This window comes from Phascolarctos cinereus, unplaced genomic scaffold (genome assembly GCF_003287225.1).
Source record: "Phascolarctos cinereus isolate Bilbo 61053 unplaced genomic scaffold, phaCin_HiC Scaffold_4;HRSCAF=312, whole genome shotgun sequence".
Lineage (NCBI taxonomy): Eukaryota > Metazoa > Chordata > Mammalia > Diprotodontia > Phascolarctidae > Phascolarctos > Phascolarctos cinereus.
In genome coordinates this window covers 474,108,622-474,396,979 of record NW_027555847.1, presented here as the reverse complement: position 1 = coordinate 474,396,979, position 288,358 = coordinate 474,108,622, and the positions used below count along the sequence as shown (strand labels likewise).

Here is a 288,358-nt window from a genome sequence, read left to right as displayed (position 1 = left end):
AAATAAAGAAAAGGAAATAAGAGGTGGGGAGATGGAGATACACCTAGCCATAGTACCTGCAGAGTCCTGGGCAATAACCGGAGAATCAGATTTTGAGACAGAAGACTCCCAGCTGTATCTTATTCACGACAATGCTAAGACAAGAGAATTCATTCATTCTCCAGCCTCCCCCCACCCTTACAAAAACCATAAGAGGCAGATGATACAGCACCTAATTGTATACCACTGTAACTATGAGTTCTAAAGTGACTGTTCCTCTCCCAAGATTCTGGGAAGCTCTTTGGAGACATAAATGGGGTTATAATTCTCCTGTACTCTTTTGCATGTGGGGAGAATGAAGAACAACTATGTGATTTATTTCTTATCTATAAGTCTTTCACGTCTTAAACACTTTTGCTATTGGTTGCCGGACTTCTTGAATAGTCTGATAATAGAGTTTTACCAAAAGAGTCCGAAGCTATGAGTTTTATGAATGGTTAACCAAAACAGTTAAGCCAAACCCTTGAGTAACAACGAAATTGTGTGGGACATATGCTTTATAAGAGATGTATTCTTAGGGACAACCAGATTTCTGTTTAAATGTGGAGATAAAAGGAATAGTGGATGAAAAGATCAAGGATTCAGAAGGAATTTCTTGAGAATTTAGTTGTGATTCTAACAGGTGTAGTGAAAGGGGCCATGAGATTGGCAAACCAAATTGAAATCAGCTTCAAAAGTCAGGGCAATAAGATACTGCAGCATTAAGAAGGAGAAACATAGGTACTACCATTCGTGTGAAAGGATCCTTTCATTGCCCTGGGGGTTAGCTGGGGAAGGGAACCCGTTATTGCGATTTCTTGGTGGGGAGAGTGGAGGGAATCTGGAGAAACCAGAAAGTAGGCACCTTACTGGTTTATGGCAAAATATGATAGACTCAAAGCCAGTTTAAGTGTGGAGGGTGCCAGAACAGTGGCTACAGAGAACTGTACAGCTCAGTGTGAATTCAGGAGGAAGCAAAGAGATTGGGAGGTGTTTGCAGCAACACAACACCTGGCTTGAACTTCCTGCATGAGACTGTCATTTGGGTGTGTCAAGGTTGTGTTCATGGAGTGGTGGGGTGGTGACAGAGAACCTAACTTATGGAAGATCTAGAAGAGTTAGAAAACAGATTCAAGTCCCAACCCTGCCATGAATTAAATGTGTAACCTTGGCTAAGTAATAAACTCTTTAGTACTCAGGTTCTTCCTGTGTAAGGTAATGGAATCTCGCTAGAATGTAAATCTATATAAAATCTCAGACTCATCTAACCCATAACTAAACAAGAATCATTTCAACAACATGCCCAAGTCATCTAGTCTTTTTGGAAAACCTCTAGTGAGGGGTAGGTGTGACTAGATAGCAGGTCATATGAGAAAGATTTAGTTATTTTAGTGGATTGCAAACTCAGTATGTGTCAACAGTGTGATAGGACAACCACCAAAAGCTAATTTGATCTCAAGCCATTAAAATGTCCAAAATGAGCAAAGAGACAGTTCTACTGAACTAAGGCAAAGGAGAGAAAAGGAAAGTGCGATGATGTATAGACTTGGATGAGTCACTTAACTTCTTGGAGCTTCTTATAAAATGAAATATTTGGGGCTAGATTAGAAGTTCTTTTTAAAAGAAATTTCAATAGTATTTTATTTTTCCCAATTATATGTAAAGAAAGTTTTCAACATTTACTTTTATAAGATTTTGAGTTCCAAGCTTTTTTCTCCCACCCTCCCTCTTTTACCCCTCCCCAAGACGGCAAGCAATCTGATCTAGGTTATACATATACAATCATATTAAACATACTTCCACATTAGTCATATTGTGAAAGAAGAATCAGAACAAAAGGAAAACCACGAGAAAGAGAAAACAAAAACAAAAGGTGAAAATAGTATGCTTCAGTCTGCATTCAGACTGTATAGTTCTTTCTCTGGATGTGGACAGTATTTTCCATCATGAGTCTTTTGAAATTGTCTTTGATCATTGTATTGCTGAGAAGAGCTAAATTTATCATAGTTGTGTGCTACAGTTACCCAAAAACAACACTCGGAGATTTTCTAGGTATAAAGTGAAAGATTTATTACGTTCTCGCGAGAAGTGGGCATCTGCTTCCTCCGGCAGTCTGAGCAAAGCGAGGCAAGGCACAAAGGTCAGAACAAAGGTTATATAGTCCTAACGCAGAAACACCCACCCATCACTGGCTGTAAATTCCCATTGGACAGGAATTTCAGCCTTACAATCTAAAATGTGAAAATCTACCCCAGAAACAAGGAATCTCATTATAATACTACCAATCCTAGCTATTTTATCCTTATTTAGCATTAGCCATTACCTAATACTAATGTAACAGTACAGATCACAATGTTTTCTAGGAACTTGAAACTTGGGCTTATTCAAGCTAGTGTAACCAACCTTGAGTTTGTAACAGTCTACAAAACTGTTACACTCAGTCCCTCTGAGAGATCTCGCACTGTTTACATTGCCTCACTCATAGTTGATCATCACACAATGTTGCTGTTACTGTATACAGTATTCTTCTGGTTCTGCTCACTTCACTGAGCATCAGTTCATTTAAATCTTTCCAGGTTTTTCTGAAATCTGCCTGCTCATCATTTATTATAGTACAATAGTATTCCATTACGTTCATATACCACAACTTGTTCAGCCATTCCCCAATTGATAGTCATACCCTCAATTTCCAATTCTTTGCAATCACAAAAAGAGCTACTATAAATGTTTTTGTACATGTGGGTCTTTTTCCCATTTTATGATCTCTTTGGTACGCAGACTTAGTGGTGTTATTGTTAGATCAAAGAGTATGCACAATTTTATAGGTCTTGGGGCATAGTTCCAAATTGTTCTCCAGAGTGGTTGGGTCGGTTCACAACTCCACCAACAATGCATTAGTGCTCCAATTTTCCCCCATCTTCTCCAACATTTATCATTTTCCTTTTCTGTGATATTATCCAATCTGATAGGTGTGAGGTGGTACCTCATAGTTGTTTTAATTTGCATTTCTCTAACCAATAGTGATTTAGAACATTTTTCCATATGACTATAGATAGCTTTAGTTTCTCCATCTGAAAACTGACTATTCATATCCTTTGACCATTTATCAATTGGGAAAGATCAGAAGTTTTAACTATCCAGCCCACAACATTCCCAAGCATAGCCAAAATCAGATTAAAATGTAATTGGGAAACATTTCATAAAATAAATAAAAATATAATAAAGAGAATGTTATTTGTGGGTTTCTAAGTTAATTATCCTTATGTACAGTTTAGTGGCCCCATTTTCTATTTGAGTTTGACACCACTGGACTAGATGTTCCCAATTCAATCAACATATATTATTAAGTATCTACTTTCTGCAAAACGCAGTGATAGTTACTAGAGATACAAAGACAAGAATGAAATAGTTCCTGTCTTCAAAAGTCTAACATTCTACTAGAATGACCTTTGAGGTGGCATCTAACTCTGATCTATATTCCAGTTTCAAGTCAGTAACTGGGTGGATGGTAGTACCATTGAGAGAAATAGGAAAGCTGTGATGAGCTGATTTATAAAGATGTTCATAAGTTATAAAAAATTTGTAGGGGCAGTTAGGTGGTGCAGTGGATAAAGCAGTGGCCCTGAAATCAGGAGGACTGGAGTTCAAATGTGGCCTCAGACCAAACACTTGACACTTACTAGCTGTGTGACCCTGGACAAGTCACTTAACCCCAATTGCCTAAAAACAAAAAAAAATTGTAAATTATGTTATTATAATTTATGTTCTAGAGATATGTTTGAGGTACCACTGTGATACCTGAGTGTAGATATTTAGAAACAGAAAACAATAGGTCAATGTCAGAGTTGGAGATATAAATCTGGGAGTCATTCACATAGAGGTTATAACTGAAATGATAGTCTATAGGGAGAAAGGAAGTCTAAACCTAGGAGAATGCCTACTTTATAGGCTCCAGGAGAATAAGAAAGAACAGCAAAAGAGTAGAAAGAAAAGTAAAAGAGGCAAGAAATTATGATATCACAAACACCAAGAAATGATAACTATCAAGGAAAAAGGGCCCAGCAGTATTAAACAAAAGAACAGGTCCTTGGATTTGGCAAGCAAGCAGTTAATGGAGAACCACGAGATGAGCTTCTGTTAAGCAGTGACACAGGAGGACCTCTACTAACAGTGCTGTCAGATTGTACCTTCTTTTTCCCACTCCATAATGACAGCATGCAAAAGTTGATGCAACAAATTAAGATACTAAAGGTCAACATCACAGAATAAAACATAGGCACATGTGTTATCAGGAGTAGAATAAAGGAAAACAGCCATCTGGCTTCCCTTTTTCTGCTACTGTAGGTCTTACAGAATGAGTGATCACTAGAATTAGAGGGTATCTTAAAGATCCTCTAGTCTAAATCACATAATTTTATTAAGAAAAAACTGGAATCCTGAGAATTAGAGTGATTTGCTCAATATCCCTCCTGTATAAATTATTGTTCATTATTAAATTAATATGATATAACATCTCACACCATATACCAAGGTAAGCTCCAAATGGGTACATGATTTAGACCTAAAGTATGACATCATAAACAAATTAGTGGAGTAGGAAAGCAATTTCTGTCAGATATATGGATAGGGAGAGACTTTGTAACCAAATATTAGATAGAGACATTCACAGGAGATAAAATGGACAATTTTGATTACATAAAATTAAAAAGCTTTTGCACAAACAAAACCAATGTAGCTAAAATGAGAAGAGAAGCAGGAAACTGGGGAAACAAATTTTTGCAATAGCTTTCTCTGATATAAGTCTCATTTTTGAGATATATAGGAAATGACTTCAAATTTCTAAGAATAAGAATATGACCTTTTAATATGACATTTTATATGCTATTACATAAAACTATATGATAACTGGACAAAGGATATGAATAGTTTTCAGAGGAAGAAATCCAAACTACCTACAGCTATGTGAAAAAAAAATATTCTAACTCACTAATGCAGTCAATCCTCAATATTCATGCATTTAACTTTTGCAATTTCAAACATTCACGTGATATTATTAGTAACCTCATTTTCAGTTTTGCATTAGCAACTACACACATTCACAGCTATGACAGGTAGAGAAAAAATGAAAGGCACAATGAGAGCAAGTTTGTGGAGCAGCTGGCTGGTATCCTAGTAGGCGCTTCATTGGTCTTGTTCACCCTACTGGTGTAAAGTAAAGATCTCCCCATATATCTGACGCATATTGTCATTGTTTGCCTTTAAAACTCAAGGTTTATGTTGCAACTTCCAGAGTATAGTGCAAGTCCTTCAGGCTCTAAGTAAGCATGCAAAATCAGTGACGTGGTTTAGTGAGAAAAGGTCACAGAATTCTAGAGAATTACTAGCAAGAAAAAAATGTTTTGTATATTACCAATTTTATTTTGTGTACTGCATTTCATGGGTTTTTCATGGTTACAATGTTAGGAAAGTGGATATTATCAGAATTAATGTTTTGCTATAAGGAATTGTATACAGAAAAATGTGTTTTCAGCAACTCTAGTGAAAGATTGTGGGTTTTGGTGGTTGCAGGAATCTAACTCCCTATTTCCCACAGGTTCAATGTATCAACATTCACTTTTTTTACTTTTGCACCATTTTCTAGAAACTTTACCCCTGCAAAAGCCGAGAATTGACTGTAATTAGAGAAATGTAACTTAAAAACTCAAAAGTACCACTTCATACCCATCAGTTTAGCAAAGTTGACAAAAAAAAAAAAAGGAAAATGACAAATGCTAGTGAGGCTGTGGAAAAACAGTTACCTTAGTGTACTGTTGGTGGAGCTGTGATCTGAGCCAGCCATTCTGGAAAGCAGTTTGGAATTAGGTTCTCAAAGCTATTAGGTTGTGTATACCCCCCTGACCACTACTGCTACTAGGTCCGTACCCCAAAGAGATCAAAGAAAGAGGGAAAAGACCTACAAGTACAAAATATTTATAGCAGCTCTTTTTGTAATGACAAAGAATTGGAAAACAAGGGGGTGCCCATCATTTGGAGAATAGTTGAACAACTTTATGGCATATGCACACAATATGATGCCACTGTATTGTAAGAAATAGCCAAAGAGACGGTTTTAGAAAAATTTGGCCTCAGATGACTTATACGAACCAATACAAAGTGAAGTGAGCAGGGGCATTTATACAATAATAATAATACTGTAAAGACAAAAACTTTGAAAGACGTAGAAACACAATGGAACCAACCACAGTGCCAGAGGACTCATGATGAAACATGCCATCTACCTTGAGATAGAGAAGTGATGGTCTCAGAGTGCAGATTGAAACTTCCTAATGCCAGAATTTGTTTTGCTTGATAATACATATTAATAACAGGTTTTACTTTTCTTGCTTTCTCAAAGCTTGAGGGAAGGAAGGGGAACATGTTAAGGAAAGAGAACAAGCTTCTATACAACACCTCTTACATGACAGGCAATGTGCTACGTGCTTTACTGTTATCTCATTTGACCCACACAATAACTCTGAGAGATAGGTACTTTTATTATGCTCATTTTACAGCTGAGAAAACTGAGGCAAGCAGAGGTTAAATGACTTGCCCAAGGTCACAAAGCTAATAAGTGTCTGAGGCCAGATTTGAGCTCATCTTCCTGACTCCAGGACTAGCATTTTATCTGTGCCATCTAGCCATCTAACCAATGTGATGTTATTAATAATAATGGCTATCATTCATATAAGGTGGGAGGGAAAAAATTTGGGATGTAAAATAAAATTGAATTGAAAAATATAAAATAGCATAGTGGATAGAGAGACCCTTGAAGCCAGAAAGATCTGAGTTCAAGTTTCCCCTCTGACACTAACCCTGTGTAGATGCTCTAGGTGACTCTCCAAGACTACAAATTACAGAAAAGCCGCTAACCTTCATTGGTAGACTTGGGACCTTCCTCCCTTGGGAGTATCCCATGCCAATGAAATCACAGGGCAATCCCTATCCCTATCCAACTGTTAATATTATATGTTAGTGATAAAGATGGTAAGTGAACTCACACTGCCTCAACAGCAAAATAATGCTTGATGAATATTGATTTAATCATCTTGGCAAGACAACTTATTAGTTTCACTTTATGGGTAAAGAAACAAAAATACAAAGAGTTACAGTGATTTTTCTGTAATGTTTGCATGATTCATTGAAGACTGATAATTAAATTTAATTCTGTGGTTCAATGAACATAAAAGTAACATCCTAGCTTATGTGTGTTGGAATTTTACCCAGAAGGAACCAAGCCAAGGTTAACTCCTTGTATGCTAAGTTTACAAAGTTAAAGTATGAGGCCTTTGTCTAGACATTAAAAGATGTCACTACATATACAAGTTATAAACATCCCTATTAACACCAACTATGAGACTTTGTTCTAGCATTGAAGATGCTTCTTTGATGGGGTGTGAAATCTTCTTACCCTGAGTGCTAGTTAGCCTTCCTACCGCAATTAGGATTACTGATTTTTTTTACTAATTTATTTTGATTTATCAATAATCACTTCCATAAGCTTTTGAGTTTTTTTTTAATTTTATTTTTTTATTTTTAGGCAATTGGGGTTAAGTGACTTGCCCAGGGTTGCACAGCTAGTGTTAAGTATTATGTATCTGAGGCCCTCTTGACTTCAGGGCCAGGGCTCTATCCACTGCACCATCTAGCTGCCCAGCTTTTAGGTTTTTAATTTTTTTTCCCCTCCCTCCCTAAAATGGTGTTCAATCTGATATAGGCTATACATATACATTCCTATTAAATATATTTTCACATTAGTCACGTTGTAAGGAAGAATTAGAACCAATAGGAGGAACTACCAGAAAGAGGAAACAAAACAAAACAGAAAAAAAATGCAAATAACATGCTTTGATCTGCATTCAAACTCTATAGTTCTTTCTTTGAATGTGGATAGTATTTTCCATCTTGAGACCTTTGGAGATGTCTTAAATCTTTGCATGGCTGAGAAGGGCTAAGTTTATAGGATTACTGATTGAATAAAGGCCACTTTCATAGCAACTGAGATGTACCTTTGGTTTAGATCTTTGAAAAGGGGACAAAGAAAGAGCCAAAATTGACAGACAGAGAGGGATATACACAAAGATTCAGACTAGATTCCCCTAGAGGGGAAGCCTATATATCTGGGAAACATGCGGCCACAGAAATACATGATGGCATCTACAGATGAAAAGGAATTTCTGGACCAAGCAGAGGAGTTCCAGAACCAAGTAGGATATGGAATCAAGAAACGGCAAGGGAGGCTCAGATTTTTAAAATCTAGCCATTGCTCAGATTCCTAAAGAACCTAGCCAATAGCTCACAAATGTTCAGATTCCTTAAGAGTCTGGCCAACATGGCAGATCTTTAATACCTTGTCTCTGGCTGGAAAAAAAAAAGAAAAAAGAAAAGAAACAGCAAGGGACAGAACCATGGTGTATAGGAGCAAATCTGGATCTCTACTAGTACTGTGAATTATGTGTGAACTGGGAATTTCTTAAGGGGATTGACCCGAATGATCCTCAAGTTTTTTCCTCTGGCAAGGAGACCTCAACTTCAAGGTAACGTTATAAATCTGGACCCCAGGGAACCTTGAATGAGTTAGAGCTCATTAGACGGTGAACTTCCACATAAAAATTTTGAATCTGGGGTGGTGCTAGTAGTAGCAAAAAACTTACCTTATTCAGGTTTGATGATCAATTTTTACCTGCAACACTGAAGGAATATTATTGTAGCAAATGTTTCTTATGATATAACTTTTTATTTATAGGTCAAATATCATATTGTAGAATATCATGTGAGATACTGGTCTAAGCTAATGACTTGTTCTTAATGAACTCATGTTGACTCACAGAGATTGTGTAGGATAATAATTTTATCAGTCCCAACCTGATAAAAGCATATGATTTTGGGTAAACTTTTCACAATAGAAACTCTTTTTTAAGTGTAATTTTTATTTTACTTTTTTGTCAATTAGCAAGCATTAATTTTCTTTCTTTTTTAATTTAATAATATTTTATTTTTTCCAATTACATATAAGGACAGTTTTCAAAATTCATTTTTTGAAAGAGTTTGAGTTCCAAATTTTTCTCCCTCCCACTCTTCCCTCCCTTCCCCAAGAAAGTAAGCAATATGATATAAGTTACACATTTGCAATCATGTAAAACATATTTCCACATTAGTCATGTTGTGAAAGAAATAGAACAAAAGGAAAAAACCACAAAAAAAAACCCAAAACAAAAAAAGTGAAAATAGTAAAGCATTAATTTTCAAGACAAAAAAGGAAACAATTCTGAAAAGGAGGAACAGGAAAGCTGTCAAGAAGACAACTTAGATTTTTAAAGGCAAATATAGAAGATGGAATCAGGGACATAATGGAAAATGAGCAAAATCAGTACAGCCAAATTATGTAAGAATAATCTAAGTACCACAAAAACTCAGAATAAAATAAGGTTTACTAGGAATTCAGATAACAAAAACAGATTTTGTAAACTGTATTGTAGAAAAGAGGGCATATTGGAAAAATAGGTATACTGTTCAGTGTGGGTAAGGGCAATGATAACTAATGACAGAGAGAAAACAGGACTGTTCAAAATCTTATTTTGCTTTTCTTTTCTATGTTGAGGAGAATGATCGTCGAACTAGGAAAGGCAAGAGAAAAATGACAAATACAGAGTTGAAACACAAGATAAGTATGGAGATAATAAGAGAGAAATTGATCCTTTTGATACATATAGGTGACCAGGCCCAGATAAACTGTAGCCTGGTATTGAAAGAAATGCTTCATGTGACTGCTGAACCATTATTGGTGATCTATGAGTGATAGTGGAGAATAGGATAGGTACCTTGTCAATACAAGAGCTTGAGAGTTCTTACTCCCTCCATTGGAGGCACTATGGGAAGTGTCCCTCTAAAGCTACTATAGTGCTTCTTAGAGGAGTAGATGAACTCTGATAGCATGAGCTTAAAAGAAGACATGGACTTTAAAGAAGTTGTTTGGACAGTGCAGAAGTAGGTGAAGGTAAAAAATGCCTATCCAACAGTCCCACTAAATGCTTCATGTTTTAATGTTTCAACCTCCTAGGAGAGCATGACACTAGATATAACTTACTACTTCATACGTTGTTAATGTGCACTTGTGAGTCTTTTATATTTTAAGCATTGTGTGTGAAAATATATTTCATTTGTCTGATCTACATTGTACACTGAATACTTTTTTATCCTGTTTTTTGTACTCTAGCCACGAGCTAAAAATAAGTTTTAGATGATTCTCTCCAGGGCTCCAGAGTAGGGGTGTAAAGAGCCAGAAAGTTTGAGAAAAAGAGCCTGACTTTTCAGTTTCAGAGCCAGACTCACTTAAGACTGAACCCAGTTCATGTGCATGGGTCCAGAGGTAGAGACCCCATTAAAATAAGGCCCCCACTTCAAGGGATCCAGCAGCAGTTCTCTGCTGTTACATAGGAATGATCTATACCTATAAAAGGTGTATACTTGATGGGTTTAAGAGCATAAAGTAGGCAGATGTTCACAAATGATTTTCTGCATCAGACCACATCTTCAAAGTCACTCAACTAATTAAAATGTACAAAGAACATAAAGTTCCACTATATTTATTTTTGGTTGATTTTTTAAAAAAGCATTTAACTCAGGAGAGCAAAATACAACATTAAAATTTTCTGTCCAAGAAAGTAACTCCAACATGTACTTAAAACTCACATCATAGAGAGTGACAACTATAAAGAAAATGTTCAATGACAGACTATTAATATCAATCAGGGCAGAAAACATGAAGACATATATCAAAGGTGCTCACCACTGTCATGGAAGATTTCCTATGCACAGTCCTAACAAAAAGGCTCATATTGGGCTTAAGTACACTGGAGTTCTTTAGCACTGATGACTTGTATGCCAGGAGTGGCATAAAAGAAATATATAATTGGAAAAGGTGAATCAGTGAAGAGTGAGGAAGGAAAGTTAATTTGACTACTTCACTGATACCCATACCATGTCTTTTCTTCTTTTTTTTTGTAATTTATTTTTATAATTCATTTAACATTTATAATGAATTCACATGTAATGAATTTTTATAATGAATTTAACAAACACTAAATAACAGACATTATCTGACACTTGATAGAAAAAGATAATTCCACATGAAACTGCAGATCTATATTAAGTTCAGCTTGATTTTATTCTTAAATATGATATAACAATGTTGGCTGCACCATAGGAAGTAATATCTACTTCAAAGGGATCACAACCTAATGAAGTATTGAAATATAAACAAATACATGCTCCAGTACATACATACACATATGCATAAACTCATAGCCATACATAACAGTAAGGGAGTATCTTCAATAGGGATAACAATGTCACTCCAAAGTAGCCAAACAATCTAAGGTAAAAGGAACATAAAATTAGTTATTGTTTTTATCAAATTATGTTAGCTTCTGAATATAGGTTACAACTCTAAAATGCCATTCTTTATATATGTATGTGTATGTACACACATAAATGTTTTAAAATAACTGATTATAGAAGGCCACACCTCAATTTTCTAAAAGCAACATTATTTTGGGGAAAGTTCAGCCTATATTCTTACCAATACAGTAATCCAAATGTGGTTTTCCACATACCCTTGATTTCACAAAATTATTTATCTCAAAATTCCTTTTTTAAAAATGACTACCTGTCCATTTAGACTATCACTCAGTTTTTTAAAATGCTTTGTATGCAACTTTTCAGTAACTTATTCATCATCTAAAGTGGAAGTAAGTTTGTTGCATGCTAGTCAGCTGAGGAGTAGTGGTTTCTCTGTCCTACAAGGAATTGTTCATGACTCTGTATGAAATTGCACATAGAAAAATAATCTTTTAAAGACAGATTGTCATCATATGGAGGAACTGTGGTTGGTTTGTCATGTGGCTGGGATTACAAGAAGGAAGGAGTTATATAATCTTACAGATCAAATGACCTGCAAATAATTAACTTTTTACTGGTTTATGGTAAAATAAAGACAGAAACCTATAAAATAACAGCTATAATTCTGTTATGGCATTAGTGTTTCGGATACTTTGCAAATAAAAAAATGAAAATCTTAATTCTCAAAACTGTGAATAAATGTGTAACACAGTGGACTTTTATAAAGAGGAGTATTTACTTCACTAATATACATACTCACTCCCTCCCCCCAATATGTGGGATGCAGAATCCCCCTCCCTCACCATACCACCTCAGTCTCTGGGGAGACGGGAAATCAGGTTTATTGTTTAGATTCATTCCCTTGGAGCACAGTTCCAGGTCAGAGCCCAAACTCTTCCCTCGGGCTCCAGTCCTTGGTACCCTGGCTTTTCATGGCTTCCCCTGGCTGAAGAGGGGTGGGGGTGGAGGGTTCTGCTTGCACCATCCCACCTACAATCCTGGCTCCAAGGTTGTTATGGCTTGAACTCCTGGTCCTATGGGGATCACTTCTAGCATCTGAAACTGGAGACAAACAACACAGAACAGAAACAAACACCCCTAGGCTCAATTTTAGAGCCAGAGCAAAAGAGGAAGAGCAGAGGCAAGCATCCAGGCTGGGAGCAGCAGCTAGGAGCACAGCCAAAAATGCTGGGCCCTCCCTCACATGCACACCTGCACGAGAGAGCACCAGACATTCAGAGGAGGCTGCTCTACTCCTGTGCTAGGGGATCCCATGAGCTCCATGTTGGACAAACTGGGCATGTTCAAAGGCCCATAAACATTTATTATAATTATTCATGTCATGGGTGTGAAAAGGGAAACCCTTTGATCTGTTGGACTGGGATACTACCTTTGGAGGTAGGCAGATGCTCTTTCTTTTCTGTGGGCCATGTGCTCTGATCTATTTCTGAAGAGCATAAGTTTAATTGAGAGACTGTAGCAGCCCTTGACTGGTCACTAGTGATGGGGGTTGAGTCAAGGTTGATTAGTCAGAGTCAGGAGGAGCTGTATATTTGGTGGATTTTAAGAGGAGCTGAGGAGAAACAGCTCATGATCTTTTATGGGACATGGGAATCTTCCCATGCTGGCTCTCCCTTGGTTTGCCAGCAAGGGAAAGGTGAAAAGGGTATTTCTCTCTTTCTCCTAGCTTTGTGGCAATGGTGACAACAATCATATGCCAACAACAACATGATGTTTGCCTGTGTGAGCCTGAACTACCTTCAGATTTTTGTTTTTTCCCCCCGAGCACAGAATAGAAATCAGATATTTCTAGCCCTTGTTATAAGCTCATGAAGTAAAAATGCTAGAAATTTTTGGGTTTGTTGGAGTCTGAGAGGTTCAAAGACCCCCTCAAAGACTGGAGTACAGGATGGGGTTGCCTGGAATGAATTCACAGACTCAAGCATTCTTTGAGTCAAGTTGGCCAAGATTTATGCTATACAGTGAGCAAGAGGTCTTTAAGGAACCTGGAAGAGAATGAGGATGGTGCTGGGGTTTATACGGAAAAGGGCATGGGAAAGGAATGCCAGGGATGCTAATTAGGTAATCTAAAGGTCCAGGTGTCTTTGGGAGCTATGGATGGGAAAGTGTAGGGAGTATACCAGACAGTGAGGGAGTTGTCAGAGGCATGGACCTTGGGGATCTGGCAGGAGGAAGAGTCCTTGGGTCAGCCAGGGACAAAAAACCTTGGGCCAGGCACCTCTCTCTCTGTCCTAATTAGAAAATGCATTCTGCAACAAGAGAAATTTTTTTTCACAGGACAGGAGCCTACTGAAAAATCGGGAGGCTTCCAGAGTCATGATCTTAGGGCTGGGACCTGAGCAGCCCATCATTCTCTCACTTAGCTTTGTGTAACTGCACCAGGGAGAGAGATAAATGTCTTGCTGGGACACACTCATGAGTAATTGCTAGGCACAGTGTCCTTGGGCTGGAGGGAAACTGCCAGGGTTAGTGTTTCTGATGCTAGGGAGAAATTGGGGTCCAAGCACAAGCACCCAAGCACCCCATCAGGTTGAGTGGCAGCTGACCATGGGGAGGTCATTACCATAGCATCACTATACCTCAGAAGAGAATAAGTGCCATTACTGAGAAGATACTGCTATGGAAAGGTCTGAGAAAGCCCAAGCCATGCCTTGGATGGCCAGGAAATCTGTTGTAAGCTGCTCAGACAGTGTAGGTCTGGGATGCAAACAGAATATGTGTTTCAGCAGTTCCGCAAAGTTGTCTTTACCTTTTGGGAGAGAGAGTAATGTAAGAGACAGGTTATTGTTTTTGGTTTCTGTATTTGTTAATATGTACTTGTGAAACTTTTGTGTTTTAAGCATTTTCAGTGGTGGCAAAAATAAAAAAGAATCTTCCCAGTGGGTTTCTACAAATCCATAAGATATCCAAAATTTATCCTGGCAGAGCCCCCATAATATAGCACTCCCTCTGGTCTGCTCCCTCAAATAGTATTCATAGCTGAGTTCACTGAAGAATAACTATCCCAAGTACAAGATGTCTTTATGGACCACACTAGTAACTTTATGCCTTGTGAGCCTCTTCCGTTGTTTTCTTCTTAATGGCCAACTAGAGGACACAATTAGCAGATAATAAAGGTTTTACCCCAGATAACTAGTTAAGTACAGTAGCAATAAAACACATCCTCCATAAGCCTGGGGCATACTCACCCATAAATATATACAACATCAGCATATAAATTTTACAAATAGAATGGAAGTCAAATAGGTAACCCAAGTGTCCAAGGCCAACAATACTTCTGGTGCTACAAATTTCCAATGTCTTCTCAGGATTTCCTTGAGTTGTTCCTTAAAGAACACAGCATCACTTTTTGGATAAGTTGCTCTTCGGGGCCCCTTAAGCCTTGGGTGATATTCAATAGTTTTGATATTTTGTTGCAGTCTTCACTCTTTCTGCCTTTAGGCTCAGCCAAAATCTTGGACCAAAGTACAGGTATACAGTTTTGGAAAGAACTGGAATCCATACTGTAGGATTCATAGAAGTCTCAGTTTTGGGGTCTGCCATCTCCTAAGCAGGATCCTATCTCCAGGTGCCATATAACTCCTCTGTGGACTCAGACGGACTTCCAGACACTGCTACGTGCTTCTGCTCCAAGATGCTACTGCCAATCACATGGGGGGGGTAGTGGGGAATCATTTCCTTTGTTGCATTCTCCAAAATATACAAGGGAAAATATAAAGAGTAAAATCTCAAAAGCTGAGTCCTTTCTCCGTAACTGGCTCTCTTTTGGACTTGATTCAACTATTTGCTAGATAGAAGGGTTTGCTCTTCTACTTTTAATCTCTCAGCCCTTTCTATCTGCCCAAATCAGAGTAGACTACATGACCCTGGGCAAATCATTCAACCTTTCTTAGCTTCATTTTTCTCACCTGAAAAATGGGAATAATAATAGCACTTATCTCACAGGGTTGTGAAAGTCAAATAAGATAACTCCTGTAAAGTGCTTTGTAAACCTTAAAGGTCTACATAAATTCTAGCTCTTATTATTACTGTTATTATTGTTATGCAGAGAAAAGGGCATCCTTGTCTTTTCCAAACTTTAACCCAGTTTCTTGATCCTTTTGTATACAAATGGACTATTCAAAGTCTGAAGAGGGCACACCATTACAATCAGCCAATGCGACTACCCTGTGTCTGACAAGGCTGTGCCCTTTCCTTCCTTCAAAACCATCACTTCCTCCTTACATTCTAAAATCTCTTGAAGTAAATGGGGAGTAAAGGGGGAAGTCAATTGACCAGGGTTTCCATGATCAACTCCTTTGCTACATTCATATTTGAAATTTCATTGCTTAACATATAATTATATTTACATTTAGCAATTGATTAATGATTAGTATTCAAACAGGGAGGCATTTGCCCAGAGAATCTTCTTTTACAGATGGAACTCTGGGGATCCAGGTGTTCAGAAGGTAGGTAGTGGGGGAAGTGGGATGTGAAGATTCAATCCAATAAACATTTCAATTCAGTAAACATTTATTAAGAGCCTACTATGTGTCAGGCACTGTGCTGAGTGCTGAGGATACAAAAGAAGCAAAAGACAGTCCTCACCTTCAAGTTTACAATCTAATGGGGAAGACAACATTCTACAGGTAGCATTCCTTAACCCCTCTTTATTACAGTGCTTCCTCCTTTTAATCATTTCCTATTTATCCTGTATGTAGTTGGGATTCAAAGGAAGATCATTCTGAGAGATCAGCAGTCAGAGCCGAGATGGAAAAACATTCCAATTCAAAAGAAGTAAAGCACTGGAATTATGGGGGTTAGGGAAGGCTTCCTGTAGAAGGTGGGATTTTAACTGAAACTCAAAAGGAAGTCACAGAGGTCAATAGTCGGAGCGGAGGAGGGAGAGCACTGTGTGTGAAGCTCAATCAATCAACATTTATTAAGCGCCTAAGTGCCTACTATGTGCCTAGCACGGTGCTAAGGGTGGAGAAAGGTATGTGGGAACGACTGCTGATGAAATTTGTGCCCTGGAAAGCTGTTAGTCATTGCTCAGAATGGGTTGCTGATAGTTTCCCCTGTCCTCTGGGGGCGGAAGGATGAGAACCAGAGCAGTGAGCACAAGGAGCAGCTGCTCTATCCCAAACCACATCCTCTTCCTCCTTCCTCAGGTCTCTCTGGCCCAGCCCAGCCCAGCCCCATGGTTGTCTTGGCAACCCTAAGGGCGGAGGAGCGCGAGAGAGGAGAGCGTCACCTGACCTGGATATCGGAGAGCTGTCTGCGCAGGCGGGGGGCGGGGCTTGGTATGGGTGACGTAAGTCTTCCGCTGACTGATTGCTCGGTTCCCGGACTTCTCCCTCCCCAGAGGATTGGAAAACCGTTGCTGGGGCGAAGCCGTCGGGGCCCGTTGGAGGAGAGCGCTGGCGAGGCTTGGGTGAGCAGCTGCTTTTGGCGGGGAGGAATGGCAGGCCCCCAGTCCCGGGCTCGGTGGGTTTGGGGGGAGGACGGGAACCTGAAGAACGCAGCCTTTGGGGCCCAGGCTGTGAACCCCCGGGTGGGGGCGGAGGCTGCGCAGGGGCTTCTTCCCCGCAGGAGCCGCCGACGGCTGGTCGGAATCGGCCCCTGCTCCTCGGAGCGCGCCGCGGGCTCGGGAGGCCTTGGGGGGCTGGGGGTTGGGGGGGGCGCGGAAAACCCCAGCCCCCCCACCCCCGTCCGGGCCAAGGTCAGGGGAGGAAGGGCGTGGGCTGCGGCCAGACACTGGGACTGGACGGGCCACCCTCCCGGGGCAGGGAGGGGCGCAGACCTCGGAACGCCTGTCCCCGAACCCCCGTTACCTGCGGGGAGGCTCAGCAGGACATTCACAAACAAGGGGAAAAACACCCCAAAGAAAAAATGCCGCGGCTTGGTTTTGCTCCTCCTGCTCTTGGGGGCGTCGCAGGTCTGGAGCGGGGTGTGGGGGGGGCTTATTTGTTTAGTGGGCGCAGCTTTGGCTCCCAAGCCGATTACACAAGCATTCCCTCACTGCGAAAAACCTTTATTTCTGGAGAAGGTGGATCCAGTGGAAAATGCTGTTGGGTGTGGGTGTAAAAAGCCAAGAGCCTTCGGAGATCTGGTGATCCAGTGCTTGAGTCTCAGTCCCTTTCTAGTAAAAGGGGAAAGTCGCCACATTTTACTTACATAGGTAAGAATTGTTGTTTACACTGTTTAGTAGCAGTGCCTGGCCCCTAGTAGGCACTTAATAAAGGTTTATTGAATTGTATAGGGGACTCTGACAACATGGACTTTTCACTTAAACTTAAATGACACAGTTTTGACAGGAATTTCCAAAGTTATTTCAAAAGTCTATGTTTCCAGAGCATATTTTGTGCCAAATTTTAATGTGTATTATAAATTTCTGCTGCTAGCCTCTACTTGAGGGACCTCATGAGCCGGCACATTCTAGCCTATAGCAGGCACTTGATAAGTTTTTTTATTTGACTTGTGCTACCTCAGTGTATGTTGTAAAGATTGTATAGTATCTCGCTATGAGCCCTACTCACTGATTTTAGGATTTCCTAAAAACATATACACACTATGTGCAGATGTAAAGAAGATCTTAGTTTTGACTAGTCAGTTTCATGTTTTTCTCATCCTAGCTTGAGAATATAAATGTACAAATGTAAAAATTATAGCTTCATAGTTTATTGGTTAAAATCAATGAATTCTTATACAGCTTGGTAGTTCTACAAGACATTTGAGCTGAATGTTACAAAGTAAGCAATATAAAAAAATAAGAAAACTCATCAAGTTTTTCAAAAAGATTATTCATTAACCATAAAATTGTAACCTAAAGGTTGGCAAAGTTAATTTCTGGTCTTTTTAGGAGGGGCAGCTAGGTGGCAACGTGGATAGAGCACCAGCCCTGAAGTCAGGAGGACCTGAGTTCAAAGCTGGCCTCAGACCAAACACTTGACACTTACTAGCTGTGTGACCCTGGGCAAATCACTTAACCCCAATCGCCTTTTAAAAAAAAAGATAATATTAGGAAGGATATGATACTATACTTCTGATCAAAATGGGAAGACACTGTAGTGTAGAACTACAACTATAAGAAAGTCATTTAACTTCCCTAGGCCTGTTTCCTTGTCTGTAAACATAATAGCTGCCATTTCTCTTGTGTTCTAGGGTTTGCAAAACTCTTTACATTCTCATTTGGGCCCTACAGCAATCCTTTGAGGTAGATTCAGGTAGTGCCATGTTAAAGGTGAGCAAACTGAGGCTCACTAAGGTTTTAGTGTTTTGTCTATCTTAAATGTTAACATTTATCTGTGTAAGAAAACCATGAATATCAGTTGTGTGCTAGGTTGAAACAAAAGAAATACTAAAAGGGAATATTAATTGACACATGAAGGTATGAAGTTACTTCTTGGAACAAGGGTCTGGAATGAACAGGATCAGAGATCTTGAGCTTAAACTTTAGAGGTCATCCTGGTACAACCCCTTCATTTTACAGATAAGGCAGATACAGAGAAGTTAAGTCTCTTGACTTAACCAAGATCACTAGTGAGCTAGAAGGGAATACAGTTGAGGAAATGGAGGGCCCCCCAAGAGATGAAGTGATTTGCCCTAATCACACAGCTAATAAGTGCTAGAGGCAGGATTTGAACCTAGGTCTTCCTAACTAGCACTGTGTTTACTATACCATGTTGTCTTTCCACAGTCTAGTTCAGATACATGGAACTTGCTGGTTTTAAGAAAAGTTAACCTTTGTGGAACATTAATTCAATTATGTATGTATGTGTATGATAGTTTTCTGTTGCCCTTCAGGCAGTCTTTATTTTTTCAGAGTAATCAACAAATGAATAGGAAAATGTTTTTTGAGAACAGTAGGAGAACTCTTGGCTTTGGGGTCAGAAGACACATCTCCAGATATGTCTGACACTTGGTACCTTGTGTGACTGGGGACAAGCCAATTAACCTGCCTGTGCTTTACTTCCCCTCATTTGTAAAAGGAAAGGATTGAACTAGATGCTTTCTGAGGTTATTTCCAGCAATATGATCCTATTCTTTTTAGTCACTTGTTCCAAGAAGGAAGGTCATTATTCGTTCCCATCCTCCCCCTTAGTATCTTCCTTTAGTGTATCTCTTGTTCCAAGTTCAGGCAAAGCTCTCATAATGATGTTTTTATTATGTGAACATTTGGTAACATTTAAGATTTGTTGGATATTCCTGGAAATATTTTTTTTTAGTCAGACGGATCATTTGCTAGGTGTTAGATGTAAGTCAGTTTAATTCTAGGTAAGTAGACAGAAGATCCCAAGAAAGGAGTATGTCTGTCTTCTATGCTTGGCACTTTTAGAAAGGTAAAATCTGGTTTAAATGAATGTCAGAGGAATCAAAACCTAGAAAGTAAATATTAAGAATAGCAGTGGGTCAGGTAAATGCTAAAGGGACATGTTACCAAAGGGAAACTATCTAAGGAAAGTCTCTAGGATTGGTAGGGAGGTTCATTTAATTACTTTTAAAATGTTTTGAATTTTTTATTGATTCTTTTTGCCCATTTTACCACAGCTGCTTCCCATGATTTCTTTCATATATAGTTCCGCACCTGATCATAACAAAGAAACATTCAAGTAAAACAAACAAATCAGTACAGTGCCTATGTAGCAGTACTCAGTACTCACCGTAGTCTACTACTACTTCTTCACTGGGATGAGAGTATGCTTCATCATCAGTTTTTCACAATTAAGATTGGACATTGGTTTTCATGTAATTTCAACATTTATTCAGTGCCTGTTATATGAAAGACACTCTCAGGTGATGGTAATATAGAAATAAATATGAGAAAGGTCCTTCATAATAGAATTGCTGGGTAGGGAAGAGAAAAGTGCACAAAAAATGTACAAGGGAGAACATGCAAAAGACAGGTTCATGCCAAGTACGATGAAAATTTTATGTAAATGGAGAGAATGGGGGATGGGCACTAGGAAATCTTAATGGAGAAAAACATCACCAAGTTGGATTTAGAAGGAAAGGGAAGAACTTTAATAGACAAATGAAGGGGAGAGTCCATTCAAGACAGAAAGAGGTATCATGGTCAAATACTAATACAGATGGAGGATGTAGCATTGTACTATTTGCTGGACCACTCAGAATAAGAACAGACTGAGATTTGAAGTAAGCTGGGAAAGGCAGGTTGGAACAACAATCTGGAGGGCTTTGAATGCCAAAATCAATAGTTTATACTTTGTAGAGTCAGTAGGGAGCCATTGAAGGAGTCATGTTGATCAGAGATGTGTTTAAGGAAGATTACTTTGGCCATGCGAAGGAAGAAATGGAGAGAAACTAGAATGGAGGCAGGAAGACTAGTTGAATACACTTTTACAATAGTATAGGCCTGAACTAGTGTGATTATGGTGATGCTGGAAAGAAGAGGGCCCCTGTGAGATATTGTATAGGTAAATATATAAGTAGGAAAGTGAAATTACACTGAAAGCAGAAGGGATAAGCGCATAAAGTAGAAGATAAGGGAACTCATCTGGAAACAAGTAACAGAAAGGGGAAAATAAGGACACAGGGCTTGTTTCCCAGCTTTGATTCTGCAGATATAACCTTTCTAGCATCCAGGAACAATGACTGGAAGCTCAAAATAAAGCTGGGGAAGTGCCCTCTTAGCATAGTAGAGGAAAGAAGTCTAAGCCAGAAATTTTCTTGTCATACTTGTATATTGTAATTTTTATTTGTATTGTGATTGTTTGGGCTTCCTGCTTTACCCATAAGGGCAGATTCAATTTAGTATAATTCAATAAATATTTATTAAGTGCCTGCTGTGTACCAGGGGTATATAGGGTGTTCAGAGAAAACTAACACCTCTGTTGTGAGGGCTTGCTGAACCCTTTTCAGGGCTGCTCATCCACCTTTGGTGTTCCCCTTTACCCAACTCTCACCTGTGACTCCAAGAAGCTGTAGAGTGTGAACATTGACTACACCCTTTTGGGTGTCAGTAGGATAGACTAAAGCAGGTTGAGAGTAACTGTCAGGCCTCAGTGAGTTGTGGAAGAAACGACCCTAAGCATGTGAAGACTTCCCCTATGGAATGGGCAGATGAGAACAATTTGTTCCAAGGTCATGAAAGCAGTTGATGCAGGTGAAGTGAAGCCTTTAGAGCTTGGTCAGATACTGAAGACGTCAAGGTCGTCTACTGCCAGTCATCTTGACTTTTGTCTTGCCACTGGTCTTCAGTGATTGGAAGAGAGGGTGAGCCTAATGAATTTGTAGACCTCTACCTCACTTAATTCCAATTCATAGGCAAGTCCAGACATCACTCCAGGATGCCATTGGTCCTCTTTGAAGTGTGAACATCAACAGTCTCAAAAACTGTGTGTCAGGTACTGTGCTAAGCCCTGGAGATACAAAAAAGAAAAAGTGTCTGCCCTCAAGGAATTTACAGTCTTACAGACTAAGGGGGGAAAGACTGTGAAAGGAAGCTGAAAAGAGGGGAAGGAGGTCTGTGGCTGAGGGCTTGTTATTCTGTACAGTCAAATGAAGCAGACACTTTGATGGAAAATGAAGATTTTCTCCAGTAGTTCAGAGAATGTGGATTGTATCTTTTTTTTATGAGGCAATTGGAGTTAAGTGACCTGCCTAGAGTCATACAGCTAGTAGTAAGTGTTACATGTCTGAAGCTGGATTTGAACTCAGGCCCTCCTGACTCAAGGGCCAGTGCTCTGTCCCCTCTGCCACCTCGCCAACCCAGTTGTATCTTATTTTTAAATTTGCATCTGCAGCACTTAATGTTAATGCCTAACATCTGAGTACCTTGAGGCAGCTCTCTAAGATTAGTTGAAACCCAGGTGCTCTTATGGGTTGGTAGTAGAAGTATCTCACTCAGGCCCCTTACAGCAATGAAATCTAAGGCTTGGATGGGGAAAAAAATCCAAAACTGTCTAGTAGACAAGTAATAATTGTTCTTTAGTTGAGTTGAATGGAAGGATTAGAGACAGCCACAAATTGTGACATAAGCTTTCATTTGTAATACACTTTATAGCTTACAAATGCTGTTCTTACAAAAAGCGGGTGTTGTAGATAGTATGAGCAGAAATATCTTCATTTTACAAATAAGAAAATTGAGACCTAAAAATGTAAAGGGTGTGGCCAATTTGGAAATAGCACCTATTTGAACTAGTTTGCATGCTGCTTCTCATCTGAGCTTCTATATAAACCAGTGTCAGTAAATATTAAGTGCCTTTGATGTGCTAAATATCAGCACAAATAGCAGTCCTTGTTCTCAAGGAGTTCACAGTCTAATTGGGGAGAGACAAGCAAACAACTGTGTACTAAGAAGCTATGTACAGGATAAACAGAAAATAATTAAGAGAAGAAAGGCATTAGAATTGAGAGGGGTTGGAAAATAATGGCTTCCTATAGGGATTTTAGTTGGGACTTAAAGCCAGAAAAGCCAGTAGGTGGAGTTAAGGAGGGAAAGTTTTACTGGCATGGGAGTCAGCCAGAGAAAATACTCAGAGCTGAGATTGAGTGCTTTGTTCTTGAAACAGCAAAGGGAACCCTGTCATTGGACTGAAGAGTATGTGTTGAGGAGTAAGGTTTAAGAATATTGGGAAGTTAGAGGGCTATGTTATGAAGGGCTTTGAAAACCAAACAGGATTTTGAATTTGATCCTAAGAGACCAAAGGGAGCCACTGGAATTTTTTAAGGAGGGAGATGAGATGGTTAGACCCGTGCTTTAGGCAAATCACTTTAATGGCTGAATGGTGGATGGATTAGAATGGGGAGAGTCTTGAGGCAGGCAGACCTACCAGCTGGCTAATGGGGTTGTCTAGGCCTGAGGTGAAGAGGGCCTGCACCAGAGAAAGGTGGCAGTGTCTGCATGTAAGATAGATGTTGCGTAGGTAAAACCAGCCAACCTTGGCAACAGTTTGGCTATGAGGGGTGAGAGGTAGTTAGGAATCCAGGATGACTTCTAGTTGTGAGCTTGAGGGATGGAAAGATGGTATCCTCTGTAGTAATTTTTGTTGCTCAGTCATGTGACTCTTTGTGACCCCATTTGGGGTTTTCTTGGCAGAGATACTGGAGCAGTTTGCTATTTCCTTCTCCAGCTTATTTTAAAGATGAGGAAACTGTGTTAAGTGACTTGATCAGGGTCACACAGCTAGTAAGTGTCGGAGGCCAGATTTAAACTCAAGAAGATGAGTCTTCCTGACTGTAGACCTGGCACTGCACCATTGGGAAGGTAGTAGTAGTGAGGGAGACTTTAGGAGGTAAGATAATGAGCTTCATTTTGAACATGTGGAATTTAAGCTTTCTACTGGATATCTAGAGGTGATTGAAAGGTAGTTCTGAGATGTGAGATTGGAGGTCAGTAGAGGTACTGGAACAGAATAGGTAGATTTGACAACTGGGTGGATCAGTGGATAAAGCAATAGATCTAGAGTCAGGAAGACCTGAGATCAAATCTGGCCTCAGACACTTGCTAGCTGTGTGACCCTGGGCAAGTCACTTAGCCTCTGTTTACTTTAATCCACTGGAGAAGAAATGGCAAACCACTCCAGTGTCTTTACCAAGAAAACTGTAAGGACAGTATGGATCATGAAAAGTGAGATGCGCCAAGGGGAACAGGTAGATTTGAGGAAGATTATAATTAAATCCATGTGAACTGGTGAGATCGCCAAATAAAGTAGTATGGGGGGAGAAGAGAACCCAAATCGTCCGAAAGTCAGCAGTTAGTAGGTGTTTGTTAATTATAATCACTGCTGTAATTAGCTAGCCTGCATTATAGCAGCTTTGGTTGCTGCAGTTTTGGCTGCTCTCTAAGTTTCAGTTTTCTTATCTGCAAAATGGCATTCATAATAGTACTTCATTCACAAAGTATTCTTGCCTAAATTTGTTTCTGATTTCTTCTAAGAATTTAATTCTGCTTTGGACCAATTTGAAGTTTCTTGCAATCTCTCAGTGATTTCTCAGAGTCCACAAGATAGTCTTGTAATGAGTAATAGTTAGTCAATCAACAAGAATTTATCAGACACCTCTTATGTGCCAGTCATTCACATGCTTGATGCTGGAAATCAGACAAAAATAAAAGTCTACTACCAAGAATCTTACATTTTAAAGACAAGCTTATGTAAGTATATACAAAGCAAATACAGTGTAGTTAAGGGACAAAGCACTAGCAGTTGTAGATGAAGAAAGGTTTCTCATAGAATGTGGTCCTTGAGCTGAGACTTGAATGTTAGTTCATTTTCCTTTATCATATTATTCGAGGTACTTTGGAGTTTTTGTTTTTTTTTTTTTCTGTCATATAGGTTTTCTTGATCAAAATTTTCATCTTGGAGCATTTTCCTAATATTTCCTGCATCTTAATACTTTGGGAGTATTCCTTACATTGCAGCACAGATCCTGGCCCAGGCTGTGCTGCTGGGTGCCTTTTGTCTCCTGATATTGGGGAATATAGTATGGCTAGGTGGAGGTTAGATCTCTGCCCTGAGTGACCTTCAGGGGATAACTAGTACAGTCTAGGTTTCTAACTCATGTCACCTTAGTCTGAATGTTTATTCTACTCTACTCCCTGTGGCCTGGAGCACTGAGTGGAACATACCTTTCATCTCTCACTCCTTTCCTTTTTCCTTGGCGGAAGCAGTGTTTATTACTTCTTGCTTTTTGGGGGTGAGTGTTGTGACAGGGTGTTAGAGCAAAGCTGCTTGATGGTTTCCTAGAACTGGAGCCTAAATAAATTCTCTGGTGTTACCAACATATGAACTTTTTACTTTGGGTGGTGGTGGTAGTAGTAAATAAGAAAGAGGGTATTTCTGTCTTTTTGTGGATTCAGCTGTACGTATATCTGACAGCATGAGTCCTCTGTATATGTCAGCTGCTATAATTTTCTTATTTGTTTGTTTGTTTGTTTTTGAGGTAATTAGGGTTAATTGACTTGCCTAGGATCACACAGCTAGTAAGTGTTTGAAGCCAAATATTAATTCTGGTCCTTCTCACTCCAGGGCCGGTGTTCTGTCCACGGCACTACCTAGCTGCCCAAATTATTCTCATTTTTAATCTTTTTTGATTGAATAGAAAGATGTCTTGCTAATCTTTTGTGTTTATTCTGTTGATTCTCACAAGTGGATAAAATATTTCCTTTTTGAAATTGAATAAAAGTATTAGAATGTAATGTTATCTTCTGTAGATCCACCAAACAGATCTTAGGATTCTTCAGTTTTGGACAAGACATAACATGTACCCTAGCTTATTCCGACATGGTTTTGATTTCTTCCGTAGGTCCTTCATGGAATTCAAATAGAAACAGCCTCGGAACAAGTTGCTATGCTGCTTTCCTATTTAATGTTCTATGTAGTATTGGATGAGTTGACAAAATAACTTTTTTCAATTAAATAGAAATGTTTGGATATGATCTCATTTTCTTATTTTATTTTCCTGTTTCATGCTGCATAACCCCAATGCATCAGGCTTTCATGTTCTTTAATATATTTCTGGGTAATTTGTGTTTATATAAGCATTTGTGGATGTTTATGAAATTATTTTGGATTAGAATGTTAATGATGAAAGAAACTTCATAGACCATCTACTACTCCAACCCCTCTATTTTGCAGATGAGGAAACTGTGGCCCAGATTGTGAAATTTACTTGCCTAAGGTCACAGAATATGTTAGTGGTGGTGAGCTATAGGGACTATGGACCAGGGGCAGCTAGGTGGCGCAGTGGATAGAACACCGGCCCTGGATTCAGGAGGACCTGAGTTCAAATCTGGCCTCAGACACATAACACTTACTAGCTGTGTGACCCTGGGCAAGTCACTTAACCCCATTGCCTAACCAAAAAACCCCACAAAAAACAGTATGGACCATACCCTTGATCTTTATTGGTCTTAGGCAGATAATCTCTAAGGTTCCATGTGAAAGTGGTAGCAGTCTTATCATTCTAAATCCAAAACAATATGACATAATTGTATGAGTTTGGGAGATAGTGGAAAAATTGATCCTGACCTTTGATTTCAGTGGTGTTAGAAACTCCCTCTACCATGCAAGTTAACAACCAGAGTGCAATTTATAACATTAGAGAATTTCTTAGGAGCATTGAGAAATTTAAGTAGTTTTCCCAAGGTAACAAGCCAGGATGTGCTTAGAAGCAAGACTTGAACTCTCGTCTTCCTGATATCAATACTGTCTAGTCATTATACCACACTGCCTCTCACATATAAATAGTAGGCCTAAAATAGTATTACAGTACTGAAATATTTCATGTACTTAGTTTTAGATAGCAACAGCAGCTTGGGTTATGAATTGTATGTTTATATTCTTCCATCATTTGATCTGCTATTGAATGTAACTATTGTATTAAATATTAATATAATAGGGTAACTTTATGAACATGTGGCTTTACTATATATTTTTATAAAGCAGGACTTTAAAATAACCATAATTGTATTTTTTTAAAGGTGTTTCCAAGTTATTTAGATTCGAGATATTTAGCTTCTTTTCTTCTCTTTTTAGTAAAATCCTGCAAAAATGTCTTTATATCCATCACTTGAAGACCTGAAAGTGGATAAAGTAATTCAGGTATATTTAAGTATATTTTTCTTTTGCTTTCTTTTTTTTTTTTTGAAGGGTGGGGAGTGGCGGATGAAGGGGGTTACTATAAATATTCTTGATATAAATGAAGAATAAGAACTGAGTGCTCAAGGAAAAATACTAAAACAGTATTTTACCTTTTGTTTCCTACCATTACTCTGCAGAGTTGTTTAGTTGATGGCTCAAGATGCAAATTAAAGCATGGTTTCTGTGAACTGATTCTTCTCACACAGGTTTTGAAAGTTTGATGCCTCCATTTATAACATTAACTATGACATTACTTGCATCTGTTTGTTCCCTTTTTAGAAGTCATTTATTTGCTCTAATACAGTGTAGCTGTCTTCTACTTTAAGCTGGGTAGGATGGGCAAAGTGGTCATCTAGTCCAACCCTTACTTCACAAAATAATTTTCAGGATAACACATCTGACAAGTGGTAGTTATCTAGTCTTTGCTTGTAGACACACATTGAGACAGCCTGTTTCACTTTGGAATAGTTCTAGTTGTTAGGAAATTTTTCTTGATATAAAGCCCATATTTATTTGATTGTTGTCTCCCCCATTAGATTGTGAGCTTCTTGAGGGCAGGAAATGTCTTCTGCCTCTTTTTGTGTCTTCAGTACTTTGTACAGTACCTGGCACATAGTAGGTGCTTAAATTTATTTTTTGTGAGGCAATCAGGGTTAAGTGACTTGCTTAGGGTCACACAGCTGTTAAGTATCAAGTGTCTGAGGCTAGGTTTGAACTCAGGTTCTCCTGACTCCAGGGCCCTGTACTCTATCCACTCGCCACTTAGCTGCCCCTGGTGCTTAAATTTTTATTGACTGATCGACTTATATCTTATGTGAAATGGACCCAGGATCCATTGCCATTCTAGTTATCCTAGATTCGTTCTGTAACTTATCAGTGTCCTTCTAAAATGTGGTTCCCAGAATTGAACAAAATACTCCAAATGTAGTTTGACCATGGCAGAGTATAACTGTCATCTTCTGTTTTCTGAAAGCTATGCCATTCAATGCAGCCCAGTAGCCTGAGGACATTTTTTTTTAAAATTGGGCTTCATGAAATCTTAGAGACTTTGCTATTAGACACAAATCATGGCTAAATATTTAGTATATATGCATTTATATTGATGCAGTTCTTTTAAGGCTTTGAGACTTTCACAACTGTGGAGCTAAGTTTTAAAGAATATTTCTTTTGGACAAATCAGTCAGTCAGTCACAGCATTTGTTAAGTGCCTGATATGTGCCCAGGCACTGTGCTAAGCACTGAGGATACAAAGAAAGGTTGTAAAGACAGTTCCTTCTCTCAAGGAGCTTACAGTCTAACTTGTACATACAGAATAAATTGGAAATAATCAACAGAGTGAAGGTGCTAGACTTAAGGAGGAACAGTAAAGACTTATTGTAGAAGGTGGGATTTTAGTCAGAATTTGAAGGAAGCCAGGAAACATAGGAGGAGGGAGAGTAAATGGAAGCTTATGGAGGACAACCAGTGAAAAGGCATGGAATTGGGAGATGAAATATCTTATACAAAGAACAGCAAGGAGGCCAATGTCACTGGATTGTAGCATATATTTGGGTGGGGTGAGGTAATAAGGTATAAGAAGACTGGAAAGGTAGAGTGGAAATTTTGAACACCAAAAGATTTTATATTTGATCCTGAAGGTGATAGGAAGCCATTGGCATTTATTAAGTAGGGAAGTGACATGGTCAGACCTGCATTTTATTTTATTTTTTCATAGAGAATCTTATTTAGTATTTTTTTCCCCAGTTACATGTAAAAATAATTTTAAACATTTGTTTTTAAAACTTTGAGTTCTAAATTCTCTCCCTTCCCCCCCCAAAAAAAAAACCATTGAGAAGGCAAGCAATTCTGTGTAGGTTATACATGTGTAGTCATGCAAAACATATCCATAATAGTCATGTTGTGAAAGGAAACATAGGGAAAAAAACTCAAGAAAAATAAAGTTAAAAAAGTATGCTTCAATCTGTGTTCAGATACCATAAGTTCTTTCTCTGGAGATGAATAGCGTTTCTCATCACAACAATCAAAAATTGTTGCATTGCTGAGAATGGCTAAGTCATTCACAGCCAGTCACCTTACAATATTGCTGTTATTTTGTGCACAGTACATTTCACTTTGCATCAGCGCATTCGAATCTTTTCAGGTTTTTCTGAGAGCATCCTGCTCATCATTTCTTATAGTATAATAGTATTCTATCATAATCACATACCACAAATTGTTCAGCCATTCCCCAGTTCATGAGCATCCCTTGATTTCAAGTTCTTTGCCCCTAGAAAAGAGCTTCTATAAATATTTTTGTACATATAGGTGCTTTTCCTTTTTGTTTTTTATATCTTTTGGGATACAGACCTAGTAGTGTTATTGCTAGGTCAAAGGGTATGTGTAGTTTTATAGCCCTTTGGACATAGTTCCAAATCAGACCTGCATTTTAGGAAGATCACTTTGACAGCTATGTATAGGGTGAACTGGAGTGGGGTAAGACCTGTGTCAAGGAGACCAACTGGTAATCTATTAAAGTAGTCCAAGCATGAAGTGATAAGGGCTTGTAGAAAAGGGAGCATGTGTGAGAAGCATGAAAAAGTAAAATCATCGGGCCTTGGCAACAAATTGGATGCAGGGGTTGAGAGAAAGGGAACAGTCAAGTATGAGAGGCATAGCTTTCAGAAAACAGAAGATGACAGTCACCTAGGTTGTGAGCCTGGAGGATTGGAAGGATGGTGTTACCTAGTGTGGAAATAGGGAAGTTAGGAGAGGAGAGAATTTTGGGGAAAATAATGAGATCAGCTTTGGACATGTTGGTTTAATATGTCTGTGGAATGTTGAGTCATGTGATGTCCAGTTAGTTGGAGGTGTAAGGTATGGCTGCTAGATGGCTCAGTGGATAGAGTGCTGGGTCTGGAGTCAGGAAGACCTGCATTCAAATCTGGTCTCAGACATTTAGTAGCTGTATGATTCTGGCAAGTCACTTAACCTCTGTCTTAATCCACTGGAGAAAGAAATAACAAACCACCCTGCTGTCTTTGCCAGGAAAACCCCATGGACGATAGTGGCATGCTGTTTCCATGGGGTCATGAAGAGATGGACACTACCAAGTGACAATAACTAGATGTTAGGAGGTCAGCAGAGAGGGTAGGGCTGGTTAAGTGGATTTGAGAATCGTCAGCATAGAGATGATCAGTGAATCCATATTACTTGATGAGATCATATAGAAAGAAGAGAATAAAGCCCCGGGAAACAGAGCCCTATGGGACATTTACCATTAGCAAGCATGAGCTAGATAAAGAGCCAATACAGGAATTGAGAAGGAGCCATCAAATAGATATTCATTCAGCTTGTACTAAGTACTGTGATAGACTTTGAGAGATACACAAAGATACCAGGTTCCTGTCTTCAGAAAGCTTACAACACTTACAGCTGTGTGACCCTGGGCAAGTCACTTAACCCCAATTGCCTAAAAAAACCCCACCAAATCAAAACAAAACAAAAAAAAACAAACAGAAAGCTTACAATTTAGTAAGGGAGGTAAGACAAGGATACAAGTAATTGTAATACAGTATATAATGTAAGTGAACAAAAGTATAGAGTGCTCTGGCAGTTGTTAAAAAAAAAGGTCATTTCTTATTGGGCTTAATTAGTCAAGGCATATCCAGTGTTCAGGATAATCTTAATTATTACCTTTCTTTTTTTGATTAAAGTTAAGCTACAGCAATTTTCAGGTTTTCTATTCTTCATTGAAGTTTATAGTAAGACTACTGATGAAAAAGTACAGTGAAAGTGTAGTAGCTGAGTTTGTTTTATTCCTCCTTTGATATAAGAAGAGGCCGTTTCATTTGCCATCTTCTTAACTGCCTCTTAGACTCCTAGTCCCATTGCTGTAGGAAGCCAGTGTAGAGCGTTCAAAATAAGAAACCTGTATCTGAATTTTGTGTCTTGTAGACAAATATTTGAGTTTAAGATACTCTGTATTTTAGGATTGGATCTTACAGTGAAAGGATATCCCTGTTTGTACATGACTTTAGAACCTTATCATGAGTTACACATCCTGGGTTCCTTTTGGATAGTAAAATTATTCTTTATATGACTTAACGAAATACTTTTAAATCTTCTTTAACAACCATATTCATCTGTTGTACTATTAAGAGTCTGTAGTGAACATGGTGTATCTTTTTTTTTTTCAGAGCTTAACCTAAAGGTCATTTTTACCAGAGACATTAGCCTTATTTTGTTGTAAAATGAGCTTTAGGTCTCTGTAAGTGATTCATGAGGCACAAAATACCTAAGTCTAACTTTGACAAAAATCTCAAGCTGTCATTTTGCCCATAGGTACCTGTAGTCTGTCCTTCTTTTAGGGACGTCAGTGAGGAGAACGGGAGGGCTGACTCTTCTTTATCCTTTGTAGCAGGGGAGTTTCCCATTTTGGTGCACATACAAAATGGGAGATAAATATTTTTCCCATGGGACATAGGCTCCCTGTCACATAACTAATAGTAGTCATAAGATCTCAGGCCTGGTGTGGTCTCTGAAATCTACTTTGTTGCTCTGTGGACTTTAAAATGGTGTTTAAAGATCATTTCACTAAGTGCTAAATTTATAGTGAAATAAATGGATGAGAAGTGGTATATAATGGTATATAATGCCTCTGATTTTGTACTTAATCTTTTTTTAACATTAGACTTGTCTCTTAACCTTTTTTATTTGGAATGCCAAAATTTGTTTAGTTTCATTAAAAGTTAAGACTAAGTTATAAGCTAAGTATACTTACTATTTTCATGAACTTAGGTTGAAGGAGATTTTCTTTGAAAGATATTATTACTTATGTGCTTAAAATAATGCTTCCCTGAAGTATTGTAAGACTTTCAGTTTACTTTGAAGTAATGATTACTATGTAATTATAACTGATATTCTTAATATACAACAATTTATAATGTGCATTTCTGTTTTTTCCTTCATTCAGGCTCAGACAGCCTTTTCTGCAAACCCTGCCAGTGCGGCAATTTTGTCAGATGCCTCTGCTCCCATTTCTCAAGATGGAAGTAAGTAGCTATAGTTTTAAGTTTTTCTAGAAGTCATAGAAGAATAAAAAGTCAAGTTGGAATTTGAAAACTTGGGTTCAAATCCCTGCTCTGAGATTTACTAGCTTTGTGATTATAGGAACATCTTTTACTTTCCTCATCTGTAAATGGGTGATAATATTACTTGAACTTTCTACTTTTCAGGGATTTTGTATGGAAAGTGCTTTGTGTTCTATAATTTACAGAACTATTGAAATACAGACACATGAAAATCTGTCAGATTTTAATTTCTTTATTTTCAGGAAGCTTACTGGAAATAAATGTCAGCCCATGAAATATTAGTGATGTTAAGGAGAAATATTGAAATTTCAGTACGGAACAAAGTACTTGTATCTCATTTAATAGTGATGTTTTTTGTTGAATCATGACCCAGGTGAAACAAAATCTAATCCCTCTTCTATGACATTCATTAAATTTTTGAAGACAGTTATCATGTTGCAGAATTTTAGAAGTATGAGAAATCAGTCCTACAGTAGGTATAGGTCACCTAGTCTACGTACCCCAAAAGGAATCCTCCCGCCCTCCTGCTCCCACAACATATCTTGACACATGATAGTCTTTCAGTCTTTGCTTGCAGTCCTCCAGTGATGAGGAATGCATTACCTTCCCAAAAAGTACATTCTTCTTTTGCATAGTTCTTTTTTTTTAGAAAGTTTTTCCTAATATCAGGCTTAAATTTGTCTCTTTGCAAGTTCCAGTCACTATTTTTTTGTTCTGTCTTCTGGGGTCAGAAAGAACACGCCTAATCCCTCTTCCTCACATTAGTTCTTCAGATTAAACATTCTCTAGTTCCTTAAATAATCTTCATTTAAAGTGGTCTCAAGGCCCTTCGCCATTTTGGTTTTTCTTCTGTGAACACTCTCCACTAATTTCCTTCCTAAAGTACAGTGCCTGTAACTGAACATATGCACCAGTTTTGGTTTGACATGGCAGAGTAGTATAGTGGAACAAACTATCACCTTTTTCTTGGGAATTCTCTCCTGAAGATCACATTGGCTTTTTGTCCTTGCTCTACACGTTGCTGACTCATTGAGCTTATAGTCTGCTATAAACCCCAAATCTTTTTCAGACTGTTGCCTTAGTTATTCCTCCTCCATCCTGTTCTTGTGACAGTGATTGTTTTAACTCATGCATTCCTATTAAATATCATCTTATTAGATTTAGCCCACTGTTCTAACCTGTCATCTTTTTGGATCCTTAGTTTGTCATACAGTGTTGGCTGTCCCTCCCAGCTTTTGTCATCTGTAAATTTTATGACAATTTTCTGTTTTTATCTGAGTCATTAATAAAATTGTGAAATAACACATGACCAAGCTCAAAACCTTTTGGAGTACACCTCTGGAGACATCCTGCCAAACTGATATCAAATCATTATAGCTAATTTTTAAGTTCAGCCATTTAACAGTTCTGAATCTGTCTCATTGTGTCCTCTGGTCTGGAAGTATCAAATTGATACTACATAACTCCAAGGGCCTCTGGAACTATATTAAAATATAATCAGGAAATGTTTAACAAAAGTAAAAATACAGCACAACCTGGATAATGTTAATTTGTGGTTTTCTAAGTCAATATGTAGCCTACAGGGGATATTTCTGTTTGATACCATTGATCTAGTCCAGCCCTTTCTGTATTTTTTGCAAGAATAAAGCATTAGATACTTTCCAAAGCCTTGCTTAAACCTAGGTGGGACTATACCTGTAACATTTTCCATTCTACCAGTTCAGTATTCAGATGAGTATTCAAGTGCTGACTTTGTCAAAAGAAATAAATTTAATCTTGCATGATCGGTACTTGATGAATCCAGGCTTACTCTTTGCAATTACTATTTCATTTTCTGGATGTTTACTAAATCTGTTTTTTAATGTTCACTTTCAGAATTTTGCCAGTAATTAAAGTCAAGCTTCCTGGCCTATAGTTAGACTGAGTTCTTTTCCCCCTTTTTGAAAATATGGTCAACATTTGTCCTTCTCTGTTCCTGTAATACCTCTATTATTCTTCATGATCTGTCAAATATATGATTGACAGGGGTTTGTCTTCTGAATGAAGCAGTAATTAGAAAAAGTAAGGTTGGATTCATCAAGTACCGATTATGCAAGATTAAATTTATTTCTTTTGATAAAATCAGTACTTGAATACTCATCTGAATATCTGAATATTAAACTGGTAGACTAGAAACTGTTATAGGTATGGTCCATATCCTCTAGTTCTCTTAGTTCTCATCCCAGATTGCTTTTATCTTTATGTGGCATGGTTTCCAGTCTTCTCACCATCCTGTTCACTTTCCTATAGACATATTCCAGCTTATCATTGTCTATTTTGTGATATCAAACTGATTGCATTAGCTCATTTGCTAGCTATGTCATAAACAATGCTAACTTATACTGAATTTGCAGGTGACTAAAATACTAGCTTTTTAAAAATGAATTTTTATCTACCCATATATCTGCTGTCTTATATGTATTTTTGTCCAAACCTGTGATTTCATCACTGTAAGTAGCTTCCAGTATTGAATGTATTGCCTCAATGTAGCTTTTCAAATCCTCTGTTATGGTCTTTTTGCTTGAGGCACTAAGAGGCTAGTTGACTTTCTTATGATCACTTAGGTATCATAGAATATAAATGGGGGTGTGTAGCTATTATGTGTCAGTGGTCATGACATGAAATTCCAGTGTTCCTGACTTCAAGGCTTAAGGTGGGGGCTGCGGAGGTGGGGGTAGGGGGACAGGTGATGTATTGTTAAGCTTACTACATTGGCTGATTGGCCAGCCTTGAAATGAGAAAAATTGGGACTTCATGCCAGGCCATTGAACCATACTAGTTACACAGCCCCAGAAATATATTCTCTCTGTATCTACACCTATATCTGATAAATAAAATCTAAGATACTACATTTATCCCTATTAAATTGCATTTTACTTTATTTGGCTCATTGTTCGAGATGAGATATTTTTGGATTTGAAAACTCTCATCTATTGTATTAGCTACTGCTTCTAGCTTTATGTTATTCAAAAATTTGGTGGTACACATATGGCATCTGTGATTACAAAGTAGCAGGAAGCAGTGTACTTCTGTCTGCAAAACTCCTCCAAACAGACGAAATCCTGATGGGGAAATCCAAAAGAAATCTCAGTGAGTCCTTTGTCTAGAGAGACAGACAGGGAGGTCTTCTAACACTGGAGACTGGATTTAGGCAAGAGCATATCACGTGTAGAGCATTCTAGCACCCAAGGAAAGACTGTACACTGGAGTAAGGGGAAGTCCCAGACCCATACTGGGGCCTGTGACAGGGACAGGTCTCAACCAACGGTTGGTTTTGTCACCTACCTAGTTCTGGGTCACAGATGCAGAGTGGACTAAGTTATGAGGATCTCTGCACAGAAGTGGTATTCTAGGGAAGGGATGTTCTGGGTGGTGTAAAGAAGGAGGAGGAAATTCAGAAGCAAGTAGCAGTGGTTGGCTCAGACCCCGAGGAGCAGAGTAGGATCTCAGTTTCAACATCTAGCCCACCCTGCAGGAGAACAGTCAGGGCTGGAATTCCAGAGGAACCTGTAAGTCACTTTGAACCAGCAGAGCTTCTAAGTTGGCTTAAAGGGGCTGAGTATAGCATCATTCTACTATTGCTCAAACCAAAATAGGTTAAGAACTTGGAAGAGCTCAAAACAAGGGGTACAGCAAGCAGACTTTGCTTTGAATCATATCATTTTGGGAACACTAAAAGTTTGCAGGTTCCTAGACTGTTCCTGAGATCCTAGAATACCTCAACAATCAATACCTCAAGAAAACAGCAACAGAATTGGTCTAGACCTTCCTTCCAGAAGCATGGCAGAGCCTAGCCCTAACATAAAGGAAGTCCAGAGGCAGGGAAGTAGATGGAAAGAATGGGCAAACAAACAAAAACCTACTACAATGAGCTGTTATAGTGGAAGAAATGCTCAGGATACAAACACAGAAGATAACTTCAAAATATCTACAGTATTTAATAACAGTGCCTTAGGGAAAAAACACAACTTGGACACAAGCTAGACTAGAATTCCTAGTGGAGATGAAGTAAGAGGTTTTTTTTTTTTTTAATGAAAAAATGTTCTTATAAATGAAATGAAGGTGTTTGAGGAAAAAAATGAAAAGAAATGAGAGTTATGGAAGAAAGAATTGGAAAGTGAATTAACAGCTTGGCATAAGAAGTATAAAACCTGGCCCAAGCAGCATGTAAGAAAACTGTCCAAATCTCTCAGAACCAGAGGCCAAAGTGGAAACAGAAAGAATCCGCTGGTAACCTCTTGGAAGAAATCCCCAAATAAAAGCTCCCACAAACATCATAGCCAAAACCTAGAGCTTCTAGGTGAAAGAAAAAAATGCTACAAACAGCCAAAAGGAAAGAATTCAAATACCAAGAGCCACAATCAGGATCTCACATGATTTAGTAGCCACCACTATAAGGAGGGGAGAACTTGGCATATGATGTTTCAGAAAGCAAAGGACAAGGGCTTATATCCAAGAATAATTTACCCGGCAAAACGGAGTATAATACTGCGGCAGAAAAAACAGATCTTTAATGAAATAGAGGACTTCTAAGCATTCCTGATGTAAAGGCCAGAATTGCATGAAAACTTTTGAAGATCAAAAACAGCAGTTAAGAGAAGCATAAATAGTTAAACGGGAATGAATAATGATATTTGACTGAACAAAGATAAATAGTTTCATGCTGATATAAGGAGATGATACATATTTCCCCATCATCAGTGGTCACAGGTAATCTTGGTAGAAAAGGCCTGGGAGTTCTGTTATGCTTTGATGATCTTTTTTTTTTTAAATTTATTTTTAGTTTTCAACATTTACTTCCATAAGATTTTGAATTCCAGATTTCTCACCGTCCCTCCTCTCTCCTCTCCCTACCCCAAGACGGCATGTACTTTGATATAGGCTCTACATATACATTCATATTGAGCCTATTTTTACATTAGTCATGTTGTAAAGAAGAATTAGAACCAATGGGAGAAACCATGAGCAAAAAGAAACAAAAAAGAAAATAAAAAGAAAGAGAGCAAATAATATGCTTTGATATTCATCAGACTCCATAGTTCTTTTTCTGGGTGTGGACAGCATATTCTGTCATGAGTCTATCAAAGTTAGTCATTGCAGTGTGGCTGTTACTGTGTACAATGTTCTCCTGGTTCTTCTCACTGCACTCGGTATCAGTTCATGTAAGTCTTTCCAGGTTTTTCTGAAGTCCACCTGCTCATCATTTTTTATAGCACAATAGTATTCCATTACATTCATAAACCACAGCTTGTGTAGCCATTCCCCAACTGATGAGCATCCCTTCAATTTCCAGTTCTTTGCCACCACAAAAAGAGCTGCCATAAATATTTCTGTACATGTGAGTCCTTTTCCCATTTGTATGAACCCTTTGGGATACAGCCCTAGAAGTGGTATTGCTGGGTCAAAGGGATATCTTTAAAAAAGAATGGAAAGAGGTGAAGAGAAATACACAAGGAGGAGAGAATGTGGAAACAGCTTACACTTGAATCCCTCTCTCTTTAAATTTGTTAAAGAAAGGAAGAATACACATACATGAAGTTGGATACAGAGATACACTTCATTCAGCAGGGAAATAGGAAAGAAGGGGGAGGAAAGGGGCAGCAGGAATGAGAGAAGACATAAGGGAAGGGTAGTCCTAAGAAAACAAAACTCTAATGTTGTACAAAAATATTAATAGCTCTTTTGAGATGGCGAAAGACTGGGAATCTAAGGGGGTGCCTAATTGGGCAATGGGCAAATAATTTGTGATGGATAAATTGTTGAAATACTATTGTGTTCTAAGAAATGGTGAAGGGATGATTTTAGCAAAACTTGAGAAGACTTGAGTGATCTGATGCCTAGTGAAGTAAATGAAGCCAGGAGAACAATTTATGTGGCAATCAATTTTGAAAGAATTAGGAACTCAGTATAATGACTAACTATGATTCCAGAGGAGTAATGATTAAACATGCTACCTTCTGATAGGGAGGGGAAGGACTCAAAAGTACAGAATAAGACATTTTGGGGGGGGTACATGACTAATGTGGAAATTTGTTTTGATTGATTGTAATTGGGGTTTTTCTTTAATTCTTGACATTTTTTGGGGGGGCTGTAGACTGTAGGATGAGAAGGCAGATTTTGCTGATTGAAAAATTAAGTTTTTAAAAATCATTGATTAAAATGTGTTCCTCAGAATGCTGATTCAGTTTAGTCTACCTTGTTGAACTTCATTGAAATATAAAAATATGATCTAAGCAATCTATATATATATATATATATATATATACTGGAGTTGCTGGTCCACTCAACATGTAGTTGCAGATCTGCATTGGTGGAAGGAGTTTCCATACCAGTGAATTCCTCACAAAAGTAGAAGTACAAATCTTGACCAACAGATTGATTTATTTAAAGTAATTGCAAATATAGGAAGTAAGGTTGTGAAATGCTTTGGTAAATATCAAGGAAAAACCCTTTCTACTCTTAAATCTGGAGCAGCGGTGCTATTTCATTTTCTGTAGCACGTGTCTCATCCCTTTGTGTTTTGTGTTGTTTTTTTTCCCCAAATGTGAGTTACTCCTATTAAAATCTCCTGTCTCTGACACTGTATAGGTAGGGAGCATAGGGAAGCTACCTTAGCAAATGACTGCTTTGCTTATCCTGTTTAAAGTTGAACATTATTGAGTAAAGTAGAAGCTAATAATATTGATTTCATCATAAACTGTAAGTTGTGTTTCTATTCCTGTAATTTTCTACCTTAAGTTACTTAGTTTCTTTTTCTTAGGTCTCTATCCTAAACTATATCCTGAACTCTCTCAGTACATGGGCCTGAGTTTAAATGAAGAAGAAATACATACCAACATGGCCCTGGTTCCTGGAACAACATCTCAGGGGGTATGTAAAGTGGAAGTAATTTACAATTTCATAAATTATACTTAGCATATAGTTATTATATAACTGTACCTTTATGTAATATATACACATTATTTCTTCGATAGTTTTAGAATCAATGGTATTATTGAGCTAGACTTGGACCTCAGGTCCAAAGGAAGTGACGAGATTAAGGACTAGAACCTATGTCTTTTTATTCACAATCTAGCCTGTACACGGATATCTATACTGCATTCCAATTCTTATTTATTACAGTTTAGTATTTGCACATGTCCAGAGTAAAACTTCTATGTTTTATAGTATTTGGAGGAAAAGTCCATTTGAACTATTTCGGGAAATTTATTTCTACAAAATACTGTATCTTAACATATATATAGTATTACGTCAATTTGTTATAATTCTTTCTACATTTTCCCCTAACCCTCTCCAGATATTTCAGTGTGTAGGAGACTGATGACCAAGTGATCTTGCCTGAATTGAATTTAGAATTGCTTCCTTATTAGGCCATCTGACAAATCAGTACCAGAAGAGCCCTCCTAATCAAAATGTCAGTAAACATAGATAGACTAGAATTATTCATTTAATTGTTATGGATCAGGTGTTTGAGATGTTTATTCTCCTAAGGTCTTATGCAGATTTCTGAGAGCTAAGAAAAATGCAGGTTCCTTCCATCAAGCAGGCAACAAACTTGCCTTCACTTTAATCTTTTACTTTTGAGCTTGTCATCACTGACAAATGTATTACCTCCCTGTTCAAGAACTCTGAAATTCTCTTATTCGGTTATATTCTATTGGCTTTCCACTTCTTCCCTTTCTCATCCTATACTAAACTCTACTCTTTAAACATGCTGTGACCTCCATTTGCTCTAAGGACAACTCAAATGATACTTCTACATGAAGCCTTCACTGATTACTTGCCAGTATGACCTGATCTTTCCTTTTGTCTGATTTCACATAGCATTTTTCATCATGTCTATTTTGTATTTATCACAATCTTACGTAGTATTGCATATTTTTGTTTTACTTATCTCCCCAATAGAAAGTAAGTCCAACAGGGTGGAGATTGTCTTGTTTAAATTTTGTGTAACTCTTAATGTCTATCATTGTGTTCTGCTCAGAGATGCTTAATAAATGTTTGTTGAATTGAACAAAATGAGTAGCTGAGCTTCTGCTTTTATTATAGAGTTAATCATTTTTATAATCAATTTTTTACACAGTGATTTTATTACCTGTGAAAAAAATAGTAAGGAGTATGTTCTGCTTGTAGGTAGCAGGTTGTTATTTCAGGATAGGCAAAAAGTCCAATTTCTTCTCTTTTTTTATATGATTATGGGCCATTAGAATAATAATAGATGGAAATATGCAAAAAGATTATTGAAAAAATTGAAGCTTTAGCAACTTTTCTTGTACACAAGCCTTTCTTTTTTTCTAACCTGTGCATCTGGTTTGCATAACCCAGCAGTTCTACCAAGAGATATTGGAGGTAGATTGGCTACATGCATAAAATGCAAAAAGTACAAAGGAAATAACTATGAGAGAGATAGACATTAAAATGCTAGAGATGGAGGATATAATTATGGGAACAAGGTCCCACTACGAGAAAGGTATATTTAGTTTTATTGAGACAAGATATTTTAGCAGAAAAACCTGTCTACAAATGTTATCTTTAAGAGTATATGCAAATGACTAAATTTTTGTTTTAAATATGTATAAAAAAGCTTTTTTAACTATAACATTATCTGCTTTTAGCAGCAATTGGTGGCCAGGCCTTCTGCAGTGAATTATATGGTGGCTCCTATAACTGGTAACGATGCTGGAATTCGAAGAGCAGAAATTAAACAAGGAATCCGGGAAGTCATTTTGTGTAAAGATCAACATGGAAAAATTGGCCTTCGACTTAAGTCAATAGACAATGTGAGTATTTGATTTTTTTTTCCTTCTTTAGAGGTATAAATTTTTCCATACTTACTTTTCTGTCTCATTGTGACATAGAGGATACCCATGCTTCTCTTGAAAGTTGGGCTAGTAAACATAGGTTCTGACTATAGTCCCAGTGACATACTGTTTAATTTCTGAGAACCTGCCTAGGTAAGTGTCAGCCAATAGGCTGGTCACTCGGGGATGAATTCTTTGGCCATAGTAACCTATCAGCTCTGATGGGCTGGCCATGTTGTTTGAATATCAAATGTATGTTTGTCTAAAAGGCTATTTTACAGAGAACATACAAAATACACAAGGCGAGTGCTCCCTCAGAGGTCAGAAGAAGTGATAGAAGGACACTCTCAAGGTCTCGCTGAATAACTTTGGAATTGATTGTGAGACATGGGAAACACTGGCACGGAATCACCTTGCATGGTGTGCCCACATCAAAGAAGGCACATGAGCAAAGTGGAATTGCAGTAGCACAAAAGAAACGTGAGATGCAAAGATTTAGAGACATCTCCACTCCAAATGTTCATATCGACTATTTGTGGTGGTCTTCTGAGCCCATATTGGTCCTGTCAGCCACAGTCGGACACATTTGTAGCTTGACCCCAACATAGTGATATCATTTTGATACTCATTGAGAGCGAAAGACAACAACCAGTGAAGCATTTATTGCTTAATTTTGTTTGGGTAGTTGTTTTCAGTCATGTCTGACTCTTAGTGTGACCCCTTTTAGGGTCTTCTTGGCAAGATACTAGAGTGGTCTGCTGTTTCCTTCTCTAGCTCATTTTACAGATGAGGAAACTGAGGCAAATAGGGTTAAGTGACTTGCCCAGGGTCATAGAGCTGTAAGTGTCTGAGGCTGGATTTGACTTTAGGTCTTCTTGACTACAGGCCTGGTATTCTCTCCACTGTACCATTTAGCTGCCCAAGCGTTTATTAAACACCTAGTATTTATTGGCTACTGTGCTGGATGCTAGGAATACAAAGCCAGCAATGAAAAACTTTCAAAATCCCCAAAGAAGAATTGTGTGTCAGAGCTAGAGTAGTTACGGCTATTTCCACAAGGTAAAGCATAGGAGCCCAACAAGGTAATATCAAGGATGACATTCAGGTTGTGAACATGAGGGACTGGGAGGATGGGTGGTCCCCTTGATAGTAATAGGGAAGTTTGGAAGGGGGAAGGTTTTGGAGGAAAGATAATGGATCAGTTTTGGACATGCTGAGTTTAAGATGTCTATGGGAAATCCAGATTGAGTTGTCTAATCCAATTGGAGATATAAGAATAGAGGGTCAGCAGAGAAGTTAGGGTTGGATAAGCAGATTTGAGAATCATTGGCATAGAGATAATTGAATCTGTGGGAGCTGATGAGATCATTAAGTGAAATCATATAGAGGGAGAAGGGATGTGAGCCCAGACAGAGCCCTATTGGGACACCCATGGTAGGAAGCATGACTTGGATGAAGATCTAGCAAAGGATAATGAAGACAAGTAGTCATATAGCTAGGAGGAGAAAGTGAGTGTTCTGAAAACCTAAAGAGAAAAGAGTATCAAAGAGAAAGTGAGATTGACAGTGTCAAAGGCTGCAGGGATAATTTTGGAGAGACATCTTTTGGTTAAATAAGGACAGGACCCAGACTGAAGTTAAGAAGTAAGAGAAAAGGAAGTGGAGGTACCTGTTGTAGATGGCCATCTTTAGCCAGAAAACACAGAAGGGATATAAGATGATGGTTATCTGGGATGGATGGATTAGGTGAGGGTTTTTTGAGGCTGGAGCATACCTGGATATGTTTGTATTCAGTAGGGAAGCAGTTAGTAGACAGATTGAAGATAAGTGAGAGAGTAAGGATGATAGAGGAGTCAATCTGCTGGCGAAAATGGGATGGAATGGAATCACTTGTGCATGTAGAAGGTGGTTGGGTTGTCTTTGCAAGAAAAATGTTTCAAATAAATAAGTGTAAGTCGAAACATCCTTTGAAGTTTCACCTCATACCAAACAAATTGGCAAAGCTGATAAAACATGAGAATGGTCAGTTTTGGAATAGTTATGGAAAGACGGGGCACATTAATGCACTGTTTGGTGGAGCTGTGAATAGGTCTAACCATTCTGAAAGCCATTTTAGAATCATGCTAAAATTAAAATGTTCATATTCAAACAACACAGTGTTATTTGGTGTTGTGTGTTTATTTCTGGTGATACATCTCAAATTCTGTTTGCAGGCTATGGTAGAGCCTAGGTGTAGGGAGTGGACCTGTGATTTTAATGATATAGAGACTCTTGAGGTGAGAAAATACCAAAGCAGGATGGCATTTTTTCTGCAATTTATAATCTTATACAGAGCAAGCTTATATGGATCTGAGGTGAGATTTGAACCAGACCTTCTAGGGTGGTGAAACAACTTATGGAATAGTAGAAAAACAATGGACTTGGGAGTCAGAATACCTGAGTTTGAATCCTGAGTCAGTGACTACTTCAATAAGTAATCTTGAGCAAAGCCCTTAATCTCTTTAAGTCTTGGTTTTCTCAGGTAAAATGGAGATAATACTTGATACTATTCAATAGGGTAGGTTTTAAAGGGCTCCATAAATGTCGACTACTATTCAGTTTTGAGGATCTGGGATTTCATTGATATTTGTTTTTCTTTTATGGCTCCTTTATACCTTAGTAGACTCTCCATAGCTCCACTGATTCTTGGAGAACACATGCGTGCATGTGCACACACATACACACACACACTTACGCTTTGTAAGCTTTTATTGTTACTGTAATTAAGGCACTCATACTTATTTGATCTTGGTAAGAAAGAAATGGGATTATATCCCTCTGGACAAGAACTAATAAAGGGACTTTAGCTCATTTTTGAATTCTTTATAACCCTAATCTTACTTGATTAGTTATGGAGATGAATGCATAGCTATATGCCTCAGATTTAGGATTCTAAGCCCTGAATTGCAAAGGAAATTGCCAAAATTGTTCTTTCTTTTCCATTTCAAATAAAGAAAATGAACACACACACAAAGTATTAATACCTGTTTGGTCCACAAAATATAACCTTTCAGCCTCGTAAGAATTTGAATTTATATTACTTCTCTTCCCCCCAGTATTGTTGGAATCTGTAATTTGCCATGTTGCTTGATATTTGTTTATAAAGTATTTCTAGCATTTCTTTCTTTTTCATGCATTTAGGGTGTTTTTGTTCAGCTAGTTCAGGCCAATTCTCCAGCGTCTCTGGTTGGTCTGAGATTTGGGGACCAAGTTCTTCAAATTAATGGTGAAAATTGTGCAGGGTGGAGCTCTGATAAAGCTCATAAAGTTCTCAAACAGGCTTTTGGAGAGAAGATTACAATGACTGTTCGGGACAGGTAAGATATTAGAAATCAGTAAGTTAGAAATACACATTTAAATGCTAAATAGGTCTCACAGTCTCCCCCTTATTCTCTCAGGATTTTGTGAGCATAATTTCCTTTTAATCATTAATGTCATTGTTTGGCTCTAGTTTAGTGAATTTCTTGGCAAGATTTCTTAAAGTTTTCCATTTCATTTTACTTTTTCTCTTAATGGTATTGTTCTGCTAAATCTGTGCTGCTACTAAATAAAAAAATGGTAGGTAGAACAAAATCCATTTTCAGTCTGTGGCATATAGCATTTTTATATAATGTGATGACAGGGGAGGGATAAGAAAGAAATAAGTCTTTAGTGCCTATAATGTTCCAAGGACTGTGCTAAGTGCTTTACTTTAATTATCACATTTGATTCTCATGACAACCCTGTGAGGTAGGTGTTGTTATTCCCATTTAACATTTGAGGATACTGAAGCAGAAAGAGGTTGAGTGATTTGCCCAGTGCCACACAGCTACTAAATGTCTCAGGCCAGAATTGAATTTAGGCATTCTCGTTTCAGGCCTAAGTGCCTCTATAGTGCCATTTATGCTTTTGCTATAGATATAATTTAAAGATGTGTCTATAATAAAACAATAGGAACTAGTTGGAACTTATGGTCATTTTTTTTTAAGAATTAAAGTTTTTTACTTTGAGATACACATAACGCAAAACTAACTTTTGCTTGCAGGGGTAATTATGGAATCTGTTTTGGGTCAGCCAGTCGGTCAGTAAGCATTTATTAAGCACCTGCTATGTGCCAGGCACCATGCTAAGCACTAAGGGTACAAATAGAGGCAAAAGACAGCCCTAGCCCTCAAGGAACTTACAATCTAACATGGGGGAAACAACATGCAAACAACATATACAGAGCAAGCTATATGCAAAATAAGAGACAATTATAATAGAGGGGAAGGCACTGGAATTAGGAGGAATTGGGGAAAGTTTCTTGTAGATTGTGGGATTTTAGCTGGGAACTGAAGGGAGCGAACATTGTAGTCATAGGGGAGAGCCAGTGAAAATGGCCAGAACTGAGGAGGGGTGTGGGTGTGTGTGTGTCTATCTGAGAGTGTGAAAGGCTTTGAGTGCCAAACAGAGGAGTTTATATTTGATCCTTGAGGTGATAGAGAGCCACTAGGGTTTTTTTTTGGGGGGGGGGCATGACATGGTTGGACCTGTCTTTTAAGAAAATCATGTTGGTTGGTGCCTTAACAGAAGATGGACTGGAGTAGGGAAAAGCTTGTGGCAGGTACACCAGTCAACAGGTGCAGTGAGGTGTGAGGAGGTGAGGCCCCATGCCAGGGCAGTGGCAATGTCAGAGAAAAGGGGATATATTTGAGAGATACTGCAAAAATAAAATCAACAAGCCCTGGCAACAGATTGGATATGGGAGAGGAAGGATGAGAGACCGTGAGGAGTCAGGGTTAACATATGTAGGTTGTGAGCCTGGTAACTGGGAGAATGATGGTGCACTTAACAGTAATAGGGAATTTTGGAAAGAGGGGAAGGGTTGGTGTGAAATATAATCAGTCTAGTTTTGGATGTGTTGAGTTCAAGATGCCTGAAAGGCTGTTGAAGATGTGCGATTGGAGGGCAGCAGAGGAGTTGGAGCAGGATAGATTTGAGAATCATCAGCATAGAAATGGTAATTGAATCCTTAGGAGCTGATGAGATCACCAAGGCAAATGGTAGAGAGGGAGATGAGAAGAGAGCCAAGGATAGAACCCTGAGAGACATCTACACTTAGTGTGATATGGAAGAGGGAGGATCCAGCAAAGGAGGTGAAGGAGCAGTAGAGAGATAGGATGAGAACCAGGAGGGCGATGTTTCAAAAACAGGGAGGAGAAAGTGATCAATAGAGTCAAAGGCTGCAGAGAGGTCAACGAGAATGAGGACTGAGAATGAGGATTTGGCAGCTAAGAGATCATTAGTAATTTGGGAGAGAGAGCACTTTCTGTGGAATAATAATGAATACTTCTAGTAAGAAGCTAAGATTGTAAGAGGTTAAGAAGAGAGTGAGAGGAGAGAGTGTGGAGGCACTTATCGTAGACAACCTTTTTGAGGAGTTTAGCTGCAAAGGACAGAAGAGAAGTAGGAGGATAGTTAACAGGGATAGAAGGATCAAGTGATGGGTTTTTTTTTTAAAGATGGGAGAGACATGGGCACTTTTTCAGTTGTAGGAAGTAAGCAAGTAGAGAGGAAGAGATTAGAAATAAGTTGAGTGAGGATGATAGAGGGGCAATTTGTGGAAGGAGTTGGGTTAGAATGGAGTCTCTTGAACAAGAAGAGAGATTAGCCTGGTAAGGAGTAAGTCCACTTTTTCCTCCTTCACCTGTTTCATATGACAGGAGTAGCAGAGGCACCTGAGTGATAGGAGACAAGGAAGAGAGAAGAAGGAATTCATGGTGAATGGTCTCAATTTCTTTCTGTAAAATATGAGGCAAGTTCTCTGCCAAGAAGGCGGGGAGGGAAGAGGAGGGATGAAAAGGTTTGGAAAAAGCCTTTGTGGAGAGTGAGATAGTGAGTTGATAAGCGAGGTATAGTAGGATCGTTCTTGCCCAGTTGAGGTTGTGTAGTATGCATTTGTAATGGATCCAGTTGGAATAATTGTGATTTTCTCCTCTTTGTTCAGCAGTGCCTGAGTGAAGGCAGTGAATGGTGGGAGTGATCCAAGGCTTGAGGCTTGCCTGGGTATATTCAGTAATATGTTAAGGGGGCAAGGGATTCAAGAGAGGAGGATAGTACGGCATTGAATTTGTTCACCAAGGGATGAAGAGGGAGGAGGAGAGAGTGGCTAGTGCAAGATGGCCTGGGAAAGAACCGAGGGGTGAAGGGATTAGAAATAATGGTGTGGATGAAGAGGAGGGTGTTGTAAGGGAAGGGAGAGGGAGAGGTGAAGTTTAGACTTACCTTGATATTTATGTGTGTTCTGACCCTTAGATTCAAATTCTTATACTGTATTGAACTTTAATAGTAATTCTTAACTGACTATATAATACCTTATAATCTGTAAATTGCTTTTACATAAATTATTTAATTTGAGCCTCACAACAACCCTGCTTAGGTAAGGTATAGAAACGTTATTGTCCATTGTATAGACAGGGAACAGAAGGCCCAGAATGGTATTAAGTGACATACCTGGCAGATGCAGATCCCTTTGCTTCTCCAGCTGAAACCCTATGTACTAACAATGCCTTTTCTAGCTGAGAATCATAACTATCTCTCTGGCACTTTCTACTTCCGAACTAAAGAGCTGTTTTTGTTCTGCCTGCCTCCTGTGGTCCAGGTTAGTTCCTCAAGCCTCAGACTCCACAGAATCAGAGAATTGAAGAGTTGGGGAAAGGGACCTCAGCAGCCATGTGGCCCAAGCCATATATGAAGGGAATTTTGACATTTGATTTAAATTTGCTTTTGGCAACTTTAACCCATTTCCCATGATTTGAAGCTTTAGGGTCAGGCTCACCATGCTGATTCTTATGAAGTGCATTTGAGGTCTTTCGTCATTTTTGCTCACCCTTTCATTTTCCAGCTTCTCAGTGCCCTTTGTAAACCGACATTATGAACTGAACACAATAACACTACATCTTTATAGATGAGAACTAATGACAGCCAAATACAATGGGACTATGACCTCCCTTTTCTGGAAGCTATACCTCCCTTATTACAATAAGGTCTCAGTAGTTTTTTTTGTCTGCCATGTCACACTAACTTACTGTTCTTGCAGTCCACTAAAAGCCCCAAGCTGTTTTTTAGAATTGCTTCGCCATCTTGTACCATCTATAGGACGTAATGTATTTTCCTTCATTCCTCTTGTTACTTCTGTGCTTCTGATTTGTACCAAGAAAAGGTTCACACTCTTAGTCAAGTCCTGTGACCTCAATTTCATTAGTGGCTTTACAACCTTAATCAGTAAATATTAATTAAGGATCAGTATTGGGAATATAATATATATATATACAGTGAGTGAAACAGTACCTACTTAGAAGGAGGCTACCTTCTGATTTGAGAGACAGCAGGGAAAAAACAAATATAAAAAGGATAAATACCAAGTAGTTTGAGGAGGGCATTCGCTAGCAGTTTACCTTTTAAAAGGCTGGTTTGCTTATGTTTTAAAGTTTTTGTTGCTACAAAAACTTTTCTGAGGAGGTTGGAAGATAAAAAGGAGCCAGGACATTAAAATTAATACTACTTTAAAATATTTTTGAGGAATATTCTCATCTCATCTCTAGATACCTAGAGGCAGCTTTTTGACACAGTATATGCTGGGCCTGGAGTCAGGAGTATCTGAATTAAAATCTAAGACAACTTAGTAGCTGTGGCTGAGTTACTTGACTGCTGTCTGCCTGAGTTTCCTCAACTGTAAAATGGGAATAATACCATCTGCCTCCCACGGTGGTTGTGAGGATCAGATGAAGTATTTGTAAAATATTTAGCACAATGCCTGGCATAAAGTAGGCACTTAATATTTCTTATCCCTTACCTTTTTTTTCCCCCCAAGAACTACTAAAGTTCTAAAAAAAGATCACTTTATTAAAAGGGTCAGTACTTTTGTTCAGAGCACATACTTCATGGATTCTGAAGGAGAAAAGCATATTGGAAAAGCTTCTCTTAGATTTTCCCACCTTTAGTTTCAAAAACCAATTACAGTGGTGTGCATTTTAAATGTCTTTGTTAGAGCCAACATTCTTAGTGAAACTATCAAAAGTAGCTGTTAAGTCGAACACATTTAAAATATCAAAAGTTGATGGTTCATTCTTTTTTGGATTTTTATATTATATATTATATATTTATATAGATGATAATTATTAAGCAATGCTATAGACCAGAAATTTGTCTCAAGATTAAATATATGCTAATAAGGTTTTTCCCCTGACAATGTTTTTACAGACCATTTGAACGAACTATTACCATGCATAAGGATAGTACAGGACATGTTGGATTCATTTTTAAAAATGGAAAAATAACCTCTATAGTAAAAGACAGTTCTGCAGCAAGAAACGGTCTTCTTACTGAGCACAGCATTTGTGAAATCAATGGTCAGAATGTAATTGGCCTGAAGGTAATGTGACATATGCCTTTTCTTTACTAGTTTTTATTTTATAGATTTCAAAAAACATTTTATGTACTTCTGAATGAATAGCTTTTATTGGTTCTAGAGAACAGGCCAATGCTGGTAAAATTTTGTAGTTTAGATATCATATTTTGGTTTTATTTGGTCAGAAGCCCTATATCAGGCAATTGGTTTTATAATTTTTACTCTTCATGTTAGATAGGAAATTGATACAAGCAATGATTGTTGAACAGTTATTATTATTAATAGTTAACTTTGAAAAGTTAAGTTTAAATTTAGAAACTCTAAACTTCCAAGTCTTTGGTGTGTGTTAGAATGTCTTAGGGGCTTTGGTAATAATCTTAATAGTTTTGTCAAATGCAAGCAAATTGTGATCTTACTGTTTAAGAAATTAACTATCTTATGTGATTCTGTATAAATCAGTTTGCTAAGAATCAAATGCACGGGATCAGGTATTGTATTATCAACATTGATTCAGTTTAACAGACATTAAGCATGTACATGTAAGAGACCCTCTGCCAGATTCAGGGGATGGTGATGAAAATTGACATTGGAGCCTCAGATTTTTAAAGGACATGTCATTCCCATGAAGAGAAGGAAGAGAACTTTGTAGCCAATTGTGATTTCATTTCAGTTGAGCCTCAATTCAATTTATTTCCTTTTGTGTTATTTTAATAGGACTCTCAAGTTGCAGACATCCTTTCAACATCTGGGACTGTAGTTACTATTACAATCATGCCTGCTTTCATCTTTGAACACATAATCAAAAGGCAAGTAGCACATTCTTCAACTAAAAAAAAAATTATAGTTCTTATAAATGCAAACAATACATTATAATTTCATGTCTTTTAAGGGTCAGAATTGATCAAATCTCCTGTTCTCTTTAAGAAATCAATTAAGATGGGGTTACCTGTATAAGAATTTTGTTCTTGTTGCGTCTTTTCCCTCTTATTTGATCCTTCTCTTCATCCCAATCCCCCATTAGAAAAAGATAGCTTGTTGGCCATATTATATATGCTGTTGAAGAGCTAAGCAATTAAAAGCTAGATTTGGGTTGAGGTTTGGCTTGGAGGGAGAGGGAATGTAAATGCTGACTGGAGGAAAGGGCTGTCTTCTTTTTAGCCCTTGTGGAGAACCATGTAGAAAAAAAGGGGAGCAAAGGAAGATGTTAAAAGGAAGCTTTACTTATTTCTGCTGCTTCTGGGCAGTGTGAAGTGTACTCGTGCATCCTTGACTTAGTTGGTGATAAGAAACATTGGTTCTGATGTAAGGCGTAGACACTTAACTTCTTGTAACTTCAAGGATAAGTGAAATGCTGGGAGAGCTGAACTCTCCTTAAGAAATTGTGTATAGGGTCATGAGATGGGGGGGTGGGGGAGTGGTCAGTAGTGGGGAGAAACAAAGGGGTAGATTATGTGGGATCAGAGCCCATTCAGCAACTCAAGGACTAACTTTAAAGCATTGGTGGTCCTATATTTCCCCTGACAGTTCTGTCTTTGTAACTTGTAACTAACTTTGGGATCACTTTTTAGTTTTAAAAAAATGATAGGTGTGTCAGGAATATTAAAAACTTCTTTTGAAGACAAGTTCTATGAAAAAAGTACTTTAGAAAGTTTTATTAACTGCTATACTGGCAGCAGTTTTACTTTTGGTTGTTAATGGCCAAGATTGGATCTATTTTTTCCCCCTTTTACATACAAAACACTTGGATCACTGAAGAAAAAACCTTACATTGTTTTCAGGACTGTATTGAGTAGGGTCACATTTTTATTATATTGAAATTGCAAAGAAGAATACTCAGTAGCAGGCACGATTAGGAAATGAGAATAATCCAAGGCAGCCGATGACTCGATGGATTGAATGCTGAGCCTGGAATTAGGAAACCCTGAGTTCAAATGGGGCTTCAAATACTTACTAGCTGTGTGACCCTGGGCAAGTCACTTAACATCTGATTGCCTTAATCCACTTAATTGCAAACAACTCCAGTATCTTTGCCTAGAAAACCTCATGGTTAATATTGGTGTGCTGTGGTCCGCAGGGTCACAAAGGGTCAGACATGATTGATTCAGGCAGGCAATTAGTTCTGTGTTATGTGTCATATGTTATAGTTAAAGGTCCTTGAGGAAGTAAAAATCCAAGACTCTAAAAACCATTAACCAGACAAGGTTAATGTATGTATGTATGTATGTATGTAAGGTGTATGTAATCCCAAGGAAATGAGAGACAAATCTTTTCCACTGTGGTGGGAAAGTTTGACCAAAGCTTGAGGCTTTAATTTCTTAGCTTCTACAATAAAAAGATAGTCCCTATCTTTTGACTCAGTAGGTGTTAGGAATTAAATTTTTTTTTTTGGTGCTTTGAAATGTATATATAAAATATATAAATGTCACTCTTACAGGATGGCATCAAGTGTTATGAAAAATCTAATGGATCATGCTATCCCAGAAGTTTAAAATTCAAGCAGTTGTATCTTTCACATAATGGAAACTCTGCTGAACTTGGGCAGTTTACTCCGCATCTTCTGTATTAGACACATAAACCTTACTGGGAGCCAAGAAGCATATGCTGCATGAGAGCCTTTGTATTGTATTATGGCTGGGAATATTACTGTTTGACACAGTTCTGTGTTCAAGCTGTAAATTGTATTTGTAGCCTTATACTGGTTTTACAGATGTGAACCTTTCAAGAGTTTTGATGTTCATGGTATCAAGTTTCCAATAGTTAAACTACTCTTTCTATAAGCCATTATGGTTAAGATAACTAATACAGATTTTTAAAAAATGTTATAATCAGGTACCTGTATTTTAGATATTCTAGAGAGTAATATTGTTACTTTTCTTCTAGTGTAGTTTTGCTATTGTATCTTTAGAATAACTTTTCTGCTAGTTCCACCCTTGTTTACAAAAATGCAGTGAAGCAACCTTGGTTTCATTCCACATGAGCATTACAAATGACAAAATGTAGAATTGCACAAAATTGTGATGATCTCTCTTTAATAATGTATAACTAATGCTTCAATTGTCGCCTTAACCATGTTAAAGGAAAGTTCTGAAATAAAAATAAATTAACTCTTAATATGCCTCATTTACTGCCTTAAAATCCATTACATATCTGTATTTAATATTACTTATGTCATTTCAGTTTAATTGTGAAACAGTCTTGTATTGGGTTATGTCTTAGGTGAATTAGTTCCTCCCTTTTGCCTCTGATAGTCACTTGATGGTATTAACTTGATAGTTAATCCTGGGTGACTAATTTCAGCTATAAAGGGCAATCCCAAATACTTTCATATTATAAAGATTTTTATAAAAAACTTTTTAAAAAGTTATACAAATCTTTTTTTCAACAGCAAGTCTTCTGGAAATCATTTATTTTCACTTTAATCTTTAAGTAGTGAGCAAAAAGTTCAGAATATTTGAGGGTAGGGAAAAGAATGTTGCTTCATTCATGCTTTTATATTATGTCCTCAGAATTACATACTGAAGCTACTTCTGACGCTTAAGCTCCTTGAGAATTAATTACCAAGGAAACTTTACTGGGAAAGTCTTTTGTTGTTCTCCCCACTCTTAATAAATTAATGCATTTCTTTGAATTTTAGACAAGAATTTAGTTTTAAAACTAGCTTCTAAACTTACTTGAAAATGCTACTTTCCAGTATTTCCCTATTCCCATTTAAAAAAAAGGCAAGTTAGAATGTTTGTACTTTTAACCTTTTAACAGAAAATTTTTATAGACTCTAATAAGGCAGCATGGTGCTTCATGGTTTTTTATTAGAAAGACACTGGACTTGGAACCAACATTCAAACCCAGGTCTCCTAACTCCTACTGCTACCTGTGGGAATAGGAAAGGCAAAAACCTATCAGCTCATTTCCTCTTCTGCACTGGAGACACTATACTGCCTGTCTCATAAGGCTTTTAGCAGGAAAGTGCTCTGCAAACTTTAAAACTTAATAGTCAAACTACTTTGAAACTTAATATTGCCTATGGGAAGCTTTCTAATAGAAAAATCACTTTAATTGACTTGGAACTTGTGTACAGGTAATCAACCATGAGATTGCTGCTCTCAGTTCTCTAGCAGTGTACCACAATCAATATTAATAATAGCTTATGTTTAACACCTTAAGGTTTGCAAAGCACTTTGATCCTGAAAATGGCCCTGTAAGGTACGTACTACTATTCCCATTTTACAGAAAAGGAAAGTTGAGAAGTTGTGTGACTCACTGAGAGTCACAAAGCTTACCTGAGGTTAGGAAATCCAGTACTGTATCTACTATAACATACAAAGTGCAAAAGTAGAATGACCAAAATTAAGAAGAGATTTCAGTTACAAAGCTATTAGAGGGCTGTTGTCCTTTTGCAGGTTCAAAAATTATGAGATGACTAAGATTGTCAGAGTTGGAGAGGACCTCTAAACCAACCCACACTTAACTGAATCCTTTCTACAACATCCTTGACTCTACCTCGGACCAAACGTTCTCAGTTCCTTAAGCCAAGCACAATACCTTGCAAAGACAGAATGGACCTTAATCATTCTGTCTTCCAGCTGTACTTCAGCTTTTCAATATCTTTCTTAAAATATGCCCAGAAGTTAACAATACTCCAGATGTGGTCTGAGTAGGATAGTGTTGAGAGGTTCTATTAAATTCCCTTGCTCAATGAAGAGAGAAATCGTTAAAGAGGGGACCTACCTTTCACTTCACCACCAGCAGCACTTGACCAAGCACGAGTATGGCATCGTTCCTACTTTGAGCCAGCCTTTCCTTTATGGCCATCCATCATCGGGACAAACAACTCCTAGCCCAACCCCCAAGCCATCACTGAAGGAAGAAATCCTTGTGGAGGGGGGGCTCACTTTTCTCATCACCATCAGCAACAATTGCTGATCAAATGCCACTGACAGGTGCCCTGGACATGGCAGCATCTTTCTGATGAGGATTCTTGCTTCCCTGTCAGTCCTGACAGTCTTCATCTGGGAAAGCAACTCCTAGGGAGAAGGCACCAGCCATCCCCACCAGCCTCCAGACCCAGGGCAAATAAGCAATGGGGCACTATGAGGGAGAGAGACAGGAGGCAGCATGTGCCAGGCAAGTCAAAATGCCATCACCACCTTAAGTAGCATCTCCCCTCTATCCCTAAGGGGGATACCTCTGAACTCTGGGAATAGCAATGCTTCCAGCACAGTGCCTTCAGACATCACCTTGGGAAGCAACTCCTGCGGAGATGTAGCCTGGCAATTGTTCCTGCAGGTGACACAGCCATAGCTACTAAGACCCAGAAAAGGAAGTTCTTGCCACCAAAGCCCTTGGCACTGTCAAAAGCTCAACATCAGAAACTGATCATTTTATCAGTCAAAAGGACATTAAAGAGAGGCATTGACATTGACTTTGCTGCTGCACCCTGAGGACCATGGGATTTTTCAGCTGACTTGCAGTTGGAACTCCCTCTATTCCCCTCTTGCTCATATCCTTTTACTCAGATGCCTTCTGCCTACCACCTTCTCCTTTACCCGTCTCACATGAAGTAGCTTTACTTCTTATACCAAGGCTAATCCCTCTACTTATTCAAGTAATCCATTACATCTTGTTTCCTCCAACAGACTGCTCCTTTTATCCCCATTTTCACTTATTTTCAATCTCTTCCTCTCTATGAGCTCATTCTCTACTGCCTATAAACATATTTCCTTTATCCTGAAAAAATACACACTTGATCCATCCACCCCAGCTCTCATACTATAGTTCTTCTGCCCTTTGTAGCCACTCAAAAGGACCATTTATAGGTGTTTGCACTTTTCTCCTCTCTTCTTATCCCCTTATGATCTGGCTTTCAACCTGAAATTGGTCTCTACAAAATTAAAGATTTCCTTGCAGATGATTTCTTATCACTCTCTCCTTGATATTTTTCTCTGAGTTTTCAGAACCCCACTCTCTCGTAGTTCTCTTCCTATTTATCTGATCACTCCTGCCTCCTTTGCTGGATTCCTCTCCAGATCACATCCTCTGAGAACCATAGGTGTTCCATAGGGCTCTAACCTGGGCTCTCTTCTCTTCTCCTGTATGCTGCTTCACTTGATCTTAGCTTCCATGGGTTTAATCACCATCTCTATGTTGATGCTTCTCACATCTGCCTTTCCTGCCCCAAACTCTGTGTTGACCTCCAGTCTCACATCTCCAACTGCCTTTCAGATATCTTGAACTGGATGTCCAGTAGACATCTTAAATTCAGTATGTCCAAAACAGAATTCTTTCCCCCCAAACTCTCCTCCTTCCCTTTTACCTTCCTTTTTAGTGTAGAGGGCACCACCAATCTACCAGTCCCCTCAGGCTCTCAATGTAGGAGTTATCCTGGATTCCTCACTATCTCTCACCTCACAAATCCAATGTTTTGCCAAGGCCTATTGATTTCAGCTTTGCAACATCTTTTGAATGTGCCCCCTTCTCTCCTCTAACAATACCACTACTGTAGTGCAGGCCCCTCACAACTTCATGTCTGGACCACTGCAGTAGTCTGCTGGTGAGTCTGTTTGCATCAAGTCTCTCTCTACTCCAATACATCCTCCGTTTTTAGCCACTAAAGTGATTTTCCTAAAACGCAGGTCTGATCAAGTCACCTCCCCTTTTCTTCCTGCTCCCTGCCCCTCCTCCCCACCTTAAACTCTAGTGGCTTTATATTGCCTCCGGGAGCAAATACAAAATCCTGTTTAGCATTCAAAGCTCTTCATAACCTACCTTCCCCCCTCCTACCTTTCCAGTGTTCTTACATACTCCCTGACATGTCCTCTTTGATCCAAGTGACAGTGGCCTCTCTGCTGTTCCACCAACAAGACGCTCCATCTTGGTTCCAGGCATTTTCTCTTGCTGCCCCCATGCCTGGAACTCTCTCCTCTTCTCCAACTACTGACCTCCCTGGCTTCCTTTAAATTCCAAGTAAAATCCTACCTTCAATAGGAAGCCTTCCCCAACCCCTTCTACTTCCAGTATCTTCCTTCTATATCTCCTATTTATCTTGAATATAGCTTGCTTTGTATATTCACATTAAACTCCTTTTTTTCCTCATTGGAATTCTCAATTTTATATCTGATGGATTCCTAGCCCTCCTGGGATGACTTCCTTTATATAATTTTAGGGATGTTATGACAAAAAGCAAACATTTTTACAGTACTTTTAAGGCTTGCAAAGCATTTCACATATATATCTTATTTGATTATTACAACTGAAATAGATGCTATTATCTCCATTTTATAGAGAAAAAAACTATATTTGAGAAAGATTAAGTGACTTACCCAGTGTCACATGGCTACTAAGCATCTAAAGCAGGGTTTGAGCTCAGGTGTTCCTGATTTCAAGTCTATCCACTACGTACCTAGCTTCCTTCTATAACCACAATCAGAGGTCACTTAATCTAATCTGCTCATTTTTAGAGGTGCAGAACTTGCTCAAAAAGGTTTAGGATTTGTCCAAAGTGACCATCTACCTTTATTTTGAACCTTTTGGAGTCTTGCTTTTCCAAAATCTAAGACACATGTCAGACAGTATCTGACTTTACGTTCTCTCTTTTAATTTCTATGATGGAGTATGGTTACTTCTACTCTTAAAGGTTCCCATCACTTGTACTTCTATGGCCAACATTTCCTCAACTACAGTATTGACCAAGAAGGAGCTTAATGATCTCTATTCCCACCCTCCCCTCCAACTTCATTTTGCTGTTGAGGAAACCATGTAAATCTGGATATTACAATGCTGCTCACTGAAGTTTACTAGATTCTCTTACTCGTTTTGCCTTCCAACTAGACTGTGTACTTGAAGATAGGATTGATATCTTCTTAGTAGGCCTAGATAGGAAATGCTTATGGATGGACAGTATGTACTACCAACCAGTCCCTCCTACACCCTTTCCCTGGCTATGACCAGAAAAAGACAACAGAGAGGAGATGAGGTGAAGGTAGATGGGAAAAAGAAAGGATAATGACTCAGCTTAGGAAATTAGGGATCACGTGATAGCCTGCCCTAGCTAGTATACTTACTTGCCCAAGTGAGTGTTATCCTTCAACAGGAGGCTAAATGTCACAGGATTACGGATGTAAAGTAGGAAGTCATCTATCTCATGATCCTACAATCACTCAAAACATTGGATTTCCATTTAGTGACTCTTTATATGCCACACAAGAAAACTAGTCAATGTTCCCACATTGTTTCTGACCAAAACCAGCACAATTTAGTTTCCTACCTACCTTATTTTTAGACATGACATTAAATGAACTTTTGTTGTTCTAGAAAATTACTTGTTGTTTCAGTCACGTCCGACTCTTCATGACCCCATTTGGGTTTTCTCAGCAGACACTGGAGTGGTCTGCCATTTCCTGCTCCAACTCATTTTACAGGTGAGGAAACTGAGGCAAACAGGTTTAAGTTACTTGCCCAGGGTCATAACACTAATAAGTGTCCAAGGCTGATTTTGAACTTGGATCTTTCTGACTCTTAAGGCTGGTCCTCTATCCATTGAGCCACCTACCTGCCCCTCCAGAAAATTATATACCCCCCTGAGTGGACAGCTTACCACCACTGAGAATATCTATAAAAGGGCAGGAAGTACGGGTCCCAAAGACAGTTCCTAAGGTGTTTTGTGCAGCAGTAGTGTTGGAATAAAAATGGAACCTTTTGTGTTTATGAGTCAATCAAACTCCACATAAAAGTCTTTCCATCAAGTTTCAATTTGTCTGCTAAATGACTGCAAATAGAAGGTTCTTTCTTTACAGAAAAATAACTTTAATGTCATCATAGAAAAGATAAGACAAGCACTTAAGTTACGATGACAGGCATGATGAAAATACAAACCATTCCTATAAATAGTAAACTTACTGTATTTTAATTAAGATTATGTTTATGTGTCTCCAGGTTCTTACTTAAGAGTCTGGGTATAGCAGGTTACTTACATGGAAGAGCCACTCCTTTAAGACAAAAGTAGCAATGCTGGTAGGATAACAGGACTCCGATGTAGCAGAGAAGAGAACACATATTTCACAGAAAACTCCAAAATGGGTAATGTTTACAGTGCCCTAAACCATGTTGTCTCACAGCTACCATCCTTGCCAGCTTTAAAGGCTGATGCTCACTGGACCTTTTGACCACTGAGAAGATTATCATTCTTCCCTATAGTGACTGTAACTTTTTCTCCCTAATAATACCATGTGTAAGTTAGATTGTGGCCTTTATCCACCTTAAAAGATGGTAATTAATGGCTTTTAATGAAGTCACCATGATTTAGAAAGTTATTTTAAAACTATATAAACTTTCTATTTGGTCGAACTTCCAACTGCTATATCATTGCACATTCACCAGTCCATTTAAAAAGTTTGTTTTAAAAATACATTAGCTCTGAAGGGAGTTCAGTTTGAAATTCAAATGAAGAAAAGGCACTTTTAATATTGCAGCTTCCAAAACATGATTTGTCTGTCTTCTCCTCCTGTAATAATGCTGCTGCACTGTTCATTCATCCATATACTTGTCACAGCACCTGGGAGGAGAAGGAAGCAATTTTGTCTTTTCATCATATGGAAATAGTTAATTCCTAAAATGCTAGGAAAATTGTGCGCAAGTCAGATACAGTACATAAAATTCATTCTTTGTTTCATATGATTCACACTGGACCTCATCCAATACGTAAATTCTTTATACAGATTTTAAAAATTGAACATCTTTCACTCTAAAACAGTTTTTGGTTTTTAGAGAGTTGAAAGAAAAAAGTGTGACAACCACAAGCATGCATATATCTCTCTCTCAAACTGTGATACACACTGACTTTGAGGCTCTAGGTAAGCCCTTAAACTCTGGTTGCTCCAGGCAACTCTAAAACTCAGTTACAGAAAAGGTGTTGATCTACAGTGGTGGAAGGAGTTTCCTTATCTGGGAGTCCCACAAGTCCATCTCCACCCCCCACAATCAGCTTAAATGCTGATTGGGCACCCATACCTTCTGATATGTACCTCATGCTTCTCTCCAAAAAATATTAAAGAAATGTAGTTAATAGGTTCCTGTATGCATTTTGGAACAACATGGAAAGGAAAACAAGGTTTTCTTTACTTTCCCATAATTGTTCCTTCCATCATCATATAGTCATAAAGAGACTTTTAAAAAAAAGCTTTAAAGAAGTCTCTTTTGGAACTTACTACGAGTCTGATGTCATATTTCTTTCATTTTTCTATAAGATAATTAATTGTAGGGGCTCTTTATACGGTCTGACACTGACAACACATAAAGCATGTATGGATTAAAAAGTATAGCTATAGAACATTTCCTCTGGGCTAGTCTGCTATTCTACATGGCTAAATGGGGGAAGGGAGGAGGAAAATCTCTTTCTCCCCCACCCACCTTCTTTCTATAAAGCATAGCCTAACTTTGTGAAAGCAGGGCAAAATTGTCTAATTTTTGCCCATCCAGTGAAGTAGTTCCCTTTAATTCCTTCAGAGAAAAGTGTTTACACATCATAAAATAATCAAAACAGAGAGGTATTTTTGTAGCTAGTTTATACCTTGTGATTAATTCTAGTGGGGGTGTGATGCTGATTAAAGGTTAACTCCTTTCTATTCTCTTTAATAGTTGGTATGGCATAATAACAATAGCTAGCAATTTTATAGTGCTTTCAGGTTTGCAGTGTTTTAGGAATATTATTCCATTTTATCCTCACAACAGCCCTAGGAGGTAGGTGCTGCCAGTATCTCCATTTTACAGAGGCAAACAGAAGTTAAGTGAATTGCCCGGGGTCACACATCTACTAAGTGTCTGAGGCCAGATTTGAAGTCTGGCCTTCCTGATTCCAGGCCTCATACTCTATATCCAATATGACATTTACTTGTCTTATCAACTCCCTCCCTTGACTCTCCCCCCCCCCCTCAGAATATAAACACAAGACATTAACTATAAAGACAGTATCCCTTGATAAGCCAATAACACCTTTCTCTACTTGAGTTATAAGGAACAATGCTGATTCGGTAGGCAAACACACTAGATGTAGGCCCCTGGGGGCTTTAAATAAGTCCTTTGGGGAATTTCAAGATTCATTCATTGTTCATGGGAAACACACTAGTAGGGGCTTGTGAGCTATAATATGAGTGCATATCCACTGGTTTAACCCTAGAGCCCAAGAACAGTAGCTGCCCTCTAGAGAGGTAGCCTACAGATAGGGCTACACTCAGATTAGATTTACCCACTTTCAAAATGGGAGTTAGTTCAGTGGGAACATGACATTTCAAATGATCATGAAAAACAAAATGGGTTTTTTACTCCTGCCTGAAGAATACATATTCATTTTCTTGGGGTAGGGTAAGATCTAAGTATCTCATGAGGACAAATACACAGAATATTACAGACAGGATTTACCTGTGTGGCCCTGGATTCTTTCACTAACTCTTGCTTCAATAAGGTCCCAAACTAGCAATTCACCAGACTGACTTCCAGCTAATACACAATTTCCATCCCAAAGAAAGCACCTGCAAAAGTTAATTGAAAACAATTAATAGGAATAAACACAGTAATTCCAAATTAAAAGTCTAACAATATAGCTTCATCAGAAGGATCTCAAAGAAACATACCTCTGAGGATGCTCTGAAGTCATAGATGAGATGAGCATTCCTGTCTGTACATCAATTACCTTAAGACAGCCATCTTCTCCTGTGCTGAGAACATGGCGACTATCTAAAGTGACATTTTTAGAAGGCAACATTGTTACAGGATGTTTTATTAAAAAAATCCATTTTAAGTTATTCTAAGAAATTTACTGCTAAATCTAACTGCCTTTTCCCTATACTTGAGAACATGGACTGCCTTTTATCCCCTTTGAAATTTAATCTTCCCTTTGAGGATTCTTGGATTCTTAAGTCTCCTTCCAGAATTCTAATTATGGGCGGGAAAGCTTAGACTTTTATCTTCAGCTTCTCTATCTACTTTAGAGAACTAATCTAATCTCATGGCTTCAGCTACTATTTATACATTAATGACTGTTAATTCATTACCTCTGGTCCTGCCTTCTTGCCCTAGTTCCAGTTTCATCATCACAACTGCTTATGACATTTCCACTCAGAATAACTCACTGTGTCTAAGACTGAATTCATCTCCCCCCAAAGCTGATTCCCCTTCCCAGTTTCTTTCTCTGTTTTGGTCAATGGCACTATCATTCTCTTGAAATTAACTTCGATTCCTTCTCTTTTCATCAGCTCCATCCAGTCAAACACCAAGTCCTTTGAGTGTGTTAAAATGTTTCCTATGTCTGTTCTATGTTCCCATTACCAACCACATCTCACATATTAATCACTGCAATAGTCTGCTGGCTGCCTCTAGGTTCTCCATAATCCAGTCCAGGCTACATAATGCTTTCAGACTAAATTATCACATTTCCTCTGCACAAAACCCTTCCACAGTTGCCCTTTCTCTTCCACATCTAATCTAAATCTTTTTGCCCAACTTCTGGAAGCCCTTCAGAATGTGGTTCTACCCTATTTCCCCATTGTTTATCGATACTGCAGTCTCTTCTTTAGGTCAGATGGATTCCTGGATGACCTATAAACAATGCCACACTTATGGCCTCTTCCCTGCCTGTTCATCAATCAACCAACCAAATTAACAAGCATTTATTAAGTATCTACTATGAGGCAAGCACTGTGTTAGCTTCTGGGAATGGAAAGACAAACATGATATTGTGCCTGGCCTCATAGAGTTACATTCTACTGGAGGAAATGGCATGTGCGTATCTAAAGCATATACAAACCAAATATAATAATTTCCTAAAGAAGGAGGGCAGGGCTAGGGGAAGTGGGGGTGGGGAGGTGGGAGATGAGATAATAGTTGGAGGTGGGGAATTAGGAAAGGACTCATGTAGGAGGTGGTGTGTGAGCTAACAACCTCTGAAGGAAACAAAGCATTCTAAGGGGCACAGGTGAGAGAAAGCGCCTTCTAGGTAAGGGGTACAGCTTATGAAAAGGCAGGAGATGGGAGAAAAAATGTCTTGTGTGAGAAACATGTTTGTCTAGGCCAAAGACTATGGGATGTAAAATATCATACAGCACTGTAGGAAGGAGCCATGTTTCAAAGGGCTTTAGATGCCAAATGGAGGAGCTTGGGTTTGATACCTGAGGTAACAAGAACCAATGGAATTTAATGAACAGGGGAATGACATGATCAGACCTGTGTTTTAGGAATATCACCTTGGCAGCTGCTTGACAAATGGATTAGAGATGGGAGAGACTTGAGGCAGGAAGACTAATGGGGAGATCTGCATTAGTTGAGACGAGACATGGTGAAGGTCTGAACTGTGGTAATGATCATGCAAGTGGATGGGAGGATAAAGATGTGAGAGATGTTGTGGAGTTGGAATTGACAAGAATTGGCATATGTGAGATAACTGAAAATGACTTCTGGATTGTAAAACTGCTTACTGGAAGGATGGTGGTGCTCTTGGCAGAAACAGAAGTCAGAAACAGGGATTGGTTTGGGGTAAAAGATAAATTTTGACCTGGATATGGAGAGGTTGAGAAGTATATGAAACATTGAGTCTGAAATACCTCTCAGGTAGTGAATGACGTGAATCTGGTGCTTGGAAGAAAGGCTGTGGTTGGCTATCTCAATCTAGAGATAACATATAAACTTGTGAGATCATGAAATCTGAGAGAAAGTATGTAGAGAGAAGCCCTGTGCTCTGACCTGAATTTTTCTCTAGATATCCAGTTTTCTAAATGAAATGCTCCCTGACCATTCACTGATATTTCTCTCCTGTCAATTCCCATGATCTCTGTGTGGCAATATACATTATCAACTGTCTTGTACTGTTCATTAATTACCTATGATATATTGGTCCTCTCTTCCTAATTAGATTCTAAGTTCTTCTGAAGTCAGGAATCCTGTTCCAGACGCATACTAGCTAGGTGACCCTAGACAAGTCAATTAAGCGTTATTATTTCCCCAACTATACAATGGGTATATGAGAATATAGTCAGAAGACTGTTGTAAGGATCAGCTAAGATAATGTATGTAAAGTACTCAGCAAACTTTAAGAACTATATAAATGTAAGCTATTACTACTAACTTTATATTCACCTTAGTACTTAGTATGTCTGTTAGAAGAATTTTCTCAAGCTTGATAAGGATAGGAATCTAAACACAGATACATAAAAAACAGTGCTTAGTCTTAAGACCAAAAAAACCTCAGATTTACTAAGCTTCCTACTATATGTGGTAAGGTAAGACACTGGGTAGCCAATGAAGGACTGCAAAAGGAAAAATGCTTTGGTGACCATTGAGTATGGGTTCATACGTAACTTGCAAAGTAGTCTTTGAGCAATGTGAAAAGTGAGGGCATAGTGTATCTGACACTGCCTCCCACATGGACTAATATCTAATCTTATTTTGGTATAAAAGTAAGTGGGATGTCTGATTTGTCAGGGGCCAGTGGGGTGGGAGACAGGGAGCAAGGGGATTCCAATCTGTATGATGTCATCCAAAGAAAGAAAAAAGATACATACCAGGACTAAAAGCAGCATTATATACAGTTCCTGAGTGACATGATATTTGATGTAACATAGTGGCGGTAGTAAGGTCCCAAATATTAATGATGCCTTCTTTGGTACCTGACACTAGGAGTGTACTTGCAGAATTTAAACTGATTGTATCTACCTAGGAAAGGAAGTATACTGATGAGCATCTCAGATGGAAACAAACAGGCATAACTACATTTCACTATGGAGCTGATTTAAAGATGTAGTTCTAATGTTAGTCACTCAACTTCGTACTACTGTCCACATTTTTTTCCCTCTTGGTGTGGTTAGTACAGATGTTTCCTAAGACCATCCTCTCAGAGGAAATAATTATTTTTATTTCTTAAAAATTAGAGATTAAGTTTTTTCTATGCTGCCAAAGAGGAAGTGTTGCTGGGATAAATGTGCTATTTGCTTGAAAACAAACTTGAACTCATGTTATTCTCAGAAAAATAAATCTGTAAGAGAAAAAACATCACAGTTGCCAAACTGTTTGAAATATGACTAACTCCTGATAGAAAACTTTAATCATTTACAGCATACACCATTCAGTATACATTTGTTGACTAAAAAAAAAAACCCACAATATAAGTATATGTAAATATATATCAATATACATATATACGCACATATATACATACACACATATATATATATATATATAATAGAGAGGCAATATAATATAGTCAAAGGAATGCTAGCTTAGAAATTAGGAGATTTGGGTTCTAGTCCTGGTCTCCCCCCAACCCTTCCCCTACACAGACAGACACACACATACACACAGTAGCATGTCAATGGGCAAGTAAAATTAATGATAAGTCTTAGTATCCTTAGAGGCAGCTATGTGGTACAGTGGATAGAACATCAAGCCTGGAGTCAGAAAGACCTGAGTTCAAATCCAACCTCAGACACTTACTAGCTATGTGACCCTAGACAAGTCAACCTTGTTTGCTTCAGTTTCCTCATCTGTAAAATGAGCTGGAGAAGGAAATGGCAGACCACTCTAGTATCTTGCCAAGAAAACCTCAGAGTTGGACGTGTTTGAAACAACTGAACAACTCAGTTTTCTCATCTGTAAAATGAGACAGGTGGATGAAATGATCCCTGTAGTCTCTTCAGACTCTAACATTCTATAGGACATCAATGGCAGATAAAACATTTGTTCTCTGAATAGTCTGTTAAAGTGTCCAAAAGCTCTATGCTGACTCAAGAATCCACATCTTAAATTTCTCCTCTATCTTCTGTTAGAAAGCAGTGAAATATGCAAAAAGTATGCAAAGCAGAAAAGAGCCAAAGAAGTCATGGATCAGGGACATTTTTAAAAGGCAGATAATGTCACCTGAAAAGCACAAAATCAGAATTTTTAAAATGTGTGTGTGTGTGTGTGTGTGTGTGTGAGAGAGAGAGAGAGAGAGAGAGAGAGAGAGAGAGACAGAGAGAGAGAGAGAGAGAGAGAGGCTATTATCTTAATTTCATTCTTGTCCCTACTCACACTGACATCATGTTCCAACTCAGCCAGCAGTTCAAAGTGATGTTTTTTGGTCCCTGTCATCTCCAAAGGAACACAGGACCATACCTAGAATGTAAGCATATTTTTAAGTATTCACTAAAGGCTGGTTGGACTAGGTATCTTTGAGGTCTTTCTAGCTCTAAAAGCATATGCATTCCACAACTTACTACTGGTGCTAGATATCTTAATTAAATATAGAAATCATGGTACTTTTTTATGGTTGCATACTATAAGAAACCCAAGGAGGCAATAATGTATTATATGTAGTGAAACACTGAATAGCTGGTTAAAAAAAAACAACAGCAAGTGCACATTTAAGAAATATTAAGATGACAATCGGTAGTATAATAGTTGGCATTATTCATAATATTCCAAGAGTTTCCATTTATATAGACACACACATATGTATGTATTTACCAACCTTCACTGTAGAGTCCCAAGATGCAGAATAGAGCCTGTTGTTATGCCAGGAGATTTTACTAACGGCATCATCATGCCCCATTAGTGTGTCTTGCCGTCTTCCAAATGCTATGGAATAAAAATAGCTTAAGAGAAAAGATAATAAGTGTTATTAAAATATCATTTCAGACTTATTTCACAGCTCTTTTAAATACATACTCAAGAAACATTACATTGTTAAATTTTGAATCTAAGTGGTTTACACAGCTGACTCTAGTTACAGACCATTTACTCCTGACCTGATAGACCTTTAAAATATGAATTAAAAATATAAAGATTAGTTGGCTATTTCATTTGGGCTCAAGCTTCAGTGTAACTTGACAGCATTTAGATTTAATTTCTGTATTGCTTCCTTTTTTTGTAATATTATCTCACAGTGTTTTTCTAACATGTCCTATTTGTACATTTTTAAAAAGACCACAAAGTTGTTTTTCTAAAATGAGGGAGGAAAGAGTCCCCTAAATTTCAATCTGCATCCTTCCAAGCCCTCATAATATTTTCAAAACAGTTGGCAATATCATGTATTAAAACAAAATGCAATGATACTCACACATTATTATCCCATGAAGAACTTATGACAGTGTTATCTCCTGGTAAAACTAAACAAGATGATAAAGCCTGAAATTTGTTTTAAAAAAAAGTTTTAACTTTGGTGATTTACAAATTATTCATAATGCTTTAAAACATGAAGGTGTAATCTCATAATGACATTTTGTTTCTTTTTCTTTTTGGAAAAAAAAGACTACCCATATTCTGTGTTCCACATTATTTATAGTAGTTACCTAACTATTAATTACCCTTCAAATTACCTATCTTCTTTATTAGCTAATCCCACTTCTCTTTTGACCTCCACCCTTCCCCTTCTCACCAGGCTAAGTAAGAAAACATGAACACAACAGATATCTAGGTATAATATCAAGTTCTGAAGATACTAGCACATCAGAACCTACTTTATGGAGAAACCATTTAGTCTAACAGTTTAAGAAAAAGTATGTACAAATTACTAGAGCTCTAATTGAGAAGCTGTTTCAATAAGAACCAAACTAGGACAGTTGGGCAGCTAGAAGAACCACATAACTGAGGATGCCCTGCCTCTCTGTCTGACTGTTCAAAGAGCTTCCTTAGATGATACAGGAATCAACAACTCCAAAATTTCTGATGAGAGAGGACTACCTAGCTTATCTGCACTGCCATTACCTCCTAAGATTTCTTTACCATCTGTCCTATCTCTACACCCCACAATCCCTCAGCACTACCATCTTTTTTTTTTTTTAGTGAGGCAATTGGGGTCAAGTGACTTGCCCAGAGTCACACAGCTAGGAAGTATTATGTGTCTGAGGCCGGATTTGAACTCAGGTCCTCCTGACTCCAGGGTCGGTGCTCTATCCACTGTGCCATCTAGCATCAGCACTACCATCTTAACTATGCATGTAACATATGGATCTCTGGGTCTTCCCATTTATCCTATCGTGATGATTTTATTCTGGGCCTTGCCATCTGCCCTACAGCTGAAGTTTGTTTTTACGAATTGTCTCCCCCATTGAGAATGTAAGCTCCTTAAGAACAAGTACTTTCTAGCTTTTTCTACATATGCCCTCAAAATATGGTCCAGTGTATGGCACATAGTACACACTTAATTGTTGCTTTTTCATCATTCATTCATTCATTCACTCACTCACTTCTAGGTTAAATACAATAGTATTAGAAAGAAAAAAAAACTGAAAGCACTTCAAAATGGACTAATTTAATAACCTAGACCAACACACAAAATGAATTTCTGTTGGGACAAATGAAAGAGAAATTAAATCTAGTATCAAATCACTACAGATGATCAAATTACTTTAACTGTACACTGATGTCCATCAAAACTCAATTAAAAAGAAAACTTAAAAAAAAAAACAAACCAAAACTTACAATTAACTCACTGCGGCAGCTAGGCACAGTGGATAGAGCACCTGTCCTGGAATCCAGAAGACCTGAGTTCAAATCCAGCTACAGACACTTGACACTTACTAGCTGTGTGACTCTGGGCAAGTCATTTAACCCCACTGCCTAGCCAATCCCTCCCCCAAAAAACAACAACAACAAAAACCAAACAAAACCCCAACAAACAAACAAAAAAACCACATACAAAAAAATTAACTCACCATATTTGAAAATGATATACTTCTTTGGAGTGTTCTGGATTCTTTTGAAAACATCTTCAAAGTAGAGTCTAATGCAATTATTGAAAACAGAAACATTCGAAAAAGGGTTTTTTAAAATTTTTTTGGAAATTATTTGTAAAAGCAATTAACATTGTTTTAAAAAAACATTTGAGTTTCATTGGGTATGGAAATCTATCTTACCCTCCAGGGAAATAGAGGGGAAGGGGATAAGAGAGCAGGGGAATGATAAAAGGGAGTGCAGATTGGGGGAGGGGGTAATCAGAAGCAAACACTTCTGAGGAGGGACAGGGTTAAAAGAGAGAATAAACAGGGGGTAGGATAGGAGTTTTTCACAACATGATTACTATGGAAGTGTTTTGCATGACTACACATGTATAACTTATATCAATCAAGTTGCTTGCCTTCTCAATGAGGGTGGGTGGGTGGGAGAAAGGGAGAAAATTTGGAACCCAAAGTTTTAAAAACAAGTATTAAAAATTGTTTTTCCCCCTCCCTCTCCATTGAGAAGGCAAGCAATTTGATACATATACATGTACAGTCATGCAAAACATGTTTCCATATTAGTCATGTTGTGAAAGAAAACACAGACCAAAAAAACAAGTAAAGAAAAAGTATGCTTCAATAATCTGTATTCAGTCAGTTCTGAGAAAGAACTTTATATCAATTAATGCTATATAATAACGGGATGGGCTAAGGTTTCTGTCCACTAAAATGTTTGTTCAAACAGAGGCAGAGTGGCTATCATAGATGTTGCAGAGGATTCTTGCACTAGGTAGGAGTGTGGCCTAAATCAGTGCTTCTTAAACCCTGTAGGTTGCAACCTACAGTTTAAGAAGCGCTGAAAGAGCTGTGAATGGAAAAAGCTTAAAAAGCCCTGGCCTAAATGACAACTGAGGTCTTCACCAACTCTACAATTCTATGATTTATCATTCTCTGCCAAAGAAAAGCATTTACAGAACCAAACTGAAATATTCTATTATTTTTCTCACATTTCAACATGATCAAACTAAAATCTGAAAACAAATATAACAGAAGTGAGTTTAAAGGCAGAAAGTGAACTTTTAAAATATGTTTAACTTATACTGTGTTAAATAATCCCACTACAATATAAAAAAAACCCTTGAAAAATAGTTTAATAATATTTCTGGACCTTACAATTATACTTTGACAGTCACGGGAAAGGAACCCCAATTAATGGTACCACTAATTTCCTGAAGGAGAATAATTCAGAGGCACATTATTCTAGCTTCTAACTTATTTGCTTATCACAAACTTTGAAACGTTCCTCAAATCCATTAAAATAATTTTTTAATACCACCATCTCTCTAAACCTTTTAGCACATGCAGTATTTGAGACATACAAAAACTTTAACGTCAAAATAAGCAACATAAAAGTTGTGAGAAAATGGTAGTCTTAACTTTATATTTTGTTTTGTATGCTACAACTTAGATGGAACTATAAAGAAAACCATATTGAAGTTCCTTGAAAGCATTTACATATTTTGTATAATATAGGTGGTTCTCTGACACTAACTTAAGAAAACAAAACAAAAAAAAATAAGATGCACTGAAAACACACTGACAATGAATTCTTTCCATGAGGCTATTGTCAGTCTTTTATTTATGTCCTAACTTGGATGCCTCATTATGGCCCTGAGGGGACTCCAATGGAACACAAGGGCCTGCCACGCTTCTAAGATGGGTCTGGCAATGGACCACAAAGCTGCTGTCTACAGAGAAGTGTATTAACCTTCAGAGAAGCTCAGCACCAATGCTGGCCACAGGCTGAGAAATTTTTATTCACAGGCCATATGCTTAAAAAGTAGCTGCAAACTGTTTTGGCAGAAGGAGTATCCATCCATATCAATGAAAATTATAGATCATGAAGATACTGAAGAAAACAGAAACCCTTACTGTGCTTCACAACTATTTTGGGGTGGCTGGGAGTTAAGGGACTATAAATCTTCCACCACTGGGTCTAGATCCCATTTAAGAGGTATTCCAACCATGCTTTCTACATGGTTTACTTTAGAATTCAAACCACAGTCCTTTGGTCTTTTTCAGGAATATGCCATGTTACATTTATTAGTTAATGAAATGTAACAAAATAAACTTGAGAGGGACTAGGGCGAAAGAAACTATAATTTTCTTTTTCTAATTACCTACCTAGAAGATAATTTTCTTAGGATCAAAAATTTCTACCATGTAATAGAGGTGATAAAGCCAAAGATGAATACAGGAGTTAACCTCATATGTGATTTTTCCCGGGTTCTCCCCTGTGGCAAAATTATCTATCGGGGTCCCCTGCTACGTGGGCCTGGCCAGCTTTTCTTCAAGTCTTTTGCCACGCAGGGTAAGCTAATATAAAGGGCACTGAAAATGTCCTTGAGACTTCTTGCTCCCCAAGGCTTCTGATCAAAATTCCGGCAGTACACCAACACACTAGCACAGGATGGCTATGTCCTCACTAAATATCCTGCAGCTATCATGACTAAGTAAACCTTTTTTTGCTCACTGTTTAGATGGACAAGTATTTTATTTTTGTTCCAGTCTTGAATCTGAGCTACCAGACTGACTCATGACCAACCCTGGACTATTACCTCCCCATACTCAAAAACATTAAACAATGAAAATAATAATAGAATAATAGAATGTTTAGATTGTATGCATATCAGTAACATGGATTCTTTAAAAGAAATGAGCAAATAGTAAAAATAAACATTTTCAAATTTTTGTATATCTTACTGACAAATCAAGAAGCATAATAATACTTGGTTAAACTTTAAGATTCAAGAGCTTGAAGCAAGGAATGTCAAGATTTAGAGGATCATACAAAGATTAAAGAAGGAGCTTAAACTAACTGTGTCAGACTAGCCCAGCTAAGGATACAAAGCCCTATTTAAAGATGCCTTTAACAGTGTAAAGACTGGGGTTATAGCAAAACACAAATGAATGAACATCCTGGCAAAAGATCATTGCTTCCTTCTCTCATAAGAACAGCCTTTGTATAACTTGGGAGACTAAAGAGCCTAGTGAAGAATCAGAGTGTTAACTTCCTTTGACTGGCTTTATAATCATGTCTGTCCTCTGTGGGAATCTGCTTTTGAATAGCTGAAGTAGGCATTTTTGTGCACGTAAAAGGGATGAAAAATCATGAATGATAAAATATTGTGCTAAAAAAGTATCTAGCAGCAGTATAGTGGCTTATTTGATAGTGTTTGGTAGAAAAGTACAAGTTTCTGGATTAATGGAACAGAAATAAAGCTTAACAGGATATAGAATTAAAGAATAGGTTGCTAAATTAAAAATATCCTTCCTAAAATTAACTTTCCAGAAATCCAAAAATCTAAAAAGGGAATAGATAAAATACTAAAAATCAAGTAAGATACCAGGGAAAGCAGAGATATTCACATTTACATATTTTCTTGCTTAAGTCCATCCTAGAGATAATAAACTTATATAATTAATCTTTTTTTAATGTACCTATCAACTAGCTATTTTATAGTATTTCAGGAATCTTGTTAAGGTATAACAGTATGAATGATATATGGACAGCAATCTCTTTAGACAATTTCCCTCCTTTCCTTTTTGTCATAATTGTTTCTTTGTGTCTTCAGAATTTCATTCCTGAAAGCCTTCCATTCCTCCTGGGTTGACTCTGATTTTGGTAGAGAGGGAATGCTCCAGATGATAGCCCAATAAATTAAGAAATTATATGGGACAGATGAAAAGGCATTAATTCTATGGTTGGAGAATCTGGATTCAAATCTCACGTTGGATGCTTATTCCCTGGGTGACTGTGAGAAATTAATTTTCTCTGGGTCTCAGCAGCCTGTACAGATGGCCTCTGAGGTCCCTTCTACTTCTAGACCTATGAGTCTCTAAGTTTCAAGCTAACTCTTTCTACCTTGTAAATTGCCCAAAGAAATTTTTAAAAAGAAAAAAAAAAGGAGAAATCTAAGCTAAATCAGAAAAACAAAGAATAGGTAGGAATTTCTACTTATCAGCTGAACAAAACAGTACAGAATATAGTCCTCTGAGACTTATATTCTCTGCTTTCTGGTTTCTTCCCTGTGTAAAGGATTCTGAGTTGGGAAAACTGAATTTCAGGTTTAGACATGTTGTTCGGATTCACCTCTCAGTTTTTACATCACGAGACGAACCTTGAGATGTTGTGAAGACTGAAGACCCATTAAAAGAGACTGCTATTCCAGTAATTGCCCTGTTTAAAAACAATTTTACAGATCAGTTATTATCCATATTTGTAAGGCATTTACGCTGTCCTTCAAGTCCTATGACCCTATTTCTTCTTATGCCTCCCTACCTTTACTCTTCCTTTCTGGGTTCCCAACTCTTCTGTCCTAAGCAAATTTATTAATTGTTGCTCAATTATCCCATGTCAGCTTATATCCTTTTGCTCTACAAATATTCTAAGGCTAGGAAACATTTCTCTTCAAGTCACCTAGCCAGTTTCAAACAATCATTCACACAATTCTACTTTCTCCATAATATTTTTTCTATGCGGGAAGTGGAGGATTTCCTCTACCCCACTGAAGTGAAAACAATAAGCATGTGAATTTGCCACTAGACATGCTCTGCAGATCTATGACGTTCTAGGTGTCTATATAGTTGCCCGTGTTTCCGTGTGTTCTTTGAAGGGTTTGATTACATTTGCATTGCCATCTGCTTGAAGCTCCAAGAGGGCAAAATGTCAGTTTGGAATAAAATAACACAGGGCTGCTGTGTTTAAGATACCACTGTTTAACCAAGGCTATTCTCCTCTGAATCATTTCTCTAGTAATGGTAGTACTTGTGCCCTCAAATGAATGGCATCCATTTGAGACAGACAAGAGATCATAAGATTACAGTTTATGGCCATGGGACATCTGGTCCCTGCCACACTTCTCTAGCCTTAGCAAACTCTATGCTCTGAGCTCACTGGCTACAAGCATATTCAACAAATGAGTTCTGATGAAACAATTCCGACAAGCTAAAGTTCTCATTCCCTAAAATGCTCACCCCACCCCCGATTACACCAACTTTTAATAGAAAAAGAATCTTAAAGCATCCCTGATGAGATTTATGAACAGAAAATGGCTCAAGAGTATAAAACCTGCCAACCACAATCACTATTCGGCTAAGATCAGCACTGTAGCTTCCTTCCCCTATGTTCTTCTCCTGAAAAGTGATAATCATAATTTCAAAACCTGTACAAAGGAACTGAGGGGGTTTCTGAAAACCTTAAAATTATTTACAGAGAGAAGAAACTGCTGGTAAGAGTACAGAGGGAAGAAGGATAGTGAAGTGGAAAAGGAAAACCCAGAAGATCTGGGTTAAATCCTGGACATGCCATTTACTATAATCTGTATGACCTTGGTCAAGTCATTTAACTCCTGGATTTCAGTTTCTTCCTCTGTAAAATGAGGGAGTTTCATTTGATTATTTCTAAGAAACTTTCAACTCTAAATCTATGGTCATAATAATAGATAAATACCATACATGGGTCAAGGTGGAAGCCTTGACATCTAGGAGTGGGGTCTAAGATACACTTACTTTAATTCCCTTTTCCACACTTTTTACTGAGAGCAGGAAAGTACTTAGAAACGTAAACATCACAAAATGTTAAAGCTGGAAATGTCCTGAAAGATAATTTCATTTAAGCCATTTCTTAGAAAGGTAAGAAAACTGAGGCCATGGGGTTTAAATGACTTGCTCAAAGTCACCCAGCTTGGCAGGGACCCACTCTCCTGATAGTGTTCAGCTTCTCTCCTAAGAATCCTAGGTTCTAATACTTACTCTTCCACTTCTTTATGTAAGTAAGTCACTTAACCTCTCTGGGTCTCAGTTTTTTCAACTATAAAATGAGGAGGTAGAACTAAGTTATAAAATCTTGTTATCATTCAGCGCAGTGATCCAAAAAAATGGACTCAGGGCCACATTTTACCCTAGGTCACCACACATACCCTTTGGGATGGAATAATCGCTTTTCTTAATTCTGATGAACACGTGAATAGGTTAACAACATAGGTTTCAAAATCTTAACTTTTGCAAAGTCTACCAGCTGGCCAATATTCAAGTTAAGACTTACTCTTTGTGAATTTTATAGCTCTCATGCAGCTTCAGTTTGGTGATGTTATTCCAGGCAAGTGTTCTGCTTTCCTCAGTCAGGTCTTCAAATGACTCTTCACCTGGAGAGACTAAGTCACTGCCAAATTAATTATAACTAAAAAAACCAACTATTCCCCTCTCTCCCCCCCAAATCCTTAATGCCTCTAAATACACAATGCTTTACTGTTGTAATACTCAGGGGAAGATGTTAGCAACAATGTGACTAGGTTCTGAATTCCAGGAGCATATCCTGTGAAGACTGAATTTTTTCAGCACTTATCACTGGTTTGTTGTCTCTTAGACCTGCTAACCTTCAAATGCAAAGGTCTTTTTTTTTCCCCAATGCTCATTCTCCTTGACCTCTCCGAAGCATCTGACACTACTGACCATTTTACTCCTACTCCTCTAGGTTTTCTTCCTTTCCCTCTAACTTCTGTGTGTCTTCCCCCTAACCTCTTAAGATGGCTGTTCACTAAGATTCTGTCCTCAGCTGCTTTCTATCTCTCCCTTGGCAATCTCATTCATTCTCATAGATAGCTTCAACTATCACCTCTAAATGGATGATTTAAAACTCTTTATCTGCAGCCCTGATCTCTGTAAGAGACAAACCTGTGTCTGAAGCTGCTTAAATGAAAACTTGACATGTACCAAAGAGGCTTATTATATTTTCCCAAAACCTGTTCCTCCTTTTCTGACTCCTCTATTTCTATCAAGGTGCCTGCTTCTCATAGTCCAACAATGGTTGTTATCTTTGACTCTTCCCCATCCTCACACATCCAATCAGCCACAAACTTTTCAATTATATGTTCACAGTATCTCACAACCAATCCATTCCCTTTTGTTCCAACTGCTACCATTTTAGTACAGAATCTCATCATCATGCACCTGAACTGCTGCCTTCTAATAGCCTCCCAAAAGCCATACACCCCCTCCCTCCCATACTCTTTCTCTTCCAATCCATTCATCACACCCCTGCCAGACTCATCTTCTTTGTTTGTTTGGTCATGTTTTGTTCAAAACTCTTCAGTGATTCCCTACTTAGTAAAGTCTGACCTCTTTACCTTGGCATTCAAGGCTAACTACAATTTAACTGCCTTATCTCATGCGACTTTCATGTGTGGTCTATATTTTAGCAAAACTTTAATCATCATTCCATAAGTCCCCATTTACTACTGATTACTGAATCAATACAGCCCTTGTCTATGCTGTCCCTTGTATAAAAAAATGGCTTTTTGTGCTCTTCATCTGTGGAATTTCTACCCAGTCTATAAAGCCTAACTCAAATTTATCACATCTTCCATGAAAGCTTTTCTGAACCTTCCACTCTATAATGACCTTTCCCACTCCTCAGAATTCACATAGGACTTTTATACCCCTCTAATGCGCTTACACAAATACCTAAAATACAAAATGATAAATAATGTATGTTATATTCCCTCTATTAATCTGTAAGTTTCATAAGGATAAGGACTGTCTTCTCTAAATGTTGTTATCTTCTCCAATAGCTAATACAGGGCATCAACACGGTAGGTACTTGAAAATCTGTGATTTGAATAGAAATGAAAAATATGACAAGAATCCATTTCCTAGCCAACAGGATTTCTTTGCACATATTCCTTGCCTGCTGAAATTCAAGACAACATGGTTCACAGGATAATACACTAGATCTGAAGTCAGCGAGACCCGGGTGCAAATTCCACCTCAGACACTGAGAAGCTGTGCAACTAGGAAAAAATCACAACCTTCTTCAATTTCTTCATCTGTAAAGATGTTGGATTCAATGACTCTAGTACCTGTCAGCTCTAACCTGATGATCCTATGAACTGACTAAAGAACTAAATTTTTTGATTACTAGCTGCTTTTGTTTATTTATTCACTTCTCCTCTGGCTTCTGTTATTTTAAGCTGGCAGTCCTTTTACTTTTGCTTTCCTGATGGGTTGGAGGCACTCAACTTTCTAAAATAATCAGCAGTTTTAGGTAGCACGATCACATATGACAGTGGTTACAGACAATATGACTAAGCATCAATGTATAAATATCACCATCAAGTAATTCTATGTATAACTTCACATTTTTAGAGCTTTATAGGCCTCATAACGGGCAACTAAATTCACTGGATGTTAACTGAAAAAATTTAAGAGAAATCTGAGAAAGGGCACAGTGTGGTATTTGCAATTTACCTACCTCAAATATGCCTGAGAATATATTCTCATTTTAGGAAATGAGAATGAAGGAACATAAGGAGGTTACTTATATAACATCTACCACAGTGCTGGGCACACTTAATAATTATTTGTTGAATGAAAGATTTTGTCTCTTGGCCCACAAGAAGGAATGGAATTTAGTTGTTGCTGACTTCATTTCTGGGCAGTATTGTTAAGGGGGGGTGGGGGGGATGGAGAAGGGGAGGAGGAGAGGTTGGGGAGGGATTCTACCAAAGGAAAAAAAATCATAGCCATATGTAAACACAGGGAAGGGAGGAACCAGAAATCAAAACTAGGGTTGCTGGACAAAGGAACCAAGGAAAGAGAAAAGGCACTATATTCATGAAGCACTAACAATCTCAGCTAAGCTAAAAGAATAATGCCCCAAATAAAAGTAATTAGATTTCTCTACAGTCATTGACTTAAACCAACAACTGTTCATGATTTAGAAGAAAAGCATTAAGTTGGCAGAAACAAAAAAAACCTACTCTGAGCAATGCAAAAGCTCACTTCTTATCCAATCTCCACTTCTAAGAATCTAGATTATGAAAGGGAGTCAAAAGGAAGTACATGAGTTCTCTATAAATTTACCTGGAGAATCTGCTAAGGAAGCACTCTGACTGGAGGGCCGTGGCAAGCTTTTAACCTTTGTGGTGATTCTTCGAGGATGAGGTATCACAAATAGTTGTTTTGGTGTCTGCCCGAATTCTAAGATTTGGGTCAGCATAGCTACTTTTTCATCAGGATCCGCTATACTTTTAGGTAAAACACAAAATAATTTTGGGAGCTATTACATTATGAGTTTCTTAAAAACATTTAATTTAGATAATACATAGTGACAGAAAGACAAGTTAGCTGTATATCTCCTACCTCCTAGTGATTTCTCTGTCATCTGACATTACAGCATGTTGTATTTATTATAATTTATATTCTATTTATTTTTGTCTCATCAAAGACACTGTACTGTACATTGAACTCTAAGCACACTGAAGGCAGGGGCTTAGCCACATTTATTTTGGATCTGCTGCAGTATCTAGTATAGCACACTGCACATAAGAGGTAATTAATAAGTATTGTACACAAATGAAATCTGATTTGTGATGATGTACATGTCATCAAATATGACTCATTAAAACTGTTTTATCTTTGGTGAGTAGTACATCTAAAAGATTAACATGTAAGAACATTGCATTCCTCATGCCAGTAAAGAGACACTTTAAAAAACGCAGCCATTTCAGTACCTGTTCAAGTCGACGCCTCCTTCATAGGTGAGGGGATGAAATACTAAAAGAAGAGATGCAATGTTTAACTGAAAATATATAAATTCCCATCATATATACCTACCACATACTCAAAACTTAAAGAGGTCAAGAGTTAAAAACTTCAAAACCTAATTCTCAGAGAACCTAGATTTTTGATTTTTATTTTAGCATACTAGACTCATACTAGACCCCAATAAATAGCAAATACCTTTAAAACAAGAATTAAATTGTCAGCCTGGACGACCTGTTGTTTTAGTGCTATTTTTTCAGTCATCAAGAATGTATTATTCTCTCATTAAGGGACTTGACTCAATAGCCTGAACTGTAGTCTGAATGGTAATGGTATTGTAGTGTCCCATCATATGAGCATTCTGGACTAAATGGCTCTCATTTCTTATATCTTCCCCACCCCTCTAAACCTCCTCCCACTCCCACCCCTACCCCCCAAGAAGTTCTGAGGAGAGAAAAAGTAAATCCAAAGAGAACACAAATGGCTACTTTCAATTTAATTAAAAGCAGATGCTAATAGGTTTCTAGAGGAATCCAAGTTCTTTGCTACCATAGTTGATTGGGTTATAATCAGAGCTGCTGAAAAGCTGAGGAGAAGGGAATACAAACAAGATGAAAGACTATTAAAAATCATATAGGGGGCAGCTAGATGGCGCAGTGGATAGAGCACTGGCCCCCTGGATTCAGGAGGACCTGAGTTCAAATGTGACCTCAGACACATAGCACTAGCTGTGTGACCCTGGGCAAGTCATTTAACCCCGTTGCCTAACCAAAAACAAGACAGAACAAAAAAAATCATATGAAGCCTTTCAGGGTTACAAAGCTGAAGTTCTCTAGTTATAGTTAAATTTCATTGAATTTTCTGTTTTCTCATTGTTTTTTTTCTTTTTTTTTGGCTAGGCAATGGGGTTAAGTGACTTGCCCAGGGTCACGCAGCTAGTATGTGTTATGTGTCTGAGGCCGTATTTGAACTCAGGTCCTCCTGAATCCAGGGCCGGTGCTCTATACACTGCGCCATCTAGCTGCCCCTTCTCATTGTTAATTAGCATCCAGTTTAGTTGACTGACTTTTCCCTTGAAGAACTAAAATTATTCATAGAGATCTCTGATTTTTTCCAATCTACATTTTTAGTCCCCTTTTGTAAAAACTTTAGTGACTCCCTACTGCTTCTAAGAAAAAATATAAACTTTGCAGTCTGGCTTTTAGGGGCCTTCACAATCTAGCTCTAATCAACCTTTCCACTCATCTCACATGATTTTCCTTCATGTACTTTACACTACAGCGAAACTGGACTACTGGCTAATCCATGAACTTGACACCCATCCCCTATCCCTATACCTTTGCACAAACTATCTTCCATGCTTGAAATGCACTCTTTCCTCACCTCTCCCTCTCATAATCCTAATCTTCAGGTACTACCCTGACCTCTCCCTCCCCACACACTGTCCGCTTAACTGTGTATTCACTTGTTTGTGTTCATTTTGTATCCCTAAGGTAAATGTAAGCTCCTTAAAGGCAAGGACTGTTTGGCTTTTGTTTTTGTGTCCTTAGCACCTAGCACTAGGTTCTGCAAAAAGGAGGTGTTTAATCAGTATTGGATTGTTTTCACTAAATGATATGAAAGACATTTCAATGGATTTGCTACATACTATTATGGGCTCCAATAGCTTCATTTCCTTTTTGCTTGTAGCCAAATATTAGATCAATCCATTCATGAAGATGCTCTGACACATAATTGCTTTCTAATGCTTCTTTACTTTTCTGAAGAAAGTCTTTAGGACCTGTTAGAACAAAATGAATAGAAAACTGATCCTGGAGTCTCCATTCTTCTTTTCTCTCACTTCATTTCCTTCTCATCCAGTCAGTTTTATGTAGAGTATCTGTTTTATGTACAGACAGGGCAGACAAACCTTTGATGAGATTCTATTTTCATTCATTTATTATATTAAAGCCACATAAATAATGGGCAAGAATTATTTTCACAAAATTCAATCTTCTCAAAATATAAACCCCCTTCATTTATCCTAGAAACATGAAAGACTTTAGGTCCTAAACAGTGGTACTGTCTTCAGCAATGCCCCCCTTAAAGATTGTTTTATTTTCATTCAAGTATACTATAAATAACAAAAAGATACTTACAGAAATATCTACAATTATTCTGAACAACAAAGCTTCCTAAGACTCTGCTGATCCCATTTACCTGATGCCCATGGTGGAAGTTGTACATCATCAACCATTTTGCCTCCTTGCCTCTTTCCCAAATCCAATTTCAAATTATTGACTAAGAAGCTGAAATCATCACCATAAAATTCTGGAATCAGCTGAAAGTTTCATGGGGAAAAAGCAAACAAACACCAAACACTATTAAAGGCCATTAGTCAGAAACCATTATGTGGTGAATCATCAGCTTTCTTCTTTACTGACCTCTTTAAAATCAGTTGCACCATCCAAGCAGTTTTTCCAAGTTTCTGCAATACTAAATATAATAAAACAATACAATTCAGGCTCACCAAGAAAGTTTCAGAATTTTGGTCTCTTAAGTTTCACATATTCAATACTGAAAAATAAAGTCTGTTTTAATATCACACCTCAAAAATATATATAAGAGGGATATTTATGACAAACCTATTGAACATTCTGTCTGCATGATCAAATCTTCCATTCTGAAGGCAAAGCATATGCTCCGGGGCTGGAAAGAAAAGTCAAAGAACTAAGTCTGATCATTCAGTCATTTGGCATCCAAGTGCATCAAAACTTAACGGGAAGCCACAAAAATGAATCTTACCAATCCTAACAAGATAAAAGAGCACATAGCCTGGGGAAGAATAATGACTTCCATACATAAATTTTGGCTCTGGCATTTCCTGGTAGCGTATCTGTAGCATAGGAAAGAAAATATTTTTCTTAGTCAGCAATGAAAAAAAGAGCAGCTCCTGTGCTCACAAAGAAAATGAGATCGTAGAAAATGTGCCTCAAAGAGATTTGATATGCTAGAGGGGACTGAGGGTATAATGGAGATAAGGCAGAAAGGAAAACATTTTTTTCCTGATTTATTTCTCAAAATATGAGGGGAGAGAATATTCAAGGACAAATATGCAAATACTACTAACAAAGGCTGCTGGAAGCCATTAGTTTTGTGTTTTCCTATCTACAGGGACACATAGTTACTTTATATAGAATGCAACTTCTGCAACACCAAAGATCTGTAGTTATTAAGATCAGTTTGAACTTATCACACTGAAAGGCACATGGAACTGGCTGTGACTTAGCCCACTAGGAACTTGTCATTGAAGATTTGTAGGACAGAAAGAAAAGATGGGCTAGTCACATAGCAAGGTTGAGAGGACTCTAGGAAGGCCTCCAGCACACTGCATGAACTTTCAGGAGATGTATGAAATTAACACAACAGGTTATAATCTGCGTCTTTGGAAAGCTTCCAAATCAGATGAGATCACAGATCCATTTAAGCATCTGAGTGAGATTATTTCTGTTTGGACTGGGCAGCTAAGTGGCAGAGTGGATAGAGCACTGGGCCTGAAGTTAGGAAGATTCATCTTTAAATCTGGCCTCAGATACTTACTAGCTGTGTGACAACAGGTAAGTCACTTAACCCAATTTGCCTCAGTTTCCTCATCTGTAAAATGACCTGGAGAAGGAAATGGCAAACCACTCCAGTATCTCTGCCAAGAAAACCCCAAGTGGGATCACAAAGAGTCAGATACAAATGAAAAAACGACTCAACAATAAGATTAGATTACTGACTTTCCTGGTGTCCATCTAGTGATCGAATGGGCAGAAATGCTGCAGTAAGTGAGGTTATGGAAGACCGAGGGGAAATGACTTCAGGGTACTTACTCTCCCTGCTTCTTCTCATATTTCTTGCTCATTATTTGAGAAGTAAATATGCCTTGGTCACTAGAGGAAAGGATGAAAATGGTTCAAGGAATCTCTGACTGAATAAGACATCAAGGTTCAACTTACCAATAATCTTTCTAGCCTTTCCTTATTCAGTGCACCTATTGGTTTACTAAGATCCCGGAAGGTTTCAGGATTTGACAAATCTAAAAAACACAACACACAAATTCTGCTGCTATTTGTGTAGTACATCTACTAAAGAAACCAAATCAATTTCCCCTTCCCCCTGACTTTCCTAGGCTCTAGACAAAAAGGCAATATCCTAATTTTGGGTCAATATAATGTTAAATATCTATCGAACTGAAATGAAAATGGTCACTGAGATGGCACAGAGTAAAGAAGAAAGTCATCATAATTTCTGGTATAATAAGTTATTAACATTCATTAAAGTGTGGGGCCTCTAAATATCAATGACATCCTGGAGACTGATTAAAAACCACCCAAAGAAAAAAAGGTGATGGTCTAACTGAAACAAAAAATGCATTCCAACTAAAACAAGAGAATGGATTTCCTAACCACAAGTTGCTTTGCCTTGTTTCACAACTTCAGTGCAAATTGTGAGAGAAGTATGGGGACATGATTTTATCATTGAGAAATAAGTCCCTGTACACTTTTAGGATGTTAACATTAACTCTGCCTCTCAAAATGAACAACTAAAGTGATTTGGTACTTATGAGTAGAGTATGACGGCCATGTATCATTTGTGTGTATGAGTTTTAAAGAATGTGCATGAGAATGATTTCTAATTTATTTCAAAAGAAAAACATACATTTATTCAATACTGGTACTTATCCCAGTGGCAAAGGCTGCAGCTTCTCCACACCTTAGTAAACAGAGATGTGGTAATGGGGGCAGCTAGGTGGTGCAGTGGATAGAGCACCAGCGCTGAAGTCAGGAGGACCTCAGTTCAAATCCAGCCTCAGAATAAACACTTGACACTAGCTGTGTGACCCTGGGCAAGTCACTTAACCCCAATTGCCTAAAAACAAAACCAAAACAAAAACCAAAAAAACACAAAAAAAACCAAGAGATGTGGTAATGTCAATTCTACCACCTCTATCAAAAAAAAAAAGTACTTTTTGAAAGCCTACCTTTTGATGATGAGCCCCTCTAAATCTAACTAGGTTATTACTACAATAGATAAGTTCAATGATAGCCCATCTTTGAAGTCTTTCTAGCTTTGCAAGACCTGTCAGAGTTTGTGCTTATGTCCCCAAAGTGACTTCTATGCCATGATCAGATATCAAAGCAGTACTCTGGTAACATGTTTGTTTTTAAAGCAATACATAAATAGATATTAAAAGCCTCTAAATAACTAACATGGAGCTGACATGGACCTTAGAGGTCATCTAGCGATCTCATTTTACAGATAAAGAAAATGAGGTCCAGAGGGGTTAAGTGGCTTCCAAGTGGCAGTGGCAGGATTAGAATCCAGGTTCTGTAACTGGAAATTCTATGCTCTTTCTACTGCATCACAATAATGTGCAAAGAAATCTATTATCATCTTGCCAGTACTGAGACATTGAAACTGAGGATCTAGCATCTCCATCTTTGGATAAATGAATGAATGAAGCATTTATTAAGTGCTCACTATGTGCAAAGCACTGTGCTAAGGGCTGGGGATACAAACAGAAAAGTAAGACAACCACTGCTGTCCAGAAGCTCACACAGGGGAGGTTTCAACTCTTTAGTCAGTTGGAAAGGCCCTGTGGTCCTCAGGGTACAGTGGCAACACAGGTGGGGATGCCTCTTTTTAAATGTTATTTCCACTGAAAAAAATCCTATCATGTTCTTGGGTTAAACCATTTGTCACAGGGCTAAAAGCACAGCTGTATTCAAGGCTAAAGGATTCAAAGTCTTGGGCTGTCTATCAGCTTTTGAAGGCAGATGAAGGCATGGTGGTGGCAGTAGTTTGACTTGCCTGGCACACGACGACTCCTATCTCTGCCTCAGGTACCCACTGCTTCACCTGGGCTGGCCCTGTGAGAGGTGGTTGTTTGGCAGTGGGTTCCCTGTTCCACATAGAGACTGACCCCCCCAGAGGATGAAGCAGGACTAAAATTTAGCACTTAGCCAAGTGCCTAGCATAATAAAGGTGCTTAATAAATGTTCACTGACTAATTAAAATATACCTCTAAAGTAATAGGGGTTGGACTAGATGACCACAAAGTTCCCCTCCAGCTCTTAATTTAGGATCTTTAAGTATGGCCAATGAGTGTTCATTTCTTAACATAGCAATCAAAAGCTGAAAAACAAAGACAACATATCATCAACATAATTCCCCCAAAGAATTAATTTTTCTTCTTTAAAAAATAAAGGCAACCACTTCCTTATTAGTATCTGTAAAGAACTTTGCAAATCTTTTATCACTTTTTTTCTTGGGGGGGTGTTGGGGGGAAGGTTAATCTCAGACATGTGATTTCATCTATATAGGAAACTCCCAGTGTTGAAATTATCCCCACAGATGCTGAGGGGCAACTTAACTACAAATGTGTGCCCAAGTTGCTAGTATGTGTCAGAGGTGTAACCTGAAGCCAGGTCTTCCTGATTCTAAGGATGACCAGCTAGCTATCCAGTACAACATCCCCCCTCTTTTGCAAACCTTTGAGTGTTATACCAGTGTCAGTCATTATTATCTGAATATAAGTACGCTATTTACCTAATTCTGCACTGAAATAATCATTTATTATCCATGGAAACACAGGATACTGGGAGAGGTCATTACAGCTCCGATCAGCTAGGTTGTTGAGGTGCAGAAGATACTGATAATTAGAGATATGCCCTCGCTGCCACTGCAACATGTAACTTTCCGCAGTATGCTCTGTAATGTGGTTTTCTAAAGAGAAAAAAAAAGCCATTGGGAGGCAAAGCATTTGTTTCCAGATAACTGAGCAATTAGTACAACCAATATGGGAATTTTAAAGGTAGGGTAATTAGTTTATTTTCACCATTTTTATCTTCTGCTTAGACTATAAATTGCTCTAAGGCTCTCTCTTAAATGTTAGTGAAATTCTTATAACATGTAAAATATTTCAGGGTTCCCACAAAGGAGCTCAACTCACATTACTTAAAAAATTAAGTCAACACATAGCTGGCAAAGAATCCTACCCAACTAGCCTCTAAGGAAGTGTCACATCACCTCTGGCATTTGATAACAAGGTTCTTTTAATACAAAAACATGGGGGGAAAGCCTTCTTTCCTTTTTTTTCTTTCAAACTTGGAAGAGGAAAACTGCTGATTATTTGCCAATGACTACATTGTGATTGTACAAGAGGCAGCAGGAAGAAAACAAGGCTGTTCATTTGAGAAAATATGCTGAAAAAGATCTTTCACCAAATAGCAATGTTTCTCATACTGGTGCACAAAGACTATGGAAAGCAAATATTAAAAACACCACCACCACCAAAAAACACCAAAAAACATACCAACAAAAACTGCATTATACCAAACACCAGTCAGACCCTGAATCTGGGGTAAATTCATTGGCTTTTCCATGTTCTTTAGCAAATTTACTTTTCAGTTATTTTATTTGTTTACTGGGGGTATCAGTTCTCCGTATCTCACCCAGGCTTGAAGTGCGATAGTCAGACATGGGCCTGACACAACTGCTGATCAGAACAGAAGCTTTTGACCTGCTCCATTTATGGCTTCCTTACACAATCTGGTGGGCTCTCGATCTGAGGACTCAGCATTTTGGTACCGAACTTCATGAGGGCACTCAATTAGCTTTAGCTCTACTGAAGCTCAGGACTCAAGTTCAAGTGATCTACCAGCCTAAGCCTCCCCAGTAGCTGAGACTATAGGCCTGTGCCACCATACCCTTCAAGTTATTGTTGACACTATCCCATGCTCTGTTTACTTGATTCATTTGTTGAAATATTTTTTATTTACTTCTAACCTATGTGGCATAGAGCCTAGCAAGTTCAAAGTTTATTCTTTTCTCAAATAGCTACTAGGAAAGATTTCTTAAACCAAAACACTTTAGTTAACTTATTTTCTCCCATCTTCAACCCAGAAAAGGTGTGTTACCTTAACAATGAGCTTAGAAAAAAGGGAGGGTAGTCTCTACATTTTGGGGTGCGGGGTAGGGGAAGTCCTAATTTGGTGACTAAAAAAACATTAGGACTCATTATGACAGTTGTGGTTTTTTGGGTAACATGACAGTTGTGGTTTTTTGGGTAATAACATTTTGGATATGTTAAGAAAAAATAAAATGAGAAGTATGACTGAATAAATTTAGAAAGCAGGAGATGTAAGTAAATTTATATCATTAGTTAAATTAATGCAAGCAGAGTTAACCTGAAGAGTTTACACATGTGAACAAAAAAAGCTGGGTTGCTTTTTTAGAAATTGCTTGAGGGGAATCTTTACTTCCAGAGAAGCATACACTTAACTCTACCTCACAAAATAGCCACTACATATAAGGATATATATTAAACTCAATTAGGACCATATCAGTAAAGGTCCTAGTCTGCTCTTCTTTTATGAAAACTACAATTTGACCATGGCAGAGGATTCATTATTCACAGTAATCAGGACTTGGCTAGTGTTTATCCTCTGGCAATTCTGTTACGTAAAAATAATTTACCAAAGCCATACAAATAAATAAGACGATCTTTTAAAGGCTGAGCTAATAGAGATTCTTGTTCTGGGCTTCATAAACACAAAATGGAGGCGAGGAAGTCCAAATTTCCATTAGTTCCTTCTTATTTGGAAGGAGGGGAGGGAGAAGTCATTAATCTAAAAAAATTAAACTGTAGGCCAGAGGAAGCTGGGCAGTCTGCTAGAGAGGGCTGGGCCTGGAAAAAGCAAACCTAAGGTCAAATTCTACCTCTGACACTTACTAGCTATGTGACTGTGGCGAATCACTTGACCTCTGTCTGCCTCCGTTTCCTCATCTGCAAAATGGAGATAATAACAGTACCTACTTCTTAGGATTGTTCTGAAGATTAACTGAGATGATATTTGTAAGGCATTTTGTAAACCTTAAAGTGCTACATAGATGCTATATTATTTTAAAAGTACATTTCATCAGTACTAAATAATTCTTGTTTCCTTTTCTCTTCAGTTATGTAATTGTTACTATAATCAATAATCAAAATATACGATTTATCAAGACACTTGAATCACATTATGAAGCAAAATTTGAATTAGTTAATATATCAAGATGGAAATTTCTTTGCTGTAGCTTGGTAATAACCTACTTCAAAAATGAAAGCCAACTTATCAAGAATTATACAAACACTCTCTACTAAAGAAAAGCAATACATGAAGTTGTGAAGAAAAACACATCTTTGCTTTCATGTTGCTAAATTTTGTTATCCTAGATAAGAGGTAAATCGACTACGGTTATTATTCAGAACAGGAATTTTTAATCTTTTCTGTGTCATGGACTCCTTTGGCAGCCTATGGACCTCTTCTCAGGATGTTTTAAATAAATAAAATAAAATATGTAGGATTATAAAGAAACTAATTATATTAAAATAGTTACCAAAACATATTTTTTTAAAGTTCATAGACCTAAGGTTAAAACTCTCAATTTGGGGGAAATAGATGAAACCACAGATATAATTTTAGATTTTTTGTTAAATTCCTCTTACTCACTGACCCAGCTACTGAAGCACAAAGGCTAAAACCATTCAGGCTAGTAAGAACACAGTAAGAAGTTAACATCAAACCTAAATATGTTGCAATATAGAAATAGAGTTCATCTCTATCTTGAGATTCATAGAACTTTAAGTAGATGTCAGAACACAAGTCATCTTCTGTGCAAAACACTTCCAGACCCTATAAAGTCAGAGAGAAAAATTAAAACCAGTGACATTATATTCATTTAATAACAAAATTCAAAATATATTATAAAAATTTCAATTTTTAAATTTTCAATTTTTTGGCTTTTTTGTACCTACAAATCTGGAGGTAAATATTTTAGAGATATGTATAAGAGTGATCTTAAGGATCACTAAATTAAGTGTTGTAAATATTCCTCATGCTTAGAATATAGCATCATGTATACAATGGGTGCCAAATTAGGTCTTACTATTTATTTTAAAATTTAAATGATATAATATTATGCATCTACTTCTTTTCTATAAGCACTGTGGTACTTTATATTAAATCTCCTATAACCTACATGGTAATTTAATACAGTACAAACAAAATGATTTTAAATCGACCTTGTAAGTAACCACAATTACATTTAAATTATGTTCAAGTAGATTATCTGCTGCCTCATTACCCCTATTGCTAGCTGGGCCTCTCCCTCCAGTTGGGATAAGAGGAAAGTTTGTGATTCTGGAACAGAAAAGATAAATGTATACAAACTGCATCTTAGTAGTGAGATTTGGGGATTATATCTGGTATTACTGTACTTATTGTATTAGTAGTGCTAATGATAAGTAGTATAATGCATGTCCAATAAGACATGCAATAACTCACCATTATCTCCCTACTTTTACTCTTGTATCTAGCTATACAGTAAAAGAGAATGGTAGGATGGAGTCGCTTATATTATTGAGTAAAAAAGCTAGGAATTTAATTTAATTATATTCCATTCAAAGTCCCATGTGTGTGCCTAGAGCTATGAAACAAGACCATCTTCCTCACTGCTTGAAAGTAGCCCTTTTAGAAGGAAGGAATCAGCGAGACTTCCAGCTTCAACAGAGGCCAGCAGCTCATCCCCCACAAACCAACAAAAAACCAAAAAACTGCACCAGACTGAATAGTGATCAAGAGATTCACTTGCAGGGAAACTACAGTGAGTGACTTCATCGTCAGAACTCCCTTAAGTCAGCCAGAAAAATGATAAATGTTGGAGGGGATGTGGGAAAATCGGAACACTAATAAATACATTGTTGGTGGAGTTGTGAAATGATCCAACCATTTTGGAGAATAATTTGGAACTATGCCCAAAGGGCTACAAAAATGTGCATACCCTTTGATCCAGCAACAGCACTTCTAGGGCTATATCCCAAAGAAATCAAACAAATGGGAAAAGGACCCACATGTACAAAAATATTCATAGCAGCTCTTTTTGTGGTGGCAAAGAATTGGAAATTGAGAGGATGCCCATTAGCTGGGGAATGGCTAAGCAAGTTGTGGTATATGAATGTAACGGAATACTATTGTGCTATAAGAAATGATGAACAGGCTGACTTCAGAAAAACCTGGAAAGACTTATATGGTCTGATGCTGAGTGAACTGAGCAGAACCAAGAGGACTTTGTACACAATAACAGCCATGTTATGCAATGACTAATACTGTTAAACTGAACCCTTCTCAGCATTACAAGGATCTAAGACATCTCTAGAGGCCTCGGGATGGAAAATGCTGTCCACATCCAAAGAAAGAACTATGGAAGTCGAATCACTATCATTTATTTTTACCTTCTGTTGAGTTTTGTTTCATCTTTCTGATGGTTCCTCCTATTGGTTTTAATTTTTACTCACAACTTCACTAATGTGAAAATATGTTTAATAGGAATGTAAATATAAAACCTATATCAGATTGTGCACCGTCTTGGGGAAGCTGGGGGGGGAGGAAGGGGGAGAAAAATTTTCAACTCAAAAGCATATGGAAGTGATTGTTGATAAATTAATAAAATTGGGAAAAAAATTTAAAAAAAGAAAGAAATAGCTTCTCCACCAAAAAAAAAAAAGAGTCAGCCAGAGGTCTATGGCCAATAGGAAAGGAGGCCTACTAGAAAATTCAGTGCAGACAAACAAGATGGAAGCCTCTGAACTCAACTGCAGGTACCAATGTCTACAAGATTCTATATTCAGAGGCATCCCACAAAAAAGCTCCAGTGTAGCTGGTAACCCATAGTATTGACACTACTGGGAGGAGTAGCAACCAGAACACCCTGGTCCAGGGTCTCAGGGGACCACAGCACTCTGTCCTGACACACTATCAAAGGTCCTAAGGGTTAAACAATCTGAACCTGTTAAAGCCTACTAGTGCTGTTGGCCTAGATGCAACTGAAGAAGTGGAGATGCTCTCAGGAACCCAGGTCAAAACCAAGCATAGCTGACTACTCCATCCAAGAGTGCAGCAAAAAGTAGAGTCAGGCCCTGGCACAAAGCCCCAATTCAGGAACTAAGGCAAGAGACAGTAAACAAAAGCAGAGACAGATCACTATAAAAAATTACTATAGAGAGATATCAAAAAAGTCAATCTAGAAGAAGAGAGCAATTCTACGACAACTGTTAGAAGAATCTCAAAGGAAAAAAATGGATTTCCCACAAGGACTACGCTAATACCTAGAAGAAATGAAGCGAGAGATTTTTTAAAATGAAATTAAAAACTCTGGATGAAAGAATTAGAAACAAATAGCTTAGAACAGAAAGTAGTAATGGACTCCCTGAAAATCAAACTATCCCAAACAGAAATTAGTGGCTCTATCAGACAATATTCTAATAAGGGGAGAAGAAACAAGTATGCCTTTGAAACACAAACATTTTCAAAGGCTATGGAGGGAATTAAATAAGACAAATATAATAAGACAAAGGAAGGCATAGACTGGTTCTGAACTGATGGTTTAAAGAGAGGAAAGAAAAAAGAGATAAAAAGGAAGACATGAATGTAGAAAAGTGGAAGAATGGGGTGGGACTTAACTACTGAGTTGAATGAGAAGAAAAGTATTCAAACATGGAAGAAAGGGTAGGAAGAGCAGGCATCAGATGAACCTTACCTTTACCTGAACCAGACAAAGAGGGTTGAACACACACACACACACACACACACACACACACACACACACACACACAGAGTTTTGTGTAGAAATACAAACAAATCCATAGGGAAGCAGGCAAGATTAGGGAGGGGGGGAGAGAATTAAAAGGAAAGATAATACAAAGAGTATTCACAAACAAAAAAAACCCCTTAAACTTCAAAGAATGGATGCTAAAGTAGAATTAAAAGGAGGGGAATGAAAGCAAAGAACTGGAAATTAAGGGAGTGCCCATCAGTCGGCAAATGGCTGAATAAATTCTGGTACAAAAACATAATGGATATTATTTCACTGAAAGAAATTATAAAAGAGACCATGTCAGAAAATCTTGGGAAGACTTGTATGAATTGATGCAGAACAAAGAGAACTAGAACAATTTATATAATAACAATGATATTGTAAAGAAAAACAACTTTAAAAGGCTTAGAATTCTGATCAAATCAGTGACCAACCATGACTCAAGAGGATTTGTAATAAAGCACATAATTCATTCTTGACAGAAAGTTGATAGACTCAAGGTGAAGAAGCAGACATCTGTTTTCAGACATGACCTCATGCTTTGCTTAATTATGCTTTGTTGTTGTATGGCTTTCTTGCTCTTTTTTTTTTAATTGAGGGAAGATAGGGATTAGTGGTGGTGACACCAAAAAAATTTTTTTAAATAGGTCATTGATGTGTGTGTGTGTGTGTGTGTGTGTGTGTGTGTGTGTGTATGTAAATGCAAATACACAGAAAAGAACAGAAGGAAGTTCAGAAGGAAGCACAGACTAGGAGGTGCTTCGGGGCAGCTAGGTAGCACAGCGAATAGAGCACCGGCCCTGAAGTCAGGAGAACCTGAGTTCAAATCTGACCCCAGACACTTGACACTTACTAGTTGTGTGACACTGGGCAAGTCACTTAACCCCAACTGCCTCATCAACAAAAAAAAAATTCTGAATTATATACATTTAAAAATAAGTGATATGGTTTAGAGAGTTAAAGTTTCATATACAATCCTTTTATATTTGTATGTGGAAATATTCATTTTGGTGAATATTTGTTAAGTTCAGAGAAAAAATATTTTAAAAAAGGGAGCCACTTTACCACAGTATATTAATTAGTACACCTCACCTAAAAGGAATGGAAGCTAGATTTATGAGTCTATCTATTATTTGCCAATTATATTGCACATTTTTCAGAAATACACATTAAGTATACAGACTAGTATTCTTAGTAAACTCAAGATGTGTCATTCTATCAATGAGCTGGGATGTAATTTCACCAGTGAGAGAACTACCACTATTGACACAGTTTGCAATCTATCCATAAATTATGTCAGAAGTGGGTTTGAACCCACGTCTCCTAAATTATAAACCTATCACTCTATCCTCTGTACTGCTTTCTGTTTCATTAGCTCAGGAAATGAAAAGTATTAATCTGGAAGAATCAATGATGTGCTTTTTTTACTCACCAGAGGCATGAGGCCATGTCTCCTTTTGTAAATCCGGCGCACATCCTGAAGGGTTATTTGGACTACAGGTTTCTTTAAGAGAAAGAACCCCAAATATCAAAATGCTGGCATGTTTAAGCAAGAAACTAAATATTTCCTAGCTGTTCCCATTCTTTAAGATAGTCACCTGATAACTTTAAAAAATAATAAGTAGAGTTATACTGATAAATTAAACTAAATTCTACCACAGCCATGAGGAAGGAAGTAATAACTTCTCAAAGTTCTTTTTGCCTTTATGAAGCCCCCCCCAGTTACCTGTGGTAAAGATCAAATTAAACTTTAAATTAAAAAAAATTTTATAAGGAAAAACTACTTTTTATTTTCTTGAAGCCTTCAATCACTTGGAGTGAACAGAGAGAAGGGATGGAGAAGATCAGATGGTGAAGAAGACCTCAATGGTAAAATCCCTGGTGGCCATGATAAGGTAAGGTATGCTATGTTTGCCCTAAGATGGAGGGAAGTACATCCTTGTGCTCTCCCTCCCAATGGACCATAGGACTTAAGAGCCAGAAGGGGCCTTAGAAGTTATCTGGTCTAACTCCTTCATTATAGTTAAGGAAACTAAGGCCCAGAGAAGGTAGTTAACCAATATCAAACAAGTAGTAATGAACAGAGCCAGGATTTAAACCCAGGTCCTTTGACTCCAAGCTATATTACCCTGTGCCTTGACAAATCACATAAAGAAGACATGGGAGAGAAGGGGTTCATGGTAGCAGCAAAACACTGACATCTACCAGGCGAAACTTAGTAATAACCAGTAAATCTTAAGCTACTGGTTAGAAATCACTGAGATGGAGGTTTATACAAGGAATTTTAGGAGTTAATACTTTACTATTTAAATCAAAGTAATATAAGTGAGCTTTTCAAAAGCTTCTGGCCCCGGCTATCATAATTACTTTATGTAAAGATTCTGCCTTAATGCTTTGAGATCTAATTGCCAAAAGACAATTTATTAAAACATTAAAGAAAGCCAGAAACCATATGATCATGACTAAGCTTGTCTAGAAGTCTTAGCTAGCTTGTCCTACCACCTAGTGGACATAATTTTAATAGCACTACCTTCCAACTGGAAAAACCCTAGTTGGTTCAGTGGAATTTGAACAGATACTGGAAATTTCCAGTTTTCCAAAGTTGATGGTACTATTTAACTCCTCCAGTTTCCTTTGCCAGGCCAACCTGAATGTATTATCAGAGCATTTTAGGAATCTTGTTCTTTAATGTACTTTAAAAGGGCCAGAGCTTGAAATGCTAAACATCTTAACAAGTTCCTATTTAGAACCTGAATTTCTCTTGCCAACTCCATTTCTGGCTTAGCAGGAACTAGAACTAGCAGCCAAACACTATTAGTAAATCTGGGAAGGAAGAAATTGTTTTTACTCTGTAACAGTAACTCCACCTATTAGCCTTTAGAACCCTTTTTTTGCATGGTTCTTAGACAGGATGAAGTAGGTAAAGAAAATAATATACTTCTTTTGGAACAGAATTAAATCTAGTGATTGCTATGTAATTAAGGAGGGAGAAAAGAATAAAGTTATACCCATATATACCAACTGTATATAAATATACAGTAAATGATCATTTTCTCTCTTAAGGATTCCTTAAAAGACAAATTGAGTGCTATTACCCAAGAAAATCTAATGGGTCCTTCCAATTAGAATGTAAGCTCCTTGAGAGCAGTGAATGTTTCATTTAAAAAAAAAAAGTTCTTTTTAGTGCCTAACCCACAGGATCTGGAAGATAAGAGGAACTTAATAAATGACTGTCACAGAATAAACCCAACAAGTATATTCTTTGGAGGATTTTTCACCTCCCTTACCAACTCTTCCTCTACCACTCATAATACATCTTGTACTCTCCACATTCTGTCCCCTCCTTCCTGGAATACAGTGCTATGGCATGCCTTTAGAGAACATTCTGCATTCTTACCCTGAGACTTCCCTTAGCTCCTGGGGCCTTCCCATCCTTCTACCATATGGGCTCCCTTCTCCCATCAGTGAGCTCCTTGCAGGGGCCTCCAATTTGGAGAAGGCCCCAGGTCATCTATGCTTTATTCTTCCAGCTGAATTTCAACTCTCTGGACTTCACCAATACATTCCAGTAGGGTACCTTTCCCACCTCCCCTTAAGATCCTTTTCACGTGTTGACTTCCCCCATTAGAATATAAGCTCCTTGAGAGCAGAAACTGTCTTTTTTGGCTTGTATTTGTATCACCAGCACTTTAGCACAGTGCCTGGCACATGGTAAACTCTTCATAAATGCTTCTTGCTTGCCTGCCTTAAGTAATTGAGTTAAATTCTCCAAAGTGACTGAATGGTAAAGGATTAGAGCTATACTATTTAAGGATCACTAAATAAGAATTCCACTAATGTGATACTCATTTTTACTTACAGGATACCCATTAAGAGGCTGGAAATACAGGTTTGTGTCAGTGATACACACGTGTCCGGGATTAGTCACTAGTGGCGTCACCATTTCTGCTTTACATTCCATCTTGAATATTTCGGAAAGACTTTGGAATCTAAGAAATTTTTTTTAAAGGCAAGAAGTTCTTTTTTTTAAAATAACAAATGAAACATCTTGAAACTGAGACATAATTTCCAATTTTAGATTAATCTAAGCTGAAATCTAGATTTAAATATGTTCTTATTTTCTAAGTACTAAATTCAGGAGAACAGGTGAATAAAGTGCTAACTTAGATAAGCCTTATAGTCTTTTGAATGGCATGACCTTTCAAATAAAACATGAGATACCATCTTGAATAAAGGATGATTTAAAAGTCTTCCTTTTGCAGAGAATAATACCAGAGGGACTCCGGTCTAAAAATGTGTGCCATGAAACAATTCAGATCTTAAAATCATTTTCATATTAAAATTCATTCACATGCTTCTGTTACTGAAACTACCTAAGTATTTACATGATTACCTACAATATTTTTTTAAACACAGGTGCATAGAGACCTTTATTTAGCATTGCATTTACATGCAATGTTCATTAAACTGTGATTATCTGAATAAGATGGATCCAAAAAATTACTTTTTTTCTTTGCTCTATTAGAACCATTTCAGTTACCTCTAATATTCCCTCACCAAAATTATGCAGATAATAATTGGACCTTTCATCTTCAAGTTTATAATATATCTATCTGGCCTAGTAGCAATACCTTTTTAATGTTACCCTTTTTCCTAAATCTGCTTTCCTTTATAGAAATCAACACCAACATATTTCTATAAAAGGATTAATGACTAAACATGCGAGTATACAAACACAGAAGTTTTAGCTAAATGTACCCTGAAACTACATGATACCCAGGTCTCAGTTTTTGTTTCTGTATACCATCTGGCATAGAATGGACTACTTCTTTAAAAAAAAAATGCATCCCTATCACCTATCTCAGTGTCTGCCTGGCACAAGATAGAAACTTAATAAATGCTTACTGATGATATAAAATGGATAATTTTGATTACATTAAATTAAAAAGGTTTTGTACAAATAAAACCAATGTAGCCAAGATTAGAAGAAAATTGGGAAACAAATTTTGTAGCCAGTTTCTCAGATAAAGGCCTCATATCTCAAATACACAGAGAAATGAGTCAAATTTATAAGAACATGAGCCATTCCCCAATTGATAAATGGTCAAAGGATATAAATAGGCACTTTTTGGAAGAAGAAATCAAAACCACATATAGTTAGATAAAAAAATGCTCTAAATCACTACCGATTAGAGAAATACAAATTAAACCAAGTCCAAGATACCATCTCTCACCTACCAGATTAGGTAAAATGACAAATGCTGAAGGGGATGTGGAAAAATTGGGACACTAAAACACTGTTGGTGAAATAGTGAACTGATCCAACCATTTTGGAGGACAATCTGGAATTATGCCCAAATAGTTATAAAACTGTGTATACCCTTTGGACCCAGCAATACCATTATTAGGTCTGTTTACCAAGGTGATCAGGGAAAACGGAAAAGAACTTAAATGTTCTAAAACATTTATAGCAGCTCTCTTTGTAGTGGCAAAGAATAAGAAACTGAGGGGATAGCCATCAATTAGGAAATGGCTGAATAAGTTGTAGTATATGGTTGTGATAGAATACTACTGAGCTTTAATGATGAGCAGGCTGTTTTTAGAAAAACAGGGAAAGACATGTATGAAATAATGCAGAGTGAAACAAGCAGAATCAAGAGAATATACTATACAGTTAATACCAATACTGAGTAACTGCTATCCATCTCTAGAAAAAGAAGTAACATATGGAAGTATGTACTATATGGCTCCATTTATATATCTCTATCAAATGTTGGCCTTCTCTGATATGGGGGGAAGTTTGGAAGGGAGAGAAGGAGAGAGCTTGGAACTTAAAATGTAACCAAAACAAAACAAAAAGTTAAAAAGAAAAGAATGTAAAAAATAAATAATAAAAGTTTGTTGAATGATTTTATGACAACATACTATATACAACACAATGCAATATATCCACAATGATAATTTATTATCTACTTTACTTTTTTTTTTTTGGTGAGGCAATTGGGATTAAGTGACTTGGCTGCCCCTCTACCTAAATTTCTAAGCCTACAACTGAGTCATTAGCAAATGAACACAAATTTTAACTTCTTCACTGTCAACATTTATTGCTTTGATTTCTTTGTCATGCCTTACAGCTATAGGTAAGAGGTCTAAAACTGCTGAACAGGAATTTCCAAAGTGTGCTTAACTAACACCTATTTTTAAAAAAAGTTTTACTAATGTTTTTGTCTTTGCCTTGAAGTCACTTTCAGGTGTGTGAAAGGGGAAAAACTTTCTTCCCTCTTTTTTCTCCAGATTGAACCTTTTCCTTATATCAATGAAAAAAACAAGGAAAGTAACCTCATCTGATAATGTATATTACATTCTGCTGTATTAGTCCCAGGCAGGCTTCATTATCAGTTCTCTGGGACCACCACTAATTTTCCAATTACTTGCTATTCAGGTTCATCTGATTTCTTAAAATTTACATTGCTGTAATTATGTGTGTATCTATCATTCTTTTGATTCTACTTGTTTCCATTTATAGAAATCTCATGTTTTTCTAAATACTACAACTGAGTCATTAGCAAATGAACACAAATTTTAACTTCTTCACTGTCAACATTTATTGCTTTGATTTCTTTGTCATGCCTTACTGCTATAGGTAAGAGGTCTAAAACTGCTGAACAGGAATTTCCAAAGCGTGCTTAACTAACACCTATTTGTAGTTTCCGTGTAGTAATATTTCATACTACATATGTATACATACATTTTAATGGAATATTATTGCTTATAAAAATGTGCACACACACACTTATGGTTTCTTCAGCCATTCTCCAATTAAGGAAACCCATTTTGGTTTCATTTCTTTGCTAAACAAGGGAGTTTAATATTTGTTCTTAATGGGAGTGTGTTTGTCCACACACATGCACACACACAGAGTGATTGCAGACTTTTAAAATCATTATGAAAAGGTTCTTTTATTCTTTTTTAAGTTTTAAACTTAAAATGAATATTATATTTTATCAAAAGCTTTCTCTGCATGTAGGTATAATGGCGTATTCTTTATTTTTTCTTCTTGATGTTACATTGTTTTCCTGATATTAAAATAGCACTGAATTGTAGTTATAAATCTTACTTGACTGTGATGAACAATTTTAAATTACTTTCCCACTAATAATACTTAATGATATTGTTCTACAGTTTTTTTCTCAATTTGTCTTTTTTTTTTTTGGTTTATCAAATACTATATCACAGAAGGAGTTTAGTTAGCCTACTATACTTTTCTACGTTTTGTTGCTTAAAAGTTTGGTAGAACTCATTTGTCAATCTCTCTGGGCTCTTCACTGAGACTCAGACTAGAACTGTATACTATTTGGGGTTGCAACCACACCAAAAACACAATAGGTTGAGGCAACCTAAAAATTAAAATGGAAAAGCAAACACCTTTAGCCATCAATCAATTACTCATCCAGGTATATATTTTTTAAACATTTTGGATCCTGTCATTTATCCTTAGACACATTCATGTAGTAATAGCTAGCATTTTCACAAGTGCCTTTATTTTTCAAAGGACTTTACATAATCTTATTTTTTACTTTGAAGTTGAAAAGGCAAATAACATTCCCATTTTACAGATGGAAACATGGATAGCTTGTGTTCTCTAGTCCTGACAACTGGACTATCAACTACTTCATAACGTTTCATCTCCATACTTCTTCTATTCCCTCAAAAATGAGGCAGCCTTAGGTGATGTCTATGACTAACTTGTATCATGTTCTCTTAAAAGACTGTTCCCCATCATTATTTTTCATCTTTTCTGATGTTTTTCAACTAACCATTAGCATTTTGCTCATTATCTAAAACTTTTTAAGGAAAACACAAGGCCAATGCAGTGTGGAAAGGAAAAATTAGTCACAATTAGGACAGCACAACATCAACTGTATTAACTGTTTTCATACAAGTAATCAGATGCATTAAGTCACTGCTTTGTTGATGCAATGCAGAAGGACATCCAAGGGCACTAAAAATGAAGCAAGCTTTCCAGAAACAACAGTATAAAAATAGTTCTGTGTAGATTAGCTAAACCAGTAAGAAGACATGCACACAAAGGAGGCAGTGTGGGCAAAATTTTACACAAATATGTCCTCTTGTTCCACTTTTTCTTTTGGCAAGTAAACAATATTAACAATAAGTAATAAACAAATTAACAATAAGTAATGACATAACAGCATAAATCTCCATTTACTCAGCATTTGAGAGATGATGGAAAAATTAAAGTACAAGTAAATTATGCTACTTTATCTTCCCTCCTCCATACCCCCAAAACTTCTGACATTTTCTCCTTTGTTCCATTTCAGAGGATGAAACGGGACTTCTTGTCGGCACTTAATTGTACCCTTGATTCCATCCCCTACTTTCTCTTTCAGAATCTTGTATGAGAGATTATTTTTCTCCATCTTTCTCACCTTCAATTTGTCTATTGGCCCCTTCTTTGCCAATCTGCATTAGTGGAGGGAACTTCCTCACTCTATACCAATGAAACCAGAGGTGTAGTACCTAGTCCTATCCATACTAGACTGAAAGATAGCATGGCTTATTAGATACTGGGCCAGCCTTGGAGTTAGGAAAACTTAAGTTAAAGTTCTGCCCCTGATAACATTATTTGGCCACTAAGGCATTTAACCTTTTAGGTGCTCCTATAACTCTAAAGCTATCAATTACAGATAAGACAAATTGTTTCAATGGGGGGAGCTTCTAAACTGGGAGTTTTTTTGGGGAAAGTTGGGAGAGAGGTAGTCAGAAAATAATACAATTAAGTGCACTGAAAATGAGTTAAAGGGCCAGACCCAAAGAATAGTCAGTTGACTATTAAGCTGGATGTCAGCTTGGAAGGTCTCCAGTGCAATGCCCCAAAAATAAATGCTTAGCCCTATATTGTTTAATGTTACTATGAATGTTTCATGTTACTATGAATGACTTGAATAAAAGCACAGATGGTATGCTTATCAAATTTTTAGATCACACAAAGCTGGAAGAGATAGTTAAATATACTTGATGCCAGAATCAGAATCCAAAAAGGTCTTCAGAGGTTAGAACACTAGGCCAGCGAATCTACTGAAATTTAATAGGGATAAATTCATTTAATAAGGTATCACATGCTATTCTTATGGAAAAGATGAGAAATGCAGGCTAGACAACAATACAATTAATAAGACTCAGAACTGATGAAACTGTTGGACTCAAAGAGCAGTTGTTAAATGATTCAAAATCAGCTTGGTAGAGTGTGAACTGGTTCAAAAATTCTGGAAAATAATTGGGAATTATGTTCAAAACATGACTAAGTTGTTCATAATCTTTGATGCAGAGATTTCATTCCTAGGCATGTGCCTCAAGGAGGTCAAAGAGAGAAAGAAAGATTTCAAATAAACCAAGATATTCAAAGCAGCATTACTTGTAGTAGTAAAGAACTGGAAACAAAGTAGATGCCTATCAACTGGGAAACGCCTAACCAAGTTGCAGTATAGAAATGTAAATGCAATATTACTGTGCTGTAAGAGATGATGAATTTTTAAAATTCAGAAGCATGAGAAGACTTATAAGAACTGATACAGAAGAAAGTAAGCAGAATCTGGAAAACATCACAATGATGAAAACAGTATAAATGGGAAGGGCAAAAAACCCCAAACTGAAGACTATGTAACTACAATGATGAAGTGTGGCCCCATAGGAGAGTTGAGAAACTACATCTCCTTTCTTGACGAAGTGAGAGACTATAGGTATGGATAATTGTATATACTGACAGACATGGTTGATGTTGTTTGGTTTTGCTGAACTGCTTTTTTCTATCATTTTTTTATTACTATTGTTGTTTTTGGGAAGCCTTGCCAGGTAGGAAAAAAAAGGAACATATTCAAAAATGAAGATGATATAAAAGCAAAAAAAAAAATCAATGAAAATAAGATAATCAATAAGAATATCACTAAAAATAAAATGTGTTCCCTAAATTTAGATGTAGATTTTTTTTCCCCTTCAGGAACCTCAGTGTTCATTTTACACTATATAAATTTTCAAAGAAATTTATCAATATAGCATTTTGATGACTGAATATGCTAAGACTTTTATAATTAAACTCTTTAAAATTAGTGTCACACTTAAGCTGAAAATTCAAGTCTAAATCACTGTGTAGAAAAAGAATGCATTCTAAGTAGGTCAAAAGAAGCTAATCCTTCTTAAATTATTTCTTTTCCCTTCTAAAATGGAATCTATTCTTCTCAAAGCAATCTGCTTACCCAAATATACTTTGAATATCTGCAAGAAACTATGAAATATTCAAGTAATGTGGACATATGAAAATTATCAGCTCATTAAATAAAAACAAGAAAAATTTAAAGGAAAAATAAACCTACCTGTTTTTATCAAACGATGTTCTAGCCAAACGTGATTGCAAAATAGCTGTTATCTGTTAAGAACATAAAACCATTTATAATATTTAAAATAAAGGTTTGAATTATAGTTACATTTAAATACCAAAATAATGATGATTATAATTATTACAATTAAAATCTTTGGGAAATCTTACCATGGCAGTTTGATCTCCTAGTTTATCAAGGCAAGATGCTCTGTGAAGCTAAAACATCATAGAATAGGCAATTGGTTTTATAACTGTGTTTATTTGCCTTCGAAAACACTTAGATGTTTCTTTAAAAGCTTACCTGAAGGAGAGTTTCTACAACATCTTCTACTTTTCCTGCTATATCCAACTCAAAGACATACTGCATTTTGCCCTAACAAAAATGGGGATACAAAAAAAGCACCAAAAAGAGAAAAAATGCAGGATAACATTGAACACAGTGGGTATTAAATCCACCTATTAAAGGAAATTATAATATGAAGTAAATATTGAAAAATAATGGCAACAAAATGGCAAAAGGGAACTCACAGAGGACACTTATGAATCTAACAAATTCTAGGTGCTCCTTCAAGTTGAAATAATTCTGATGTATCGTAAAAGCCAAAACAAGTATCAGTATCAAGCTCATGCCAGCTAAGTTTTACTTTTAATGTAGTCTAGCTTTGTGTTTGACATCATTTTTAGACTCCGAAAATTTGTAATAAACATGAAGTATCATATCTTTGCTCAAATTATCTCCTCTTTATCTCGGCTTCTGCTTTCCCTCCTAATTCTATAAAGGACTTGTAATTTACAGTCAGGGTGTAGATTGAGAACTGGGTAAAAATTGGTTCTTGGGATGTAAGGCAAGCAGAAGAATGGGGGCAGGGGTTACCTGGGGCAACAAGAATCCATTGGGGTTTGTGGATTTTCTGACTAATGAGAACTTTGCACTTCCCCAATATGATGGGAAGTAAGGCTTTTGCTGTATATACTGCCCTCAGAAGCCTTTACCTTCTGGTATGTATTCTCCCTTTTAATTTTACCTAGCCAAAGCAAGAGAGCTGAGTGAAGCACAGACCACTTAAATGCCTTGTCTACAGGTAACTGATGAGTCTTTCTTTGTGAGACCCTAAGAACAGTAGTCACAGCCAAGGGCAAATTTCTTGAAAGGATGAAAACAGAATAGACTTGCCTTTGCATTTTGTGACAATAGTGCTATATAAGTAAAATTCGGCATGTTTTACATTACGTTCTCAGCAACTAATGAGAAAACAAGGAAATATTTATAACAGCATTCATTTGTCTAATCTTGTCATTCAAGCTGTTGCCTTTTTTAAAAAAAAGATAAACATGCTTCTATTTCACTGATGCAGACTTTCCCCTTCTGCAGTCTTGTTATAAATAACTGGCAAGTAAGCTTTTATAGCTATCCCTGTATTATATTTTACTGAAGACTTCAATATAGTTATTACATTTTATTCCTTAAAGACCACTATAAAGAGCTGCAAATAAAAGTTTACTTACCCTTTCAATTTTATATGGTGCTACAATGTTATGTTCTTTAATGAAATACACCTAAAAGGGACAAATGAATAGTTGGAAAATGTCTGACCCCAACTTCTCCAATGTAAGAAATTGCTACAGTTAGGGGATGAATAATTGGATTTTAAAATCACTTTTGACATACAGGTAGGTCCCAATCAGTGTGATTAATGAATCCCCACAGCTGCATTCTTCAGATGTGCAATGCATTATTTCTATTGGGCTGGAAACAATTGCCAAATTTTACATATTTACTCTGACTAGGATGAATATGAACACATACAACCACTTCAGGAGCTTCTTTAGAACGCGGTCGTAGCTATCATTTCTAAAATTAATATGCATTAATATTAGAATAGGTTTAAAGTGTGCTAACTGTTAAGACACATTTTTCAAAAACAGTTTTCTACAAAATAACATAGACTACTAAACAAAGAAACTCCAGATTACTAAAATATTCAGATACTTTAATTGCATGTAATCATATATAAAAGTAACCAAGGAAATCTTGGGGTAATATACTATTAGAGCTGAAAGGGATCTTAGAAATCATATAATCTAGCCTCCTCATTAGTTGCTAGAGACTTAAGTTAGACTTAAGAGTCAGACAGATCTTGGTTCAAGGGCCACCTCTGACACTTGGGAGCTGTTTGACCCTGGGCAAATCATTTAACCTCTTTATGTCTCATTTTCCTCATCTGCAAGAGGAGAGAGCTGGACTAGATGGCCCCTGAGATCCCTTCCAGCTCCAAAACTATGAGCCTATGAAATTGAAGCCCAAGGAGATGAAGTTATTTCCTCTTTCTGTAAGTAGAAAAAAAGGACTAACCTAAGTTTCAGTTCCTTACAAAACAGGAGGAAGTCACCCAACAAACAGAAAAGAAACACAAATCATAATAACCACTCAGGTATATATAGTATTTCACAGTTTACCAGGCATGAATGGAAATAGTGTTATGCTGTTTTTTTCAACTGTGTAGTGACTTTTGCTTTATTCCATGTATTCTGACAAATTAAGACTGAGAAGAAACCATGACATAATAGATACAGAAGTATGTTGGGAGTCAGAAAGATTGGCATCCCACCTCTGACATGTACTGGTTGTGTGACTCTGGAAGGATCACTTAACATCTAACCCTTGTGATGTTAGAAGAAAGCAAGGAAGGCCCTAAATGGTGAAACTTATGGGAGGATAGAGACGAGACTTTCATAGGATAGGAAGTCATGGATGGGATTCCCTTACCAACTCTAACCTTAACCTTAATTCTGTTTCTAAACCTAATTCTGTTTCTAGTCCTAACCCATATAGATGAGATCGACAGATTCATTTGAATCTCTAAGATTGCCAATAGCAGTGCTGTATAAAATTATTATAGTCATTCATTCTTCAAATATTTATTTTAAATGTATATTAGCCTTTCAAAAACTTTTATTTTATCTCCTAGATAAAAGCTTGTAGAGAACGGGGAGGTAAAATTATGTTAGGTACCAGAAAGGAATTTGAAATTTATTTCGTCTATCTCATCCAGATACCTCAAACTAGCATTTTAGAGGCAGTCTGGGGTCTGAAGGCTGACTTTGGTGTTAGTCTAATTTTGTAGAGAAGTTCTAGAGTAAAACCCCACTCTCAAATCATTAAGGGTAGTTAGCTTATTTTTATTTCTAAGCTTTCCCTCCTCTCCCTCACTGAAGTCCTACTATGATATTTCAAGGTCATGTGGAAGTAAATCTGGATTCTTTAGGGTTAGTTCTGTTAAGTATAAAATACTACAGGTCCTACATCAAACTGGAAAGGCTTCAAATACAGGATCCAAGATAGACCACACATCTGTCAAGGACCAGTGCATCTAATTGAGAGAGGTTCATCACTAGAAGTCTAGCCATCACATGATGACTATTTTTGGCAATAGAAGCTCATGAAGATTGTATATGAGAGGCATATATGGCGCTGTGAACTGTTTCAATAATGAAAATGACCACTGATGAAATCAGAGATTCTTAAAGCGCTGAATTACTATGAACCTAGAATAAAAAGATTTCCATCTAGTAAGTAATTTACTCTACATAAACTATGCTTCTTAAAAAACCTCTTCCCTTTTGAATGAACTAAAATTTTAAATCAAGCAATTATTAGAGCCTTCAAGGTCAAGGTTGCCTTACTGAACTGTTACTTGTTAGAGAAAGGCACAGTGCGAGAGATTTCTTTTTAAAAGTAACAAGACAGTTCACATGTTTTTCCTTAGAGGCCAATTTAGAACAATGAAATATCTGAATGACCCTGTGAACTTCTGCCTAATTTTAAATTCCTCTAACTTTGAATTTAAAGTATGAACAACATAATTTCCCTCAGGAGAATGGCCTACTGAAATCATGATGGAATCCCTAGCCTACTAAATAGACAGAGTAATAATGAGGATTGGAGGAAGAGTATTTCATCTGTTGGGATTTCTTTACATGCATAGGTCCACACATTAATGTAGGGAACTAAGCAGTTGAACTGGCTGAATTCCATCTTGGGGAAGATGATTATAATCCGGTTAAAAAGTTGGATAAATCAGAAAGTAGTTAAGTCTATGGGTGGAATTTATGACAAAAGCACATAGCATATATGTAAATTTCTTTTTAAGGTCACACATGCTGAGGAGTACCCTTAATGGCTGATGTGATCCCAAAACTGATTCAGGTTATATTCTATCTGGCTCAAGCCTTCCAGGCAACAGAGAAAAAAACCCTTGCCTCTCAATCTCAAAGTAACTAGGAAAAAGTGATCTAAAGGAAAGTTAAGCCCCCAATCCTTTCACCAGAAATTCCAAGGCCATAAAATCTTGTACACACTAAAGCATTATATAAATATTTATTGAGTTGGATGGTTACCTGTCAGGGATGTTATAGAAAAGACATACTTCAGCTACAGATTGGATTAGATGACCTTTAATCATCTAAGATGATTTCTTCCAAATCTAAGTGTCTATGACTGACTGCAACTTCTCATAATTGGTTCTATATCCTTCTCAAATATAAATTGAAAAGACATGTACATTTTTGCATAACAATAAAAACTGGCATTTATAGGACTTTAAGATTTCCTAATCACTTAGAATACACTAATGTCATTTGAGCTTCACAACAACCTTGAAGGAGTATTTATTATCCCCATTTTACAGATGAGGAAACTGAATTAATAGATAACTGAGGCAGAACTGAAATCTAGGTTTTCCTCATTCCTAGTCCAGAACTCTAATCATTAAGCCATGCTGCCTCTCAATTATATCTATTCCAATGGTACTGACCTACAGCCTTTAGGTTAGGGATTAAAAAAAAATTTTAAATACATTTCTTACCTGGCTGAAAACAAGAGAAATCCTTCCCTGTCGAGTCCTAAAATATAGATAAAAGATACTTAGCACACTCAATACTTTAAAGAATGCTGAATCAAACATCTAGTGATCCAATAGTAACATACTTTGCAAAGAGGCTGTTCGCTCCATTGTCTCCTTGCTTTTCTATTTTTATACAGTCTCTCAAAGGAATCTACAGAAAATAGGGAAAATTTTATAAGAAATACAGAAAAGTTATTCACAAAAAAATCTAATATGGTAATTGCAAAGTTTTTAAGTCTTTACCTTAACGATGGGTTGAAACGTCTCATCAGGTTCAAAAATCACTGATTTTGAACAGATTTTTAATGATCCCCGGGTTTTCCTATGGAATGAAAAAGAAGAATTGTTTGAACATTATTTGTTATGAAAATATTATATATTTTAATACATTTAAGGCCTTGACTAGAATTTTGTTGTTGTTTAGTCATTTTTCAGTTGTGAACAACTCTTCATGACCCTGCTTGGGGGGTTTTCTTAGCAAAGATATTGGAGTAGTTTGCCATTTTCTTCTCCAGTTATTTCAAAGATGATGAAACTGAGGCAAACAGGGTTAAGTGACTTGCCCAGGGTCAAATTCGAACTCAGGGAAATGACTCTTCCTGAGTCCTGGCCCAGTGCTCTATACACCGTGTCACCTAGCTGCCTCACAACTAGAACATCTTTAGTATATTACTAATGAAAAGAAATTACACACAAAGTTTCAAGTATAAGATTTTAAAATTAATTTTTCTTCCTCAATAGGTTTTGGAATTTTCTTTTTTATAATCTCATTATCTTTTCTAAATTTAGCTGGCATTTCCGTTTTTTCACATTTGAAATATCCAAAAAGTGATTATGTTAAAGAGCCCTCAGTTCTTCATTTCTAATATATGTGCTAGATAAAAAAAAAATTCCCTACATAGAAAACTAAATGAGAAAGCAGGTGGTGAGCCAACTGTTTCAAATTAGAATATACCAAAACCTACTTCTGTGTGGATGTGATATTTTGGTGTGGAGGGATTCAAGGGACATTTTAAGAGCTTAATGTTAAGAAGGAATTCAAGAAGAATTTTTTTTGTATGTAATTTGCAACTATCTTCTCCTAGTGATGATATATGGTTACAAAGCTTGGAACCCCATAGAGAGAAGTGTAGTGGGTGCAAACAGGCTGCCACCTATTTCCAATGACCACCTGAAAAATGCATGATACGAAAAAGAGTGAAAGTGAAAGATAACAAAGACTGTCGATGTCAACAGGTACCCATAACAAGTAAAAAGACTTCCAGGTCTTTATCTTAGAAGAAGGTCTCCAGCATGCAGAATCGATGAGATGCCTTTGCAGCATCTAAGAGAATATGCAATAGAAAAGCAAAGAATAGAAGGTCTGGATTGGCCCAGATCTGCCTTAATGGAGGGAATCTTTACATCATTAAGACTACAGATTACAAATCCACTCAGGTACTTAGGTATAATTATTATAAGGGGTTAGGACAAGCAACTTGTCTACTGTTATCCACAGATTCAGCAATTTTGGAATCATTTCCATCCTCTCCTGAATTGGTTTCACCCTATCACTGCTCAAAATTTTATACTTAATTCTTGATGGAAAAACTGTAAAGAAACTTGGTCTGAACTATGATAGCAATATGAATTTATAGTATCCCTCTTATTTCTAGAATCAAACAAACCTCCAACTCAGGTTGTCTGAACTCCATCTTTTTCTTGGCATCTTTACCTTATCACTGGACAGTTTCTACAAGTTATCTTAACAGAGCAGGATAAAAGCACATGCAAATAAAAATGCATAACATGCACAGACTGAATTTCACTTTATGGTAGTGTGCTTTAAGACACGGTCTCCATGAATATATCAAATACAAAAATAGGGCCAGCTTCCAAGAAATGCTTAAACCTCTTCATGTGAGCCTATTCATTGTCAGTGAATGTTTGGTATGTTTCCCTCCCACAGGCAAGGCTGGTCTGAACCAGGGTAAGGCTGGAAACCCACCACCATCAGAAGCTAAACACTCAGGGGCTTCTCTGAAGGTTCAATCTGACTTGACCATATACAGCAAACAGACAAACAGGAAGGTCATTGTTACTTTAGCATGTATTGAAACCAAAAAAAATTACCTTTTTTGTAGAACCTTGGGGCCGAGAAACGAAACACTCATGAAAATTACTATTTCACCACATCCAAATTATCATCCAAGTCCCTAAGTGGCCCTGCAATTGTTAAAGTAATCTGCCCAAGGGAAACTGTAGACATCTTGATCAGAATTTTTACCTCAGCTAATCCCAAATTGGTGCTTTATTGTTTTATTTCATCACATCCTTAAAAAGCTATGATAAGGGTATATATCAAAGGAAATAAGATTGTATTTTTACAGCAAAATGGAGGAAAGTTAAGCAGTATTAAAATACACAGAAATGAAACTGTTTCTAGTTCAGATGGCAACATACTCATCTTGAAAGTGTCCTGTTGTAGCTACTTCTACTCTTGTAGAGAGTACTTGTGGACAGTTACTTTAAATAGTACTGTTGTCCAAATCAAGGAGAGGTGAATAAGAGAAACTGACATACAGAACATGAAAGATGCATTTCTAATCAAATCCTTCCCCAGGTGATTTACTCCAGACCTATTACAAGGCAAAAATACTTAATGGCTGAATAGTATTTACGGCACAGCAAGTATTCTTGGGCCTCAACAACGATGTACCAAACTTCCTCATTTTTTTCTAAATAAGTTATTTTCTAAATAACAGGACACCACAACTTTGAATTGTGCTAAGGACAAACTTTATTTTCACTAAATCATCTGTCAAGCTGGAAATATTTGTTAAGCACATTTCTGTTTGAAATTATTCCCCTACCTTTCATTTTGGCGGCCCTCACAGAAAATATGATTAGCTGTGTGCTGTTCAAAGTAATACTCCTCCAAGTTAAGCAGCAACAAGGAAAACCTGAAATTTAAAAAGAAAGAAGGTAAAATGGTAGAAAAAGCTTGGGGCTTTAAAAGGCAGAAGGAAAACTGGGACCCAATTAGTGTGAATAATGAATCCCCTGAAATGTTCGCATTCTTCAAATCTGCACTGTATTTTTTTCCATTGGGTTGGAAACAATTGCCTTATCTTACATTATGACTCTGAGTAGTGTGAATATGAATATATGCAACCACTTCAGGGGCTGCATTACTTGCATTAATCAGGACTTGGCTGTAGGTATCATTTCTAAAAGTAATACCCATTAATATCAGGATATGTTTTAAGTGTGCTATTTGTCCAGACAACAAAATTTTAAAATAACAGTTTTCTACATAACAACATAGCCAATGAAAAAAAAACTCCAGATTACTAAAATATTCAGAGGAAAACATTCTATAATACATTTGACTTTTAAAATTTGCCCTATCAAAGGCAGGGAGAGGTTGAGGACAAAACTCAGACTCTCTCCCAAAAGCCCAACGTTTTCTTTATTTCTCCTCTTAACTACAACATGTATAATCTATTCCAGCGAGGCTGGTGATTTCACTGGTCCCTTCACTGACCCCTGGAAACTCCCATGTTCATTACATCTTTCATGCCTTTGCTCATGCTGCACTTGGGTTAAAAAAAAATCAAGTACAGTAATACAGGCCTGGGGGAAAAGGTTACAATAAAGAAAAGGAATACAATACACAAATAATAATTTATCACCAGTTCTCTTCAGAGCATTGGGATAGTTTCTAGGGAGCTACAAAATTTAGATATACAAGTAATGCTCAGGTCTTTCTCACCAGAATTTTTTGGAATCACATTTAAGTCAACTACAACTTGACTATGTAATTCAGGGATATCTCCCAGACCAGCTTCCTTTTCATTAAGGCATACCAAGAAGGCTATATCTACCAACTGGTAGGATCCCAATACAACTTATCCACACTCAATCAGAACAAGGTCACCTCCACTGTATCCCCAATTCCCTTCTTCCTCCCAACCTAAGTAGCAACAACAATATACTGACTGTAAGCTTTCAAGGGTTGCCACAGCACATGCAGATCACGCAGCAAATTTTAAATCCTAAACTCGCTTTTTCTAGCATGTAATCTGTGTACCTGGGAAATGCAAATTTTGTTATCAGTTTTTATGTGGCATAATGAGTAAACACTAGCATCTGGAATGTCTACACTCTGTTGTACCAGAATTTGGATAGTGCTAAAAATGGGTATTCCATTAGCTGGGTTTAGGAAATCTTCATTATAAAGAGATTTTCCTTGTACTGATCATAAACATGAAATTTGTTTCAAAATCAAATTTTTTAAAAAGATCTAGGTTACTCACTGTTCTGTATTTTTTATTAAAAGTCAACTTTGATGAGTTAAAATTTAAGCAGCAGGATATAGTAGCTACAGTGATAGATTTGGAGTAAGGAAGACCTGATATCATATTCATCTCTGACAATTAATAGCTGTGTGAACACAGGCCAAGCTCTCAGAGCCTCAGTTTCCTCATCTATAAAAGGGATGGATAATAATGCCTGTAATACCTACTTAAAATGGGAGCTGTGAAGCTTGAATGAGATAATGTATATGAAGCACTTTGCATCCTTTAAAACAGTATGTAAATGTAAGGTATAATTATTAAAATTAACACCTGTGCATAATTACTCCAATCTTAAGTAAAGGAAAGGGACTGGACCTGTGATGTCATTGGTGTAGGGAACTCTGGGTAAGGAACTTCTACCAATGCTGTTCCCTCAGAAACTATTCCAAACATCTGCCTTACTCAAACCTGCAATGCCCCCTTAAACCTCCTCTACGTGAGGACCTTGCCTCTTAGTTATTCAAAAAATTGAGGCCACTATACAAGATCTCTTTATCTCAAAACTCCTTGAGGTTATTTCCCACACTTTCCTCCTTTTGTGTACTTAGACAAAACCCTTCTACACAAACACTAGATCTCACCTACTCTCGTCTTCTCCAGAAGATTTCTTCCTCATTTCCTCCTCCTCACCTCCAACCTCTTCTTATCAACTGGTTCCTTCCTTACTTCCTTTAAAAATATCTACGTTTCCCCCACCCTTACAAAGCCTTGAGTACACCAAACCTTCCCTTAAGCTACTTATTGTCTCTCTTTCTTGTCTCAGCCAAACTCCCTGAAAAATATACTCACTGCCTGCACTTCCTCTCTTCTCATTTACTCCTCAGCCTTCACCATCTGGACTTCACTCAATTGAAAATATCCTTTCCAAAATTACCAACATCCCCTCAATTGACAAATCCAATGGTCTTTTCTCAGTCCTAATCATGTCCGTTCCTCCTGACACTTGACATGTCGACTAGGCTTTCTCCTAGATACTTTCTCCTCTCTGGGATTTCATGACACTGCTCTTTCTTAATTAGTCTTCTACCTGTCCAACTGCTCCCTCTCAGTCTCCTCTGTGGTTTGTCATCCATGTTAAGCCCCCTAACAATGGATATTTCCCATGTATTTGGATCAGGCCCTTCAGTTTTCTTCTAAACCTCTCTCTCAGTAACCTCAACAGTCCACATAGGTTTAACTATCACTTCTACAATTCCTAGATCTTTATAACTAGCCCCAGTTTTTCTCTCAGCTTCAGTCACACATCATCAATTGCCTATAGGATATTTTATACTGGATATTGAGCAGACATATCAAATTCAATGTGTCTAAAGCAATGTGTCTCAACCTTTCTCTCTTCCAAACCTCCCCATTTCTGTCAAAGACACCACCCTGTCATTTTCCTTTATCCTTTACTCCCTACCAAATCTATCTTGTCCTCCTTAATCCTTCCCCTCCTTGAGACTCCCCTATTTTAATTAAAGTAATTAATATTTCCCCAGTCTATTAAGAATTCATTTGATGCAATCATTGACACTTCCCTCTCCTTTAACTACCACATCTCCAATCAGTTGCCAAATCTGGATTCTACCTCCATAGAATCTCCTGACTGTCCCTTTCACTCCATTTACACTGCCACCACCCTACTCTACCTTTCATTGCCACTTCCCTGGATTACCGTAATGAGCATACTAATTCCTGGTCTTCCAGGGACAGACTCTCTCTATCCTCTATTCCATCTCCAAAAACCAAGGAGAGACTCTCTCTATTCTCTATTCCATCTCCAAAAACTATCAGTGGCTTCCTGTTGCCTCTAGGATAAAGCACAAACTCCTGAAACTGAAGTTTAAGATCCTCTACAATTTTACTCCAATCTATCGTTTAGCTTTTATTTCCGCTCCTATCCCACACTGTACATTATAGTCAAACTGGATTGTCTAGTCTTGAAATCAACATGATTATCTTCCACCTCTGTATATTTGTACATTTATTAGGTGTGAGATCATGAACAAATCATTTAATGTCTCTAAGTCTCAGTTTCTCAAGACTTTATAAATGGGAAAGATCATGCCTCTAGTACCTCCATCCTAGGTCTTTCAAGAAGCTCAAATGAGATGATGTAGTAAACTTCAGTTATTATAATTAGAGTATTCCTTGCACCTGGAATGTACTCTCTCATCTTTACCTTTCAAAATCTTTTTCTTCTTTCAAGGTTCAGCTCAGGTGCTACTTCCTCCAGCCTTCCCTGATCAGCCTACCTACGATCATATTAAGTTCTATACATGTTATATCTCTTCCCATTCTGCCCAGTAGAATGGAAGTTACTTAAAGACAGGGACATTGTTATTTTGTTACTATTCCCAGCATCTAGCTCAGTGACTTGCACAAAGTAACCATTCAATAAATGTTTGCTAGATTAAACTGCTATTTTGAAAAGTAAACTGCTCAACTGCAAGACAGACAACTTTCTAGATAAAGGAAACATTCTGAGAGCCTGCTAATAACAGCAGTATGGTTCATTCACTCACCAGTTCATCTAGGAAGCAAGCTACCACTTATAAAAAAGTGACTTTTGACAAGCTTTCGAGGTGCTGCAGGAGACAGATGCATCCTTGGGCCCTCCCAGGCTGGGCCCACAGTCCTTGGACCTTCAGGGTCTGATTTCCTCCCTCCCCTCACTGTGGGTGGGTCTTTCGAAGCCCCAGCCCCTACATCCCAGTGCCTCCGTGGCCTGCCTGGTGTGTGAGTCCTGCAGACTAGCAGGCTAAGCAGCAGCCACCTATGGCCAGTTCATTTGATTAGTTCTGATTGAGCAGCCTGCCCAGTTATCAGAAGAAATCTTTGCGGTGACTGTGATCATCTTCTGCAGGCAACAGTAGCTGTTAACAACTTTGAGGCCCAAGAGGATTGAGGCATCAGCAAAATCTACAAACTGGAAATTTGTCTCAAGTTTCTCATCCTGAAAGTCTCTTCTCAACCCTTCCATCATGTGAGAAAGCCTGACTCCACTGCCTAAGCAACGGAGAATGGAACCATTTTTATGTCAACTCCATAACCCCTGTAACTTTAGGAGGTGCCAGATTCTGAGGGTCATCTATACGAAAAGCTGTCAAAGGAGACAGCTTTGACTTAACTAATCCAATGGCAAGCTGTCAGTGTGGCCAGGCCAGGCCTCTCCTTGTATGAAAATCCCTAGCTCTTCCTCTATTAAGACTATGGGAATCCTGGTCCTTGCTGGTACTACTAGAGTTGGAAGAAGCTAGAAAACTTATTCTGGTGGATAATTGGACTCTATGGGTCCTCAAGGCCACAGGTTTTATATAAACTATTCTTGTCTTCCTTCCTGAGGAGAAAGCTACCCCAGGAGCAGACTGTTATAACAATAATGGTCCCTGATGGTACTACTAGAGTTGGAAGAAGCTAGAAAAACTTGTGGTCAAGATTCCCTGCGGCTCTGTACTGGACCCTACATTACAATAAACATCCCCATCAGCCCTCCTCCTTCTGACAACCTGCCATGGTGCAGAGTATGGGAAAGGCTGCCCCTTGCCCTCTCTATTTGACCCAGAAGAAGCTTCCATAAGTCTGTTTGTGGAAGCTTTTCTTCCATATGAAGGTGAGCCCCATCCAGAGAGGACTATGGCTTTGACTAGACTGAAAATCTGTGATGCTGCAATAATTTAACAAAACTGTTATAGAGTTTACCTCGAAGAGAAAAAAAAAAGAAAGAAAAAAAATGACTTTTAATCAAACTTCCAACTCCAAACAAGATGTAGTCAAGTTTCAAACAATTATTTCAAAACCTCATACTGCTATCTATCTTTGACTCCTCTTCCCACAATGAATATGTTGGCTACCAAGCCTTACCAATTCTACCTCTGAAATATCTCTTGCAGCCTCTTCCCCTGCTTTCTAAAAAGATAACACTGAGGCTGGGAATATGAGTGACTTGAACAATCGAAAGGAAAAGATGTAAGTCTAGGCCTATTCTCTTCCATGAGCTCCAGGCTCACATTTCTGCCTACCTACCTATCATGCACTTTTACCACAACCGCAGTTAAAAAGTTTCAAACTGAACTCTCACTTCCCAAATAAAACCTGTTTCTCTTCCTGACTTACCAGTTTTTGTACCACCACCTTCCCACTTAGTTATTATATCCTTCTTACTAACATCATATATTTCCTTGTGCTATAATTATTTATGTATTTTCATGCCCCTTACCCAACTATATTAGGACAGGAGCCATGTTTTATCTTACTCTTCTTTGCATACCTTTCAATGTCTAATGTAACATCTTACACAAAGTCAGTGCCCAGGAAATATCTCTTGAATGAGTGAATGAATATTCAATGTAGAGATCAAAAGTTAAACCAACGTGTAGAAGACAGAAATCTCCACAGGAATACAACCAAAGCTATTACACACAAACTCATGTTCTGAACAAGTACTTTTAAGACTGAGAAATTCTTATAAAACAAATGATTCACCATATAAAATGCTCTAATATGCAGGTACCTCATATATAATTTAGAATCACTGATGTTTTAGCTTGGAATATTACTGCATTAAGTTCAAAGCAACAACCAAATAATCAGACACATGATGTTACAAGGATAATAACAGCTTACATTTACACAGCATTTTACGTTTCCATAGCGTTTTACATACATTATCTCATTTCGATCCTTAGAAGTGCCTTTGAGGTACGTAGTACAATCTCATGTCCATTTTACAGATGAGGAAACTGAGGCTCAGAGTAGTTAAGAAAGTTAACAAGTCACATAACTATTAAGTGGCAAAACTGGAACAAATCTAGGTCTTCTATATCCAATGCTCTTTCCCACAGGTAGGTCACAAAGCAGTTGTATACTTTTTTTTTCTAATGCAAATAGTATTTTATTTTTTCCACTTCCATGTAAAGATAGTTTTCAACATTAATTTTTATAAGATTTTGAGTTCCAAATTTTTCTCCCTCCCTTCCATCCCCCCAACCTGATACGGTTATACATTATACACTTTTACTGTATTTCTAAGTCTCTATTGTTTAAACTTTTGTGAAAGTTTACAATTTTTCCATGGTGAAAAGAGCTGGACACCAGTCAAGGTCCCTCATCATCATTTCTCTTATTATTTTTTATTCTCAACTTAAACGCCAAAAAAGAATATTTCACATACCCAGCAGAACACAAAAAGAGGAATGTATATGCAACTGTGAATCTTCAAAAACATATAATGATTCCACTTTACTTTCAAGACTGTCTTGCTTGTCTGTGCTTCCTTCTGCACATATTAAAAAAAAGTTTCCCTCCCCAGGTTCTTCATCTGTAAAATAAAGGAGAATACTACCTATATTAACTAACCAAAGGGGAGGGCTGGAGTGGGAGGAAAGCACTTAAAGCCTTAAAGCCCTGCATAAATGTAATTCTTTCCAGCTCTCCTAAAATCATAATATTAAGCATAGCATTATTAAAAAGAAATGAAACAGAGAGAGCACCTTGTCATTCAAATTTTATCAAGCATACTATTAATATAACTTTGAATAGTTGCAATTTTACTATTTTGAAAAAACCCAACATTAAAGAAAAAAATTCAAGTGAAAAAAAAAATCCTGAATGGATGCCTCTATTTCCTTGTGGCAATATGTATGGAAAGAGAAAGGGGGAAATGGGATATGGATAACCTTTTACTTTATACAGAATGAAGAAAATACAAGCAGACAGGTACATTTATCATGTACCAAGCAAGATAAAACACAGAAAATTTTTCCTAAAATTTAGTCCTTTATAAACAAAAACAAAGGTACTCATGTACCTTCATGTAAGAGTTGGAACCAGTGGACTTATCTTTCCCAGGAATGTGATAAGGGAGACAGACAACAATGCAATTCTAACTCTACTGTATGCATCTTGGCACTATATCCATATATTATCTACAACGGCTTAATTTTTCCATTTTGATCAGGCTATGGGGGCCTATATTTATATTTTTCCCCAAATACTTCCATGAAAATCTAATAGAAAGTTGAAGCAAGACACTGATTTTATTCTGGAACCATGTCCTTACTTCTCTTAAACCTAGAATTTGATCTCAAGGCTTCACCAGATTAAACTGCATCCTCAGGGAGATGCTCACACCAAGAACTACACCCAGCCATGGCTCATTCAGGCTTTGGCTTATCTAACTATCACTTTAAATTTATAATAGTTGGCATATATATAGCCAAAGATTTGCTAAATGCTATACATGCATTATCACTGGACAAGCCAGTAAGGTAAGGACTATTATTATCCCCACTTTGTAGGAAATTGAGGCTAAGGAAGTACTATACAAATGCTAGCTATTATCATTATTATAGGCGGTAAAAAAGTATCTGAGACAGGATTTGAACTCAGGTCTTTCTAAATCCAACTCCAACATTCTTTCACTATGCCACTTTGCTGCTTAATTTCACAATTTAAGTGTTTTTTTTTAAAAAAAGACTAATATCTCACTACACACAAAACCCTAAACACTTCTTTTTAAAAAAAATTCTTCAGTTCACCAATCCTCCAACAACAAAATAGTGCAGAACTCTTCACCTCAAATATCAACTCTCCTGGGGTGATCAGATTTAAGGTAGGGATGGGGCAGCTGGGTGGTACAGTGGATAGAGCACCAGCCCTGGAGTCAGGAGGACCTGAATTCAAATCTTGACCCTCAAACACTTATTAGCTATGTGACCCTAGGTAAGTCACTTAACCCCAATTGCCTATGGGGGGGGGAAGGAAAAATACAGATTCAAAGTAGGGAGATAAGAAGGGGAATGAGCTTGAACAACTCGTCCTCCCCATGTTAACAATGTTTTCCTCCTCCCAAGCCTAATATTTCCTATCCCAATTTCCCCTTCTTTGCCATTTGATTTTGCAAATCCTTTTAAAAACTGCAATACATTTGCAAAATCAAAAATTTCCAACTAGAAACATCAGTGAGAATTGAAGTCCACGTACATGAGGCATGATTCCTACAGCCGGGACCCTCAGGGCAGTCAGGCTCCTACATTCTTGGCCAGATGACACTTTGGGTGACATTCAAAAGGCTTCACATGTATTATCACATCTGCAAGCTATGGCTGTTATGATTTTCTTTAGGCTGAATCTGGGTTCTGAATCATAAACACAAGGCTGTATTTATTAAGTCAGCATTTGAATGCTGTTAGAAAGCCTTGGGTAACATTTAAAGACTTGAAGATCATCAGGAATTTCTGATAAGGGATGGCAACAGCTCTAAAGAAAGAAGCATAAACTTAATCTTATTAGAAACAAAATGAAAGAGTAAGGCTCTCTTAGCTTTCCAAACCAGCTGGCATTTATTTAGCACTTCAAGGTTTACACAGAGCTTAATTTGCATCCTCATAACAACCATGTGAAGTAAGAAATGTCGATGCTATTATCCCCATCATACAAATGAGGAAACCTAGCTGGCTCAAAGGAGAAGGGAATAAGCATTCATACAGCACCTGCAGGCCAGACATTGTGCTAAATGCTTTACAAATATCTCATCTGATCCTCATAACTCTTCAAGGCAGGTCCAATTATTATACCCATTTTACAGTTGAGGAAACTAAGGTTAAGTGACTTGTCGAAGCTCTCCTAGCTAGTAAGTATCTAAGCCCACATCTGAACTCAGGTCTTGTTGATTCCAGGCCTAATTCTATCCACCACACCATCTCGCTGCCTCAGAGAGGTGATGTAATTTCTATAAGTTACCAGAGCTGTAAAAGCATCGCTGGAACTCAACCGCTGCACCAGAACTGAACATTAACATGAGAACGACTTGTTAAAATATCTATAGCTTGACTTCACATATGGGGTATGTGTAACAAATCATGTGGACGCTGTGATGGTATGCTAGGAGAAATGCACAAAGGTAGCCAAGCTATTCTCACATCTAAATCGGTGGTGGAACTAAGGAAAACAAACTATACTGGCTACTGAAGAACTCAATTCAGTAAGTACATAGCCACTACTAGGGTCTAGGCATTGTGCTTGGTGCCAGGATACAAAAACAAAAACACAGTCCCTGCCCTCAAGGAGCTTAAATCCTACTCAGGAGAAACATGTATATAGATAAGTAAATACCAAATACACACTGAGCAAATATAAACTAATTGGGGGCAGAAGGGAAGATCTAACTACTGGAAGCAAATTCAAGGAGTACATGAGCTAAATCTGGATGGTGCTAGGACTACAGGAGAGGAAGTAAGGGAGCACACTCCAGGCATGGGAGCCAGTGCAAAGTCATGGAAATAAGAGATAAAGACAAGATGCATAGGGAATGTATGGGAAGCAGCAAGTAGGCTCGTTTGAATGGAAAGTAATGTGCATAAGGGGGAGTAATGTGAAATCAGTCTGGAAAAAGGCTGGAGCCAGATGGCAAAAGGTTTTAAATGCCAAAGGGAGTTTCCATTTTCCTGGTAGCAACAGGGAGCCAATAAAGCTTTCTTAGCAGGTAAGTTCCTTGTGCTTTAGGAATATCAATTTGGCAGCCAGGTGGATGATGGATTGGAACAGGAAGAGATCATGGGAAGAGAGACCAATTAGGATGCTACTGAAATAGTCCAGGAAAGACGTGAAAAGGGTCTAACTTTGGTAAATGGCCACATGAGTACATAAAACTATAACCAATTTGGTGACGAAGATAACTTTATTCAGTGATCCAGGTAAAGAACAGGGTAGGGAAGTGTAAAACAGGGAGACAAATATTCTCCTAAAGCATTTATCAACGTCACAGAAAATGTCATGTTTCCCTGATGTAAGGTTCTCCTCATATTCCTATTTGCAAATGACCCTCAATTACAATGAGCCTCAGAACATTACATAACCTTCACAGAAGTACTACAGAGGTCAGGCTAACTGTCCATAATGGAAAAATAAAGTAGATTTTTTATTTTTAAAATTTTTTTTTGGTAAGTCAATTGGGTTAAGTGACTTGCCCAGGGTCACACAGCTAGTAAGTGTCATGTGTCTGAGACTGGATTTGAACTCATATCCTCCTGACTCCAAGGCCAAAGCTCTACCCACTGAGCCACCTAGCTGCCCTTAAAATAGATTTTTTTTAAAAAATCATATATTGTCTGGATTATAACATGGAATTGGATAGGTACTCAGCAGAGTTAGTCCATCAACAAGTATTTAATCTCAGATGGGTAATGGAAATCAACAATAAGCTTGGTACAGAATTGAGTAATCAGGCTATAACCCATTTGGGAAACCAAAGATTACATGTAAATACTTCAAAGTGCTCACTGACACAAAAACCCATCTAAGACCAATTTTCTTCTGGCAACTGTATGTGGTTGGCAATCATAGCATGCAGGATCTCCAGACAACCAACATTATAACTAACCCAAAGAATAATGAAAAGACACACAGTGGTCCTACGTAGCATGTTACCAAAAATTATTTCATGTTTAACTAACAGTAACTAAAAATTTTTAAATGGTATTAAGATCTGGTATTATAGACATACAATGAGTTACATCAGTCATACAGAAAGAATGAAACATTGGGGCAGCCCTGGCTCTAACACTGCATGACCCTGGGCAAATCACTTAACCTCTCTAAGCCTCCGTCTCTTCACCTATAAAGTGGAAATAGTATTTGGACTATACTCACACGGTTATTGTGAGGAAAATATTTTCAAATGTTAAAATATCATATGAATATTTTATTATTTCTATTGTGGCAACAATGGAAGGAATGATCTGCATTATCAAAAAAGTTTTATAGACTATGAAGTGCCACATAAATGTGCTATTATCATTTTCAAAGTAGTAAGAGAACCACCAAAATATCAAGTCAGATCATTAAAAATTATAGCAAATAATTTTAAAGTACTACAGTGCAAATTTTAAAATTCACTTCTTTGACACTGAATATCTACTGCTGAAGAAGGAATACATAACTTCTAACCATGCCCTTTCCTGATATGAAGCAATCAAATTCCAAGTGAAATCAGGAAAATTCCCCAGCCAGAAAGAGCATTTATGATCTAATCTTTTCTTCTCCTTCTGCTACACCTGGAGACAACAGTACATTTAAAGACAGAATCTTTTTATGATTAATAAAAACTAATTACCTAAATTTTAAAAATACTTTCTTGGATACATTTTTTAAAAAAGCTATTTTTATTTCATCTTTTAAAATATTTTAAAATTAAATTTTAATTTTAATATTGCTAATATCTACATCAATATGAGTACCATTTATACATCTCATCACAGAGAAGAAAAATTCCTAATAATATGGGAGGTGAAATTCTAATGCTTAATCTCCTGAAGCCAAAAAACCACTTAATTGTGCCTAGGGTGAAGAAGAGAAAAAGGAATAGGCAAAAGCTTTTAAGAACTCGGCATTGAGAACAGATGTCACACTGTATTCTGAAAACTTTTATAATTATTCTTTTCTTTCACAAACATAATGCAGCTTTGTCGGCCTCTCCTGATCAGAGAAAGCCAGCAGCAGCCAAGAGACTAATCTGGTACTCACAAAAAGAGCATCATCTTGTAAAATGATCTCTTTCATGTTTCCTGTTACCTTTCCCAAGAATGATGACACTGATCCCTAAAATTAATAAGCAAAATCTGCATAGGTTTCTCTCACCACAGAAACACACACATACACACAAGAAATATCCCTATTTGAACAAGTTATTTTTTTCACAGAAGGAAGGTCAAAAAGAGTCTAGAACAGAAGGAACTAAAAACAACTAATTTTTTTTTGAGAATTGAATGAATCAGTAGATGAAGCAAATGTATTAGGGTCAAAAACTGAGACATAGCACTCAGTCTCTGTTCCTACACTGCTGTATGACTCAGGTGGGTCATTTGAACCTTTGCATTAAAGTGAGAATAACAATAAGGATGTTAGGTTGCCAGTGATAATTAATGGCTGCACAGTTGCACAACACTTTTAATGTATCAAATGCTCCAAAAAAGCATTAATAATGACATGTGTAAGAAATGGACTTGGAGTCAAAGACATTTTGCACAATAACTAGCTATGCGACCATGGGCAAATCATTTACCATCTCTGAGCCTCAGTTTCCTCATCTATACAACAGAGATAACACAACTTGTCCCACATACTGAGGAAAAAAACTTCACATACAATGATCTCATTTGATATAAACATCAGTTATTATTATTATTATTGTCATTAGGTTTCAAAAAGAGAACTGAGTTCAGAGAAAGTACGGGTAAAAGGATGTCATGGATTAGACTTCTCCAAGGCAAGCAAACCCAGAAGGAAAGTGCTCAAAAGTGAAATTCTGAAGACATTAAGAGGCTAGAACATAAACAATTTATTTTCCTTTGTATTCCCAGCACCTGGCACACTGATTTACACATAAATGTTTTGCTGAGTTGTTCAATTTAATTTTAGCCTAACCTGATACTGCTGGAGAAAGGGATTGCCAGACATTTGTGGTCCCAGGCTCCCATGAAATATCTGAGGTAGAGTGCACATAATATGTAATTCTACTCTCTTCTGTAAGGAACTTTCTGCTTTCGTGCAAACTTTCCAAACACAGAAAGAAAAGAGATCCTTAGCCCTGCATTCTACCTCAGAAGAATGAGAAAGTGAAAACAAACAAATACACACACACATACTACAGGTACAGGGTAGTAAAATAATCTAATGTTACTTAACCTCACCCAGGGGGTCTCACTGATCCTCAGTAATTCTTCTACTTATCTTTCACCAACCCCTGATAAGATTTCCTATAGCTATTCTTGTAAATCTTTTCCACTCCCCTAAAAATTTCCAACTCCCAACCTCACTCTCAATTGGTGTGACCACTTCTATTTTACAGAGATGTTTGTTTTCCTGAGGTCATTTGGCATAAGATGCCTCAACTCCCTTCCTCCACATTGCTTTTACTCTTATTCTTAAGGGGATTTAAAATATAAAAAATGCTTTTCTTCCAATAACCCTGTTAGCTAGAACTCTATTATGCTCATTCTACACGAGGAAATTAAGACTAAGAGGCTAAGTAACTTATCCAAGGTAACAGCAACTAAATCTTAGGATTCAAACCCAGGTCCAGCATCCTTTCTATACTTCACTACTTCTCACCTTCCTTTTGGTCTCAAAGTAAACAGTTTTCTTCCTTTTCAGGGCCAACCTCTCCTCCTGGGACCTCAATTAACCATTGCTCCTTTTCTTCTCTTCCCTCTTTGGTCTTTCTAACTCTGTTTCAGGGGGATTCTTAAACTGGAGCATGTTTAATATTTTGATATTTTAATACACCTGAGAAGGGCTTTACCAGACTGCCTGAGGGGTCCATGACACACACACAAAGTTAAAAATCCCTGCTCTACTGGTTCTGTGCTTGGGTATCTGCAACGTTGGGGGGGGGAGATGGGAGGGGGGTAGGAGAGAGAACCTGCCCTTGACCTGGATGCCTCATTTGTTTGTCAAAACATTATACACTTCTGGTTATTTTTCTACTTCTCTGATTTCTCCTCCTGTTTTTTTTTTTAGCTCCTCTTCCTGACTCCTTAATGTAGGGCTGTTCCACAAGGCTCCACAAAGTCTCTTGCCTTTAACTCCTTTCTCTTCTCAAATGCAATAATATATGTAAAGAATTCTGCAAACTTTAAAACTCTATATAAATGCCAGTTATTATTATCATCATTCTTTACTCTTCTACTGTATTCTTTGGGGATCTCATCTTTTCCTACAGCTTCAACTATCTTCTATGCAGATGCTGTCCAAATTTAGACCTTCAATCCAAACTACCCTCTTGGATTCCCAAACAGCATTTCCAACATGTAGGTGTATAGCACCTACATGTCCAAACTGAAATCATTACCTTCTATCTTCTAGACTATTTTTTTTGTTGATCTCATCAGCTCCCATGGATTCAAGCATCATCTCAATGCAGACGATTCTCAGATTTATCGAACCTTTAGCTTTCTCCTGACCTTCAGTCTCACATCTTTCTTCTGCCATCTTTGCAACTGCCAATTCCACATCTTAAATTCAACATGTCTAAAACTTCCAAAATCATTAATTTTCCTTCAAATCCTCCCCTCTTCCTAAATTCCTATTACTGTTGAGGGCATCATCACCCTCCTAGTCACAATTCTAGGCTCACAACCTAGATACCATCTCTCACCCCATCCCCTACCCCATATCCAATCAGTTGCCATGTCCTGTTGATTTTCTCTTTACAAGATTTCTCATATACTTCTATTTCCTCCTCTGACACTGCCACCACCCTGGTACAGCCCCTCATCACCCACACCAGAAGCATTGCAGCAGAAGCCTACTGGTTAGTTTCATTACCTCAAGTCTCAATCCACTCCAGTCCATTCTCCACCCAGTTATCAACTGATTTTCATAAAGTGCAAATCTGACCACTCATCACGAAATTCAATCTCCAATGGCTTATTACCTCTAGGATCAAATGAAAAACTCCGTTTGGCCTTTAAAGCCCTTCGTAATCTGCATCCTTCCTACCTTCCCTGTCTTCTTACACCTTAACTCCCTCAAAGTATTCTCCATCCAGTGACAATGACCTTACTATTTCTTGAACACAGAACCACCCCTTCTCCCCACTCCAGACTGTACCCCAAGCCTGTAATTTTATCCCTAATAGTTCCACCTTCTTCCTTCCCTAGCTTCTTTCAAGTCTCAGCTAATGTCTTTCAAGTCTCACTTTCTGCCAGAAGCCCCTCTCAGTCCTTTCTTGATTTTGCTGCCTTACTTATGAGATTATCTCCAATTTATCCTGGATCTAACTTGTTTGTACTCAGCTGTTTCCATGTTATCTCCCTATTAGACTGTGAGCTAACTGATCAGACTTCTTTTTTCCTGCTTTTTCGCCTTTCATGTTATCCCAACACTTAGCACAATGCCTGGCACATATTAGCCTGTAAATAAAGCTTTGTTGGCTTGACTTGCATGAGAGCAAGGTTTGGAGTCAGAGGTTTTGGGGTTCCAATTCCATACTGATCTCTGATCCTGGAGCAAATCACTTCACCCCTCTGGGAACCATTTCTAAAATGAGGGAACTGGATGAGAAAACTTCTAAGGTCCCTCCTGGCTCTAAATCTAGGGTCCTATCGCCACCCTGGAACATTTAAAGGGCCTGCTCTGCGGTTAGAATGGCGACTCGGAGCTGTGTCCACCCCACTCCGAGGCCCTGGACCCCCTGCTGGGCACACCCCTACAGCCGGCCCTTCCCAAGAGCACTGCCCCCAGGGCAAGGGACAGCTTTGAACACAGAAGCAAGTATTTCCAGATTTTTAAGAAATCGCTCGCAGGCACTCGCAGGCATCCCGGTGTGTCCTGGATCATTCACTTAGTGGGGGGGGGGGAGGAAAGGCCTCCAGGTGTGGAGGCAGGTGCGCAGAGGCTGCCCCCAGACCTGGCGGGAAGGAGGTCTCCTGTCCCCGCCCCCCGGGCGAGGCCTGCTGGATTCCGGGGGTGGGGGGAAGGAGGGCGGTCCTGGGGGAGGGGGCAGCCAGAGAGCAACCCCCCCAAGTCTCTCTTCCGGGTTCCGGGGCCGCGTGCAGGCCGCCGGGCACACGGGTGACGCCGGGCCCTCCTCGGCCCCCAGACCCGGCCTCCAGCCCGGTTCCCTCCTTCCCCCGCCTCCAGCCCCCGGCACTCTCGGCCCCGGAAGGTCACTCACCGCTCCTTGGAGTAAAGCTGCAGCTGCTGCTCCCGCTGCTTCTTGCGGATGAAAGCCATGGTCCCCCGGGCTTGGGGCCCCCTCGAAGAGCCCGGGAGCGACAGGAGCCCAGCACAGGCAGATTCCGCAAGCCGCCCTCCCGCGGCGGGCGTGCGGACCCTGGGAGGGAGAAGAAGGTGGGGCTAGTAACTCCCTCCCCGCTTCCTCCCCCTCGTCTCTCCCCAGACGCCTTGGGTCGCTCTGGCTCGCGCCCCGCCCTCGCAGCCCGCACGCGCAGTCTCTGGCACCCTTTTTCTCTCGGCTCAGTCCAGGCTCCGGCCGGTGCTGGTGGGGGGGTCCTCGGCGGGAGGCTGCTTGAGCGCCCCTTAGTGCGCGTGCGTGAGGCAGCGAGGGCGCGAGGCTGTCCCTGCTTACCTCGGGGAGGAATTGGGGAGCGGGGGTCGTCGCCGAAGTCGAGCTCCAAGGGGTCGAGGGCACGTCCCGGTCTTGCTTTCCTTCTGAGTCATCTGGGGGGTCCCTGCCAGGAGGGGCTCCCTGGTTTTCAGGTGGCAGACGCTTGAGTCCTTGGTCTCAGTCCCCTTCCTAATAAAGCCCGGAGCTTTCGGAGAAAGATGCTGTGGCTTTAAAAAAAATTGTATATAGTCACAACTACTGCATTGCCGCATTTTTATTCATATTTATGTCATACTTTACCCATTAACATTCTCCCTCTCCCTCCATAACTTTTTTTTTAATGTGTTGGACCCCTCGTACATTTTAGTGAAGCCTAGGGACCCTTTTCGGAATGATTTTAAATGCATAAGATAAAACCATACTATCATAAAGGAAACCAATTATATTGAAATACAGTTTTCAAAATAATTTTTTAAAAAAGTTAATGGGACCCCGGGTTAGGAAGCATAGTCTAGAGGATAGCGACCTACTGGAGAAGTTTTGAAGCCACTTTAAAAATCAGAATTACCTTTGGGAGATCACTTTGTAGATTGCTGCCTCATTCTTGGTTGTAAACATACTTGGTCACATAATTAAACAAGCATCCTCAGAGGAAGCTAGTTTTAGTAGGACTCCTATTGGATTCCTGGGAAATAAAACTGTAGATTATAGCGTGCAGTTGGATGGACAGCCTACAGAGGGTGTCCCTAAGCCTGTGTATCTAGAGCAGATAGTACAAAGGGACAAGAAGGTGGATTCAGAATTGAACAGGAAAGCAGGATGGTTATACCTTTGGGAAATTGCAGAGCACCCCAAACTTTTCCCAGAAACAAACTCCAGTCTTAAAAAATATCATCATAGTTTGTTTTAATTTTTTTCATATCATAGTTTCCTCTCCCAGAAAGCCATGCCATATAACAAATAGTAATTTTTCAAAGAGGAAAAAAATGAATGGAAAAAGTCTGGAAATATGTGCAACGGGCAACATTTGTGGACTTCTCACTTCTGCAAAAGGTGGAAGTCTTTTCCTATCCCTTCTTTTGAGCCATGTTTGTTCTTTTATAATTTTGCAACATTCATTTTTAATTTTAGTGTGTAGCAGTTCTTTCCATTTACCTTTTTGTAATCATTGTCTATATTGTTTCCTCAGCTCTGCTTACTTTGTTCTACATTAGTTCACGTAATTCTTTCCATATAACTCTTTTATCACATTCATTGGCTTCTTACAGCACTGTAATATTTCATTACATTCATATGCTACAATTTTTTTAGCCTTTTCCCAATCTATAGGTACTCTTTCCCCCCATTTCTTTGCTATCACAAAATGCTTCTGCAAATATTTTGATATACATGGGAACGTTTTTTTAAATCAATGGCCTCCAATAAGCCCAGTAATGGAATCTCTGAGTCAAAGGGTATGGACATTTTAGTCATTTTGTTTTCATAATTCCAAATTCCTTTCCAGAATAGTTGTTCTGCTTCACAGCTGACCAACAAATCATTAATATGCCATTCTTCCCATAGTGCCTCCACATTGACTATTTCCATGTTTTCTCTTTGCCAATTTGCAGCATTTTGAGATGCAACTTTAGGGTTGCTTTGATTTGCATTTCTCTTATTAGTGATTTGAAGCATTCTTCCATGTAGCTGTTAATAGTTTGTAATTCTTTTGAAAGCTCCTTGTTCATATCCTTTGACCACTTATCTATCTACATACATATATGTATAAATGTATGTTTACTTACATATAAATTACGTATCTGTATCTTTTAAATTTTTTTTTGATGCCAACCCCTTATCAGAAAAAATTAACAAAAACATTTTTCCCTATTCTTTTTCCTTCTTATATGAATTAATTTTGTCTGTATAAAAGCTTTACAATTTCATGTAATCGAAGTGATATATTTTATCTTTTGTAATTACTTCTGCCCCTTGTTTGTTTACTTGCTGCTTACAGAACTGAGAGATCTGCTTCTCTTCTAATTTTTCCATAGTATGATTGTTAATATTTTAAAATTTTATTTATTTTTAGTTTTCAACATTCACTTTTATAAGATTTTGAGTTCCAAACTTTTTTCCCTCTCCCCTCCCCAAGATAGCATGTAGTCTGATATAGGCTACACACATACAATCATATTAAATATATTTCTACATTAGTCATGTTGTGAAAAAAGAATCAGAACAAAAGGGGAAAACCACAAGAAAGAAAAAAGCCAAACAAACAAAAAAGAGAGAAAATAGTATGCGTCGATCTACAATCAGACTCCATAGTTCTTTCTATGGATGTGGATACCATTTTCCATCATAAGTTTTGGAATTCTCTTAGATCACTGTATTGCTAAGAGCTAAGTCTGTCAGAGCTGGTCATTGTAAATACAATGTTCTGGTTCTGTTCATTCAGCATCATAAGTCTTTCCAGGTTTTTCTGAAATCTGCCTGCTCATCATTTCTTATAGAACAAAAGTATTCCATTACATTGGTAAACCACAACTTGTTCAGCCATTCCCCAATTGATAGGCATCCCCTCAATTTCTAATTCTTTGCCACCACAAAGAGTTGCTATAAATAATTTTGTATATGTGTGTCCCTTTCCCTTTTTTATGATATCTTTGAGATCCTAGAAGTACTATTCCTGGATTAAAGGCTATGCAGAGTTTTTTAGCCCTTTGGGTATGGTTCCCAATTGCTCTCTAGAATGGCTGGATCATTTCACAACTCTATCAACAATGCATTATTAATGTTCCAATTTTCCCACATCTTCTCCAACATTTATATGATTGTTAATGTTAAAGTCACATACCATTTAAAATACATTGTGGAATATGACATAAGGTGTTGGTATAAGCCTGATTTCTGCCAAAACTCCAGTTTTCCAAACAGTTTTTACCAAATAGGGAGTTCTTACCTAAGTAATTTATATTTTCAGGTTTATTGGACACTACGTTATGGTTTCTGATTGTCTGTTGTCTAGTCTGTCCATTGATTTACCTCTCTGTTTTTAACCAATACCAGATAGTTTTGATGACTGCTGCTTTGTATTATTTTGAGGTCTGGAAATACAGTTCCCCCTTTGTCATCTACTTCTTTTCATAATTTCTCTTGATATTCTAGATCTTTAATTTTTTTCCAAGTGAATTTTGTTAACCTGTTGATCATTTAATTGGTGTGGTACATAAAAATGTAAATTCATTTTGATAGTATTGTCCTCAGTTTCCAGTTCTTTCTCTACAAAGGAACTGCTAGAAATATTTCTGTATATATAGAACCTTTTTCTCTTTTCTTGATTTCTTTGAGGTATAAACCAAGTAGCAGTATTGTTGGGTCAAAGAATATGCATAATTTAATAGCTTTTGGGGTATGGTTCCAAACTGTTTTCCAGAATGGTTCAGTGAATTCACAGTTCTACCAACAATGCATTATTGTACCTGTTTTCACTCAGCCCTTCCAGCGTTTGTCATTTTCCTTTTTTGTCATCTTAACCAATTAGAGGTGGTACCTCAGAATTTTTTAAAACTTTACATTTCTTGATCCAACCACTTCGGAGAGCAATTTGGAACTGTGCCCAAAGGGCTGTAAAAATATGCATGCCCTTTGACCCAGCAATAGCACTTCTAGGGCTGTATCCCAAAGAGATCATACAAATGGGAAAAGGACCCACATGTACAAAAATATTTATAGCAGCTCTTTTTGTGGTAGCAAAGAATTGGAAATTGAGAGGATGCCCATCAACTGGGGAATGGCTGAACAAGTTGTGATATATGAATGTAATGGGATACTATTGTGCTATAAGAAATGATAACAGGCAGACTTCAGAAGAAAAACCTGGAAAGACTTGTATGGTCTGATGCTGAGTGAAGTGAGCAGAACCAGGGTTGTACAGTAACAGCCACTCTGTGTGATGACTAACATCGGTAGACTTAGCCCTTCTCAGCAATGGAAAGATCTAAGACATCTCCAAAGCCTCATGATGGATACTATCCACATCCAAAGAAAGAACTATGGAGTTTGAATGCAGATCGAACCATACTATTTGCTATTTTTTTTCTTCTGTTGTGTTTTGTTTCCTCTTTCTGGTGGTTCCTCCTATTGATTCTAATTTTCCTTTTAATATCACTAATGTGAAAATATGTTTAATAGGAATGTATATGTATAGCCTATATCAGATTGCATGCCATCTTGGGGAAGGAGATGGGGAGGGAGGGTAAGAAAAATTTAAAACTTAAAAACTTATGGAAGGGATTGTTGATAAATCAAAATAAATTAATTAATTTTTAAAAAAAAAAGAAATCATGAGCAGGCAGACTTCAGAAAAACCTAGAAAGACTTATATGGACTGTTGCTGAGTGAAGTGAGCAGAACCAGGAGAACGTTGTACACAGTAACAGCCATGTTGTGCAATGATCAACTTTGACAGACTCAGCCCTTCTCAGCAATGCAAAGATCTAAGACACTTCCAAAGGTCTCATGATGGAAAATGCTATCCACATCCACAAGAAAGAACTATGGAGTTTGAATGCAGATGGAAACATACTATTTGCTATTTTTTTGTTTTGTTTTGTTTTCTCTTTCTTGTGGTTCCTCCTATTGGTTCTAATTCTTCCTTACAACATCACTAATGTGAAAATGTTTAATAGGAATGTATATGTATAGCCTATATCAGATTACACACCATCTTGGGGAGGGAGGGGGAGAAAAATTTAAAACTCAAAAGCTTATGGAAGTGATTGTTGATAAATAAAAATTAATTAAAAATACTAAAACTGTTTACATTTCTCTAATTATTAGTGATTTAGAACATTTTTTTTCATATGACCATAGATGCCTAGGAGGTCTTCCTTTGAAAACTTTCTATTCATATCCTTCGACCCATTATCAACTGAAGAATGGCTCTTTTTCTTTCTTTCTTTCTTTTTTTTTTTTGGTGAAGCAAATGGGGTTAAGTGACTTGCCCAGGGTAACACAGCTAGTAAGTGTCAAGCATCTGGTCTGAGCTAGATTTGAACTCAGGTTCTCCTGACTCCAGGGCTGCTGCTCTATCCACTGGGCCACCTAACTGCCCCTCTCTTTTTCTTATAAATCTGATTCACTTCCTTAAATTTCCTAGAAATTATATCTTTATCAGAGAAACTTAGTACAAAATTTCCTCCCACCCTCAAGCTTTCTTGCTGATCTTCTAATTTTTTATGGATTGGTTTTGTTTGTACAAAAACTTTTTAATTTTCTGTAATCAGAATTTTTCCCTTTTACCTTCTGTAAACCTTTCTATCCCATGTTTTTTCATGAGCCCTCCCCATCCATGGATCTAACAGGTAATTTCTTCCATGCTCTGCTAATTTGTTATAATGTTGCCCTTTCTGTCTAAATCGTGCATGAATTTGGAGTTTGGCCTGGCATATAGTAAAAGATGTTGGTTGGCATCTCCTTTTGGCCACACTGTTTTCCAGTTTTCCCAGTAGTTTTTGTCAATTAGTGCATTCTTACCCCAATAGCTAGGATCTTTGGGTTTCTCAAATGCTACGCTACCATATTAATCTATTCTACAAATTAACTTCTCTGGTTTTTATCCAGACAAAATTATTTAGAAAATTAAAGCTTTGTAGTATAACTTGAGATCAGTTTCTGCGAGGGTTCTTTCTTTCTCATTTTTCTTCCTTGATATTATTGACCTTTTATTCCTCAGATAAATTTTGTTATTTTTTTTTCTAGCTCTCTGAAGAAATCCATTGGTAGTTTGATTGGTATGGCACTAAATGCTTTCATTTTTAAATAAATGATTTTTATGTTATTAAAAATGGTCCCCCTCTGCCTGTGCTGTGTAGAATTTTTAGCACAAACGAGTGTTGTACTTTGTTAAAGGCTTTTTCTTCATCTATTGAAATAATCATGTGGGTTTGCATGTTTTTGTTTTTAATATGATTGATTGTGTTGATTGTTTTGCCAATGTTGAACCATCCTTGTGTCCATGATATAAGTCCAAATTGGATATATTGAATGATTTCCTGGGTCAATTGCTGTAGTTGGTTTGACAGGATTTATTTAAAATTTATGCCAATCTTTTTAATATCATTATTGCAATTAGTATTCTCCTATGGCTTCAAGACATGACTTTTCTGTTTTTGATTCTTGTTACAAGCATAGTTCACTGAGTAGGGGTGGGTAGGTGGATATATTCTGAAATGCAGGTGATACAAAAATGAAAATGTCAATAAAAAGAATTTTAAGACATTGAACATAACAATTTCTGAATGAAAATTAGTATCACAGGGCAGTGAAGAAGGAAAGCAGGCTGCAACAATATTTAACAAAAAATGAACTTCAAAGAATAGGAGTAAAAGATGTCATCAGTGCAGTGAGTGATAGAAAAAGATGAACTGGTCACATGATGATAGCAAGGAATGATGGGTAAACAGCCTGTGTCTTCCACTGGTATCTCCAACTGTAATATCAGGAGAAAGTGAGAAAGGCCTCCCAGCACACTCACAAACTTGTGAGAAAACTTGGACAAGAATCATGCAGGATGGGCAGGAATGAATAGGTTGAAATCTGTAGCTTTAGAGGGATCAAACAAATTAATGAGACCACAGATCCTTTTGAGTGGTTTTTAAATTTAGAGATATAGGATAATACCTCTAATGCCTGACAATCCAGGTATAACAATGGTTGGTTTATGTTTTCAAAAACTTCTAATTGAATATGACTTGGATCTGATGAGGTCTAGAGGTTTAGGGGTACTGGGACCCCAAAATCACAACATGTGGGGCCTGCCCAGAAGAATTCGACCCATGCCTTCTTTCAGCTAGAAACAAGGTTTATTAAAGATCTGCCATATTAGCCAGACTCTTAAGGAATCTGAGCATCTGTGAGCTTTTGGCCAGATCTTAAGAATCTGAGCAGTGGCTAGATCATAAGAATCTGAGCACCTTAATGGAGACAAGATGGACAGAAAGACTGTCAGAGGGATCTAGGGGTGGCCAAGTAGTTTGGGGTGACTGGAGGAGGGGTTTGAATATTAGGGTGAACAGACCCACCTGGCACCTGGACCATGAGGCCAAGGGAGAATAGTCTAGATTGGATTAAAGGTGGGACGTAGCCAGGGGCCATCTAGAGGTAATAGACAATGGAAGGCTAGGTAACAGAATTGGGTGGTTGGGAAGAAGGGGATAATGAAAGGTCAGTTGATAGGGTTATAGCCACAGGCTAACTCCAGAGATTTGGCCATGTGGGAAAGTCCAGGGTTTTTCCTTTTTTGGGGTCCAGATCCCATCCTCATCAGATCCACACCTGAACCTGAAACCTGAGCTGGTCCAAAACGATGTTGAACAAAGAGTAGAGTCCATGTGTTGGACTGCCTTGTATCTCATGTATCTTGCACAAAGTAGGCATTCAGTAGATATCTGAACAGGAAAGAGGATCAGGAAGAGATATAATCCCAACGTGTTCAGTGAGCAGCAGCATATGTTATGGTTTTAGGATGACAGCACATTTATTGTGTGCCTACTAGGTTGAGGGCATCATGACAGGAATTATGGGGTATATGAAAAAGGGTGAAACAAGTTTATGTGCAAAACCAATTTACTAAAACGTTATCTAGCATGAAGGAAACACTATTTAGACTTAATCTCAATGCTATCAAACAAACTATTAATCAAATGAATGCAAACATTACTAGGAACAAACTACCAGATTTCCTAGGGCTTCCTAGTAAATATGTTTTGTACTGGTATTCAATAACAAGATTCTCTTTCTGCTGGGGAGAGTATGAAGGTAGTCTCAGTTGCCACCCATGGTCAGGCTGAAGACTAGGCATCTCCTATGGATTTTTTATTGTTCTAGATATGAGTGTTAGCTGGTTACAACCAAATTGAGATTGGTACTTGATTATCTACACTTAGATCAAAAGAAGCTATTTATCAGTTACGTACAAAATCTAGGGAACATGTTTATGAAATTTGTATAAGACATCATTAGTAGCCGTTTACAAAATTTGGGACATGCAAAAATTATTAGCTGTTTACCAAATTTGGGGGACACATGTTACTGCCAAGCTATAATACTCAAATCCTTTTTATAGAAAAGCAACTTATATAACTTGTCCCAAAATGGAGGCTTACAACAAAATGGAGTCAGTTTTATCAAGGCAACAGATTTATTTTCACTATAGATAGTTTATGTTCTCAACTTAAAATCTAGGCAATGAGGACAGCTGTCGATCAATACATGATTAATTGCTAAATAAGGCACATAAGTAATATATGCTTTGGCTTCAGGAAAAGGTTGTTGAGTAGTCTGAGAAGAAATGGAGAAGAGAGTTGACCCGTGAATCTTGAAAAATAGATGAGATCTGGGATAGGCAAAAAGGAGTATGATTACAGTTCAGAGGTGAGTGTAGAGACGAGTATGGGGGAATAGTTTGGCAGATGGTGCACTGATTTTTTTTCAGTATGTCTCATATTCATTCCTCTCCACCATGTCACTTTTCCTGATCAAAAACTTTCAATGTTTGTACAAGAAAGTAGCTAGAGATAAGGGTATGAAGGTGGGTTGGGTCTAGAGATTGTAGTAGACATTAAATGTCAGGTACAAGACTTGGAACTTTATCTGTTGGAAGAGGAAGATGTTGAAGTGTTTTGTTCAGTGAAGTAACATGATGAAAAAAAGTATAGATAGAAAAGGGTGGTCTAGGCATGAGAGTATAAGAGAATAAATATGATAATAGTAGTATGCTTAGAGAGAAAGGGAGAGTTGAGAGATGCTGCAAAAAATAAGTAGCCTTGGTGAATTAATTCAACATTAGAGGAATGGAAAAGCAAGAAATCAAAGGCAACTCAGGTTGCCTAAATGGCAGGGAGAATTTTGGTACCACTAACCCGGAAAAAGGAACAGGTTTCAAGAGAGGAAGATAAGGTCAGTGTTTAAAATGTGTTGAATTTGGGTCACCTTGCTTCCAAACAATACTTCACCAGTGTAGGTTGATGTATCTGCCTCTAGGAGATGCCAAAATGTTACATCCTCTTCCGTCTTACCTTGACTGTGAAGGGACCCTACTGGGTGAGTTCCACAAGGACTTCGTCAGCATGCTTTTGAGCCCCCCAAAATTGATTTAATAAATATTTTATAGCACCCACTTCTGCATTATTTGTATAAATTCTTAAACATGGATGCTATGGGTATTTGTCGCAAAGTCTGCCCAGGCTAATAATAATAATAATAATAATATAAACACTAATGTTTATAAACCACTTACTTTATGAGTAAGCTAGGCACTGTTCTAAGTGCTTACAATTACTCTTATTTGATTCTCACAACTCTGGGAAGCAAGTACTATTATTATTCCTTTTTTACAGATAGGGAAATTGAGGCAAACTGGTTAAGTGACTTGCCCAGGGTCAAATAGCTAGTAATTGTTTGAGGCTAGGTTTGAAGTCAGGGCTTCTGGACACTAGGCCTGGCGCTCTATCTAATGCACCATCTTGCTGGTTTATGATAGGTTAGTTTTCGTAGCTACCACTTTGACTGCCACCTTACTAAAACCTTTGCTAGAAGCAAGTCTTATATGTGTCTATCAATATGATAGCAACAGTGGAGTTTGTCAGTTATAGTGTTAGAAGACCAGACTTACAGAATATACCAGGGTTTTTAACCTAGGGTACATGGTCTTGTTTTTTGTTATTTTTTTAAATTTTATTAATTTATTTTGATTTATCAACAATCATTTCCATATGCTTTTGAGTTGAAAATTTTTCTCCCCCTCCCTCCCCAAGACAGTGCACAATCTGATATAGACTTTACATTTATATACCCATGAAACATATTCTCACATTAGTGGAGTTGTAAGCAAAAATTAAAACCAATAGGAGGAACCATCAGAAAGATGAAACAAAACTCAACAGAAGGTAAAAATAAGTGATAGTGATTCGACTTCCATAGTTCTTTCTTTGGATGTGGACAGCATTTTCCATCCCGAGGCCTCTAGAGATGTCTTAGATCCTTGTAATTCTGAGAAGGGTTCAGTTTAACAATATTAGTCATTGCATAACATGGCTGTTATTGTGTACAAAGTCCTCTTGGTTCTGCTCAGTTCACTCAGCATCAGACCATATAAGTCTTTCCAGGTTTTTCTGAAGTCAGCCTGTTCATCATTTCTTATAGCACAATAGTATTCCATCACATTCGTATAGCACAACTTGCTTAGCCATTCCCCAGCTAATGGGCATCCTCTCAATTTCCAATTCTTTGCCACCACAAAAAGAGCTGCTATGAATATTTTTGTACATGTGGGTCCTTTTCCCATCTGTTTGATCTCTTTGGGATATAGCCCTAGAAGTGCTGTTGCTGGATCAAAGGGTATGCACATTTTTGTAGCCCTTTGGGCATAGTTCCAAATTGTTCTCCAAAATAGTTGGATCATTTCACAACTCCACCAACAATGTATTAGTGTTCCAATTTTCCCACATCTTGTTTTTTTTTAATATTTTGATGAGTCTATTCCATATAGTTTCTCTTTGTAAAACTATGCATTCAAACAAATTTTCCAGACTGCCAAAGAAGTCTATGTCACAAGAAAGATAATTAACCCCTAGAATATGCCCTTATACACAAGGTAGTCATTCCTTAAGGAACCTACCTTCTAAAGTGTGAATGCTGTGTTTGGGAGGTAGCCCAGAAGGAGTGTTGAACATATATATCACCGTATGTTCAGTTTCTCCAAAGTTGATGGGTGCCCATTTAGTTTTCAGTTCTTTGCTTCCCTGTCCCCCCCCACTCCACTTAGTTTCTTCTAAGATATTTTGGAACTTTGTTTTTACCTCTGACTTTCTTGGTCTAGAATTTAGCCATCTTTCTTAAATAATTCCAAACTGTTATTCAGAGAAACTGGATATAAATATAGTGTACCTGTCTTCTTGTAGCCCCTGCAAAATTGATTATTTCCATATTTTAATGGCTTAAAACCATCAGTAAAGCCTGAATGAGGTTTTAATTTTCATTTTATACCTTATTTATTTGGAGCATTTTTAGGTGGTCACAGTTTATAATTCATATTTTAAAAACGTTTCGTATTCTTTGACCAGTTACCTATTGGAGAATGGCTGTTGGTCATATATATCTGCATTGGTGACTAGCAAAAAAGCCACCTCATACATGGGACTTTCCTTGATCCTCTTTAGTGTTTTGTACTTCCCTCACCCTCTACTGAAATTAATATGTATTTCCTTGGCATGTGTTTTGTATTTACTTTGCTATATATATTTTTCCCCCTCTCTATAGTAAAGCATAAGTGCTTTGAGAGCTTTGTGTAATTGTGAAAGGCTTAAGTATCATGAAGACCCACTTGTCCCACCAGGCAAGCAAAAAAACTCTATTGTGCTGCAAAGGCTCTGAGTGTGGTCCTTGGGACAGGATGAGCTTTGCTAAACAATGAGAAACTCATTACCTCTCAACTGCCTATTAGTGATAAATTCTTTGGCCAGAAGAATCTGTGGAACAAAAGAGGGGTAAAAACAGGCTTCCTATAGGAGGTAGCACCTGAGCTCATCTTTGAAGGAAGTTAGGGTTCTGTGAGAAGGGGATAAAAGACTTTATATTTGAGGCACAAGAGATAACCTGTACAAAGGTAGACATGGGAAGTATGGTGAAGGTCTTTGAAAGACAAACAGGTGAATTGTTTTTTATCCTAGTGGCACTGAGGAGCCACTACATCTAGAACTTTTTGAATGGGGGAATCAAATGGTAAGAACTGCTTTAGGAAGATTTTTTTTTTTGGCAGCCGAGTGGAGGATATATTGGAGAAGAAAGACAGTGGAAGTTAAGAAAGCAATGATGAGATTATTTCGATAGTTGACATGAGAGGTGATGAGGGCCTAAACTAGGGTATCAGTGTTATCAGTGGAGCAAGACCAATACCAGGTGTATGGAGGTAGAACAAATTGCTGGTGATCAAAAGTGACAAACAGATAAAGGAAAGGATATCAATACCTATTATAATGATTATATATAGAAATTTACCCAATGTAAATCAAATGCCATAGTGAAGAAACAAAAAACTCACGAAAACTGCCTTAATCAATGCTTCATCTATTTGAATATAAATTGATTTATAAAATATTATGGAAAAGTACAATAGAAAAATATTAATGTAGTTGTATCATCAAAGAAAGAAAAAAGGGGCAGCTAGATGGTGCAGTGGATAGAATACTGGCCCTGGAGTCAGGAGGACCTGAGTTCAAATCCAATTTCAGACACATGATACCCACTAGCTGTGTGACCCTGGGCAAGTCACTTAACCCTGCTTGCATCACCAAAAAGAAAAAAGAAAAAGAAAAGAAAAAACAAGTTTAAGGAAAACTTATTAAGAAATTCAACTAAACAAGACATCCCAAGACTTTTTTTTTTTTGGCTAGGCAATGGGGTTAAGTGACTTGCCCAGGGTCACACAGCTAGTGTTATGTGTCTGAGGCCGGCTTTGAACTTAGGTCCTTCTGAGTCCAGGGCCAGTGCTCAATCCACTGAGCCACCTAGCTGCCCTGTATCCCGAGACTTTTAAGGATGAAACTGAATACAGGATAGATAGAGAAGATCTGTAAAGATGTTTATGAAGAACTTTTTTCACTGTTAAGGTCAATGGAGCAACCACATTTGGACATCAGAATCCAAATATGGTTTTATATGTATAGTCATGTGTGTATATTTAAGTATATGTATATATGTGTGTATGTGTGTGTATGTATATGCCTATACATTATACAGAAAGTGGAGATGGCAGTAAAAAAAGAAAAGATAGGAAGAATTATTAGACTAGATCAAGAAATCAAAGAGAAAGTTTGGGGTGGAAGGGATACAAATTTTAGTACTTTAAAAAACTGATTCTCAAGGTATCTGAAGAAGGGGAAGATATCAAAGGCACAATCCCCACCACAACTCTTAGACCTTATTATTACCTTATTATCATATATTTGTGTGTAGTCAGGAAGGTTCATCTTCCTGAGTTCCAATCTGGCCTCTGACACTAGCTGTGTGACCCTGGGCAAGTTACTTCACCCTGTTTGCCTCAGTTTCTTCATCAATAAAATGAGGTGGAGAAGGAAATGAAGAATCATTCCAATGTCTTTGCCAAGAAAACCCCAAAAGGAGTCAAGAAGAGTTGAACAGGACTGAACAAATACATACATGTATATACATACAGGCACACATATATCTCCAAACTGGCATAGTTTGCCATGCCCTCTGATACCTTCTCTGCCCCAAGAAGTTTTCAGGAATCTTGACTATGGAAAAAAAAAATTTCAGACTAGTTGAGCAATCAGATTAACAGTCCAGTCCTTCAGGACTTCAGTCTAGGAGTAAATAAAAGATATCTTTCTTTCCAGGGATATCTTAATCCTTTCTCTAAGAAGAAGGATAAATCCTGTCAGGTGGTTAGGGAGGCTATGATGTGCATAAAACCACAGATACTCTTTGTTAGTTCATTTTCCTAAGAAAATCTTTAGTTTTTGTTTTACTCACTTTCCTAAAAGAGTCTAGTTTTGGGCTAGAGAAATATTATTTCTTAGTACAGGTGTCCTTAAAGTCTTAGTGCAGTTTTAAGCTTTAATAACTATTATTATTATTCTACTAAATAAATTAATACTTTATTATTTATCAAAATTAAATAAACTATTAGCTTATGGTTATTAAGCTGCTAAAGCTTAAAACTGCTTTAAGACTTTGAGGACACACTATATTTTCATTTTTACTAAAAATGAGGTTTTAATTTTTCTACACCAGGATGGTTAAAGGATTTCTAATTAGATTAGCCTTAGAACAAAGGATTTAAGATCACAATTTAATTGTATTCAAAAACTTAAAAGATGTCAGACTTTATAAGAGGGCAATGGGTGTTGCTACAGCAGTTTTAAATTGATGAGATTGACCTTTAGGCTAATCAAGTCTCTGTAAAGTAGGTGATGGGTGGAGTTACAAAAGTAGGAGTACAAGTCACTAGAATAGAATGAATACCTTAATTACAAGAATAGGATTGTGACCCAAAGTGATCTGAGGAGTAAACCTGTAAGAGCAAAAACAGCAATATTAAATTTAGCTTAAGTCTTAACAAAATAGAATTGAAAATTAATGTTCAGTTTCATATTTTCAGAGTTGTATAAACAAGGGAATACACATATGTGTGTGACCATTATTGCAAAACACTGCTCTCAGAATCAGAGTCAAACATAGTAAGCAAATAAGCAAGTTTCTGTTGTCTTTGCCTGGAAGCACATAAGGTCCCTTTGCTATGATACCCTTTTACCTCTTTTTAGGGTATAATCTGGACTGGTTTAGAATGTTCATCTCCTTTTCAACTGAGCTAAACCCACATTAAAGTTCACTTGCTCACTCTCCACCCACCCTCCCAAACTTCCTTATCCCTACCTGGTAACTTGGAAAGCCCCTAATCTTTCCTCCAATTAGAAATGAGATTACCTAATCTTGCATTCTGGTTTATAGCCTGTTGTTTACTTTTAATGTGTAAAAGTCTGTCTCCTCCTGTATTCAGGGTCCAGTACCAAGCTGAAGAGGCCTGTTCCCAATTTCTTATCCAATGACCATGTATGGCTTGATAAACTGATATGCTCAGAAGCTGAAACCTTTGCTTCCTCAGTTGTTTCAGATTTCACCTGTCACAATGCATCTGTTACACTGAAATGCTGTAAAAGTACAATAATTCTATTCTGCAGAACAGAGAAAGAGATAAAAGTCCCTTCTGATTTATTATAATAAACAATCTTATTTTGTGCTTAACAAAAGAGGCTTGAGTCAAGAGTTGGCAAATACTTGTTGCATTGTGGGTAAATGTAAGGCAGACTGGACCTGCATTGGTAGTTGGTTTCCAATTGGCTGCTCATTGTGATTGCCTGGTGTTGCTGTATATTGAGATGATGGTGAAGAGGTGGGCTCTTGTCAAGATAAAAATCTGCGATAAAGAGAAACTGAGGCACAGAGATTCAAGTATAATCAATTTATTAGCAAAGCTAGCTATTGCCAATAAAAGGGATCCAAAGCCCTTAGTAGTCAAGGATCCAACTGACAGAGCAGCTCTTTTATAGTTGAGGGGAGTATACAGAAATCCAAACAATATGTAGGAGACAAAAATAACTTGGGACTTCAGAGATGGAGAATGAGTTTTGACTGGCCAGTGTCAAGAGACAGGCATTGTGCTATGATTGGTTGGTGATGCTTAAGTCAGGTGGAGTAGGGAACTGAAGTTACAGGCTTAAGGGAGCTCAAACTCACATAATGAGGGAGCCACATAATACATAGTAGATTGATCATTAATATGTAGTAAATTGAAAAAGTAAAGTGGCATATCAATTTTCATTTCCACAAGCTGAGGAGGCGATACTGTCACGTTGGCTGCAGAGACAGTCGCTGGCATTTGATTATCAGGTTTTGGTGCTATGTTCCTGGGAAGAATAGGGTGCATGGCAGTTACTTGACGCTTCACTCTTGGCTGTTGGTGAGAGTGGGAACTTGGGGAGAAGACTGAATGAGTGTGGGTGGAATCATGGAACACTGACTTTTTACACTTAATCCCCTGAAGAGGCTGGGATGTTTTAACATTAACAGGTTTGCTGTAACTCTGTGGAGAAAATAGACAAAAATAATATTTAAGATTGACAAGCATATAGGCTGATTTCTATATTCAAAAGTACTTGTTCTTATATCCAGAAATATCCATACTATTTAGCATCTTGTACACTGTAGATACTTAATGCTTATTGGATTGGACTACATTTTTGGCTCCCTGACCTAAATAAGAGAATTTCTTTATGTGATCTTACCAACAAGTCATTACCCAGATAATAGTCTCTGAACACTTGATCTTGTTTTATTTTATACAGTACTTTACAATTTATGTATTATCCTTACATTAACACTGTGAGTGAGGTAGCACAAATATCTTCATCTTCCAGATGAAGAGCCTAAGGCTAAGGGTGAAGGGCTTTGTCTGAGGTTGTGCAGCTGGCCCAGCCAAAGTGCCGGCACTTAAACTCCTGTCTCCTTACCCAGGCTCACCGTTCTTTCACTTTTACATCTTGCCTTTCTTATTCCATCTGTCCTAATACCTCTAAAATTATCTGCTGGTCTAGATTTTTTCCCCCTCTCCAAGTTCTAATACCTAAGTTGCTGACTTTTCAAGTTACTTGAAAACAACAGAGTACCATTATTGTTCTACTCTGAATCAGAGCTTGTATACTTTATGAAGGTTCATATTTGGGCTTTTCCTCAGGATGTTTTTGGTATATATTTTTCTTCCCAGTGGGGTAAAGAAAATTGACCACCATATCTGTAATGAGAGAATTGCTGCTGGAAACTGCTGGAAATGGGTTTTGAGGAATAGACCGTTGAAATAAATTACTTAAGTTGCAGAGAACCACATTAACATATTTTTAAAGTAACTCACTTCAGAGCTCATTTTGATTTCTTTAAGTAGTTAGTAATGAACTGCTCTCCATAATGATTTGGATAAAAATAACCTTTCCTAATTTTGAGACTCCTTCATAATTACTGTAATTTCACCTTAAAAATTTTCCACACAGCCATATACTAATACCCTAATGATCTTTAAATTGACTTATAAACTGAATGAATTCTATTGAAAGCCAGAAAACTGTTCAGAATCGACTCCTAACTGTTTTTCTTTAGTGCAGTGGATAAAGGCCAAGCCCTGAAAACAGGGAGACCTGGGTTCAAGTCCTCCTTGTAGCTATATAACTGTAGGCAAGTCATTTAACCTTGAAGTACCCCCTTACTTACTCTGTAAGACAATAAATTATAGATGAGTTCCTCATCTGAATTGTGGGGGGAGTTTGTATTTCATAATTTCCCCATCATAATGTAATGACAGTTGTAAACTAGGGAAGAAAAACAAACAAGAATTCCCATAATCATGAACCTACCTACTAATTATGCAGGGGGAGGAGAGGTTGACAAAATAACTGGTGAAAGGTGAAACTAGCTGGAAAAAATGCTAAAATGGCCCCCTGGAGAAATAAGCCACTTTGTCAAAACAAGGCCTTGAAGATGCATATATGCCCTCATGCTGTGACCTCCAAGTCACATTTATTCAGCTTACAACTCAGAAGTTTCTTGTTACTTTCAGCACTGCTGGCTGAGCTGAGCCTGGAAGAGTCTATTTGCATTCTTCCTGAACCACGTATCATCACCAACAACCAGCCAATACTCACATTGTAAAAATTACTTTATTATGCATGATGACATAGCACTACAAAAAAGTGATAACTTCATTTTCAGAAGTCAAACTGCCCTAGAAGCAATTTTTAAAATACCTGTTTAGGCCAATAAAGTGAGAAAATTAAATGAAAATGATATGAAGAATGAAGCTGTATATGTATGCTGACTGTTGAAGAAAACTGCAAATTATATGCTAAAGCAGAGGGCAGCTGATGGAATAGGAGATAGAGTGCTGAGCCTGGAATCAGGAAGACCTGATTTCATATTTTCCTCAAACACTTACTAGCTCTGTGACCCTGGAAAAACCACTTACCCTTTGTTGGCCTCAGTTTCCAAAACTATAAAAATGGGAACAATAATAAGACCTATCTTTCAGGGTTGTTGTGAGGATCAAATGACATAATATTTGTAAAATATTTAGTTAGCATAGTACCAGGGACACAGAAGGTGCTATACAAATGCTTTTTCCCTTCCCTTCTCTGCTTACTCTTAAGATATAAAAGATCATATCTGAGAACTATGTAAAAAACAGACATATTTTTTGCTAAGTAACACCACAAAATTCCATCTCTTATCTGCTTCTGTTTTATGAGAGAGTTCATCCCATTCACATTCACAATTATGAATACTGTCTTTCCATCCTGTTTCTCCCTCCTCCCCCATTCGTGCTTTTCTTTTTCCTTTCTCTCTTTCCCTCCTCAATAGTGTTTTGCTTTTGACTACTGCCTCCCTCAGTCAACCTACCCTTCTATTAGCTCCCTCCTTTTCTTCCCCTTACTACTTCTTCCCTCCTTTCTATCCTCCCTCCCTTTTATTTTCCCTTTTCCCTCCTACTGCCTATAGGGCAAGTTAGATTTCTATACCTGATTATGTTTTTCCCTCCTTGATGAGAGTAAGGTTCAAACAATGCTCATCTCCCTCCCTTATTTCCCTCTACTGTAATAGGTTTTTGTGCCTTTTCCTGTAATATAATTTACCCTTTTCTGCTTCCTCCTTTCCTTTTTTCCCAGTACAATCCCTTAATTAGATCCAATTAATCCACTTCCTTAGATCCATTTAACCCACTTAATTAGATTTTTAAAAATCATTACATCAAAGTTAACTTATACCCAACTTATACCTCTGTCTATGTATTCCCCTTTACAATGGTGTAATAACAATACAGTTCTCAAGAGTTACTAGTGTCAACTTCCCTTGTAAGGATGTAAATAGTTTGCCCTTATTAATAATATGTTGTGGTTTTTTTTCTGTCCTGTTTACCTTTTTATGTCTCTCTTTGTAGGTAGGTGATTCTTGGTTGTAATCCTAGCTTTTTTTGCCCTCCAGAAAATCATATTCCAAGTCCTCTTATCCTTTAATGTAGAAGCTCCTAAATCTTGTGTTATCCTGACTGTGGCTTCATGATACTTGAATTGTTTCTATCTGGCTGCTTGCAATATTTTTTCCTTGACCTAGAAGCTCTGGAATTTAGCTATAATATTCCTGGGAGTTTTTGTTTTCAGAACATTTTCAGAAGATGATCAGTGGATTATTTTGATTTCTATTTTACCCTCTGGCTCCAGAATATCAGGGCAGTTTTTCTTGATAATTTCTTGAAAGATGATGTCTAAGCTCTCTTTTTGATCATGGCTAATTTTTAAATTATCTCTCCTGGATCTATTTTCCAGGTCAGTTATCTTCCCAGTAAGATAGTTCACATTTTCTTCTATTTTTTCATTCTTTTGGTTTTGTTTTATTTTTTCTTGATTTCCCATAAAGTCATTAGCTTCCATTTGCTCATTTCTAATTTTTTAGGATTATTTTCTTCAGTGAGCTTTTTTTTCCTCCCATTTGACCAGTTCTTCTTTTTAAGGAGTGTTTTCTTCAGCAAATTTTTATGTCTCTTTTTCCATTTTCCAATTCTGCTTTTCAAAGAGTTCTTTTCTTCAGTAAACTTTTGCATATTGTTTTCCATTTGGCCAATTCTGCTTTTCTTCTTATTAATTTTTGTACCTCTTTTACCATTTGGCCTAGTCTGTTATTTAAGGTGTTATTTTCTTCGTTTTTTTTTTTTGGTGCCTTCTTTACCAATCTGTTGACTTATTTTTCATAGTTTTCTTGTAACACTCTCATTTCTCTTCCCAATTTTTTCTCCACCTCTCTTACTTGATTTTCAAAATCCTTTTCGAGCCCTTCCGTGGCCTGAGACCCATTTGCATTTTTCTCAGAGGATTTGGATGCAGGAATTTTGACTTTGTTGTCTTCTGAGTGTGTCTTTTGATCTTCCTTGTCACCATAGTAACTTTCTATGGTCAGAATTTTTTTCTGTTGTATGCTCATTTTTCCAGCCTATTTCTTGACTTTTAACTCTTTGCTGACACAGGGGTCTGTTGCCAGGGTTGAGGGCATACTTTAGAGGTTTTCTACAGCTGTTTTCAGAGGTACTTCTACCTGTAAGTTTTCAGTTCTTCCATGGTGGTATGACCTAAGGAGAAGTGTGTTTACTACTCTCCTGGCCTGTGGTCTGGTCTGCGAGCGACCACAAATACTCTTTTCTGCTCTGAAACTGTGACAAGTGTCCCTGCTCCACTGTGGCCATAAGTTCTGATGTGCTAGTGCTCCTTGTCACCCTGGGACTGCCACCTAGGACTGTGACCCAGATCTGAGTAAGGGTGAAAAAAAAAAAACGCTGCCCCCAGTGCCGGCAAAGAGACCCTTGTAATTTCTTTGTGACCAGTTGTTCAGCCCCTTACCATCTGTGGGCTGAGTGCTCCTGCTGATTCGGCGGCTCCCAAGGCCTGCTCCTGGTTTTCTGGGGCCTGGTCTGCACTGGCATAGCCTGCACTGCACTACGCTCCACTCTCACCCCAGTGGGACAAGCCTTTTTGCTGCCCTTCTAATGTGCCTTTGGCTGGAAAATTATCCTTTTGTGGGTTCTGCTGCTCCAGAATTTGTTGTAGGGCATTATTTAAAGGTTTTCAGAGGGTTTGGGGCAGCACTTAGGCTACACCTCCCTGTAGTCACTTCTAACGTACAAAAATATTAGCTAGGAGTTATATAATAATAATAATAACAAATAATATTTACAATTAATATATATAAATAGGTGCTTTAAGCTTTACAAAATGTTTAATACATATTATTTTATTCTTACAAGAACCCTGGGAAATAAGTGCTGTTATTATCATCTCCATTTTACAAATAAGAAAACCAAGGCAAAAAAAGTTTGAGTGACTTACCAAAGGTCACATAGCTAGTAAATATCTGAGCCTAAATTTGAACTCAGTTCTTTCTGTCTATAGGCTTGGCATGCTATCTACTGCACCACCTATAAATATTTGCTGACTAACCACTGAAGTCTATTTCACATTTGGAAGAGGGGATTACACAGTGTTAATGATAACTTAGAAGCAGGTTGTATTTTTCTATTAAAAATTCAATTTATGTAATGCTTTCCATTATTTTTTACTCTTAATAGGAGAGGACATTTATACTTTTTCTATGATCAATATACATGGGGTGAATGTAATTAAAAATGTTTCCATTATACTTCTCTGTAGCATAAATCACCTCATTATAGAAGTGCCTTTGACCAGTTAACAAAACATAATATACATATGTATATATGTATATGAAATAAGCATTTATATTGTGTCTTCTATGTGACAGGCTTTGTGCTAAGTGCTCTTTACAAATACCAACTCATTTGATCCTCATGACAATTCTGCAAGATAGGTGCTATTAATATCACACTTTTACAGGTGATGAAACTGAGGCAAACAGAGAGTAAGTAATTTGCCCAGGATCATACAGCTAGAAAGTGTCTGAGGACAGATCTGAATTCAGCATGTGTGTGTGTGTGTGTGTGTGTGTGTGTGTGTGTATGTATCTGTGTGTAATCTCATTTACATAAGCCCTGTTATTCAGATGTACTCACACATATCCCAAGAATTGTAATTTAGTGTATAATTTAGGCTATTATTTCAACATTGTTGTCATAAGTAGATTTATGTAAATAAATTTGACTTTAAAAAAAAGGCCACTCACGATACATTTCAATAACTAATTCAAGACAGCCCAAATGCATTGCCTTATGAGGTTATTATTTTTTTTATTTCAGAGGAATCACTTAATTCTACACACATTTTTTTTTGCTCCCCCTAAATGGCAAATATAAATTAAGTTTCTATTTAAAGAATTCCTTTGAGGAAGTTAGGTGGCAGAGATCAGGGTCTCGAATCAAGAAGACTCATCTTCCGGAGTTCAAATCTGGCTTTAGACACTTATTAGTTGGGTGACCCTGGGTAAGTCATTTAATCCTGTTTACCTCAGTTTCATCATTTATAAAATGAACTTGAGAAGGAAATGGCAAACCACTCCAATATCTCTGCCAAGAAAGCCCCAAGTGGGGTCATGAAGAGTCAGACAGGACTGAAATGACTAAAATACAGCAACAAAATTTCTTGTCTCAAAAAAATCCATGTATATTGACCAAAAGTTCCTTCTCTTTATTAAATTTACCATGCTTTCCTGGTTATATATGGATGAGCATAATTGAAAATGTTTCCATTATGCTTCCAGGTTCTTCTGACTCTTTGACTATTACTCATCACTCTCTCTGGATGACTCTCCCTCTTCCTGCTCCCTAAAACTAACTTCTTAGCCCATTTTCCTCAGCTTTCTTCTTTTCTTTTTGCTATTCTTTCTTTTCACAGTCTCATAGATTCACAGAATCTCAGAGTTGGAAGGGACATCAGAAGTTATCTAGTCCATTCCATATTGGAACAGGAATCACTTTACAACCATGACAAGTAGCTAGCTATCCTGGTTGCATTTTAAGACCTCCAATGAAGAGAAGCCCATGATCTTTCAAGGCAGTCGATCCCACTTTTGAATGACTTAAATTATTTTATAAATAGAGCAACCTCTCCATAATTTCAGCCTGTTATTTCTAGTTCAGTCTTCTTGGGTCAAGCAAAATGAGGCCAAACCCATTTCCATATGTTTGCCCTTTAAATATTAGAATACAGCTTCAATGATCACCTTTTTACAAAATCTTTACTTTCAGCCCTAACCTCTCCCCTAAGCTCTGAATCATCCTTTCTAAATGACTAATTATACCTCCAAGTGTATGCTTCACTAGTGCCTCAAACTCAGTATAACTCAAGCTGAACTCCTAACTAAGTCTCTAAACATGCCTTTCTTCCTGAATTCCCAGTGTCTGTCAATGGCACCATGATTTTTCTAATTATACAGGTTTCCTCTGCTTCGATCCCTATAAAAATTCCCTGTTACTGAATAAACCAAACTCCTTCAGTTGTCAGTTAAAATCCTCTGTGACTTGACTTTAGCCTTATTTTCCAGTTTTTTCTCCCCAAATTCCCCTTAATGAACACAACAGGGCAGCTATGCTGGCCTACTGTTTCTTGAACATACCACTCTTTCTCTTATAAAATTCGTGTTCTTCAAGGTTCTGCTTGATAACTCCTTGATGAAGACTTCTCTGAATCCTCCACCTAAATGCGATGTTTCTCTCCTCTGACCCAACAAAGCTCTATTAACTTTTCATTCTACTTTTACTTCATAGTTTGTATTACAGTAATTTGTTTGTATGCCTTATCTCGTTAAGGACAGGGATTGTTTAAAAAAAATACACACACACATATATATCCATGTACATATGTGTGTATACATACAGACATGCACACACATATCTACATACATACATATATAATATATATACATTTGACAAATATTGATTGAAAATGCAATATGTGCAAGGCACTGTAGATTAAAAATATATGAATATATTTACATATAAAATACTAATAGTATACTACTAAAATAAATATTACTAGCAGTATACAATTTTGGTAAATACTACTGAAATGGTATTTTACATATATATGTATGTATATGTATATATAAAATGTAAAATCTCCTATGGTGACTTGCACATACTGAGTTTTCAATTAATATTTGCAAAATGAATCTTTTGAATTTCCTCAACCATAGTACTATGGAAAAACTAATAGTTAATGATCATTAACCCACTGTTGTCTATGGATTCTGACACAACTTAATCCTACTCACAAAATATTTTCTAAGGATAGTGTATAAGAGTTAAAAATTGGCATAGTTTTTGGCATGGAGTAAATCCTTAATAATTTTTTTTCATTCATTCATTTATAAAAAAGGAAGTTAATCTATTTTCATTTCCATCCTTTTGTGGTAGTTTGACGTATCATTTCCCCTATTTTATAAATAGAGGAGTTTAGGTAATAAGGTATTAAATGTCACCCAAACCTGAACAAACAAAGCTGAACTCAAATTTGCAGACTCATTTTTCAAGCCTATGATCATGATCTATCAAAGTTAGTGGAAACTCTTTGTTAACACTGTAAACACTGTAACAGTCTTTTTATTAACATTGTATACACTGGAAAGAATATTTTTTCCAAGCAATTTCTCTTTAAAAGTTCTTTTGTTTAGCCATCTGTACTGGCATCTATTTGTGTCAGAGATCACACCAGTAGTTAAAACAAATATAATGTCAAATACTAAACATAAAAATAAATAACTTTTTTTTATTTTAAAAAGGTTGTTTTGCCCTAATGGAAACAGAAAGAGATATGACAAAAGCCAGTCAAATACACTTACAGGGAAGTGTCTTCCAATTCAATGCTTGTTGAATTGAATTGAATTGAATTTCTCACTTAAGTAAAATAAAATGACCAATGACTCTAGAAGAGAAAGTGAGGCCATCAACTTTGCACAGCTCTGCCTTGCTTAAATCCAACTTATGTGTAAAAGATTTCACCAATACCATTTTACCATTTTTACCTACTTTAAAATCCTGTGGTAATGGGTAGGTGATAAATACGCAAGTGCTCATGTACTGGAAACTTTAGTCCCAACCCTACACAGAAGCAGCCCAGGCCATAAAGGTCATCTTCTCCCTGGATCCAAGCAGCAGTAGGATTTGGGAGCAGCCTTTCTTAACGACTGCATTGTTCACCTCCTGCTGTGAGGAAGGGGCTAGAAAAGGTACACTGAAAATTGTCTGCTTTGCTGGCCTACTTACTGTGGGAAGTGGGGATCCTTCTCTGTGTTCAAAACTCAAAAAAATGTACAAAAACTTTTGCAAAGGTGATTCCACTCACCATTGTTATGTGGAACATATGTATGTTTACGGACAGCACAAAATCCAACAGACCTGAAAGATGAACGAAAACTCAGCAGGTATTGCATCCAAATAGCAGATCTTGCCAGTACCCGCATGGTCTCTGACACAAATAATAGCCTGGAGTGAAACAAGGCTGGCAAATGAAATCCAGCTTACAGAAGTCAGAGCTGGTTACACATTTTTTCTAGAATGGCCACAGTGATGAGAAGTACCATGAAACTGTCATAGATTTCACAATCAAAACTAATCTAGTCAGCAAACTTGTATGCCTCCCAAAAGAGTCAATGACAGACTCATGACAATGTGATTGCCACTTGCAGCAAAGGACCACGCTACCATCATCAATATGTATTCTACCACCATAACGAACCCTGATGAGGTCAAAGAAATTAAATTTTTTTTTTATTAATTTATTTTGATTTATCAACAATCACTTCCATAAGCTTTTGAGTTTCAAATTTTTCTCCCCCTCCCTCCCAACCTCCCTCCCCAAGACAGCACGCAATCTGATATAGGCTATACATATACATTCCTATTAAACGTATTTTCACATTAGTGATGTTGTAAGAAGAATTAGAACCAACAAGAGGAACCACCAGAAAGAGGAAACAAAACAAAACAGAAGAAAAAAATAGCAAATAGTATTTTTTTATCTGAATTCAAACTCCATAGTTCTTTCTTTGAATGTGGATAGCATTTTCCATCATGAGGCCTTTGGAGATGTCTTAGATTCTTGCATTGCTGAGAAGGGCTAAGTCTATCAACGTTGTCATCGCACAACGTTGCTGTTACTGTGTACAAAATTCTCCTGGTTCTGCTCACTTCACTCAGTATCAATCCATAAAGTCTTTTCAGGTTTTTCTGAAGTCTGCCTGCTCATCATTTCTTATAACACAATAGTATTCCATTACATTCATATACCAAAACTTGTTCAGCTATTCCCCAATTGATGGGTATCACCTCAATTTCCAATTCTCAAAGAATTTTTTTCAAAGATGTAGAGACCCTCATCAGCAATGTGCCAAAAGAGGACAATCTTGTAATTCTTGGTGACTTTAATTCCCTGGGTAGGCACAAACTATCAGACATGGCAGGGAGTCCTTGAGAGGAATGGACTTGGAAACAGCAACAGCAATGATCATGTACTACTGAAGACTTGTGTGTCTCATGACCTTCTCATCACCAAGTTTATTTAAATTCAATAAAACTTCATGGATGCACCCTCACAGCAAACACCGGCATTTAATATACTTTGTCATTGTAAGGAAGAGACAGACAAGATGTGAGGGTGATGAAGGTGAGGTGTGGCACAGAGTGCTGAACCAATAAAAGACTTATCCTCTCTAAGCTAAACATTCTCATTCAACAAAAGTGGTGGTTCCAGACTACCATTAGATTTAATGTCAACAGATCAGAATGCTTCCCTGAATGTGGAAAGCTGAACCAACACAAGGTTGGCAACAGTGGAGCAGAAAAGGAATGGACAGCTTACAGAAATCTGGCAGCATCAGAGCCAGAACACTTGCAAACATCAATATTGGTTTGATGAAAATGATGGGGAAATTCAGAAGCTACTAAACAAAAAATGAGACCTCAGTAGGTTTACCAGCAGGACAAATTATCTATCTCTAGTAAGGCAGTGTTTAACTCCATCAAACGTAAAGTTCAAGTGGAGCTTAGAGGGATGAAGGATTGATGGCTCAGTATGAAAGCAGATGAAATTCAGTTTTATGCTGATAGTAACAATTCAAAGTGCTTCTCCAGTTCCCTGAAGGCTATTTATGGGAAAGATCTACAATGCATCTCAACTACTCAGCACTGATGGAGCCACACTGATCAGTGATAAGCACATGATCCTGGAGAGGTGAGCTGAACACTTCCATAGTGTCCTCAACAGACCACCATCAACCAATGCTGAAGCCATTGACCGTATACCTCAAGTTGAAGTCAATCTCTCTCTAGCTGAACTTCTAACTGAAGAAGTTTTAAATGCCATTAAGTTTCTCTCATGTAGCAAGATATCTAATGCTGATTCTTTTCTAGCTGAGACGTACAATGCAGAGGGGCAACTGCTCATACAAAAACTGCCTGAGATCTTCCAGGTCATATTGCAAGAGAAGGCTATCCCTCAGGAATTCAAGGATACCTCCATTGTCCATCTATAAAGGAAAAGGAAATGTGTTGTTCTGTGACAATCATAGGGGGAGTGTCTCTCTTAATCATTGGTGGCAAGATTCTTTCCAGAGTCCTCCTTAATAAGCTAATCCTTCATTTGGAAGATGGTCATCTACCCAAGAGCCAGAGTGGCTTCAGAAAGGGCTCAGGAGGAATGGTCAATATAGTGTTTGTTGCTGGACAACTCCGGGAGAAATGCCAAGAGCAAAACAGAAGTCTGTACACAATGTTTGTTGATCTGACCATGGCATTTGATACTGTCAGTTGTGAGGGCTTGTGGAAGTTCAAGGGAAAATCTGATTGCTTGAAGTTCATTAGTATTTTATGTCAGTTGCATGATGGCCTGCTTATGTGGGTTCTGGATAAAGGACAATGCTCTTCGGCTTTCCCAGTCACCAGTGGAATGAAGCAGGGCTGTGTGTTTGCTCCCATGCTTTTTTAGGATGACATTTTCAGTGATATTGTCAGACACCTTCGATGGGGATGAAAATGGCATGAAGGTAAGCGACTGTACTGCCGGTAAAATTATTTAAGTTGAAAAGGCTATAAGCCAAGACTGAATTGGAGGGAGAGTTGGTATATGACTTTTTGTTCACAGATGACTGTGCACTTAATGCTGCAATGCACAGAGTGTGGACCAGTTCTCTGCCACATGGGCTAATTTTGGCTGATAATTAATATCAAGAAGTTCTCCACCAGTCAGCACTACACCATCCATACATGGAACAACTGGTTACAGCTAATGAAGAAATAATGAATGCTGTGGATAAGTTCACCTACCCTGGCAATATGCTTTTGGTTGCTGCACACACTGCCAGAGCTAGCTCTGTATTTGGAGGCTCCAAAAGAAAATATGGGAGATAAGAGACTGCCTAACAAACTGAAGATCTACAGAGCCATTGTGTTGACCTCATTGTCATATGCCTGTGAAACCTAGAAAAGTCTACTGAGGCCATGTCAGAAAACTGAACCACTTCAATCTGAATTATCTTGGGAAGATTCTGAAGATCACATCGTAAGAGGTGCTAAGCATTCAAATTCTGCTGCTGATGGGCTAGCCACAATGTTTGAATACCAAACACACATTTCCCTAAAAGACTATTTTACAGAGAATACACACAAGGCAAGTGTTCATAAAGAGGTCAGAAGAAGTGATACAAGGACACTCTCAGAGAGACCTGAAGCACTCTTGAATTGATTGTGAGATATGGGAGACACTGGCATAGGACTGGTCAGCATGGTGTGCCCACATCAAAGAATGCACTGTGCTCTACGAGCAAGGCACAATTGTGGTAGCTCAAAAGAAAAGTGAGAAGTGAAAATTTACAGACATCTTCACTCCAAATATTCATATGGACTATTTATATCCAACTTGTGGTAGAGCCTTCTAAGCTCACATTGGTCTGATTAGCCACAGTCAGATACACTGTACCTTGACACCAACACAGTGATATCATTTTGGTTCTCTTTAAGCACAAAACATGACAATCAACCAACCCTAACATGTACCCTTTGATCCAGTGACACTGGCCTCCTGGCTGTTCCTTGAATAAAACATTCCTCTAAGCACTGAACATTTTCTCTGGCTGTCTCTTATGCTGGGAATGCTCTCTCTCCTCCACTCTGAGACCTCTCTCCTGCATTCCTTTAAGTCCCAACTAAAATCCCCTCCTCTATAGGAAGCCTTCCCCAATACCTCTTGATTGTAGTGGCTTTCTAAATGATTTTCTATCTATCCTGGATGTAGCTTGCATTGTATATATATGTTTACATGTTGTCTCCCCCCTTAGATTGCAAGCTTCTCAATTGCAGGGACTGTCTGGCTTTTTTTGTATATCCCCAGCTTAGCACAGGGATTAGAACATAGTAGGTGATGAAAATATGTTTACTGACTGATTGATATGATGGTGAGCATGTAAGTTTTCTGCAGTCACCTGCAAGATTGTGCTGCATATCTATCTACCCATGCATAGCATCAGGGCATTCTTTTCCAGCGAGGAGTAGATGTTTATGCTTCTTCTTCATTGTGTATACATACAATAGATAGCTGTACATAAATAGACATATAACAGCTCCAGCAAAATTCCTACTGGCAAAGAGCAGAAAGATGTCAAAGTAAGTTGTAAAAAAGTACTTGGTGTTTTAAATGCAGAAATGGCGATTTCAAGCATTTATACAAATTGCTATGTACCGTAGATGTAATTCTGAGATAGAATAATACCCAAAGTTGCAACCAAGAACAAATCAAAGGACAGTTGTTTTGAAAGTAAAAAAAGCTTAGTCAGTGTAATGGCATACTGACAATCTGTACAGTGTTAATGCCTTTTCCTGGAATTTTTACTTTATGTATTGATTTACATGTATTGGAAATAGCCTGAACAAAATTCAATGTATTTTATGTCTTTAAAAATAAAATAAACTGAGATGAGAAATGTAGCAAATTAATTGTTTCATAATTTGTGCAGATTAATCCTCCATCATAATATCAGAGTCCTGGAATCTGAAGACTTTTAAGTGTGTGAGCTGATGAAATCTACATGATGAACTTTAACTTTTTATCAGTGAAAAACTATTAAATTCACATTAATTTCACATAATTTTATATGCTTCATATATAATTGCTCCTTCATGAGAAAGGGCAGAAAACGTAAATGTAAAAATAGGATCTGATGAATGAATGGATGAGAAATAAATCATAGGCTGATAAAGGGGAAGTTAAGGCTTTTTAGGTAAACTCCTACCATTTCCGGCCCAAAGAAGTTTTAAGAAAAAGAACTAGACCAGGTGTCAGGATATGTAGTGAAATCACTTGTACCTACCTGGGCTCAATTTTTTTGTCATCTGGAGGACAACTTACATTTTAACCCCTAGAATGAGGAGATTCTTCTTTTCCACTGCCAGGGGCGAGTAGGAGGCCACGTAACCCAACACAGGTTATCTTATGTTCTAAAATCTTAGTGCTAATATCTTAATATTTCTTTTTTTTTGTTTTTAAATCTATGGGACCGTAGTCTATTTTAACTTTTAACTTTTTTACTTTTTTACTACTATTTTACTTTTTAAAAATGCACCTAGTCAGACACTCAAAAATAAATATTTAAGACTTTTTCAGAATGGAAAGTTAAATTTTAAAGAAGATATGTCACACATATATCTTTTGGTATCAAGTCTGAATTATTATATATCCAGTAGCTTCTCTGAGATCCCAGGGGAGAACACACACAGAATGGATTTCCAAAATTAAGCTCAGGTAATCTGGGTGGGTTAGCTAACCCTCAGGTGTTGCAGTAAAGGGAACTATAAAGGTGTAGGCCCTGCCTTCTGTAATGCAACATGGCATACTGAGAAAGCACTCCACTTGGAGTCACAAGATGTGGGTTTGAGTTTTGGCCTTGACACAAGCTATGTCCGTCTCACAATTATGAGAAGATAGTTTCTTATCAGTAAAACAGATGTGAATACATTTAAATGATGCTGTGAAGGTGTTATCTGGTACAATGTAAAGTATTGTATCAGAACAACCCGTTATTCTGTAATAATTTGAGGCCACAGAGAGACAACAATAAAGAGCAATTGAGGGAGGGATAAAAAACTTGGAGATGGAAGTTGCTTTAACCCCAAGTCATAGGTAGTCAGTCAGTCACAGAGCCAGAGCTCACATGCAGGCCATGTGACTGCAAAGCCAGCATTCATTTTCACAACTGGACTATATTGAGTAATCTCTGGATTCCTTTAAGTCCCAATGTAAAATCCTATCTTATAAGATACCCTTCCCAAATCCTCTTAATTCTAATGCCTTCCTCCTATTAATGACTTCCTATTTAGCCTGTATATAGCTTGCTTTGTATATACTTATTTGCAGGTTGTCTCCCCCATTAGATTGTAAGCTCCTTGAGGAGAGGGACTGCCTTTTGCCTCTTTTTGTATCCCCAGTATTTAGCACAGTGCCTGGCACACAGCAGGCACTTAATTAATGTTTACTGATGGATTGAATGGTTGACCTAGACCTTCAATGTTAAATATTCTACTTTGCTTTGGAAAGTAACATATGTATGTGTGTGTATACATATTATTTATAATATATATGTGTGTATATACACACACTTGTGTATGTATATATACACGTGTGTATATATGTGTGTGTATGTATATATATATACGTATGTATATTTATAAATATAAAATGTTTTTCCCCCCAGTGAAGGGTCTCTGATCCTAAGGAGTTTCCTAAGGGTAGAAGTGTCAAACTCCAGGGGTCTGCAAAATTCCCAAGATTGGAACCAGATTGAAAAGTAATTTGGAACTGTTTAACAAAAAAAAAACCATAATGAAGATGGTAATTTGTAGTTTTCTAAGTCAATATGCAGTTCACACTGATAAGTTTCTATTTGAGTTTGCTATCCTTACTCTAAAGCATAGAGAGGTTAAGTCACTTACTCAGGGTTACACCACTAGTAAGATGTTGTGGCATCTTAGAACTTGTACCTAGATTGCCATGATTCCAATACAGCTTCTAGCCACCAAGACTGTGTCTTATTTGCTACCTGTATGCTGCTGCTAGATTAGTAACTTCATTATTTTCCTGAGCATTCACCAACAACATTGTGGAAGAAAGAAGCCTAGGAGTGTGGCACAAATTGACAGAGAGTTGATCTGGTACAAAAAATAATCAACTATGGAGAACCCCACAAAATTGACAACCCCCAAATAGATAATTCTTCATTAGGATGAAGAGGTCTTTCTACTCTGCGTAGGTTTTGGAAGCATGAATATCTATTTAGAACAAAGTGGGGATTTAGTTTTTAGTTGAGGCAAGCGTTGTTACGAAACACCAAAGTGTGCTTTCTTTAAAATTGCTATCAAAGTCTGTGCCTAGATGGCCATAATCTGTCACAATAGCAGACAGTCATGTAGTACCTTCGATACAAGGCTGGTTCTGTAGGCCGCTAACTGCTTCAGGTATTCTGTCTTTGCTGCTTCGGTTTTTCTTTTGTAGATCTATAAGAATGAGAGAGAGTTCTAAATGAGAGAGTATACCTCCTTTTGTTTTCAGAGAAGCATAATTTTTACTGACAACCTCTCATACTGCCAACAATATTCTTTTCTTAATAGTCCACTTAGAAACACCTATTTTATTGAAAGATTTTTTTCTTTTGAAGAGTGAGGCTAGGGGCAGCTAGGTGGTGCAGTGGATAGAGCACCGGCCTCGAAGTCAGGAGGACCTGAGTTCAAATCCCGCCTCAGACCAAACACTTGACACTTACTAGCTGTGTGACCCCGGGCAAGTCACTTAACCCCAATTGCCAAAAAAAAAAAGAGGCTACAGATTATTACAAGGAACAGACTAGAGATAGAACAATTTCACTTAGGTCATATGAAAGAATTTATTTAGGTTACAGTGAGCTCTAAACTAGCTGGTTAGGGAAAGATACTGCTTATGAACACTGGCAAGGAAACAAACATAAACAAGGTATTTACCATTCATACAGCAGTCAAGATTATTTGATCAGAACAGTAAAACACAACATATGCACTTTAGCAGCCTATAAGAAATGGTTTCCAAAAATCTTAATAACTTCTGCAGGTTCACTAACTATTGTTTTCTTTTGTTGGCTCCCTACTGTCTATAGTCAGGATCACAGAAGCTGAGTTTTAATCTTTTTCTTTTGGACTGATTTTAAAAACATTTTCTATCTCACTGTCTTCCTTCCCATGATAATCTTATAAAGATGATGAAAATTTGGAGTACAGAACTGGAACAGCAAATGCCTGTAGAATTATACCTGGACCATTCTGCCTTGATCCTCTACTGATACCAGAGGCAGATGGGTGGTACAGCAGACACAGCACTAGGCCTGGAGTGAGGAAGACCTGAGTTCAAATTTTGTATCATATATTTATTAGATGTGTGACCCTGGGAAAGTCACTTAACCTCTTTCTGCCTCAGGTTCCTCAGCTATAAATTGGGATCATAGCACCCAATTCCTAGGATTGTTGTGAGGATCAAATGAGTTGTTATTTCTAAGAGTTCTTAGCCTAGTACATGGCATTGAGTAGGCATTATATAAATGGTTATTCCCTACAGAATTTTCTAAGCAGAACCCTGATTGTCAAGGAACTACTTCACCCTTATTTTAAAAAATAAACATGGTCTGAAGTGAATAAAATTTGCTAGGTATATGGCAAAGGTCACACTGCTAAGCTAAACAAAGAAAAATAATTTCAGAGTAAAAGAAAAAAATTGGTGACATGAAAATAGGTAGGCATCTGTAGATTCAGTTCCTACTTTCACTATACTATATGATGGTTCTGCCCATCTGCTGTTGCCAGTACTTAGAACTCCTCAAACTTCCCAAATACTAGCTACTCTATACAAGGCAAAGCTTTTGGTTTAGCAAGAGGAAGTCTGATGTTTTTACATCAGGGAGCCAGGTTTTTCCACCTTTTTCTAATACTGAAATTCATAAGCAAAGAAATAATAATTTGGATGTATTATCTTTGGCTTTGGCCAGACTATCAAAACATTTATAATAGGTGAACCCTGAACATAGGCCTGCAACACAGAAACACCATTTCATTATTTCCAGGCTAGACAATTGTTAGCTGAGTGTGACTCCATGCTATGAAATTCAATATGTGAGAAATACTATTTATTCCTGGGTACTAGTGGTTTTAATTAAGATGTACTATCTCAAGGTAAACAAATGATCAGCCTTGACAAAGGAGTTAGAAACAGGATCCTAACTGATATATTTCTAATTGTTCATTCCTTTCTGGGCCCTGTTCCTCACTTTCTCTGGACTTAAAATCATGCCTCTACTGCAGTTTTATCCTGGGGCCTCCTCACTCTGGAACATCTGGGACAGTACCTAGAGTATATACCCCAGAATATCCTTCTACAAGCACTCCTCCCTTCTCCCATTGATAAGTTTCTCCTGGAGTCTCCATTCTGTGAAGGGGCCCAGCCTGGACTGACTCCTGATCCCATTTCTGACTTTCTCTGGACTTTACAATTATGCATTCATGCCAACCTCCCCTTCAGCTCTCTTTTTGTGTGTTGTCTTCTCCAATTAGAACATAAGCTCCTTGAGGGAAGGGACTGTATTTGTTTTTGCTTCTGTTTGTTCCCTTCAGTGTCAGGAACTTATTAAGTGCTAATAAATGCTTAGTTCCTTCCTTCTTCCTTGCTTAAAGAAGGCCCCCCAGCACACTGGATAGACCTCTTGAACTCAAGGTAGGACATGGACAAATGCTGCAAAAGATGCATCATCAATTTTCTCATTTGTAAAATGACAATTCAGCCTAGGTTAGACTCTGAGGTCCCTTCTGGCTCTGAGTGTAGAACGCTACTGTCAAAGGAACCAAAGCAGAGGAGGCAATATCAAATCCAGCAAATAGCATGCAGGTCAGTCCACATAGACTATAGAGGGCATGAAAAGCAGCCATGTGAAATTCAGCTGGAACTATAGGCTGGGGCCAGACTGTGTAGGATTGAAATGATGCCAAGCTGAGTCCTTCTATTATGCTAGAAGTAGCAGGGAGCCACAAAAAATTTTTGAGCTAAGAAATGATAGGGGCTTTAGGAATATCAATTTGGCTTCAGTAGTAAGTGACTATTGATGTTGCTGTTTCCAACTCCATTCCTCCCAAAGACTCCCTACCATGTCTAGTAGGCTGAGCCTACTCTAGCATTAAAGTCTCCCAGAATTATAAGCTTAACTCATTTGGCACATTGATGGTAACGGTCTCCAGGTCTTCATAAAATTTTTTTTTGACCTCATCAGGGTTTGTCATGGTGGGAGCATAGGCACTGATGATGGTGGCATGGTGTTTTCCTGCAAGTGGCAATCACATTATCATGACTCTGTTATTTACTCCTTTTGGTAGGCATACAAGCTTATTTACTAGATTAGTTTTGATTGCAAAAGCTACACCATCTTCATGGCACTCCCCTTCACTGTGGCCACTACAGAAAAATATGTATCCAGTCTGTCTTCAGTAAGCTGGCCTTCATTTGCCAGCACTGTTTGACTCAGGGCTGCTATTTGGATGCAATACCTGCTGAGTCCTCTTGCAACAAGAGCTGTTCATCTTTCAGGTCTGGATTTTGTGTGATACATAAGTGTATGCATTAATTATTACATTATTACTATAAAATAAAAACATTCCTAAAAAAGAAAATGCTCTCTCCAGCAAAAAAGAAAAGAAAAGAAAATTGGTCCTTTGGACATATACAAGTATTTACCACTTTTACCATGGCACAGTCATATCAAAATCAACAATCACACTCAGTGGTGGAAATTGCAGAGTTGATAAATTAAGGTAAAAGGAATCATTATCTATCAATTATTAATCATCATCCATCTAATATAGTGCATAAAGATACTTACTAAGTCTGCTAAAAATCATGTGAGCATTTTCACAGGATGAAAAGTGCTAGGCGGTGTCCTATGGTATTCAACTTTCTCCCTCCAGGATTTTGCTCATTTTGTTCCCTTTACATGGAAAACTCTCTTTCCTTCCTCTCATCTCAGCTTACTAACATCTACTTCTTTCTTTTTAAGGTCAAGCTCACATGCTACTGCCTCCAGTAAACCTCTGTTCTCCACAGCTGGACATCTTCTCTTACGTACTTATCTTATTTTAATTTTTATTTAGCTTGTCTCAATTATTTAGCATGTCTAATCACTCCTACTCAACTGCAAATTGCCATCTTATTTATCATTGACTTTCTCCCATTGCTTGCCTTAATGCACTGCACATAGTAGAGATAACTGTTGAAAGTTGAATGGATGAATGAAAAATATCTCAAGAAAAAAAAAGTGTGTGCCTTTAAAGCCATGCTAATTTAGAACTAAGTAGGATATTTTGAAAAGATCACTCTACAATCAATGTAGCAACACAATGATTACATATATCTCACTTTCAGTATACTCCATGAAAATTCCCATTTCTAAGTTTGATAAAGTGCAGCAATTATCTAATATAAGTGTCTGATTTCTCACTTTAAGCACACTTAGCAGGAGGTCCATTTCTGTCTGTCATCCTGCAGAGCTGCAGAAAATTCCTGCTGGTTCATCTAGCACTGCAAATGGTCTTCTTAGGTAAGAGGCCTATTACACCCTCTTTTATCAATTAGTCATTAGGAGCAACAAGTATTTATGGACAATTTGGCAACTGCACTTAAACCCACAGAAATAACTTTACCTTTAAGTGGAAATGAGAGATGCCATACATTATCTTTGCCATCTTAAAATATATTCTTACTTAGCTCTTCTAGTAAGAGGTTTTTTGCTAAATAACTGAAGTAATAACATTGCCTGTGTGGCTGATAAGACATTTAAACTACATGGAGTCAATAAAAGTGCCCAGCAAATGAAGAATTAACCATGCACTATATATTTTTTCTTAATATTTTTAAAGTTTTGAGTTCCAAATTCTATCCCTCCCTCCCGTTTCCTACCCCCTCCCTGAGACAGCAATCAGACACAAGTTATACATGTGCAATTATGTAAAACATTTCCATATTAATCATGTTGTACAAGAAGACTCAAAAGAAAAAAAATGAAAAATAGCATGCTTCAGTTTATATTCAAATAATATCAGTTCTTTCTCCAGAGGTGGATATTATGCTTCATTATTAGTCCTTCAGAATTGTGTTGGATCACTGTGTTGCTGAGAATAGCTAAGTCATTCACAGTTCTTCATCGAACAATATCTTTGTTAGTGGGTACAACATTCTCTTGGTTTTATTCACTTCACTGAGCTTTGGTTCATGTAAGGTCTGAAATTATACTGCTTGTCATTTCTTATAACACAATAATATTCCTACAATAAATAATATACCACAGCTGGTTTAGACATTCCCCAATTGATAGGCATCCCTTTGATTTCCAATTCTTACTTACCACAAAAAAAGCCACTATATTTTTGTACAAATAGGTACTTCTCCCTTTTGTGGGGGATGTCTTTGGTATATAGAACTAGCAGTGGTATTGCTGGATTAAAGAGTATGAAGTTTTATTGGGGCATAGTTCCAAATTGCTCTCCAGAATGGTTGGATCAGTTCACACTTCCACCAACAGTACATTAGTATCCCAGTTTTCCCACATCCCCTCCAACATCCAACACTTTTTTGGTTATATTAGCCAACATAACAGGTATGAGGTATTACCTCAAAGTTGTTTTAATTTGCATTTCTCTAATAGATAATGATTAGAGCATTTTTTAAAATATGACTATGAATAGCTTTGATTTCTTTGTCTGAAAACTGCCTGTTCATATCCTTTGATCATTTATTAATTGGGGAAATGACTTGTATTTTTATAAATTTGACTCATTTCTCTATATATTTGAGAAGTGAGGCCTTTATCAGAGATACTTGTTCAAAATTGTTTTCCCCAGTTTTCTGCTTTCCCTATAATTTTCGTTAAATTAGTTTTGTTTGTGCAAAAACTTTTTAATTCAGTATAATCAAAATTATCTATTTTACATTTTGTAATGCTCTCTATATCTTCTCTGGTCCTAAATTCTTCCCTCATCTATAAATCTGACAAACTATTCCATGCTCTCTTAATTTGCTTATAGTATTACACTTTATGTGTAAATCATATATCCATTTTGACCTTGCTATATGGTGTGAGATGTTGGTCTATACCTAGTTTCTGCCACACTATTTTCCACTTTTCCCAGCAGTTTTTGTCAAATAATGAGTTTTTGCTTAAAAAGCTTAGATCTTTGGGTTTATTATATACTAGATTACTATGGTTGTTTACTATAATGTAATTTGTACCTCATCTGTTCCACTGATCCACCACTCTCTTTATCAGTACCATATCGTTTTGATAAATACTGCTTTGAGATCTAATAGGGCCAGAACACCTTCTTTCATATTTTTTTCCATTGATTCCCTTGATATCCTTGAGCTTTTGTCCTTCCAGATGAATTTTGTTATTATTTTTTCTAGCTCTATAAAATAATTTTTGATAGTTTGATTGACATGGCATTGAATAAATAGATTAATTTAGGAAGAATTTTAATTGATTCTCTAGGGTTTTCTAAGTATAACATCTTATCATCTGCAAAGAGTGATAGTTTTGTTTCCTCATTGCCTACTCTAATTCCTTTATTTTTTTTCTTTTCATATTGCTATAGCTAACATTTGTAGTACAATATTAAATAATACAGATGATAATGGGCATCTTTGATTCACTCCTGATTGTACTGGGAAGGCTTCTATCTTAACCCAATTACAGATAATGTTTGCTGATGGTTTTAAATAAATATTACTTATCATTTTAAGGTAAGCTTTTATTTCTATGCTTGCTAGTGTTTTTAATAGGAATGGGTGCTGTATTTTGTCAAAGGCTTTGTCTGCATCTATTCAGATAATTACATGATTTCTGTTGATTTTGTTCTTGATATGGTCAATTATGCTGATAGTTTACCTAATAATGAACCAGCCCTGCATTCCTGGTATAAATCCCACCTACTTATAGCGCATGATCCTTGTGATATATTGCTGTAATCTCTTTGCTAATATTTTATTTAAATTTTTGCATCAGTATTCATCAGGGAAACTGGTCTACAATTTTCTCTGTTGTGGGTCTTTCTGGTTTAGATATCAGCACCATATTTGTGTCATAAAAGGAATCTGGTAGGATTCCTTTGCCTGTTTTTCCAAATAGTCTATATAGTATTGAGATTAAATATTCTTTAAATGTTTGGTGGAATTTGTTTGTGAATCCATCTGGTCCTGAGGATTTTTTTCTTAGGAAGTTCATTGATGGATTGTTCAATTTCTTCTTCTAAGATTGGGTTATTTAAGTATTTTGTTTCATCTGTTAAATCTGGGTAATTTATATTTTTATAAATATTCATCAATTTCATTTAGATTGTCAAATTTATTGGCATACAAATGGCACGCAAAATAGCTCCTAACAATTGTCTTAATTTCCTCTTCGTTGGTGGTGAATTCACCCCTTTCATTTTTGATACTAGTAATTTGGTTTTCTTCTTTCCTTTTTTTTCTTTTTTGGTGAGGCAGTTGGGATTAAGTGACTTGCCCAGGGTCACACAGGCAGTAAGAGTTGAGTGTCTAAGGTCAGATTCGAACTCAGGTCCTCCTGACTCCAGGGCTGGTGCTCTAACCACTGTGCAACCTACCTGCCCCTTCTTTCCTTCTTAAAATCAAATTAACCAATGGTTTATTTATTTTATTGGTTTTTCATAAAACCACCTTTTAGTTTTATTTATTAGTTCAATGGTTTTCTTTCAGTTTTATTAATTTCTCCTTTGAATTTCAGGATTTCCAATTTGGTGTTTAATTGGGGATTTTTAATTTATTCTCTTTCTAGTTTTTTTAATTGTATGTCCAATTCATTGATCTGCTTTTTCTCTCTTATTGATGTAAGCAATTAAAGATATAAATTTTCCCCTAAGTACTGCTTTGGCCGTATCCCATAAATTTTGGTATGTTGGCTCATTGTTGTCATTTTCTTTAATAAAATTATGTTTTTTCTATTATTTGCTCTTTGACCCACTTAATTTTTAGGATTAGGATATTTAATTTCCAATTAATTTTTAATCATTTTCCTTTGTCCATTATTGAATGCAATTTCTGCTGCATTATGAACTGAAAAACATGCATTTACTATTTCTGCTTTTCTGCATTTGGTTGTGAGGTTTTTATGTCCCAGTATATGGTCAGTTTTTGTGTAAGTGCCATGTACTGCTGAGAAAAAGATACTTTCCTTTCCCTTCACATTCAGTTTTCTCCAGAGATCTATCATCTCTAACTTTTTCAGAATTTTATTTACCTCCTTAACTTCTTTCTTATTTTTTGGTTAGAGTTATCTAGCTCTGAGAAGGGAAAATTGAGATCCCTCACTAGTATAGTTTTATTATCTATTTCCTCCTGTAACTCATTCAACTTCTTCAAAAATTTAGATGCTATACCACTTGGTGCACGTTGATATGACTTCATTGTCTATGGTACCTTTCTGCAAGATATAGTTTCCTTGCTTATCTCTCTCTTTTTTTAAACACTAATTTCCAATATAGAGCCTGGAAGGGATTTCTTAAGGACAATACTCTGAAGGAATTTTTCCCTCAATGATGACCCTCAATTCACATCGGGGGATGATCAGGGAGAGTGCACACCAACTGAAGGTCTTCAGAGACTATGAAAAGTTGAGGAAGCCTTGTCTTCCTAGCCTTGCTAATCTGTCTTCCTAGTTTGAGAGGAAGATAACTAAAACACATAAAAAATTAGCTTAAATCCCAATATTTGCCTAAAGAAAAGATTTCTAATGAGTGCACACTGATTCTCTTTAGTGTTCCATTACTAGTGTTTAATATCATTGTGTTGATTGATTTATGTAAATCAAGCTGCTTTCTTCCCAGGACTAGATCAGCCTAGGCATGCTGTCTATGTGGAGGGTAAAGAGACATGATAGAATGGTCTCTGGAGACATCTTGTGGTGAAACTGGGAATAGCATTATTATCTTTTGATGTTTATGTGTCATCATTAGTGTCTTTTCTTGATATTTGTAAGTAAGTGTCATCATCAGTGTTTAATATTTGCTATATGACAACATCTCTTTGATCAATTTAAGAAAAGAGAGACAGTCTCCAGGTGTGGCCCTAATACTGTCCTTTATTAGTTCATAAACTGGGTCCCTGGACAAAAAGATTGAACTTACTGGCAGCTGCACTTAAGCTAGGGAAATATGGTTCTGTGAACCCAGAGGTAGAAAGCAAGGGTTAGTAGGGGAAATCTGAGTCCCCATAGGAGGAACACACTTGTGATGAAAAGTATCAATTAACCATTTTCTTAACTGTTATCTGACTACCCATTCTGGCACTAAAGTTACCAGTCTGAACACTATGAACTATCAGATGGACTCCTGATAGGAATTGCTGACTCCTTATTAAGATCTATGAACTGAGCACTAGGCCAGCAAGTAGGCTATTCAGCAAAACCACATGGCTCCTCAGGATGAATTCGTGAGAAAGGATAAAAACCTTGGAAAGGGACTCTTAGAAACCATATCTCTATTAGCCGCCCAAACATCTTAATTGGAAATTTATCTGATAAAAGAGCTTTTAAACTTCATATACATATATATATATATGTATATATATATATGTATTTACTTATTTATCTACTTATTTATTTATTTCCCCCAATTACATGTTAAACCAATTTTTAAACTTTTTTTTTAAAGTTTTGAGCTCCAAATTCTATCCTCCCCCATCTCCACAGTAAGCAGATATAGGTTAGACATGTGCATCATGTAAAACATTTCCATATTAATAATTTTGTACAAGAAGACTCAAATAAAAGAAAAAGAATGAAAGTGAAAAATAGCATGCTCCAGTCTGTATTCAGACAATATAAGTTCTTTCTCTGAAGGTGAATAGTATGCTGCATCACTGAGTCCTTCGGAATTGTCTTGGATTATTGTATTGCTGAGAATGGCTAAGTCATTCACAGTTTATCATTGTAGAATATTGCTGTTACTGTGTACAACATTCTCCTGGTTCTGTTCACTTTGCATCAGTTCATGTAAGTCTTTCCAGGTTTTTCTGAAATCATCCTACTTGTCATTTCTTTTTTTATTATTATTAATTTAGTTTTAGTTTTCAACATTCACTTTCATAAGCTTTTGAGTTTTAAATTTTCTCCCCCTCCTTTTCCTCCCTCGTCCCCAAGATGGCATGCAATCTGCTATAGGCGCTACATGCATTCATATTAAGCATATTTTCTCATTAGTCATGTTGTAAAAAAGAAATAGAACCAACAGGAGGAACCATAAGAAAGAAGAAACAAAACAAAACAGAAGGAAAAAAAAAAGCAAATAGTATGCTTCAATCTGCATTCAGACTCTGTAGTTCTTTCTCTGGGTGTGGATCTGCTCCTTATTTCTTTTTTTTTTTTTCCCAGCCAAAGACAAGGTTTATTAGAACATCCATCATATTGGGCAGACTCTTAAGGAGCCTGAACATTAGTGAGCTATTTGCTAGACTTTAAGAATGTGAGCAGTGGCTAGATTTTAAGAATCTAAGCCTCTTTTAAACTTCTCCAGATTGAAAAGTACCTCACCTGAGAAGGGAAGGCAAAATTCAACCCATAAGGGAGAAGCAGAGACTTCTACTGCAGCCCCAGTGAATCTGAATCCTCATATTTGTTGAAATTTTTCTTTGACCCAGATCTAAGCCAAGAAGTTTTCTAAATTTTAGAGTAATAGTCTCTTTGCCTCCTGACTTTGGACCAGTTAGAAAATAGACAAGAGACACAGGTAAGAAATAGTCTGTAGGGAATTTATGGCATCATAAACCAATTAGAGACTAATCAGAGACTTAAATGTAATTTCTCTACTTTAAGTTACCAAATTGTGGTTTGAATGCTTTTAGAAATGATGAAATATCTAAGTGAGTTTCTGTAGAAATTTGTTTTAAGGCAAAGTATGAAGTAGGAGCAAATAAATTGATTTGGGATAAGCAATGGATGTCTTTCACTAGGTGTTTCCCTTCTCGCACTCAAATTAAAAGGATACAGAAGTACTAGGCAGAATTTAGGGTTAGACCCACTCAAACCACGTGATGCAGAAATTATCAATTTTACTTTTGTAAATCAGTCCCTGCCAGAGATCAAATGGTATTTGCATTTTTTTGCCCTAATTGGCACAAAAAGGGCATAGACGGACCAAGCCCATCCAGGAAGACAATGAGTCTCCTAGTTTATTTTATGCTAGACTTTACAACAGTGCTAAGAAGTATTTTTACAAGCACTATGTAGGGTGGCATGAGAAATGCTTTTTATGTTGTCACCCAATATTTGACATGAGGAAAGTATATTTAGGAATTATATCATTAGACTTCTATATAAGATACAATTGAATCAAGAATGCTCGATACTGGTCTTATATGTGATCACTAAAGAGTGTCAAAATGATTTAATAATTGAATAACTGATTGATAATAAGTTAGGTTTATAGATTTTTCTTACATTAAAAGGGTATTGTATCTGAGATACTAATAGATCATGAACTGAGGAGTTAAAGAAAGAGTGGGATCAGAGAGTTTAAGCCTTATTGATAATTTAATAGGATATAAGAGGATGATGCCATTATATTAATGTTGATTCTAAATCAAATATTGTAAAATTGTTATCCAGAATGCTATAAGGCTATCAGATGTTAAATTGCATGTATTTTTAAATAGATAATTACTTACTTCAGTTCAGTCAGGTAGAATCTTATTGTTAATTAACAAGTCAGGTACCATGTCTCTGACTTGACTGTATTGAGGGGTAACTGTGCAGAAAAGTTTTTTTTTTGGTTAAAGATTTAATTGTTATCAACATTATTTGATCATCACTTCTGAAAATTATTAAACTGTTGTTAACAAATTATATTGAGTAAACAATACAAATTAAAAGTTTGCCATAGCCATCATTCTTCTGTAGTTCTGAGTCACCCATCAGGTATAAAACCCATGGCACTTAAAATATTGCCAGTTGGAAGTACATACCTAAACTTGATTCAAACAGTTCTATCTTTAACTGCAGTTTGAATTTAAAAGAGGTATCTGATACATCTTTACAGAAGTTATACATACCTAGCTATAAATACTACTTTACTACACAGGGAATAACTTACACTGAAACACAGTTATCATTTCAGAGGAATTTGTAATATGAGCAATATATTAAAAACAACATTAAAGTAGTTAAGAAAAATTAGGTATCTTTAACCATCCTCTCTGAAAAAGATAGATAAAAATTAAAGCTAGGTATTTTAGTAGTATGGTCTTTGACATTTTAATAATTTGATAGAATTCATAAACTATGTGATCTGATCTATAGTAAGATGTATTTGCCTCTATAGCTGTATCCTAATCGTGAAAGGGATGAAATAATGATTCTAAGGGAAAATTATATAAAATGTTTTGACAAACCTTATAGGTTTTATTTTAATGAAAACTGTTACTGTTATTTGCTATATAAATGTCAGCAAAAATCAAGTCAAGTTAATTGTTTATCTTAGTTTTTCCAATCAGAGGTTTTACAGTTTGCTTGAATCCTGGTTTTCTAAGATAAATTCACTTAGGACTAAAACTTAAACTGCTTTGGACAAAAATTTGATATTTAATCATGTATCATATAATTTGGTAAAATTTTTGTTTTAATGCCGTAGTACATTTTACATTTTGCTCAACTATAAAATATGAAGGTTAGAAACAGCTGCTTATTTAAAATAACTCTAAGTAAGCTAGCTGAGGGTTGAAAATAATTATATGAGGAAATTGTATTATGCAGTACAGGGGTGCCATGATTCACAAAAAATAGGACTGGTTACTGCCCAGAATTATGAATACAAGCTAATCAAAAGGATTGAACTCTAAATTTTAAGGTACTACCAAGTAATGACTCTTGGGGGAAATTTTTTTTTTTAAGTTTTAAATGTTGCCACTAGTGATTAAAAACCCAAATTTAATTTGGGAAAAATTTGGTTCTGAAACTAAATAGGATAATTGTGGTAAATCAGAACCTATTACAAACCATAGTTGTTATTTGGCTTTAAGAAATTTATTAGCCATGTGTCCTTAAGCAAATTACCTTACCTTTGTTTATCTCAGTTTAGTGATCTGTAAAGGGGATAAAAACAGCACCCACCTCCCAGGATTGTTACAAGAAGCACATGATTGTGAAGTGAACATAAGACCTGGCATACTGTAAACACTTTATAAGCATTAATTATTGTTATTTCTTTAATTGAGTCCTGCACTGGGTTTTTGGTGTGATTAGTTTAAATGCCAAAGGTGACAAGATGAATGGTTTTCTATGTAAGATAATTGGGAAATGCATTTAAATGATTTGATGCCATTTGACTAGCAATAAATTATGTTTCATGCTTTAAATTCATGATACTGTGAATGTTATTATTGTTTTTTGTATTTTCTTGTATTGTAAATTCTGGGAAACTACTGTATAAGAAATGCTATTAAGATGGTAATAAGATTTTGTTTTTGGAGAATTTAACTTCTTTTGATTTTGATACTATGAAATTATTAATTAATTTATCAGGCACTATTGTCATGATGTTAAAACCTATGAAACATTTGGCATATTTTAAAAAAGAAAAATGATAATTACTTACTTTGTAGAAAAGGAAAACAGAGAGGGAAAGAGACCTTGTAAAAAACTCCTTATTTGTAAACTTGCCAAGTTTCTTGGGGCCATCTGCTTGAGTAAGGTCATAAAATTTTATCTGCCCTGTTAAAGAACTTGCGAATTAGTTTACTGAGAAAATTGGATTCCCTTCTTGCATTACAAATACTCCTTGAAAAAGGGGAGAGGATTTATAAGGTTGTTTATAGTATAGCAGTGATTTATATGATGACTTGTAAGTATGAAAATTATGAAGTTAGATCTGGAATAGTATATGCTGAAGTTACATTTTGAAACTAACTTAGTCTTAACACACACCAGTATTAGATATTTAATTTTGCTTAAGGGATTAATATGTAATACCTTAAGAGATAACTATCAGTTTGGATATTTAAAGTAATTAGCCAGTGTTTTTCTTTCTTTTTTTTTAAATGAATGATGATATATTCACTATATAATCATATATTCATCTATGAAAAATTCCAGAATGTAATGATTTTCATTTCTAATAATTAATTTTGATACCAGAATGAGTTTAAAATGGGGGATAAGAAGGAGAAAAGGATGTTGAGTGAAATTTTTCAGGTGGTTGTAAGGTCTGGTAAATGTTAATTGCTAATTTATTGCAATAACATAAGAGTATTAATAACTGTATGTAAGGTATGATTAGTGAAATTTTGCTATTTGAGGTGACATCTCATGGGACTGTAATCTGGTTTGTTCTGAGTTTTGAATTCAAGTATAAAATTCTGCATAATCATTAAGTCAGTAATCTACCATTCTAAGGAAATCTACTAGCTCTTCCAAGGGAGTCCAGTCTGGTAGATGTCTGTGCCTAACAAAAATTGAGAAGACAACCTTGGTTTCGCCTAAGGTAGGAGCCTCTTGATTCAGTTTCCCCACTGTGTTATTTACATTTGAACAGAAACCTAAGCCTGGCTAAGTGACCTGTGAATGAGGTGCAACTTTGCTATATGACTGGCTGTTCCAAAGAGTAAAATCCAACTCTTACCTGAAATCTAACAAAACTAAGGCTGCTTTATCCTATTATACCTGTGTTGAGTCATTCTGTGCCCTTAGGCTTAAGCTTGGAGGACCAGTTTTGATGCAGTTAGAATCACATCTCTGCTTATTTCTTTCACAACAAATCTTTTTGACCAGCGCAGGTAAAGCTATAATTTTTTTTAATATAATGAATCTTCTCGTACCAATACCCCAGTACCTCTGAGTTAATATAATAGGAGGCAATTATGAAAATCCCACTCTTTTTATGCTAAATTTATAGTAAGATTTCTTATCTTATAAAACTAAGTAAATGAGTTTTTGAGCCTGTCATCTACCTGTTAATAGTTATGTTATTACATGGGGTATTCAAGGAGCACTAGTACCTCTGGTGTGAGGACTGCCAATCCCTTTTCAAGGCTGCTCATCCACCCTTGATGTCCACCTGCCACCCAGCTCTCACCTGTGGCTCCAAGAAGCTATAGCATGTACAATAGCCATACCCCAGTAAAACCATTTCAACAAATGGGCTAACCCAGTTTGAGGGTAACTGACAGACTTCAAACCTATCAATGAGTTAGGAGTATCTATCCCAAGGAAATGAAAACTTCACTAGTGAAACAGGTAAATGTGAACATTTTGTTTCAATGGTTTGGTATTTTTGGCTATGTTGTCAGATACCTTCAATGAGGACAAAAAATAGCTTCAAAGTAAGCTACTGTACTGACAGTAAATTATTTAACTTGAAAAGGATACAAGTGAAGACTAAAGTGGAGAGTGCACATGATTGTGCACTCAATACAGCCCCTGAGGCTAAGATGGACAAAGTATTGATCAATTCTCTGCCACTTGTGCTAATTTTAAACTGACAATTAACACAAAGAAAATAGAGGCTCTTTATTAGCCAGCATCGCGCTATCTGTATATGGATCAATTGCTTACAGCAAGTGGAGAAATACTGAATGCTGTGGATAAGTTCACCTCTCTTGGCAGTATACTTTTCTGGGATATAAACTTAGCTGATAAGGTTGATGCACACATTGCCAGAGCCAGCTCTATATTTGGAGGCTCTAAAACAAAATGTGGGAGAGAAAAGACTGCCTACTGAACTGAAGGTCTACAGAGCCATTGTGTTGACCTCACTGTTGTATGCCTGTGAAACCAAAAAAAATCTACCAAGGCTAGGCCAGAAAATTGAACTACTTCCATTTGAAATGTCTTAGGAAGATTCTGAAGAGCACCTGATAGGATAAGTTACTGGACACTGAGATCCCTTCTCAAGCTAAACTACCAAGCATTCAAATTCTACTGCGGAAAGCACAACTGTGATGGGCTGGGCACATTTTTTGAATGCCAAATGTATGTTTTCCTAAAAGAATATTTTATGAAGTCAGCACTCCCATGGTGGTCAGAAGTGATAACAAGGACACTCTCAGGGTCTCTCTGAAGGACTGTGCAATCAGTTGTGAGACATGGAAGACAATGGCACAGGATTGTCCAGCGTGACATATCTACATCAAAGTAGTTGCTGTGCTATATGAGCAAAGCAGAATTGTGGTAGTTCAGAAGTAACATGGGATGTGTAAATTTAGAGACATTTCCATCCCAAATGGTCATACAGATTATTTGTGCCTGCCCTGTGGTAGAGCCTTCCAAGTTCATATTGTTATGATCAGCCATAGCCAGACACACTGTAGGTGGACCTCACCGTCACGATGTCATTTTGGTCCTATTTGAACATGAAGGACAAACAACAGTTCATGTGTAAGATAAGGTCCTTGAAATATCTCAGAATGATATGTGATTAATTAGACAAAGATGAAGAAGTCTGTGGGACAAAGACATAAATCTATTAATTAGTAAGGTTAAAATCAAAAACATCTTCTGTTTGGTGATAAGGAAAATAATTTCAGTGCAATTAGTTATCTTTGAGGACAGTAACTTAAAGACTATTTTGTGTTACCTCAAAGAGAAATCCAATTTTACTTAGGTTTATTATTTATTTTGGAATTAACATCTGTATGTGGAGCACGTCCTAAAGTGCAAGCAATTTACACATACACTGCTAGTTTGAGATGTACACTGCTCTCTGCATGCAATCTGAGATTATGTACTTAGTATATTTACACAGCCCATCCCAAGTGTTTTGTTGTCTGTTACAACTGAAGTTAAATAAGCACTTTTTTACTTACAAAGAGTACTGACAGCTATATATTCATGTTTAGGATTAGATTCCTAATGTTTCTCATCCTCCTGAGAAGGGAATTAGCTGGTTAGCTGGAGTGGAAAATTTTGAGAAAGCAATAAGATCAAGTGATTATATATGTCAAATGTAAATGAATTCAATGGGATATTAAAGCTCTGAGCATGTTCTAATAATGAGTTCTAAAAACTGGGTTTACAGAGATATCTAGATAGATATACATGTACATATATATGTATATATAGGGGTATGTATATATATGTATGTATGCATGTGCATATATATGTACATATGCATGTATGTATGTATGTACTGTTCACCCTCTACACAAAAAAAGCATTTTGTTAGTTTTTTGTTTTAAAAAAATTCACTAAATTTAAAAGGTTTTCAGAGTTCTAACTTATGCTATCATATTTTAAGATGTTCAGTCTTTGATTTCTCAGTCATTCTTTGAATTTCTTAAATATATCAACAGAACAATTTGCTAACTTACATAACAGGACATTTATAAGTAGTAAAACTGATGTTTTCCATTTCTGAGGCATTAATCTGAAATTAAAAATGAAATAAATGAATGCTAGCCTTGAAAAGTTAAATGAGAATAAAGTCAATGCCAATTTAGAAAAGCACACAACTTTAGCTTACGTGTCTACTTTGGTAAATATTAAATCTTTAACAAGAAGGGCCCATTTTACAAGTGAAATCCTTGCATGTTCTTTCTAAGATTCTTCCTTTAGCCTGTTGTTGGCAGCGTCTACATCAGGTATAGAGTTTATTTTATTTTAATTTTATTTTATTTTTAGGCAGTTGGGGTTAAGTGACTTGCCCAGAACTCAAGTCCTCCTGACTTCAGGGCCAGTGCTCTATGCACTAGGCCACCTAGCTGCCCCCAAGGTTCAGAGTTTAGATAAAGATAGAAACATCAAGTAAAACTTAAATTCTCTGAAATTTCAAATGAATTAACTATAAATTCCTAATTTGATATTCTTCTTATAACCCTGTTGTTAATAGGATTAAAACCATAAGGTCTGAGCTGGTTTTCATAACATGAACTAGTTTTGGGGAAAGTAAAATTTAAAAGGCTGTACTAAATTATATTGAGTCTAGTTCCTGGGTGATGTTAACAGAAACATCTAAGAATCTCCATAGGTAACCTGAACCAGAATAACCGATCTTCTACAAGTCCCTCCCTTCAGAGCTGCTCTGAGAACAGACCCATTCCAGAATGCCCAAGGTGTTTTCAGAAACCAAACTGCTACATAAGATATCTGAGCCTTAAGATATGATGTCCTAATAAAATGGACATTGGGAATGGGTTACAAAGAAAGAAACTGAATGTTCACCCTTCCCTCTTGTTTCTTCAAGCATGAGCCACTGTGTCTGTAAGGCCTACTTACAAAAGGGGACTGCCCCTAATGTAGTTTACAAATGTGTCAGTCACTGGTGGTCTCAAAAAGCAAGGGGTGAATTGTTTTAAGATTAAGCCTTATTTTTTTGGGGACATCCCCTCTGAAATTAGTCCCATTAAGGTGGAATGTTGGGGATAAAATTTCTTTAGCCTATTGCTATATATTGGCATTACAACATTAGAGCAAACAGCTAGAATTTCAACAGAGATGCTGGGCCAAACCATTTTTGTTTTTAAAATCATTGCTTTACAAAACATTACTCTACTTTGATTTGTAACTTTAATCAGACTAAGTGATTTATGGGAGGCATGGCCTCCCAAGAATCAAACAAGAGATTGAAAAATTCAAATTATTTTTACTATGTATTTGATTCTATACTGTATCAGTTTCATATTGTAATGGATTCTGTATCTGCATAAGTCCCCTTTCTATGTTTTGAGTTGACTTCAGGAATTAGGCTTTCCCTTTGACCAAATTTGAAGTTATAACTAAAAGAAAAGTTGTTATCTCTCATATCAGGAGGCTCTGGAATACTTTCAGGACATCTGTTTGCTATCTTTATGCACAATGAATTAACTTGGTACCATCCCCAAAAGACATATCACAGTCCTTTCTTGTCCTTGTAAAATTAGGGGAGTTTTTACTTCTTCCAAGGAGACAGGAAGTCTGGTAGTTTTGATCCCCTAGCAAAGACTACAAGATGAAAATGGGTCCCATAAAACAATTAACATTCTTTAACTGTCAGAGAAAAGTGGTGATTAGCTCACGTAAATGCCAGCCCAACTCTTTTAATATAGCTAATTGTAGTGTACTGTCCCTAACCCTACAACTTATCACTTTTTCTCCATACCTACCAAGACCCTTTCTTTGTTGTGTGTCAGTAAAGAGGATACCTTACTTCTCATTGGGGTTCAGTGGCTTTACTGAGGTTGTCAGTTTGACTTTCTTTGTTAATAGTTATACACATAACTGTTCATAAACTGATTTTGTTTGGAGTCATATCTCTCAGTTTGCCTTTATTAATTTACCACATAAGTAAATGATTTGATTTTGTCAGTTCAGAGGATGTCAGCCATCTAATAAGTATAATTCTGGTTCTTCATATCTGTGCTGCCTCTAATTTAGCAGGACAGGCTCATAATTGCAGCAAATTAACTATTTACACTTTCTACTTCTACCACAGGAAGAGGACAAATCAGCAGGAAAGAATGAGTTAGAAATTTAATTTTTCCCATTTGCTTCATATCAGCTGTTATATAAACAAATTAACAGAAAAATAAATACTGAGAAAAAATAATGAAGTTTTGCTAGTGAGCTGAAATGGCTAATATTGCTAGATGTGAATTAAGCAGCATGAAAGAAGGCATATGTTACAGTACTCAAATACTTGGCTTCCAAGTACTTGGAGCTCAAGAGCCCAAGGTAAATCTTCCTTTTCCACTACAAGGCAAATCTCTCTCTCTCTCTCTCTCTCTCTCTCTCTCTCTCTCTCTCTCTCTCTCTCTCTCTCTCTCTCTCTCTCTCTCTCTCTCTCCCTCCCTCTCTTTTCTCTCTCTCTTTCCCTTTCACACACACATACACACACAGGTTGTTGTCCCTTCCGAATATAACAAACTCTGAACGGGCATTCCATTTCATTTTTAGCGTAACAGCAAGGTTTTTTTAGATCTTTGGCGAAAACTTTAAAGCCATTTAATGTAATGTAAACAAGAACATTTTGTTTGTAATTTGCTAAATGTATTACAGCCTTACTGTGTCTCCAATTAGGAACTTAAGGTTCATTTAGTACATTTACATCTGGTTCTGATTTAAAGTGGCTTTACTTTTCCATTTAAGAGCTACTTTGACTTGGCTGAAAATGACCTGAATGTCCTTTATAGCTATTGCACTATTCTTGTCTGCTTTAAAGCCAGAGGGACTCTTATTTAATAAGCTTAGTTTCAGCTTCACAGTAGCCAGTGCACATGGGATCTATATTGAGATAAGCAGTAGAAAATAATTCAAGAATACTTAGATAGAAGATTTAACTGGAATTTCATTTTTTTAAAAAGATGCTAAGAATTGCTGGAAATCCAATGGGACTAATACAAAAGAAGGGACATAGTTGAGTTCCTCTTTTTCCTGCTATAGTTTTTAGTCAGTGAAAAATAAGTAGCAAAGAACAACATCACAATGATAACTTGTTTTATATTACTCTCCCCATCTGGTGCCTTCTTTTTAAAAAAAAAAGACAATATACTAGCTTACTGAAATGAGCTCTATCTATTGTCTTCCGATTCATTAGCATTTAAAACCTCCAGCTGGGCTCCCCAACACAATTCTGTTTCCCCTCTAGAGTCAGTACCATTTTCTAAAGTATTAAAATGAAGATATTTCTGATTTGATAGCTGTATTTTTTCAAATATATGTATACACACATGTACTACACATATAGATGTATATATGTGTGTATATTGATTTGATAGCTGTATCTTTTCAAATGGCTTTGGGAAGAATTGTATATGTGCATGTGTGTATGTGTATGTAGTATGTACATTCCTTTGAATTCCTTCTTTGTATAGAACTTCAGAGACAGTGACCCAAATATATATATGTTTATGTGTGTAAAACATAGAATACATACAAATACACATCTATGTAAATAAATGTATATGCACACATGTACATGTACCTATATGTATGCACACGTGTTCTATGCATGTAGGTGTGCATATGTGTGTATATTTATCTGTATGTGTGTGTGTGTGTGTGTGTGTGTGTGTATATATATATATATATAATATATATATATATATATATATATATATATATATATGGAGAGAGAGAGAGAGAGAGAGAGAGAGAGAGAGAGAGAGAGAGAGAGAGAGAGAGAGTCTCCTTTACTCACCATGGACCCTGAAAATAAAGACCTGCCATTCTCCACAGCTTCCTTTTTCCTCCCACACTCCCCAATGAGGAAGCATGTGATATAAACACATGGCAACTCTATTAGTCATGCTCTCATGTACAGTCAAGAAAACATTCAATTGTTATTTCCATAATAGCTAACTTTTCTTAAATATTTTTGTAATTTTCAAAGTCCCCAATAAGTCATCATTAATTTTGTCCATTTTCCGCAGTCTGTGTTTACATTTGTAGCTGTTCGTAATTGTGGGCTATTAGGACAATAGGAGTTATGCACAATTTTGGTCCATGGAATCCTAGCCTCCCATTTGAAGCAGTCACCTGCACGATGCCAATCGCATTATGAGACTTTGTTTTCTAACACGCACATTTGTCCTAAAATTTGGGGCTTAACATAAGCCTGCTTCTAAAATCTCCAGTGAAATTCCTTTAAAAATAAATAACAGTATGTATGCTCTCCAATTTGAATATTAAACGAGGGCAAAGTAGAATTAATTTAGTTTGAAACACAGATATTACATTATGCTGGCACAGTGAGTCAACATAAAGGGAATGAACAGGTGGTAATATGCCATAATAACACTTATGAATATTTTTGCTGAAATTCTCATGATGCTGAAATGTAAAAACTAGGCAAGTGCTTTTACTTTGTTGGGAGCTCTTTCAAGCTCTAGGAGGGCTGTCTCCTGAGAACAGAGCCCTGGTCTTCCATATGCAGGACACTGCTTCTAGGAATTATGAGCTGGTTTCATCTCCTTGACCTCATTCTGTTCCCCGAGATGGGCTGGGCCTATTTGTAGTGTTTTCTCTAGCTGTGGAAAAGAGAGTCATTGTCCCTTTTAATTTCTCCTTAGGCAAATCTCACCATCCCTGCTCAAGCAAGGCCTTGTGCCAGGAGGAAAAGAGAGCACTGGACCATTTTAATGGAGATAAATAAATAAAAACAATGCCAAGGTGCCTGTCATTTCTCATTTCCCTGGTCCTTTAAAGTTTACCAAGCACTTTCCTCCCCCAACAGTGCTAGGAAGTAGGCAGTAACATAAAAACAGTTTCCTATTGGGAGGTAGGCATTGGAGTTTCTGCTAATCCCTTGTCTCAGTACTCATGTCTTAGGATGCTTTTCTAAAAGAGAATAATAAGCATAAGAAATCCCATTTTTTCTATCTGTTTCCTTCCCCCATGCAGCACTCCAACTGGACTCTGGCAAAGGCTTTTGCTTCACAATACCTAATGTGTTGTGCCATCTAAGTAACACAACAGTTCGATTTTGATTCACAAGCTAGATGCTCCAAAGCAAGCTCTAGTAAGATACAGACAAAAAGCAGTCTAATTACATGTAACTTATAAAGGTATCAGAAAGTGAATGCAAGAAACAATGTGGAGCAAGCCATGTAATCATATATGCATGAAAACAATGCAGGGTCTTTTCCCTCTCTCTATCCAGGACCCTGTGATGGGCTTATGAAGAGGCCTTTAACACTGCTTTGTGTCTTTGTTGTTTAATGAATGTCTACACTGGGAAGGCTTACCTTCCTTCTGAAAGTCAGTGTTGCTATGGTTTATTCCAAATATAAAAGTAGAATTAGAACATAATAATTGAAAATCTTTTTGTTTATGAACCTCTTAGGGAAAAATGACCACCTGGCATCCCTTTTCCTCCTCTTCCCACTCCAAAAATAGAAAAGAAAAAAGCCCTCCCAAAATTGAAAATGGCACTACTAGAAAGAGGAAAATTAGCTACAGTTCAAGTTTTTTCAGTTTGTGTTTTAAATTGCAAAGTGACTAGCTCCTGACAGAAACATAAGATTACACATTTAGAGTTGAAAGAAACCTTAGAGGCCATCTCAAGTCCAACTTCTTAATTTTACAGCTCAGGAAACTGAGGCTTACAGAGGCTAAGTATCTTGCCCATGGTGACAGTGTCAGTTGGGATCTGAACTGAAGACTCTCTCTTTCAAAGTGCAGCATTCTATTTACTACACCATTATTTATTATATACGTCAATACCACAGGAAGCGCTTTGAAGACACTCTGTACATTACTGGTCTATAACCATCCTGATTTTGAATACTGCCCAGGAAGATAGAAATTAAGTCAGAAATTAGAGCAATATTTTGGAGAATGTAGGGAGACACATGTATTTAACTTATTCAATTAATTATTTCTTCTTTAAGCAATGTCTGCATTGCCTCTGAACCTGGCTTAAGTAACATGCTCTGAAGGTTTGTCTTACAGGGTATTTTCCTCTCCTTTAACAGAACTCTGTGGCAGCTTATGACTTATGTTTAAATAAGAATGCCAATATGTCTGGTCATTAAAGGATCATGATAAACGTGTTCAAGGTTTAGAAAAAGGGGCAAAACTGGGTCACAGTCAGGGGATGTGAGTAACTCCAAGGACCACCTTACCAACTGATTCCCTCCTATCCCCTAAGGACTCCTGAAACACCTCAGGACATGGCTGAGAAGCAGTTTCCCATTTGGTCTTCCCCTACAGCATTCAGTGATATCAGGGGGATGCATTAAATGAAGAAATCAACTGCACATATGTTCCCACTTAACCCAATGTGGACTATGTTCTAGAAAGGTTTGGGTAACATACTTGAGTGGTCTTTAGAAAGCTAGTGATGGTGGAAGAGCTTAAGCCTGAGGTTAATTTAGCAAATAGCAAAGCTGGGTTTTGATGACAAACAAGCAAACATTAAGTGCTAAAGAGAGGTAAGGACAGTTTTCAAAACACCCTTTATGATCACATCAGCAACTCTAAGGAGTGATGTAATTCCTGCTGATGCCTGCTGGACTTCCCGACAATTGCATATAGTAGTGCAATAAAATGCTATAAAATTATATGAAAGTCTCTTAAAGTGTGTTTCTGATGTAGCCCATTTTCTCTCATTCATTCCAGCCACTGAAGAAGCCATTCAAAGCACTTAGAAGCTATTTCTTTGCAGCTTACCCAATTTCTACAATCAAATTAACACCCACTTCCTCTTGTAACACTTCTTACCTGTTTTTGCTCCTCTCCTAAACCATCCCACATTGAGGCCACAATGTTAGAGACTTCACCAAAAGTAGCATTTGGATTTTGGCCTTTGATGGCTGCTTGGGTATCTCGGAAGAATAGTGCATTGGATGGTACAGGCTTCTCAGGCTCATTAGAGTCCTTCTTTTTCTTTTTGTGACTTTTTGGTTTGTTTCCCGTATCAGAAGCAGGCCATTTCTTTCCACATGTTATCTAGAAGAGGATCATGGGATAATTACAGAGGGGCCCACTAAAGCATGGGCCAAACCAAATTGCTGCTTCTCACTGAGACTAACAGACACACACACACAATCCTAAGTAGCATTTTTATTTGTACCTTTGGGTTCAGAAAACCTTTATATCTCATATAAATTATAACTGTATCCCTCACAACTTAGATAACAAGTCTTTGAAATAATTTTTGATTATAGAATTATTACCCTAGTATATTAACTCCACTATCCTTCTTTTCTCTTTTTATGAATTTTATAGCCATAGTGAAAGTTGCTTAGGGAGTGAGTCAAACACATTTTAATTGCACTGATATACACAGACTCTCATACATACTATTTCTATTAAATAAACTTACTTCTTTAGTTAAAAGGCTTATCCTAGCTTTTCTTAAACATGGATATTCTCTCAGATCCCTTGAATCTCTAATATTTTAGATGTGTATATTTTAGGGAAAAAATACATGGGAACCAATAATAGCATCACCATAATAACAAAGTCATCTAAAAATAAAAAGCTGAATGGATATTTGACTTGTAACTTTGTAGTATAGATAAAGCAAGCAAAAAAATCAATAAATTTATCTAGATAAAATCCTAACTGGAAGCTTTCTGAACAGTTTTTAACAGTTTCTGAATCTTCAGAAAGAATCCTCATGTATTAAAGGTTTGTCCTTCCATTTTCATGCCTTCTAACTCTTCATCAGGATGTAAAAAGAACTGCATTTTTGAAGGCTATGCTAAGAGTGAGAATTCTGTCAACTGCTATGAGGCTAGAAAGTATAAGGACTAGAAATGAACTACAGGTTTGTTCTCTTTAGACATTGGCCACCATGAGATGAATTTTTGGGTTTGGGGGAAAGATGGCAAAGCAGCTAATGAAGCTATCTACTAAGACATGGAGAGAATTCCCACATTAATATAATCATATATCTATCCTTAAAGCACTGGAACTTTACATTTGTAATTACTAAAACAGAAACTCATATAAACAATGAACATCTCACTTGTTGAGACTAACTGGTGGCATGATTTGACTGAAATAATGGAAAGCCAGTAATAAGAGTTTCTTTATATGAAATGGAAGAACTTGAGTAGAGAAACAATGGAAACAAACATTCCATGATGACAGTGAAAAAAATTTCCTCAATAATCAAAAGTCTATGGCAAAAAGGTTTTAATGAATCATTTGGCTTGGGCTTGCTCAGGCTACTAGGATAGATTAAAAGATCATCACTGTAGAACTGACAGACACAATAGAGGCTATATAATCCAACTGCCAATTTTATAGATGAGGAAACTGATACTTGGTGATATTAAGTAACCTGCCTGATTTCACAAGGTACATCCAGCAATAGAGTCAGGATTCAAACCCCAGGTTTTACATTTGATGCTCTTTTGAGAGGTGACCTGAGCCCCTGCTTGGCACTTAAGAATTTTCAATTAGGTATTATATTAAAAGTAAGAGATAGATAGTAGCCACTAACTAGATGAGAACTGTACATTTTAGGAGAAGCTTAATTTGAATTGTACTTATGGAGGACTAGAATTATATAGATAAGCAGAGTTTACTAATTGGCTGAAAATTCCAATTTGGCAAAGGAATTTGATCTTCAAGAGATATGGCTGGGAATAATGGGACAAATGGTATAGGTAGAGAGGAAGGTGAGAAGGCACAGGTATATCTAATGGCAGAGGGTGTACACATCCTTCTAAGCATCAACAAAACGTTGGGATCTAAGTGCATAGTAGGCTACTCCCTCTTGTAAGCCATATATATGGAGTGGTAAAAGTAGCTGTAGCAAATGCTTATATCATAAAGCATTCAAGTTACCCAGAATCACACTAACAGAGGGAAGAGAGCAAATAAAGAAAAGAATTTCAACTCCCAAGTCGCCTTTTGGTAATTACTAATTTTTGGAGTAAAGAGGTTGAAAGTTCTAGATCCAAGAGTGCTAAATACACAGGATCTACTTAATTGATGAAAGAGATGTAGATAACATACCAAAACCCCATGACATTCACAGGATAGAACTTGAATAAAAAAATGTAGAATTGCTAACTTAAACAAATGCCTATCATTTAACACACAGGTTCTCAAACTTATTTGGCCTACTTCCCCCTTTAAAAAAAATTTACCCAGCGCCCCCCTGAGCATCTACTTTCTTTAACACTTTAACTTTTTTTTTTGAAATTTGCATCATTTTAAAGAATATAGAATATTTTTTTTAAAAAAACTATGTATCTTAAATTAAATAACTTATTATAAATTTGTGGGGATTTTTCCTGCACTGAAATCTTGATGTCCCAATATTGCATCATGTAACCATGTAGTATCATATTGTAAAGAAGTCATTACATGCACATATTCCTGCTGATGCCTGCTGGACTTCCCGACAATGCATGACAGGCTTGCCTGCCAACCCTTGCTTGTTAAGACCTGTCAGCAGACTTGACCACTGATTGGTTATAACTTGCATTTTGTGTGTTCACTTGGAAAATAATGTAATAATTACTACTTTAAGTCTGTTACATCACAGATGAAACATGTACGAACAGTTTTTCAAAATTTTCTTCTCTTCTTTCCTTATGCTTCTACCACCCCCTTATTTTTATTCAATGCCCCCAATTGCACCAGAGGCTACTACTGCACCCCCTGGATCCTTCCAATGCCCCCAGAGAGTATCACCCATTTTGGGAACCTATGATTTAACAGCTACTGGGTCAGAGGACTGGCAGGGTTTCTTTGATACTCTTATTTGTACAAAGAAGTTTAAGAGGAAACCTGGAAACTACAGACTATTGAGTTCATACTGAACAGGTGAGTGGAATTTATCATATGGGTAAGAATCTCTGAATATTTAGGCAAATATGACCTGAATTCTGTAAAGTGAAATTAAACCTAATTTATTGTACTTCTCTGAGGGACCATCAAACCAGTAAATAAAGAGGAAAATAGAGGATATAATTTATTTAAACTGTCAAAGACCTTTTGACAAGAGTCTTAATTAAACACAATTTTTAAAAAAGGAGTCATTATGGTGTTTAGGGCAATTTTTTATTAAAAGAAACTGACCAAGAAACAGAAAATAAAGAGTAGGCCAAAATGTTCACATTCTATGTATGTAGTAGTGTTAGACCCAGTCTTATAAAATGCTTTTCTGAATTAAATGAAGGAGGGAATATGAAATGAAATATCATAGTCTGCAGATATTAAATTCTTCTGAATAAGAAAATGCTTGTGATAAGAGACCAAACTCAATAAGTAAAGACTAATGTGCATAATAACAGTTATTTTAAATTGTTTAACAACCTGTGCCAACTTTACCTTTTTGTTTACACCATTAATCTGCATAACATATATTGTCTTCATTGATGGTCTCTGGCAAACTTTAGCCCAGCTGCTGTGCCCACTCTAAATGAATAAGATCCATCTTAAGAATTTGCAATAATTAAGTGAGGGAATATTTGCTAGCCAAAATGTTAAGTACTGACAATTTGTATAAAATAATGGATTTGCTAATTATTCATGAAACTGAGCATTATAAAGATTTTTATATTCTGGAAAACTATTAAGCTAGATGAAAACAGGTTAGAAAGATCAGCCTAATCTAATAAGATGTAATTTAATTTTATTTATTTTTTATTAATTTATTTTTAGTTTTCAACATTCACTTCCAAAAGATTTTGAGTTCCAAATTTTCTCTCCATTTCATCCCTCCCCCACCCCAAAATGGCATGTATTCTGAATACCCCTTCCCCTAATCTGCACTCCCTTCTATCTCCCCCCCCCCTTCTCTTATCCCCTTCCACTTCTATTTTCCTGTAGGGCTGGATAGATTTCTGTACTCCATTGCCTGTATATCTTATTTCCCAGTTGCATATGAAAACAATTTTTAACATTTGTTTTTAAAACTTTGGGTTCCAAATTTTCTCCCTCCTCCTCTCCCCACCCACCCTTGATACAGATTATACATGTGTAGTCATTCAGAACACTTCCATTGTAGTCATGTTGTGAAAAACTATTTCCCTTCATTCTCTCTTGCCCCCTGTTTATTCTATTCTATCTTTGACCCTGTCCCTCCTCATAAGTGTTTGCTTCTGATTACCCCTCCCCCAATCTGCCCTTCCCTCTATCATCTCCCTGCTCATCTCCTTTCATTTTCCTGTAGGGTAAGATAGATTTCCATACCCAATTAAGTGTGTGTGTTATCCCCTCCTTAAGCCAAATTCAATGAGAATAAAATTCATTCATTCCCTTTACTTTTCCCCACTTCCCTCCACTGTAAAAGACTTTTCTTGGCTATTTTATGTGACATAATTTACCCCATTCTACTTCTCCCTTTCTCCTTCTCCCAGTATAATTCTCTCTTATCTCTTAATTTTATTCTCCAGATATCACCCATCCATCTTCAACTCACCCTGTTCCCTCTATGTATGTATGTATGTATGTATGTATGTATCTATCTATCTATCTAATTTTTTTCCCCTCCAACTACCAACTATCCTAATACTGACAAAGGTCTCATGAGCTACAAATATCATCTTTCCATGTAGGAATGTAAACAGTTCAACCTTAATAAATCCCTTAAGATTTCTCTTTCCTGTTTACTTCTTCATTCTTCTCTTGAGTCATATTTGAAAGTCAAATTTTCTATTCAGCTCTGGTCTTTTCATTGAGAATGCTTGAAAGTCCTCTATTTCACTGAATGTCCATTTTTTCCCCCGAAGGATTATACTTAGTTTTGCTGGGTAGGTGATTCTTGGTTGTAATCCTATCTCCTTTGACCTCTGGAATATTATATTCCAAGCCCTCTGGTCCCTTGATGTAAAAGCTGCTAAATCTTGTGTTATCCTGATTATTTTTCCACAATACTTGAATTCTTTCTTCGTGGCTACTTGCAATATTCTTTCCTTCACCTGGGATCTCTGGGATTTGGCTATAATATTCCTAGGAGTTTTCCTTTGGGGATCTCTTTCAGGAGGTGATTGGTAGATTTTTTTCAATTTCTATTTTACCCTTTGGTTCCAGAATATCAGGGCAGTTTTCCTTGATAATTGCTTGAAAGATAATGTCTAGGCCCTTTTTTTTGATCATGGCTTTCAGATAGTCCAATCATTTTAAAATTATCTCTACTGGATCTATTTTCCAGATGAGTTGTTTTTCCAGTGAGATATTTCATCACATTGTCTTGTATTTTTTTCATTCTTTTGGTTTTGTTTTACAATGTCTTGATTTCTCATAAAGTCATTGGCTTCCATTTGCTCCATTCTAATTTTTAAGGAAGTATTTTCTTCAGTAAGCTTTTGGACTTCCTTTTCCATTTGGCCAATTGTGCTTTTAAGGCATTCTCCTCACTGGCTTTTTGGATCTCTTTTGCCATTTGGGTTAGTCTATTTTTTATTTATTTTTCATTTCATTTATTTATTTATTTAATTTTGATGAGGCAATTGGGGTTAAGTGACTTGCCCAGAGTCACACAGCTAGTGAGTGTTATGTGTCTGAGGCTGGATTTGAACTCAGGTCCTCCTGACTCCAGAGCCAGTGCTCTATCCACTGTGCCACCCAGCTGCCCCTGGTTTAGTCTATTTTTTAAAGTGTTATTTTCTTCAGTATTTTTTGGATCTCCTTTAGCAAGCTGCTGACTTGTTTTTCATGATTTTCTTGCATCACTCTCATTTCTCTTCTCAGTTTTTCCTCTACTTCTCTTACTTGCTTCTCAAAATTCCTTTTGAGCTCTTCCAAGGCCTGGGACTGATTCCTATTTTTCTTGGAGGCTTTGGATATAGGAACTTTGACTCTGTTGTCTTCTTCTGGTTGTAAGTTTTGATCTTCTTTGTCACCAAAGTAAGATTCTATGGTCTGACTTTTTTTTTTCGTGCTGTTTGCTCATGATCCCAGCCAATTACTTGAGTTTTAAACTCTTTGTTAAGGTAGGAGTCTGCTTCCAGTGTAGAGAATGTACTGTCCCAAGCTTTGGGGGTTTTGTGCAGCTGTTTTCAGAGATACTTCTAGGGACCTGTAAGTTTTTAGTTCTTCCAAGGTGGTATGATCAAGGGCTAGATGTTTACTCCTTTCCTGGCCTGGGCTCTGGTCTATGAGTGACCACAAGCACTCTTTTCTGCCTTGGAAATGTGAGGAGGATTATCTCTGCACTGCCACCATAAGCTCCACCACACAAGACCGCCACCTAGAACTACAACCTAGATCCAAGTATTGGCAGAGCAAGAGAATCCTGCCTCAGCAATAGCAAAGAGATTCCCTGCATTCCCCCTCTTATCAGCCACTTGATCCCCTCTCCATCTGTGGGCTGAGAGCTCCAGAAGCAGCTGCCACCTTGGGGCTGTACCAGGACTGGGGCTGGTACCGAGCTTCTCTTTCCCTGCGGTCACAGACCTTTCCTACTGACCTGCTAAGTTGTCTTTGGCATTTGTGGGTTGAGAAGTCTGGAAGCTGCCACAGCTGCCTGTGATTCAGTCCTCTGAGGCCTGCTCCAGGTTCGCTGAGGCCTGGTCTTTGCTTATGTGCCCAAGCTCCCCTCCCAGCCTGGCACAATAGACCTTTCCAGTCAACCATCTAGGTTGTCTTGGCCTGGAAATTTGTTTAACTCTGCCTTTTTGTGAGTTCTGATGCTCTAGAATTTGTTTAGAGCCCTTTTTTTACAGGTACTTGGAGGGATTTGGGGGAGAGCTCAGGCAAATCACTGCTTTTACTCTGCCATCTTGACTCCGCCCCCATAAGATGTAATTTTAAAGAATTTTAAAATTCTTACACTTGGGTTCCAAAAATTAACTGTATAAGTATTTGTACGTGTTTGTGAGGGGACTAGATAATACTTCATATGTAAAAGGCCTGTGGTTTTTGATGAAATGCAAACCTAAACTAGTCACTGCAGTCAAAAGGGATAATTCAATCTTAAACTGAATTAATATAAACATAGTTTCCTGAATAAGGGAAGCAATGATGCTTTTGCTTTCAGCTTTGGTGAGACCATATTTGGTGTCTTGTTTCAGGGCAAAGTGCCACAATTTATGAAGGACTTTGACAGACTAATGCACTTCCAGTCAGTGATCAAGAGAGTGAGAGGACTTGAGGCCATGCCATTTAAGAATCAGTTGAAGGAAATAGGGCCATTAGCCTGGAGAAAAGAAGACTTAGTAAAGTAAAAAACAGATAGCTGTTTTTAAGTCAGTTAATCACTAGCAAGTGGAAGTTGGACCAGACTTATTCTTCTTGATCTTGAATACAGAAAAAAACAACAACGTATGGAAATTGCAGAGCTGTAGATTTCTACTTGATCTGAGGAAAAGTGACTCAGAAAAAGACCCAAACAACTGTAGGATGGATGACTTCAGGAGGTACTGAATTCCTTATTCCTGGTGGTCTTTAACAGGAAATTTGATGACCACTTGTTTCGTCAAATAGAGATGAGACTAAATGATCACAGAAATCACTCCCAGCTCTGTGATAGCTCACCCAGTGTCTACCAATATAAGCACTTTGTAAACAGCCATTTAATTGAGCTGAAAGAATTACATTCTTAAATCATTATAAGTTCATTCTTTCCATGTTCTTTAAGGAGAGACTTAAGTACTTTACACTGCATCTATTACCAATGAAGAATACAGAACACAAGTTAAAGAACACAAGCCACCATTAAAGTCTGATTTTCCCTTTTTGTCAAATACAAAAGGCAATGAAGTCTAAATGAAATAGAACTCACCCAGGAACCAAAACTGACCTGGGTGTTTGAATCCTGAATCTGACATCTGAGGATGTCAGAATGTATAACAAGTTGACGAGGTGGATAAAACTTTTTGTGCCTTAGGGTTATAATATTTTTATGAAATGAGAATACTCCACTTCACTGTAGTTCTTGGTCTGATGAGTCTTAAGTGCTAAGGTGGTCTATAAGGGCAGTGTAGGGAAACTGGGCATATTCTGGCTTTTTCCTTTACATTTTTCCAGCATGGTGGAGAATGCAACAATGGTCTGCTGCTGTGTGATGTGCTGAATAACCCAGAATCAGGGAGACCTGCCTGGCCTGCTGTGTAGACTCTGGTATGTGAAAGATAGAGGTGCTTATTATTTTGTCTGTAATTTGGGGGGGAAAACATAACTATGATTGGGATGACTGTATAAACCAGTTGTTGATCATATTCTTGAATGATTGTTGCTTTTCTGACCAGGAGTTATTTGAAATGAACACAATGAGGTTGGATATGGTTATGTTTGAAATTAGCTAAACGAATGCATAATCAGCCAATAAACCATTATTATGAGCTTTGCCTAACTTCTGAAGCCTGTGTAATTGAACAGAAATAAATCAGCCCAACTTACGGTGAATCCAGCACACTTGTGTTTTTTTCCTCACATTCATGTTTATTATTGGAATCATTAAGTGACTAGCTTAGGAACACAGTTACTAAAAATGTGATTTGAATTCAAATCTTTGTAACTCCAAGTTCAACTCTATCCACTACATTTAAGAAGCATTGAATAGCTATTGCATTATGCAAAAACATGAACTATAGAAAAAATGCACACAAAATCCAAGATAGTTATTAAAATAATTGATGGATAAACATCTTGGATTTCATTAAGTAGAATTTAACATGAAATTCAGGTGAGCTTAATGCAGTCACTCAGAGACTATACTCTTCAACTGAAGTAAGCAGCTGATAGACAATACGAGCACTTAATTATATGATTTTTAAAATAAGCATTTAGTGCACAGGCTTACTTTTGTTCAATCCATATGCTTTTCTGTAATGGTGCCTGAAAATACATCCGGTGTATGACCTAAGCTTCAAACAGTTTCAAAACAATCAGAAAAGTATGTTAGGCACTATTTTGAAAGGTGATATTTACTTTACTTAGACTGTACCCATCTTGCCACAACTATTTCTTTTCTTCTTAAAGACAGACTTACAGTACATAATTACCCACCTAGGTCAATTGAGGTCCTTTCAAAAGAAATCATTTACTTAAAATGTATAACTTCTCAAGAAGATGAAAAAGTATCACAGGAAAGGCAAGATTTACAGCATTGAAGTCTCTCTTCAATGCACTTCGTGGCCAAGTTCTAACTGGTGATTTAAATTACATCTAGTACTAAAGCGGCTATAATACGGTAACATATCAATCCCAGTTACCAATTAAGCGAAGAATTCTGGTTTGACCAGCAAAATGCCTACATGTTTTCTACAGAGATTTGGGCTGGTGAAAGGAAGTGAAAACAGGGAAAAGAAGTGAAAAATTTAAGCTACAACTGGGATGAGAGCATGCATTTAATTGAGAACAGAAATGAGATAGAAAACTACATAAACTTGATCAGACTAAATGTAATGTCAGTAGAGAAAAAGAATATGCAAATGTATGCTTATACTAGCAGAGGAGAACAGACAAATATACTAGTAAAATGACAGTGCTTTTCTGATTTTATGAATTATTTAAATGTGCATAATTTCAGCAAAAGAAAGTGTAAAGATTAAAAACCTAACAGAATGCATAAATTGGTCTTTAAGGAGATAATTGTTATATCACAATATACTTGTTTTTTCCTTTGGGAATGTTTTATTTATACTTTTTTTTGAAGGGGAGGAGAGTTCCATCATTTTCACTTCCAACTTAAGTGCTGTCTCTTCTCTTTTCATTCCTGGGCACCCAATAGAACTATTTCTTGTGCCAATCATGCAAAGACAAACAAAGCAAATCATTGCCACGTCTGCAAAGGTAACGGTGAATTTTTTACAATGAAGTAAGCGGGCGTGAATTATCCATAGGAAATCAGCTCTTTAACATCACTGGGGGGAAAAAAGGATGCTTTTGAGTTTCATTTTGGTTCAAATACACATTTGTTGGAGAGATGCCATCAGGATTTTCCACACTGCTTAATAATCCTATTTAAAATAGTAAATTCATAATTTAAAGCTTTGCATTGTCAATATCCCCAAATATCTGATTATCTGGTTTGTGGATTATACATGATGATCTGTGCTCTTCCATTCTGACCTGTATCCTAGGGGGTACAATTTTCTTCTTTATGTTGTAAATTTAAGGTTATATTCTAAAGCCATATATCCTAAAGTTTATACTTATACTCTGCCTAATTTTATCTCTTCTTCAACAGCAAACAATTGGAGAATTGACTACTGAAGAAAGTACATCATGACTATCAAAATGCCATTCAAAAAAGTATTTATTAAGTGCACTCCACTAGAAAAGCTAGAAACTTCTATAAACATATAGGCCTACTATCACTGAATGTCATTATATAGTTACATGAAAACACAATATAAAGTAGAATGATATTCTAACAGGATCTGGAAACTTTGTGATAGGTTTTGTTAATAGAGTATTGGTGAAGGTATTGAGAAGTGAGATTGGCTAGGCAGATTTTATGGGGTATTTTCTGCAGTATGAAATAAAGCAGCATACCATAATATTGACTATGCTACCATATTATTTTTCACTTTCTGGAAGAAATCTGATGAAAGTGAAAGTGCTCTTACTTTCAAAAAAAAAAGGAAGAGAGTAGAATTTTCAAATTATAAGACTGGAAAATTCTAGAACATCGAGAAATAACCAACAAGACATCATGAATATTTAGAAAAAGAAGCTGTGAATAGAAGGCACTAGCATAGCTTTACCAAGAACAGGTCATTCTAGACAACCTTATTTTCTTTATAGATAGGTTTACAAGACGAGTAGATCAGAGGAACTAAAGAATTCAGTTACATTCCTAACAATTAAACAAGTATGTATTAACCCAAGACAGGAATAGATATAGATAGATAGGAAATATGAAATAGATAGGAAAGATAACAAATAAGTAGCTCTGGTGCTCAATGAATTTGCATTTTACTAAGGCATAAATATGCAAATATGTAAACAACATATGCACAAAGTAAATCCAAAATAAATGCAGAGGGACAAAAACAGCATTAATAACTGGAGAGATCAAGGAAGGCCTCCTATAGAAAGGGACAGTGGAGCTCAACTTGGGATTCCAAGAGGCAGAGAGGTGAGTGAAGTGGGAGAACATTTCTAACACAGCCATAGAGCCAGAGTGTCATCTATGGGGAAGAACAAGTAGACTTGTTTGCCTGCAATATAAAATGTGTGATAGAAAATAATATGAAATCAGCATACAAAGATAGGTTGGAGCAAGAATGTGAAGAGCTTAAGATACAACAAATGAAGATTTTTGCCAAGCATTTGATAAAGTCCTTCATGTCATTCTTGTTGAAGAGATATGGGATAGATCAGCGCTTCTTAAACTGTGGGTCGCCACCTCATATTTTAAGAAGTGCTGCAGATGATAGTGTATCCCAATTGGTTCAATGGCTAAATAAAGACTAGTCATTAACGATCCAATATCAATTTGTATTTTAGGAAGGCCCTTGATAATCTGAGATTTCCACTAAAAGCTCCATCTCAGAAAAACCTGGAAAGACTCCTACGAACTGATGAAAAGTGAAATGAGCAGAACCAGGAGGTGAGAATCCTGCCAGAATGTAAGTAAGGAGGATTTTGTTATTCGTTTTTTAGATAATAGTTCCCAGGATCCATGGCCAAAACAGTCTACTAGTTCCCAGGCTCAAGCTTGCAAACAGTTTCTACTGTGGCTGCACAGTGAGATACAGGGATGAGATAACAAATTGTGAAGCTACTGTTGGCAAATTGCCTTCTTTTGTGTGCTTCTCTGTAAATCAAGAGAGCAATGGTCAATGAATAGGTATTTGTGAATGTGAGTGCCTCGACTGGCCCCCATTGAGACGTAGGGGTTACTAACCCCCCATTCTCTCCAGGCCCTGTGAGAAGGGTGATTAGGATATCCTATAGGAGTTGCTGCTCCCATTATCAGGAACCCACTGAGAAGAATATATTATTATATAACCCCTCATAACTTCTCCATCATTGTCTTTCTGGCTGCCTAGATCAAGAGTGAATCTGCTAGAGGCTGGAGCCCAAAATCTACAGCAGTAGCTCCTGCCCAACAATTAGTGTAGTTGGTGTTTCCTGTATTACATATAGCCATACTATAGCTTGAACATTATGTCAAATTCTGGGATTCTCATTTTAGGAAGGGTCTTGATAATCTGGAATTTCCAAAAGAGAGCAACCAGGATGTTAAAGGGCCATAAGATCATGCACCATGGGAACTGTCTGAAGGAACTGACAGTGTTAAGCCTTAAGAAGTAAAAACTTGGGGGGCAGGGTATGATTACCCAAATTTTCAAGGATTTGAAGGGTTATCATGTAGAAGAGGGATTAAACTCATTTGGCTTGGCCTCAGAGAGCAGATATAAAAGCAGCAAGTAGAAACTGCAGAAGATATTTTTGACTTTGTAAAGAAAAGCCTCTGAACAAGGAGAGCTCTCTAAAGGTGGAAGTAGCTGCCTTCTTACATAGATTCTGGATGGCCTCTTGTTAGGTATATTTTGAATGAGATTTCTAATTCAGGTAGGAGTTGGATTTGATGATCTCTGAAGTCTCTTTTGAATTTCATATTTTGTAATTCCTTCTACAAAATCATATAGTCATTTTATAAGCATTCTTATATACATATATATATATATATTTTTTTTTAAAGCAACACATTTTCTTGTTAAAAAAAACCAAGTTGGTTCCTAGAATTCTAGGCAACTTTTCATTTTGCCTTCTACAAATCTTAAGACTCTTTACCTATGGAATTTATTTTAATATTAAAACTCCTGTCTTTTTTTTTAAAAAAGATTAACTAGAGACTGCAAAGCAGTTTTGGAGAAGCAAATTATTTAGTTATTCCAGTATGTGCTCTCTCATGCCACTTGCTGTGGCTCCCACTAACACTCACAACTTTTGCCTATCATAATTTAGATAAGAAGACACTAAAATTAAACTTGTAAATGACTATCTTATTCAGTAGCTGCTAAGAAAATCTTACTGTACCATAGTGGTATCATCCCCTTCATCTTCATGGACTGAGCTGGATGGCGATGGAGTTGCAGACTTGCTTCCAGATGGTGATGGTAAGTTATGGGAAACATTGTTTCTCCCCATATTCACTCCAACCTCTGCACTGAGTGTGGTGGTAGTCAGCTGACCATGCCATATCATTGCTGGCTGCCTAACATCTGGAGGCTGAACTCTTGGTCTCATGGCTGCCATCAGAGGGTGGGAACTATATTGAGCTCCTTCTGTACTCTGTATATTTTGCATCTACAAAAGGAAAATTGGAAAGGAATAATTTTCCACAAACATATTGTTAGCAAAAAGTGATTTGCTTTCTTTAGACTGAAATATGCTTTGCTGATCTAAACATTATTCCCAGTTTAAAATAATCCTGTAAATTTAAGTCAGCAAAAAGGTTTTGTTAAGTAACAACCAAAAAAGGCATTTCATAAGTGAACATTTACATTCTGCTACTCATGGTCTGATTAATTAGATTGTATAATTCTTTTCATATTTATTAAATAAAAGCACATATCACCAAGAGTTTTGCATGATGTATGTTTCAAAATATTGGTGATTATGAGAGCACTTTACAAAATTAAACAATTAGTGTTTAATAACAATTCATTAAGCCCCGTTTCTCATTCCTAGCTTATTTCAGAAAGGGTTTAGAGGACTACTGAATATAATATGGTCCTTGGTTGAATTTTATATAGGCCAGAACTAGCTCATATCATGTAATAACTCCCAGATTCATAACACTCACAGCCTCAGATTGACTGGTTGATCAATTATTTTTTAAGTTTTTTAATTTAATGTATAATTTTTCTCAAATACATGTAAAAGCAATTTTAACATTCTTTTTTTAAAAATTTTGAGTTCCAAATTCTCTCTCATACTTCTCCTCCCCCCCCACTGAGAAGGTGAGCAGTTAGACATAGGTTATATATATGTAGTGATGCAAAACACATTTCCATGTAAGTCATGCTGTGAAAGAAAAAAAAAGAAAAACAAAAAGTAAAGAAAGCAAAGAAAAAGTAGCTTCGATCCGCATTCAGGCTCTACCAGTTTTTTTCTCTGGAGACAGACAGCACCTTTCATCATAAATCCTTCAGAACCATCTTGGATCACTGTATTGCTGTGAAGAGCTAGGTTATTCATAGTAAGTCATCATATGGTATTGCTGTTCTTGTATACAATGTTCTCCTGGTTCTGCTCATTTCACTTTTCATCAGTTCATATAAGTCTTTCCAGATTTTTCTGAGAGCATCCTGCTTGTCATTTCCTGTAGCACAACAGTATTCCAAAACAATCATATGTAACAACTTGTTCAGCCATTCCCCAATTGATAGATGTCCCCTCAATTTCCAATTTCCTTGCCACCACTAAAAGAGCTACTATAAATATTTTTCTACACATTTTTTAATCTCTTTGGGATACAGACCTAGTAGTGGTATTGTTGGGTCAAAGAGTTTTATAGCTTTTTATAGTTTCATAGTATAGAGTGTTTTAGGCATAGTTCCAAATTGCTCTCCAGAATGGTTGCATCAGCATACAACTTCAGCAACAGTGCATTAGTGTTCCAGTTTTTCCACGTCTCCTATAATAGGTTTTTTTTCCTTTTCTGTCACATAAGTCAATCTGATTGGTATGTGGTGGTAGTTCAGAATTGTTATAGCTTGCATTTTTCTAATCAATAATGATTTAGAGCATTTTTTCATATCATTATAGATAGCTTTGATTACTTTGTCTGAAAACTGCCTGTTCACATCCTTTGTCCATTCATCAATTGAAGAATGGCTCTTATTTCTATAAATTTGACTCAGTTTTCTGTATATTTGAGAAATGAAGTCTTTATCAGAGACACTTACTGTAAATTTTTTTTTCACTGTATTACTATGTATTTCTCTCCATCTTATTTTCCCCTGTTTATCTTACCCTCTCTCTCCTTTTAGCCTGTACATTCTCAAAAGTGTTTTGCTTCTGACTTTTACCTCCCCCAATCTGTCCTCCCTTCTATAAGTCCCTGCTCTCTTCCTATTTTCCTGTATGGTAAGATAGATTAATATACGTGTATATTATTCCCTCTTTGAGCCATTTCCAATGACATTAAGGTTCACGTGCTCCCCCTCTGCCTACTTTTCTGCTCTTCCCCGGCACTGTAAAATCTCTTTTGGGCCTCTTTTATGTCAGATAATTTACTCCATTCTACCTCTGAAAGTCACGAGGTCAACATATTAGTCCATTGTGCTATCTGGGTCACTGTTTTTTAACATTAATGAGACCCACTCTTTTAATCAAAGCAATGAATTCAGACTCTGCAAGGATGAGAATTAAAAGTATTAAAGGATGAAGTGCTTAACTTATCCAGAGTTCAGATGTACAGTACAGCAAAAGGAAGGAGGATTTTATTTACTGTTCCTCCAATATTCTCAAACTCCCCCATAATGGAGAACATTTTAAGGTGCTGGTTTTAAAAGCATGTATAGGGGAAGGAAGGATAAAAAGATAGGGAAGAAAAAAAGGAGAAAGTACAAAGATGGATGGGAAAAGTTTTAAGGTTAAAGTGACCTTTGTCAAACAAAAATTGAAATTGATATAGCTATCAGTCTATAAATATTGCTGTATCACGTAAACATGGTGAATAATAATTATATATAATAGCACACATTTTAACTATAACCTTTTTATCCATATAGTTGCAATTGAAATTCAGATAAACTGAGGCACAAGTTCCTAATTATAATCAATTTATTAACAAAGCATGGATTTGCCAATAAACAAGGTCTCAGCCTCCTGAGCAAGCTAAGACCCCCAAATGAATGCTGAAATATCATTTTTACAGACAAAGGGGAGCATCCAAAAAGTAAAAGGCAGAATCACAGATAGGGATGAAATTACCATTGCTTACAAGGTCAGAAGCATCATAGACATGAGAGACAATATGACTGGCTGGAATTTGGGAAGGAAGGGCTAGCAACAACCCCTCTTTCCATCTTGTTGCTAGGAAATTCTGACTGACTTCATCTACCTCTAAAAATATCTAATGGTATATAGTTAAAAGATTTCATCTAATTGTAGAAGGACAGCTAGTGGTATAAAGGTAACAGGTTTCTTTTGATTTATACAGAAACTGAACTTTTAACTCAGAAAGACTGAACTTATGAACCTATGAATTTCTGAACTTAATTCAGAGACAAATATGACAGTTAGTCATACAAAATATCAGCAGTGATACAGACTAGAATCAATTACAAAATAGAATCAAATTTAATTTTCTCAATACTATTTAGGCTATTTCACTATATTGGTTAGACCATTTTAACCTGGATGTGAAAACTTAGGACCTGAAATTGCTGTCTAGTGCTCTCAGTTTTAAACTCTTCTCCATTACGTTTCTATCAAGCTGATTCCATCAAACTTACTTAACTTACCATCCTAGCTGCCTACCTAGCTCAAATGAAATTAAACTTGTTTTGATCTTTACTGTGTATTCCTACCTGTCCCCTTCTATTGCTATTCTTTTCAACCTTCTTTTCTCTTTCTATGCTGTATAGCAACTGCTTTCTGATCATGAATCAACTTTCTCCCATAACCCAAGCATCCTTTTCCCACACTTTAAACTGTAATACAAAAATCTACTCTTCTGATAAGTATTCTCTTGTTACAAATGAACTTGTTTCATACTTCAAGTATCTTTGCTTAATAGAAAATGGATTTATTACATATATATCCATATCCATATTCATATATACACATATACATATATACACAATATCTCTGTATGTGTGTATATATATATACATTGGACCCATAACATACAGTTGCATGTGTGGATTGGGCCTGGAACACACGTTACATATGTGCATGTATTATACCTGTTTTATGTGTATGCGGATTGGACTTCTAACACAGATATGCTGTGTGTGTGTGTGTGTGTGTGTGTGTGTGTGTGTGTGTGTGTATATATATATATATATATATATATGTATGTATGTATGTATAGGACCTGTAGTATATATGTCATATATGTGTCCTGTGTTAAACCTATATTTTCACTGATACAGGAAACTCCTAGGTGAGGAAAATCCCTCTACCAATACAGGTCAGCACTTTCTCTGCATCTTACAGATTTAGAAAAGTTGCTTAGGTCACTAACACACTTTCAAAACATCACTTGTGTATGCCCATTTCTCTCTACTTACAGAGCCACAGCCTCCTATAGGCCCTTCTCACCTCTTACCTTAACTATTTCAATAGCCTTCTAGCTGTGCCCCCTCCCCTGGTACCTCAAGTCTCTCCCACTCCAATGCATCCTCTACTCAGTGAGCAAAGGGATTTTTTAAAAAGCTTAATTCCGACCATGTGACCTTCCTACTAAAACTCCAGGAACAAATGTAAAGTATGCTGTGGCATTAAAACCTTTATAATCTGGCCCCTTCTTGCCTTTCCATTTCTCATACTTTTCTCCCCTCCAAGAACTCTATATTCCAGCTACACTGGCTACTTGCCATTCCTTGAATAGGACTCTATTTCACATCTTTACCTGAGCTGTCTCTCATGCCTGGAATGCTCTGCTTTCTTGCCCCAGACCTTTCAAATTTCCTCACCTCCCTCAAGACTTAGCTCATTTTCTGCAAGAGGCCTTTCCAAGTCCTCCCCCCCTTCCCCTCCCCCACACAGATTCTACACCCTTTTCCTCTGAGGTTACCATCCATTTATTTACTTGTATCTTGTCTTGCCCATTAGACTATAAACCCCTTGAGCACATGGATTATTTTTGTTTTCCTTTATATCCTTGTGCTTAGTATAGCACTTGGCACACAGTAAGAGTTTAGTAAATGTTTGTTAATGTCTCACTAGGGTTACATAGCCAGTATGTGTCAGAAGCAGGACCTGAACCCTGTTCTTCACAGCTTTGAGGCCAGCTCTCTATTCACCACACTATGTCACTTGGCATGTGTCTGTATTTATATTATATTATATGTGTGTGTGTATATATATATGTGTGTATATATATATATATATACACATTTATACACATATACACATACACATACATACACACATATTCACTAGACTTCTGATTTCATTGCTCTAGGTAAGGAACTCCCTTTACCAATGCTGAGCTGTGCCTGCTTCTGAATCTAGCCTTGGACTTGGAGAGGTGCCTAATTCTCTAAGGTACTAACTATTGGGGTACTCAGTTAAATAACTTGCCCAGGAAATACTCCAAGTCTGTAAGTAGCAGAAGAATTACTGATCTGCATTGGTGGAGAAAGCTTCCATATCAAGAGTAACATCAGTGATGAAATCACAGATTCAAACAGTTATCTATATCTATATACAAAAACATGTGCATGCACGTGTATACACATGTTTCCATACTGGAAGATCCCTATACCAATAAAGCCACAGACATGATTTTAAAAAACCACACATCTATATTCACATATATACATGTACACATATACAGACATATCTACTTATACAAATATATTCTTTTGGGGAGGGAGGGATTGGTCATTTGAATCACTGGTAAAGAGAACTCTTATTAAGGAAAATGACAATGATTTCTATAATGCACATCAGCAACTATTCTGCTATTTAGTCTTAGAGATCTGTTTGGGATAGCAAGAGGTCACGTAGCCAGTATGTGTCAGAAGGAGGAAGTGAGCCCAGGTCTCCTGGACTCCCTCAGCCTCTTGGAAAAAAGATGGAAGTCTTAGAAGGAAGAATGTCAATGGATTCTACATTTCCCTTTTGCTTTCTGGTTTTTTTTTGCTAGCCTAAAGCACAAATTTTACCATGTGAATCCTCTACTAATGAAGTATCATATGCATGATTACTGCCTTGTATTAAAATACAACTCCTTTGTTTGATATTAAAGATCTTCACAGTCTGATTCTACTCTGCTTTTCCAGGCTGATGACATATTACTTCCTCTCACATACTCCAAGTGCTAAGCAAATTGGCCTACTTCAGGTTCCCTATATGTGACAATCAGTCTCCATCTATGTCTACATATAGGTCGTCTACCATATCTGGAATACTCTCCCTTCTCTCCTCTGGCCTGGGAAGCCTCCTTTCAGTGCTCCTCTCAAGGGGGATTTCCTATGTGGGGACTTAACTGATCTTCACAATATATCGATTCCTCCTTGAGGGTAGAAACTGCCTCATTTTTGTATCCCTGGCATCTAGAACTGTTCTTGGCACAGGATTAGCACTTAATAACTTTTGTGAAAGTAAAAGCCTATTGATTGGCAATGGCTAAACAAATCACAGTATCTGAATGTAATAGAGTATTACTTTACCATAAGGAAAGATTAAGATGAAGAATTTAGAGAAGCATGGGAGGACTTATTTGAACTAATTGAGAGTTAAGTATGCAGACCACAGAAAACAATACATATAATAACTGTGACAACATAAATGGAAAGAATTATGTGAAAGGGATAAAAAAGGAAGTTGAATTCTAAATACCAAACTCGGCTCTGGAGAAGACATGGGAAAATGTAGCTCTCTTGCAGAGGTAATGTTGCATGCTGCATAAATTCACAGACTTATTTTATATGCTGGTCAGTTTTGCTGTATTGATTCTTCATTCTTTTTTATTATTTGTTTTTCTTACAAAGAATGGCTCACACATGGAAGGATGGACATATTTGGAAATGACAATGACATGAAAACAAAAGATATCAATAAAATATTTTTAAAACATTTGTTGATTTGTTGAATTGAGTCAAATCAGTTATTTTATATTCACCCTGTATTTGCAGAAGCTTGCATTCTTTCATCCTACTGAAAAACAAAAACCAGAGGAGGCAGCTAGGTGGCGCAGTAGATAGAGCTCCGGCTTTGGAGTCAGGAGGACCTGAGTTCAAATGTGACCTCAGACACTTCACACTTACTAGCTGTGTGACCCTGGGCAAGTCACTTAACCCTGGTTGCCTCACCCCCTCCCTCACAAAAGAGTCTGAAGGGCTAAAAAGAGGAAAAGCTGCTTGAGTAGTTATAGTAACCAACGGTGATGTGCTCTTTTAAAAAGTCTGATCTTAAGTCTAATGTGCCAGGCTCTGCAAACAGCAGCAAATTATAGCAACAAATCAAGGAGGATTTTTAATAGGTCTACAATGTAGGAAGTGTATATTAGAACATGTATCCATGTCTTCAGTTACACTGATGTTAGGTCATTGCTATTAGTAGTAGACTCTTCAGATTATGAAGTTTTATATAGAGTTACATAGTACCTTCCCTTTAGAGGGCATATTTTTGTTTATGTATGCACACAGGTAGGGAGGTGTATGTGTGTGTGTGCGTGCGTGCATGTGTGTGCGTGCATGTGCACTGGCAACAACACCAATCACTGGTTAATGTGCTAACAAATAATAAATTCATTAATGGAAGTTCTGCTTATACTTCTGTTCTGAAAGCATCATATGTTACCTTGGATAGCAAACACTGAACCTTGATAATTAAAGTCATTATCATGAGATGCCGACTAAACCTAGGTATTTCCTGTAAAATACAAATAGTATGAAATGAAACACATTATATTTTACTGACAATCTACCACTTATTTAATGGCTGTATAACATCTAACTGAAAACACACAAATGCCTTCCAAATAAGGCATTGTTACTGCCCTTCCTCCTAAACTTTCTTGTATTTATATTTATGCTTTATATATTTACATTTATACTTGTTTCCCACTTTGGAAAGTAAACTCCTTCCAAGTAGGGATTATTACATTCTTTGCACTTGTATCTCCAGTGCCTACCAAGTGCCTACTAAATGGTATTTGCTTAAGAAATGCCCATCTAAGGATTGATTGTCAGTCTATCTACAAGCACTAAGCCTCTAGAATCTGTCAGACACAGTGCCAACTAAGCATTAAGTGGTAATAGAAATTTAATTCGCAGAATAAGAGAATGTCTTAGCGGGAAGAAACATCACAGCCATATAGTCTAACCAATACATGATTAAGAATTCTCTCAAGTGGGGCAGCTAGGTGGCACAGTGGATAGAGCATCAGCCCTGAAGTCAGGAAGACTTGAGTTCAAGTCCAGCCTCAGACCAAACACTTGACATTTACTAACTACGTGACCCTGGGCAAGTCACTTAACCCCAACTGCCTTAAAAAAAAAAGAATTCCCTCAAGATATCTGAAAAGTGGTTCAGCTTTTGCTTCAAAGTCTCTGGTGAGGGAGAATCCATTATTTCTGTGGGCAGCTGATGACATTTTGAGATAGCTCTAAATTTTAAGATTTTTCACCATCATCAAGCCTAAATCTGTTCCTTTACAACTTTTACCTATTAGTTCTAGATAATAATAAAATTACAATGACAATAAACATTTATATTGTGCCTACTCTGTGCTAGGCACTGTGCTTTACAAACATTACTTCATTTGATCCTCACAACAACCGTTCAAGGTAGGCTCTATGAGTACCTCCATTTTACACATGAGGAAACTGAGTCAAACAGTTACTTGCCCAGGACCACATCTAACGTCTAGTTCAAATCTGAATTCAGGTCTTCCTGATTCCAGGACCAACAGTTCAAGAGGGGCCAACATAAGAACTCACCCACATAACAGCGAATTAGGATTTCAGATCCTTTCAAGTAGGGACTGTTTTATTCTTTGTGGTTGTATCCCCAGCAGCTAGCATGGTGCTTGCCACATAGAAGGCCTGTTGATAGATGACTGAAATACTTACAGACGGCTATCATGTCCTCCCTATATCTTCTCTAAACCATCCCTCTCCAATCCCTTCAATCTTCTCGTTACATAAGCTTGAAGCCATTCCTTAGAAACCCACAACTAATCAATATTCTTCTCAAAATGTGATTTCCATAACTAAACAAACAAACAAAACACCTCCAAATCTGATCTAATAAGAACAGACTATTGTGGCTATATTCTTCCTGGTCCTGGACACTATTATTTCATGCAGCTTAAAACTGCATTAAAGTTTTTAGCCACCATATATCACACTGGTTACTCATATTAACCTTGCAGTTTACTGAAATCCACAGTACCTTTTGATGAACTATTTCTATCCACATATCTCATCTTCTAAGTATAAAGTGATTTTTCAAAAAGCATGCCATCTATGGCTTCATCAAAATCATGGATAAAAATGTGAAAGAACCTGACCAAGCCTAGAGCACTGAGGTGCTCCATCAGGGACCTCCTTCCTAATCGAAACATTAATGATTACTTTTTGGGTCTAGTCATTCAACCAGTTATGCATGCAACTATCATACGACACAGTTTTCCATCTTGTCTAAAAGAATAAAATAAGAAACTGTCAAGCATTTCACTAAGTATAGGTAAACTACTATCTACAGGATTTTTAGATCTACTCATTTAGTCAATCTGTTTAAAGAAAGAAAATATGCTTAGTTTGGCAGGATTTTCTTGGTAAAGTAATACTCACTTTTTGTGATCGTTGCTTCTTTTTCTAGATTGCCCCAATCGCCTCGTATTTTCTGTTTTTTTAAAAATGGGAATCAAAGTTAGGTTGCTGGCCTCTTTTAGCATATTTAAATCTCTTCTTTTTGCAAATCCGGATAATATTTTCCCATCCCATAGTCCTGTCGTACCTCTTCCAGTTACTATGATCTTTCAAATATCATGGATCATATAAGCTTATTATAAATTTTAATGTACCCAACCGTATAATTTCAGAACCATGCCATGCTTCCTCATCTACCATTCATTATCCACACTTGCTTTCATATTCTTTATATGTCCTTTAAAAACTGAAATTGGTGAATGAGTTTTCAGTGAATTTTCTTTTTAGACAACTCCCCTTTTCCCAGAATTGTTTTTCTTTGTGAAAAACATCCGAATCACTTGCTTGTGACATATTTTGTACATTTATGGAGAGATACATGAGGGTATGGATTTTATGGCTACTTCCTTTTTTCCTGATTTTTTTCTCCTCTATAACTTTGGGCATCTCTGTTGAATTATTCTTTCTACACTCTAGCTACAACTACTCTCTCTGGTATCTAGCTTGGGAGAAGTATGTTGGCAGTTTTATTCTTTCCTCTTCTTTTTCAGTTTAGATTCCTTTTTTATTAATTTATTTTTATTTATCAACAATCGCTTCCATAAAAGTGGGGGAAAAAATCACTTCCATAAAAAAAAACCCTTTGAAGTTTTAAATTTTTCTCCCCTTCCCTCCCCTTCTCTCTCTTCAAGACAGTGTGTAATCTGATATGGGCTATACACATACATTCCAATTAAACATATTTTCACGTTAGTAATATTGTAAGGAAGAATTAGAACCAATAGCAGGAACCACAAGAAAGAGAAAACAAAACAAAACAGAAGAAAAAAACAGCAAATAGTATGCTTTGATCTGCATTCAAACTCCATAGTTCTTTCTTTGGATGTGGATAGCATTTTCCATCATGAGACCTTTGGAGATGTCTTAGATCCTTGCCTTGTTGAGAAGTAGACTCCTTTTTGTTAGATTTTCAAGATTTGTAGCAAATAAATTCTTACCAGGCACTTACTCCCTGGCCAGGAGCTCATAATTTTTCTATTTTAAGCTTCAGAAAACCAACTCCCAAAACCAAAAACAGATAACATCTTCTTAACCAGCTGATCACCACAGGAATCTGCCTTTTTATTTTGAAATTCTTGTTTTTGATCAGGAACACCGATAAAAACATTACTTGTGTCGCAAAGGTCATTCTTTTCTTACCTAAGTCCTCATATTTAGCAATGCCTTTTGGCAGTATCATTTGTGTCCAAATGAATCATGTGACACAGGTAGCAGTCAACTGGTTTGACAAGTCTTTGGAGGTTCTCTTTAACACATTGTCTGTCACATTGTAGATACTTAATAAATGTTTACTGATTAACCAACATGATCCAGGAAAGCAGGAGACCTAGCCTGTTATTATCATGTCAACAAATAGCTATTTCAGTACCCCTAAGGAGGGAGTCACTAACTATACTACTTATTTGTTTGTCTCTTCTTGTAGCCTTTATGATGATGGCTCATCCATCATCGGTGGATCCACATTATCATTTCCTCTTCTTCCTATGTCTAGATCACTCCTCATCAGAAAGAAAAGCCTCATATCTCTTACTTAATTCCAAATGTTGTATGGTCCTTCTTTCCTTTATCCTCTGTGTCACAGTATTCCACTTGCCTACCTCCTGAGATAGAATAAAATTCTCCCTTGCCTCTTCAGGGCCCTTTCATTCTCCATTTTAACACTGAAGATCTACTGATTTTTTGTTTTGTTTTCTTAAAAGAACATCACTGGCTTTGTTAATCTGTGTAATAAATAGGTATCTCTCAAGTCCCTTTTATCTTCTTTTTACGAAGGAAGTGAGATCAGTCATTTGAACACAGATAACAGTAACTTGGCTGGGGTAGAAATGCAAAAATGATAAAATCTATGAAGACTACTGAAAAATTTTTCTTAGGCTCCATACTTGCCAGAGGTGGGAGCCTCACTGCATCCCTGTCTACACTGTCAGTCCTGCTGTAGGTCTTCTAGATGACTGTAATTTTTTCTAATTAGTCCATTACCTGCTTTTTCATCTTTGCTGTGAATTTGTCTAGTCTGATTTTCAACCATAAGATAAACAGCTTAACAGAGGGACTTTAGGGATATGGTTTATTTTGTAGACAAAATAAACTACCTATACCATTAGGATTATTTCCTCTGATTTTACATGTGCAAATACCAAAATGCCCAGCTCTGTGTTTTTTCCTTTTGTATTTATAACTCACTGAAGCCTATTCCTGGTGCCCTATATCTCTCCAGTAGGGTGTATGGGGTGTTCAGGGAAGACTATGAGCTCTGGTATGAGGGCTGGTGTCCACCTGCCACTCAACTCTCCCCTGTGACTCCAAGAAGCTGTAGCATGCACAGTGGCTACACTTTGTTAAACCATCTCGGCCGATGGGCTAAACCAAGTTGAGGGTAACCAACAGGCCTCAAACCCATCAGTGAGTTAGGGAGGTGTCTAGCTAAAGTATGTGAAAATTTTCCCAGCGGAACAGATGGATGTGAACAATTTGTTTCACCAGGACATAAAGGTGGCATTGTAGAGAGCTTAGAGTTCGGTCAGACACTGAAGGTGCCAAGGTCATCTACTGCTTCTCAGGCCATTGTCAGTCATCCTGACTCTTGTCTTGCCACTGGACTTTGACGATTCTGGAAGAGAGAGTGAAGCTGAGTACTTCATGGAACTCTGTCTCTTTCAAATCCAGTTTATGCACGATTCAAAAGATATCATCAATTACCATTTTACTATTTCATTTTTTTATTGTTTTGCTATTCAGGTATTTTACTATGTTTCATTTTTACTATTTTTAGTTATCTTGAATTCCTGTGGCAACAAGCTATTGATGAAACAGCAGGTATGGATATACTGGGAGCTGTAGTAACAATCCTGTGCACAAGCAGCCCAGGCCACAGGGTTGTCTTCTCACTGGACTGAAGCAGCAGTGGGATTCAGCAGCCCTTTGAGTGAGAAGCCTTTTTAAGGAGTACACTGCTCATCTACTAGCATGGAGAAAGGTCTAGAAGAGGTGCCCTAAAAACTGTCTGCTTCACCTAACCCTGGCCCACATACTATATCAAGCAAAGTTCCTACTGGACTGAAGCAGAAGTGGGATTCAGCAGCCCTTTGAGTGAGAAGCCTTTTTAAGGACTACACTGCTCATCTACTAGCATGGAGAAAGGTCTAGAAGAGGTGCCCTAAAAATTGTCTGCTTCACCTAACCCTGGCCCACATATTATATCAAGCAAAGTTCCTACCCTATAGTCAAACAAAAAATAATGTGCAAAAACTTTTGTAAAAATGATTCCACTCACCATTGGTACATGGAACGTGTGCAAGCTTATGGACAACATAAAATCCAATAGACCTAAAAGATGAATAGTTCTTGTTGGAAAGAACACAGAAGGTATTGTATCCAAATAGCAGCCCAGAGTGAAACAAGGCTGTCAAATGAAGACCAGCTTACTGAAGTCAGAGCATGTTACACATTTTCTAGAGTGGTTGGCGTGATGAGAAGCTCCATGAAGCTGGCATATGTGTTGCAATAAAATCTAATCTAGTCAACAAGTTTGTATGTTTGCTAAAAGAAGTGAATGACAGGCTCATGACAAGTTATTCTGAAATTTTTGTTTTTGATCAGGAACATTGATAAAAAACATTACTTGTGTCCCAAAGGTCACTTACAGGAGAGCACCATGACACCATCATCAATGTGTATGTTCTCACCATGACATACTCTGACGAGGTCAAAGAGAAATTTTATGAAGCTCTAGAGACCCTCATCATCAGTGTGCCAAAAGAGGACAAGCCTGGGGTAACTTTAATTCCAGAACAGGCAAAACTATCAGATGTGGCAGGGAGTGCTTGGGAGGAATGGAATTGGAAACAGCAATGGTCACTTACTACTGAAGATTTGTGCGTTTCATGACCTCATCACGAACACTGTCTTCCGTTTGCCTAAATTCAATAAAATGTCATGGATACACCCTTACAGCAAGCAGTGGCACTTAATAGGTGATATAATTTTAAGGAGAAAAGACAGACAAGATTTGAGAGTGACAAAGGTGATGTGTAGCACAGAGCACTGGACAAATCATATAGGCTTCTCCTCTCCAAGCCAAACATTTATATTCAACAAAAGCAGAGGTCTCAAGGCAAGAAGACTATCAGAAGACTCTGAGACAACAAATCAGAGTGCTTCTCTTTGGATCAGCAATTTATTGCTAACTTGGAGGGAAAGCTGAGCCAAACACAGTTGGCAACAGAGGAACGGAAACAGAGTGGACAAGTTTTAGACATCTGGTACACAGTACCACATTTGCTCATGTGGGCCAGAACACTTGCAAATATCAGCACTGCTTTGATGAAAATGATGGGGAAATTCAGAAGCTACTAAATGAAAAATGAGAACTCCACAGGGTTTACCAGCAGGACAGTTTGTCTCTAGTAAGGCAGTATTTGATTCCATCAAAAGTAAAGTACAAGAGAAGTTTAGAGAGACACAGGATTCTTGGCTCAGTAACAAAAGTAGATGAGATTCAGTTTTATACTGACAATAATATTCCAAAGTACTTTTATGATGCCCTGAAGGCTCTTTATGGGCCAAAGACCTTTAATGCATCTCAACTGCTCTGTGCTGATGGAGCGACATTGATTAGTGATAAGGACATGATCCTGGAGAGATGGACTGAACACTTCCATAATGTTCTTAGCAGACCATCATCAACCAATGCTGAAGCCACTGACCACATTGGAAGTCAATTCCTCTCTAGCTGAACTTCCTAATGTAGAAGAAGTTTTGAAAGCTCCTCTTGTATAGCAAAACACCTGGTGTTGATTCTATTCCAACAAAGAACTTAGAGAAATCTCCACTCCAAATGTTCATGTGACCTGTGGTAGAGTCTTCTAAGCTCATATTGGTCTGACCAGCTGTAGTAGGACACAGTGTTCCTTAACTTCAATATAGTGATGTCATTTTGGTTGCCTTCAAGCACAAAGGACAAAAATCCACAAACCACCCAACAAGGTAAGTGGTCTATTGCTCATATAAAAGCTGACTGAAATCTTCTAGGTTACATGTCAATAGGAAATTATCCCCTAGGAGAGCAAGGGTGCCTGCACTGTCCATCTCTATAAAGGAAAAGGAAATAGGTTGTCCTGTGACAATCGCAGGGAGGGTGTCTCTTAGTTACTGCCAGTGAGATTCTTATAAGACTCGTCCTCAATTAGTCGGAAGACGATCATCTGCCTGAGAGCTCATGTGGCTTCAGAAAGTGTTGAGGAACAGTGAACATGGTGTTTGCTGCCCAACAACTCCAGGAGAAATGCCAGGAGCAGAACAGAGGTCTGTATATGATGTTCACTGATCTTACCAAAGCCTTTGATATCATCAGTCGTGACGGTTTGTGGAAGATCATGGTGAAATTTGGTTGTCTAGAGAAGTTCATCAGCATTGTCTGCCAGTTTCATGATGGCATGCTTGTATGGGTTCTGGATGATGAACAATGCTCTCACACCTTCCCAGGTACCAGTGGAATAAAGCGTGATGTGTCCTTGCTCCCATATTTTTAGCATGATGTTTTCAGCAATGTGGCTGGATGCCTTCAGTGAGGCAACAGTGGCATCAAGGTCAGCTACCACACTGTTGGTAAATTATTGAACTGAAAAGGCTATAGCCAAGACTAAAGTGGAGGGAAAGTTGGTGTGTGACTTTTTTGTTCACAGATGATTATGCACTCAATGAAGCCTCTGAGGGTGAGAGGCAACAGACTATGGATTTATTCTCTAATGCTTGTGCTAATTTTAGCCTGACAATTAACACCAAGAAAACAGAGATTCTCCACCAGCTGGCACCATGCCATCTCTACACAGAACCATCAAATACAGCAAGGGAAGAAATTTTGAATGCTGAGGGTAAGTTCAGTTGCCTTGGCAGTAAACTCTCTAGGGATATACACACAGATGATGAGGCTATGCACACATTGCCAGAGCTAGCTCAGTGTTTGGAGGTATTAGGCTGCCTACCAAACTGAAGGCCTACAGAGCCATTGTGCTGACTTCATTATTGTATGCCTATGAAACCTAGATAGTCTACCAGTGTCATGTCAGAAAATGGAACTGCTTCCATTTGAATTGTCTTAGGAAGATTCTGAAGATCACTTGGCAAGATAAGGTACAGAACACTGAGGTCCTTTCTCAAGACAAATTGCCAAGCATTCAGACTCTACTGCAGAGAGTGCAACAATGTTGGGCCAGCCACATTGTTCAAATGTATGTTTGGCCTAAAAGACAATTTTACAGAGAATTCATACAAAGCAAGCATTCACATGGCGATCAGAAGAAGTGATACAAAAGGACACACTCGTGTTCTCTTTGAAGGACACTGGTATTGATTGTGAGACATGGCAGAGGACCATCTAGCATGGTATACCCACATCAAAGAAGGTGTCGAGTTCTATGAGCAAAGGAGAAATGGAGTAACAAAAACAAACGAATAAAAATTAAAATGAGCTGCTCAAATTTAGAGACATCTTTATCCCAAATGTTCAAATGGACTATTTGTGCCTGACCAGTGGTAGAGCATTCTGAGCTCATAATGGTCTGATCAGCTACAGTAAAATCCACTGTACATTGTCCCTGACATCGTGGTGTCATTTTGATCATCTTCAGTACGAAGGACAACTGTTATCTCTCAAGGTACCTTTTAGATTGTTTTTTATTTTGTTTTTTTCCCAAATTCAGGTAATTCCACATTCTTTTGGCTAAGAGCCTTCATCATATTTTCATATTTCACTTGGATGGAATGGCTCAGTCTTTCCCTCCACTTGAAGAAGAGTGATGAGACCTATTTGCAGACAACACATATTCATACATCTTGAAAGTCCAAACTGTGTTTTTTACAAATCCTTTATTTTTTTCATTTTTCTTTGTTTCTTACTTAACAAGCACATATTTTCTGTTCTTCCAATTTTGAAGAAAAAAAAGATACACAAAATCTATTTAATAAATATGCAGTCAAATAAAAAAATCATATTTTTCCATATCCCAAAATGTCTCATTCTGCATCCTGAATCTATCACCTCCTGTATAAGTAGAAGTAATCTATAATCTTGCATAAATTGTGATCAATCCTTTGGAATCATTATTGGTCACTAAGTAGAGTTCACAAGTCTTTCAATGTTGTTTGTCTTCACATCATTACTATTATGGTATACTCTGCATTAGTTTACTTCAATCTACCCAGGATTCTCTGAGCCCATCCCTTTCCACATTTCTAGTGGAATATAGAACTGTTTTTATATTTATTATATTTACATACAAGATTATTTCCTTATATACTATATTATTATATTAATTACATATTACTATTTACATTTATATAAGATAAATTGTTCAGCCATTCTCCAAATGATAGGCATATCCTTCTGCAAATTCTAATACTGAAATATACAGTGCTTTGCAGGAACATCTGAAAATGAGAAGGATCTGTGACTCCTTATGCATGAGGTACTTTGAATTTGGGAACTCCCTTTTACATAGCAAATTATGACTCATGCGTGACTTAGCAGAAAAATACTAGGCAGTTGCCCAAGGTAATCAAAAGCTGTATGACTTGCTCAGAATCAGTGAACAAGATTCAATATTTGAAGTCAGGTTAGGATTCAGTATGCAACATTGACTCCGGTAGAGAAGAAAATTATGATGATGATTTTTATTGTGACCATGTTCCAAACTGGCATAAAGCAATAAGTTCAGATGAAACTAGTTTGTAAAAGTGAAGGATGCAGAGCCTAGTTCAGAGATATATGGCACTTCTCATGGCCTAACAAGTAAACATTTCCTGGATTTCTCTGCATATATCTTCTCTCAAAAACTCAAAAAGTCCTTCTGTTAAGAGGAGTTCCACATTAAGAGATGTTAAACGCTAGGAAAATAGAGAAATGCTTTTTGTATATATTTTACTGAGTATTTTTTTCCAGTTTTTATTGAATTTTCAGTGTTTCCATGGTTGGTGGGAAACTCCCTTTTCATTTAAAATACAAATGTTGCTAAGCTGGGTTTGCTATTTCAAAGAAGAAAACAACTTTTTTTGAGGAGTAAGAATTGTCTATCTTAATTTACTGGGGGAAAACTGATGGAATGAAAATAGTTGCATTAGGTTCTATAATTGCACTGTGTTGAGTAAACTGATTTGTGCACATGGAAAGGACCAGGGTGAATGAAGAGCTAAGTTTTAGTTTTGTTTTGTTTTTCAAAAACTGCATGTTTTTTTTCAAAATCTTTACTGATTTTGTGTTTCCTTCTTTTAAATATCAGTATCCCTCTCAATCCAACATATAAGCCTTCAAAGCTATCATTATCTCTGCGCTAGCAGACAATCTATATCAAAACAGTTGTACACATAAAACTCTAACTACTTCTTGGCTGTATCTCTTCTGATCCAGCTGTTTCACTGAATAGCAGTTGGTGAATGGAGAGCTGGAACATGGGTAGCCCTGAGGCCTTATTTGCTAATGTTACCCACCAGTTGCTGCTTTATGTGGTGTTAGCAGGCAAGGCCTGGAAGTATTCCAGTTGAAGCAAAAACAAAAGAAAGTAAGGAATCTCTGAAGTCCTTCCATTTACCCCTGTCTGTCATCCTTTGACACTGAACATTGTTGAGTGCTATCCCCAGGGCTGCTGTGAGACCCTGCTGGAGTTAAACTGTGAAGAGAGCTTATCCTAGATCCTCTGAACACACTCTTGAATGCATTTTTCTTTTATCATCCAAAGAGGACTTCTGATCCCTGCTACCAGTAGTCCTTTCAGCTTCCTATGATAAATTAGGTTGGAAAGAAAAAAAAACAATTTCATTTTTCATAGGAATAATGCTGAGTGCCTATGAGAAAAATGTAAATGCTGATTTTTTTAAGAACCCAAATTGATTACATATTTTTGTCAGTGGTTCAATTAAAATGTAAATGTATATTACATCCAGGGATGGAGTAATCAAATTTTATTTATTATTTTTTAAAAATCATTCTCAAGAAGAAAATTAAGTTATTATTTTTCCAAACTAATTAAGAAAATTCCTTCTTTCTTATTGAAGTTTAGTAAAAATAGCCATCATTTTTCATGTATGGACAACTCATCATTAGTAAATTTCATGAACTGTGTAAATACAGAGCTGAAATGTATGAGATAGGATAGTCCAACCTTCTTATTTTACAAGTGGGAAAACTGAGGCTGATACAATTTGAGGAATTTACCCAACTTCATATAGTGGATAAATGGCAGTCAAGATTTGAAAGCACAATCTGAAAGCACTCTTCCAGATATACCATGTTGTCTCCCTAGGACAACTAACTTTGGATTGTGAATTAGTTGACTATCTAGACTCACTTGTAGGGAAGCTTCACAGTTTCCACAGGGACGTTCCACAGGGATTTGTTCTGGATTTGTCATATTAGTTGTTGTTCGCCCTTTGTTTTTGTAAAGGACTAATAACATCACAGGGTGATGTCTTGACTTGTGTGTAAAATGGATTTAAGTGAGGAACAGTTGCAAAAAAGCATTAGCTTCACTCTCTATTCCAGAGTCATTGACGTCCAGTGGCAGGACAAAAGTAAAGATGTTAGTATTATGACCTTGACATTTTTTATGTCTCATAAGCTGTAAGCACTGTACAATGTCTGCTTCAGCCCCTTTCATGGCTGTTGGAAAAAAATTGTTCTCATCCATCCATTCAGCCAGAGGAAGCCTTCACATGCTTGGGGTAGACGTTCCCCTCACTTACCAATGTTTTTGAGGCCTGTCAATTACCCTTGATCTGGTTTAGCAGTCTGCTGAGACAGTTTTACTGGGGTGTGGTGGCTGAACATGCTACAGCTTCTTGGAGCCATAGAATGAGAGTCAGGTGAAAGGTGGACAAGCAGCCCTGAAAAGGGCTCAGTAAGCCCTCATACCAAAGGTGTCTAGATCATTTTTATGAACAAATTTTTTTATCAAAGACGACAACATTTATCACATATGTGGATGACACAAAGTCGAGAATAATTAATACATTGGACAACAGAATTGTCCAACTGTCCAATTCCCCCACCCAGGGGAAGAGGCATTAACGGTGCCCAGAGACTTGTGGGCAGTGAAAGAGGAGGTCAGGACAATGCTAAAGACAATGGTATTAAGGTTGGGGAAAAGGGGAAGGGAAGGGAAGAAGCATTTACTAAGTGCCTACTGTGGGCCAGGCACAATGTTAAGAATACAAAGGAAGGAAAGACGGTCCCTTCCTCCAAGGAGCTCACAATCTAATGGCAGAGGCCATACATACAATCTGTACAAATTATTTACAGAATGGATAAGAAATGATAAGCAGGCAGATTTCGGAAAAACCGAGAAAGACTTACATGAACTGATACTGATTGAAGTGAGCAGAACCAGGAGAACATTGTACACAGTTACAACAACATTGTGTGATGATCGACTATGACTGACTTAGCTGTTCTCAGCAATGCAGTGATCTAAGACAATTCCAAAAGACTCATGATAGAAAATACTATCCACATCCAGAGAAAGAACTATGGAGTTTGAATGTAGATTGATGCATACTATTTTCTCTCTCTCTCTCTTTTTTTCTTTCTCGTGGTTTTTCCCTTTGGTTCTGATTCTTCTTTACAACATGACTAATGTGAAAATATGTTTAATATGATTGCATGCCATCTTGGAGAACTGTGGGGGAAGGAGGTAGAGAAATTTTAGAACTCAAAATCTTATAAAAATGAATGTTGAAAACTAAAAATTAATTAATTAATTAAAATTTTAAGAAGATGAAAAAATCAACAAGGGGAAGGTACCAGAATTAAAAGGGATATTGTGAAATGCTGCCTGTAGAGGGTGAGATTTTAGCTGGGACTTGAAGGAAGCCAGGGAAACCAGGAGTCAGAGATAAGGAGACATAGCATTTCAGGAATAAGGACAGTCAGTAAAAATTCCCAGTTTAGAGAGGGGGTGTCTTGTCAGAGGAACAGGAAGGACACCAGTATCACTGGATTAAAGAGTATGTGGATGGTGACATACCTGATCAGTTTCTGTTTTCTGTTTTTTTGGTGACGCAATCAGGGTTAATTTAAGTGACTTGCCCAGGGTTACACGGCTAGTAAGTGTCAAGTATCTGAGGCCAGATTTGAACTCAGGTCCTCCTGACTCCAAGGAGAGCACTATCCACTACACCACCTAGCTGCCCCATGATCAGTATTTTTTAAAGAGCCTACTCTGTGTAAGACACTATACTAGTGTCAAAAGACACTATACTAGCATCACTAGCTGACAAAAAACAAAATAAAAAAATTCACAACATCAAGAAACTTACATTCTGTTTGAGGGTGGGGGTGGGGGGTGGGAGAAGGTGTGACTAGGATGCAACATATAAACAACTAAATATATATAAGATAAATTGAGGAAGAGGGAGGCAGCATTAACAAAAGGGGGAACCAGGCAAGGAGGAGGTGACACACGAGCTGAACCTAAAGAAAAGCAAGACTAAGTTATAAAATTTGAAAAGAGGATTTCCAATATGGAAGAGAGCCTGAGCAAAGGCACAAGAAGGTGGGAGGTGGAATTCTGAGATTGGACAGCAGAAAATAGGCCAGTCAGACTGCACTATTATAAAGTAGGCAAAGGGGAATAATAAGAAATAAGCCTGGAAAGGTAGATTGGAACCGAACTATCCAAGGGCTGAATGAGCTTGAGAGATACGGACTTCCTCATTGTCACTGAAGGTCTTTGGAAACTGGCTAACCTCCAGTTGGTGGACGTTATGGACAGAATTCATAACACATAGAGGAGTCGGGCTGAATGGCCTCAGAAGTCCCTTCTAACTATTATTGTGATTGCATTCCATAGGAAAGGCTCTTTGCAAACCTTAAAGTGCTCTACAAATGAGTTATTAGTCATATTTCATCTCTGTGTGCTAATGGGATATTTGTATTTTAAATAGCATAACTAGCCACAGTAAAAGTAATTAGCATAACAAAGCAGGTAATAAAATTCTCTCTGGAGTACATTTACACAATGGAAATATCACTTTGTGGAACTGCTCTTAGGAAAGATTAAAGCTTTCTGAAGAAAACACAAGCTCATGACCACCTGAGCTCCCATACAACCTGACCCTAGACATTCTTTACAATCTATTTTCTTTGCTATTATACTACCTTCCTGTGAATGCATACAGAACAGTTCCCAGGCAGTTCAGGGAACAGAGGAAGAATTATACTGGCAAGCTTCAAAATTCATGTACAGAAATTTCACAGGGTAAGATATATTTTCCCAACAATTTCTTGCATCCCTCATACATTATCCAAAGTTATGGTAAACAGAAGAATCAGAAGGAGTGCATTCATTATTCATGACTCAGTTGTTGCCTTGGTCCTGGCCACTACTTCTATAGGACCACTACTCCTGTTTTTTACCACAGCTGAGACTTCTAGGAATAGTCGACTCAGCTAGGTGCCCCCATCTTACGTGTCCGCATCCATTTCCAAGGTTAATTTTTTGTATTCCCAAAGATTCCAGGAGTGATACTAGATTACTGTTTAGAAACTGAATGTATAGAATTATATAGAATGTGTAGGATATAGAAAAATCCTTCCTTTTATTTAAAGGTCTGCTGCAATAATTGTAACTGAATGTTATGTTTTGCAAAGAGTATTGGTCCTGGGGTCAGGAGACCTGGATTCAATTACTTTGTGATGGTAGGAAAAGTCCCTTCTGGGAGCAACACCAACAGCATATTGGCAGAAATGAAGATCTAGGACAGGGAGCAGCAGAACTGAACTTTTCTACTTGGTGAAGTAAACTAGGCCAAATGAACAGTGAAATGACAAATAGCTTTATGAGCCCAGTTCTTAACCTTCCTGAGCTGAATGACCAAGAGGGCATTATAGATAGCTTTTTGCAAGTAAAAATGTGTTTCTTCCATATGCTGTAATGTAATGTAGCATGTCTTTTGAATCATGATTGGCCAGGCCTGTGATGGTGTATAGTGATGCTTTTTAACCTCATAGCTAGAACTGGCAAATGAGCCATACCATCTCTGATTACTTTATTCCAACACTATTTGTATCCTACTCTGTTTTTAAATGATCAACTTCCATACTACCAAGCTTGAAATAGTGTTTCTGTGTGTCCTTGAAAATGGTTCCTCTGCTGGATTCATGAACAGGAAATAAGCAGGCAACACTTTTCCATTAAATGCTTTGGAGAATCTAACCATTATTCCAACGTAATGACTGTCAGGAATTCTTTATTGATATCCAATCAGAACATCCCCAAGTTGAGACAATGATAACATCGAGTCCAATTTCTGGTGTGCAGGACATCTGAATGGCTTGTTCTTCAAAAGCCCTTTATTATTTGGCAAGAAGTGTATATGGGGGCAGCTAGGTGGCGCAGTGGCTAGAGCACCGGCCCTGGATTCAGGAGGACCTGAGTTCAAATCTGGCCTCAGACACATAACACTTACTAGCTGTGTGACTCTGGGCAAGTCACTTAACCCCATTGCCTAGCCAAATAAAACCAACAAAAAACAAAACCAAGAAGTGTATATGAAGCTGCTTTGGGTTTAATTATGAGTGATAGACAAGAAAGACTTCAGTTATATAGATTTCACTTTTTGCATCTGCATTACGAAATGCCCAGAGCAGTACTTTGTTCCCAACAGGCCTCTCTAGTTCACCCTTAAAAAATGTATTCAAATATGCTAATATCACCTGACAAGGCTTTGCTTTAATGTCTAGAGAAATGCTTGTATAACGTATCACTTCATTTTTTTCTTTTTAAAAAATTTTTTTATTAATTTATTTAGATTTATCAAGAATCACTTCCATATGCTTTAGAATTTAAAATTTTTCTCCCCCTTCCTCCCCACCACCCTCCCTAAGACAGCACACAATCTGATATAGGCTTTACATTTACATTCCTATTAAACATATTTTCACATTAGTGATGTTGTAAATAAAAATTAAAACCAATAGAAGGAACTATCAGAAAGAGGAAACAAAACTCAACAGAAGAGGAGAAAAAAAGCAATTCAACTTCCATAGTTCTTTCCTTGGATGTGGACAGCATTTTCCATCTCTAGTTCTCTGGCAATGTCTTAGATCCTTGTAATGCTGAGAAGGGTTCAGTTTGACAATCTTAGTCATTGCATAACATGGCTGTTATTGTGTACAAAGTCCTCTTGGTTCTGCTCACTTCACTCAGCATCAGACCAGATAAGTCTTCCCAGGTTTTTCTGAAGTCAGCCTGTTCATCATTTCTTATAGAACAATAGTATTCCATTACATTCATATACCACAAGTTGCTCAGCCATTCCCCAATTGATGTGCATCCTCTCAATTTCCAATTCTTTGCCCCCACAAAAAGAGCTGCTATGAATATTTTTGTACATGTGGGTCCTTTTCCCATTTGTATGATCTCTTTGGGATACAGCCCTAGAAGTTCTATTGCTGGGTCAAAGAGTATGCACATTTTTATAGCTCTTTGGGGATAGTTCCAAATTGCTCTCCAAAATGGTTGGATCACTTCACAACTCTACCAACAATGCATTAATGTTCCAATTTTCCCACATCTTCTCCAACATTTACCATTTTCCTGTTTTGTCATGCTGGCTGATCTGATAGGTGTGATGTGGTACCTCAGAGTTGTTTTGACTTGCATTTCTCTAATCAATAGGGATTTAGAGAATTTTTTCATGTGACTATAGATGGCTTTAACTTCTTCATCTGAGAACTGTCTGTTCATATCCTTTGACCATTTATCAGTTAGTGAATGGCTTGTACTCTTATAAATTATATCACTTTACTTTCAAAACACTTTCAAAAGAACTGAAACAAACAAAATGACTTGGCTGGGTAATTAGTAATAGACCAATTGGCCCATACATTAGACAAGTCCTATGGTAGCTGTAATGTGACTTCTAGAAGTTTCCCCAGGTTCCTGCATTTACATTTTGAATAATTCAGCTCAAAAAGGGCCGTTTGGCTTTATGCTCTAGAATGTATTGTGCTCCTTTTTTTTCCTTTTCTCTTGATGGTACCTGAGTATAACAATGAAAATAGAAATGCCAAGTAAAAGGACTGTCATCTGGTTTCATGTCAGCATGAAAAAATGGAAAATTGAGTTCATTTAAAAGTACTTTGATCATTAAAAATAAACTCTTATTCATCTATGCTAAGTCTTAAGAGCACTAGTAGGTACCTGTCCAACATGAGCAACTGTAAACCAGCTTGAGCCCCTCCTCATCTGAAAAAGGCCAAAAACCTAGATTGGCCAATCAAGAAAAAAGACATTTTGGCCCACTCTGAGTTAACGTACCATAATGCTTTGCATGCTCTGAGTGAACCCCAAAATTAAGCTGATGGGGAGCACTCTCCTGTTAATGACTGATAAGGACCAGGAACCTTGAACCAGACACTATCTTGATTAATGGCACATCTATTATCTTCATGTTTTATAGAGACTATCCTGTTATGATGCCCGTGTTTTATGACATTACCATGTTTATGGCTGACAAAACCCAGGTATCCTGGGGGCATCCTCTTGTACTATGGAAACTATAATTTTGACTGACACAGGCATCCTCAGTCAGGAAGGAAAGGGGTGGGACACTTCCCTGCTCTATAGGTATATAGTTTCCTTCAACTGGCCTTTCTTTGAGCCAGCTAATCTGACTCCCATGCAATATGTATGGGACAGAGACCACCTACCCAAATTAAAAACCAGAGCCTTGACAAAAGTTTGCAAAAAGGAGGAATGTCTTTATTGACTTTCTTGAGGAAGGGCACCCCCGTGCTGCCTAAGCTGCCCCAAGAGTGCAAGTGCTCCTTGTTTAAGGCAAGATTATATAGACCCTAACGCAGCAGCCCACCTTAACCCCCTTCCCGTTGGCTCATTGGCTGAGCCTCAGGTGTACAATCTATTCGTGTAAAAACTACCCCAGTAACAGAGAAAACAAAGAGGTATAGAAATTATGTTAGCATGTTCCCCTTTTCAGGGCCTCCCAGTTTCAGTAGTCTTTTACCCAAGGTCATATAACTAGCTAGAGGATGAGATAGACAGGATGCTCTTATGGCTCAGGAATTTCTGCTAACACTGCCTAAGAGTAGGGGAGGGAGAAGGCTAGGGGAGGGGGTCTTGTATTCTGAGGGGTCTTCACTTAGTGTTGGTACACATGTACCACTCAAAAGCAACAGTACCAGAACCATTAACAAGAACTAATAACCCTTTGAGGAGGCTTCACTTCTGAGAGATCATCTCTCACACAATATATGTTTCACTAGCTCATAGACAATAAACTGCACATATGTGACCTAATTTCATTTCTCTTTTAAGACCACACTCTGAAGGTTGGCCTATTTCCATTTGTCTCTTTTAGACCAAACTCTGAAGGTTGACCTAATTTCATTTGTCTCTTTTTAGACGAAACTCTGGAGGTTGACAGAATGTACATTTAGTAGCTTCTTTGGACATAACATTATTTTTTGCTAATTTATCAGGGACTTAAGAAGACTTTAATTCTGTTTGTATTTATTATGGCAATCATACAATAATCCCATATAATATGAAACACTAGAGCAAAATAAAACAAAGATGGGGAAAAGCAAAGAATCCTCTTCTATTAATCACACTAATAATAACCTGGGAAAAGAAAATCTAGAAAAAAAAGACCACCTTTTTGTTCCTCTAAAATGTCTGTCTGTAATTGACCTTAACATCTTTTAAAATAGTTGAATACTTAAATATTTGTGTGTGATATTTTAGAGCATGTTCAGATAATAAGAATACAATCATATAGAGTTTCCATATTTTTGGGTGTATACTTAAGGTAATTAACTATTAACTTTCCTCTCCGTTTATGCTTTTATGGCCATTTGAGTCATGTAGGGTCAAGATCTCAAAACTAATCATAAAAACTACCGACTCATATTCATGCTAAGATAATAAATATTTCTTTAAAACAACTTCCAATAAATTTCATTATGAGAAGTTATTAAAAGGGTTAAAAACCTATTAAATGTCAAATAATTTTCCTGACTGAAACTTCTAATAAAGAAACAGAATAGGCCTTCTTTTTGAATTATTTAAATCTTTACTGACTATGCATTGAACCATGAAATTAGAAAAGTATTATGAGAAGTGTTTTCTGGTTTTTAGGAAATTTGAAGCACACAATGTATCATACCATAGTCTTTAACTAAACTAGTTAAAGCAATGGGTTTTTAATCCCAAAAACATGGCTTCTGCTGATATAAAGAGTCATAATTAAAATTTTGTCCTGCAACTTAGAGATAATAAAAATCATTATTATAGTAACATACATGTCAGTTTAATATATTTGAGTTGTGTTCTAATTTTCATTTGGAGAAATACCTTCAATTTTTCTTTGATCAAGCAAAGTCCACTATTGTAGACACTCACTGCAAATAATTAGGCTTTTAATAGTAAACTCATTTTAAAGTGCTAATAATTTGCATTATCTGTCTTTAGCTGTCTACTTCCTACAGGGTCAATGGCAGGTATAGGTGGAAGGCAAACAATGGAGGGCATAAAAGATTATATAATTCACTATAAGTGGATCTGGGACAACATTATACATTAATCATATTTTAATAAATATTTTATTTAATACTGCAATAAAGAATGGAATACATATACCATTGCCTATTACTAATCTAATTTAAACTACTGATTGGAACATTTGTTCTGGCAATTTATTAAAGTAGGCTATGACCAATAACTTCCTTTTCTTTTGACTTACGCCAGTTCTGAATACTGAATTCTTACTCCTTTCTGACCCAGAGTTTCCCCTGCTGCTTTTGGGTATTATGCAATCAACAGTCTGTGGAAATACCTGGAGCTTAGAATAGCAGTGATCTAGAATGAATAGATTCCCCCCCCCAAAAAAAATATATCACTACCAGGTCACTTGAATAAAACAGGATAATAACACCAAGATGGTAACACTGTCAGAAAGCATGATACTTGAAAAATGGAAATAATGGTTTAATGTAACTCTCAGGATCACTGTGGTTTGTGCCAGTGGGCAATCAATAAGCACTTATTAAGCACCTACTATGTGCAAGGCAACTGGGATACAAATATAAAAGTGAAAGAGTCCCTTCTAGAGGGGGTCAACATCTACAGATATATGCTTTATGAGGTTGGGTAGGGGGCATACTCATGGAGAATTCAATCTGGTTGAAGTCAGAAATAATTTATTAAGCACCTACTATTTGCCAGGCATTATCCTAAGCAAGCACTGAGAATACAAAAACAGAAAAAATCATCAGTAACAACAGTCACTACCCTCAAGGAGATCACAGTCTACTGGGGGAAGACAACATGTAAACAAACATATGTAAACCAGATGAGGGACAATCAATAGAGGTTCCATAAGGAGAAACATTTTACCTGGACCAACACTGAAGGACTGGCAATTTGGGAGTCAGGAGCCATCCTAGTGTGTGTGTGTCCCAGTAAGTTCTCCAAGAATCTTATCACTGGGGCAGTGTTGAAGGTGATTGGTGACGAAGCAAGGACTGTCAATTTTATCAGGTTAAAAGGACAAACAGCTTTCACTCTCATTCTTTCTTTCCCTATTTTCGATATGTGGCCTAGGACTCTGAAACTGTCAGTTGCTCTTACATGGAGGGGTGGATTTCACTCCCTTTCCTCAGCAACAAGTCTGCAGCTGCCTCTTCTTCTTCTTCATGTTTCTTTCCCTCTGAGAATAGTGGATTTAAGTGGCAGTCCAAAATGGATGATGCTCTCCTCAACTCCTACATTATGAGGTAAAGGTATGAAGCCATTGAGAGGTGGGGGTCCTGGATACTCAACTAAGATCTCATTTGAGAAGACTGCCACAGCCAGGAGGCTGAGCCACAAACAGGCTGCCAAATCAGAAGACATGGACCTGGAGGGAACTGCTGAGGTGACAAGCTAGCTAAACTGAAGTGTGAAAACGAAATCTGATCAGCACTGCCAGGAGGTGATGGGTTTCTACCAGTCCTCGGAGTGCCTCAAGTGTTTTTATATTTGCTTATGGGCTCCTGGGAATCCACTGTGATATATTATTGTTTCATATTTTAAGTATTTCTCAATATGCACTTAACCAGTCTTTCGTGTTTTAAGAACTTCATTTGTGGACAAAGAAATACAGTAAATAGCTGTACTATACCTGATATCTCCCATTTTGCATAATGTATATATTTTCTAGCTTGTTAATTCCTTTGAGAAGACTCCAGAAACAAGCAATTGATAAGTTTTGTTTTAAAAATTTTCTTTGGACTTCTACTGTGTGATGGGGGCATAATGAGCCACAGAATATGAGAACAGGCTTGACATGAGATAATGGGGAGAGGACACTAACAGTTGGAAGTATTAGGAAATGTTTCTCGTAGAAAGGAAAGCATGTGCAGAGTCTTGAAGAGAACTTAGGAAGTAACTTAAAGAAGCAAAGGCGAGAAGGGAGTGCACTCCAGGCACTGAAGACAGCCAGGGCAAAGACACAGAGATGGGAAACAGAGTGCCATATAGGAAAAACATTAAGTTGGCCAATTTTACTCAGCTATAGAGTACATGAAGAGAGAGATAAAGGAAAATTAGGTTATGGTTTGGTGAAGAAGTTTTAAGTAACAAACACAATTTATATTTGCTTCAAGATCTAATAGGAAGCCATTGATTTCACTGAGTAGGGCAGTGACATGATTACATACATGCTTTATATTCTCTTAAACATGATGAGGAAGAACATGGAGATAGGTCTGTAGTACAATCTAGACTAGGACAAGTGACTAGGATGAAGTCATAGGAAGCATGGCTGTCACAATTGCAAATGAGTTGAAGTTTAGAGGAATAGCTAATATGCTGAATGACATACAATTCAAAGAGATCTCAACAATCTGAGGTAAATTTACATTTTTAATAAAAAAAAACCCCACAAGTACAGTATGAGGGAGGCAAGGCTAGAGAACAATTCCTGTAGGGAGAGTTAAAGGATGTAAGTGGGTGGCAAGGAAAAAAACAGCCACATCCTTCACAGAATTGTATGGAAGCCAAGAAAATAACATCAGGCCCTACATTATGAAAGGCAGAGTGTTCAAAACCATTTAAGTGATCCTTTCAATGCACTTTTTCCTGATCAGACCACACCCGGAGGGTTTGGGGTGTCATATTAGGAAAGATGTTGACAAGCTGGAGAGAATCTGAAAAAGGACAATCAGGATGGTAAAGGGCTTCAAAATGCTGTCATATGAATATTGGTTGAAAGACCTGGTGATATTTAGCCTGAAGAAAAGAAAACTGGATAGGGGATGGGGCACCACAGCTGTGTTCAAGTATTTGAAGAGGTGTCATGTGGAAGAAGGATTAGATGTGTGAAGGGTGTAGCTGCTTTTAGACTGTGTTTCCACCCCAAAAGGCAGAACTAAAAGCAACTGGGGGAAGCTACAGAGAAGGAGGTTTTGTCCATATGTAAGGAAAAATTCCTAACAATAAGAGCCCATCAAGCAAAGGCTGGATGACCCCTACAAGGAATGCTACAGAAGGGATTCTTCCAAAGTGTATGGTTGGATGGAATTGCCTCTGAGGGTCCCTTCTACCTCAGAATCGCTGGGATTCTACTTTGAAAAAAATCAATAAACAGATGAAATTAAAATAGAATAATTGTTCATATTCTCAAGTATTTATAAAATCAGTTTAACCATAAATAAAAATAATTATACCATAAAACAGGGTTATTATATACATACATGCATAAATATATACATACATTCCCACACACATGTGTATACACACACACAAGGAATGCATGTTTGGGAGCTGACAATTTATTAAACAAGCATTTTATGCCTTGAGCTATACAGTATATACAAGATATACCTATTGTTATGAGCATATGGTACATTTCATATGGGCTCCCACTCAGAAGAATGTAAGCTTCTTTAGAGCAAGGACTATACATTTTCTATCTTCATATTCCTAGTACTTATCACAGTGTCTTACATATAGTAGGCACCAGATAAATTGAATGTAAATTAATCTAGTTAATTCAATTAATTAAAATAGATTAAAAGTTGAATTTGAACTTCTCAAATTTATTATTTAGTGGGAAGTAATGATATCTATCAAATGATCCAAGATTTATATTATATTACAGAATATCCTACAAATGTAGTCTAGCCTTCATAACTCTGATCGAACGTAATGAGGCACGACTCCAGAGGACTGATGAAGCATACTTACTCCTTCTTGACAGAGAGGTGATGGATTAGATGTACAAAAAGAGACATGAATTTTTTGGATCTGTTTGCAGCTATTTAACTTTCTTGTGCTTATAGCCAGGGACAGCTTCATTCATGCATTCATTTATCTATCTATCTATCTATCTATCTATCTATCTATCTATCTATCTATCTAACTATTTGTTTATGGGAGGGGTCCAGAGATGATGATGCTTTCAAAAGAAGGTCATTAAAATTTTTTTTAAATTCACACAAGGGAATGGAAGAAAGGTTGGGGGAGAGACAGACTAATAGGACAGCTTTGAAATGAACCACTAAATTTTTTATAAACTTTATTTTTAAAAAATCAAGCTTTTTGCCTTTGTGTATGTTTAAATTATTTCAATGACCCTCTTTTGAATGTAATAGAATATTAATGTAGCATAAAAATGATGAAGGTAATGGTTTAAGAGAAACTTGGGACTCTGAAATGTGGCAGAGTGAAGGGAAGAGAATTAGGAGAGAAATTTATACCATAACATTATCAAAATGAAAAAGTTTGAAAGATTTAAGGACTCTTAATTAGTGCAGTTAATTAATGCAATGACCAGCCATGATCCCAGAGGACATATGAGGAAGAATACTTATCCAGCTCCAGACAGAGAAGTAATGGACTAAATATGCAGAATGAGACACATATTTGTGGATATGGCAACTGTGAGATTTTATTTTTGCTTGACTATGCATATTTTTTATAAGGATTTTTTAAACAATTTTCTCCCCAGTGGACAGGGGGTGAGGAAAGAAATATGAAAGGCAAAAATAATTATTTGTTATTTTTAAAACAAATTAAAGAAAAACACAAGCTGTACCCAAGAGATTTAGTTTTGTTAAGCAATCCTCTTTTTCTGCTCTTTGTAAGTGAAAATATTCATATCTGTCAAAGTCCAAGTAATAAAAAATAAAAATAAAACAAATATGGATCTAGTACTGAAAAATATTCTTCACTGACTTCTAAAATACCTTTGTTAATATCTTACCACTAGCTGGTGTCTTGCTTTAGACAAAAATGTGACGATTTTGGCCTGGGTTTGGTAAACATTTTTATCTTTGTTTCAGTATATGGCTACATGGCAGCACCAAAATAATAAAATGTTCTTGTGGCTGGATATTTCTGGGCCTTTAGCAAGCTGTAGACCATCACAGGAGTGCATAAGTGAAAGTGCTTTGTGCTTAGTACTGAGTTAAGCACTACATTTACAAAGCCATAAAATCCTGTCCAAAAGACTTAAGTGGTATTTCCATGATCAATGCTCCACCTCTGAGGAAGTTCCATCTCTGAGACAATCGGGTAGCAAAACCCAGGAGTACATGCCAGAGGATTAAACAGAAAATTGGTCAGACTAATTTGCCTAAAAAATTGCAGAGCTGACATGGTTTGACAGAGCTGAAATGAAATTTTTTGTGTATCTTAGCAACTACTGAAAACTAACTCCACAAGGTATCCTCCTGAATCTCCCTGTCCAAATTTCATAGGTATACAACAGTGAGGTCAGCACAATGGCTCTGTAGACCTTCAGTTTGGTAGTGAGTATGACACCTCCTCTCTCCCATACTTTCTTTCAGAGTCTTCCAAACACTGAGCTACCTTGAGCAATGCATGTGTCAATCTCATTATGAATGTGTACATCCAGAAGGCCAGAAACGAGAGAAAACAATTTAAAAAGATGGAGATCTTGCTTACAACTACACATGATCTGTCCCCTAACTCAGATCATATGTAGTTGTAAGCAAGATCTCCACCTTTCCAAATTGTTATCTCTCATTTGTGCCCTTGTGGATGTTAGTTTGCAAATTTTGAGTGAAAAATTTAAGGTGATGTAAGAACACATTTTTTAAATATACATTTGTTTATGAAAACAAAACTGACTTCTTGCCAACAGAGTCAGTCAGGATTAGAAGTACAATTTATGGTTTTGGACAAGAGCAAAGATATAAGGATCAAGTCTGCAGTCCCTCTGCCTACAAATGTGATTCAGTCTCCTCCAACAAATCCTTTCCTATGCCACATTAAACTTGTCTATCATCTCATCTGTCTCTACTCTGCTCTCTTGATTCAGCCCCTAAATGTATGATTATTCCACCACTCTCTTCTAATATTCAACCGTGTCAATTCTCTCTATATTCTCCCATTTGGTGATCTCAAATTCCATGGATTCAATAATCATTTCTTTGGAGATGATTACCAGATTTATATATCCAGCCCTAGTCTCTCTCCTGAGCTCCAGCATTCTATCACAAATTATGTCTTAGATATGTAGAAATATGTTCTTTTGGCATCTGAAACTCTTGGAGCCAAAACAGAATTCATTATATGTTCCCCTCTAAATCTACTCTTCTCAATTTCCTAGTTACTGCCATTGAGGATGCCATTATCCTTCCAGTCACAAAGATTCACAACTTCAATGTAATCCTCCATTCTGCATTCTCGCTCATATAACCAGTCAGTGGCAAAACACTCATTTTTGCCATCACAACTTTTTTTATATGTGTCCCCTTTTCTCTTTTCACACAGCCTCCATTCTAGTTCATGCCCTCATTCACCTACCTCTCAACTGAAAGCAGCTTTCTCATTGTACTTCCTGTCTCAGGTCTTCCCTCCCACCCCCCAGCCCACTCCATTCCATCCTCCAAATAGCAAGTGATTTTTCTAAGCTTCTTTGAAAATTCAGCTTAAATTCTACTTGAAGAAGCCTTTCTTGGTCTTCCCAACTGTTAGTGCTTTCCTCTCTGAGGCTACCTTCTATCTGCCCTGTATATATCTTGTGTACATGCCATTTCTCCCATTAGTAACGTGAACTTTTTGAAGGGAAGGAACATTTTTGCTTTTTCTTCGTATCCTCAACAACTGTCACAGTGACTGACACATGATATGGACTTAATAAATGGGTTGTTTCATTTACTGCTAGATTTCTAACTCTAGAAAGAGTTGTGGGCACTTACTGCTTCTGTATCCCTTACCACTCTTTCACCCCAAACAATCTGGCTTCCATATCTACCAACCTACTGAAACTGTTCTTTTAATGACTGCCTAAATAGAAAATCCAATAACTCTTTTTTGGTCTTTATTATTCCTTACTTCTTTACAGAATGTGAAAATGATGGTCACTTCCTTTTTCTTAGAAATTTTTCCTCCCTTGAGATAGGTAGGTCATCAGCATTTATCAAGTATTCAATATATGCCAGGCACTGTGCTAAGCACTGGCGATACAGATAGAAGCAAACAGAGAGACAGTCTCTGACCTTAAAAAGCTTACATTCTAATTGGGGGAGACAACATATAAAAGAAGAGTAGAATTGGGCATAAGGGACACCCCGGAGGAGGCATGGTGGCAAAGTACTTAGAGTCAGAAGCACAGCCAGGAGAGGAATGAAGTTGTCCTGGATCATTCCCCAAACGGAAGCACTGAAAGAAACCCACCAACAAGAGAAAGGGATTAAACATGGTTCACATTCTTCTGCTTTTGCTCTTCTTGTTCTTTATGCTTGGACTATATGCCATGCCCCTCATTCTTCCTTTCAAATCTTCTACTGCTCTCTGTCTATGAAAAACCTATCTTCAGGATCCAACTGAAATTCTGACTTTTTCATGAAACCTTTCTTGAACCTTCCCTCTGCCCCACGCAGAAGTAATTTGTGAAATACCATTCATTTTTTATCTCTTTTACTGGCTCTTTTCACACTTTGGCTTATACTACAGTTATTTTGTCTACTTGTCTCATTCCTACAAGACTGTGAGCTCCCTGGGGGCAGAGACCATGACTTATTCAACTTCATACTCCCTGAAGCACAAACCCCCAGCATCTTAAATATAGTAGGCATGCAATAAATATTGTTGAATTGAACATTTCATAATTACCCATTGGTATAAAGAGTTAATAAAATGTCTTGAGCTAAAGATGACCCTGGCATGAATGAGGAGAGTTTGGCTCAGCATATTTGGTTACCCAGGATCCTTTATATACTACGTCAACACATTTTGCTGTGTGGTCAAATATAAGATAGGGCCAACATCAATATAAGGCATTAAGCATTTCAGAATGTTGACAGAAGAAATTTATGGGTTAGGACAATAAATGGTAAAAAATGATTTCTGAAGGAATGAAGACTGAAAGAGAGAACATGGGAAAGGAATGTATGACAATAGCAATAGAGATGTTTTAGAATAAATCATCAGAAAAGCTGGAAAACCCTGAGGATGCTTTTCACAAGTCCAACAAATTTCCTTATTTAAACTGTCCATAATAGTGTTTGACATCTTATTCATGGACTTGTAGATTAACCAAATAACAGAGATAAGAGAGATATTAGGGCTAACCTAATCTCCTCATTGTACAGGTGATCAAATCAAGGTCCAGAAAGATTAAATGACTTTTCCAAAGACAGAGAGCTAGAAACTAATAATAGAAATTATTTGTCAGAGACAATAATAATAATAAGCTAGCATTTATATAGCACTTTAAAGGTTGTAAAGTACCTTACAGATATTATCTCATTTGATCCTCACAACAATCCTGGGAGGTAGGTGGTGTTATTATCTCCATTTTATGGATAAGGAAATTGAGGCAGTCAGAGGTTTAAGTGACTTATCCAAGAAAAACTAGTAAATGTCTGAGTCCAGATATGAATTCAAATCTTCCTGACTCCAGGTTCAGAGCTCTATCTACTGCACCACCTAAATACCTCAAAACAGTATATCAAAGTGCCTACAAAACCTGACACTGAAAGTGACATGGCCCATTATCAAGGCCAATTACTTTGACTTCTTATCAAACAGAAAAGCAGTTAAAGGTTAGTTTTCCTCATGAAAGGAACATTAAAAGAAAAGTCTCACTTCTGTATATCACTGATACCAAAGACATAGTTTTGACTCCTGTACTGGATACTCCAGGAACGAAAAGTGATTGGGTAATTACACAATTTGTATTTAATTAGACATCTGTTAGATGATCCACCATTTGCCCACTCAAAATGAACAAAGAGGAAGAAGTTTCACTGAAAAGAAATCTGTTCACTGTATTGTACAGATAGTGCTCTTAAGACAGGCTTGCCCAACCCCTCCCATTTGTGTGACAGTGAAGGAGAAGGCATCAACTTCCCTAACTGGACTTTTGCTTGCTTCCTGTAAAGATCCCTTTGTGCTACCATTTGAAGGAAACCCTCAAAGGGATAGAGAAAAACTTCCTCCAGACTTTTCCATTAGTCTTTTTCTCTCCTTAGTGCTCCTTCATGAGGTAGACTCTCTACTTGATTGTCTACCTACCATAAATTCACTGAGAAGAGAGTATTTCTACTCCATCATCTCTGTAAGTGCAGAGCCTAGGGATTCCCTGAATAACTTGTACTTTTTTTTAAATATATATTTATTTATTTTTAGTTTTCAACATTCACTTCCACAAGTTTTTGAGTTCCAAATTTTCACCCCATCTCCCCCCTTCCCCCACCCCAAGATGGCATGCATTCTGAATATCCCTTCCCCTAGTCTATCCTCTCTTCTATCTCTCTCCCTTCTCTTATCCCCTTCCCCTTCTATTTTCCTGTAGGGCAGGATAGACTTCTGTACCCATTTCCTGTACTTCTTATTTCCCAGTAGCATGTGAAAACATTTTTTTAAACAGAAGTTTTTAAAATTTTAGGTTTTAAATTTTCTCTCTTCCTCCCTCCCCACCCACCCTCATTGAAAAGGCAAGCAACTCAATATAGGTTGTACATGTGCAGTTATGCAAAACACATCCATAGTAGACATGTTGTGAAAAACTAACTCTATTTCCCTTAATCCTATCCTGCCCTCCCATTTATTCTATTCTTTCTTTTCACCCTGTCCCTCCTCAGAAGTATTTACTTCTGATTACCCTTTCCCAATCTGCCCTCCTCTCTATCATCCCCCTGCTCTCTTGTCCCCTTCTCCCCCTATTTTCCTGTAGGGTAAGACAGATTTCCATACCCAATTGAATGTGTATGTTATTCCCTCCTTAAGCCAAATCCTATGAGAATAAGATTCACTCATTCCCTCTCACCTTCCCCTGTTTCCCCTCCACTGTAAGAGACTTTTCTTTTCTTTTTTTTTTTGTGAGATAATTTACCCCATTCTACCTCTCCCTTTCTTCTTCTCCAGTATAATCCTCTCTCATCCCTTAATTTTATTCTCCAGATATCACCCTTCATCTTCAACTCACCCTGTGCCCTCTATCTATCTATCTACATATACATACATATAATTTTTTTCCTCCAACTACCCTAATACTGACAAAGGTCTCATAAGTTATAAATATCATCTTTCCATGCAGGAATGTAAACAGTTCAATCTTAATAAGTCTCTTATGATTTCTCTTTCCTGTTTACTTCTTCATGTTCCACTTGAGTCCTGTATTTGAAAGTCAAATTTTCTATTCAGCTCTGGTCTTTTCAACAAGAATGCTTGAAAGTCCTCTGTTTCACTGAATGACCATTTTTTCCCCTGAAGGATTATACTCAGTTTTGCTGGGTAGGTGATTCTTGGTTGTAATCCTACCTCCTTTGCCCTCCGGAATATTATATTCCATGCCCTGCAGTCCTTTAATGTAGAAGCTGCTAAATCTTGTGTTATCCTGATTGTGAATAACTTGTACTTTTGAAAAGAACATCCAACTTGAATGCCAGAAAGCTTTTCTCATCACGATGGACGAGGGCCCTATTTGTTGGCCAAGTGTGACAAGAGTCCTAAGCTATATCATTAATCATCTAAAAGCTAACAAACTTCAGAATTTTCATTTTACCTGGCTGGTGAATAGACTATTACACATGGTTTCTTAGCTGGATTCTAGTTCCATTCCATGCCAGCCTCAGAGTCTTGAAGATCTGTTAAAGTAGCCCCTGATTTATGACATCCTCCTACCCTCAAATTGGAAAATGAGACCCTACAGAAATAGGGAAGAATAGATTTCAAGATATGGTAGAAAAATATACTGAGTAGGGCAAGAGAATGTGTGAAGGGTCTGCCCATGAGACCTTTGTATTCACCAATATAATCTTGGTATCTGGATTTGTCTTAGCAAAGATATAAACTGAAAGAGAAAGTTCTATTTTACATTTCTCTTCTTATGGAGAGGAAGGAAATTTTAGTTTGGGGAATCCACAAGTTCTGGAGAATTATTTATAAAGGTTTTTATTTTTTAAAATTCACCTTAACCAAGAATATTTTTTTAAAAATACCATAGACTTTAGATTTATGATCTTATGCAACACTTATCAGAAGATGAAAAAAAATTACAAGTTACAAAAAGTATGATATCACAACATTGAAAAGTTTGAGAATGCTGGATTACCTAATGCTTAACTACTTTTGGCAAGTGATTCCAGGATATTCTTGGGGATTATGACTAACCATTCTTTCTGGAAGACTGTAACTAAATATGGGCCAAGAACAAAAAGAAGAATCTATTCTTGGTTTTGACTGTACTTCATTTAACCCTATTTTCTGTTGACAGTTTGTCAAAGGACAACAAGCAAAGGTATTTGATTGCATGAAGACTTTAGCAAAATCCACAATCCATAAATCGTGACCTTCCTTCCCAATCTTATCTCACAGTATTCCTCTTCATAGTCTATTTTTGAGGCAAACCGGACTACTGGTCACTTTTAATTCTTATCAAAGGCGTCTTCTATCTTTTGCCTTTGCTTTTGTTGCTGCCATGCTGGATTTGAACTCCTTCCCTTGGGCTCTCCCTCCTAGCTTTGCTGGCTTCCTTCAAGTCTCAGCTAAAATCTCATACATTGTAAGAAAACTTTTCTAATCCCACTTAATGCCAGAACCTTCCTATGGAGATTATATTCAATTTATCATATCTATCTATTTATATTATCTTTATGGAGATACAAAGAAACGCAAAAGCAATCCTCTCCCTCATGAAGCCCACAATCTAACATGCAATAAATACATATGCATATATATACATTAACATATGTTGTATTACATGGTGGATGTGGACATCTAGATCTATATAAACGCATGTATGTGTGTTTATATACCTTTTTGTTGTTCTGTTCGTACAATATTACAAAGTTGTTTTCTTGCTGTTTCCCCCATTAAACTATGAGCTCCTCAGCACACAGTAGCAGCTTAATAAATACTTGTTGATGGCCTATCTGTTCTGTACCTCTCTTCTGCACTCATCACATTCACTTCTATCACAATTATTTGTGTAAACATCTCTTTCCTCTATTAGAATGAAAGCCTCCTAAAGGCAGGGCCTGTGTCACATGGAACTTTGTATCCCTAGCATCTAGCATAATCCCTCAGACACAGGTGATTATTTAATCTTCACTAAATCAAACTGAATTTATAATCCCTTTCAGGCATGTTTATTATTGCTTTGAGACTCCACAGACTTAAACAAAATGCCTTTCACTGGCTGTATTTGTCACTGACTTTTGGTAATGGATCTAGAATGAGCCTGTGAGGACAGAGACCAGAGACAATTTACCATGTATAGGTTTAATTTCTTTTTTTTTTTTTAATATAGCGTGAAGGTAAGTCTACTGGATAAAGACCATGCCAAGATATTTCTTGGCAGTAAGCTGAAAAAGGAAAGTGATATTGAAAAACCTAACTACCTCAGTTTGATGAAATAATATTTGATACCTACTATGTCACTATCTTTAAATGCTAGGAGACAAAGATTTAAAAAAATTAATTGGTATTTTTTTCTCCGATTACATATCAAGAAAATTTTTAGCATTCATTTTTACAAGATTTTGACTTCCAAATTTTTCTCCCTCCCTTCCCTCCCCTCTCCTCTTCTGAGAATGGTAGGGAGTTTGATATAGTTTATACATATGCTATCAGGTAAAACATATTTCCATATTCATCACAGTTGTGGAAGAAGAAACAGATCAAAAGGAAATAAATCTGTGAGAAAGAATAAAGTAAGTGAAAAAAATATGCTTTGATCTGCATTCTGAGTCCATCAGTTCTTTATCTGGATATGGATAGCATTTTCCTTCTTAAGTCCTTTGTACTTGTCTTAGAACACTGTGTTGCTGAGAAGAGCTGAGGCATTCATTGTTCATCATCACACAATGTTGCTGATACTGTGTACAATGTTGTCCTAGTTCTGCTCATTTCATTTTGCATCAGTTTGTATAAGTCTTTCCAGTTTTTTTCTGAAATTTGCCCGCTTATCATTTCTTACTGCACAATAATATTCCATTACATTCCTATATCACAGCTTGTTCAGCCATTCCCCAATTGATGGGCATCCCCTCAATTTCCAATATTTTGCCACCACAAAAAGGGCTGCTATAAATATTTTTGTACGTGTAGGTCCTTTTCCCTTTTTTATGATCTCTTTGGGATACAGACTTAGCAGTGATATTGCTAGATCAAAGGGTTTGATTACCCTTTAGCCATAGTTCCAAATTGCTCTCCAGAGTGGTTGCATCAGTTCACACCTCTACTTACAGTGCATTAGTGTCCCAATTTTCCTACATCCTCTTCAACATTTATTATTTTCCTTTTTTTGTCATATTAGCCAATCTGATTGGTGTAAGGTGGTATTTCAGAGTTGTTTTAATTTGCATTTCTCTAATCAAAAGTGCTTTGGAGCACTTCTTCATACGCCTATAGAGATCTTTGATTTCTTCACCTGAAAACTGCCTGTTCATAACCTACAATCATTTATCAATTGGGGAATGGCTTGTATTCTCATAAAGTTGACTCAGTTTTCTATATATTTGAGAAACGAGGCCTTTATCCGAGACACTTGCAGTAAAAATTGTTTGCCAGCTTTCTTCTTTCCTTCTAATCTTGGTTGCATTGGTTTTGTTTGTACAAACCTTTTTTAATTTAATATGATCAAAATTATTTATTATACATTTCACAATGCTCTGTATCTTGTTTGGTCATGAATTTTTCCTCTCCCTATAGATCTGACAGGTAGGCTATGCCTTGTTCTTCCAATCTGATTGCTTCATTGTCTATGGTACCTTTTAGCAAGATGTAGTTTCTTTCTTTATCTCTTTTAATTACGTCTATTTTTGCTTTTACTTTGTCTAACATCAGGATTCCTTCCCCTGCTTTTTTTTTTAACTTCAGCTGAAGCATAACAGATTCTCCTCCAACCCCTTATCTTTACTCTGTGTGTGTGTCTCTCTGCTTCAAATGTGTTTCTTGTAAGCAACATCATCTTAGGATTCTGGTTTTCTACCTACTCTGGTATCCTCTTCCATTTTATGGGAGAGTTCATCCCACTCATATTCACAGTTATGATTACTATCTGTGTATTTCCCTCCATCCTATTCTTCCTCCTGTTTTGTCCTCTCTCTCCTTTTACCCTTTTCCACCTCACCAGTATTTTGCTTCTGTCTACCACTTTCTTTGATCTGCCCTCTTTTATGTCAGTCCCCCACCATCTTTACTTAATCTTCTCCTCTCCTACCTACTTCCCTGTCAGGTAAGATAAATTTCTATATTCAACTGACTGTGTATATGATTTCCTCTTTGAGCCAATACTGATGAGAATTAAGGTTCAAGTGATGCCTATCATCTACCCTTCCAACCTCCCCTCCACTGTAAAAGGTCTTTTTCGCCTCTTTGTGAGATAATTTGTCCCATTCTACCTCTCCCTTCTTTCTGCACCCTTTGTACTCTTCTTTCTCATCCCTTAATTTTTCATGTCATTCTCCCAAATTTATCCCATACCCATAATGTCTGTCTATGTATACTCCTATCTGTACTGTTAGTGACACAATTTTTATGAGTTACAAGTATCATCTTCCCATGTACGGTGTAAACAGTTTAGCTCTATTGAATCCATTATCTTTTCCTTCTCTACCTGTTTATTCTTCACTTCGGTCTTGATATTGGAGGTCATATCTTTTTGGTTTAGTTCTGGTCTTCTACTTGTGAAGGCTTGAAATATTTCTATTTCATTGAATTATAATTTTTCTCTTGGAGTATTATGCTTAATTTTGCCAGGTAAGTAATTCTTTCTTGGCTGTAGACCTAGCTCTTTCATAACCTCTGATTCTTTAATGTTGTAGCTTCCTGGTCCTTTGTGATCCTGATTAGGACTCCCAGATATTTGAATTGTTACTTCATAGACATTTGTAATATTTTTTTCCATGGCCTGATAGTTCTGAAATTTGGCTATAATGTTCCTTGGGGTTTTTATTTTGAGATCTCTTTCCTGAGGTGATCTGTGGATTCTTTCAATTCCTATGTTCCCCTCTAGTTCCAGGGTAGTTCTCCTTGAAAAATGCTGTCCAGGTCCTCCTTTTGATTATGGCTTTCAGGTAGTCCAATGATTCTGATAGTGTCTCTCCTGGGTCAATTCTCCAGGTCAGTTGTTTTCCCCATGAAGTAGTTTACATTATCTTCCATTTTTTTCCTTCTTTTGAATTTGATTGATTTATGAAGTCTCAGACAGTCATTAGCTTACACTTGCCCAATTCTAACTTTTAAGGTATTGTTTTCCTCAATTAGCTTTTGTACTTTCTTTTCCATTTAGCCAATTATACTCTTTAAGGTGTTGTTTTCTTCAGTGAATTTTTGTATCTCCTTTTCCATTTGGCCAATTATACTTTTTAAGTACTTTTCCAAGCTATTGACTCTTTTTTTCTCATGATTCTCTTGTATCACTCTAATTTTTTCTCCCAATTTTTTCTATCTCTCTTATATGATTATTTTTTTATTTAGTATTTTATTTTTCCCGAGTTACATGTAAAAACAATTTTAACATTAATTTCTAAAACTTTTAGTTCCAAATTCTTTCCCTCCCTCCCCATCCCAACCCCTCATTGAGAAGGCAAGCAATTCAACATCAGTTATACATGTGTAGTCATGCAAAACACTTCTGTAATAGTCACATTGTGAAAGACTAACTATATTTCTCTCCATTCTATTCTCCCTCCTGTTTATTCTATTCTCTTTCTCCTTTCATTCTGTCCCTCCTCAAAAGAGTTTTACTTCTGACTACTCTCTCCCCCAATCTGCCCTCCTTTCTATCACCCCTCCCCCTTCCCTCATCTCCTTCCCTTCCTACTTTCCTATAAGGTAAGATAGATTTCTACAGCCAACTGAGCGTGTATGTTATTCCCTTTTGAGCCAATTCTGATGAGAGTAAGGTTCACTCACTTCCCCTTTCTTCCCCTCCACTGTAAAAGTGTTGTATTGCCCTTTACATGAGTTAATTTACCCAATTCTACCTCTCCCTTTCTTTCTCCCAGTATATGCCTCTCTCACCCCTTAATCTTATTTCATAAGTCTTTCCTAAGAGTACAGATAACATTTTTCCATATAAAAAATAAACAGACCTTATTGAGTCCTTTATAGTTGGTCTTTAATGTTTACCATATCTTTCTCTTTAATCTTATATGAAAGTCTTTCAATTCATTAAATATTCATTTTTTTCCATTCAAGATTATACTCAGCTTTACTGGGTAAGAGAAGAGATTCTTAAAAAGGATAGAGATTAGGGAGGTAGTGTCATTAAAAGTAAATCAGAATTGTTAGGAGGGATAGAATAAAAGAGAGAGTAACAAGGAAAATAGGAAAAACAGGATGGAAGGAAATACACAACTAGTAATTATAACTTTAAATGTAAATGGGATGAACTCACTCATAAAATGGAAATGAATAGCAGAATGGATTAAAAGTTAGAATCTGACAATATGTTCTTTACGGGAAACAAATTTTAAAATGAGAAATACACACAGAGTTAAAATAAAGGGCTGGAGTAGAATGTACAATGCTTCAGCTGAGGTGAAAAAAAAGGAGAGGTAGCAAACATAGTCTTAGACAAAATTAAGACTATAAGAGATTTAATTAAAAGAGATAAACAGGTATTTCAATGTTATTTTGTCCAACACCGTAAGATTCACATGACTGCTCTTTACTAATAACCATTATATGTTGGTAAAATTTGGTAGATAAAAGAAATTATAGGACTTGAATGTTGGGAAGTAAACAGAGTAGAAGTATAGGTCAGCTTACAACAGTCATGAATATGAAGGGCATAGTGAAGGGTTTATGAATGAAATGTAAAGCTGTACAAAGTCACTGAAAAGAAGTGTGAAAAGAGAGATAATGTAGAGAGTGTCTGGCTAGAGAAATTATTTAGCACAGCTATCAAAAAAATAGAAACTATACAAATAATGAATAGAACAGTATCTGTCTTCTAATTTGAAGGTATGTTCAAGTTGACAAGGAAGAGGCATTGGTGTTCTGGGGTTTATAAATGTAAGGAATATTAAGAACACAGCTATTTAAGCTTTGGGAACATTCTTATTAACATTTTCTCTATCACTTTCTTAAGTTCAGACAATCAATAAAATAACAAATTCAATGTCCCTTTTCATGAGGATGGGCTGTGAGTTCAATCTAAGGGTATGTTTTCATCAAACAATTCAAATATAACTGCTCTAGAATCAGGACCAGGACCTGGATGCCTATTTCTTTCCCCTTTTCACTCTAGTCATTCCAGTAATCTATGTGCTCTAATTATTCTTCCCCAGACATTTCTTCTCTCTCAAAATCCTGCCAGATCTATCCAGTACTCTGATACTTTTACCCCCATTCTATGTCATCAACTAACTGTGTGACACTGGGCACATCACTTAACCATGCTGTACTTTAGAAACCTACTTTTAACTTACAGAAAAAGTAGTTGGTCCATTCCAGCTATTGCACTGTATGATTCTCCAATCCCAATTTATATAACTTTTAAAATAAATCTTCCTTATTTGAAACTTCTGCCCACTTTTAACATACACATGTAGGCACACATTTAATTGAGCATCAGTCTTCCAAAATTTAGCACTAAAAAAAATTATTTTTGTTCAATGTTAGCCTCCGAGCTTCTACCCATCAAAACGCTAGGCTTAGGGCAAAAAGAATAGTTATAGTGGAACAATCTCTCACTGCTCTGCAGGAAAAACACATGTCTTAGAAAATTAAGAAGTTTTAAGAAGTTATTTTTACACCATTAAATTTTAGAACTTATTTGTCTCATTATAGAAAGTACAGGTTAGAAAGTTGCTTTGAAAAATGTCCAATTATATGTTTTATTTTGTTTCCCATTAAATTCCTATGAGTATTTAGAAATTTAATTATGAGAACCAGGCCACAAATTTAAACCTCTCAGAAGATATTTGACTGGCATGATAAATAATTGGTATCTTTCCGCTTAATCTACATTAATGTAAACAATAAATCTACTGAACAAAGATTGTGTTTAATGGATGGAAAGAAGCAAGAAGGCTGGTTTTAAAAGCCTCACAGGTCAAATGCTTGACATCACCAAACATTAAAAAAAAAATCCCCCCAACAACCTTCACATGGTAATTACTATTTTAGTCAGGCCACCAAGGGCCAGCTATGGCTTCAAAAAGGAAGAAAGAAAACACCATAATTTAGTGACATAAAGACAGGCAATTGGAATGATAATATCCTTTTAAGATGCATTCAGCAAGCATTTTAAATAGCTTTGAATGAAATGAATTTTAAAAAAAAATTTTGCAGCTTGGGAAGCTAACAACAGACACTGGCATTGATAATTAGCCTGGAAAAAGTATGCCAAATACTTTTATTTTACATATGGATTAATTCAGTCCCCTTCTCCCATGGAAGACCTCTAAGGTTTAGACTAAAAAGGTCCAAAGAGCTGATCAAATAACAAAAGTTAACTGATCATCATTCCAATAGGATTTGACACATTTTTTTCAAAGTAGATCCTCCGTGAAGTTCATTACAGTAGTAATAAATCATTAGTCTCCACAAAATGATTTATAAGTTGGTTGAAATGCATTGCAAAAGACTGTCAAACTGCTCCAGGTGACTAAAAATAATCTCTTTGGTTCCTTCTCCTCAAATTGGGATGGCCAAAGAAATAGTAGCAAGAGTAGTTAAGGACCTTAGCCTTGTTCTTTCTTTTTCTTTTTGAATATTTCATCTTTTTCTGCAATTACATGTAAAAAAACAATTTTAATATTCTTTAATTTTTTCATTTTGAGTTCCAAATTCACTCCCTCCCTCTCTCTACTCCCTGAGACTGTAAACAATCTGATATACGTTACACATACGTAATCATGTAAAATATATTTCCATATTGATCTTTTTGTGGAAGAAAAGTAGAGGAAGGAAGGAAGGATGCTTCAGTCTGTATTCAGACTCCATCAGTTCTTCCTCTGGAGGCAGATAGTATTTTTCATCATGAGTCCTCTGCTATTGTCTTACATCACTGTACTGCTGAGAACAGCTGGGTCATTCACACTTGTTAATCACACAATATTGCTGTTACTGTATATAATGTTCTGCTCACTTCACTCTGCATCAGTTCACGTAAGTCTTTCCAGGTGTTTCCTAAAATCATCCTGCTCATCATTTCTAAGAGCACAATAGCATTCCATCACATTCATATACCACAACTTGTTCAGCCATTTCCCAATTTATGGGCATCCCTTCAATTTCTAATTCTTAGCCACCACAGAAAGAGCTGCTATAAATACCCTTGTACAAGTAGATCCTTTTCCCTTTTTTAAAAATTTCCTTGGAACCAGCATGGTCAAAGAGGCAGCGTAACATGGTGAATAAAGTGCTGGGCTTACAGTCAGAAAGACAGGTTTAAATTTTGCCTCAGATATTTACTAGCTTTGTGATTCTGGGAAAGTAATTTAACCTCATTGGGTCAGTTTCCGTATCTCTCAAATGAGTGGGTTGGACCAGATGGTTCTCTAAGGACTTTTCTAGCTCTAAATCTAGGATTTGTGGTCCATGAAAATCCAGGCTATATGCCAAAGGATCAAATTCCAAGCAAGGTTATATTTAATTAAAAGGCTAAAAGATCTGAAAGCAAAGATAAACAATCAGTAAGCACAGATAACATCTTGACTCCTCACAATTAAAAGCTAGAAAGCCCAAATCAGAGAATGAAACATGGGAGCCAGACAGCATTCCAGAAATACAGTAGAAAAGAAATGGACCATTGGAGCTATGTTGCCTCTGTTCATGGACATGGTGCAGTATATGGACCAAGCACATGCCTTCTGGTGAACTGTACTGGTACATATCAATATCTCACCCATATCTCACCTAGGACAGGGCTGATATGGAAATGGGTGCCCTTGTAAACGTTACTCAACAAAACGGAACCAAAGACTTGTTAAAAAAAAAATTTCCTTAGAGTACAGACCTAGTACTGATATTTTAGATCAAAGGGTATGCACACTTTGATAGACCTTTGGGAAGAGTTCCAAACTCCTAGCCCTATTTCAACAGACTCCTCTCTTATATTTTTTTTAAAAGTTTTCACCCCTTTCTTATCTCTTGATGCTCCACTGTGGCCCCTGATAATTTCATTTTAGTACAGCTTTCATAAATGGTGGCTTCCAGCTCCTGCTGCTTCCCTCAAGACTGTCTGCATGCATAATATGCAGAGTAAATATCCTTTGAAGTATTTAACACTCCATCTACAATAAAGTAATTCTACATTGAACATGCTGACTTTAGAACACACTGTAATAATTAATTTTATATTCCTAGAGAGCAGCTGAAGCAGTTTGATGGGTTTTTAAAATATCACTTGATTTCTGGAAAACAAGGAGGATATAGCCTGAAATTGTGATGTGCTGGAGAAACAAAGTCTAGCTTAAAGAATAGACTTCTGACTGGGTATATGACTAAAAATCCTAACCTTGGAATGGCTCGTGATGATAAATGTTTTTCTTTTAAAGTGTTTAAAAATAGGATCCCTATCTGCCCTGGAAATTTTGGGTCCAATTCTTCTAGGGGTCAGTAGAGTTAGTGTCTTTAGGGAGCCTTCAAAGCTCTTGCATCTCTAAGATTCTAAGACAGCTATATGATCTTGTAAAAGTCACCTACTCATCCAGTGCCTCAAGTTTTCTCATCATCCATGAGAGAGTTGGGCTGGACACCTCTAAGATCCCTTCCAGCTCTAAACAGATGATCTTCTAATCCAGCATTCCTAAGAACCAATCTATCTTGTCATGTTTCAAAGAGCCCATTTGCAATTACTTAAATATTAAAATGTTTCTCTATGGTAAAATATGAAAAGACATTTTTATTTCTTATACTTCCATGTACAAATATTAGCTGACATGAAAGGCTGATCCATGATGTGCTGTAATTACCAATACTGATTCACAAATAATTTTTATGTTTTGTAGTTATGACACTGTCTTCTGATTATGTCTGGATATCTGGACACCCCCTTGGACCATAAGATCTAAGAACCATAGGATCATTGAATTAGAGGGGGAAGGGACCTAAATCCTCTAGTGTAATATTCTCATTTTACTGATGAGGGCTGGGGCTCAGAAAGGTTAAGTAACTTACCCAATATCGCATAGGTAGTGTCAACGCTAGAATTCAAACCCAAGAATTCTGAGCCTGAATCAGAGATAGTTAGGTGGTACAGGGGATAGAGCACTAGGACTGGAGTCAGGAAGACCTGAATTAAAATCTTTCTTCAGCCACTTACTAGCTGCGTGACCCTGGGCAAGTCGCTTAACTTCTATCTGCCGCCATTTTCTCAACTAAAAAATCAGGATAACAACAGCACTTACCTCACAGAGTAGTTGTAAGGATCAAATGAGGTAACATTTGTAAAGCCCTTTGCAAACCCTACAATGCTAACAGCTATTAGCTGTCACTAGAATCTATGCTATAATCAACAGAACTTGGTAACATAGCCCATATGCACATATTTCATATTCAACCAGATGTGAGAAACAGTGAGAGGATACTGAGTCTATACATATTAGAACAGAATCTCATCTATAATGTAATCCATGACATAGGCCTTAAAGGTGGTATTATACTATATCGAGATCCTGGTGTATGTTTACAGCAGTCACATTTCCTCCCTAATCACTACAAATAAATTAATCCTCCACATCCATTCATGACTTGGCTTCATATGAGGGTTCCCTCATTAGGATTTTTCAAATATGGTAGAAACTCCACAATTTGAAGATTGTAGAGACTCCACCAGGAAGAAATTCTGGGGACCAGACCTGACCTATATACTTATATTGCTGAGATCCTTTCCATTCACGTCAAAAGCAAAATGTCAGCTAATAGGAAAGGACAAGGTGGAAATGAGTAACATGAGCATTACTTTAAAAAACTATTAACCAAAACTATTTCAACAATTTTGCTTCATAAGCCTGCCATTTTCTATTTTAAATTACAGCAGCAGAATGTCTGTCAGGAGGCAAAATTGGGGTTAACTGGAGGCAGCACTTGGTGAGAGACAGCCATGCACACATGTACATGTAAATATGCCTGAAGTGAATTTCCTCCCGCCTGTAAACGGAGAAGGCGAGACCAATGATAGGTTGCCCACGGTACATGGGTACTGTCAAAAGATTAGATAACAGACAGATGATTGGCAGTTGTAATAATCAGTTATTAGTGCTTAGACAGCTGATGGAGGATTGTGAAAACATGTTCTTCAAACAAACAAATGGGAAGAATTAAGGAGCCAGGCCAATTATATTATAAAAATATCTGTTGGGAGTAAGTGGATCTCTCAGAGGTGTTAAGGAAATATAGCATTTTCCTTCACAGAAAACTGTAAGTATTACGAGTTCCCCAAACTGAGACTTTCAAGAAGGGAACTTTGTCAGATCAACACTTCAAAGTCCAAATGTCTTAATTTCATTTGAATTAGCATTGCTAAATTTGTACTATAACACCTCAATTCTGAGTTACAGGAAAAAAAATAAGCAACCTACATAAAATTGGAAACCAGACTATGACTAAAGCACCTCTTACTTTTAATACTACATAAACAGTTCAGCAAACTCAAAACTCATCATTCAAGAGATCTGATTTATGTAATGACACTTAACTCACACTTGGATGATTGGACATTCAACGAACATGTGGTGTGAAAATACTGAGTTATAAAAATGTTAAAATAAAAGTAGTAGGAAATCTAGAGAAATAAAATCTATAGATGCCATAAAATATAGTGAGATGGTTTTCTTCTTTTTCAAAAATCCTTTTCTGGGGTTAAGTGACTTGCCCAGGGTCACACAGCTAGTAAGTGTCAAGTGTTCACCTGAGGTCAAATTTGAACTCAGGTCCTCCTGACTCCAAGACCAGTGCTCTATCCACTGTGCCACCTAGCTGCCCGAGATGCTTTTCAAAAGTGAAAATCTTCCTCCCTTTCTCACTCTTTTCTTTCATCCTTCACTTCCACTTTTGAACATGTCGGTTTTAAGATACCTACAGAGATCAACAGCTGGACTTCATTGGTAGGAAATCTTTGAATGGACATTACCAGCCTTTCAGCAGGGAAGTGACATGATCTAATAGGTTTTAGGATGATGATTCTGGCAGTCAGTGTGCAGGTTCCAGAACAAAAACGAAGAGCTCAGTTAGGGACAGTAGCCTAGATAAAAGGTGGACACCGGGAATGGAAAAGAAGTATTTCTCATCAACTGACTGGATAAATGAGGCAGAAGAAAGTTAAAGATAGGGGTAAGGTTTCAAGCTCAGGTGGTTGCAAAAATGGCAGTGCAATAAGCAGATACATAGAGGTCAAACAGAAGAAGCTTATGGGAATGGAGGGGAGAAGAAGGAAGGAATAACTGTGTAAGTTTGCTTCTGAACATGCTGAAATTTAACTGACATACATTTGAAATATTCAGGAAAGAATGTCAAGCCAGGAGGTGGAAATGTGAAACAGAGTTAGGAGAAATAGTTTTCATTAATTTATACCATTTATTAGGCTGTTTCTGAGGTTTTTCTATGATTGTGGATTACATTTCTGTATTTCTCTCTCTCTTAGAATTGAAATAATCTGGATTCTGTGGGTTTTTTTAATTGATCATATTGAGAGTTCACTGTCCTGTAACTACCTAAGTCATATTTTTTTTTGTCTCTGAACTTAGTTCAACATTTAGCTGACATGTAATGAGTTAAGTTTAGAATTTCCGTTCTCTTGTTAATCACTGTTCTATTCTTGTATCAAGTAAATCTGTTACTAGAGAGCCTGGTTTAATATCATTACACCACCAAGCCATCCTTCAAGGATGTCTCATTTGTTATCCAAAGAAGTCTGGTTTGCCATCTCTGTTCTTGCAGATGCAGCTGGATTCAAACAGTGAACATTTCCTAATCATAGGAGGGAAGGAAGAGGTTATTGTTAGCTCTCATTCCCTAATATCCATTCAATCATATTTTTTTTCATCTATGATGCTAAGCCTTCCTAATTTCTGTGCTCTCCAAAACTATAAAAGAGAACTGTCCCTATCACTTGGAGTCTTAGCTTTTCTGGGAAAGCCGAGACACTATTTAATAGTAAACTCACACTTTACTAGTAAATTGATCATGCCTCAGTATACCTTAATTTTAATTGTTACAGACTGGTGACCTAAAAGAATCATTATCACTACCAATTCTGAAATGGCATAGGCTTTTATCTCTAGGTTACATAGTTTTGTGGGCTTTTTCACATTCATAGGAGAAAGAAAAAAACCCATGAAATTATAATGCTTTATCTAAAGAGACCACCCCCATTGTTACTATTATCATTTACACAGTGTTCTATCAAACAATTTATAGTATAAGTTTTGTTGCTGATTTTGCTTCTTGGTCATTTAACTTTGATTTTCCTGGCACAAATATTTTTGGCCCAATATTTTTTTTTGTGATGCAAAAAGATTTTTAATCCTCTCAAAAAAAATTCTGCACACAGGACAAAAACAGGTCCTTTGTTTTCAGTCTCACTCATTATAGCAGAACGACAATCTTTAGTAACTATATGAAGGAAAAGAAGCCGGGTACAACTTCTGCTGTCCAAGTCTAACATAGACAACAATAACAAAAATCATCCCTATATCCTCACCTTATAAATATGCTCTGTTTATTCAGACACAGTAATTTGCATTGATATTGCACAATGACAAGATTATCAAAGTGGCACAATTAGTTACTTCTGAGAATGAGTTTTATCATGTTTTTTAATAATGTCCCTAAGATTATCATCAGTTACTGTGGTGTTCTGCGCCTGATTAACTCTTTGCTGTTCTTTTCTCTTCTGTTCATGGAGATAAGGGGAGTTTAGTAACTGAGGAGGAACAATGGGTCCTGTTGGTTTGACTCTCTTCACATATACAAAAAAAGCTTCTTTGTGTTGTTATTGATGAAAGTAATTGCAGTTCCATTGTGACCTAATCTTCCTGCTCTTCCAACCTGATGTACATATTCACCCATATAAGAAATTGGCCCAATATTTAAATCAAAGAAGATAGCCTTTCATATTTGGACCACAGAATTCTGGATTCAGAAATAGAGGCTCTAAGTCACTATTGAAAGAATGTATGAAGAAAACGACACCTGGTTTGGGGAGTGACTGACTCTGCTACTCAAACAAGTGTGTATGAGCTATATACATTCTAAGTGCATGTCAGCGGTGGGTGCAATAACCCATCATATTATGAAATTTACCTAATAAAAATCATCCCAAACTCAGTAATATATTCTCTGTTTCTTTTTGACTTTTTGTTGTTGCTTATTTGAACATTCCGGCAATTGAATATTCATGAGGTAACAGTCCTTCTAAGACTACAAAATGTTAGACTCTTTCACTTTTTTGTAGATGGATATAGAACTAGTATTTTATTTAAATAGCTGTCTTTTTTTAAACACAACTTGCATCTGTGAGTCTATAACAATTGTGTTTGTGCTGTGAATATTATTTTTCATGACTGTTGAAAGCTATTTGCCCTCTTAGGCTAAATATTCCCTACAAAGAATATCCCTCCTGGTCTCTCTCTCTAAGCCTGCCCACCCCACCCCCAAACTCTCACTGCACACACACCTACTAACAAATAACTTGGAAGTTTGTTAACCTGGCTAGCTTTTAGTCCTAGAAAATGGAAGACATATACTTTCATTAAAGATGATCAGTTAAAATATAACATTTTGTCTGAGCTTAATACAGCTCTATTTTTTTTTTATTTTTGTTTTTTGGTTTTAGGCAATTGGGATTAAGTGACTTGCCCAGGGTCACACAGCTAGTAAGTGTCAAGTGTTTTGTCTGAGGCTGGATTTAAATCCAGGTCCTCCTGACTTCAGGGCCGGCACTCTAACCACTGTGCCACCTAGCTGCCCCCTCAATACAGCTCTATCAAGATGGCAGGAGGAGTTAATGACCAAGTCCTAAACAAGAATAAATGAGTCAAAATGTGATAACATTCTTGGGCTTAACTTTTGGCACTAAAAAGCTTTTAGACAGAAAGAACACGGTAAATACACACCACTTATACCTTCTATTTCTATGTAGTTTAAGAGGTTTTTTTTTATTTTATTAATTTATTTTGATTTGTCAACAATTACTTCCATATGCTTTTGAGTTTAAAATTTTTCTCCCCCTTCCTCCCCCCCACCCTCCCCAAGATGGCGCACAATCTGATATAGGGTATACATTTACATTCCCATTAAACATATTTTCACATTAGTGATGTTCTAAGTAAAAATTAAAACTAATACAAGGAACCATCAGAAAGAGGAAACAAAACTCAACAGAAGAGGAAAAAAATAGCAGTTCAACTTCCACAGTTCTTTCTTTGGATGTGGATAGCATTTTCCATCATGAGGCCTCTGGAGATGTCTTAGATCCTTGTATTGCTGGGAAGGGTTAAGTTTATCAATATTAGTCATCGCACAATGTGGCTGTTATTGTGTACAACGTTCTCTTGGTTCTGCTCACTTCACTCAGCATCAGACCATACAAGTCTTTTCAGGTTTTTGTGAAGTCAGCCTGTTCATCATTTCTTATAGCACAATAGAATTCCATTACATTCATATACCACAACTTGCTTAGCCATTCCCCAATTGATGGGCATCCTCTCAATTTCCAATTCTTTGCCCCGACAAAAAGAGCTGCTATGAATATTTTTGTACATGTGGGTCCTTTTCCCATTTGTATGATCTCTTTGGGATATAGCCCTAGAAGTGCTATTGCTGGGTCAAAGGGTATGCACATTTTTATAGCCCTTTGGGCATAGTTCCAAATTGTTCTTCAAAATGGTTAAATCATGAATTAAATTCACTGTTAAACAAATCATTCAAGCTCTCTCTGGAATTTCAATTTGCACTTTTATAAAAGATTAGCAGTGTTTCACTGTTTTAAAGTTTCATTATTAATATATACCTTTAAAGAGGATGGATTTCACCTTTAAGTGGTTGTTTTCTTTACTTAGGAAGAAATATTTTAGTCCCAATAGGTTATAATTAACTCCCAGTAATGTTACTGTTAATGTGTTCAGGTCAAAGTGAAAATGCTGTACAGAAATTCTCTCTTCCCTGGAAAGCAAATTGAGACTCTCGCTGATGTTGAGGCATTTGTAACCAATGCCAAGGCACCTGGCCCTCAAAAAACCCCCAAAACATGAGGGCATGATAGTTCTGCAGCAGGAAAAAAGGATCACAGACTCAGAACCTGAAAGGGCTTTAGAAGTCAGTTTGTCCAACACCCTCATTTTGCAGATGAAAGAACTGAGGCATTGCAAGGTGAAGTGACGACTGTATTTGTATTCTCGGCACCCAGCACAATCCTTGGCACACAGTAGATGCTTAATAACTGCTTGTTGATGATTGTCAGATAGTAAGTACCAGAGCCAGAATTTGAATCCAAGTCCTGTGATTCCACAGACAGACTTTGTTCTACCACACTATGCCCCAGAAGAACTGATCTTGAGACAAGTGAGGTAAGTTTAGCCTCATAAAATTGGTGGTGATCATGACCAATTATGGTTTAAAACTAGGTGGACACATCATGTCCTGTATCTGCTTCCTTTTGGGAGGTGGCTGCTTAGTTTTAATTCTTTCACTTTATACTTCCCTTACTTCCTACTAATCAATTTGAAGTGTTAAAACTACTTCTATATTTGGGAGAAGAAAACCTTGTTGAGGCTCACCCTTCAGCAAAGACAGTATGAAGTAAAATGGTAGTATGTCCTCAATTGCCAATGGTGGGCTGGAATTTCAGCTTTGGAACCAGGGTTTTCAAGGGACAGAAATCCTGTCTCTTTTGGTTAAGTGCTAAGGGTTTGGGAAGTACTTTAGATAAGACTACAGAAGCTTGAATCTTAGACACCATACATTATGTTTTTCAGTTTGTCCACCTGACAAAATTACAAGCAATTGAGCCAAATATGTTGGGACTGGACAGAAAGTAAAAAAAAAAAATCCGGCAGATTAATCTGTAGAAGCATTACTAGAGAGTCAAAGCATGGCTATTCAAACAGGTAAAGTGAAGTAGGGTGTCAAGGCTGCTATTTGGATAATTCTGGCCAAAACTAAATGCCTATTCATGGAGGGAGGGGACTGAAGTTTGACTTGAATGCTCAAGAACTTCCTGCCCCTACACAGATCCAATTCAACTAGATATTTGTTCATGCATTAGTTTATTTTGCTTGTAAAGAAAGGGACAAAAACAATTATCCCCAGAAACTCCAATAAATTTATTCCTAGGACTTAGCCCTCCCATTTTACTTTCTCCCCACTGGCTAATTCGTCCTTGTCTTGCCTTGAATAGTTATTTATGGACAAAGAAACCTCCATTGCTCATCTAATGAAATGGGTATTGAGGCCATCAGATCTATTCATCCAACAGCATATTATTTTATCATAAAAATAAATCACGTAAGATAGCTATTAAAATATAATCCCTGCCATTTAAGTGTTATAATTACTATCAAAACTTGAGATTGTAAATACTTAAGATAGTATATTTCATAGTACATAATAAATATGGCATATTTGATATTATAGAAATCTATCCATTTGATAATACAGGAGAGTAAGCCACTTATACGTCTCTGATGGAATAAGAATATCAGAACAAGCTAATATCAAAAGCAACACCAAGCATACGAATTTCCCTTTTAATAGTGTTTTTTTTTCTTAGAGCATTTTTTTCCACAGGGATTTCTTAAATTATTTTTTCTTTACTCTTTCTGACTGTCTAAACAGTAGAGATCTGATTTACTTAAAATTTCAAAAATCTTCACAAAACATAACAATTTAAAATACTGAATGAACATTTAGCAGCAGCTGACACCATCAATTTACGTCTGAATGTAATTCTTATGGTAAAGAAACCTGCAAATCATTAATATGCAGACCATAGTTTAGGAACTGCAGCTAAAGGAAACTTTAGACATGACAGCAAAATGAGCATATTTTCTCAACTTAGTTATAAGCCAATATTGAAGGGGGCAGAGGGAGAGAGAGGGGGAGAATGTATGATTGGTAGAGATTAATGTATTGGGACTCTGACAGTCAATGAAACTAATTTTTCTTTTTGCTTCCTTTTCACTGACAAGAGAATGTTCCAATTTTTCACATGTTGAGGAAGAGTCAGTCATTTTATCCTTAAACTTTTAGATCCAGCATCTGAGTTTCAGCTCTATCTAATGCTATCCTTAATTAGACTACCAGTACGCCTTATTGAATATAACTTTCTTCAAAAATCCACATAGGATTGTTTGGTGATTTTACTTTGAAGAAACTGTCTTTTATTACTTATTTTAGTACAACACATTAAAATCAAATAACTCCTGTAAAAAAATGATTCAAGTCCCTAGAACTCAAATAATTTTCTAATAAAAAATTCATGAGATAAATAAATGCACTTTATGGTCCACAAGAAAAGGCAGTTTCAACAGGCTAATGCTCAGAGAAAATTCATTTTATCAACCAGCCATTTCATTCTTTGGTGTTGTTACAAGTGCCTTCCAGTTGCTAGGCAACCATAATTCATAGTACCTTTTAATGGATACTCTGCTGCTGCTGAAAACATTAAGGTAAAGAGAATAATTGCCTTGGGTGAATCTTGAAATCTTTCATTAGGCATGTCATTCTATTTCTATAATGCTATAATGCTGAAATGTTTCTGTGACAGTAAACTGAGTTGAGGTAATTGCATATTCCACTCATATATGTTTTGTAAGCAGAGCAGCACACACTTGCCTAAAATGAGATATTTCAAACATGATTGAAATTGGACTTTTCTACTTCTAAATGTAGTAAATAAATCTAAAGGAAAGAAAGAATAGGTTTAGAGTAAAATATCTTGAAATTTCAGGTAGGAATGACAAAATTCTACAGCCTAAGTTGAAAATAATCAAGCGCTTTTCAGGGTGATTTTGTTGTTCAGTCATGTCTAACTCTCTATGAACCCACTGGGGTTTTCTTGACAAAGACACTGGAGTGGATTGCCATTTCCCTCTCCAGATCATTTTACAAAGGAGGAAACTGAGGCAAACAGGATGAAGAAACTTGCTCAGTGTTACACAGCTAGTAAGTGTCTGAGGCCAGATTTGAACTCGGGAAGATGAGTCTCCCTGACTCTAAGCCCAACACTGCGCCAATTTGCAGCATGACTAGAGAGGTGTATATCAATATGTAGTATGTGTAACTTAAATATGAAAATGCAACAAAGGCTTTCAACATAATAGCTATAAAGGAAATCTCTTAGAACAACCAGGTAAGCTTTATGGATTAGTTTATGTATGCTAGAAACATACTGATGTGGATCACTGAAACGTATACAAGTTTTGAACCCAACCAGAATGATTAGTCTGTCTGTGGTATATTTTCACTTCACTATGAATTGGAAAAAGTAAGGTATATTAACATACTAGTCTGATTGTTTGCATTGCAAATAAATCAACTTGTTTCTAAGGAATACTTTCAAAGAAAATGAGGAGGATTTATTTTAATTAATTTATTCATTTTATTAATTAATTTATTAATGTATTAATTAATTTTATTAATTAATTAATTGATTTGATTTAATTAAGAAAACCCCTCAGCTTTTACCTCAGTACCATTACTGTTAAAATCTGTTTTCTGCTTAAAAGGGTATGTGGTTTCTGTAAATGGCAATGGAGAAACAATCACTGACAATACAATTACATTGTCCCTGATAGCTTTTACTTTCTACCAAGTTCAGGATTGAAACAAGATTTATGGTTCTAGCAATATAAAATGGAAGTGTAGAGATTGAAAGTGAAAAAAATGCAGTCCTCTGTCCAAATATTGGTATAAAACCTACACAGTCTGGATATTTCCAAATATGGGGATATTCAGCTAATATCTGGAAAATTAAGCATTGCCTGAATTTGTGACTTTTCTCAAAGTATATTTGAGTTGTGAATACTCAACCTACCTATTCTGGTTGAGATGAAAATACTGACACATTTGATACATTATAAGAACTGGAATATCAATTTTTATTATTTGTCATGGACCTGGATTATAAAACTTATTTATTTTTTAATAACAGGGTAAATTATTGCCTACATCTCAGTGTGAAAACTGATATTGTGGTTTCTGCCCATCCCCAACTTTTTGTCATGTCTAAATACCTATACTGATTGTTTGGAAATCCTGTCCTATCATGAACTTCTAGGAATTCTGTATCTGCTCCCTTAGGGTGATTTTAACTAGTCCACTGCTCTGTCATTATTGTTATTACAAAGCATTTGAATGAATTAGTATCTCCTTGTGCTATCATAGCTAATTGGCTGAGTGAACGCTCACAGTAAGACAAAAAACCATGAAGCACGAACAGGAGTGGAGACAAGATGGCAGACAAGGCAAGAATTCAACTGAACTCTCCCATATTCACCTCCAAATAATGATAAAGTAACGCTTGAAAATGATTTCTGGAACAGCAGAACCAACAAAAGGATGGGATGAAACAACTTTCCAGCCCAAGACAACTCAGAAGGTCAGCAGGAAATGTCTATCTCACTGGGGTAAAAGGGGAGCACTGTCTAGCACAGGTGACATCTTGGCAAGTGTGTGGCAGGCTGTGCCCCTGCAAGCCAGTAGCAAGGCCCCAAGTCACAGGACAGGCTATCAGTAAGGTCCCCCACTCCCAGCACAGGCCAAGAGCAAGGTCCTGCACCAATGGCACAGGCTAGCAGCAGGGCCCATGCCCCTGACCCTGACGCAAGAAGCTTGGGAGAGTGCCCCCTCCTCCCCAAAAGCGGAGCCAACTTTAATGTAAAGTCAAAAGTCAAAAGGCTGGAAAAATTAACAAAAACAAACAAAAAGAATATGATCACAGAAAATTACTATGGTGACAGAGAAATTCAAAATAAACTCTGAAGAGAACAACAATATCAAAACAGCTACATGCAAAGCATCAGAGAATTCCTGGAAGAACTTAAATAAAATTTAAAATCAAATAAGACAGGTAAAAGAAAACCTGAAAAAAGAAATGAGAGTAATACAAGAGAATCATGAAAAAAAGAATTAACAGCTTGGTAAAGGAAGCACGCACACACACAAACACATAAACAGAAAAAGATGTATCAAAATTCGCTGAAGGAAACAATTCCTTAAAAAGTAGAATTGTTCAAATGGAAAAGGTACCATAGACAGTGAAGTAATAGCAATATTAAACATATATGTACCAAGTGGTATAACTTCCACATCTTAAAAGATGTTAAATGAGTTAAAGGAGGAAACAGACAGTAAAACTATTCTATATAATGGAGAATCTCAACTTTCCACTCTCAGAACTAGCTACATCTAACAAAAAAAGAAAAACAAAAACAAGAAAGAAGTTAAGGAGATGAATATAATTTTAGAAAAGTTAGATATGAAATACTTCTGGAGAAAGCTGAATGGGAATAGAAAGGATAATACCTTTTTCTCAGCAGTACACAGCACCTACACAAAAATTGACCATTAGGGTATAAAGACCTCTTGATAAAATACAGAAAAGCAGGAAAATTAACACATCCTTTTCAGATCATAATGCAATAAAAATTACATTCAATAAAGGGCCATGGAAACAGATTAAAAATGAATTGGACACTAAATAATCTAATCCTAAAGAATAAGTGGGTCAAAGGAGAAATCAGAAACAATAATTTCATTAAAGAGAATAACAACAATGAGGCAACATATCAAAATTTACAGTATGCAGCCAAAGCAGTACTTAAGGGAAAAGTTATATCTCTTAATACTTACATCAATAAAATACAGAAAGAGTAGATCAATTAATTGGGCATGCAACTAAAAAAAAAAAAGAGAGAGAACAAATTTTAAATCCTCAATTGAACACCAAAGCGGAAATCCTGAAAATCAAAGGAGAGAGTAAACAAACTGAAAGTAAGAAAATCACTGAACTTATAATAAATAAAGCTAGAAGCTGGTTTTATGAAATAAAAAACAATAAAATAGATAAACCTTTAGTTAATATGATTAAAAAAAGAAGGAAACCAAATTACCAGTATCAAAACCAAAAAGGGTAAATTCGCCATCAATGAGGAGGAAATTAAAGTAATTATTAGGAGCTATTTTGCACAATTACATGCCAATAATGTTATTCTTGATGAATATTTACAAACATAAATTTCCCAGATTAACCAAAGAAGAAATGGAATACTTAAATAACCCCAATTTAGAAGAACAAGCCATCGGCAAAATCCCTAAGAAAAAAATCCCCAGAGCCAGACAGATTCACAAATGAATTTTATCAAACATTTAAAGAACAATTAATTCAAATACTATATAACCTACTTGGAATCTTGCCAAATTCCTTTTACAATGCAAATATGGTGCTGATACCTAAACTACAAAGAGCCAAAACAGAGAAAGAAAACTATAGACTAATTCCCCTAATGAATACTGATGCAAACATTTTAAATAAAATACTATCAAGAAGGTTATAGCAGTATATCACAAGGATCATACACTATGAGCAGGTAGGATTTATACCAGGAATGCAGGGCTGATTCAATATTGGGAAAACTATCAGCCTAACTGACCATACATTAACAAAACCAACAGAAATCATATAATTAACTCAACAGATGCAGAAAAAGATTTTTGATAAAATACAGCACACATTCCTATTGAAAACACTAGAGAGCATAGGAATAAATGGAGCTATAATAATATTATATATATATATTATATATTATAAAAATATATAGTTATATATACACATGAGTATTACATAATTATACATAATACATTATAAAATATACAATAACAAAAATATTATCTTTGCAGATGATATAATGGTAAATTTGGAGAATCCCAGAGAATCAACTAAAAAACTGTGAAATAATTAGCAACTTAAACAAAGTTTCAAGATATAAAATAAACCCACATAAACCATCAACATTTCTATTTATTACCAATAAATTCCAACAGCAAGAGCTAGAAGGAGAAATTCTATTTAAAATAATACTATATAATATAAAATACTAGGGAGTCTACCTGCCACAACAAACCCCAAAACTGTATGAATAGAATTACAAAACATTTTTCACATAAAGTGAAATAAAGTCAGATCCAAACAAATGGAGAAATATTAATTGCTCATGAATAGGTTAAGCCAATATAATAAAAATGACAATTGTACCTAAATAAATTTACTTATTCAGTGCCATATCAATCAAACTACCAAAAAATTATGAGTTAGAAAAAAAAATCACAAAAAAAAATCTGCAAGAACAAAAGACCAAGAATTCAAGGGATTTAATGGAAAAAATATGAAGGAAGGTGGCCTAGCCATACCAGATCTCAAACTGTATTATAAAGCAGTGATCATCTGGTATTGGCTAAGAAATAGAATGATGGATCAGTGGCATAGATTAGGTAGGTACACAAGACACAGTAGTAAATGATCATATAACCTAGTGTTTGATAAACCCAAAGATCTAAGCTTCTGAGACAAGAACTCAGTATTTGACAAAAACTGCTAGGAAACTAGAAAACCATATGGCAGAAGCTAGGTTGAGACCAATATCTCCATACCATCTAGCAAGAGGCCAAAATGGGTACATAATTTAGACATAAAGGGTAATATAATGGGCAAATTAGGGGAGCATGGAATAGTTTACTTGTCAGATCTATGGATAAGGGAAGAATTTATGACCAAACAAGAGACAGACAGCATTTTGAGATGTAAAATAGTAATGTTTTTGCATAAACAAAACCAATGCAACAAAGATTAGAAGGAAAGCAGAAAGCTGGGTAAAGGTTTTTTTTTACATTGTCTCTGATAAAGGTCTCTTTTCTCAAATAGAGAACTGAGTCAAATTTATAATAACAGGAGTCAATTCTCAAGTGATAGTCAAAAGATATGAACAGATAGTTTTCAGTAGAAGAAATCAAAGTTATCTATTGTCATATAAAAATGCTCTAAATCAACAGTGATTAGTGAAATGCAAATTAAAACAACCTCACACCTATCAGATTGGTTGATACAACAGAAAAAGAAAATGATAACTGCTGGAGAGGACATGGGAAAACTGGGACACTAACACACTGCTGGTGAAGTTGTGAATTGATTCAACCATTTGGAAAGCAATTTAGATCTATACTCAAAGGGTTATAAAACTGTGCATGCCCTTTGATCCAGCAGCACCATCACTACTAGGTCTGTATTCCAAAGAGATTTTTTTTAAAAGGGAAAAGGACCTATTTGTACAAAAATATTTATAGCACCTCTTTTTGTGATAGTAAAGAATTGGAAATTGAGGGGATGTCAGTCAATTGGGGAATGGCTAAATAAGCTGTGGTATATGATAGTAATGGAATTCTATTCTGCTATAAGAAATGAAGAGCAAGATGGTTTCAGAAGAACCTGGAAAGACGTACATGAACTGATACAAAGTCAAGTAAGGAGAACATTGTACACAGTAATAGCAATACTGTACAATGATCAACTGTGAATGACTTAGCTATTCTCAGCAATACAATGACCCAAGGCAATTCCAAATGCTATCCATGGAGTCTGTAGCATGCAATGTCTCACTTTTTTGAGGCTGGAATGGGCGAGTTGTATTTTCTTTCATGATATGACTACATGCTACGTGGAAATATGCTTAGCATGACTACATGTGTATAATCTATATCAAATTTCTTATCACCTCAGGGAGGGGTGAGAGGAAGAAGGGAGAGAATTTACAACTTAAATTTTAAAAAAGTTAAAAATTGTGCTTAAATGTAATTAGGAAAAAATAAATCATATTTTTAAAACAAAAACAAAAAACAAAACATGGACATAAGATTAATGGTAGCCAGCATAGAAAATGTCACTACTGGAAAGCTTTAAAATCCCCTGTTGAATGCAAAATAACTTCTGTCAAAAGGCTTACCCTTGGCAGATGAGAAAGATTAGTGAAAGCAGAAATTAAGAAAAGGAAGAGCTGAATCATGGTGAGATTAGGGATTGTAAAGAATTTGTCCCATTCTAAAGAATTGGCTTTACTAAAATCCAGTACTAAACAAATGTCTCAGCATGAGTATTAAGTGCATTTGTAAATTTCATTACAAATGGGTACTGGACTCCATTGGTTTAGACTGGATGTTAAATTGAGGGTCCTGATTATGCTTCATAATTAAAGGCCCCTTGGTACATGTCCTTTTTGCAAGAAGAGACATGTCAAGTTTCAACTAGGAATTGTTTTTTTTTAATGTCTAGCTCAAAATTCAGATGCAGTATATTGTCACACTGTTCAACAGCTGATACATTTTACTTCACTCTATTTTGATTTAGATATATAGGTAAACTTTGTATCACCTCCCCAGTAGTATTTGTGTTTTTTTTTCAAAGTTTAATAAAGGATCATTGCTGATCATTTTCTAATGCTAGCCAATATTTATGATTCTAAGAATCTTAGAGAATTACTGGAAAGAATCTTAGAAACCATCTAGTCCATAGGTTCTTAATCTTTTTGTGTGTGTCACAGACCTACCTTTTTGATAACCTGGTAAAGCCTATGGACCCTTTCTCAGAATAAGGTTTTTAAGTAAATGACACAAATGCTAAATTTCAGTTAAAAGTAAGTGAAAATAAAACGTAATGTTTTCCCCCTTCAAGTTTACAGACTTTATCAGAGGCTTGCCCAACTCAGGCGGACATTCTGTTCAAGGTCAAGTTAGGATAAAATAAAGCACTCATATGTCACTAGACAGTTAAAAAAAAGTTTACATAGCCTCAAAATAGACATAATATTCAATAACAATACAGCAGGTAGCTTCCCTCATATGGAAAAGCATTTGGTCAACAGGTGTGGTGCTCTGATGGGAGCTCTGCCAAGTCTGAAAGGCCCTAACCCCATGTGGGTGGATCTATTTTTGCCCTTAGGTAATCAGGAAGTCAACATGGCCATATACTACCAGGAGGCTACATCAAGGGAGGTTCACCCTTGCATTTTCAGGCCAATCAAATACCAGCTTTGTTACCTTTTAGGGGAAAACTAGCTTAACACGTGCTCCAAAGGAAGAGGGAAACCCTAATAGATACTGACCTCACCATAGACTCCCTGAAATCTGTCTATAGATACCCCCTCCTCTTCAATAACCTACAATCTAGACTAACCCTCTCAATTTGCAGAGAATGAATATCTAGATAAGACAAATAACCCGTATTAGAAAAAACCTTGAACACTGAGTCAAAAGACCTGGGCCTCAGTTCTGACTCTATAGCTTACTAACTGTATAACCCCCAAAAAAGCTACTCAAACCTTTTGGAGCTCATGGTCCTCATCTTAAAAACAGGGATAATATTACAGACAGTTCTCATTTTATATAAGTGGATAGTTCTGCAAACCTTTACATAAAGCGATTTTTATGTAACACAAATTTTACCACAGATGTCAGGGAAGGAGAGAAGAGAGGAAAAGGAGCAGATGCTCATGGAGGGAAGAGGCCAGCACACAGTTCAAAGATACAAGGGAGCTGGGGACAAAGAAGTGAGACCAGGAGGAGTCTGGACACAGACACAGACAGGAACAGACAGGTAACATGTGGGAGCTGGGGACTGACACACTGCGCCCAAATGGAAGACCAACATACAGGGGCCAGACGCAGAGATGGGTAGGACAAAGGCCTTCTCTCTTGATGCCAGAGATCTCAAGCCAAGCCTCCGATCCACCAGCAGCAGCAGCATAAGCAGCAGCAATTTCTCCCATTCATCTGTTGTTCTGCTTTTTTTGGGGGGGGGCAGTGAGGAAAAAGAGGCCATGGAGCACTGAACCAAGGGGCAGGAGTGGAGACAGTAAAAGTAACACAGGTGTTTCTTTACAATACGGATTTCTTTCAGAATTCTTTACATAAAGTAGAATTTGTATGATGTAAATTTATGTAAAAAGAGAGTTGTCTGTATTGTATTTCAAGATTTCCTCTCATTTACAGTATAAGCTGCTAGGTCTTGTGTGGTCCTAAATGGGCTTCCTTGGGACCTGAACTGTGTTTTCGCCCAGATGATTATCATATTTTTTTTTCTTTGACATGGGTGTTCTGGATTTTGGCTATGGCACTCCTGCAGCTTCTCCTTTTGGGGTATCAGGAAGTGATTGGTGATTTTTTTCTATTTTACTTTTCCCTCTGATTCCATTAAGTTTTAAATTCTTGAAATATAATGCACCCAGGCTTAAAAAATAAAACAAAACATGACTTTAGGGAGTGTGATGATTCTTAAATAGTTTCTTTTTGACCTACGTAACTGAGTTTTTAAAATGTCAAATATCTGACATTTTTAATTTTTTCAATCTTTTGATTGTACTGTAATATTTTTGCTATCTTGTGGAGTTGCTGATTTCTGTTTAGTCTATCCTAGTTTTCAAGGGGTCAGTAACTTGAGTAATGTTTACTACTTTCTCTTTTAAGATCTTAATTTTCCTTCCAATTTTCTTTCCTCCGGAATTTTTATTTCATTTTTATCTCTTACTTCATTTCTTCTAGGTATTTATGTGGTCCTTGTGGAAAACATATTTCCCCCTGTTGGTCCTCTGCCTATGGTTGTTACAGAGTTACTTGCTCCTTCTTTTGGAGGATCTGTAGATCTACAACAATTTTTATGCAGACTGTTTTCATTGACTTGCTTATCTCTGCAGTTTTAGTTCCTAAACTGGAGCTTTGTACCAGGGCCAGCTTCTACACTCTGCTGCTGTTTTGGATGGGGTAGTTGGATCCCCTTGGTTTTGACTTTGGCTTCCTATAATGACCTCTTAGAGTTAGATTCTCCTGGATCTTTAAAGCTCAAAACATTGGATCTTCAGGGTTTCCTATGGCATCTCAAGACAAACAACTAGCCCCCTACATGCAGCACAAAGCACCTCCCAACCCACAGAACTTCAACATTTACAAAGGGATCTTCACAGACATGGTAAGCTCCCCGGGAATCAACAGTGCCGAGGTCTATCACAGCTGGGCTGACCTTTGAGATGTCCTCTTCAACTTGCATGAAAACCTAGTGAAATCCAGCAAAGCAAACTCAGCGGCCCATGAAGAATCTGAGGCAATGCTTCGATTGCTCATTACTATGCCACTCGTTCTGCAGCCCAAAGCATCAAGCAGCTGGAGACTATGGCTGCCCGGCTTTCCACGTCCCTTTTACACCACACTCAGCTAATCCCTACAGGCACAGCTGCCAAGGCAGTAGGCTGGGAGAACAGAGTTCCCTGAACTGCTTCTTGGATTGGACAGATTCAATAGACGAAGGCACTCTGGATGCCCCTGACCACTCAGATTTCCAGGATACAGACATTCCCTTTGAGGTGCCACTACCAGTGAAGCAACATGTGCCAGAGGCCCAAAAGGAAGAAGTTCGGGATGGGGTGCTCACAGTCTCAATGGATCAATGGTTAGAGTAAGTTCTACCTCGAGATGAGCAATGTGCCCATGAGGCTTCCCTGGTGGCAGCAAGTACTGGCATCCAGGCTAGGGTAGCCAATCCTGAGGAACAAGATTGAATTTAAGCCACCAGGGAAAGCAGCCAACAAAGACAACTGGAATAAGTTTCTTATGGCCATTAAGACCTCCCACAGAATATGCCAGGATGCCCTTAAGTTCATTAACCAGGGGTATGGAGGGTTACCCAGCACCAGCTTCTCCTTTCAGTGACCTGAAGCAATGGAGAAAGTACTAAGGTCCTGTGTTGCTGTGTTCTTCTACATCAAAGTTCTGAGAGTAAGAAAAAAAAAGACAAACAACTAGAGATCTCAAAGTTCCTGGGACTTGGCAGTCCCTGTGTGAGAACTGCCATACTGCTTTCACAACTGCTACTCCACAGGGTTTCATAGTGTCCAATTTAGGGTTTTCTTACTTCCTGTTACTTTCTCAGGAGGGCTTCTATTTTGCTGCCTGTGGATATACAGCCTTGAAGGTCATACATATTTTTAGTGCATCTCTAGTTACTCAGAGAGGCTGTAAGCTTGTTTACCTAAACTGGTGCTGGATTTGTAGACAGTCCCCTTTCCTACTGCCTATGACCTTCTGGCTGAATTTTTGTGCAATTCTGAGGAGGAAAAAAAATCACTTGTTATAGTTTCTCACTAGATTTTTTGGTCATTATTGTGTCTGGTGCAACTTTCAGGTTTTTGTTGGAGTTAAGTAAAGTTAAGTAAAGAAAAGCTGGGTGGTCAGCCTCACCTTTAAACAACCCTCTTGAAATAAAACTGTCATCTTTCTTCCACTCCCTTCCTTTATTCCTGTAGCCCCCCCAAAAAATTGGGAGGGAACAAGTATTATGTTTATGAAATAGTCTACATTTAAGTCTACATCTGGAGAATTAGTTATATAGTAATTATATCATCTTATATTAAATTGTATTAGATCAGATCAGATTAGATATTTTCATTAGAAATTCTCAATTCTTCCATTTGTTGTTGAGTCATTTTAGCTGTGTCTGACTCTCTGTGACCCCACTGAGGGTCTTCTTGGCATTGCCATTTCCTTTGCCAGCTCATTTTATAAGTGAGGAGCTTAGGCAAACGGGGTTAAATGACTCACGCATAGCTAGTTAAGTGTCTAAAGCCATATTTGAACTCAGGTCCTCCCGACTCCAGGCTAAGCATTTTATCCACTGCACCACCAAGCTTTACTTTTCTTCCATTAAGTTCCTTCTTTTTCCCTGTAGGAACATATTCTACTTTGCAGGGTTATTATTCTTGGTTCTAAAATTATCTCCTCTGCCTTCAGAACACTGTATTTCAAGATCTCCTTAAATATATTGTATTATTGCAAAGATAGAAAACCAAGTCCTTTGTGTAATAGCCTTATCATTAACCCACACACAAAAAAATGTTTTTCTCTAGCCACAAAGGCTGAGAAAGCAACATCCTTGAGGGTAGGTAGTATGGAGGATCGAATGCTGGACTTGCAGTCAGGCTACCTGGGTTCATATCTCAGCACTGACATTTACTCACTGTGTGGTCACTGACAAGTCACTTAGCCTTTCTAAACCACAGGTTCTTCACCTGTAAAATTAGGGAGAATACTACCTACACTAGCTATCTTATGGAAGGTTGGGAGGAAAACACTTTTAAAGTCTTAAAAGTGCTACATAAATGTAATTCTTTCCTTCTTATCTAATATCATAATATTTGCATTTGTCATTTAAATTTTATCCAGTATACTCTTAATATCATTTTGAATAGCTGCAATTTTATTATCTTGAAGAAACCCAACATATGTCTTTAAGGAAAAAAATATGTATGGAATATGTATGGGAAAAGGGGAGTAAATGGAATATGGATACATTTTTCTTTATACAGAATAAGGAAAATAAAAGAGAGAGGGACTATTATCACATACAAAGAAAGATGCAACAGAAAGGTTTTCCTAAAACTGTGTCCTTTGTCCACAAAAATAAAGGTATCCATGTATCTTCATGTCAAAGTTGTAACTAGCAGACATCATTTCCAGGCCACAGGAATAAGGAAGACAAACAACAATGGAATTCCAACTCTACTGTATCTTCACACTGTATTATCTTTCATTTAGAAACATTTAGATAATTGGTTTAATTTTTTCATTCTGATCAGGCTATAGAGGCTTATCTTTAGAGTTTTCTCCAAATACTCCCATGAAAATCTAATAGAAAGTTGAAGTAAGCCATTAAATTTATTCTGGAACTACTTTCTGATTTCCCTTAATCCAGTATTTGTTCTCACGGTTTCACCTAACTGCCTCCTCAAGGAGATCCACACACTCTGAGAGCTACACTCAACCAAAGCTCATTTAGGCTTTGGCTTATGTAAGTAACACTTTAGATTTATAATAGCTGGCATTTACATAACTAGAGGTTTGCAAAGTGCCAGATATAAATTTTCTCTGGACAAGGGAGTAAGGTAGGGACTATTATTATTTCCATTTTATAGGAAACTGATGCTAAGGAAGTACTACACAAATGTCAGCTATTATCATTATTATTAAGTTGACTCGCCCAGAGTCAGGTGGTAAAGAAGTTATCTGAAGCAAGATTTGAATTCAGGTCTTTCTAAATCCAACTCCAACATTCTTTTTGCTATACCACCTTGCTTCTTAATCTCACAATTTAAATGTTAAAAAAAAAGACACACCTTGCTACACACAAAACCCTAAATGTTATTTGTTAAAAATTCTTCAGTTCACCAATCCTCCAACAACAAAATAGTGGAGAACTCTTTACCTCAAATATCAACTCTCCTGGGGTGATTTCAGATTTAAGGCAGGGAGATGGGATGGGGAATGAGCTTGAACAAATGGTCCTTCTCATGCTAACAATGTTCTCCTAACTCTTACATCCTCCCAAACCTATGAGCACAATGCCTAATCTTTCCTGTCCTATTTTCCCATTCTTCGCCATCTGATTTTGCAACTCTTTTTTTTAACTCTGAAATAAATACACAGAATCAAAAATTTCCAAATAAAAATGTCAGTGAGAATCAGAGTCTACGAACATGAGGCATGATTCCTATAGCCGGGACCCTCAGGGTAGTCAGCCTCCTACATTCTTGGCTAGATGACACTTTCATTCAAAAGGCCTCACATGCGTTATCACATCTGCAAGCTAAGGCTGTTATGAGCTTCTTTAGGCTGAATCTGTGTTCTAAATCATAAACACAAGGCTTCATTCATTAAGTCAGCATTTAAAAACTTTGGTAACATTAAAAGACTTGAAGATCATCGGGAATTTCTAAGAGGTGGCAATGGCGCTAAAGAAGCATAAAGTTAATCTTATAAGAAACAAAATGCCAGAGTAGGGCTCCCTTGGCTTTTCAAACCCATTGGCGCTTATTTAGCACTATAAGATTTACACAGCACTTCATTCACATACATGATGTCATTTGATCCTCAAAACAACCATGTGAGGTAAGAAATGTAAATGCTATTATCCCCATCCTACAAATGAGGAAACCTAGCTGGCTCAAAGGAGAAGGGAATAAGCATTTATATAGCACCTGTGTGCCAGATATTGTGCTAAATGCTTTTCAAATATCTCATCTGATGCTCATAACAACTCTTCAAAGTAGGTCTGGTTATTATACCAATTTACAGTTGAGGAAACCAAGGTTAAGTGATTTGTCCAAGGTCTCATAGGTGTCTTACCCTACATTTGAACACAGGTCTTCTTGACTCCAGGCCCAGTTCTATCCACTATACAATCTCGCTGCCTCAGAGAGGTAATGTTATTCTCATAAGAAGCACTGCAGGGGTTGCAAGTGGAAAAAAACTTAAAAAGCCCTGCATAAGGCATGAGAGCTTTATGAAGTGTAATGGCTGAAATTAAACACAAAGTTCCAAGCATGATCACTTTATTGACATATCACGAATTTGCCAATAAATAGTGTCTAGCCTCCTCAGATAAGCTAAGACCTCAACTGAAGGGGAAGGGGCCTCCAAAAAAACCCAGAAAGCAGCATGATATGCAGCAAAAAGAACATGACTGGTTACAAAACCTGCAGCATCATAGCAGCAAAAACAACATGACTGACTGGACATTTGGGGCTAGCAACAACCCCTCCTTCCATTCTGCTATTCAGGAAAGGTTGCTTGATAGAATCCATCTGCTTGGACTTCTTTGATATGGATTGATTCACTGGAAAGCTAAACTTACTGATTGTAAGAGATAACATATTTCCACTAATTGTCCAAGGACAGCCAGTGCTGTAGAGATAAAAGGTTTCATTTAATTAAAAATTATTTAAGGGAAACAACTTTTAAACTTAAGAAAGCAGGCTTCTTTTAATTACAATGCTTTAATAAGGTAAGTGAGCTTTTAGATTTAACTTAGAGAAGAAGACATTACATTTGAACCTTTGAATTTTGGAAGTGAATTTAAAGACAGACTGTTATACAGAACAGTGATACAGAATAGAAACAATTATAAAATAAAATTAATAAATGAAAATCAGTTTTTCTCAGAAGCAATTCTGGAATTCAACCACTGCACCAGAACTGCACAAAAATATGAGGACGACTAGTTAAATATTTGTAGCTTGATTCACCTTCACAGATAGGGTAAGTATAACAAATCGTGTGGCCACTGTGATGATATGCTGGGAGAATGGCATAAAGATAACTGCACTCAAAAAAATCCTTTTATTAAGGGGATTTGTTCTGTGAAGTTTGGATTCATCAAAGGGCCTCACTCGAGGGCTTAGAGGGCCACATGTGGCCTCAATTCCACAAGTCCCCCACCCGTGGGCTAGACATTGTGCTAGGTGCCAGGGTATAAAAACAAAAACACAGTCCCTGCCCTCAAGGAGCTTAAATCCTACTCAGGAGAAACATATACATAGGTAAGTAAATACCAAATACACACTAAGCAAATATAAACTAATTGGGGGCAGGAGGGAAGATCTAACTACCGGAAGCAAAGGAGTACGTGAGCTAAATCTGGATGGTGCTAGGAATATAGGAGGGGAAGTAAAGGAGCACACTCCAAGCATGGGAGGCCTGTGCAAAGGCATGGAAATAAGAGATAAAAACAAGATGCACAGGGAATATTTGGAAAGCAGCAAGTAGACCCGTCTGAATGGAAAGCAGTGTGCATAAAAGGGAGTAATGTGAAATCAGTCTGGAAAGAGGCTGGAGCCAGATGGCAAAAGGTTTTAAATGCCAAAGCGAGTTTCCATTTTCCTGGTAGCAACAGGGAGCCAATAAAGCTTTCTTAGCAGGTGAGTTCCTTGTGCTTTAGGAATATCAATTTGGCAGCCAGGTGGATGATGGACTGGAACAGGAAGAGATCATGGGAAGAGAGACCAATTAGGATGCTACTGAAATAGTCCAGGAAAGATGAGAAAAGGGTCTAACTTTGGTAAATGGCCACATGAGCACATAAAACTATAACAGATGTGATGATAAAGATAACTTTATTCAGTGATCCATATAAAAAACTTGATAGGAAAGTATGCAGATTTTCCAGATCATGAGGTGCCACACCCCCTACTTAGCCCCAGTGAAGGTCTAACTGTATAATTATTCTTTTCTTTCACACACATAATGTAGCTTTGTTGGCCTCTCTTGATCAAAGAAAGGCATGTGATTAGCCAGCAGGAGCCAAGAGACTAATCTGGTACTCACAAGAAGAGTATTATCTTGTAAAATGATCTCTCTCAAGTTTCCTGTTACCCTTCCCAAGACTGATGACACTGATCCCTAAAATTAATAAGTAAAATCTGCATAGGTTTCTCTCACCACAGAAACACACACACACACACACACACACACACACACACACACACACACACGAAATATCCCTATTTGGACAAGAAGTTATTTTTTTCCACAGGAGAAGGAAGATCATTGACTTACACATAAATATTTTGCTGAGTTGTTCAATTTAATTTTGGCCTAAGCTGATACTGCTGGAGAAAGGGATTGCCAGACATTTGTGGTCCCAGGCTCCCACAAAATATTTGAGGTAGAGTGCACATATTTGAGGTAGAGAGTAATTCTACTCTCTTCTGTAAGGAACTTTTCTGCCTTCCTGCAAACTTCCTAAACACAGAAAGAAAAGAGATCCTTAGCCTTACATTTTATCTTGGAAGAATGAGAAACTAGGGTACAGGATAGTAAATATAATCTAATATTACTTAACCTCACCCAGGGGTTTTACTGATCCTCAGTAATTCTTCTACTTATTTTTTATCAACTCCTAATAAGATTTCCTATAGTTACTCTTCTAAATCTTTTCCACTCCCCTAAAAATTTCCAACTCCCAACCTCACTCTCAATTGATGTGACCACTTCTATTTTACTGAGATGTTTGTTTTCCTGAGGTCATTTGGCATAAGGTCCCTCAACTCCCCTCCTCCATCCCTCAAAAGTTTTCAATATTGCTAACTCTTACTCTTATTCTTAAGGGGATTTAAAATATATAAAATGCTTTTCTCCCAATAACCCTGTTAGCTACAACTCTATTATACTCATTCTACACATGAGAAAATTAAGACCAAGAGGCTAAGTAACTTATCCAAGGTAACAGATAACTAAGTCTTAGGATTCAAACCCAGGTCCAATGCCCTTTCTGTACTTCACTACTGCTCATCTTCCTTTTGGTCTCAGAGTAAACAGTTCTCTTCCTTTCCAGGGCCAACCTCTCTTCCTGGGTCCTCAATTCAGCAATGCTCCCCTTTCCTTTCTTCCCTCTTTGGTCTCTCTACCTCTGTTTCAGGGGTTCTTAACCTGGAGCAATTTAATATTTTGATAATTATATTTTAATACATTTGGCTTCCTTGCATTTTATTTTACACATTCATATGTTTTGAAACACCCGAGAAGGTACTTTACCAGACTGCCTGGGGGGGGGGAGTGGGGGGGTGTCCATGACACATACACAAAGTTAAAAACCCCTCTCTAAAAAATTTTTTTTAAAAAACCCCTCTCTACTGGTTCTATGCTTGGGCCTCTGCAATACTGAGGAAGGAGGGAAACCTGCCCTTGACTTGGATGCCTCATTTGTCTGTCAGGACATTGCACACTTCTGGTTATTTTCCTACTTCTCTGATTTCTCCTTTTTTTTTTTTTTAGCTCCTCTTCCTGACTCCTTGATGTAGGGTTGTTCCACAAAGCTCCACAAAGTCTCTTGCCTTTAACCCCTTTCTCTTCTCAAATGCAATAATATATGTAAAGAACACTGAAAACTTTAAAATTCTATACAAATACCAATTCTTATTCTTCTTCTTTATTTTTCTACTGTCTTCCTTAGGGAAGCTTGAACTATCTAACTACAGCTTGAACTATTTTCTATGCAAATGCTGTCCAAATCCAGACCTCCAACCCAAACTACCCTCCTGGCTTCCCAAACTGCATTTCCAACTGCCTATAACCTACTGAAATCATTATCTTCACCTAAAATATGTACCACTTCACAAAATCCCTCTATTTATAAAAAAGTCACCTAAGGAAAAAATCCCTTCATCTTTGATTCCTTTTTCTTCTTTAATTTCCAGTTTTTTTAATTATACTTTTAGGTTATCTCTTCCCTCCAATTTCACCCTACTTTTAGCCCTCATCTCCTCTTCCCAGACTACTGCAATAATTTCCTAACAGATCTTTCTGCCTGTTTTCTCATTTCTCCAATGCATCTTTCTCAATGTGGCCACAGTTCTGATCACTTCACAAGGCTGCTCAAAACTCTTCAATGACTTCCTACTACCTCCCAAAGATGATCCAAACCCCTGTGTGAAATCTGGGCAAATCACCGGGCCTCAGTTTCTTCATCTGTAAAATGAAAGAGCTGGGATTACATGACTTCTCCGGTCCTTTTCAGCAGCAGCACCCTTTAAACCATTGCGCACTGAAAACTAACCCTGCAGCTGAACCTTTTTGGATGCATTGTCTCTCCCAGTTAGGTGAAGTCCTGGAGAGCAGGGATTGCCTTGCTTTTCTGTTTGTATCCCCACCTTACCCTGAGCACAATATGAGGTTTCTCACCTCCAAGTCTTTGCTCCCCAACATACCCTAAAAATACCTATCCTTATTCCTCAAGATACTAACTGTGTTTTAAGGTCTAGTTCAAAGGATTATATCTCTGAAGTCCTCCCAAATACTAACCTCAGGCTCACCAACAAATCTCTCCTTTCTCAGAGCAGGACAGGCAGAATGATAGTGTGGAATGGTGTTTCTCACTTCTCATACTTCTTGACCTCTTTGTAGCCTCTAATAGTGTTGATCACCACCTTCTCTCTAAGTTTTTTGGGACACTGCTCTCTGCTGGTTCTCTTACCTATCAGACCACTCCTTCCCAGTCTCATTTGCTGGATCGTCATTCAGATCATATCTAGAGGTTCCCCAAGATTCTGTCCCAAGTCCTCTTCTCTTCTCCTTCTAGACTATTTCATTTGGTGATCTCATCAGGAGTTCTCATGATTTCAAGCCTCATCTCGATGCAGATGATTCTCAGGTCTATTTACCCAACCCTAAGCTTTCTCCTGACCTTCAGTCTGGCATTTTTCTCCTGCAATCTTTATAACTGCCAATTGTACATCTTAAACTAAAACTTCTGAACTCATTAATTTTCCCTTCAAACCTTCCTCTCTTTCTAACTTCCCTATTACCGTGGAGGGCATCATTACCCTCCTAATCACAATTCTAGGCTCAAAATCTATATATCACCTCTTACCCTATCCCCTACCCCATATCCAATCAGTTGCCAATATGGTTGATTCTACCTTCACAAGATTTCTCATATATACCTGTTTTCTCCTCTGACCCTGCCACTACCTAGTACCCTCATTACCTCAGACCAGAACCACTGCAACAGCCTGCTGGTTGATCTCACTTCTTCAAGTCTCTCTCCATTCTAGTCCATCCTCTAGTCCATCAGTTATCAGCTGATTTTCATAAAGTGAAGATCTGACCATGTCACTCTGGATTCAATCAGCTCCAATGGTGCCTTAATCCCTCTAGGATAAGAAAATGAAAATTGATAACCCACTTTATTCTGTATTCATTATTGACTGAGATTTAGGAATTAGTTTGATTTAGGTAACAGTTTGACTTCTTAATGCTAAGGTCTATAAGATAGTTTGACCTCTTGAAAAGACTAACTTCACCATTTCTAGGGACTACAGCCTAGACTGACTGAATTGATGTTGTCATAAGAAGGGCTGCTGTGGGCTACAAAATTTCCAATCAGCAACAATAGCAAATGAGTATGAGCAATAATTGGTTTATTTAGGGAAACCAGTGGTTCCTAAGCAATCAAAATCCCAGACCTTCCTACTGCTTAAGGGTGGCCAATATTTATACTGATTGAGAGCACACTAAAAATAGAATAAGGCTGTACAATTTCACAATTGGTTAATAATAGAAGTGGGGAAAACTCTATGATTGGTTAAGGGGCATGCATATTAATCATAACCACTTTGTCAGCAGACTTTTAGGTCATTAATTCCTGGTCATTAACTGCAGGTTTTTCTCAGAAAAAGTATTCCACCTGCCACCTCAGCAGGGGTTTTCATAAGAAATCAAACATCTGGTGTTTTGGTCAGCATTATCCTGGGAATTAAGGAAATGGTAGGTAAGAGGAAATTTTATAAGGGAATAGTGACAATGATTCATAGGGATGAGGGATGCTGATGCTGCAGTAACAAGCTCTAAGGTTAAATGAAATGTAATTCTCTATAACAGTCATATGATTTTATCCTACAATCTACAATACTAATACATATACACACTAATACATACTACAATACACTAATACAAGAGGTTATTAGGTCCTACCATATATAATTCTTAATCCAACAACATGTCTAGCAATCTCAACTCTATTCAGTCTAACATCAATCACCATAAACTAAGTAAACACTGATTAAATTGGGAATTAAATTGGGGTATCAAAATTGTTTTCACGATGTCAGGCCATAAGCCTAGCATGAGATCACTATGGTGTGTGTGGTTGTTGACACAGAACTTTCTAGATTCTCCAGAGGATGTTGACCCAGTTTTCCCCTTACCATGAATTTTGGAAATTCTCTTTTGCAAGCAAATCAACATGATTATGCCAAATGCAAGTTCAGCCTACACTTCTACCAACTGTATAAAAGATTGCTCTGTCTGGCCACTATGGGGCTCAGGATCTCACTCACTGGCAATTATTTGCCTTGCTAATAAATTATCATGCTCAGACTTTGTGCTGTTTCTCTTCATCGAAGATTCTTACTGCAACAAGGTTCAAATAAAAAATGCTGTTTGGCTTTTGAAGCCCTTCCTAACTTGGACCCTTCTTGCCTGTCCTATCTTCTTACCCCTTACTGCTCCCAATATATTCTTCTCCAATGACAGTGACCCCCTTACTTGAAGAAACCTGTGTTTCTTGAACACAGAACACCTCATCTCCCTACTCCAGACCGTACTCCAAGCCTGGAACTTTCTCTCTCACAATTTCATCTTCTTCCTTCCCTAGTTTCTTTCAAATCTCAGCATATGTTCCACCTTCTGCATAAGCTTGTTCTAGCCCTCTTTGATTTTGGTACATTACCTCTGAAATTATCTCCAATTTATATGGGATCAATCTTGTTTGTACATAGCTGTTTCCTTATTATCTCCCCAACAGACTGTGACCTCCTTAAACAGACTAGCTTTTTTTTGGTTTTTTTTTTTTTGTTGTTGCTTTTTTGTCTTTCATGTTATCCCCAACAGTTGGCACAATGCCTGGCACACAATAGCCAGTAACAAACTCTTGTTGACTTAACTTGCAATGAGAGCTAGATTTGGAGTAAAAGGTTTTGTGGTTCCAATCCCATATATTACTCTCTGATGCTGACACAGAGTAGTCACTTAATAAATGCTTGTTAACTTGATTTGAAAAAGAGCCAGATTTGGAGTCAGAGGTTTTGGAGGTTCCAATTCCATACCGCTCTCTGATCCTGGGGCAAATCACTTCACTCTGGGAACCTGTTCTAAAATGAGGGAACTGGATGAGTAAACTTCTAAGGTCCTTCCTGACTCAACCTAGGATCCTATCACCTCCCTGGAGCATTTTAACCGTCTGCTTTGTGGCTCCAGGTGTGGTACCCCCCCCAACCCCCGAGACCTAAAGAGAGGAGGTTCCCCCGCCCCCCAACCCCCACCCTAGGCGAGGCCTGCGGGCTCCGGCACCTGGGGGTGAGAGGGGCGGGGCTCACGAAATAGGCGACTGGACAGGGAGCCCTTCTCCTCCTCCGCCTCCAGCCCAGCCCCCCACGCCAGCTCCTGCCCCGCCCAACCCCGCACTCTCGGCCCGGAAGGTCACTCACCGCTCCTTGGAGCAGAGCAGGCTACTGCTCCCGAGGCTTCCTGCGGATGAAAGCCATGGTCCCCCGTGCTTGTGGCCCCCTCGAAGAGTCCGGGAGCGACGGGAGACAAACAGAGGCAGAAGCCGCGAACCGCTCTCCCGCGGTGGGCGTGCGGACCCGGGAGGCAGAAGAAGGTGGTGCTCGTAACTCCCTTCCCCGTCCCAGCCCGTATGCCCCGGCCCTGTTCGAACCTCTTCTCTACTCCTAGCCGGAGTCCCGGTGCCGGGATGCTCGAGCGCGCCTCTGTGCGCGTGTGCGAGGGCTCTAGGCTGCCAGGGCTCAGCAGGGTCCGCGGGGGTGGGGGGCGGGTTGAGTGCGAGGGCATGGCCCTTTCTCATGTTCTTTCTCACTGAGTCTTGCACGGAGTCCCAGCTCGGAGGGGCTCCCCGACTTTCAGGTGGCCTTGGTCTCCGTCCCGTTCCTGCTGAAGCTCAAAGCTTTCTGAGAAAGATGCTACGACTTAAAAAAAAAATTATTGTTTATAGTCATGACTGCATTACTGCATTTTTATTTGCTGTAGATTTTACTGCATCCCTTCAAGAGCGGGGGACTTCTTCCCCAATTTCTACCAGAAACAAACTCCACTCAAATTTAAAAAAAAATGTTTTTATGCCATCATAATTTTTTTGTTTTGTTTTGCTTTGGTTTTGTATCACCATTTCCCAAGTAACTTTTTCTCTCACCCTCCTTGACGTTTTTTATGTGTCGTGGACCCCTTGGGCACTTTACTGAAGTCTCAGAATAATGTTTTTAAGTGAATAAGATAAAAAGCTTATACTATTAAAAAGGAAACCAAATATTCTGAATAGTTTTAAAAATATTTTCTTTAAAAAGTTAATAGACCCCAGGTTAAGAATCCCGTTATAGAAGATGAATAGTGACCTACAAGAAAAGTTTTGAAGCTACTTGTAAAATCAAAATTATCATTGGGAGATCATTTCATAGATTGCTGCTTAATTCTTGATTGTAAACATGGTCAAATTAATAAACAGGTATTCTCAGAGGAAGCCAATTAAGTAGGACTTTTGTTGGATTCCCGAGAAATAAAACTGTATAGATGATAGCATGCGGTTTGATGGACAGCATAAGCATGTGTATCTGGAGCAGATAGTACAAAGGGACGAGAAGTTGGGCTTAGAATTGAACAGGAAAGCAGGATGCATTATATCTATGGGAGATTGTAGCACTCCCCAAACTTATACCAGAAACAAACTCTACTGTTTTAAAAAAAATTTTATTAATTATTTTTAATATCATCGTAGTTTGTTTTATTTTATTTTTCACATCATCATAGTTTCCCCAGTAACTTCCGTCCCTCTCCCAGAGAGCCATCCCATATAACAAATAGTGTTGTATTTTAAAGAGAAGAAAAGAATGGGAAAATCTGGAAATATGTGCAATGGGCAACATTTGTGGACCTCTCACCTGGTGCAAAGACCAGAGTCTTTTCCTATCACTTCTTTTGAGCCATGTTTGTTCTCTGTAATTTTGCAAAATTCACTTTTAATTTCTGTGTATGGTGGTTCTTTCCATTTACATTTTTGTAATAGTTGTCTATGTTGTTTCCTCAACTTTGCTTACTTCAGTCTACATTAGTTCATGTAGGTCTTTTCATACATCTCTGTATTCATCGTTTCTTATAGCTCTGTAGTATTTCATTATATTCATGTACTACAATTTGTTTAGCCATTCTCAAATCTATGGATATCTACTCCCCCCCCCCATTTCTTTGCTGCCACAAAAAAATGCTGCTACAAGTATTTGATAAAATGGGGACTTTTTTTTTTAATCAATGGCCTCCCTTGGGTGTAAGCCCAGTAGTAGAATCTCTGAGTCAAAGGGTATAGACATTTTAGTTCTTCTATTTGCATAATTCCAAATTCCTTTCCAAAATAGTTATTCTGCTTCACAGTTGCGCCAACAAAGCACTAGTATACTATCTTCCTACAATCCCTCCCCATTCACTATTTCCATGTTTGGCCTCTTTGCCAATTTTCAGGGTTTTGAGGTACAACATCATGGTTGTTTTGATTTGCATTTCTCTTCTTATTAGTGATTTGAAGTATTTTTTCACAGAATTATTAATTATCTCTTTTGAGAACCACTTAATATCCTTTGACTACTTATCTATCTACATATATATTGTATGTGTATATACATATATATATACACACATGTACACACACACTTTATATATCTCTATCTTTTAACTTATGTTGGATAGCAAATCCTTATCAGAAACATTTGACACAAATTTTTTTCCCATTCAACTGCTTCCCTTCTTACCTCAGATGCATCAATTTTGTCTTTATAGAAGCTTTACAATTTCATTTAATCAAAGTGATCTGTTTTACCTTTGGTTAAGAATACATTTCTTGGGGCAGCTAGATGGTACAGTGGATAGAGCACTGGTCCTGAGTTTAGAAGTACCTGAGTTCAAATCTGGCCTCGGACACATAATACTTATTAGCTGTGTGACCCTGGGCTAGTCACTTAACCCCATTGCCTAGCAAAAAAATAAATAAAATAAAAAATTAGAATACATTTCTTACCTATAGCTTTAAGAAGTGTGTGATTTCCAATTCAATTTTTTTAATAGTATGATTATTAATATTAAAGTCACATACCAGTTAGAATATATTGTAGAATATGGCATAAGGTATTGTCTAAGCCTAATTTCTGCCAAAATTCTTTCCAGTTTTCCTAGCAGTTTTTTATCAAATAGGGAGTTCTTTCCTAAGCAATTTATATTTTCAGGTTTATTGGATACTCTTGGATACTAGGTTATTGAATTCCATTGTTTCTGACTCTTTCTTGTCTAGTCTGTTCCATTGATTTACCTTTTGTTTTTTTAGCCAAGACCAGATAGTTTTGATGATTGCTGCTTTATATTATTTTGAGGTCTGAAAATGCAGTTCCCCCTTTGTCTTCTACTTCTTATGATCTTTTCCTTTGATATTCTAGATCTTTTGTTTTTCTAAGTGAATTTTGTTATTATTTTATCAAGATCTATGAAATATCCCTTTGATCATTTAATTGCTATAGTATTAAAAACAAAAATTTTAGTTGTATTGTCATTTTTATTTTATCAACACAGCCCAGCTGTGAGTACTGAATATTCCTCCAGTGATTTAAGTTATTCTTTATCTTTAAAAAGCACTTTGCAATTGGATCTACACAAGCATTTTGTGTGATTTAGTAGCTTGATCCTTATATGTTTATGTATTTTTTTGTAGTTATTTTCAGTGAGATTTCCCTTTCTATTATTGCCTCTTAGATTTTGTTATTTCCTAGAAATTGTGGATCTGAATAAAAACTCAGACAAACTAGGTATTCAGTAAATATAGTGAGGCATTTATTCAGGGTCAAGGAAATGCAATTCATAATAACCACTACCTTGTTTAGACATGGGTGTTTGGGCAGAAAGGGGAGAAAGGGAATGCTTATGGGGTTTAGTTATGGGAAGCAGAAGGAAGGAGTATAGCAGAGATATAGAACAGCCAACTGCTGGAGAGACAGACGCAGAGGTGTCCTTGTAATTGACATTCCCCACTGTTGGTCAAGGTGGACCAAGAGTCTTCCATAGACCAGTGAAGTTTTGAGTCAGTTCCAGGTGCTGCTGAACCATGGTAGCTCCTAAACCATAATAATGTTAGTAACATGGCCCAATATGAGAAATGGCATGTAGGCAATATGTGATTCCCAAAAAGAGGAGCAAGGTACATATAAGGTAAACTCATACATATATGATGCATACATACATCAGTTTCATTTGATTTCAGGTAAGAATAGTATATGCAGCCAAGTGAGATGTCCCCGGAAAAGAGGGGCTGCATTAGTTCTACTTGTTCTTTTACATCATGACTAATGGGAAAATAGGCTTAATATGAATGTATAAGTAGAGCCTATATCAGATTGCACAAAGTCTTGGGGGTGGAGGAGTGGGGAGAAAACTTAAAACTCAAAATCTTATGGAAGTAAATGTTGAAAACTAAAAATAAATTAATTATTAAAAAAGAGGGGCTGGATAACATCCTTAAGGCCAAAGAATTAAACTCATCCATGCTGGGGGAAAAAAAACCTCTGAGCTGAGAATGCCAAAAGTCACATCTTTCAACCAAGAGTTTATAGGTTGGCAGTGACCTACCCCCAACATCCATTTTATCAGTACATTTCATGTTGAATCATAGGTGTCCTTTTTAGCCATCTGGTCTTCTGGAAATAACTTCTCTTGCACCTTCTGGAATCTTTAGTAGATTTGCTTTTTGGTTCCCTGTCACTTGTGGATTCTTGATGTTCTTGCTAGAGTTTGACAAAACAAATCTCAATACACTTTAATACAACCTCTTAAACATTACTTCTTCAACAATTAGTTAAAACCAGCTCAAACTTCATGGTTATGATAACATTAAATTAGAAACCCATAGTTCACTTGAAACTAAAGAGAATTTTAGTTTTAAATACCCCTTTGCTGTTTTTATCTTTATCTAAACTCTGTACCTGACATAAACATTGCTAACAACAAGCTAAAGGAAGAATCTTTAAAAAAGAATCAGAATCAGACCTGTAAACAAGTCCTTCTGGTTCAAGATTTAAAATTTACCAGAGTAGACATATAAGCCAAAGGTAAGGGTGCTTGTCTAGATGAGCATTGCCTTCATTCTCATTTAACTTCCTACAATGTAAGTTAGCAAACTGTTCTACTGATTTATTTAAGAAATTCAAATACAAACTAAAAAATCAAAAGCTAAATATTTTTAAAATTACCACAGAAGGTAGAATTCTCAAAACCGTTAAAATTTCTGAAAGCCTTTTTAAAATAAATTTTTTTCTCAAAATTTATTTATTTGCAGTTATTTAGAACTCCAAATTTTAAATACCACTTAATTTCAATTAATTCCAATTCAATTCCTATTCATTTCCCCTCTCAGGAGGAGTAGAGACTGATAAGGATCTAATCCTTATATAAAAATGTAGGTTACAGAGCACTTTTTATAAGAAGATAACTTTTGGGGGGGGAAGTTGGGGGTAAGTGACTTGCTGAGGGTCACACAGCTAGTAAGTGTCAGGTGTTTGGTCTAAGGTCAAATTTGAACTTGGGTCCTCCTGACTTTAGAGCTGGGGCTCTATCCACTGCGCCATCTAGCTGCCCCAGAAGTTAACTTCTAACACACAAATGCATTTACTTAAAAGTTACCAAGTTAACTTCAATTGTGGTTAAAAAAAAAAAAGTCCTGGGATATGTAAGTACTCTAAGTAATCAAGTTCAAAACCATACCTGTCAATTAAGTTATATGTAGTAAAACGTGTGTACTATAGGGCACGCTCTACAAATATATATTATTCCCAAATTAAATAATAAACTTTAATAAAATTGACCTTTCTCTTTGAGGTAACACAAAATATTCCGTAAGTTACTTTTCCCTAAGGAAACCAGTTGCACTGAAATTCTTTTAATTAAAATAAAACTGAAGATGTTTCTGATTTAAACATAACCAATTAATAGATTCATATTTTGGTCCCACAAACTCTTACATGATCACCTGTCCTGAAAATTTTAAGGACTTTTTTCAATACACAAATAGACATAACTCTGAGTAGACAAATAGCAAGGCCAATTACTCATTTACTTAGTTGTTCAGGATATGGTATTGGAACAACCAGACTCATCAGAAAAATCACAGCTTAACTTGCTCTTGTTAGAGAGATTTGCTATGAGAAGAAAAAACAGGGACGTGATCATGACAGCGTCAAGACTGGTCCCCCAGGCCCAAGCTCAAGGGCACAGAATAACTTAGCCTATGTATGACAGAGTAAAGTATCTTCAGTTCCATTTGATTTCAGGTAAGAATAGTATAGGCAGCCAAGTATATGGCAGGATACCAACCTGGCTCAGAATTAACCAGATGGGAAGATTTCTTGCATGGGAAACTGAGTCAGAAGGGTTCACGCTTAGCCTTCCCAAGGTCACCCTCCCAATCTTATTCATAAGGACAAATAACCACTTGCCTTTGATAACAGATGTCACTCCCATTGATCTGCTGGCATTTTCATGAAGAGTGAAACGTTTGCCCAAGGGACACAACAAACCTGAAAATGAAGCTCAGAAAGAAAATTCAGGGTCCCAAAAGGTTTCACCTCACTCTCAAGTGGATGCAATAAATTAACTAGCACCTAAAAATTTATCATGTCTTCCGAAAAAAAAGTGGCAGAAGAGATTTTACTTAACATTCTTTTCTACCAGTATTTCTCTTCAAAAACAGCTTAAAACTCATCCTGATGTATAAAAAAAAGTCAGTCATTAGAAATTAATATATTGCATATTAATTCTTCCAAGCAGAGAAAATGATCAAGTGGAGTCTACTAAATTGGTTCAAGATGTAACTTCAGTGCAGAATATTCCAAATATAACTTCATAATTATCATAACCACAGATTAGCACATGATTAACTTCTGTACCATAAATATACGTTAAAAATTTTTTTCCCTCATTCGAAGAGCAGTTGTAATGGGGAAAGTCCCATTCTGTAAGTAAACCAATATACAAAATTTTTTCACAGAGCTGATAAAATTTCCCCAACCTGGCTATCACAAATGGCTTTTAAAATCACGATCCTTTTAGGTTGTAAAGATGTTAGCACAACACATTTCATCACAGATCCAATTAGCAAAAAATAACATGTGGGGGCTAAACTCTTTAAACTGAAGAACAAAGGTAACAGGAATTGGTAATAAATTCTGAGTAATTACCCCAAATAGGAAAAATATATTGTGTTGTAGATGAATTCACATGGGACAAATGAATTCCATGTTAAAATTAGTAGGAAATGTATATAAGGCTTTGATGTGATGCTTGGGTGCTTATGTTTGGGTGCTTATACTTGGACCCCAATTTCTCCTTAGCCTCAGAAACACTGTCCTTGACAGTTTCTCCCCAGCCCAAGGACACTGTGCCTAGCAATTACTCATGAGTGGGCCCCAGCAAGACCCTTATCGCTCTCCTTGGTGCAGTTCCAAACAGCACCTGAAGGATTTATTAGTTTAAACTGACTTTGCACTGGGTCATAAAGACATTCTTACCCACTACTATACTACCCTATTGCCCTACTACATTATCTACATCCTGGGCTCCTCATTAACTGTATTCTAGACATTGTCTTGTCAAACAAGACATTGATTGGTGGCAGACTGGACAACTCTCAGTTACCCTGAACTCTGGTTGACTTAGTGATGTAGCAGGCCTAAAACCACACCTCCATGTGGCCCCCCCTTGTGGGCTTTTCCTAATGAACTCTGGGTAAAACGCTTGCGCAGTAGGTACAAGAATGCATATTCTTTTAAGAACTGACCACTCCTTAACCACTCTGTAATCCCACCCTGAATCCCCTAGTTAGCATATTTGGCACATGTTTTATTGTATTTTATCCTATATAAACTTTAACTGTACCTCTCTAAGGTTGCAGGATCCTTTAAGACTCCTTGCCCGCTGAAAAGCGTAACAATAAACTTTGCCACCTTGGCTTAAAGAATGCTTGAGTCTATGAATTCATTCCAGATGACCCATCCTGTACTCTGGTCTTTGAGGGGTCACAACCTCTCAACCTCTCAGCCCGCAACAGCTTTACCAAGTGACATTCACAACTGTGATTGTTAGGTCAACTCGAAATTTTCTGGACCAAATCTTATAAGCCATTGCTGTTAAAATTTCTCACTTTAAGATTCTGGATAGAAAACAGATTTTTGGCCCAGGCGGAAAAAGCTCTAAAGAGTTAGACTTCATATTGGCAGGGTGTGGCCCTTCTTCCTTTGGAAGAAATCCTTGAAAGTTTTCACAGAACACAAAAAGAGTCGATTCTCAATTTGTATCATACAAAGAAACAAAATAGAGCACTGAAGATCCCAATAAGACGACATTCATAAAGTGCTTGATAGGAGAGTATGGGTAAGGCTTGATGCTAGCTAGGCACTCTATAGACAAGAGCTTCCTACAAAGTTCTGAAAAGGTGAGTGAGAGCAGCTACCAGATGCTTATCTCACTTCATTTGCAGCAGACCAAGAAGTTAAGGCTGTGTGGTTCAATAAGTAAGAATTAAATCTCTTTGCATTGTAATTTCTAGGTCTTAACTAGAATTAAATCACTGTACTGTAACCTGAGCATGAGGTGCTAAAGTCGCCCTTAGTCTGTGCGAGAGTCTAACGTTCAGGAGTATTTCTCAAACATAATTACTTTAAAGTATTAGCAGGGCTGGTAAGATCTTAGGATTCTGTTTTTTGCAGATGAGGACATATTAGAGATTTCTGCTTTATCAAACTCATAGTAAAACATAAATATCTATTGTATTTCTAAATGAGCTGTTTCAAATAATTTACATCATTAACGAATTAATCTATAACAATTTAATCCAAAAGAATCTATATTTTAAAAGTAATTGCCATTTTAACAAAAGGTATTACATAGCAATTTTTCTGTCATTAAAAAAATTGGGATAGTTAACTCTTTTCCCCCCACGTAGTTTCATTTATGATTTCTTAAAATATAGGACTGGAAAACCAAGCTTGATAAATCCCATTGGGATTCAAATAGAGATACTTGATCATGCCTTAAACTCAAGTCACTCTGGCTCTCACTGATTGGCCAACAACAGGTCCCGGCCCAAGCCTCACTTGGTCATTGTTTTGGGTTTTGATGGCTCTTAGTAAGTGTAAATAGTGATTGTTTTCCCTCCCCTCCGCTTCCCTGCCCTTCCCTGCCCTTCTTTCAGAGGTAAAAGCAGCAATTTTTGCCTCATCTCTTACCTGTCCTTAATCACTGCATGGTCGTGGCCTCAGGCACACTGTGACCTGGGAAAGACCCTAGCTTACATAGGCCAAGGTCTCCCACTGCATCTGGGATTTCCAGTCAGCCTGATCTATATTTTGCCGCTAGACCAGCATGGCTCCAGAGGAGAAAGTGGGGCTGGTGATGTTGCACAGCCTTGCCTTACTTAAATCCAATTCACTTAGAAGTCTAGACATCACCCTTCTGATGTCATTGGCCCTCTTCAAGAACAAAGGAGAGGGGTACAGAAATCTATCCTGGCCTACAGAAAAGTAGAAGGGGAAGGGGATAAGAGAAGTGGGGGAGAGATAGAAGGGAGGGCAGACCAGGGGAAGGGATATTCAGAATGCATGCCATCTTGGGGGGGAGGGGTGAGATGGGTTGAAAATTTGAAACTCAAAATCTTGTGGAAGTAAATGTTGAAAACTAAAAATAAATAAATTAAAAAAAAAGAATGAAGGACAAACAACAACAAAACAAATTCATGTTAGGTACTATTTTTATCCACAGTACAAATAGGCAAACTGAAGTAACTTGTTTTTAAGATCACACATCAACAACATCCATGCAAACAGATTCATGAAAAAATTTTAAACACTTTGGCTTAATGCCAAATATAATATAATAAATAAATTCTATATATAGAATTCTATGTAATAGAACAAATTCTAACTTGTAATAAACATCTTACTAGAAGAAACACTAGTCTGGTCTAAATAAGACCAGACTAAATTCAATTACACCTGGATTTATTTTCCAAATAGCATCACAAAGAATCTTAATTTATAATTTTAGCATACATAGTTGTTAAACAAAATCAGTGATTTGCTGAAGACTTTTATTCTCATGACGCAATATTGACTGTTGATATACCTATAACAATTTAAGTGTTGAATTATGGCCAGTTGTAATTCTGTTATTCCCTAAAAGATGGAGGCACCAAAAATCCTTTAAGATGTTTTTAGCAATTATAAAATCTGTAACAGCTTACAAAAATCTGGTCTGTTCAAATAATAGTTAAGTTCTGGTATATTATTCAGAGAAGCTAATACAGAGAATTTTTCCAAATAAATATAACATTTCAATTTGCTTTCTTAAACTTCTCTTTTGGGGGGCAAGAAGCAAGACAGTTCTTAAGATTCAAATACATAATCTACTATAAAAATGGGTAGCATCTCATATATAGTACAACATAATTTCTAATTTCAAAACACACATACCAATACAAAAAGTGACTTCTGAATTGATCAGTGCTAAACTTTAGTTTGTCAGATTCTCCAAGTATCTAAGAGCAGTTAGTCACAACAATGTAGAGACCTAGAGATTCCCAAGGATTAACAAAATGTAGTTGATTTTTGAGGATTTATTTTTATAGCATGCAGTTTTGTGGAAAGTATCAATTATCTTGATTAGTAAATATCTTTGCTGACCCTCTAGGATTTTCAAGTAAGCCATAAAATCATTAGCAAGTAGGTATGATTTAATCCCATCTTTACCTATCTTTATGCCTTTAGTTTCTTTCTCTTGTCATTTCTATTAGTAGCATTTCCAGAACTTTATCAAGTAATCAAATAACTATATCAAATAATATCAAAAAACTACCATTTTTTGGGGGGAGGGGGAAGGTTCTAGTGGTCCCCATTGCATGTGATACTTGCTTTTGTTTTTATTTTTAATTCAATTTTATTTTGTATTCAGTTCTGAATTCTCCATCTCTATTCCCCTTCCCCCATCTATTGAGAAGGTAAGAAAAACAAAATCCATTATAAATTTGTAAAGTTACACAAAACAATTTCCACATTAGCCCTATCCAAAAAGAATGAAAGCGAGAAAGAGAAGAAAGCTAGTATTCAGCAACAAGGTTCTCTTTCTGTTGGGTAGAGTGGAGACAGCTTCAGTTAGCACTCAAGGTCAGGCTGAAGACTGGACATCACCTATGGATTTTTTATATTTCTAGATATGGGTGTTAGCCGGTTATAACCAAATTCAAATTGGTGATTGATTATTAAACTTAGATGAATAGAAACTATCAACCAAAGCTAAAATCATTAGCAAGTGTTTATCAGTTGCTTTACCAAATCTAGGGAACACGTGTCTATAGTAGTTGTTCATCAAATCTGGGGAGCATATAATTAGTAGCTGTTTATAAATTTTGGGATATGCAAACGTTATTATTAGTTGTTTACAAAATTTGGGGGAGCTAGGTTACTGCCAAGCTACACTGCTCAAGTCCTTACTATAGAAAAGCAATTTATATAACTTGTCACAAAATGGAGGTTTAAAATAAAATGGAGTCAGTTTTATCTGAGGCAACAAACTTATTCTCACTACAGATACTTTCTGTTCTCAACTTAAAATCTAGGCTATAAGAATTGCTGTAGATTAGTACATGATTAATTTCTAAATAAGGAGCATAAATAATATATGCTTTGGCTTCAGAAGAAGGTCAGCATCAGTTGAGCAGTCTGAGAAGACATGGAGAAGAGACTTGAGCTGTGAATCTTAAAAGATAGATGAGATTTGGATAGGCAAAGAGGAGTATTATTTAGGTTCAGAGGTTAAGTGTAGAGAGGAATATGAGTGAACTGTTTGGCAGATGGGCCATTGATTTTTTTTTTCACTATGTCTCATATTCATTCTTCTCCACCATGTCACTCCCCTGATCAAAAACCTTCAATGTTTGTACAAGAAAGTAGCTGGAGATAAGGGCAGGAAGGTGAGTTGGGACTAAATTGTGGTAGACCTTAAATGTCAGGTAAAAGACTTGGAACTTTATCTGTTGGAAGAGGAAGATGTTGACGTGTTTTATCAGTGGAGTAACATGATGAAAATAGAAAGTATAGACATAAAAGAGTAGTCTAGGTGTGAGAGTATAAATTCATGAATAAGATGGTGGTAGTAGGCTTAGAGAAAAAGGAAGAAATAAGAGAAACACTGAGAAAAATAAGTAGACTTGGTGAATTAATTCAGTATTAGGGGAATTCCAGAGCAAAAAGTCAAAGGTGACTCAGATTTCATGAGAGAATTTTGGTATCACTGACTCAGGAAGAGGAAGTAGTTTGAAGCGGAAGAAGGTAAGTTTAGTTTTTAAAAAGTGTTGAATTTGAGTCACATTGCTCCCAAACAATACTTCACCAATGTAGATTGGTATATCTGCCCTCTAGTAGATGCCAAAATGTTACATCCTCTTCTGTTTTGCTTTGACTCTGAAGGGACCCTACTGGGTGAGTTCCGTGGAGACTTCATCAGGATACTTTTGAACCTAAAAAAATTAATTCAATAAATATTTAATAAGTGCCTACTTCATCATTTGTATATGTTCTGCACATGGATGCTGTGTGTATTTGTGGCAATTTTCCCAGGCTAATAATAATAATAAAATGTAACATTTTTATAGCACTTAATATGTGCCAGGCACTCATTTGATCCTCCCAATAACCCCGGAAAGTAGGTGCTATTATTATCACTATTTTACAGATATGGAAACTGAGGCAAACAGGGGTTAAGTGACTTGCCCAAGATCACACAGTTAGTAAGTGTTTGAGTCTAGATTTGAAGTTAAGTACTCTGGACTCTAGGCCTGACCGTCTTATCTACTGTACCACTTAGATGGTTTATGGTGGGTTTGTTTTGTAGCAACCGCTTCAAGTGGCATCTTAGTAAAACCTTTACTAGAAGTAAGTTGCATGTATTGGCTATTAATGTGAATACAGCGATGGAGTTTATCAGACACAGTGTTAGAATATCAGACCAATGAACTACACCAGGGATTCTTAACCTTGGATGTGTGGTCTTGCTTTTTGTTTTTGTTTTTAATATTTTGATAGCTCTATTCCATATAATTTTTTTCCTTTGTATTAGGAGAATTCCAGAGCAAAAAATCAAGGGTGACTCAGATTTCAAGAGAGAATTTTGGTACCACTGACTCAGGAAGAGGAACTAGTTTGAAGGGGGAGAAGGTAAGTTCAGTTTTTAATACTGCATATTAAAGGTAAGTTTAGTTTTTAATACCATGTATTAAAAAATATTATTCTGAGAAGAGGTCCATAAACTTTTCCAGACTGCTAAAGCAGTCCATGACTCTCAAGAAGGATGAGGAATATACCCTTGAACAAATGGTAGTCACTTCCCTAAGGAAGCAACCTGCAAAAGTGTGAATTGTTCTTTACCACACACACACACACACACACACACACACACACACACACGTTCGTCTAGGAATATTTTGGTGTATTTTGGAACTTTGTTTCTATCTCTGACCTTCTTAGGCAATATGTAGAATTTAGTCATTTTTCTTAAGTAATTTCCAATTGTTATTCAGAAAAACTGGATCAATTCATAGTTCCACCATCATAAATACAATGTGCTTGTCTTCTCTTAACCCCTCCAACATTGAATATTCCCATATTTGATGACTTCAAGCCATCAGTAAAGCCTCGGTGAGATTTTAATTTTCATTTTGTACCTTAATTATTTGGAATATTTTTAGATGTTCATAGTTTATAATTCATATTTTGAAAACTGTTTGTATTCTTTGGAGAATGACTGTTGGTCACATATCTGCATTGACAACTAGCAGAAAGGCACCACCTGCATGGGACTTTCTTTGATCCTCTTAGTGATTTCCACTTCTCTCATCCTCTACTGAAATTACCATATTTACTTTGTATGTGTTTTGTATTTACTTATTCCCTCTCTCTGTGGTAAACCATATGTGCTTTGAGAGCTTTGTGCGTTATGAAAGGCTTATGCATCGCAAAGACCCACTTGGCTTATCCTATTGTGTACTCAAAGATCAGACCAGGAGAGCAAAAAACCTCCATTATGCTGAAAAGGCTCGGAGTGTGGTTCTTGGGACAGGATGAACCTAGCTAAACAATGAGAAACTCCTTACCTCTCAGTTGCGTATTAGTGTTAAATTCTTTGGCCAGAAGAATCTATGGAACAAAAGAGGGGTAAGAACAAGCTTCCTATAGGAGGTAGCACTTGAGCTTATCTTTGAAGTTTATCCAAGGTAGAGTTAAAAAGGCTTTATAAATATAAGGAGATAACCTTAGGAAGGTAGACATGGGAGGTGTGGTGAAGGGCCTTGAAAGCCAAACAGAGGAATTGTTTTTTATCCTAGAGACACCTGGGAGCCACTGCATCTAGAACTTTTTGAAAAGGGAATGACATGGTCAGAGCTTTGCTTAAGGAAGGTTTTTTGTTTTTGTTTTTTGCAGCAGAGGGGAGAATGTATTGGAGAAGAAAGACAGTAAAAGTTAAGAGAGCAATTATGAGGTTATTGTAATAATTTATGTGAGAGGTGATGAGGGCCTGAACTAGGGTGGCAGTGGTATGAGTTGAGGGAAGTCAATACTAGATATATGGTGGTAGAACAAATTATTGGTGATAAAAAATGACAAATGGATAGAGGAAAGGATATCAATTCCCATTATCATGATTACATATAGAAATTTCCCTGATGTAAATCAAATGCCATAATGAAGAAATAAACAACCACCCCAAACTACCTTAACCAAAAAAATGCTTAATCTTCTTGAATATGAATAGTTTTGTAAAATGCAATGGAAAAGTATAATGGAAGAATATTAATATAGTTGTCTCATCAAACAAAAGAGGGAAAAACAACTTTAAAGAAAACTTACCAAGAAATTCAACTAAGCAAAAGTATCTCAAGGCTTTTGTTGTTATTCATCCTTCCATCTGGAAGAGGATCTTGTAAGTGAATTGGATTTAAGTGAGGCAGTGCTATGCAAAGCTAAGGTCTTTCCCGGACCTCATTTCGTCTGAGGCAATACTAGTTCAGTGATTAAAGGCTAGGTTATAATTGAGGCAAAAGGTGGCCTAATTTGACTTCTTAAAAGAATCAGTGTGGAAGGGGAAGACCTCCAAGTTCCTAGCCAGAACAGAAACAATTAGTATTTATACTCCCTCTGAGCCAACAAAACCAAACAATGAACCAGTAAGGCTTGGGCTAGGACCTGTTTTTGATGAATCAGTGAGAGACAGAGTGATATGATTTTAAAGGCATAGTCAAGTGGCTTCATTTGAAACCCAGTGGGCTTTATCAAAGCTATACCAGAGCTTACCAAAGTTTACCAGAGCTATATTTCAAGAAATCATGAATGAAAACTATATTGGACAAAAGAGTTAATTGTCCCAGTTTTTTGAAAAAAAAATAGAATAAATAAGGAAAAAAATATAGTCCCTAAATTCCAAAATATTTTGCCAAGTGTAAGCGATCAAAACCACATGTAAGGATATGACTCCCCACGTAGACAAAAGAAGAAGAGAAGGAGGGTGGGGGAGAGGGAGGGAAAGGAGAAAGAGGAAGAGGGGAAAGAGAAAAAAATAGCAGCATCACCCAACTACATCTGGCCATTTAGATCCCCAGGGGCGCAGCTAATACTATTCACAGATTGTTGATCATCTTTCATTCTCAAAGAGGACCAATGACAACAGGAGTGTGATTTCTTGACTTGCAAGTGAGGCATAGCTGTGCAAAGTCATCAGCCTCACTCTTTCACTCTTTCCTCCAGAGACATCAGAGTCCAGTGGCAAGACATAAGTCAGGACGACTAGCAATGGCCCTGGATATGCTATCATTTAACTATAAACAGCAGTGTAGCTACCTCATACATACTCTAGGTAATAAAGATGCTAGATGGAATATCATTACAGAGGGTATTTAGTTCTATAGAGAATATGGTCATACACACATAAAAAGCAATACAGCTACTTCAAGGCTTTTAAGGGTGAAACTGAACACAGGATGATAAAGAGATGATAGAGAGAAAAGATCTGTAGGAATTTTTATAACAATTTTTTTTTTTACTATTAAGGTCTCTTCACTAACCTTATGGCTTACGCTCCCACCAGTTGTGTTCTTCCTACTGTTAGCCACCAGACTATCACTCCAGTTCCATTTCAACAATTAACATCAACTAGATTTTATGAAGGGATATCTCTTTCTGTCTGTCTCTGTGTCTCTCTGTCTCTGTTTATGTCTGTCTCTTTCTCAAAGGCAATCCCATATTGTGCTGGACATGGAATCAAGAAGACCTGAGTTCAAATCCAATCCCAGACACTTGTTAGCTGTATAATCCTGGGCAAGTCACTTAACCTGTCTGCCTCAGTTTCTTCAACTGTAAAATGGGGATAATAATATCAGCTACTTCTCAGAGTTGTTGTGAGTACCAAATGAGATTTGTAAAGTGCTTAGAGTCCACAGTCCCTTATATTACTTTGCTCTCTATGGAGAATGGACTAACTCTTAGCATCAATGGTTCTACCAAGGTCACACCAAACCAGATCACTGCCAGATGTGTCCTCCCTCTGGCTGGGTCTGAAGGTTGCTCTTCTGCTTCTCGTTCCTGGGAGCAACAATGCCAGATTAGATGCAAAAACAGTACGCTTTTAATTCCTAGACTCATTGGATACCCAGACACCTGGATGACTCACTCCCTTGATCTTTCAGAACTCACAAGGTCATAACCTCCAACTTGTCCACATAAAATGAAAGAACAAATGCAAGGGTCAGTGACTGAGCCCAGATTCATTAGAACCACGTGTCAACTTTGAAGGGAAAAAAATTAAAAATTTTTCTCCTTATAGCATTGACCCTCATCTTGTGCCTCAGTGAAGTGGTCAAAGAGAAGAGATCCACCAGGAGAAAGAAAGAGGCCAAGTCTGATCAAGGCCTTTGAAGGCACCCTTATTTCAGGTTCCATAACAGTAGCCAGTCAAGTGGGCCACTGCTCACCACATGGTTAGCAGACCAGAAGCAGTTACAGAGTATCTAGGCAAGCTCCAATGTTTCTCAAAGGTACTTCCATTGCATGTCATCCTGACTCTCCTAGAAGCAGGCTCTCCACCATTTTCCTAGTGGAAAGTGGCATCAGCGGCTCTCTGCACATGTGTTAGTCTCTTGGACTAGATGCCCACCAAGATCCCTTCTAGCTTTAAATCTCCGATCCTCTCATCCTTTGAAGGGATGATACTAGCGGATGGGATTGCAAGAAACAACAGCAGTAAGAGCAATGCTAATAACAACTAATGTCTAGCCCTTACTATGTGCCAAGCACTGTGTGCTTTACAATTATCTCATTTGATCACAATAACATTGTGAGGTAGTTGCTATTATTATCCT

General features: G+C 37.2%; 3 protein-coding genes and 1 long non-coding RNA gene across 16 annotated transcripts; 2 read left to right on the top strand and 2 right to left on the bottom strand.

Annotated features, from left to right (window-relative positions):
* The first annotated feature begins 16,752 nt into the window (after positions 1–16,752).
* Positions 16,753–52,485, top strand: SDCBP (syndecan binding protein). Of its 3 annotated transcripts, none has more exons than XM_021005918.2 (9): positions 16,753–16,888; positions 26,955–27,020; positions 32,011–32,089; positions 38,928–39,037; positions 40,786–40,947; positions 44,148–44,323; positions 49,227–49,398; positions 50,089–50,180; positions 51,809–52,485. In XM_021005918.2, exons 2-9 carry the CDS (start codon positions 26,970–26,972, stop codon positions 51,861–51,863), a joined length of 897 nt encoding a protein of 298 aa, XP_020861577.1. In that variant the 5' UTR covers positions 16,753–16,888; positions 26,955–26,969; the 3' UTR covers positions 51,864–52,485. The 3 variants fall into 3 exon arrangements, with proteins under 3 accessions (XP_020861577.1, XP_020861574.1, XP_020861576.1); XM_021005915.2 differs by having other exon boundaries at positions 40,783–40,947; XM_021005917.2 differs by lacking the exon at positions 16,753–16,888 and adding an exon at positions 17,546–17,635 and having other exon boundaries at positions 40,783–40,947.
* A 5,765-nt stretch (positions 52,486–58,250) lies between these two features.
* Positions 58,251–124,831, bottom strand: NSMAF (neutral sphingomyelinase activation associated factor). 9 transcript variants are annotated; one of them, XM_021005900.2, is made up of 32 exons: positions 124,608–124,825; positions 108,461–108,550; positions 105,852–105,930; positions 105,692–105,759; positions 105,570–105,606; positions 102,211–102,261; positions 101,006–101,077; positions 100,873–100,920; positions 100,700–100,752; positions 94,171–94,300; positions 91,744–91,815; positions 87,244–87,352; positions 86,410–86,463; positions 84,225–84,401; positions 81,632–81,711; positions 80,436–80,526; positions 80,276–80,339; positions 80,075–80,126; positions 79,851–79,971; positions 79,300–79,431; positions 77,621–77,663; positions 76,971–77,134; positions 74,155–74,263; positions 72,230–72,288; positions 68,046–68,113; positions 66,449–66,516; positions 65,861–65,984; positions 65,428–65,505; positions 63,918–64,068; positions 60,996–61,098; positions 60,784–60,893; positions 58,251–58,921 (listed from the first exon to the last, which is right to left on the bottom strand). In XM_021005900.2, exons 1-32 carry the CDS (start codon positions 124,664–124,666, stop codon positions 58,827–58,829), a joined length of 2,811 nt encoding a protein of 936 aa, XP_020861559.2. In that variant the 5' UTR covers positions 124,667–124,825; the 3' UTR covers positions 58,251–58,826. The 9 variants fall into 9 exon arrangements, with proteins under 9 accessions (XP_020861559.2, XP_020861561.1, XP_020861560.2 ...); XM_021005902.2 differs by having other exon boundaries at positions 65,422–65,505; positions 124,608–124,823; XM_021005901.2 differs by lacking the exon at positions 86,410–86,463 and having other exon boundaries at positions 65,422–65,505; positions 124,608–124,821.
* On the top strand, positions 92,098–96,276 carry LOC144456973 (uncharacterized). Its single transcript, XR_013486219.1, has 2 exons — positions 92,098–92,206; positions 94,173–96,276. It is a non-coding gene; the product is annotated as an uncharacterized LOC144456973 (long non-coding RNA).
* A 15,066-nt stretch (positions 124,832–139,897) lies between the features above and the next one.
* Positions 139,898–271,651, bottom strand: LOC110221413 (thymocyte selection-associated high mobility group box protein TOX-like). 3 transcript variants are annotated; one of them, XM_078153399.1, is made up of 6 exons: positions 271,350–271,651; positions 268,850–269,015; positions 193,488–193,757; positions 180,306–180,533; positions 156,523–156,603; positions 139,898–140,649 (listed from the first exon to the last, which is right to left on the bottom strand). In XM_078153399.1, exons 3-6 carry the CDS (start codon positions 193,755–193,757, stop codon positions 140,284–140,286), a joined length of 945 nt encoding a protein of 314 aa, XP_078009525.1. In that variant the 5' UTR covers positions 268,850–269,015; positions 271,350–271,651; the 3' UTR covers positions 139,898–140,283. The 3 variants fall into 3 exon arrangements, with proteins under 3 accessions (XP_078009525.1, XP_078009526.1, XP_020861630.1); XM_078153400.1 differs by lacking the exon at positions 268,850–269,015; XM_021005971.2 differs by lacking the exons at positions 268,850–269,015; positions 271,350–271,651 and adding an exon at positions 202,934–202,987.
* Between the last annotated feature and the right edge of the window lie 16,707 nt (positions 271,652–288,358).

Excerpts from the sequence above, each read along its gene's own strand:
- LOC110221413 (XM_078153399.1), bottom strand. The coding sequence starts at position 193,757 with ATGCAAAATATACAGAGTACAGAAGGAGCTCAATATAGTTCCCACCCT. Across the intron at positions 180,534-193,487 it reads AAGGGGATGATACCACTATG|ATAACATGTGGAAAGAAATG; the intron begins GTACAGTAAGAT and ends ATCCTCTTCTAG. Across the intron at positions 156,604-180,305 it reads TAGGAGAGGAGCAAAAACAG|ATCTACAAAAGAAAAACCGA; the intron begins GTAAGAAGTGTT and ends TCATTCTTATAG.
- SDCBP (XM_021005915.2), top strand. The coding sequence starts at position 26,970 with ATGTCTTTATATCCATCACTTGAAGACCTGAAAGTGGATAAAGTAATT. Across the intron at positions 32,090-38,927 it reads TCCCATTTCTCAAGATGGAA|GTCTCTATCCTAAACTATAT; the intron begins GTAAGTAGCTAT and ends TCTTTTTCTTAG. Across the intron at positions 49,399-50,088 it reads AGAATGTAATTGGCCTGAAG|GACTCTCAAGTTGCAGACAT; the intron begins GTAATGTGACAT and ends TTATTTTAATAG.
- NSMAF (XM_021005902.2), bottom strand. The coding sequence starts at position 124,666 with ATGGCTTTCATCCGCAAGAAGCAGCGGGAGCAGCAGCTGCAGCTTTAC. Across the intron at positions 84,402-86,409 it reads TCGCCACAGTCACATAGCTA|AAAACCACATTACAGAGCAT; the intron begins GTAAGTGTCAGA and ends TTTTCTCTTTAG. Across the intron at positions 79,432-79,850 it reads ACTTCCACCATGGGCATCAG|GTCCTAAAGACTTTCTTCAG; the intron begins GTAAATGGGATC and ends TTGTTCTAACAG.